Consider the following 285,344-nt stretch of genomic DNA (forward strand, 5'->3'; position numbering starts at 1 on the left):
AAACTTACAAAAGAAATAAAAACTGAAAATTAGATCATTATAAAGAGTTCAGTGCCTTTAATAGAGAAAGTGACATTGGTTTAATTGGTATACTATTAATAGTCATGTGATTTGAGCAACAACTATCTGACAGTTTATTAAATGCGACATAAAGTTTGTGGATGTAATGGGCCTTTACAGCCTCTGATAGCCTTTACAGTACTGCCACCATGTGGAGAAACGTTTAATTGCACTGACACTGCATAAATCACTGGAACGTCCAAGTTTTCTGCAGTTTGTGCCATTAAATAATTTCTAATTGATGAAAATGAAACACACAGCACCACTGTTGGTTTGAATCATCATTCTGTTCTGTATAAATCTCCTATAGGTGTTTATTTGGGCTGAAATCAGGTGATTGTGGCTGTGTTACCTCCTTTAAAATGAACATGAAACTTGCTTATTTCCATCCATGAGCACAGCCCAGGACATAGCACAAAAGTATGTTGACACCCCCGCACATACTTCTGTGTACTAGTAGTCTGACTATGCTTTTGTGTGGTTTGGGCTCTTTATTCCATCTGAGTGAAATCTTAATGCTACAGCACGCACTAATATCTTAGACAATAGTGTGCTTCCAACATTGTATCAACAGTTTGCATTTAGCCCCTTCCTGTTTCAACATGACAATACTCCTGTGAACAAAGCTGGCGCCATAAAGAAATGGTTTTCCTAGTTCGGTGTGGGAGAGCTAGACTGGCCTGCCCTGACCTAAATCCCATCCAATACCTTTAGGATGATCTGGAACGCTGGCTCCGACCCAGGCCTTATCACCCACAGCATCAGTGTTGGGACTTCACTAATGCTCCTGTGGCTGAATGGGAGTAAATCAGGTTCAGGTTCAACATCTGGTGGGCAGCCTGAAAACAGAAGAGTTTTCAGCAGATTAATGCACATGATTTTGGAATGACATTGTTCCAACAATGACAACTGATTGCAATGGCTGAGTGTTTTTGCCATGTAGTGTGTCTTGCACTTCTCCAGTATTGATGTGTTTTGGATTACACAGCATATGATTTCTGCCAATATTGGAGGCAGCAAAAAGAGGGAAACAGTCCAGTTTCAGGTTGAAAGTAAAGGAGGAGGTGAGAGTTGAGAGAAAGATGTACATCTCTGGTTTCCTCTTTCTCACTCAGGTCAGACTCAGGTAACATTGCTCCCATCTTGTTTAGATAATAACATCATGTTGGAACTGGCCGACTGAAGGTTTAGTCACAATAACAACTAAGACTGAATAAGACAGAACAAAGAACCTATAATACTCCTAAGCATGAAAGAGGTATTTCTATGCAACTATCACATCAGACGTTCAAATATTTTAGTTTCTACGGGTCAAATGATCTACTGGGCCTGTCAGTGCAATGGGTATAGTTTTACTGTATGTGTGGTAATTTGATTAAACACCATGAATCACAAAACTAAAGAAAGTGAAGCTCTATCTTCAAGACAGGGTCTCAAGATCAAACAATAAATAATATCAGTTCAGGCTGGATAAAAAACAGAATAAAACAGCTGAGACGAGCCTGGTGCTTTCATGGCAGCAGCCTGCTTTACCTGGCTGGTAGTCTAGTCATTGTCCAGTCATATCTACTGTTACACAATTTAGGGAAATCCCTTATCAAATGCTCAAGTGTTCTGATGGGTTTCTCACTTCATATAATAAGCTAACAAGTCTGCACCTATTTATTATTTTGTTAACATGTTTTTTACAATAATCTGCCAAGTCAGTGGTTGTAGATGTTAAGTAGTTATTAATAAATTAATTATCATCCAGGTCCACTTAAGCAAAGTGGACAAACAGTCTTTTTGATGAACAAAGAAGACAGAGGACGTGACAAACAGCAGAGTCTCAGTTATTTACTTAAAACTTATCAATTAGTTACAGTTTATATTTTAAGCATCCCTTAAAACAATAAGGCAATCCGAAACTCAGTGCTGAGAGCTTTCATAGAAACGCTTTAATGGGTGTCGTCAATACACTAAAAGTCGTTATTCATCAGCCTATTAAAGGACGTTAATCACAGTAATATCATTTCTATTCGTGGCTCATTTTAAAGTGACACCATGGGAGGAACAGATGATCCTGAAGTTCTTACAAATACTGAGCATAATAAACTCCTGCATTACTACTGTAGTGTTACAGTGATCTTTATGTACTAGTGAGCTCGAGGCTATTTTTAGAAAGTTACGTCACCGCACAGTGGAGGGCGCATCTCCCTCTCGGTACAGCAGAACATCATAATCACCGGTAACGGTAACGGAGAACTACTGGTCCCTCCTTCTCCCTCATGGACCGGAACCACGCAGCACCACGTGACCCGGGAGCCCTGGACTAAACGAGCATCTCACACCGCATCATGGCTGCGGAGGATGCGGCCGCGCGGTTCCGAGCCGGAGCCCTGCTCTCCAGCGGGGCTCCGCTCTCTCTGTACCGCCTGCTGCTGCTCTCCCTGTCCGCCTGCTCCCTGCTCCCCGCCCCGGCGCTCGGCTTGCTCGGCTTTCGGCCGGAGGAGACCGGGGCGGAGCTGTCCGTGGAGGACGGGGTGCTGAAAGCCACCGAGGGGACCCGCTTCATGCTGCGGGTTTACTATTCCACCTCCCCGCAGAGGCTCAACCGCACCGCGGCGACTCGCGCCAACAACGCCGCGCCCTGGATCGCCTTCATCGAGGAGCCAACTCCCGGGCGAGAGGGACAAGTTCACCCGAAGCGGAACATGTGCATGGACAAGAACGCCAGGACGTCCGACATCGAGGTTTTGGGCTCTTTCAAGTCTGCTTCGAGTCAGAACTCTGTGTTAGTGGAGCTGTTGGCCAAGGACCTGCGGAGGGGGGAGAAGATAAAATACTACTCCATGTGCGCCTTCGACGGATCCAAATGGGAACACTACCGGACGCGGGATTTCTGGGTGGCCGTGGTGGAGCGCTCGGCTGTCCCGGATCTCTGGCTGCAAGTTCTGGTGTCAGTCCTGCTGCTCGGGCTGTCAGCTTTGTTCAGCGGGCTGAACCTGAGTCTGCTGGCGCTGGACCCGGTGGAGCTGCAGGTCCTGCAGAACAGCGGCACCGACAAGGAGCAGAATTACGCGCGGAAAATCGAGTCTGTGCGTCGGCACGGTAACTACGTCCTCTGCACTTTACTCCTGGGAAACGCGATCATCAACGCCTCGCTCGCCGTGTGGATGTGTCAAATCCTGGGCATGACCTGGCTCTCCACGGTCATCTGCGCTTTCGGCATCTTCTTCATCGGGGAGATCCTTCCGCACTCGGTGGCATCGCGGCATGGCCTCGCCATCGCTTCGAAAACCATCTGGGTGACGCGGCTGCTGATGGTGCTCTCCTTCCCCATCTCCTACCCCATCAGCAAACTCCTGGACCTCATCCTCAACCAGGAGATATCCAACTTCTACACCAGAGAGAAACTCCTGGAGATGCTGCGCGTCACCGACCCGTACCACGACCTGGTGAAAGAAGAGCTCAACATCATCCAGGGAGCGCTGGAGCTGCGCACCAAAACCGTGGAGGACGTCCTGACGCCGCTGACTGACTGCTTCATGCTGGCCTCGGACGTGGTGCTGGACTTTAACACCATGTCGGAGATCATGCAGAGCGGATACACGAGGATACCGGTGTTTGAGAACGAGCGGTCCAACATCGTGGACATCCTGTTTGTCAAGGACCTGGCGTTCGTGGACCCGGATGACTGCACCCCGCTGAAGACCATCACCCAGTTCTACAAACACCCGCTGCACTGCGTCTTCAACGACACCAAACTGGACGCCATGCTGGAGGAGTTCAAGAAAGGTGAGGAGGGCGCTGGGAGGTGGTGGTGGGGGGGGTTGTTTACCCGTGTGTTTGTGGCAGGTGACATTTTTGGGGTCAGATGAAGCTTATGTAGCCTAATAAATCACATCCACCCATGGACAACATTTTGATAAATCAGAAAAAACTCGCTAAAAAAAACTCACAATTAATACACCGGTATTTGATGTGAGGCTAGTTACCGTGGCAACCTGTGAGTCTCAGGTGCCTACATGAGCAGGTGAGGGTGCGGGATACCGCATTGGCCTGTTCCTTCTGATGCACTGACAGCTTTGTATCTGTTCTGCAGTGTGTAATCTACCTGTCATCAGTGTTAGGTTTGACTTTCACCTATTCAAATGTGTAATAGTAACCAAAAGATAGTAGAAAGGTTTTTCAGATTCTTGAAAAGTTGACATATGTGGAGACGTGATTGTCTCCTGTCAGCGATTATATGTAAAACTGTGAGGCCAAGGGAACGCTAATTGGTCTGAAGGTGCTTTCCAAAAGCCCAGGTAGTCAGTCCTACTTTTTGTGGTGGTTTGCCAGTTGAACTTGAAGTTACAGGAGGAAAAACATCACAATATTTCCTCTTGCTTGGACACACTTCCAATAAGACAAGTTTGGAAGTCTGTGCATCATTTGCTGTTATGCCAGCTCTTGTTTAACCTTAAATAATTTTTTATGCAAGAGGGCTCAATTTGGGATAAACTGACATCTATTACTGGCTAGATATTATTAACCCACAAAACAAGGCATTAGATTCTGAGATTTTTGATTATAAGTTTAGGAGAGCTCTTGGAAAAAGGTCAATTAATCATCTGAGCTCCCCCTCACACCTTTTTCTGCTCCAATGAGGCTGTGTGAGGAATGTGATCTGTGTGAATTAGAGCAGGAAAATAGCTCACACAGACCGCCACAAACCCTCCCTGCATCAAACAAGTGCAAAAACCCAGGCTGCAGTGCTTCTGCAGCAGAACAGTCTTTCCTCCTGTATGCAGTCAGCAGGCATTCTTGCTTTATTGTAGAGTTTAAAATGGGTGGGGTGCTCAGCGGCCAATCACAGTCCTCGGAGCTCCTGCATGTTCAGGGACCCTGCATAGTCAGCGTTTTTTGTGTTTTTTTTCTGCTGGGTTTGTGGTGAGGACAGGAAGAGAAAGAAGTAAACAGAGAAGGACACCTTGACTAAAGCAGCCTCTGTTTACAGGACACAACCGATTGCTTATTTTGTAAGGACAGGGTGAAAAGCTGTCATCACCAAAATGTCATATTTTCAAGATAAAAAAAAAAGCTGGACGGCTATTGTTTTAATAGTGCACTGACATGGCTTCAAAAAGCTTTTAAAACTCAAGGATGGTCAGGTTTACTAAACCTGTATAATACAGAATTCCTTAAATGAAAGCAACACAACGTTATCCTCACCTTACACATTCAATAACCAGTCAACCAGTTTGATGTACTTGCTGACTGTAAAGTGGCTATTTGTATGAGTGTGTGCACTTGAAGAGTATGAAGCCCGATGCCCTCGGAGGTGATGAACACAAACATGATTCCTGTGTCACTGTGCCACAGACAGATCTGGATGATAATCTACACAGACCAGAGGATTATAAACTAGGTCTTCCCCTCACTCTCTCTCCCTGCGTTGCTCTCTTTCTGCTCCTGTGCCTCCCTGTCTCTCTGTAACAACCCTTTCAGGCACTGCAGCAGAAAAATGCAGGCTTCCTCATTCATTTCAATGAGACCCCTGCAGCAGCTGGTGCTGCCACAGAAGGCTCCAGGAAAAAAAAAAAAAGCACATTCACATATAATTTCTTTCTTCTAAGTAAAAGTCCTACACAATGGTAAAGACATGGACACACCCTGAATGAAAATGAAAGAGGTGCCAATAGGTCCACACAATAAATGGAGCCACGCTGCCAAGCCAGAGAGGTGTAGTCAACACTGCTGTACACAATATCCTTTACTCTCTGCATCAACTATCCAATGCAACTGTACATATTTACAGTCTATTTACATGTCTATTTAAACTATTTACATGTCTATTTAAACTGTCAGAAAATGGCCAACACCTCCTCTGTGCTGCCACTGCTGCTGCTGTTTTATTGCTGCACCACCAGCATCCACCTATACTAGTCTCCAGTGGGAGATATCTGCTATTAACACTCCCCAAATCTCTTCCTCTGTGCTTACAGTAAGTGTATGCCACAGGGAATAATGAGGTCAGAGTCAAAACACCAAACGGTGATTGTGCTGCTGTGCTGTAAATAAAGTTTTCTCTGCAGGCTGGCAGAATGAATGACAGAAGAGGAAACATATGAAGAGTATAAGAGCATCATTTCAGGCTGTGTGACAGGCAGGGGAGTTACCAGAGCGGACATTAAGACATCATATTTATTCCTCTGCTAAATCTGGTTTGAAATGATTTTTTTTTGCAGAATCCAATCTCAGTGAAAGAGCTTTTCAGCTGCAGTGGAAGATACAATAAAAGGGCTGCTGGACAGAAGACAATAAGTGAAAGAAAAACATATATTTTCTCGCCAAAAGTCAGCAAAACACTGATTTGCCTACGTTTAAAGACAGTGTAGAGATGTAGGAGAGAGTCTGCTGGTCTGGTGAGACTACAGAAGGATTCTTTGGCCTGAATGCTAAGCAGTACGTCTGGCACAAATGAAATCAGCCAAGTAACACCTTCCCCGCTGTGAACAACAGCAACAGTAGCGTGCTGGTAGGGGGAACCTTTTCAGTGCCAGGAGAGTCTTGTTTAGACAGATGGGAAGCTGAATGGTGAACATTACACACAAAATCCTGGACCAAAGTCTACATCCCCCCCCGCCAGAAAGCTCAAAATGCAGAGAGAGTTTGTCTTTCACAAAACAATGAGTCAAAACACACGAGAACAAGAGGTTTTAAATTAAGATAATAAACGTGTTAGTGTGACTTTAATCACACTGGAAATCAGTGGGGAGACCTAAAACTTTCTAACTTAAATAATACATATAAGACATAATCCATGGTACTTTATTTAATCTATTCCTAAATTAACAGGAATTGATTTATATGATAGAAGACTGCCCTTTTACTGCAAAATTTATATTCTCCCCCTCCAACCTCTCCTCTCTCTCTCTATCCTTGTCACTGTACAGTCTCCCAGGAGGCAGAGTATAAAATATTCAGTGTGCTGTACTTCCACTGTTTGTCTCCCTGCCATCTGCTCTCTATGTTCATGTTACTTTTTACTCATCTCAGTTGATCTACTCTTATCCTGCAAACACAAGCTGCAGAATACAGTGTCATTTACATGTAGACAAATACGCAGTAACCTAAATTATTTTCAGTGAGCGAGCAGGTCACAGTCTAAAATCCTTTTAAGAGAAGAAATAACATCTCTGCATCACATTTATGTCCAAACCTGCTTAAAACCATCCTTACAATCATTCATAACTTAACACACACACACACAGTATGACCACTGAAATCAATAAAACCAAATATAACTTTAAAAACCAATAAAATAAAACTGCTTTATTATTGCACATTCAACATAAAATTACTGCTCTATGACTATGTAATGTTCCACCACTGAAGCATTTAACTACTGCTGTTTAAAATCTTAATGGCTGACGGGACTAATGAGTCCTTATAACCACTCAGCTTCAGAGTGAAGGATGTAAGATGGATCATTTAATATTTTAGCATGTGTTTCTGAGCACAGTCCTCATATATAACCTGAATATTGTGGTGTTCTTTCCTCCCAGGGATGTTCAGGTCCTGGGCCATAATAATACTAATATTAATAATGCAAATTACCCCTGTTAATTGATTAATGTCAGGTTAGGACAAAAAGATGCACGCAACATAGGAATTTGATGAATAGCAATAATCATGCAGGACAAATTGGACCATTTCTAAATATTTGTTGTGCATGATGGGTTCATAGCTCCTGTATGTGTTGCTTGTTGAATGTCAGTTTTTCTTGACTTGACACATTACCTTAATTAAGATTTACTGATAAAACAAAAGCATCAAACTTATCACAACCTGTTGCTTTGTGGTGATGTGTTCAGTTTCGAGTTTCTTACCTATTTGAACCAGCAGTGACACTTGATAAAGATGAGCCCACTCTCCTACTGAAGTCCACACATTTACAGGTCCTGTCCTGTCTGACAGCAGTGTTTCTGAGGAACAACGGAACAACGGATGCATTACTGAGAGGAAGTACTATATAAAGTAACGTTTCTAATGAAGCTTTACTTGTAAACATTGGCAATAATATCAATGTATATGTGACCATGACTACTAATCAAAATGTCGTGCTGGATATACTTAAATCACCCTAGACCCTCTCTCCTCTCTCCTGACAACATTAGCTTAATAACCTCAAAAAGAAATGCTAAACTTTTAGCAAGATGGCGGAGCCACAGTTCAGGAATTTGCTTCATTATCGACTAACCGTTCCCAAAAGCACAATGTGCAATTTTCTTTCTCCTCAAGTTTTAAATAAACGTATATTAACGGTAGTAGCTAACAGTGGTCTCGCTATATTTTGCTAGTAGTTGTAACGTTTGAAGCTAGCTGCCATGCTAACGTCTAGCTCCACAAGTAGCTTTTAAGCTAATGGAAAGCAAACGTTTTTTTTTTTTTAAGGCAACGTTCACATTTTTGGCACTTTTATCTTACACTGCCGACACTTACTAAATTATCATTTTCTTACCATGGTTGTCTGAGTGCTGCGGTGCTGTAACTAATCCTTTTCCCACTTTTCTCAGAGAAGTTCTGTTTTAAGGCTTTTCCCCAGCAGCCATTTTGACTCGTCCTAGCAGGAACAACACAGGTGCAGCTAATTAATCATGGCTGTATTATAGCTGTGTGCGCAGGTAATTAGGCCCCTTTGTCGTGGATGCAGGATCACAGCCTGGCTGCTGGGACACTTATCAGGTCCTGGACCATAATAATACTAATATTAATAATGCAAATTACACCTCTGTTTATTGGTTATTGTCAAGTTAGGACAAAAAGGTGCACACAACACAGGGATTTGATGAATAGCAATAATTATGCAGGACAAATTGGACCATTTCTAAATATTTGTTGTGCATGATGATCTCTCCAGTTTCACAGGCACAGGCAGTGTTATTTCGGGGTTGTATATATAGCCCTTCGGAGACATATCTGATGAGCGTCACATTCCAGGATTTACAGTTTTTAAAGCTGCTCTGGGCAACAGGGGTAATCACGAAGTATAACAGTGTACCATCCATATTTAATGGGTTTCTCCCTGTGTGGAGCACAGTCACCGGTGGAAAATCTTACTGGCAAACTGAAAGCGAGGCTTTAAAACTGAAGAACATTTAGTAGTAGTAGATGATAAAAAACAAAATCTGGAGAGGCCAATATCACTTAACCTGTTGTTAAACAGTGTTGTCTGATAATATTCATCTCTCCCACTTTACAGAGATGAATAAACAAAGGTCACTTCAGCTTCTGAAAGTGCCATGACGCCTGAATGTCTCACAGTAAAAAGCCAATTTACACACAGACAACAGCAACCTATCTTTCCAGAAACGACATCCCAGTTACTTAAGGTTTTCTTGGATCAAATTTTCCCTGAGAACTATTTTCTACAAAACTGAAATGAAATAAAAATAATAGTTTCTTAGACAGTCAATAGTGTCTTAGACAGACAATCCTGGGTCCTGGCATTCCTCCGGATGCTGCTGACCTGGCCTCCAAATTACCCACATTCCAATCCGATCCAAAATCTGTGGGATGAACCAGAACCAGCCAGATCCATGGAGGGCCCATCCTGCAACCCACTGCACCCAAAGGATCTGCTGCCAATGTTCCAGTGCCAAACACCACAGGACACCCTCAGAGGTCCTGTGTCCGGGGGGAAATGCACAATGTTAGGCAGGTGGTTTTGATGTTGTGGCTGATCGGTGTACTTGTGCACAAACAGACAAACAAGATAAATGAAGACGATGTCACAGGTTTAAATATTAAATTCTATAAGATTCTTAAATGTGACCCACAGTTAAAAACAGAGGAAACTGAAGGAGGGAGAGGACGTGCAGCACGTTAGCTGTAAATGCTCTCTGCTCTCCCTCACTTGGTCTATTCTGTATGTAAGGCTGACCCACTTAGCTGAATGCATCTCTGCCAGAATCGTGTGGATTTGTGTGAGTCTGTGTGTGTGTGTGTGTGTTTGCGAGGTAGTATTTGGCAGGCAGAGAGTGTAGAAGCAGAGACAGAATCTCAGTGAGGAAGTTGACTTGGATCCAGCCTGCTGAGGACCAGCAAATGTTACAAACAATGTTTTTTGTCAGAGTGTGTATATATTTGTGCACATTTCCAGAGTGTAAAGTTACGAATTATGCAACGGCTGCTGTCTGCAGTGCAGCATCTCAGTAGCCAGTAAAACACATGTTGGTATCAGGACGAACACAAACAGATACACACAGACGACCCATCGCCTTCTGCTTCCTCCTGACACGTTTACAGATCTACCCACCTTCAGTGTTTAATCCCAGCTAAGATCATATCAGCCTGTCTTTTCTGGAAACACCAAAAACACTTACTCATCATCCTGGTGGTAAACGCAGCGGAAGAACTGCAGACTCTGGATGCATCACCTGAGTGTATTCATGTGATTGATTGTGTTTGTGCATCCAGAGGCTGCGTGTGTGTGTTTTGTATTGAATCCTCCCTGCTGTTACACCCACTCCATTCAGCTCCTGCTGTTGCTCCACTTTCTGAACATCACTGCACAGCTCCACTCCCACTCAGTGTACAGAGAGGACTCACTGTACCAATCATAAACCCACACATACAGTACACAAACACAATAGCTTTTGTTGTACTTTATGTTCCAGTCCCTGCTTGTTTTGTCTTTCATCTGGCCGCAAGATAAATGTCCCTCCAAGGATCATAAAGTAAAGTTGAAGTTGGAAACTTAGAGTTAATATAAAGTCAGCTTTGAAAGAAACTGCCTCATATGAGACGAAGTGACACAGATCTGAGTTTTCCTCTTGACATTTTGACATTTTAAATCCAGGAAAGTCGCACCTCGCCATCGTGCAGCGAGTGAACAATGAGGGTGAAGGAGATCCTTTCTACGAGGTGATGGGCATCGTCACCCTGGAGGACGTCATCGAGGAAATCATCAAGTCAGAGATCCTGGACGAGACCGACCTCTACAGTATGTATGCATGCACACATGCTCCAACACGTTTGTCAGTGTCTGGGATTGTGATTTGAACACATGCTCAGCTTGCATGTGTCTGTCCTGTCAGCTGATAATCGAACAAAGCGGCGCGTTTCTCACCACGAGCGGAAGCAGCAGGACTTCTCCATCTTCAAACTGTCAGAGAACGAGATGAAAGTGAAGATTTCTCCTCAGCTTCTCCTGGCAACACACCGCTTCCTCTCCACAGGTAACAGACGATCACCTCTCTGGGTCCTTGTTGGGATATGAGAGCGTCCTGTGTCTCCTCTCACACTCTTCTCTCCTCCCTCCATCAGAGGTGGAACCCTTCAAACCAGCTCACATCTCAGAGAAGATCTTGTTGAGGCTGATCAAACACCCCAGCGTGGTTCAGGAGCTCAAGTTTGACGAGAAGAACAAGCGAGCGCAGCAGCACTTTCTGTTCCAACGCAACAAACCAGTGGACTACTTCATCCTGGTGCTGCAGGTGTGTGCCTTTAACATTTGGCCATAATGTCAGCACAGGTGTCATCTTGTCCCAGACGGAGGCTGGTCAGCTCACGTGGTGTTTCTGTGTCCCTCTGGTCTGTTTCTTCAGGGTCGGGTTGAGGTGGAGTTCGGTAAGGAGGCGCTCAGGTTTGAGAATGGAGCGTTCTCTTACTTTGGGGTTCCTGCCATCATGCCAACAGGTACAAACACACACTTATACACCTTTATTTGCATTCCCCACCCACCTAGTTAGAGTTAGAGATAGGGGATCGGGTTAAGAAGTAAATTTTGCCTTGATTTTTAAGTTAATTCCACACTTAGATACACAATAGATGTATTGAGATCATTTAAATAGAAAAGCAAATATTCAGAAAAAAAGACTGAAAGAATGTGCAGTTTTTAAAGTGTGTGTTCAGCAGCGCTCCAGCTCCTCAGTCGTGGCATTTATATTGCTCTGAATGCATTAAAACATGCGAACACTTCCAAGTCACTTAACTGCCAGACCCCTGAATGCAGCATTCATCGAGTGAAGTGCCTCGAATGAATGAAAGCTTTCAGCTCCAACAGCTGAGCCGATCACAGAGGAAGAGGGGAGAAATGAAGCAGCATCCATCAGCTCACTCTGATTCTGCTCTGTACCTGTGACTGTGCATGTTTGAAGCGTCTGCTCCCTCTGCAGTCCACAGGTCCCCCTCTCGCAGCAGTGGTTTGGACCGCTCTGAGTCCATGCTGTACGCAGGGAGCATGGGGCAGCTGAACGGAGGGGGGAACGTCTACCTGCCAGATTACTCTGTCAGACAGCTCACACACCTTCAGATCATCAAGGTAACACCTCGGTGTCTCAGGGCCTCAGTTATCAGATGATTTAACAGTTAATAACACCCATAATGCACCTGTGTGGCAGATCACCCGGAGCCACTACCAGAACGCTGTGACAGCCACCAGGATGGACAGCTCTCCTCAGACGCCCGACGCCGACACTCGTCTGACAGAGGGAAACACCCCGACCCCGGAGCCTCCGACAGCGGAGCATGCCGCCACGCTGATGCCCCCGGGGCACACCACCGCCACCCTCATGCCTCCACCCAGGGAGTTCAACCGGCCCGGCTCGGCGAGAACCCACGGACAGCAGTCCAGCGTCCCACACAACACCTCCCTGCTGAACGAGAAGAACCGCATCGTCCGTAAGTGTCCTCGACTCCAGAGACAGATGATGGGGGTAAATCCAATAAAAGAGAGTCAAACAGGAAATGATAATCCTGGAGCGGGTCAGGCTGATGTCAGTAAGAGATGATTTGAGCCATCAGAGGCAGACAAACAAAGCTGCTCCTTCAAATGAGTTTTTTCTGAATCCATTAGGCTGCAATATTCAGGATGAATCGAGTTCAATAACCCCAGACAGCTCGAACTGCTCCGAAATGTTTTCAAAAACCTGACAGAGGATGTAGACTTAAGTTGACAAAAGATGGTTATATTTAAGGGTGGGAGACACGCCTGTTGTAAATTAAAAGGTCTCTTGTGTGTTTGTGTTTTAGGGAGTAAATCTGACGGCCAGAAGAGTCCCAGCGATTCAGTGTTTCTCAGGATGGACGAGATCCCCTACATCAGAGAGGACAGATCTGAGGCTGACGCACACACTGGTACGACGTCAGACTGCACAGAGACAACTAACCCTCTACATGTGAAGATGTCATTCCTAAATTCTGGTGTTAGCATGTTAGCATGTGCTTTCTGCCCAGATGAAGATTTGGACAGTTAGCGTCATGTGCAAACAAATCGAGCATCACCTCCGGAGTAAAGCAGTTTCATTTTTACACTGAAATCTTTCCCGGAGCAGCAAGTTCCCAAAAGTTGGCTGGCAAATCATCAGACCTAGAGTCATACAGGACTTTGATCCGTCCTCCAACAGAGACCAAAGCTGTTCATCATTGACAGGGTCATGACTAGGTCTCTCTCTCTCTCTCTCTCGCAGACATGGCCTCTGTTCCCATAGAAACGGACACGTCTCCTTTCATCAGCAGCCTGTCGCTGAGCGGCTCAGAGGACACACTGGGCAAGAAACTCCTGCTCAAACTCAGTCAGTCCCACACACACACACACACACACACACACACACAGCCCACTTATTCACTAACCGTTTCTATACACTCTCTCTCTCTCGCTCTCTCTCCCTCCTTAGCTTTAATTCACATGCAAACTCAGTCGCCTACACACTATACACACTCTCACAATCACAGCTTCCCCTCCCATTTAATCTTACATTAGTGTTTTGGACTTGCCTACTTTGTATTCTCATGTTGTTTCTTGAAGGACCATTCCAGTGGGGTTTTTTCTTACTCTATAGATTGGTACATTACTATTGAGGAATTCAATATGTCATATAACCTATAGCCTATAACTGTTATAACATGTCTCGTCTCCTCAGGCCACAAGAAGAGGAAAAAATCACGCGAAGGAGAGAAAACACCAGAGGACATTTCAGAGCAGCCGCTGGTTAAAACCTAGCAGAGAGTGAAACAGACGTGAACTCTCCATCATCTGATGGGTCTTTAAGATGTTTGTAAAGACGATGTGGTTGGAGAACTACAGCTATCAGAGTTTTATCTGAGAACACACACCCCCACTGCAGGAGATCATAAAGTGTGGACCCATCATACTGAACACATTATGGGGGGGTGCAGCTGTGGCAATACGCATTAAACTGTAGCTTCTCATCTTCACAGGTTTTTCATGCTGATGCTCGTATATAAAAGAAAAAAAAAAGAGTTTTTATACGCTACACACCCTCCTCACATGTGATCACTTCTCCAATGGAGCTAGAGGAAATGACAGTACACAGGAAACGGATGGAAGACACCAAAGATGTTGCTGTTTTGTACATACTGCTCCAAAATGCACAGGAGAAATCTCAACAACAACAGAAGTCAACTAGTTGCTTTGTGTTCAGGCTTTTAATTTTGAAAGGTCGTCTGTTTAATGCTTCTTACCTTCTAATTCTGCAGTCTAACTATAACATGTTGGTGTTTTTTACATCTTTTATTTATCTACACACAAGTGTTTTAAATCCAGATTGTGTCTGAATGTCAGTTTTTAAAGCTTCTTCACTTTCTAAAATACAGATTGACACACACTTCTCAAGCAAATATGGCCAGAAGTATAAGGACGGCCTTGTTTTGGCTGGTTAGTTCCAATGAAAGGAAATCCTTAGATGATATTTAGCATGGTATTTTAGACAAAAGTTGGCCTCAACCCCAGTCAACACCTCAAAGATGAAGCAGAACACTGAGCCAGCATCAGTGCTGGTTCTCTCCAGTGCTTGTGGGCTGTTAATTGCAGCAGGTCAATGCCCATGGTTTAGAATGATTGGTTCAAATATCACATGTGGGTGCAGTGTCAGGTGTCTACATACTTTTGGCCATGTAGTGCATCATAAAGGTCTATGATTACTGTCTTTCAAATGTGGACGCATTAAAGGAACAGCAACATGTTTAGACGAGTGCTTGTTCATGGGTTAGACAAGAAGATCAATGCCACTTCGTGTCAGTGAGCTGGAACCAAAAGGCCGTTAGCCTAGCTTAGCATAAACCAGTTTACTAGTTTGATTTAGAAGGGGATTGTTTGTCAGCGCTGCCCCCATGTGGCCACAAAATGACTGAGCAACAGGAAATTCAGGTTTTAAAACGCAGGTGCTCAACAGTAACAGAATTTTGTTGTTATATCCACACAGTTACATGTTTTTCTGTTTTCCATTTGCATTTGGAGTTCTGGACAAGAGCAGTATTGATCCTCTTATCGACCTCATGACAAAAAAAACTGTCCTTTCATGTCCTTGAGATGTGTTTCCATTGCTCTGTATCATCACAGCTGATCTGACGTAGCTGACTGATTGTCCATGTCGTTATTTATCACTGATCAGACTGGATTTGTGAGGTTGTTTTTTTTAAGTGTCTTCCCTTTATTTTTGCAGAAACCTCTCCTCGTTTGTTTTTATTCTGAGCCTTTTCTCTTTAAGATATGTAATCTGAATTGCATTTTATACCTCATAAAAATGTGATTTGTTTTGTTTTCTATTTGCGTTGGGCTCTTAGGAGAGTATCAGACTGTGGCTCAGACGTGAAAGGACACTGTCTGCATATAGATTTAGAAATCTGGGCTCAGGCTTTCATTTCAGTTCAGATTTATTCATCACACAATCTGTGATCACTGAACCTCTTAAAATAATCATCATCTGAGCTGAGCCCTTTTTTATTAGATCCATTTCAATTATATATGAATCTCATTCTTTCTGGCTTTTCTTTACTGGAGGTGAAATGAAACTGAGCTTCTGACTGCAGGGACTGTTTACCACAACACCAGATATGATCTCCTCTTCCCTTCAGCGTATAAACAATACATTATACTGGGTTTATGAAGTCAGCACCTCTCACAGTATCTGGCATTTTGCAATGGGATGTGCATACACAAAGTCAACACATCAACATGTCAGCATAAGTATGAGATAATGTGGTCAAAACTCCCCAAAGTTTGACACACACACCTCTGTCAGGAGAGATTTAAAGAAAGTGAATATGAATGTTTTCTGAGGTTAACAACACAGAGCAGAGTTTGGAGATTAGACATCGTCAGTGGGATTAATCCTGATAAACATGAAACCAATAAAGACAGGAGATAGGTAGACTCCCCTGCAGGGTGAGGTGATGACAGGGAGATGGTGGGTTGTGCAGCTGTAGGCCTGAAAGAGAGGATAACATAAACACAGGTCACTGAAGCCTGATTGGCTGCAGGAACGTGGGCAGGAAGATAAATGGCAGCGAGGGATTTGAAAGAGTGGAAAAAAAGAAAGTGTTGGACTGGATGGACATGGAAAAGCAAGAATTCCCAATAGAAGGAGAAGTGAGAAGGATAAAGATCTGCCTTACTGAACATTTGCAAAAGCTTCATTTGTTTTGGTCCAGGACTCTTCTCTTATAGACATCTCTCCTTCTCCTTACTGTTTTTTGTTTTGTTTGTTTTTAACCATCTTTAAATGTTCTGCAAAAATGTGAAGAATGTATCACTAATTCTGATCTGCGCTACATGTTTGCTGCCCCCTGGTGGTGTGGAGTTGAACGTGAATGTACGGGTGGATACATGTTGAGTTCAAACTAAGCCTTAACTGTGTTCAGAGTTTCTCCAGCAGGACAAGAGAAGATGCTGTGGTTAAAACGATGGGTGTCTTTACCAAGCTTCTGCTCCTCTGTTTCTGACTGTGACACACTTTTTGTATAAAAGCAATACTGAAAACACTTAATGCCATGTTACTGATGTGAATGACCCTGCAGACTGTGGACGAGAAACCGTGAATGAGCCTCTTTACCTGCTATGACAAGTCAAACTGTCTGCAGGATAAAAACAGATCCAGTGAGACACTGAGCTCCAGATATCCAGACTTTTAATAAAACTGAATCTAAACAGTTACGTTATTGTAATTTGTAGCATCCACCGTATTAATAAGAAGCAAGTTACACTGGATATGCATTTGTCATGAATAATGGGAGGAAACATAGCTTTGATGAGTCTTTAGAAAGTGGCTGTTGCCTTATTGGGATCCCTACTTGGAAATCAAAGTTTACCTGTTCAGATGTTGAAAGAGTTTTGTTGCTTTATAACTACTTACAGCGCTCAGTGCATGCAGATTTAAGCCTAAAAGAGCTGATGTGAGTTTAGTTTTCTGGAGGTTTTATTCCTCAGTTTATGCAGTTTTTCTTATTTCATGTTGTAAATGTTACAAAAATAGAAAAAATAGTAGAGAAATGTATTTGAAAGCCACATCTGGAAAACACTGATGTTCAGTTTAAGCTGTTACAGTCTGAGTTATAATAGTTTATCACACTGATGAAATATGATGTCCTGTCACTGTCTACGTGCTGGGTATGACTGATGAACCGTCTCTCACCTCTCATCCTGGTCTGTGCGCAGTGTTCTGACTGAGTCCCTGAACCTGCACAGCTCTAGACTCTCTGTGTTTTCTGCCTGGTGCTGAGGGGACGGTATGAACGGGCGTGGCTCTGTCTGACTGAATTTGCAGGATCAGATTTGTGCCACTGCAGCAGAGAGGAGCGGGAGGAGGAAAGAAGTGGGGGTGGGTGGGGTGGATAGAGGTCTGAAGTTTCAGGTCTGACTGATGTTGCTGCTGTTATTGGCCTTTTAATGAAAAAAAAAAAACAGTTGAAATTATTAATATAATTTAGGTTTCTGACTGAACCAGCTGGTTGCATTTTATTTTGGTGGGTCACACTGTTTAAAAAGTCTGAATAGTTGCTGTAAGTTTTCTGTCTTACAAAGAGAAAAGTTCCTTGGGAATCAGTTTCTATGTATTTAAACATGACAACATCACATTTAAAGATCCTGTTGGCATCAGCAGCCTCTCCCGGGAGTACTGGCTTCTACACACACCCGGATCGATCCATCGCAGGCTGGGGAGGATGTAACAGTGGGAGGGGGTGCTTTGTAACTGCTCATTGGCTAATGTAACAGGCGGAGAGGGGGAGAGAGGGGGAGGGGAGGCATCCCTCCTGGGTGCAATATATCAAACCTGCTGAGTCACTTTGCTGCATTGGAACAGTGGCCACAGCCAATCAGCATCTTCCTTTAAGGTCAAAACCAGACCAGAACTGATTCTGCTGCGGCACGTTGTCGACTGGACTGTGTTTTTTTTTTTTCCTGCCACAGATTCATTTCATCTTCAGATGCTGGGACATCTGAGATCAGTTTTGTATTCTCAGTATTTCTGCTGTGAGCCAGTTTAACGTCAGAGAGCAGGTGCTCAGAGGAAAACTATTGTTTTCAGCTGTTTCGTAAAGGAGATGCCTGCGTGGAGGAAACGAAAGAACAAAGCGTTTCTGGGGAGAACATGACAACCTGATGCTTGTCAAATAGAAAGCAACTATGTGATGGTATTTTGCATCAAAATTTCATATTTGTTCAGTCTCTTCCAGAGGCTGTGTGACAGGCAGATGTTGTGGAAACTGTAGGGAAGGGTTGGTTGGAAAAAAGCAGACGGGGAGCAGAGATCAGTTGGTTCCTGTGGTTTATAATTTATTTCAGTATGAACACATATCGCTGTGTGCCATTGCAAACAACACCACATAATGGGAGCGGTGGCTGAGTGGCGAACAAGTGTCAGGCTGTGAGGTCTGATGAGAGCAGCTCATTACAAACAACTGACCACTTTACAGAGGCTTTCTGAAACACAGTAAGGGCACTGCAGGGTGGAGAGAAAATAACAGAGAGGAGAGGTGACCTTTGTTCACTGATGGCACAAAGTCGCTTTGTGAAGTTCAACTAACATTATGATCTTCTACGTAGCTGCACAGTTCTGACAAGGCAAAAACTCCAACATCAGGCACATGCATTAACCTTAAACGTGACCTTTCAACTCAGTCACATGACAGAGACGATAACCGTTAAACCCGTAATGCCGCTTCTTCACACTTCAAAATAATAAATCTGCTGGGGCGAGTTGATTGTGAGGATTGGTTGTCTTCAAAAACTAAAATGAATAACCATAAAAACTATTTGTCACTTCATTTATACAGTGATACACATCACGGTACCAGTTCATTATCGTGTGTAGCTTCTGATGGCTGCAAACCTGATTTTCAGAGCTGAAGTAAAGCTGGAGTTTGGTGCTTTTACAGGAAATATTAGGACCTCTAACAGTGATTACATCTATTTACATGAACTTACCTGTACTGCCATTTGTTCGATACTACAGATACATCACATCTTAACTCTTGAAGTGCTATACATTAGTGAGGAAGCGCAATAATTTCATTAAAAATCTTACTGGCTGACGTTCTGACGTCCAGTGTGTAACAGCACAAAGGCAGGCGACCTAAAAACGATGGGACCTGGATGAAAGACATTTACAATGTTTTATCTTCTACACATTTGGGTACACAGAGCTCTGCTGATACCTGACTGTTCAAGTGTTTCCCTAAAGTCATTGCACCTCCCAAAGATTTATACTTTTGTGTGAGAGCAGAAACATATCCGTCCTCCCATTGGTTCAAACTGCAAAAATCCTGCTGCAGTTTATCCAATCGGAGGAGAGAATAAGCAGGGGGCGGGGCAGAGGAGGAGGGGAGCACAGACATGGTGATACTTCCTGTGGCGTACAGGAGGCAGGAAGTGGGCGGACAGGGAAGCGGCCTTTACTGGACCTTGGTGACGGCCTCGTGGATGGACTGAGCGACATAGTCGATGTTCTTGGTGGTCAGACCGCACATGTTGATGCGGCCGCTGGCCATCAGGTACACGTGCTTCTCTTTGATCATGTATTCCACCTGTTTGGCTGCAAGACACACAGAGCTTTATTGTGAGCAGTGAGCTTTATTCTTCTTTGTCCACTCACTAGCTTCTTCTAGAGCGCTCAACCACTATTTTCAACTGAGCGAGCGAAAACAGCGTTCACCCTTGACAACAACATTTCCAAGGTCAAGGGTGAACTGTCATGCTCAGCTACTTTTGTAGTTTTGGGCATCATTTCTAGCTCCACTAATACCTTTGTTACACACTGAGATCTTAAAGCTGGGGGCTACAAACACAAGTAGTCACACGGTCATACGTTTTTTTAAACAAACCCGGGTCTTGCTTTCAAAAAGAGAGAGTTTGTCTTGTTTCATACACCTTTGAATTACTCCTCAGTGTTTTTGAGGTCAGTGTTTTTGAGGTCAGTGTGTACAGCTGACTGCCTTAACAACAGAAATGTTAATACTTTACCAACCTGTCTGTTAACATTCTACATCGACACGCTCCATCAATATTTATAGCAGCGTCTGTGTGGTTAATAGCTCTTCACCTTGGTGACACTGTCTGATATATCCAGCTGGATTTGACTGAACGTGTGTGTGTGTGCAGCACTCACGGTTCAGGCCGGTGAAGCTGAACATGCCAATCTGCTGCGTGATGTGGTCCCAGGTCCCCGGGGTGCCCAGAGCCTGCAGCTTTGACTTCAGCTGATCCCTCATCAACAGAACACGGTCTGCCATGGTCTTCACATTACCCTTCCTACAGAGGGGGGGGGAGAGTGAGATAAAGCTGAGATAAATACGACAGCATGAGCAATACTTCTCCCCAAATACACTGTTCTGCACATTCATGTGAAAATGGAAATAATCAGTTAAACATTCAGCGATGATATCTGCTGACGTCAGAGGCATGTGACCGTTGGGAACGTACCATTCAGCGAACAGCTCGGGGCAGTTGAGGGTCTTGCTGACGATGCGTGCTCCCTGAGACGGTGGGTTGGACCAGGTCGTCCTGACAATCTTCTCCATCTGAGACAGGATGCGGGTCAGATTCTCGTTGTCCTGGGCAACCACTGTGAGGTTCCCCACTCTCTCATCTGATAACAACAGCAGAAAAAAGATCAATTACATGTCTGACGCATGTTTGTATAGAGGTGTGTGTCCAACATACACCTGTCATTGTGTGTACTCACTGTACAAGCCAAAGTTTTTGGAGAAAGACTGAGCTACAAAGAGTTCAAAGCCCTCAGAGACGAAGAAGCGAATGGCCCAGGCGTCTTTTTCCAGACTGCCGGAGGCGAAGCCCTGGTAGGCGGAGTCAAAGAACACAAACAACTTCCTCCTCTAGAGAGGGAAAGACAGAGAAATAAAAAACACTAGGAGAAAACTCAACACCTGTACAGGAAATATACACATTTATTCACGATGCTTTAACCAGTGGAAGAGGCCTGGAAAGAGTGAAAGCCTGTGACAGCAGAGGAACTACAGTAACAACTGTTTTACCTTCATGATCTCTGCGATCTTCTTCCACTCCTCCTGGGTGGGGTCAGTGCCGGTGGGGTTGTGTGCGCAGGCGTGGAGGACGAAGATGGAGTGCTCTGGAGCTTTCTGTTGGGAGATGAAGAGTGCTGTTGCTGCAAATGCTTTTTTTTCTTTGCCTGTTTTATATCTCTTCTCTTTTCTATTTTTCCCCTCAGCACTGCGATGATACGGTTTGCCAAAGATGTTTAAAATTGTTCATCAGTAATTTGTGACAGACATCATTCATGTGTGCATAAGTGTGATGTGAGAGGCAAACAAGATTAGAAACACAAGTCACAGGACCAAGAGAGACCAGGAAGAGAGTTTCAGTCACACATCACTGTCGAGTCACACTGTCCATTCCCCTGAGAGTCTGTTACATCAACTTTTCTGCCTTAGATGAAGCCCAGATACATTGAGAGTTAAGAGTTTTTTCCCTTTTCCAACCTTCGAAGCTGCAGATTCAAAAGAGAAAGTCTGTGATTTTTATTGATAACTTATTAAATTTGAGCCTTAAATTCAACATATCCACAGAAATTAACTGTGATGTGTATTATATGATGTCCACCACAAACACACGTTACATCTTTTCCATTCTTGTCTTAGAAGAAGTCACCAAGTCATCAGGTGACTTATTACCACACTAGAAAATGCTGAGCAGTCTCCTCACCTCCAGGTCATCCAGGAGCCCGGCGAGGTCCAGGCCCCTCTTAGCAGCATCCCAGTAGTGGTAGGGCCGGATGTCTTTGAAGCCAGCATCAGCAAACACAGCATTGTGGTTCTCTGGGGAGGAAGAGGAAAACAAAGCAGATGTTTACAACCTTGAATCTACAATGAAACTGACCGTGACCCTCATTAGAGCCACCTGTGAAAACAAACAGCAGTCGGCAGCAGAAGTTCTAAGAAACTTAAGGACTAAGGTGTCATCGTTACACCTGCTTTCCAGCTCGCTGCTTACCCCAGGTGGGTGCTGAGACGTAGACGGGCGTAGCTGTGTTGTTGGTGCCGTTGTACCAGCGCCGCAGGAACTCTGCCCCGATCCTCAACGCACCAGTTCCACCCAGAGCCTGGACTCCTCCAACCTGGGAGAGACAACAGGATGGATGAAAGAGAGAGAGAACAAGAATCTGGTCAGCAGCATGTAAGATGAAACCACAGTCCAAACACAGCCTCGTGCCAACACCTTAACCTCAGAAAATGTCAGGTCAACATTCAGCTAACCCTGTTTGACGTGTGTGTCTCACCCTGTTCTCCTTGATGGCGGGACTGTCATCTCCCAGAGCGACCTTGGACGAGGCGGAGCGGAACTCGGGCAGGCCGAGGATGGGCAGGTACTCGTGGTTCAGGCTGTCGTCCTCCACGATCAGCCTCTCCACCTTCTTCACCACCGGCAGCACCCAGGGCTGGCTGTCATCAGTACGGTAAGCTGGAGGGACACAAAGCAACGTCAGACCTCATAAAGGAGAAGCTACAGACGTTTCTGGTCAGATGAATGTCACTCTCATCTAGATTTGAACCAATAACAGCTTTTATGTAAAATATCGACATTTATAAACGTATGTTTTACTATTTTTTACTGTTATCTGAGAAAGTAAATAAAAAACCCTAAATATCTAATCCATGCTTCTGTTTTTGTACTTCCTTTTGCTACTTGTTTCTTTGTGTACTGTCACAGTGCCTGACGCTACAGCACCGTTTCTCAAGGCCAAAGTATTTTTAGTTTTATTCCTAAGAATGTACAAACAATAACAATATAACCTTGCAGTCTGAAACAATAACACTACAAACAGAGGGAAATGAGACTGAGAGAAAAACAGTACTGTCACAATCTCTGAAGGTCACCCTCAATAACCAGACTAAAAGAAGTGTGTGTGTGTGTGTGTGTGTGTGGGGCACATATTTGACTCCCTAAGAACTCGTGCTCCCTCACACTGTACTGACGCTGTATCAAATATCAGGCCTGCACCACAGCTGTAGACTGTAACTACGGATCACAGGGCAGGCACATTAGTAAATTCAAAACAAGCAGAGATGTTGGTTTTGGGTGAGTGGATCACCTGGAAGAAGATTTGACTCTTGTCAAAATAATTTCGAAGCCCAACAAACTCACACTGATGTAATGGGCCACGTGCACTGTGAGGACCATCAAACAGAATCCTCAGCCTGACAACAACACATCACATGGGTGAAGCTCTCTCTCTCTCTTTTCCCCACTGCTGATTATTTCCAGACCAAACACTCAGATGTGTTTTGGTAACAAGCTGCGCAAGTGCAGCTGAGGTTTGAGTCCATGTTGTGTCATTACACGAAGGTTCTCTTCATGTAAATGACCCTGTAGGTGATAATTTGGTCACTAATGCAGTTAAGAGAACGATGCCAAAAACAAAACAAAACTGAGGATAGCAGTGGATATAAAGCATTTTTGCCCTGCTAGCTTAATGCTCCTTCTGCCTGAAAGTATTAGCAGACTATTTACAGATTTACAGAATGTCTGCAGGGCTTTAAATGTTTATTCACAATATTGGAGCCATTGTGTGTCTTCTCGTGGGATTTTGGTTACTGTATATGTCAAATGTTTCTAGCTGTACTTAAAAGTTTTAATTTCTAGGACTCACAGTTTTCTGATGTTTTAAATCTGTTATAGACTAATGAAATTAACAACAAATGACTGCCCGTTTGGTTTCAACTACACCATGATTTGACTGTCTATTGTTGTGGCATCTGCCAATTCCTGGCTCCCCCCAGTACCTGAGGGAACGAGTATTAATGTTAGTACCAAACCATAACAACCAGCTCTACCCTGGCAGGCACAAGTTAGTCCAACCCTACAAAAACAGTCTTTGAGAATACACAGTACTGCACTGAGTTGTAGCTGTGCAGACCTAGCCTTCAAAGGTAACCAAGCAAGTTCTTATCCCATGTTGACTATATTAATTATGTTCTCTGAAGCATCCTGTAAAGGCGTCAATTATAGGTGAACAATGATCCTGAACCAGCAGGACCGGTGAGATTAGATCCGTACCAAACTAGAAAGTCTGAGGCCTAATGCTCCTGTGAGAGCTTAAAAATTAAAAGGTGCTATGTCACCATTTAGACTGGTTTAGTGGGAGGTGGTGCGTTCAAGGACACAGGTGAGACAGTGGAACAAGTCTGAAACACCTCCTGCATGTGCTAGCTACATCATGGCAAACAGGCTCTCTTTTAACTGGGTTGTGAATGAGGTATAGAGCAGTCACAAGACGAGGCTCCGCTTCCTTTAAGCGTCACTTCAACCAGTGTAAGAGATGCGGCTGTAACATTCACGAGGAGGAAGGGAAGCTAATTTGTGCTCCGGCTCGTTAGCGTCTCAGCTAGCTTGTAGCGAAGGTCATACCAAAGAGCAGCTAATGTTTGATAGCATGGCAACATCAGTACTGCCCCTAAGGGAACACACAAAGCTAGGAAGCTAAACGAGGCTAGCAAGCCAGCACAGCCGGTGGTGGCAGCGTTTGGTGGGCTGACTCACTACCAGAGCGCGCCAACTTAGCTTTAGCATTAGCATTAGCATTAGCCGACAGCTAGCATCGCTTACCTCCAACTCCCAGATTCACCTTCTGCGGGTGGCTGTCCTCTCTGAAGTCGGCGGTTAGCTTGAAGACCGCTACGGGAGGGGCCTGCGGGACATCGCTGAATATGGACATGGCTCGGGGCTAAGCAGATGATCCCGGTGCAGGTGGAGGAGACGGGAGAGGGTGCTCGCAGCGACAGGCAGTGAGAGAGACAGACAGGCCGGCTTCACCTTCACCCCTCCGGTTGAAGGTGGACAATCAGAAATAGGCGTCAATCCGACAGCCAATGGGAAGGCACGTAGAGCTGACGTAGTTCTGAGCGAGCCAATGACAGCACGTATTGTTAGAATTATTTTGTTTCATGCAAATCCGGATTTAATCGTTTTGTATTTTTGCGTTTTTGTCATTATCCTTATATTTTTTATTTTTAATCAAATTGATATTAATTTTTATATTTATTGTAGATAGTATAATCATCAGCAAAACATACTTAAAGTACTACAAATGCTCAGTATGCAGAACGGCCTCTTTCATATGTCCCATATTATTAATTTCAGCACAAACCAGACACAGCAAAACATCCACAAAACACAGATGTTCCTCAAAGATGTAAATGAGCCTGAACACACAATGAGAATTATTATCATATCATAATAATCCAGTACGTCCTTTTATCTCTTAAGCACGAATTCTGTGCTGCTGTACATAAACACTGGGTGATAAGCAGTAAGTGGCTCAGATAAGTTGAGTGTATTATCAAAACCATCAGAGTGATGAGTATCTGAGTGTGCAACGTGCCAAAGCAGGACCTGTGTTCTGCCACCAGAGGTCAGTGTGACCATGCAGAGGACTGTGCAGAGTCAGAGTGAGTAGACTCTGCTCCTCTCACTGTACATCAATCATATAGTGCTGTGATATAGCCGGCATTGAAGTTATCAAGTTTACTTTGTGGACATATCAAAAACCACTGGTTGCAAACGCTGCATAAACATAGTTAAATATGAGCAAATACAAATATGTGAAAGACAAATTCAATTTGTATTTAAACTCTCTCAAACTAAAAGTAAAAGTTGAAATAGTAGTTTGGACTGATCATATTGTTCTTGTTAATATTACTGTACACACACAGGCAGGACTCAGTTGGTGGTTTATGCGTCTCTTCCATCAAGCTACTGTTAGAAAACTTTGTACAAACATCCAGGTGTGTTTTTCCTCTTCCCCCACTCTCTCTCTGTGTTTGATCTGAAGTGTTTGATGAATAGCTCCAGCTTCACTTCTGTATGGCCTCCACTTCCAGCCCTCCTGTAGCTGGAGGAGCATGTTTTTGTGACAGTGGCGTGTGATTCTCTGACACATTGACACACACTTTTGGGGACATTACATAGACCTGCATTCATTTTCTGGAGACCTACCCTAACTCTAACCCTCATCCTGACCTTAACCACTGATCCAAAATTCCCTGTTTGGAGAAGCACCCTAATCTCCCAAACCGTACCCCAACCCTCGCCTAATTCTAACCTGAACCCTAAAACCAAGTCTTAACTCTCAAACAGCCCTTTGAGGATTTGAGGACTGGACAAAATGTCCTCCCTCTGTAAGGTCTACAACTCAAACTGGTCCTCACAAAGATAGAAGCACAAGCACCCACACCTAGTACTTCACACATCACATGGATCTCCCGCTGCTCCCCTCTCACTCTGTCACTGCCAGAGATGATGAGGCCTCCTTCTCTCCTCCACTTTTTCCCTTTTTTCCTTTCCCTCTCCAGAAACACTCTGGTGAACCGTCAACAGTGTTGAATTTCAAAGGGGCGAGGGGCTAATGCTCCTGGATGAAGCTGATTGAGTCAATTTGTCGACATGATGGACGTTTTGTGGCCTCGGCTCCTGCTCTCCTGCTGACTGCAGGCTATGGGGCTGACAGATGCTTTTCAGACATTTTTTCAGGAGGGTAAAAAGAGAGAAGAGATGTTTACCGGCTGTACTTTACAGGCATCAAGAGCCATTTCAAACACGAGAACAAACATGTAGCATGTAGCAGCAATATAATATGATGCACAATTTGTATGAGTACAGCTGAGACTGATGGGAATATCATTAGTTTCACACATTTTATAATAATCTATTGAATAGTTGCTGACACGTTTCACTCAAAACCACAAAGGTCAACCTCACAGTGGCGCTAGAGTTTAAATCAGAGGTGAGGTGGACAGGCTTCAACCCCTGAGGATCATGAATATCTTCACAAACTTTCCAGGAAATTCACTTGATACGTGTTGAGATTTTTCAGTACCTGATGCCGTGCTGCTAGCATGGCTAAAACGCAACAAAGGGTGAAAGTCGGAAAGAAGAATTAGACCTTTACTGCTACATTGCCTGAGGAAGCTGCTGAGTAGTGAGTCCTATCAGCTAAACTCTGTCTACACCAACTTTAAACTCCACTGTACCAGTTTGGATGTAATGGCAGAAATCACATTTGTCATTCAAGCAGTCTTCCCATCTTTAACTGTATGTGGATAGAGCAAGTTAAAACAGGCAGAGCCAAACATTTGTAAATGAAGACTGATGTGCTGTTTAAAGCTGTACTGTATTTCCCACTGTGCGTGAATTCTCCACTGGGAGGACGATCATAAAGTCACAGGAATGATAATAATAATTAGTGAAAGGCGTCCAGTCAGATAATCTGATTTCCTCCAGCTGGAAAAACAGAAGCTACTGGGACTGCATGTTCTCAGTCAACACCCGTTATCCTGCACCAAGGCCCTCTGAACAGCAGCGGCTGTGTGTGTGTGTGTGTGTGTTTAACAAGGGCATGTAGGGGGCAAAGCACCTGCATGGTGACTTTCATACTGCTCCACACACCACCTCCCTCCAAAACTTTCTTTCAAGCTTCAGATGTTTTCATTCCGCTCCATGTTTCACACATGAGACATGGGAAGGAATGGGGAGACAACTGTGTGTGTGTGTGTGTGTGTGTATTCATCTCATGTATGGAAAAGTAAAGGAGGGATCTAATGTGACCTTTCATGTGTGTCAGCCGCTGTACGTCTGCATTAAGCTGTAAGCCTGTTCTCTATGGAGGCTGCTCAGCACCTATAGGGGAGGTCTGGGCGCAGGGGTTTCGGTGGGTGTTTGGGGGTGTCGGGGGGTTTCATTGTCAGGTCAGTAATTATCAGATTTGCCAGGGCCCCAGCAGGAGCAGGACATGCACACACATACACATCTCAACCGCCCCCCCGGGCCAAGCGAGGCGAGGCTAAAAGGAGAGGAGAGCCGTCAGCGGGACGAGCTGACAGGCCGACCCCCCGGGGAAGACGATAGCCAGTGCTGCTCTGACAGCTGCTTAGTGGGAGATTCTGCCTGCTCATGCTCAGTAACACACATACAAACACACACTCCAACAAGCTCCGACACACACATGAAGATACACACAGGAATGCATTTGCACATCTAGATATACACATCAACATATGTCCCTCACATAAGCGAATGCACACTGACGTACCCGTAAAAAACACATGGATACACTCAGCAGATGTGGAACACAAGCAAGCAAATGTCAAAGACAGATGCAGAAACACATTTTATATTCATCCCTGGTTAACTTATTTCTTCATAGTCTGCAGGAGGGGAGGAGGAGTGGCTGAGCTCCCCAACTTCAGCCTGAGTTAAGGTAAGTTAAGTTAACATACCACTGATTTTTTGGCCATTTGGAGGCAGTCAAAACAAGTTGTGAACATTTTAACATTCAGTATCACCCCTGTATAAGTTGATATAAGTTTGTGTATATGATATGTTGCTTCTAAACACCAGCTCTAACTTTTCCTGTCTGCTGAGTATAAACCAAGCTTTAGTGCTCTGTTCAGTTTCTAGAGCTAATAAGAGCAGTGAGAGTGAACCAGAACAGTCAAGCTGTGGGGCAGACAGATGAACAATGAGCTGAAACTCACCAAAGGCGAGGGGAGCTGGAGATTCAGCTTTCACATTGTCACGGTGAACAGGATCCTACCTGGGGACATGAATGGCACAGAAAGCATCACAAGATCACAAGGGCTGCACCAGTTTTCACCACAGCTGGTATTTAATGCCATCAAAGATGAAATAATCACACACAAATTCTGTGCATGGTGATTGTTTGTCAGGTGTAATTTGTGGTGCTGAATATGGATAAAAGCTGGGGTACACTGATGGCTTGAAGGGCACTGGCCATGTGGTCTCATCAGTCCTGGTTCAGGTCCATCTGAGTCTTCATTTCTCACCTCTCTCTCCTCATCTCTACCCTTCAATAAAGGCGTAAAATGTTCCTCGAAATACTTTTAAAAACGAAATAACAGCTCCTGCTGAGGGTGAAACACTAACAACACTAATTGACACATCAGTAGCAAACAGAGAGCTGCTGCTGACATGTTTTTGAAGGGAACCTCTCAGCCTCCTGGGGGCCTCTGAGTGTCCCTGGAAGCCTCTTTGGTCATCACCTCCTGGTCTCTGTGTCTCTGTGGAGGTGGTTTGCCATTGACAGTTAATGGGGTGTGGTTTGTCAGCGAGCTATAGGTCCCATTTCCTGCTCTGTCAAACGTGTGCGCACAACAACTTGTCAACACGCTAATTTACGCTGCTAAGCCAGGATCAAGACCTTACGGAAAGTGTAGGTTTGTATGTGTGTGTGTGTGTGTACTGTACGTCTCAGTGCATGCACACACAGCACTCCCTCACTGCCTTCTTCAACCGTGCTGAGTCTGACAAGAAGTGATCCATGTTACTGCATACACATCAACAAACAGGACCTGGGTCTGTGAGGAGGAGGTGGGTGGAGGTGGCTGGCTGGGTCAGAGGTCACAGTGGGAGGGGACTGTTGACTGACAGCCTTTAGCAGCAGCGTGTCTGCTGTTTGTTTGACCAGAGGCCTGTCCTGTCATCAGGCCTCCGCTCCAAAGTGGAGAGGGGACGAGGAGCGCTTAAGGTCAAAAAAAGTGGTTTTACTAACAGAAGTTTGCTCCTAAATTTCCCTCAAGAAATGAATTAGGTTCAAGGTTTGCTTAGGGAGGCGTCCTTTTCACTTTACCTGTTGCTCCTTCATTTGTCTGAGCTGCATCGATCCACCAGCTTTCTGCAAAGATCCACGACAGATGGGTAAATTAGAAATCCCAGGAGCTTTCTGGCTTTTCTGCAGCGAGCAGCATCAACATGAGATCCACAACAATCCTGGGACTGCAGCACAAAAGTTTGATGCCACGCTTCAGGTTTTTTTGCCGCCTCCTCTTCTCTCCTTTCCTCTCACTGCAAAGCAATAAATTCAACCAGCACATTCATTGTCTGCCTTGAAAAAAGAATAAATCAAAAACAGTTGAAAAGAGACATCAGAGACAAAACATTAAGAGTATAATGTGCCGTTAGATAATACATGAAAGGTGTATTTTATCTGTTCAGTGCGACATTACCACTTTTTCACTGACTGTACAGTCATGTTGTGCAGATACAAGCTAGTATCCCTGAACTGTGTGCTGGGAGGTGTCCACTCTTGCGTGACTGATAGCTTCATTGTTGCCATGCCAGCCGCCAGCTGTCAAGGCTACTGGGCTGCAAGATGGCCCAACTCTGAGAACAGTCAACTCCTATTTTTGGGTCTCCAGGGCCACTTTCTTAGGGGAACTGACATGGCCTTGCCAGCGACTGATGGGAACTGGATTGAGTGTGTGTGGTCAAGTGCATGTGCGTGTGTTTGTCCTTAACTTTGCATGCAATGCTGAGCAACAGCAAGAGCACCAAACATCTCCATCTCTCAGTGTCAGGAGGATGCTACAGAGTCTCTCCACCAGGGGGCGACTGTCTTCACAGTGCACATCAGCAGGACAGCAGGTTTTTAAAAGCAGAGTATGAAGACAGAAATGATTGAAAATGATCATTCTGACACTCAGAGAAGTTTAAAAGGAGGTTCAACAATGCAATTTGCCACGTTATTTCAGAATAAACTGTACATTAAAAGATTGGAAAGACATTTTCTGCCACAAAAGGATACAGGTTGCAGCTTAGGGACAGATCATATCAGAGGAGAAGCAACACAGTCATCTAAGGAATGAAATCAGGAAACATACGATAAACAAGCAATGAAAGAAAATAAAAACGAGGAGAAATTAACAAGAAATAACACAAGGAAATGAAAAAAATGGAAACTTCATGAAACAACTGTAACTAAAAATGGAATACAAACTTAAAAAAGAGAGAGAGATGACAGAAATATTTACTTTGAATTGTAGTGGAGATCCAGGAGTTTCCAAAGATATGTCCGGCTGAATTTGGAGGGAATGTTAAAAAATAAAATGACTCACAAGAAATCTGGATAATCTCCATTTGACAGAACGGTGCAGAGATAAGAAAACGAGGAGTGTTGGAGTTGAATATTTCACTGTGAACATCATTTAGCTTCAACAAAGAGCTGATACACAACATGTGACAGTGTGGAATTAGATAATCTTTCAACACTTTCAGCTACTTTGGAGGGAAAAAAGGGAAATCTGTATCTGTCTGTGTGGTTTTTCTGGGTAGACAACACATGTGAATGGGAACCACAAACTGGGACCAGTACCAGGGTCTGGAGAGTGACAGTGTCCTGCTGGTGTCAGTTTTTACCAGAGGAGTCGGGGGTGAACATCATGTTCTGCCTCAGAGACCTTGAGGCCTGCTGTCCTGCATCCGCTGACCATCTGACAGGGCTGCAGCTGCAAGTGTGTGTATGTGCATGTGTGTGTGCGCTATCATATGTATGTGTGTGTGTGTGTGTGTGTGTTTATGTGAGCCCCAAAATTCCCCATTTATTTTTATGTGTAGTTTACTGTCCCCAAACATTTTGGGGAAAAAGCATTTCTTCTCCAAAAACCGCAGCATCCAGCTCCAGAACTCGACTCTGGGAGGTTTTTATTTACAGCGTTGGCGTGTGATAGAGGAGCCACACGGGCTCTACCAATAACAGATTGTCATTTTGACGGCGACGCCACAGGGGGAGAGAGCAACAGCCTGAGTCCATCCCACTGAAACAATGTTTACTGCCTGTAAGGTCACAAGGCTGCATCACAGCGCAGGGACACACACTTCTATCCACGCATGTAAACACACACTGACATGAAAACTTGAGAATTTCACCACGCAGATTCACTTCCATGTTTGTGATGAATTCTTATTTTTCTCATTGAAGGACAAATATGTAAAACTTCTGCTGTTGTTAATTAATCACATAAACTAGCATTAAAAAGGAAATATAAGTGATTAATCATCATTTCTGGTCCCAGCTCATTATTCTGTGTATTTCAGCCTGAAGCAGTGAGGATACATGGGAGTTTTAAAAGTGCCACTGTGACACAATAAATCATGAGCAACATGTAGTCTATAGATAGATTTGTGTAAACCTACAGTCATTAGAACATGCACACACATATACACAACAAGACAACTTCCTTTCACATGAGTTATTGCCACTCCACAATAGCTCCAATAATAGTTTCCCATCTCTGTGCTGGTGACAGTGGTGACCCCTCCCTGACCTTTCACTTCTGGTCGTGGGGGCGCTCAACATCCCCTCTGGTTTCATTCATACCAACAAGGCAGCAAACAGACTTTAAGGAGGGTTAAAACAGGACTGGAAGGTATTTGTCCACACAGTGCCATCGCCCAGAAGGGTAAAGGTTTCGTAGCTAAATATTTGATCATCGTGTTGAATAAAGGACCATAATTATTAAATTATACACACAAGTGTCCGCCCATGTCGTCCCTGGGTAGAGCATCAAATGAAATGGTTTCAGGCCACCACATGGAGCCACGGATCACTGCTATTAATTCTCTCGTGTCCCAAAACAATCGTCAGAAGGGCTCCGATTCTGTAGCAACTTCTCTGCTTATCACACAACAATAAGTGAGTGAGTAAAGTTTGGAGCTCAGTTTGTTTCTGTGGGGATTTTCCATTAAGATCTCCACTGACAGAGACGTTGAATCTGGGATTAGAGATTAAAGTATCCCAGGTTTCATTCTGTGTGGAACAATTGGTAAGCGAGAGCTCAGCTCCACTTGAGGAGGGAGGGAAGATTCACCACAAACACTAAATACCTTCTTTTCCTTCAAAAGCCTGATCTAAAACCACAATCACCCAGTCTGAGCTTCATGCTTATTCTGCTGTGAACCTGCAGCGCAGCACAGAATCTCTTCATCCAGGTTCTCTCTTTCTTCATCCTTTACTTCAGTTTGTCTGTTTGGCTCTAAACAGGTTTTAAATGTTTTGATCTCGTTCCAAGTTATCTTGAGTTTTGGATAAACAAGGGCGTATTTGATGGCTTGAAATGAATCGTGTGCACAAAATACACCCTGAAGTACCAAAGAGAATCAAACCAGTTAGGCATGATTGTAATGAAATGAATCCTCCATTAGATATTAATTTGTAGCAGCTGAAACAGATTTGTTTGGCACAGATGTAACAGCTGCACAGCATAAAATACATTCTGCTTCAAATGCTTTTTCATGACACTTTTATGAAATGCCCCATATGAAATGTTTATTATTATTATATTATATTATATTATATTATATTATATTATATTATATTATATTATATTATATTATATTATATCATTTTTTACAGCACTCTTCTTAGATTAAAAAAAATACAGCCAAATAAACATATTAATCAAACATGTGACTAAGTAACCTGCAGAGCACAGAGTTATCTCCAGAGTATAAAAAACTCAGGCCCAACAGAAAATTAATTGCCAATTATTTTGATAATTAATAAACCATTTGCTGGCTCCGGTTTCTCAGTGTGACTCTGCTGCTTTTTTCTTATCATTGTTAATCATATTTCTTTGCATTAATGAATTTACTGATGAATTATAAAAATAACAGATGATGATAATAATTGTGTGTATTGCACAGAATGCAGCATGAGACTCTCAGCACCTCGTATGGAGGACATTAAGTTTCTTGCTGGATCAAAGGCAGCAGCCCAAACAGCCTGACTGCTATCAACACTTCAGCCCTCCTGACACTACATCACACACACACTCCCACACACACCTGCTGGCTGTGGGTCTGGTTGGTCCTGAGGGAGAGCTTGTGGGGGCTTCTTTTCCCCCCAACATCCTGCGACAGCTGAGCTCCCAGGTGCCCCAGCTCGGCCCAGGAGAGCAGCAAAGTGTCGTGACTTTTTTTTTTCTCCTGCAGCAGAAAGTCGACAGAGAAATGAAGCATTAAACAGAAGAAAGAGCAGAGAGAGTGATTTCATTTCATTGCTGTGGGATTTACCGAATGGAGTGACGTGTTAGGATTTAGTGTAGTCTGATATCTAATTCAGTTTTTCTCCCTGTGGAGGTCAAAGGTCAAGGTCAGGTGCAGAGCAGCAGTGCAGGAGGACGGATGCTTGTTGTTGGTGGACATAGGAAAGCTGCTATTTGAAGTCTGCAGCAGCCCCGCTGATTCTCAACGTCCCGATCCATCATCTCACAGCCTGTGGAGAAAAAGAAACATCAGCTTTTTATATACCTGGCTGCTTTCACCCTGCAGATGGATGACTGGCAGACGATCACAGAGGCGCACCACGTCGCTGCAGTTTTGCACGGTGGAGCGGCGGAACGCAACGTGACTCCAGGCGCCGCATACCGTCACATCAACATGGCCGACTCTTCCTGACATTCCTGTCGCTGCTCAGATGCAGCGAGAGAGAACGTCGTCGTGTTTACAGCTCTGTGATCTGTTGGCCAACAGGCGCACACACACACACACACACACGCACACACACCTATACACAGAGCAGCAAGGACAGGCCTGTACATGACGTGAGCACTGCTGAATTGCTGAGGTGTGTGTGTGTCATTCTTTCTCTGTTAGGCCAAGGACTATTTCAGGGTGCAGGCAAAGTAGAGTGTGTGTGTGTGTGTGTGTGTGTGTGTGTGTGTGTGTGGACATCAAGCCTCTACACACTGGCAAACAACATGTCAATCAAACCATCAGCATTGCAAGACTACTGGCTCCTGTCAAGGCTTCAAACTACAGAGCTCCTCTAAGTGTGTGTGTGTGTGTGTGTGTGTGTGTGTGTGTGTGTGTGTGTGTGTGTAGTCACCTTACCTCTGCTATGATTAGACCTGCAGAATCATTCCACAGATATATTAGCTGCTTAATCCACTGCAGGTCAACAAGGTCACACACAACCTGCTGCCTGGCAACACACACACACACACACACACACACGATACACACAACATACACACAATATATATGGGTCTTATAGTGTTATAGTGATGAGACCTGTAGAATCTCATGATATAATTTTCAGATATTACATATGTTGCTATGAAAAACAGAATTACACATCTAAAACTTATTAGTGAATTAATTTGGTTTCACGTGTGACACATTCACACAGAGGAAATGTGGTGTTAGGGGATCTCACAGGTAAAATGGAACATTAATTAAGACTTGTTGGATTCATTTTACATGAGCAGAATTAGTGTGAACTAATATTTTTAGCAGTGATTCTTCAGCGAGCTGTGACAGATGCACAGAGGAAAGATATTTTTACACGTGAGTAAACTTTGCTATTAGAGACGACACTACCTGAGGAACCTGAGCAGACTTCAGTTCAAATATCTAATGAATCTAATCTAATGAGTTTAGATATTGAAATAAATATGGAGACCTGTGATTGTTTATCACCAATCAACACTGTGTTTCAGACTCTTTTACTGGCTGAAATATACATTTTTATTCTTGCAAGCAAAGTGCCTCAGGTATTCTTCATCTTGACTCTAAAGGACCCTGCCTTCCTGTATCCCATTAGGAATATTTGTTAAAGAAACAAAGCTCAGGATGGATGCAGAGCTGTGAAAAGGATCTTTCTGAAGTGGCCTTACAGTGTTAAACACTCACAATGGAGCTAACACACATTAATGAAGTGTCAGATGGAGGACTGCCAGCATCATTACACGTCCCTAAAGCTAATTACATGTCCAACAGGCTCATTAGCTGATTCACTGGACTGAGTTACAGCATCAAGTTCAGTTCAGAGGAAACTCGATCCCACACACACACACACATACAGGTACTGACACACAGGCAGGTTCAAATGGACTCTACACATACATTACACACCCTTCACGCACAGCCTAAGGTACTGAGGTGTATACACATTAGAGTAAACACACACGTGTCAACAGCACAGACGATTTCAAGCGAGCTGAAACAATTTCTTTCTGTGTTAGTGATTTAAAATGAGCAGATTTTAAACAGTTACTCACTGCACTGATTCCACCCTCTGCTCACTGCCTGTCTGTTTAACTGATTTTAAAGGCTCAGTTCACCCAAATCACAATTAAGTTTTAGTTTTATTCGCCAAGGTTTTTGGGAAACAACAGCCCTGATACAACGGAGGTGGACGACATTTTGTTTGTGGAGCTCGTTTAGAAAATTCAGCAGCAGGCTACAGTAAACAACACTGAGTAAAGTAATGTAAATATGTTTAACAGTAGCATGGCTCTGCTGCAGGAAAATAAAACCGGTATCACAGGTTCACTTAGTTTTCTACAACAAAGTAGCTTTAATACAACTTTCATTCCCTCTTTTATAACTTCATTTTAATTTCATTTTAATTTCATTTAGTTTCATATTTTAATCACTTTTCTATTAACCTTTTTGGAGGAGTGCAAGTAAAACAATAAATGAATAATGAGGCTATATATTTTCGTCCAGCCTGATCTTAAATATACATGTAATGCTTTCATATGAAATTATAAATAACTGTGAAAACTGCAGGGCCGTTTTCAGATAGAGGTCTTTGTTGGAGTCATTGGAGAAAAAGATTTAAGAGAAAGAAGTGCAGGAGAAACTTTGCTGTCTCACTGTGAGTGTTAGTAGTCTTTAAAATGTTAACAGTCTTTAAAGGTTACTCTCTCCCATCACCACAAACTTTCTTTAAAAAAAAACTGATTACAGATTTTTTAAAACCTATTTTATGAAAAAAAATCTGGCGTACATCCTATTAACAGCTCCTTTAATATTACTAAATCATACTGATACAAAATCCCTGTTAATATCTGTGGAGAAGTTGCTGATGCAGGGACTTGAGCTCAGGTTTAACAGGGACTCTGACCTTGTAAATGTCTTCGCTCTGGAAGTGAAAGTGAAAGTTAATGGCAGGAAGCTTCCCTGAGAAGCAGCAATAAACATCCTCCACCCCTCCGCCCTGCTGTCAACCCGGGGGCGTAAGGATGACAAACTCCCGAGCAGCGGCGGTGCAGGGGGCCCTTGACCCCCTCCTCTGGTCCGGAGCCTTCCCAGCTGTGGGCCTCTGCCCGCTCGGCCCCCCGGGGGCCCGGTGGTCGGAGTGATCTATTGCCCGTGTCCATCCGGCCAGAAGCGGGCCGGTCCCGTCTGAGCGCGGCGCTCAGGAGGCCCGTGTTTAGCCTGATCCAGGAAACAGGCCCTTCCTCCGCCTAAACACTGAGAGCCGCTCGGGGAACCAGCTACGGCACGCCGCGGGCAGCGAGGCTCTCCGTCCTCCAGCAGAGGTGGAGTAACTGGCAGGTCAACGAGGCATGGCACGACATGACACGTACGCGCGCCAGTAGACACTTGGCCTCCCGTGCGTAAAAATCACCAAAACGCGCGCACCGAGTTTAAACTGACCAGGAAAGACACTAAAGCTCTTTGTATGTTAATTATTTGCAACTAATAATTATATTTAATGACGTGAAAAACACAACGAGGAAATTTGGGAGCTGTGTCTGATATTTATGTTTAATAATAAGACACATTTAGCTGCACATGACTTCTCGTGTCACGGGAATAAAAGACAACAGTAACCTGCTGCACAGCTTCTGCTTGAGGAGCTGCAGGGAAACTTTCTGCCCTCATTCAGAGTTAATTCATCAGATCTGACAGAGGGCGTGTGAGTGGGAACTTTCTCTGCATCTTCTGAACAAGTGAGTTCCTGCAGGACAGCAGAGCAGTTTTTTTGGGGGGGTGGTCCTGGAGCCCCCACAGGCCTGCTGTAGGGCCTGGACCAAAAAAAACAAAAAAACAAAAACTGCATCCAGAGTTTTTGTCTAACGGTTCCTCAAACGATGGAAAAGATGGACTGGGAGACAAAACATAAACAGTAAAAAAAATACAAAATACAAACGTTTTAAAAGCCCGTGCAGGGAGGGGGAATCCAGCAAGTCTAAATGTACTAAAGTTAGTCTTTGAAGGTTGGATATAACAGACCAGAGAAGAGAAAGGCGAGCAGCTGACGCCACTTTGATGGGTTTAAAAGCATCTGTTCTAATGGACAACGCATCAAAGATTCAAAAAGCTCGTGTTTAACTTTTAATAACAGACACAGAGAAGGTGCCTTTTAATGCTCGTTTTTATCCCTTTTTTGGTTTTGAAAATTCATCCTCTGCTCTTCAGATGAGCTCATATTTCATAAAACACTTTTGGATAATATAATGTTGGATAGAAATTTATCTCATAACCACTGTGTCTCTGCAGCCAAAGCACGTGAAGCCCTGACAGATACCGGCATGCAATTCATTTGAAGAGTTTCAGTCAAAATAGGAAACATTTTCCTGGATAACAAAAGTTCCCTAAATTAAACCGTTTGGTGAATCGTTTGCACAGCAGCTCTGTTTCCGGACAGGAGACTTTTTCATGCTATTTTCCTTATTTGTCTTTTATAAAAATGAGTGAAATCTTTTATCAGAAGCCTTCTCTTTCTTTGTTGCGTGTAGGAAATGTTAGAGTTTATGCGCTGCGTGTGTTACTTCCGTTTTAAATCGCAAAGACTTTCTGTGTCCAGAAAGATACAAGTCTGTCGGGTCTTGGTCTCCGGGCTGAGACGCTCCAGAGAAGCGTCCTGATACCGCGGACAGAGACAGAGCCTGGGACTCGGTCCGGGCCCTGGCAGAGCTCAGGCTGCAGTGATTGATGGTTAAACCCTCGGCAGGTTGTAAAGCAGCCAGGCTGGATGCTGTTTAGGAGATAGAGAGCTGATAAAGGAGACGCTCGGTGAGAGGGAAAAAAAGAGGGCGAAGAGGGGGCTCTAATGGTGCAGGGGGGGAATCCGGACTGTCTGTGCCGTGATGGAGTGGTCTGCCTCCCCCCTGGAGGCACTAATGCCCCCAGTTTATACACAGACAGACAGACTTCTTCTCGGAGTAGACGGGAGGAATCATCACATGGCCTGAGTTTATCTTGGGAAATTATTCTTCATAAAAACGCTTCACTCCTCGAAAGCTCTGAGAAAATTAATCCCTGCGCTGTGATAAGACTAAAGAGCCTTAAAAGCTCATTTGCTCTTTTATTTCTGGAGATGCGCCTCTGCCTCTGCGTGCCTTCCTCATCAAATTAGACCAACAAGCCTCTGGAAATTTCTACTTCAGTTGAGAAACAACACGGTCATAAATCAGAGCGCCGTGGCTGTAACGACTTGTTTCCTCTGCAGTAATAACAATGGAAGTGGAGGCTTTAGGAGTCGATATACTGGGCGGCGGGTCTCCCTCCCTGCATCCAGCTCAAGTTTATTCCTCCTTCATCGCGCCACAATATGAGAAACAAAATAACAAAACACACATCTATCACTCTGGAAGACATTGCCTCCTCTCCTCTGGCGCGTTTATATACAAATCTGCCGGTCTTAATGGCTGCGGGGTGGAGATCATTTACTTTATTTGCATGGTTAAGAAGAAGAAGAAGAAGAAAAAAAAAGGTTTCGCTCTCGTTTCATTTCCCACATAAATCAGGAATTCCTCTGCCGGTAAAAGTCGGTCGTTTGTCAGCGGAGTCTGGCGTGCCGGGTGACAGAAAACGAGAAACAGAAGTCCCATTAGGTAAACCATTCAACGCCACAATTTATACAGCAGGCCGGGCGGGTTCATAAACAGAGCCGGTTGCGTCATGTGGTGTATTTGGGGTTGTGTGTGAGAGATATAGAGGCCTGTCCCGCACTTTTAACGACTCAGGGCTCTGAATGAGGGCCAAAAACACCAGCAGAGAGGAGGCCTGATGTGCAAACTCACAATATTATTTCCTAATTGGTTTTTGGCGGAAAAATGCGCTTTTTCTTTTCTTTTCTTTTCTTTTTTTAACCTATAAATGTTGGACAATATGGTGAAAGAAATGTCAGGTGTTGCTTTAATTGTCTAATTATTCTGTGACCGTATTTCCAGGATAAATCGAGGCCTTATTTTGGAAAAGAAGCGGTGTTTTTTGGAGAGGTGTGTGGCCGCTGCTCGTGTCCTGCCGGGCGGACATAGACGTTACGGATCACCGAGATAGTGTCTTCCCACTCCGCTTAATGGAGCTATTACTGGCTGCAGGCCTCTGCTATCTAAACACACACGCACGCGCGAGCACGCGCGCGCACGAGGAGCCTTTAAGCCGCAGGGAGCCAGACGCGCGAACTTTTACGCATGCACGACCGCGGGACAGGAGGAAGGCAGCGGAGAGTCAAATCCACTCTGTCAAAGATTTACACATTTTCCTTTTTTAAAAAATTATTATGTGTTTACACATGTTACTTATTTTACTACAAATAATTACAATAATACATGTTTATTACTGTTCTTTCTCTAAATATTGGTCCTTAGAAAAACATCCTGTTTGATTTTATTTAATGTTGTGTGTGTTTCAGTCAGAGCTCACCTCTACTAATAAAACATGTTCATGTCATAATAACATCAATGTTTATCATTAATATTATTAACAAATGCTGTGGAGTTTTCTACAATTTCACAAGTATCAGATGATAATATGAAGGAAATACGTGATCTAGGAAAAGTAAATGAAAGTGGTTCATGTGTGATTATTGTGGTGTAAATTAACCAGACGACTGGAATCGTGACAAACTAAAAAGTTGTTGTTGTTGGGGATTCACCTCGTCATAAATTAGAAATTAAAAACGCAGATATAATAATTTAATAAATGTGTTTCTAACATGGAGCACAAATAAACCAACCTGCTTTATTTTATTCCACAATCTGACCAAAACAATCTGCAAAGTAACGCGCTAAAACTTTTTAAATTCAAAGTTCGTTTTTTTTTTTTTTCTTATCACGGAAAAAGTTTACGTGGAATAAAAAGAACAAACAGAATATTCGCTTTAAATGATCGTATTTTTATCGGATATTTCATTTATAGGAAATATATTCTTTGTCTATTTTTACACTCTGGAATTTTCTGTCTCTATTTTTGAATTTTACTTTCACACGCTGATCTGTTGATGTTGTTGCCGATGTCAAATTCTAAATTACACAGAGTTTATGAAGCCACAGTGTTTTCTTTATAACAGGCCGAAGCGTTTGTGTGTTCACATATCATCTGCGGTCTGACTCTATAGAACCGAGGCCATGTCATTTGTACGTGCTCTCCATAGTATATAGTATAAACAGCTGTAAGTGGTGTGTGTTTTGTTGCTCTTTTAACAACCTAATAAAGTTTCTGCTGCTCGTTAACACTCACTTCAGACACCACGTCTTCTGAAAACCATCAGAACTGTCCGGTTGCCCCCAAACACAAACACACTAAACCACACACAAACACACACACACACACACTCACGCGCGGTGTATTGAGGCGGGTCGCTGAGATTATCTCTCTCTCCATCCAACCATCCAGAGCCGCCTGGCGCCTCCGCTGGGCCGCAAATGACAGCAGACAAGAGGTGTAGCATTTCCTATTGTTACCCCCTTCATCCATAACACACACACACACACACACACACACGCAGAGAGAAAGAGAGGGAGAAAAATACAATCAGTACATCGATAACAACTTGTGACATTTTCTCTAAAATCTTGATGACTAACAGGAAAGTTAAAGGGTAATACACACATTCTTACTGGTGGTAAAGAAGAGTATCTAAGTATCTAAATTCAAAAATAGACTAAAAAGTCTAAATCCTTTATCATAAATTTAAGTTTTGTCTTTTAAGAAAACTTGGTTTTCATTGTTGAAAATGTTCAGAATACTTTATTAAGGTATTTTAACCCTTCAAATGTCTGCAAGGACTTTTTTTTTTAACAGGCTTATCTGTGTTTGTGTGAAAGATAAAGGCCCCAACAGAAGCTCCAGAAAGGTCAGAGTTTCCCTTCCAGCTCTGTCAGCACCAGTCAGGTTGTACAAGCTGAACAACCTCCTTCCTCCTGACGGACATTTATCTGATTCACACTCTGACGTTTGGTGGAAAGACCTCACTGTCTGTTTTCCAAAACCCTCAGAGGTCCCAGTCAGGATCCCTGAGGTCCACCAACACACAAACAATGAAAAACAGCATCAAACTCCTGAGAAAAAGACCTGTCTCTTTCTACACCAGCTAGTTTCTAACTTTGTCTGTGTGCTGTTTGGTGCAGGTCAGGTAGTTTAATCAGCTGCTGCTGGAGAGTGCTGAGACTGAACCGTATGCAAACATGGTGGCTTGTTGGAAACAGATATTCATCAGTGCAGCCAATAAATGATCAGCAGAAACTGGAATCAGGTGACAGAGATCTGGGTAGTGTGAAAGTCAAAATGAATGGTGCACCCAGAAATTCCTTTACAGGAGCTGCATTTGTTGTGAGATGGTGAAGTGTGGTTTTCCAGGGTGAAAATATTTGTAACATTACACATTGATGTTTTTTTATCAGGTTAGGATGAATATGTTTGGGTTGGGTTAGTCAGGTTTTTTGTTTGTTACAAATCATCTCAGTTGAGATCAGGCTAAATATGATCCAGAGAATTCCTCCCCTCCTGGAAACCCTTCAAGGACCCCTGGAGCTCCCTGAACCCCAGTTTGGAAATCTCTCTCTTGGAATAACCGTCCGGCCAAAACCAAACGCCCTGTCACTTAACTTGAACTAAAACAGTTTTATTTTCTTTCCAATAGCTGCTGTCGAGTGTTGGCTCATCTGACACACAGAAAACACAGCGCTCAGCCTGGCGTCATTGGATTTAATGCTTATTTAAAGTAAATGGAGGCGGCCGTGTGCCAGTCTAAACACTATCCTGCCTTGTTTGGCACTTTTTTATGAGGACGCGCTGATGATGATATAGCGTGAATTGGAGAGAGTCGCCAGGAAGTCTACAGGGACAACCACACATATATCTGTCTGTTTCCAGCTTCCATAGATAGAGCTGCACAGCAGGATATTTACTACCTGTCGGGATGCACACAGACAACAGTGGAGGGAGACCCAGCCCAGGTCTGTGAGGGGCCCCATTGGGTTTCTGTTTTCTTTTTTAGTTTAGAGATACAGTGAAGTTTGCAGTATGAAAATGTGCACAGCAGCAGCTATCTCACGGTTAATGACATTTACGATAATGATTACTGTGAGTAGCGCCTGCTCTGCAGAGGTGTGGTTTTGTGCATCCAAAGATGTGCAAGTTGTTATCATCCTTACACCACCTGCATCTCACAATCAGATTTTCAATCAATCTCAAAACTCTGATGGTAGAATTTCAACAGTGTCCAAACCTGGGGACACTACGACATGATTCTTTCTCCTAGATCACAAAATTTGGGATGGGATTTGGCACCATGACAATATCAACGAGGCAATCATTAAATTCATTAGTACATATTATGATGAAGAAACAGGATCTAAAATAGAGCTCATATTTAGTGCGTCTGAGTGATGTTATTCAGCTTTGTCACAGAGTTAAAGGGAGACAGAAAGTTCATTTCATTTTCTAATACCCCTCCTTGGATAGAAATGAAGTAAACACTTTTATTTTTCACTGGAAACACTGTCAGAGGCAGGAGTCACAAATTTCAGAATATAGTTTTGGTCTCTGCAGTCTCCTACACTTTCATTTACATTCTTATCCATTACTCATACATATGTCTGTCTAAACGTGTTGGTAATATTTCCAGCTCTCTCCATAGAGCTGTAAACTGTTTAGAAAGTGACTTGATTAAAATCATATGACAACAGACTTGTCAGAGTATCTTCATCTTCCTTTGAAACACTTCCTGTTCATTGACAGGAGTCTGAGAGTGTCTTCTATGATAAAGCTGTGCAGCTGCAGTGAGCCACCTCATGTTGGAACAGTTTGGCACACATCACTGTCTTTAGATTAAGACTTAAATAAAACATTATACCACAGTTACAGTTATAAACTACAGAGTGTGGCTTTGTGGCCATGGCTATATCACTGAGAACACCAAGGTCATGTCCTCAGTTATAACACTGGGAATATTGGGAGTTTAATGGCATAAAGAGAAATTTATATTCTATAATTACGCACACAAACGTATACAATTTAAGGTTGGCTTTTTGCCCCAAAAAAAGCTATAGATTTGAAATAGAAAGATTTTAGTAGTCTCCAGCAGAATTACATACCTGCAATAACAGATGGATTTGAATCATTTTAAGATAATGTAAAGATGATGAAAAATAGTTTTGTTTTTTTTTTTAAACTAAGTTTGGTTGGAGGCATGTTTAAAATGTCTCAGGTGGGTTCTGATGGGAACCTCAGGATTTCAAGCTACAGCTTTGTGAGGCATCAAAATGCATGTAACATATCAGTTGCAGGCTGTTTGTTTTTAGCTCTGTCCTCTGCCTGGGAGCTCAGCAGCAAGGCACCCTCCACCTGCACAGTGTCCAAGTAGGAAAAACCTGCAGGAGGAGTGGAGGGAGCGGGTGACAGAGGCGAGGGGTCCCGCTGCAAAACGGAAAGGGGAGCTGATAGGAGCAGATTAGGTCGGGCTAAAAACGTCAGTCAGTTTTCCTGGAGGAATTTTAATTGCCCCGGGGGGCCCTGCTTATCTGCCCAGGGCGGTTATTAATACAACACCCCCGATAAAGAGGACGGAGAGACACTGAGACACAGCCGGCTGCTGCTGGGCGGCCTGGCTGCAGGGAAACTACTGGAGGAGGGAAATCAAATACAGACTGAGTTCATTCAGTTTATATAGTGCTTGGTATTCTGTAGTAAAAAGCAGAGAATGGGAACAGCGTCATTTAACCTCTTGATCCCTTAAATTTAAAAGTTAAAATGTTCAGCTGTATCTGTTTTTATTGACTGGAGCTTTATCATTTACTGAATGAGTGACATGAAATGGGAAAGTCTGATTGTTTTAAGTATTTTATCAGTATTTCCCTGTTGTACAGTGATGACAGATTTTCTGTCTCTGGAAGCTGAAGCATCTCCTTAAAAATTTAGAGGAGACAGGACCGTGTTTAAAGTTTGAGGGTTTGAGCAAATCTCGGCTTTGTAACATGTCCTTGTAAGCCACGGATGGGAGCGGCCTTCAGTGGAGTTAACTCAGCACACTGATGTCTCTCTGGAAATGTAAATGGATCTTTTAGATCAGGAGTTTGGTTATTATGAGGACTCGAAGAAACAGAGCCTTAATTCTAACTCTTAAAGACAAAAATGTCACTTAATCTTCTCTGTTAAAAGCCAGTGTAGGTTCAGGAAAATCCAAATTAAATTAGCCACTATTTGTTTTCAATACTTAAACCAATTTTATATACCATTAATGCACTGGGTGAACTTAACAAGGTAAAGAGCCACGCTTCGATTGTTTTATCCCATGACCTGACCGTTGACCTTGACGCGCCACCGAACGCGCAGGGGCTGAACCAAACACTGCGCCTCTCCAAGGAGCGCACAGATTTACGCACGAACCTACATCAACAGCTCGGGGTACTGGCCCAGTATGGAACGAAAATAACGCTTTTAAAACGCAATGTAAAGGTGTAGGTAACATATCTGCAGTAACAGAGCCGAGCTGTTAATGCCGTTCCTGGAAGAAAATGCGCGCGTAAAAAAGGCTGCTGGAGCGAATTCAGCGAGAACAGAGGGATAAACACGGTGGAAAACAGGGTGTCGGTACAATTCTCTGTCCACCATATTCACACTAGTCCGAATCAAAACCAGAATGTGAACATACGTCACGTACGCCCCACCTACACTGTCTCTGGTTCTCTCTCTCTCCCAAATGCTTCCTTTCCAGCCCACACGTACTTTCCATTTCACTCATACCCCTCCCCCTGACATCAGAGGAGGCAGAGGCGCTCCTTCGCCCCGGTCCAAACTCTACTTACAAAGCCCGACATTATATCTGTCAGAGAGGAGACCTGCATGGACTAACCCGGGACTATTACCCATGTTTTCGTGCGATTTACGGCAATGAGGGATACCAGAGGTTTAACGCACCTCCAATTACCAAAGAAGGGGCTATTAAGGTCAATTATTTGTTAAGAAAAGAGTGGAAAAGGAGAAGGGGAGTGCATGTTACTCGGCGGGCTTCATTTCCTCGATGCTGCAGAGCAGGAGCTGGATGACATGATGCTGCAGAGCCCTCTCACCTCCACGCCGTTTTCTGTCAAGGATATCCTCAAGCTGGAGCAGCAGCAGCAGCAGCAGCAGCAGTCCGGGTCCCTGGAGCTCCAGCACCGGGCCCACACCCAGCAGCACTTGGCCGGGTCTCCTCCCCAGCAGCAGCAGCATTTCCAAACCCCGCCGTCCTGCATGCTCGCAGGGGCCCGGGACAGCCCTTCCTTCTCGGACGGAGAGGACAATCTGGCCTACCTCAGCACGCTGGCAGTGCGGGAGGAGGACCGCGGGGAAACCAGTCTGTCCCCGGACATGTACGTCCACCCCGGCCTGCAGGGAGCCAAGCTGGAGGCCGCCGACCTGGAGGAGCAGGAGAACAGTGAGTTGAAACACAAGCTGCTACTGTAAAGGCTAGACAAAAGGCAACAAAGGACACGTGTAACAATAATTACACACAGCATTTTACTGAGACAATGACTGAAGTGTAGATTCAGGAGAAAATACAAATATAAGCAGCTGTTTTGAATATCGAGCCTCTCATTTTCAGTGGCTACAAAATGATTTGCATGCTTAGCCACAAAAACAACTTACCCTGTGACCTTAACCGTGTTGCAGGAATGTTGCCTCTGTTGAGCACAGCGCCATTTAGTTTGTAAATTATATAAAAAATATAATTATTTCTAATATCTTAACAGCCATTTAATGGATAGTTTAAAATCAGGTAAACACAGTGTGAACAAACTCAAAAAAATGTTATGTCATTTTCTAAATAATCCTACAGCTCTTTGTATTCCAGTATTTTAATTGTTATTTGATTATTTGAGCTCCTGCCTATCCTTAAAAATAAACTCCAATATAGCCCAACATTGAACTTCATAAAATTCTGCTGTAATAAAGTGAAAATAGATCAGGTTTGCACGGATATTTTCTAATCTGCAGAGCAGTATCAGTGCGCGGAGCCCTGCTCTCGGCTCCTCCAGACACCAGACATTATCCCAATAAAGAGCTATCAAATGGTGGAAGTCAGTATCAGAGGCCCGAGACGAATCCAGTAAAGTCTGGAAATGTCAAACACTTTCTAGTGGTTCAGCTGCGCGGACGTTACACGGAGTCTGTTATGATCTGTGGACCATAAACCGACAATTAGTTTAAAGAGGCTTGTAAAAGAAGTGACACCACGAAGTAGCGCTAATAAACAGAGTCACAGTCAGACACAGCGGCCGAGCAGAGACACATCTTCTCTACAGAGCACACAATTATTCATCAGATATAAACAGCGATGGATAAGGTTTTAGACCGTCACTAAAAATTAAACAATTTGCCCAAAACTATTATTGGCCAAGTCAAAAGACGTTTTTTTTGTGTGTTTGTTTTGCACCGTTGATCCCTCATGTCTCAGCCTCTCCTGCTGTTTTCTATTTTATTGTCTCGTTTTTAAAATAATTTCTGATCTTTTTTTGTTGGGAACTCTGGTTAAAACTTTTGTAAATTTACATGAAATTACAAGGGAAATGCCTGGTGTTTGCCTGTCTCTGCAGTGACAGTTTTATTATTATTATTATTATTATTTAGAGTTGACAGGTACTGATTGAAGTTTAAGAGTCATGGCTTCTGTTCAAACCTTGTCTTAACTGTGGACTGAGAGAAGTGGCATAATATTTTTGTACGCACAGACAACATTTCATGATTGAGTCCAGAGATTTTCACAGTTCTAATGTGACTTTTCCAACCTGCCCAGAGAGCTGCGGGCTAGTGTCCCGGGAGGAGGCAGCAGAGGGCGGGCAGGGCGACTCGGAGAGGCCGGTGCAGAAGCAGAGGAGCCGGCGGAGACCCAGGGTGCTCTTCTCCCAGGCGCAGGTCTTCGAGCTGGAGCGGCGCTTCAAGCAGCAGCGCTATCTGTCTGCCCCGGAGCGGGAGCACCTGGCGACCACCCTCAAGCTCACCTCGAACCAAGTGAAGATCTGGTTCCAGAACCGCCGCTACAAGTGCAAACGGCAGCGGCAGGACAAGTCTCTGGAAGCGGCGGGGCAGCACCACCCTCCTCCGCCCCGGCGTGTCGCCGTACCGGTGCTGGTCCGAGATGGGAAGCCCTGTCTGGGCGGCGCGCAGAGCTACGCCGCCACTGCTCCGTACGGATCCAACCCGTACAGTTATAACGGATACCCGGCATACACATACAACAGCCCCGGTTATAACACCAACTACAGCTGCACGTACACTAGCATCCCCGCCCTCCCTCCGTCCAGCACCCCCAACGCCTTCATGAACATGAACTTGGGAAACGTGAGCGGCCTCGGCGGCTCCCCACAGGCCCAAACACATCAAGGGACCGCTGTCACATCCTGCCAGGGCTCCCTGCAGGGGATCCGGGCCTGGTAACCTCACCGCAACAGACCTAGTGTCCTTTTTTATGGAGCTCTTTGAATTTTTGGTTAACCTGCAACCTTGTAGAAGTGTTAAGTCGGTCAAAACGCCTCAGAAAACAGTGTTGCTTATGTAATGGATGTGAGTTTGGATTCACCTGTCGGCTGAGATGAAGTTTCTCTCACATTTCCGGCTACTTCAAGTGCATTAGAGCCGAAATGATTGTGCGTAAAGGCCGGACGTCTCACAGCTGCATCTGAACAGTCTCAGCTCGAGTGAAATTTCATGTAGTGGTCCAAGTATTGTTCGCTCTAATTCGGCACTGACACTAACTGAGCTGAAGCACAGAGGAGGGGGTTTGCGCACAAGCTCGCGCATTTCTCTCTTATTTGGAACTCCAAAAGACGATTCGTTTTTTTAAATGTTTGTTTTTAACACGGTATATTTTTAGGCTATGGAGAGATTGAATTGCTTTTAACTGTTTTTTTTTTTGGGTTCAACAGAGAAATGTTTTAGTCTATTTCACATCTATTCAAATAAATTCAAGAAATGAGAGAAGGTGCGTTTTGATTCTGTATTCGGGCAAAAAAATATTTTTTGAATATTTGCAAAGAAAGGTTGAAATATTATCTGAATGGCGAAATACATCACTGTCCTAGAACTGAAGCTATCTGTCCCTAAATAATGAAAAGTAATAATAATACTAACATATTATTGCTTCCATGCGGGGTCACTGAGCCCATGAGTGAATCAGATGCACGGTGGCAAATTTTGCTCATAAACATATTAAGGAGAGAGCTGCTGGAGGAGGCCAGGCCACAGGAACTCTTTGTCCCGGTGCCAGGCGACGTGAAAGGAGGAAGTTATTCTCCATTTGAGGTCCTTTAAAGGACGCGATTAAGCACCTAAAATACCCCCGAAGAGCGAGCTGCAGCCGGGCTAGGGAGCGGGAATAATGGCTCTTATTGGATTGTCGGACAAAAGGTGTGTGGTAGGCAGAGCCGGGCACTCAGCAAAGACAAAGGCGCACAGGGGCCGTGAGATTGACGTCCTAATATTCCCATTTGAGGGACAGGCAGCGGGTTACTCTGCGCAGAGGAGGGGACACGGAGGAAAAATGTGGTCACTTTTGTTCCCCTTCAGGAGGTTTTTTTTGTTCGCGGAGAAAGGCTCTCCGAGATCCCCAGCCGCGAGGCTTCAGGGGCAGCCGGGCTGGAGGTGATGGCAGCGGGGAGGCGTTTGTGTGAAAGAAGGGGGTATTATTGCTACAAGTTTCACCATTTATCCCGATGAGGAAAATGGACGGGAGAATTTTAAGGGCGAGGAGGAGGGAGCGAGCTTCGCGTCCTGTAGCCTATTATTTCAGTGTGAGGGTGTTATTTCAGCCGCAGACCGATGCTATTCTCACAGGTAACAGTCTAATCCTGGACGGGAAAACGACTGCAATGATCCCATAATAATTCTTTAGAAGGAAATCACAGAAATATATTACGGTGATTTCACGGGTTCTGAGAGTCAGGAGCTTTCTGTTAGGTACTACTGAGAAAGGTAAAATGATAATATTGCTCGGGTTAAGGATTCATTGTGTCTTGGTTAGAAAGGATTTAACTGAAGCTAAATGATGCCAAACCAAATGAAATTTCGTTTTTAATTTGGTTAACCTACTCCATTTATTGACAAGTCGTTCAGAAAATTAATGGGCAACAATTTTAAGTCAATGACCATTTACAAAAATACAAAATGTTAACTGGTTCCAGTAATGATTTCACATCATTATCAACTGAATAACTTAAAGGCGCCACTCTGGGCCCTCGCTGTTTGATAGGCTTCATCATTAATCAATTAATCGAAAAAATACTGACAGAGCTGAAGACCTATAGTTTGGTTAAAGGGTAGCTGCGGGAGATGCTTAGAGGAGAACAATTCCTCTTTATCTAAGGTCGTGCAGCCTAATTGGCGCTGTTAATGAGCTATTACGCGCAAAATGAGGGCTCAGAAAATACACGCAGGGCACAATCTCAGACCAAACTCGCCTTACACACGTTCTGTATTTTTCATAGTGGAGATACCTGGAACTTATTTGCCGGAACAATTCCCAAGAACATAAATTATCTCGGACGTTGTGTGAAAATTCGGAGGGGAAAGCATCAATTGCTGTTTTTCTCTGCGCCTTAATTGTTCCTCCAGCCTGAGAACAGTTGTTTCCCAAACCCATTCTTGTATAATTACACCCACACACTCAAGTCCTAATGTGAGACAGCAGCTAAGACTGAGAACAAACAGCAGGAGCCACATTTACCAGAACGTCTCCCACTGAAACGGCCAGGCCTCGGGTTTCTGGGGAAAAGCGGAGCCGGTGATGAATGACAGGAGTTTAGTTGTTCGTCAATATGATAAATGCTTATTTTTGGGAGGAACATTGTCTCATAAATGCTCCTCTGTTGCAATATCTTACAATAGGACCTCAAGATTAAATATTATTTCCTGATCCTAAACTTTATAAATAATTCACCAGCCACTTTACGCACATTTTGTTTCTCTAAACTGAATAAAAATCTGCTCAGCCGATCTACAGGAAAAGCTGGTTCATTAAGATCAGATCAGAACAAATCTCCATGAATAAAAACGGTTGTTATCGGCAGTGATCGCCGATCACTCTGCGTCTCTGCGGCTCCTCTCTGTGCCAGACAGTCGGTCTCAGATTGAGATCTGTCAGTCTGAGCTGTTAACCAGCTGATCTCCTGTTTGGGACAAAACAAAGTTAAAGTCCACCGGGACGGTCTAATGCCTGCTCCCTACTAATGGGGATTAATTGAGAGGTAAACACAGAAAGCTGATAAGTTCCGCGCCCCGAGGTGCTGCCCGGCCGCAGGACAGAGACTGATGGATGCAAATAAAGACGAGACAGAGAGGCGTCGGGCAGGTAAACACCACGATACCTGCAGAGTGCCAATAATAAAATAATAATAATAATAATAATAATCATCTTGTTGGCTCAGTAATAATCTGTGAGAGGAGAGAAAGACTGCTATTTTCATCTTTAAGATTTTACATTCAAGTTAAAAACGAATATATTCTTCAATAAAATTTAAAAAGTGTCCTGCAATATGAAGAACATGACATAAACAAACCTATATTTCATACTACAACTTAAAACATGAACTCAAAAAGTTCAGATTTTCTGCGCTTGCACTAGATAAAGCTAAAGTTTTAAAGGGCATTCTTGTTATTTTGTCCACCCCCTGAAAATCGACACATCACAAACCCTTGATTTTAAGTTCCTGTTATTCTGTTAAATATTTACCTGATTGTTACTACTACAGTTTTAAATTTATAGCACTTGTATTTTTATTTATTTATTTATTTTACTAATTATCAGTGGTAGAATAATTATTCAGACTCTTTACTTCTGTAAAAATATGTCCTGCATTCACAAAGTATTACCAGCAAAATAAGAAGTGCTCATGCTGGCAGAGTAGTAATTATTATTATGAATTATACTACTGGGTTATTACTCATGTATGTGAGTATTTTATGTCGTAACCACTGCAGCTAATTTTAACTTCTTTATCACTGCAAGACAGTTTAATTTATAACACTGCATCATATTTAATAAACTCATCATGAGCTTTGAATGTAAAATCTTAATCTGTAAAGTAACTATAGTTTTCAATAAAAGAAGTAGAATAAAGAGTGCAGTATAGCCCTCTGAAATGAAGAGGATTATAAATATAAAGTATCTGAAAATGGAGATACCAGAGTAAAATATACTCCATCAGCTTCAAAAGTACTTGAGTAAGTAAGAAGTTACATTCCACTGCTGCTAATCAACAACAGGACTGCTGCTATTTTCTACCTGAGAAGTTGTGGTTTTACGATTATCAAGAGCTGCAGTGATAACACTAATCACACCTTAATGAATGGTGGTAACAGACAGTAGCCTAAAGGCCACTTGTCCTCTCTCACTCACGTACACACTCTTACTCACACACACAAAACTTGCATCACTGTTTTTATTATTTGCTTCATCTGTTAGCGTGCTGATCGGTTTACTCGACATCTGCCAGCTAACCACAGCTGCTCTCTGATTCCTCCCGATCAAACACACACCAGTCATCACCCTGTGTACAGCAGCAATAATGAAATAATGTTTGATTCTCTAACTCTGATTTGTTTTCTCGTAGACTCTATTATTTTTAGGAAGACGTTTCTACAAGTTCACTATATAGATGCATTTCATCATGACATCTAGGATCAAACTTTAAAACACAAATCACACTGATACAGTACATGTACATGGTTTGATTTAGATGAGCACAGGTTCTTGTGAGTAACACAATCTAAACTGTCAGAGGAAATCTGTTTTACATTCCTACTCTGACGACATTTCAAAAATACTAAATATTTTTTTCGTTTCAAAACATATAAAATGTCTGTGTGCATAAACTACTCACCTTGAATCTTCACTGATTAACAAACCAGTCATAGCTGGAATTTTCATAACCTTTATAGAATATGTAGTTAAGAACCGGCACTTCTTGGCTGCAGGTTGCTCACACCACACACCCTGAAGGTAGATCCAGACATGTTGGTACTCTGTGGGAATAGATATATACACACCTGAGAGTCAGTGAAGTGAATCATGAAATGTTATGTTACTATTACTACTCTGACTCCCGAAACAAACAAATACATTACACCATGATTTATTACGTCCTCCTCATATATTCTCATCTCCTGTTTTGCTTAAAATGACTGTTTATATATTTAGTGTCAAATTAATGGGGCTTTGCACTAAAAACAAAGTATCACAGCTTCCGCTAAATTAGCTGAAAGTGAAAGAATTGACAGAGTGCAATTATTTTTAAAATAAAGCAGTGTGAAAATAAATGGAAATTTAAAAAGCCACAAAAAAATAAGATGTGAGGTGTTCATGAATAAATTCTGTCAGTTCATTATGCAAACTTTTGGATTTAAATAAAAATGGTTTCTACTTGACCTGTCAATAATTTTAAAGTACAGATTATGTTAATGTCATGCACGTTTAAGTTTGAAATGTCAAAAATCATCTTGCACTACTAAGTTTAATATTTTGGGGAGCAAAAACAGTCGCACAGAACAAAACATTACAACCAAACACCAGGTATGAATCTGTTAAACAGCAAAAAATCCTGCTTGCCTGGGTCTCTTTTCATATCTAACACATACAGTAGAAGCTCTTTGGAGTCTTAAAAACAGAGTATGTCTGAAACCTCTAAATGCATTTTCTGAGTTCATGGCTAAAATGCTAAGTTTTACTCCAGCTTTCCCTAACTGCCACATAGCTGCAATGTTTGATAATTCCATCAAAATGTCAGGGTATAGGTAGAAAAACTACTTTCCTCTATGACTGCTAACGCCTAACACAGAAAACATTCAAGTGCTGTATTGAGTCTAATAATAATAAAAAAAACACTAATGTCTTAATGTTTCTGGTCTCTGTATCATTATCAGTTTGGAGAGTGTTTCTTGGCTCGCTCTCTGCTTCTGTCATAACACCCACATGTTGTTGCAGAAGGTGCTGTATGTGCTGCTGCCTCCACTCAAATGGCTCTTATGATTGGTCATTGGAAAGCAACACTCCGCCCATCAGCGGGCATTCAATAAGCCATTCAGGCTGCAGTGCTGAGTACTGACAGGCCCAGACAGGCTGCATTCATACACAGAGACACTTCAACTTATAGCCAAGTGATCTGAACTTGCAGCAGAGCCCTCAACACATGTATGTAACAGTTTTATTACTGCTACTACAACGGCTGTCACAGCTACTACTACTAATGCAACATCTAACAGTACCCCTATTTTACCCCTTATAATAATCCTATATAATGATTCCTACTGCCGCTAATGAGCCTACAACAGCTGCTGCAGCTGTAACTAGTGCTATCACTTCTACTAGTCATGGCCAGATAAACCTGCCCTGGGCCAAAAATGAGCTGCTGGTACCCCATTAACACCCCCACTTTTTAAAGCTAGAATACTGTCTGCAGTACTCTGCATCACCACAGAAATGATTCAAAGTCCTTCCTCAAGATAAGCTAAGACAGGAAGACCCACTTTAAGGCCCCATAACATCAGCATTTAAAACTGGTATACAACTATGAGCTGCTAGCAATACTGCTGACAACAACAATATTAAGGACGTTGTCATAGTTTATTAGCTGTGTTGCACCATCCACTTTTATTTTACATCCCTTCGTTGAACTGTGAACTGCTTCACAAAAGAGGAATTGAGTAATTGCAGACAGCTGTAACACAGGAGTTGATGGTTCAAACACAGTCTCTGAACTTATTGCCCTGCTAGCAATATCAGTTTGTGAGCTAGTTAGCTTTTAATCTTTCTCAACCCTCTAATAACACTTGATTGAATTAAATGATGCACAATCCTAAGAAAAAAAAAGTGCCAGGGGAAAATAAGTGGCCCAGTGAAAACAGAAAGAAGCTCAGGGAGGTACTGTTCCCTGCATGTATGCTAGCTAGCCAACACGTTAGCTGTTAGCTCGCCAGCTGCAGTAGCTTACTAACTAGCACTGCTAAGCTAGGTCACAAAGCTTCTACAACATATACTTGGTGAAGCATTTGGCTTCACCAGTTTCTGGTGTAACTGGGCCTTAAGGACTCTGCTCATTTCCAAGCAAATTTACTGGTAAATTATCAGCTGAGACACATTAAGCCCAGAAGCTTCAGGGCCACAGCAGTTTGCCCTGCTAACATTAGCATGCTATCATGCTAGGTGTTACATTTTCAGTTTTAAAATGCTAGAACAGTCAGTATGATAGCTAAAATGCTAAAAAATAAATAAATAAATACATAATTACTAGGTCCACAACAGCATTTTAATAAAATAAAATCCCATTGTTTTAATGTGCATGTTAACATACTGGAGGCATTCATCCTAAAATCACACTTGTACGCCTAATGCTAGCAACTGACCGCTAAGTCCCACCCATTAGCTGTTAGCCGTTTCTAGTCCGTCAAACTGTTGGAGCTAGCAGGGCACCTATACTGTCACTAACTGCACTCCATGAAGAAATATGTTCCTTTTTTTTTTTTTTTTAGAAAACGGCGAACCATTTCAGAGAGAAGCAGACAGAAGGGTCTACAGTGTGTGTTTGAGGGATATTTACAGGATGTTAAGATGACTCAACAGCAAAAACACGTTAGAAAGCTAAAGACAGAAGCTAAAGCTAAACATCACAACGTAAAACTGAATCACCACATCACCTGGCAACTGAGACAGAGGATGAAATTAAGGAGGGAAACTGTTCCAGTAAAGCAGAGTGGGTCTTAATTCACTGTTTAAATGACGAAAATTCAAAATAAGGGGCACAGGCACATAGTCACTGCACCTTAGTCAGAGCTGGCCAATGCTATGCTGTGATTGGCCAGCCGATGGTAGAGGGGAGGGACTTAGCGAGGGGTTGGACGAATGAGCATTAAGCTGTGTCCTAAAATGACCACATACAGGGAATTAAGTGTTTTGCTCTGGCTCAAGCTTTTTAATAAGATTAATTATAGATTTAATGAGTAATTTATCATAAGCCTCAAACAATATTTTTTTGCCCAATTTTTCATCTATCCAAGTATTAATGGATTATAGATTGATAAATGAAGGTTTGCTGTCTTCACTCAACTTTGCACATAAACTCTGGACCAACTTATAAAGGTCAATTTAAATATATTGCCTCAAAATATCAACTATCAGTTGTAAGTGTAAAAGTTTAAAACCCCTTCTTAGTCAAAACTCTGCTAAATATCACTGTAAACTCCTTGATGCTGACGCCTGTGGATCGCAACCTGTGGGAGTTTGGCTCTTAAATGAGATATCTACCAATTGAGAATTTGACACCTATGAGCTTTAGTGTAAAGTGCTCTTTGGAGACTGCACAGTGTCTCCTCAGTCAGGTCACATATAATGCTTACTGACGTCAGTGTAATAGATTTTGCAATGGACATGGATGTTTGGAAATGTCTTTTTAACTGGTTTCCCGTGTCCTGGGGTGGGAGACGGGGAGGAAGACCAGCCAAGAGAACGACTCAGGCTCGTCCATCAGCTGCAGATATCTAAATATTTATTCTGTGATCCACATTTATCCATTCACTGGTGCAGCTTTCTGGGTCAAAAACATTATGTTTCTGGGAAGATACACGAGTATACAGTGTTTATCCAATGCTACCCACAGAGATTTATCCTAAACTGTCAGGGTTTACAATAACACACATAAATTGTGGTGTGTGTGTCTCACTAAAAATCATTAGACTCATTAATTTGAGCCCTGCACCAGCTGGGAAAATCTGGGCAGGAGAAATGAATGAGCAACGCTTTTGCTTCCATCAGCAGCTGATATCCAGGTACTCTTGAGCAAGGCACTTAAATCAAAGCTGATAAAGCTGATTAACCAACAGCACAAGATCGTGGTTCTCCCAGGAGACCTAAAGGTACAGTATGAAAAACATGTAGTCAGCTGCTAAATTTAAACCAAGGAAAGTGTCAGAGGAGAAAAAAATGAACGGGCAAACCTCTGGGTGTCTCCTGCACCCAAAAGTGCTCCTACAGGGGGAGAATAGTCAGTATTACATAAAGGAATTAGACCTTCATCCATGGGCAGGGTGTGGCACAAAAATTCAACTCAAGGCTCTCAAGAGGCCGATTAGGAATTAAAAGGTTTTCGGAAATAAAGGCTAATACATACTGTACACGAAGACTCTCTAAGGAATGCATGCTAATGCACACCCTATACATTTATCATCTCTATATACCTGTGAATACATGCTTCATTTCCTCATGTGTTGTCAAAATGCAAAGATACTTTTAGAAGACACAAAACAAGGACAAAATGTTACCTGTGCATCTGTCAGTGATGTGCTATCAGTGCAGAGCTGCACTGTCACAGAAGAGGGTATGATTTACTTCTTTCCAAAGCAAAGTGGTTTATGATTGATCAATTAAGCATATTCTAGCCTACAGTAGGTGATGCACATAAGAGACAATTCTAGAGTATGAAAAAATTGGTGAGTGCTATAATTTCTGCTAAATCACTCACACATGCCACTCATTATCAAATCTTTGCTCAAAATTTTGCTCTGGACAAACCAACAAATGAAAACAGTTCCCAAAGTTTGTGGCATTCTCTTATTTTGTTTTAGTTAATATGAAGGATTCAAACCTCACCTAACACATATATATATGTTCAGTTATGTAATGAACAATGCAAAAAAATGTGGAAATTGTAAACTTCTTTTTTATTATTTGAAGTGGACCTCGTCTGCAGAGTGTAATATATCCCCACACATAAACATACATTTATCATCCTCGGTGGGTTTCAGGGTGTGTTCCTCTGGAGTAGTCCAACTGTAAAACATGGCATTTCATAAAGCAGATGGCACGTGGGGGCACTAATGCTGCGGCATGCCACGTTGCCAAAGTGAATTATGATTAATGCTGTTTATACTCATCTTTACAGTTATATTTGTGTGGCCTGCAGGCAGAGCGTCACCGATGGAGAGATTAGAAACTCATCTCACATTTAAACACCTACGACAAACCATTTATCAAACCGAGAGGAAGGCAGGGGAGCGTGTTGGTCCAAATCTCTTCCTCTTCTCTCTTTTCTCTAGTTAAATATAAACACATATTCTCTGGGTGATCATTTGAAGGATTAGGAGAGTGTGGGTTGGGTGTCTGTCACCTCATTTATCTTCGTATTTCATCCACACACACACGCCTGATGTTGACCGTGGCTCTGACCAGACCTGTTGCCATGCGCCCTCCAGACGAGGGCCTGACCTCCTTCCTGTCCGACTAAATGGATCACCTTACGTTTCAGAGCACCGACGCTGAAAAAAGAACAACAGAGGGAGGAAAGGGTGGCAGGAGGGGGTAAAGTGAGACAGGAGACATGAAAGACAACATTTTAGCTTGTAGGCCGCGGGGAATGACAACAAACATGGGGCCTCGAGTGAAACAGGATCTGCTGCAGAGGGAAGGTGGAGATGGTTCTTTCTGTCAGTCCTGCCTGTCAGCTTTCAACCAGACAGCATGGAGGTTAGTTTGTCGTATTGAAGGCCTGAAATAGCTTTTATTATTCAATAAATATCCTGTAACCATAACACAACATCATAGTTTTGAATAGTTTCAGTTAAAAAAAAAACAACTAGACAATCTTTCTGTGATAACAGAGAACATAAACTTTCTTACGGAGTTTGATTTAACTTTCGTTGCCCATCACAAGGCACACACAGATATTTAATTTACAAAAGTAAATAATGATAATGTGCAATAATAACATAAACAATAATTAACAATTAAAAAAGAGAAAAATTGAAGAAGCTGGAACCAGTGAATTTGTCTTGCTTGATCAATTACTTAAATGATTACTTGATTATCAAAATGATTCAGTTTACTGGCAAACAACAAAATGATGACTCAACCAATTGTTCCAGCTCTACAGCATTAAAAATAAGACTTACCCCGTCATCTCCTTCCAGAACAGCTGTATTTCCTGCTCAGAGCAAAACATGTGGTAACTTATTGTCACGGACATTATCTACTGCGTTTTAATTTTGTTCTGCTCCGTCCTGTGTCTTATTTGTGTGTTGTTGTACGTGTTTTAGTTTTAGCTGTGATTTCTACTGCTTATGATGACATTGCTTAGATCTGTGAATAATAATAACCACTGGCAGTGTGTGTGTGTGTGTGTGTGGCCATTGTCGCTGCATTAGTGACTCCTGCTGGTTGGTTGTGACACTTGCATGACAAGTAAGTACATGAATGTACATTCAGCTACAACAGTGAAATCAGTGCTGACCAACCAAGTGCTGAAAATCTGGACAGATCAGTAATGTTGTATAATTTTTCTTTGATCAGAAAATGTCTTATTTTAAGTACATTTGAGATTTTCTATACACCAAGTTGTTGTATAGCTGCACATTTGAGAAGGTGAAACCAGAGAAGTTTTAGCCTTTTTGTGTGAAAGCGACTGATGATGAACTGCTTAGGAAAATAGTTTCCATTTAAATTTCTGTCAACTGATCGATTGAATAAAGAATGAAGTTTGTGTCCTGCTGTCTGATTAGACATAAGTAACTGCTAACTAATGAGTTACCTCTGTAATAAAGTCAGTTATGAATTTAGAGTCCTAAGAAAAAAATCTGCCACCACTGACCAACACTGCAAAAACGCAGCCACAGATACCTCCTCAGTTCTTCCAAACTTTGAGATGAACCCACCCTGATGCTTTGCACTGGAGACTGTTCCAGCAAGAATCATCTAAATGTGGAAATCCTTGGGATAAAGTTCAATCCAATAAGCATCTCGTGGGTTTTTTAGGTGCATCTTGCTGAAAGAAATGAGGATGATGAAAAGTAAGACAAGCAGACAGATTATAAATTCTCTCAGCGCTTGGAGAGCCAGCACCAAGAGAAGACCCTGCTTCTGCGAGGAGCTGCCTTAGCGAGTTTATTTACAATTCACAAAATACAGGCGTCGCTTTCAAACAGTGTTCAAGCATTTCACATTAGTGTTGTCATCTGACAAACCACCAGTTCCTCTCCTGCCTTTCTCTGTTGCTCTCAGTCTTTGGTTTCCCAATGTTTAAACTTGGCTTAACATGAGGAACACTCCTACAGTCATAATTAAATACTCTTTATCCACTTTGTCTCCCCCCCCCCCCCCACCACACACACACATATGATCTGTCTGAATTTTAGAGTCATCCAGGTTTTCCTTTTTGCCTCCTTCCAGGTGAGGATTTTGTGCACTTTCTACAAAAACCTGCATTTATTTTTTTACAGAGCAGTCTTGATAAAACTTGTATGGTTTCTTATTCGTATATTCCAACATACAAGTTAGCTCCAAAACTTAGCTGGTTAGAGATTTTGGGTTTATCTATATTTGCCCATATTTATATATGTATATATATTAGGTACAATTTATGGCTTCAAAACACAATATTACTTCTATATCTGAGGATTTCTTTGTAGTAGTTGTGCGTTGGATGTATGGCGGCTAACTGAAGGCATGTGTAGAAGTAGATTTTTATCCTCCATACTCGTACGTGTCAAAGTTACTTTTTATCCTAACAATGATAAAGAAGTAGCTATTAAGTGCTAGGATGCTGTGCGATTTACAATGAAAACTAAGTAAAACTGATCAAAAGTGTTTGTCTAAGGTGAATGCTCTTGCCTTTTTTGTTGTCTGCAATAAAAAGATTCTTGTTCCAAAACCCTACATATGAACTATGAGGAGAAAATAAAAGCTCCTTAGTTTATGAACAATTTTTTGTCTGAAAATGAACATTTTCAGTTTGTTGAAATGTTATAATTGTGTTAACCAAGGACTTCTTTAAAAGATATTGCATCATTTTTGCTGCACTGAATGTTTCACACGCGCACGCACGCACGCACGCACGCACGCACGCACGCACGCACGCACGCACGCACGCACGCACGCACGCACGCACGCACGCACGCACACACACACACACACACACACACACACACACACACACACACACACACACACCCCTTCTCCACTCAAGTGTTGAATACTTGAGTTATTGTCAAACCAAAACTTACAGGCTATGTGTCGCCCGTATGAGAGAGATGGAATTGCGTAATTTGAATGTAATTACTTGTTTCACAACAGTTTTTATGTTTCTCGCTCTGGGTGAAGTGTTACTGTACACCAGCACAAGTATTCAGACTAATCCAATATTGCTGATTCTGTAACATCCCTTTGTTTTTTCTGTTTTTTTTTTTTGTCCTTTTCTTTTCTGTTATTGTAAGCCCACCCCTGTGGTCAGAGTGTAATATGGTTTTAATACTTCAGAAGTGCAACATGTGCAGTTAAGAGGTGGGTGTTCACCCAGTTCTACAGTATTTGGATAGGGACACATTTTTGTTTAGACTCGGGACTCAAACCCAGAGGATTGTAACTATGATGTTAAAGTGCTGACTTTCTGCTTTAAGGGTATCTGAGAGTTTTCCCATCAGTGTAGGACTTTTTGTCCTGTTGGGTGGTGTGTATAAAAATGCTACAATTTCTACCAAGTTCATTGGAAGTGAATATAAACACCGTAAAATTAAAGCTTAGTCAGCACTTTGACTTCAGAGTCTTTGTGTGCTGGAGTCCAGGATCAAAACAAAAATGTCTAAATGCTAACAAACTGCAGTGTAAGAGGTCACGAGGAAGTAACCTTTGATCAAGGGGACAAATCCAACTTTACCGTTACTAAATGACTCCATAAATTAGTTGCTTTTTGAAAGCAAATGCAGGAAGTAGCATCATCACTTCCTGTCAGCCATGGATGGCTATAATGGAAATTTTTTCAACCCCACATCTAACGAAAGACTAGATCAGACTGAGCTTAATTGATCTCAGTAAACAAGATAATTGTTGACTTTTTGCTCAAAGAACCTAAAATTCTGGGTTTTTTCAAACCTTCAGATGTTACAAATCAATACCGATACCAGTGATCGGTATGGTGCAATAAACCTTTGTGTTTCTGATACCCAATCCTACTGCCAGGTGTTTATTTGTCTCCGTCACGGTCTCCACGCAGCCGTCTCTCATGCTGCCGCTTGGTGATGATGTATTTGAAGAACTCGTAGACTGACCAGCTGATGGCTGTGGAGGGCATCTGGTAGATGACTCGGGCTTGGACGCCCTTGAAGAAAGCTGGCATGCCTCCCATTCTGTATACCGTCCGAAAGGCCTCGCCCAGACCAGAGATGTGGCGGCTGGTGGCGGCTGCTCCGACCGCTCCGGCTGCTGCCTCGGCCTGGATCACATGAATAGCCTGAGCCTCCTGTGTGTTGAGGAGGGTTTTACAGACGTCGAGGGGAGTGGTGGCAGCGGCGGCCAGGGCTCCGGCCAGCGCACCGGACACAACGTGAGAGGAAGGGTTGTACTGTCTGTGAGGGTTGAGGAGCTCCTGGAGGTACTCGTAGGTCATGAAGTGGAGCGCCTGGAAGGGCACGTTCATGGTCAGCTGGGTGGTGTAGCTGCGGTAGAAGGCGGCAGGTCCCTCGCGCCTCAGCAACGAGCCCATGCAGTCCACCACGCTGCGGTAAGGTGAGTTGAACATCTGCATTCGCTGTTTCACAACTGAAAGGAAAGAAAGGAAAGGAATGGGGAGGGCAGGGGGGAGGAAAGAAGGAAGGAAGAAACACCAAGAATATATTTTATATGATTCCACAATCAGATGACGAAGTGAGAAGAAGAAGTGGGAGAAGAGCAGTGACACTAGAAAGGAAGTAGGTTAGTCATTTGTGAATACACAAGTTTCTTAATACATAGGTGACAATGGGTGGAATATGTGGGAGAAAAGTTGTATAAATGGATGAAAAATAAATGCAAACAAATCGGCAGAATTAATTAAAAGCCTTACACTGTAATGCTGAGGAATAACAGCACATCACAGCCATTAGTCACATTCAATAAAACCCGATCACTCTCAAGTTAATCATAATATAAAACTATTGTCTTCCAATTTTTTTATACCAAACCATCCTGTGCAGTTGTCTGGGCTGGTTTTATTCAATCATAGAAATCTTCGCAAAAATGTATGTGTACGATGAAGAATTATGTTCAATCTTAATCATAACAATGCAAGAGAGTGTGTACACAGTGGTGAACTGCGATCGTTTTAGACTCATTTGTTTGTTGTAGCGACATTTGGTTTTTGGGTTCACAGCTTTCAAAGTACCATAGCTGAGTGTGTGGCTCCACCAAGCGTCCTAATGGCAGACATGCACCATCTGATGGATTTTCTAGAAAGGTTTATGGAGGAGGTTGAGGGCTTCTATAAATAGACCTAGAGTAAATCTTCACCATGCTATAGTTATGTGTGTGAGAGTCAGGTGAGCTGACATATGCAAGGAAGAGGAGGTTTTACCTTCAGCTGGGTTCATGATGGCGTCGTGCAGCAATGTGGCCATGCAGCCCGCCACTCCTACAGAGGACAGAAAAGAGGAAGTGAAAGCCTCAACCACAAGGAGCTTGAGTTTCCTCCATTATCATCAAACTAGCATTTATGTGTTAAGCATGCAAGTTGTTAAAACATCTTCCCTCCGCTGCAATAATCTGCTCCCTCCAATCAATCGGGTGGTGTCTTACCATTAGCAAAGTGGCTGTTAGTGCCGGGGTGAATTGCGTCACCGAGTGAAAACTTGATCTTCTCGTAGCAGGCAAAGTAGAGAGCGTGGGCGGGGCCCGCGCCCACCGCCAGCACATTCACACCTCTGATTGGCCGCCACACGCCCTCAGTCCGCACAATCTGCCGCAGGGCGTCCATAACGTTCCTGTAGCGTGCTCCTGGTTCAGGATGTAGGCTCTGCATTCGAGTCTGGTGAGAGAGGAACAAATATAGACACGTAAATAAATTAGATACTTATCCAATAATCTGGTGTTTTTATAAAAGAATACCTTACAATGAGAGCAGAATAATTTGCATTTACCACACTGTCAAAAAAATGCAAGAAAAATATGATATCTTTAAAATGAATCTGACAGGTGTTCTATTACAGTACAATCATGACAAAAGGATGCTGCAAAAGTTAATCTGAAAATGTTCCAGCTGCTAGCGCTGACAGTCTGGGGATCTTGTTCTTGTTCCTACTGCACTGAAATATTGAGGCAAATGTTGAGCCTGCATGACCAAAACAGGAAGAATTTTCACCATTCTGCGTACGCATTTCAAGCCGTGAGTGTGTGTTTGTGTCCTTGCAGACAGTGTCTCCAACTGTGACAGCACATCGACTAGAAATCACACCAACCTCAGACTGTGCTCATTTAAAGTGTTTTTAATTTCTGTGCCTCAACTTCACACTCTGACACAAACAACTGCATTCAAGTTACCAACCACAAACCACAAATACGCCTATCAAAACACTCAGCCTGCCTCTTGCATTGGCCATAAATAAACAGTACTGCTTCCTAATGTAGACAAAGCATCAGTTTATCTATGTAAATGAACCGAAAGAATACTAGAGCAATGAACATAATACAAAAGCTCCAAGATTGTGTAATCCTGAAACTTTTCCTAATACGCAAGAAGTGAACTGCCCCTGCCCTTAGCCTCCCCACAGGGGTAAATATTTGGAGCAGAGGAGGGAACTCGGCTGCCTCCTGGAGGCTTACGTGGATATTCCCATTTCCCTGCTTCTGGGAAATGGTAACTTACATGGAATGTGCTCAGTCATCCACAATATGAGCAGTGTATTCAGGTCTGGTGGGGATTTTTTTGTTTTGTTTTTAGAGCGCAGATTAGATGAGACCGCTCAACCCAAGACTGGGACAAAGCCAAACACTTTTACCGAAAAACTGAATCAGGTGTCAGTGAATTACAAAACAACACAGAGGGTTATACAACCTCCATTATCTCAACTGAATGACTGCTCTGAATGGAGATAAAGTAAAACTAATTAAGCAAAAACCATCTAAATCTAAAACGGTCCATAACTGTATGAGTGGACCAGAGAGTCACCGGTCTGGTGATGGTTTTTTATTTTTTATATGTACCTTATTTGGACTCTGGGGAAGTCCAGTAATTGAAGCAAGATGCCTGGTGCTATTTTAAAGTCACATTTGACAGGGAAATAAAAATCATGAGGGGCCTCAGGATTAGTCATACAAACAGCAGCTACAAGGCAGGAACTCATGTGATATATGGCTTTACGTTGCGTTTGTACTAATGTTTCACAAATGCTGTCAGTGTCGCTTACTGGATTTGCCTATAGGACAACAGACACTAACTTCTGCAACTAAAAACAATGATCCTCAACCTGGCAGTTACAGTTGGCTTGGACCTAGCTCAGTAACAAATGGTCCTCGATTTGCTTAGACGAGAAAGCAATAGTATGCACTATCCACAGTTGGAGTATCATGTCTCTGCAGTCACATTTGTATAGTGACATAAAAGATTTAATTCCCATAATCAATGCCAAAAGTTTTTAAGACATTTAAATAATGGATGGACAGTATTCACGATTCACAGGCCTTTAATTGACCTAACTACTAACTGGCTGATCAAAAAACAGTACAGATTAATCAGTAACGCAAACAGCTGTTAGCTGCAGCCATTTGGGAACTTAAAACCAGTTTTGGCAGTGGTTGAAGTTCTCACCTTGTGGCAGTGATGACCTTTTAACAATAAGGAAACAGAGACTGAAAGTGGTAGAAAGAATGACCTGAAGCATCCCACCCACTAATAGATAAAGATGTTGACCAACCTGCTGTGACAGCAACCAGAAACTAAGATTGTGAAAACAGAGAATCCTCAGGAAGGAGGAAGTTGTCTGCAAACATTACTGTAAGGGAAAACCAAAGTGACTTCCTTGAGCTAAAAGATTTTCACCCACAAAAATCTGCAATGCATTTCTTCCTCCTTCTTCTTCTTGACTTACAGGCTGACACAGTGAGTCAGTCTGGACTGGAGGGGGAAACAAAAGCCTATCTCCAGTTTATTTCTATGAACTCTTAATCTCTTTGTTTGGGATGGGCAGCTTCATGGTTCCCAATTACAAGGGCATCACGGTCTGTGAACAAAACTCAACTACGTAGGTTTTTGCTGAACAGATATTTCAAAAACTGACATCCTGTTATAACATTTATCTAGAATTTAGAATGAGGAACTACTGTCAACATTTGCGTTTTGCAATCTTAATGTATTTTTACTATCTATGATAACATTTCACATCTTTAGTGATCCATTTTAACAAGTGATTATCACAGTGTGATATAATTCAGTAAGTGTCTTTTACTCACACTGCAGCTGGTGATTCAGACATCGGAGATTTAAACTTTGCAATAAAAACTGCTCCTGTAAACATGGGAGTGACCAGGTCCAAGGCTGTTTTGCCAACAAATGCTATGAACCAGAAGAGCCAATCATTAAGGAATTTGTAGTGAATAAGAGCTTTGTTTGATTGACTACTGCTCAGGGAAACCACTGAGAACTATGTGTACTTTATCTTATGATACAACACGAGAAAATAATAACCACAGGCTGGATTAAGTCCTAACATAAAGAGCGTCCAACATCAAATTCATGGGTCTCTGGTGAAAAAAGGAGTTGCACTATCAGTCCAATAGCTTCTATAAATACACTGTGGTGCTGAGGTATGGTTTGGGGTTAACTTGCTGAATCAATGCAAAAGAGAAGAGTTAATTCTACAACTCAGAAATAAGCGGCTAGTTTGTTCAACTCATGTTCAAGCCCAGTAAATGATTCTCTTTGGCACAGTGAAGCCGTGTTGCAGTTAGAAACTAAGAACCAATACTGCACACTGTGTACTATCACACACTATCACACATCTGCAAAGACAAATGTTTTGACACATAGCGTACAGGAAATTAATGTACTATTCTGTCTTGTACAACAGGAAATAATAAACATAAACCAACAGAAGCAAAACTTCTTCCCAGAGATGATATTGTTTTCTAAAGGATGTTCCTGATCTCAGCAATGTCCATTATTTGTTTTTAATTTCTTCCATTTAAATGTAGCCGATTGATTTCTGTTGTGCATTGCACCGTGGGGTTAAGGCTAAAAGATGAATTCAGTATTGTTGACCTTGGAATTATAGTTCCCATTTCCTAGTGCAGTATTGAGCAAGAGCAGAATATCCTGCCACCGCAAACAGCTGCTGCAATGTATGTAGTACATAGACAATTGTCCATGACAAAGTATGTCTACTAAAGTACTTGCTTTGCCACCAACAGGCTCAGATTGTTATTAAAAATGTCTGAAAAAGACCTTTTTATTAAAGAGTAAGATCCTTTTTGTTAACCAGAAATGTCACTATGTATCACTACCAGACGCCATTGACAAAAACAGGAATTTTACCTCACAGAACATGGAAGTTGCTGAAATATCACTGCCTCGGTTGGTGAGTTTATTTGCATGATTGTGTGACTTTCAGTGGTGGAAGAAGTATTCAAATCCTTTACAGAAGTAAAAGTACCAAAAGTTGCCCATTGGATTACACTGCAGCAGCTGTTCACAGAGCTGGAGTATACCAATGTTGCTCAATATTGCATCAAAGTTTTTTGTCCTTGTCAATCATTTACACTAAAAAAATAAAGGGGATTTTAAAGCCCTGGTTCAAAAACACCACAGTTATGCTTTAAGGTCAAATTTCAGAGACCCGTTTGAGAGGATCCCCACAGACACAGCTGCCAAATTACAGAACAATTCTCCTCCTCAAAACTGTCGTTATGTAGTAAAACAACTAAATTTACTACTCTTGATGTAGGGACATTAAACTGACCAAAGTGAATAATGGTTAGACGGTTAGTTTATACCTTGACATTGACTGATATGATTGGGTAATAAAGAAACTATGCAGTTATGTCATCTATATTGGTGTACAGTAAATTCATACACGCGAGGATGGCTGATTGGCAGGACAACTGTGCACACTACCACACCTCCTTCTGCCAAGTCTAGGAGTGTTTCACTTCCAAGAATTCATTTATCTGTCGACTGTTGATTTAGTGACTGGTGGCCCCATATGAGTTAATCATCCACCCTTTACTGAACTTTCCACACAATCTCATCAGTCTAAATCCTCAGTGATGTTTCTACAACCAAACAGACCTCCGACTAACAATTCAAATAAGCTTCAAACCGAGTATATATCTGTGGTTACATAGTCTATATAGTGCTGATTTGTCTGGTGAATTACTGCTTCTTTTAACTTCTGACACTTAGCTAATGTTAAATCCTTGTTATTTAAGCCTTTGCCCTGCCTTGTTTTACAAGTAATCCTCAAATTTCTTTATAAAACTACAATGATTAAGCGTTGTGATCCAAAATAACACGACAATAACAACATCCCCATTAAACTTAAGTGATAATTTGCTATATCTACCTGAACTATAACTATGCTAAAGTCGTGCAGAGTTACAACACAAGGCATATGTCTTTCCCCAGTCTATTTAAAGACGGTGTCATGGCGTGGCGTTGGATTCATCATTCCACTTCAGGGCGATAAGGTGAGAAATGTCAGTTAAGGACGTGGATAATGGATGCATGTTAGCTAGAGAGGGCAAGTGCTGCATTAGCTAGTTATGCTAATGTGTGCAACGTGCTAGCTCAGTGAGAGGAGACGCAACTGTCAAAGCCATTAGTTTGTTACAACACAAATATCTACCAACATGAATGCTTAACTGTGATAAGGAGATGCACCCTTGTTTATATTTTCACTTCACAGTTTTTTTGCTGCGTTGTTTCCTGTTTAGGTGACAACAGTTAGTTAACTGACCTCTGTTAGCAAGGTTACCACTGTTAGCTTGTAGCCTAATCGAGCGCAGGCTTGTATTTAGGCCTACGTTTACTCCTGGTTTATGCAACCCGTCGCTGCGTTCCTTGTGACATAAGCTAGGCCTGAACACCGTTTCAAAACAAGCAGTGTTTGGTTATTTCTTTGCGATGATACCTTGACACAGTCGATGGGATACATAAGGCAATGCTCCATGATTCCAGCCACGGATCCTGCCAGCATGTGTGTGCTGGTGGCTACTCCCTGAGGCAATCCTTCATAGTCTACTTCTGGCTCGACAAAGGTCGAGGTCTCCGGAGTTGCTCGATGCAACACCGGGGCAAAGTCCTGTTCCCCTGCCATTCTTGATGAAAGAGACCCGACAATTCCTCCAGTGGTGTCCAGGAGCCTGCCGCCCAGCCATCGAAACTCTGCCTCGGCTGCGGCGCCTGCGACCCGGCTATCGACGCCCGGCGTTTCCACGGACGTTCGCCGGCACACGAAACCGTCCGCTTCCATTCAAGTGAGAGTTTAGTCCGTCAAGTGTTTGATTCGAGGACTTTAGCGACCCGCCTGTCGGTGTTGTGTTCCCAGCAGTTCAGTTAATATCCCAGCCAGACAGAGAAGGTCTTGGCGGGTCGCTGTTACTGCGCGGCAGCCAGGCTGCTGTAGTCCCGGGAACCGGGAGCTCAAGCGGGTGGGTTTGTCAGTGAGTCACGCTAGAAGCTGATGCTGATTGGATGAGCTGATTGTCAATCACTGTTGATTGGCCGATGCGATGTTAAAATAAGGCGGGTAAATAAAGTGGGCGGGGATTCTGCGTCAGTGGGTGTTGACGATTTTGTAACAGTAGGAGGTCACATGTTTTTGTACGGGAAGTTTTTAACAGGACGTCCTATCTTGGAATTACAGTAATACTGCCTCATAAAACACTTAGAAAATAAATAAGTTGGGACCTAAAACATTTTATTTAAAAAGAGAAAACACAACGACAAAAAGTGTTAAAAATAAAAAATGTAAGTCAACTTTTTCACTTCGTTACTTGAGCTTTTTTTTTTTTAACTGTTCATACTTAAGTCTTAGTGCAAGGTAAAATTTGCACAAGATATAAGCTACTTCCTTGTATACACCCTTAGCATTGACAAATAAAACTTATCCTTGGGCATGGACAAGTAACCAGGAACCCACTCCTCCCACATCATACCACTCAGTTAAAAGACACAAATGACCACAAAGAATGGCAAGTCTTTGTGGTCATAGAAAACTGTTTTCTGATACGGTTCAAGGTTTCACTTGATGGATTTGTGTGATGGAACTCCAACACAAGTTTGACAGTAATTGAAAGTACATAGACATACTGATACTGCTACATTAGTTTCAGTCCTTTTATTCGTACAAAATAGTAATGTTTTGTCTTTGTATTGTGGTGGGACTGAATGAAATTACGATAGTAAACTCCTTACGTTTACAGATCATCAACAGCATGTTTTTATGTGTCCACAAGATGGCACATGCTGCCTTCAGGTGTCTCTCAAGCTCACTTTACATGTTGCCCATCACTCTTTTAACTCTTGACTTTTGGGAAATTCTTGCAAACTAATAAAAATCAGAAACTGAAATTAGACTTGTATTCAGACTTGCAGCAGCCTCTTTAGCAGCAATTGCAGCCTCAAGTCCTCTGGTTTAAGTCGCGGTTTATCCCATGCTTCCTGGTAGACTCGCTGAAGCTCCCTCAGATTGGATGTGATGCGTGACTGCTCAACGGTGCTACGCCACCTTTATTAAACTTTATTAAAAAATCCACTCATCAGCACTTTCAGATTAATTTCATGTACTCAGGTGCGATAACAGCTATGTAATAACGGCGGCTATAAGAATGTAGTACAAAGGTTTCATTTTTCCTACAGCTCATGAACGCCTCCAGACAAATTACGTATTTGATGACGTGGTAAACGGGCCAACCGGAAAGTGGTCGGATTTTTCGGTCATTTCCTCTCGTTCGGTTCGTCGTCGTGTTTTAAATTGATTTCCGTGGTCCGGGGAGACAAGGAAACATTTTACTACCTCTTATGTCGAAATAATAACCGATTTTACTGACGGAGTTTCCTGTCGCAGCGGAGGAGAGACTTGTTTAGGTGAGTTTATAACAGCGAGTGATAGCTTGTGGATAACTGTAACACACTGTTCTTAAACGTACCGTTAGCCGGTAACGGCTGCTATATTACCAGGTAAATTAGAAGTCAGTGTTGTAGCTAACCGTGATAATATAAGGATAATACTTAAAATGCACTATTTGTGCGGTGTTTGCTCCGTCCAAGAGTCCGGTTATTCTGTTTTAATGGAACAGCTTTAGCTTATATAACTGGGAGATAAGCCAGTTACCCTCTTTATAGTGGCCTATATTGGAGGTAATGCTAAATATACAGCATTTCAGTGGGGAATTACACAAGTATCACAATATGATTTGCAAATACTGTGAAGGTAGATCGTAAGGAGATAGGGGAATGCTAGCTACTGTTACAATAAGGTAAGTTAATCGGTCTATTTATTGATGCCACTTGGGAATTGCAACAGCAGAGTTACATAAATCAAAAAACAAAGTAGGTGATTTAAAAAATAGAAGAGCTGAAACAATTGGTTAATTAATCAATTAGGAGATCGACAGACAATGGATCTCTTAACTCTTGAAATAATCACCAGTTTCAGCCCAAAAAATTAAATATACATATAAACCATATATAAAAATAGTGAACAGAAACAACTAACAACTAGTTAAGGCAGCAACCACAGAGGCTGCAATTAGTGACTAAAATATTATACTGTGCTGTAATTAAGATGATATAACACTTAAGCTGTATTGAGGCTTTTCTCCTTCTTCACAGCCCGGGACAGGATCCTAATCAGACTGCAGAAGCCATGAGGTGACAACTGTGACATCTTGTATTTTTGCTGACGTGGACTTATGGCAAGGTAATTAACTGATAACAGCTTCTATCTGGAAACACTTTGCAAGTGTTTGACACTTATAATGTGCGCTGCAGCTTTTTATTAGCCAGTCACACTCATTGGCTTTTTGTTGTGTTCTCTTCCTCTACAGGATCACTTTTTCCTGCCTGCCGGCCTCTTGGTACTGCAGCGTGTCCCTGCTGTCTCTGGGCTGTGCTCCCAGACAGAGGCTGCTGCTGCTGCTGCTGCTCTTCATCACCTCCGTTCTCTTCTTCCTTGGGACCTACCAGAGGCAGCTGTGGGGCCCCCAGCGACAGCCAGGGGCCCATGTCAACAAGTGAGTGGACATGCATGGTGATTGCTGGAGATGAGAAATGAAAGAAACAACTGGAAAATGCAGTGATAAAATCCTTATTTTATAACCAGCATAAATTCAAGTTAGTAACAACAGCTCTTAAACAGTTAAACAGGGCCACTGTCTTTTGATATTTATCTTGGTATCCAACTTGAACTTGTAAAATTATTTGTACAAACAAAACCTAAGAAAATATTGCTCTATAGAATTGGTAAGGAAGCAGCACTGAAAAGCAATGAGTCACCTAACAGGATGGTGAGGTGACATGCTCTAACACGCTGATTTTCTGGAATTACACATCAATCAAAATATTACTCCAACTGTAACATTATTAATAAAAACATCACATAGTTGAGACATGTTGACTGTGTGCTGTTTCAGCCTGTGTATATAAGTCAGAATTTCCTCTGTGCGTATGATTGGCTGTTTATTACAAGACTCTTTTAATTTCTGGACTGGAATATCTCAGAGCCAGGTGACGACCATGTTTGTGAGATCAGTTCTCAGAGTTGTTTTTGAAACTACACAGCTCAGAGTGAGTTGAACTCAGTTTGTGAGACTGACTGCAGGTGCTCTCTTCAGCAACCAAGGACAGATATGAATACAAAGATAACTTACATGTGTGAAAGGCACTCTGTACCTGACAACAGGTTCTGTCTGTGTTTGATTGTGTCTTTGTTTGCATTTTAATACACTTGCTTAAAGAAGAGATTAACTTAAAGGAGGAGAGTGCTGCGTATGTTTCTCACCATTTTATGTGAAGACTCAAATGTCTGCAGTCACTCCCAGAGCCTCTGGCATCTTAAATGTTTTCCACCTGCTGTTTGCTCAAGGATTTTATCCAAAGCATCTACATAATGCTGAATATTTTGTGTGGGTTTGACCAGTGTGAACTAAACCTGTACTGGTGACTGTTCTGCAGCTGCACATGATCACACTTGTTCCTCGAGAATAGTGTTGATGGGCCAGAGAGTATGGTATGAAAATGTACTGTCTATGAAAAACAAAGATAAAAAAATAAAAATGCCTGATGCAGTGATCATTTTTAGTAAGTCTAGGTCACTTATTTAGGTCTCTCTCTCTCTCTTTTAGCACATTTCTCAGGCCTGATAATTCAGTTTTGCAGTTTATCCAAGTTCAGTATATAAACATTAATAGGCTGGTGAGAATATATTCTTCATCTTCTAAATGTTTGTTCTCCTCTCCAGGTACCTCTCCATCGCAGAGTCCATGGAGGCCACTGATGTCCTCAACCCTGCACTGAATTATGGCATCGTGGTGGACTGTGGCAGCAGCGGCTCTCGGGTCTTTGTGTACTACTGGCCCCCCCACAACGGGAACCCCCACACCCTGCTGGACATCCGACAGATGAAGGACCACGACCACAAACCTGTCGTCAAGAAGATCAAACCTGGTTAGGAACATCTTTATGTAAATTGCTGTCGTGTAAAAAGTCACACACACACAAACAAACCAAAAGGCAGACAAAGGGCTAAAATCTTTATATTCATGCATGAATGTTTCTGCTGTCGACCGTGGACAACTGCGGTTTCTTTGTGCATTACTGACTCATTCTTTCCAGTGCATTCTGGGAAAAAAAATGGAAATGACAGAGCTTTGGTCAAATTTTGAGTCCGAAACTATTGCTGTTGTCTTATTGTGTGACTTAACAATGGGGCCATTGAGAAACAGAGAGTTATTCATAATTCACTCAGTGTTGTTGAAGATTTTTGTGCCAACACAAGATTCATTACTTATCACTGTCTGTCCTCTTGGTTCACAGCCTGAAAGACAGAGTGTGTGAAAGAGATAGCAGAGAACACTCATGGAAAAAGAGAAAGTTTTGTTTTCCAGATTCGTCTGTGACTTTTTCCTTTTATGGTAAACTTACTTGTTTCATTTTGAGTCGAGATATTTCTCAGGAGTAGTATATCTGATGACATTAGTTTAGATAATTAGTCATATATCTGTGTTGAGTACCATTCAGCCCCTGTGACTTGTGTTTTATCTCAGTCACAGCAGACAGTGTAGATATGCTGTGTTTGTTCCAGGAGCAGCAGTTAAAGGCTACGTGGCACTTTGAACCCTGGGACTGTTACAGCCTTCATGGAAGAACTTGTTTGTGTTTTCACGAAAGACCGATATTTCATATATGTCTATGTCAGCATGGATGTTATATGATAAAGAAAGATACTTCATGTTTGAGAGCAGTATTCTTTTCAATTCTTTAAGAGCCTTATACCTTATTATCTTCCTTTTTTTTACTTATAGACCTGAAAAATCCAGTACTAGTCAGGTTGTAATTTAGCTCAACACAATGAATTCTGTTCAAGCCACATTTTCAGAGCTGCTGTCCTTGGAAACATAACTAGAAACATAAATACATGAACAGATACTCAGGATGAGATCAAGACTGATACATAATGCATGAATTGTCCAGTTGGCTTCTTTTATGATATTGGCAGCATTAAAGAGATTCTTCATCTCTGTGTGGGCGTTACAATCAGCCTTCTGTATGCGTCTAGCTGTATCTAAAACAAATATGAAATGTTGTTGTCTTTAGATTGTGCTAAAATGGGGATGTATCGATGGTTCTCACAGGTATCTCCACTCTGGCGAAGACGCCAACAAAGGCCAGCGACTACCTCCACCCTCTGCTCAGCTTCGCCGCCGCTCACGTCCCAAAGAATAAACACAAGGAGACGCCGCTCTACATCCTCTGTACTGCTGGCATGAGGCTGCTGCCAGAGAGGTAGATAAATAAAAGAAAGTCAAGTCATGTTTTAATGGAATTTTACATTGTAACATTTTATGAGCTTTTAATCATTTTCAGTTTTCAGTCTGTGGGTAGATTTGGAGTTCAAATATTTGTATCTCCAAATTTTATGCTGTATGTGTATATGTTATGAATATGCTGTACTTCTGTATACGTAGCCAGCAGGCGGCTATCTTGGAAGACCTGGTGACTGATGTTCCCCTGGAGTTTGATTTCCTGTTTTCCAGTTCACATGCTGAGGTCATCTCTGGGAAACAGGAGGGTGAGAGGACATTCTTTATTTTTTCAGTGTGGTGTTGTTACTACTTGCTGACACTGGTTTTAGTTGATAACTAATTGTTGCCTGCCTGTGTTTTTCTGTGTGTTTCCATCATGGCTGTAATGACTTGCTCCTGCTGCTGCTCAACCCTGAAGGCGTGTATGCATGGATTGGCATTAACTTTGTTCTGGGTCGCTTTGATCACGCTGATGAGGGTGAGTGTGAAGGTCGTATCTCAAACTGATATTAATGTTTATAGCCTCTTTCTACAGGTGTGAAGTACTCTTTTTAAACAAGTGCTTAATAAAAAATAATATCTCTCATCTATGTATTAAGTGTTATTATTCCCCGACATTTGACCAACGATCCAATAACTTTTCAAAACTAAATCTTTATGCCTCTCAGAGGACGCCACAGTCGAAGTGACAACTGGGTCTCAGAACCAACGGCCAATCAGCAGGCGGCGCACAGTGGGCATCATGGATATGGGTGGTGCTTCACTGCAGATTGCCTACGAGGTGCCCAGTGCCATCACCTTCAACTCACCACAAGAGGTAAGGAGGTGCAGCGAGACATCTGATACTGCATGAGTCCCTGTGGAAACTCCTTGATCATTTAGTCTTGATTTACATTACCCCAGAGCCAAAACAAATGTCGTCAGATGTCTCATTTTGTGTGAAAAACACAGCAGGACCCACAAAATTTCAGTTCAAATCAAAATCAAAAATCACTGCTCAAGTTGAGCCCTCGTGTTCATCTAGACAGCAGGTCTCGTCTGGAACGGTGTAATGCTTCAGTGTGTGTGTTTTCTAGGAGGAGGCCGGGAAGAGTGTTCTCGCAGAGTTTAACCTGGGCTGTGATGTTGAGCACACGCAGCACGTGTACAGAGTCTACGTCACCACGTTCCTCGGCTTCGGAGGAAACATGGCCAGGCAGCGCTACGAGGATCAGCTGGTCAACAAGACACTCAGCAAGAACAGGTTCAGACACACACTGTGACACACACACCGAGCTGTTATATCTCTCACCTAGATAACTTACTGAGACTGGTCTAGATGATTGGTAGTCTCTCTTATCTTGTCTCATACCAGCAGTATTATTAGTGTTCAGGACTACATTTCCCACAACCTCCAGTCAGTATTTTTTTCCGTGAAATCCAGCCAGGTGGTACATGATGTAAAACATAGTTTACAGGCTGGTCAGTCCTGGCAATCTGTTGTTTATGTCAATTATACTAATATCTTCACATGAATATGGTAATTAAATCCTGTTAAGATGCTACATCTGATGAAGTCTGCAGTATTTAATTCTAGCTCAGTGATTATCTTTAATAATCTACAATCAAGCTACAGATTCACTGTAATTTCTGAACGTCCTCCTCAAGTTTAGCTATTTTGGTTTTGTATATTTTAGTGAGTAGAGAACACTACCTCACATTCAAATAATGTTTTTCACGTTCCTGTTTGTCCAGGTTTCTTACGACACAGACAGGCCTGAGTGAGGACAAACCATACTTGGACCCGTGTCTGCCGCTCGGCCTGTCAGACACAGTCGTCAGGGACAACCGCACCTTGTATCTGAGGGGTCAGGGGGACTGGGCTCGATGTCAGGAGGCTGTACAACCCTTCCTCGGCCTCCACAACGGCACCATGTCCCCAGGGGGAGTTTATCAGGTACAGCTCATTTCAAGTGCTTGCTTTATGTCACCGCTAAGCTAGTTAGCATTGCTTTTATAAAAGTTCAAATTCGGGGGCAAATATTGTTGTAACTCCAATAAACATCAATAAATAATCACAAATTTTACCTTTAAATAAGTGGGTAATTAATATTAGTAACATTAAAATTAGCTTTAGGCTAAACATGGCGTATTCATGGCAATGTTTATTAATGTTAAATGTCCCTAAGAAATTAAAGCCACAAATGAACTTTTCTTGCCATTTTTTTTCCAGGCTCCCATCAACTTCAGCAACAGCGAGTTCTATGGCTTTTCAGAGTTTTATTACTGTATGGAGGATGTGTTGAGGATAGGAGGACAGTACAACAGCGAGAAATATTCCCGAGCTGCTACGGTAACCACAAACACACCACTGTCATGTAGTAAAGAGACTTTTCATGAGTAAATGGGCAGAGAAATATAACTTTACAAATTTTTGTCTGTTGATAGAAAGTTCACAGGTGTTTGTTTTGCTTTGTTTACCAGGACTACTGCTCCACCAAGTGGTCAACCCTGAAACAGCGTCTGGACAACCAGCTTTTCGCTCAGCAGGCCGACATTAGCAGACTCAAGTAGGTTCAGCAGAGTCCAGCTTTGCTTGCTCACATTGAAATGTTTCCATCTGCGCGTGTAAAGTGCTGCTTCTTGCCTGTAGGTGGTGCAGGTTGAACTAGAACTGCAGCTGTGAAACTGCTGGAGGTGCAGCTGTGCAGCACACTGTCCTTTCGTTTGCAGGCTTACAGAGTAAATACCTACTCATTTATCTCTCTTTGACCCATAATGCCGCTCTCGCCAACCCAGGTATCAGTGCTTCAAATCAGCCTGGATGTACGAGGTGTTGCACTCTGGTTTCCGTTTCCCCACTGACTACCCGAGTCTGAGAACAGCCCAGCTGGTTTATGACAAGGAGGTCCAGTGGACTCTGGGAGCCATCCTTTTCAAAACCCGCTTCCTGCCTCTCAGGTAACGCCATCACTACAACGCAAACACACAGACCAGGACAGTATCTACACTAAATCTTACAGTCACACATCCATAACTTCCTAGCAAAATAAAAACAACAGTGAGTTTTTATTTGAAGCAGTGGATCCTGCACCGAGTCACCGTTTCACATCGAGGTTCAGGAAGCAAATCTCAATGTGCAAATTAGCTGAGAGAAACATGCAAAGTGTGACGTAAACATCTGAAGCAAAAGAAAAGTGACCAGTTGATATTTAGCAGAGTGTGTGAATACAGGGCTGTCCAAAAGCTTACAACCATAACAATCTTTTTATAAATAAATGGTCAGCTTGTTGACTTTAGGAAATGCTCGTCACTTTGGGGTAGGTTAAATAATTAATTAGTGTGCAGGTTTTCCATCACAGAATAGGGAAAAATGTTTGAGACAAATGGATGCTTTTGTTTTTATATTAAAGGACACACACAGAAAGCTGTTGCAGTTGATCAGTAAGAGGATTAGAGGTTTGTTTTTACTTGTATGAACGTACCAGCGTGTCTCTTCATGTCTTCCTGTGCCCCTTGTGTTTCTCCAGGGACCTGCAGCAGGAAACGTTGCGGCAGAGCCACTCCAGCTGGCTGCGCCCCTCCTTCGTCTACAACCACCACCTGTTCTCGCTCTGCATCCTGGTGGTGGTGCTGGCCATCCTGCTCTACATCCTGCGCCTACGGAGGATCCACCAGCGGGAGCTGCGGCAGGCCGAGGCCTTGGACCTCCTGTGGGTGGAGGAGGGAGAGGCCCTCCTCCCCTGAGGAATACGTCTTGTGACGGGAGGATCCAGCCCTGCAGGATCTTTTTACTCCATGACATGTGTGACTTGCTGTAACCACAAATCTAAAACTTAGAATGTGAGTATGGAGGATGGTTAATAAGGATCCTGAGAATTACTCACCAGCCAAGGGCATATTCGAAGAGGCAAGATTTTATTGCAGGGAAAAACATCACAGCACAGAGACTGTTTAATGAGCCTGGAAATCAAACTCGTCTGTATATACTTTGATCGTGCAGCTTTAAACACAGAGCCCATCTCAGATTGGAAAGATGTTCTCTGGGTTTCACTTTCTTCTTTCAAGACAATTTTGGATGAAAGAATCACCTCTGCATTACAGGATCAAGTGCTACCCATTTCTTCTTAGATCTAGTTTCTAGTTTCATGGCAGTGAATCTGGATTCTGTGTCTTGATAAACATCTTTACTGTATAATAATCCCGGGCAGAGGATTCAGGATAGGAATATGGGTTTGTTGAGGACTTTGAAGGTCATTCAGCATCCATTCTGTACGAGTTATCTGAAGGCATATAGGACAGAAAAAGCTAATTATCCACATGTGACCCGGTCAGGATTCAGATTTTTGCAGTGGTCTGAAACAAACCCAGTCAGCCTCAGCTGTGCTATGAGATTGAGGCTACCATAGCTTGTTTCCATGCTGTGTTCATGTCAGATTGGATCTTCAGGTAACTTCATTTCAGTCAGCACACTCACACTTTAACTCCTTATTGCAACTATATGCATTTTAGTTTAACAGTGTGGCTCTGGAGCAAATCTGAGTGAGTTCATAAAACCTAAACATGACAGAGCCTGAGACACACAACGTTTTTCTTTCTTTTTTTTCTTTTTTTTAAAACATGAATACACATTAAAAATATTCAGAATTCACATGCAACTAAATGCTAATGCAAGAGGAGGCTGGGGAGATGAAGGGAGTTAATATTCAGAGAAAAGCAGCGCGGATGCAGGGCGTCGTGTGCAGACTGACTGAGTTTATATAGATCAGATGTTGTGAGACATATGTAACAGTTGTTAGCTCCAGTATCACATGAACACAGCAGCACATAGCCTGCAAAATATTAGCATGCTCGTTTTAGCATGTTAGCTTGGTGGTGTGACTGAAACAGCAGTGTAACAGGACTGTTTGCATGTTACCGTGCTCATGCTAATGTTATCATTCACATCAAACAGCTGAGTTGAAAAAGCTGAGCCAACCCTGACAGCCTCCTTGATTTCTACAACAAACCTTTTTCCTCTGGCACCATGCTGAAGCTAAACTTGACAGTTTTGCCCCTCAAGTGCTGAGAATCTTAAAATAGTCTGTTATTGTGGCTGTGAGAGTAGGGAAACATCTGCAGACAAAGAAAGCAAAGATGAAGAAGCTGTCGCCGATTTTTGTTTCACCCAAAAACCTTTGTGCAACAGCATCAACAAAAAACCTGCTCTTACCATCATCTCACAGCCGAAACATTCACACCCCCACAACTGATTTAGCATTGCTCCTCAGTGAGGTGATACCACAGCGGGCGATCGTTGTGAGTGCAGCAGCACTCTTCTACCATCAGGGATAGTGTTTCATCTGCACCTCTGTCCGTCCCGATGGGATGATTTCCTCGAAAGCAATCCTGCAGACCAATGATGTCAGCTGCACAGCTCTGGCCTCAGATTGTGCTTTGATACTTGAATGCCACTGTTGTCCTGCCAAGACCCCCATCCAGCCCAGATTTTTATCAGAGCAAAGACAGAGCCAAGAGGCATTTTAGCTGTAATATGCTGAGAGATCTGCTCAGCGTCTGGATGAAGGCGCTGAAAACAGACGACGACCCTGGAGGCCTGATTTAAGCAAATGCCGCCTGATTTCTAAATGCAGTGACTCCACAAAAGGGAAGAATCTGGTCTTATCCCTGGGGCCAGGATGGATGCTGGGGCACAGCAGAAAAAATCTCAATATGTGCTGAACATTTAAAAATAAACTACTTTAAAGCCATTTTCAAGGAAAAAAGCCTTATTCTGAGAGAAAAGGGTTTATTTTATTGTTTTTACTGTAGCTGTAAATGAAGCCACTGTTGTGCTCGTTTAGTTTTTTTCAGTGAGTCTTGGCATCATGTTGTGTGCTGATGGACTGATACAGCTGTGTAACAACCATGACGATGCAAATATGTGTCTGAGTAGCACCTGCTGAAACTTCCTGAGAAGTGAAATAATGTGTCGATCCCACAGTGGGAGATTTGTTTTATGTCCAAAGTGATGATTTGTAATTAATTTTATGGATTTTTTAAATCAGAGGGACGGGACATGATTCATCAAATTAAAAGATGATGACTCTATTGTTTGAAAAGAAGCTGTTTTCTAACCTGTACTGTGCGAATGTTTGCTTGTTCAAAGTGGAGCTGTTCGAGAGCTTAACTGTGATTCCGCTTGTGCTAAATATGTTCTCTACACACTCGCTCTCCTTTCTCTTCTGTTCGTCCTGACACAGATGAGTTCTGATGCGACCTTGTCAAACTGTCAGTGTGAGTTTCTAACCTTCGTCTTCATCTGTACTTCAATAGCACTTCTCCACTCTCAGTTCCTGAACCAGTAATCCTCTGACACAGCAGCCAAAAGTCTGAAATCTGAGCTCTGACAGAGTCATTTCTTTTTTTTTTTTATTTCTGACGTCCTCGTTTACCTCGCGATTGTCAAAATGAATCAAAAACCTAAGACCTCTTCCTTCATCGTGATGTGGATCGTAGGATTTCTGCTGCTCTGATGTTTTGACTCCTGATCAGTCGTTGAGTGTCTTTCCAGAGCTGGGCATTGTGCAATGTTAAACAGTAAATCACTGAGGGGAACACTTGACTTTGATGTTTGTGATTAAGGTACCTTTAACATCAATGTGAATAGAAACAGTTCCAATCCAATAAAGGATCATTTTGTAATGAATGTTGGCTTTTGTTGGTTGTGTGTGTTTGTGTACTCACTGCAGACAGGAAAGGGTGTGTCAGATGGCTGGTCTTGGTGAATTTAATCTCCCAGTACTGCCTTACAGACAAACTGGTTCCACCAATCAGATAAGAAACTTGTGCCGAGTTTGTTTTCTCATCTGATATTTCCAAGATGACGAGTGACACAATACAGTGATTTAAGGATTATCAGGGACGTGAACTCAGGAAAGACGGTTGAGTTGATACTTTAAAATGAGTTTTATCAAGGTTTTGATTGTTGAGTTTTTTGCCAACAGTAAGAGTAGGAGGAAGTCTTAAAGTTGCTGACCTGTTAGACAACACTGAGGGCTAAAATGGCTCCTGAGAGAAGGAGGGGAATGATCAGGCTTTTGGCACTTGTCAACACTAAACTGGTGAGTTGGATCCTGTGGGTGACAATCATCGCCGGCCTGTAAAACAATCACTGCCAGTACAAGCCAAAAACTTCCAAAGGGCAGTCATCACCTTCATTCCTTTAGGATGAAGTTATGTAAAAGCTATTTTCATAACTGAGGCTGTAACGCCGTGTGTGGCCTGCTGGTGGAGCTGCTGAGCCCACAGAGGAAATGCAAATCCTGACTGCTGTTGTCTCCAGGTGCTGACAAGACAAAACACCTTTAATTGATCGCACCATCACCTCACTGCTTCATAGATAACACCTGAAAAATAGCACAAAACAATTAGACAAAGGAGAAACAGAGGCTGCTTCTTATTACATCTAATAATCAGTTTTACCTTCATTACAGGAATAAATGAACTCCTAAATCTAACGGACATTAAAGAAACACTGCCCCGTTTTTATTTTAAAAATATACTTTAATACAACAGCTGCATATAAATATTAAAATATACATTATACAGGTGTACAGTACACTCACACAAAACCAAAACAAAAAATATTAGGCTTCTATTTGTACGGCACTTCTTGTATTTTTTTGTTTCGTTTTTTTGAACTATTTTCTTAAAGGTTACTTACTGACGAAGGAGTTGTACATAAAGATGTGTTAATGTGTTAACAGGTCCAAAGTATTACTGTAGTACTGTGATTACTGGGTTACTGAAAGACAGAAGGAGGGGGAAGGAGGGAGGGGAGGAAAACAGAAGAAGAGAAGTTAAGGGGTTGCTGTACAGTATATGACATGGCATTGTGGAATGTTTCTTGTCTCTTGGTTTTCCTTTCCTCCCATCATTCAGCATGTTTTCAGACAGATTTAAGAACCGGCAGGGATGTGATTAATCAGTCCCACATCATTTCATTTATAACCAGACGTCACATCCACAGCACCGGCCCTCCATCTGGACTCATCGCAGATCTGGACAGAAACGACTGACTTGGTTTTGGTTAAAGCCACGAGGTGCGTTTCAGCTGCCTCTCGTACATCATCATTACATTTACAACAGAGAGCTGAGCATCTGTGTTTTCAATCTCTGCTGAGATTTCAAAAACTTTTACCACCCACTGTTCACCCACCGGATGTTAGCACCATGTACAACTTTCACACACTGCTATGAAAAGTTACATGAATATGAACATGTGTTAGTGGATCAGACATGTGTTCAGTTGTTGTTGTCTAAAACAAAACTAACACCTCGTTGTGAAAGGAAGTCTGTGCACTCAGCCAAGAAACAGTCCCACATGTAACTTCCCATTAAAACACCACTTTAAATTTTCACACTTTGTTTTTTCAATTAGCAAGATATAATGTGTTAATTAGTGAGTTGTAGAAGTGCTGAGTGGAGGAATTTGGTTTGTTACCTTTGGAGAAAACCAGGTTAGCAGTCTCCCTGTTCTTAATGTTGAGCTAAGCTAACGGGCTCTGCTAACTCTCAGTAAGAAAGATAATAATAGTATTTCCCAAAATGTTGAGTGATTTCTTTAAACCTTTAACGGATAGTGCCTCACTGCCTCAGTCCAGTAATTTCCAGGCATGGAAATTATCAAGGAATTATCAATTAGAGTTTAACACTGTTAACCTGCCGTGTCAGGACTGTGCAGATTTGATTGACAGGGGCCAAACACACCAAAAACACTGTCATCACACTTTGATTTAAATGCTGCTAATCCTGATTGGTGCACAGAAATTCACCTTCTTTTCCACCTGAGTCCTGCCCACTTTAAACTAGTGAGAAAAGCACAGAGAAAAAGGCTAAACAGAGAAATCTCTGGCAGTAAACTGCGTGCACATGTAAGATCTCATCACTCACAGTAAGAAGCTGATTAAGGAAACAGGTTTCAGGGTCTTTAAACAGCCGTCTGGGATCCTGAAAGATCGCCAGAGATTTATGTTTCAGAAAAACAGATGCTCAGCTCTGAGACTTGAACGTAATGATTAGACATCAGAGGCACAAACTGCAGCTAGCCTCAGCCAGCTTCCTCCACCTCACTTTCACTCATAAGAAAACTCCATGTGGGCCTGCAGGTCTAAACTAACACCTTCCCCCATCTGGCTCCTGCCCAGATGGAGGTTTCCAGGCCAGTGACAGAGGAGACGGGGGCATCAAGATGCAGGCCGTCGCAGTGGGCGGCAGCGATTCGACTGAAGTCGTCCTCTGCAGCTGTCAGAGTGTGTGACAGGGGGGCGGAGGTGGAGGTGGTGGTGAAGGGGATTAAAAGGTTTCGGATAAACTTCTCCGAGGCCCCGGCTAAGTGCCGTTTCCCCCGGCCTCCTCTGCCCGGAGGCCCGTCGCCTTTGAAATCGGAGAAGCCTGAGTGTCTCCGACAATGTGAGCGCTGGAGCAGAGTGGGGACGGGCACCCGGAGGTCAGCAGCGTCCCACCAGTGTAGGCTTACTGATGGGTCTATTCAGCCCGCCGCTCCACAACGCCTCAACGCCTGGTCCAAAAAAACCCACTGCAGTCACATGAGGGACAACAGCTTCTGCCTGTCCTCTGAAGTCTGACACTACTTTTACATTTGTCTACCCAGACTTGCATTAGTGTTTTTCTAGCAGAGCCGATGTTAGAATCTGGATATCTTAATCAAAGCACGGGCACAAATGGAGAGAAATACCTCTGGGCAAGGCAGCTGATGAACCTTTCAGGCCATCAGGGGCTCCAAATAATATCTTCCATCACTGAATCATTCAGTCTATAAAATGCCCATCACAAGTTCCCAGAGCCAAAGATAAGGGTTTCAAAATGCTTGGTTTTTTCCTGACAATCAGTCAAAAACCCAAAGATATTCCAATCACAATGATAGAGACGGGCAGTAAATCCTGACTTAACAGACGCTGGAAGCAGTAGATGTTATTATTACTGAGAGTTTAGCTTGTTAAATGACTTATTTGCTCATCAGAACTGTCGATTGATTCATTTTCTGTCTTTGTTGCAGCTCAAACATCCACTGGAGGCTTTTTGAAGCAGATCGTCTGTAAGCTCTGCGTCCTTCAGCAGCCATGTTGCCAACATACGTTACAGCTGTCTCACTAATATAACTGAATACAAGTTTGTTTGTTTGTCATCACTAAATTGTGTACACCAGCAGAGCGAAAACCTGCCATTCTTCTAAAGTTTAGTAACAAATGCATCAGTAAATATTAACTTAATGTCAATACATATAAATAAAGTTAAGTGAAAGGCAAAAAAATAACATTAATGGATAAAATAGCTGTGAGTGAGATGCTTTGCTCATGCGTCCAGTGGATATTGGCAACAGTGACAGCAGATAGTTATCAGCAGCTGCAACAGAGCCGCACCCAGGTGACATGGAATGTAACTTCAGCCAATTACAACAGAAAGAGTCTCCCTCAGATACAGGGAAGCAGCAGAACAGAGAGTCTTCACCCTACAGTCCTATTTAACCTCTAGACATCTAAAGGAACCTGGGGAGCTAAACCTGTTCTGCACTCTTCAGGGTTTCAAACTATCACTGCCTCCCCCCCGACAGCTGATGTGGATCTTTCACACTGGGGACTGAAAAACTTTCTCCTTCTCAAAACTTTCTCTTTCTCAAAAAAAAAAAAAAAAAAAAAAAAGGTCAGTGAGCACATCAGTGAGTTTCAGGACTGTTTACTTCTCCCTGTCTTCGTCTGGCAGATGGTGACACCCAATGAGGAAGTAACTGAGATACACATCGTCCAGTTTTTGCAAAGTCATTGTCCATATTAGGTCAGAGTTGGCTAAATCTGTAAGCGGAGAGCATCAGTTCTGTATTCTTTAAATCCCAGCTGTTCTGCAGGTGACCCGGGTTAAGCTCACCCTGTCGTGAGCGTCACGAAAACAGCTACAGAAACTGTGACCAAACAGCAGACATCTTTGGCTCATTCCAGTTTCCCCCTCAGATATCTGCCTCCTGCTTCCAGGTATACATAAACACAGGCTTTCTGGGAAACTCAATCGAGCATCTGAGCAGAGACTAGCGGCCTTGCCAAGACTGGCTCCTCCCCATTAAAGCTTCACAGTTAAAGGGATATACCATGATACAAAAATGTCAATGTTTGTTTAAAGAGGAAACATGCTGCAGTATCAATTGAAACCCTGATATGAGCTCACTAGTTGTGTAAAACCCAGCATCATGTCTTGTTTGTTGTTTGGATCTGTGGCTGGAATTCACTGTGTTACAACAGTTTTCTCTTCAGTTCAGTTTTTGGCATATAGATGAATGTACACAGCAGATGGTGTTGAGTGTTACGTAACACCACTTTGGAGGAAGGAAAACATCAGGACACACTTATGCATTCAAAGTGGAATCTCTGTTGAACCCAAAGACCTCTACCTCCTCCGACGTGACAGATGGGTCGTACGACGTTTTAAACTTCAGCGATGTGCGCAGTTGTTTTCTGCGGTTTCCTCCTTTTTAGTTTGTTGCTGCATGAGGGCATGTGAAGGAAGCTGCTGCCAGCATGAGATCCTGTGACTCCGCTGGCAGCGACGCCAACTTCCCAAGCCTTGAAAGAAAGTGGGAGGTGGAGGAATGCACTTCTCAGCAGCAGAAAGCACGCAGAGAGCACCTTTAACCAAACAGGCTGAGAGTTTTCCTCTACTGGCCTCTGTGTTGGACTTGTCCTGGATCATCTGTCTTTTCTTTTTTATTACCGTAAAATAATCACACCAAACCCCGACCAGGTTTCTGTGGTGATGTTTAAGAAGCCTCAGTGATATCAGAGCCTCCTGCTGCTGCGTCTTTTCTTGCGAAGCCACAGACTATCAGTCTTTGGCATCAGAGCTTGAGCGCTCTGTTCACCAGCAGCAGAACCTTTCCAGCTCAACAACAGGAATCCTCTGTTTACAGTACAGCTCTATATTCATACGACCGTGAGTAACATTTCCCAGAATTAAAAGGATACCGAGAGTAAAACAGGAGCAGCACTGAAACCGCCCTGAACTCTTGAATCCGCAGCTTTCAAACTGACCATGAGCAAAACCTCCACGCAGAGAGGAGTTCAGGGTAAACTGCCCCTCTCCTGATTGAGACAGGAAATGGAATTTCCATAGGAGGGGGAACAGTGTTATAGAGCAGCAGCTTTGGAACGCAGCCCAGATGGGAGCTTGTCAAGGTTGAAAAACAAAGGGGACTGCTTAGCGAACAGCCACTCCTCCACTTATATTTCCCAGAGATGATGTTCACAGAAACCGGTGCCAGCTACTGTTTCCATGTATAGGTTTTAATCTGTACGGAAAATATTTTGGTTGACTGTTTTTTGGCTGAGTACGTGAGAGGATCCTACACAAGCCTGCAGCTTTTTTTTCTTTTCTAAGTAAAGTCAAGTGAGGCCGAGCTCGGAGCAGTAGTCATGGGTTACGTTTTACCTTGTAATAGGGTTTAAGATCAGGCATAATAACACAGGTCCCTGTGGCTTTAAGCTCCAGGCACTTCAGAAAGGCGTCATTATGCAAACAAACTGCCTATTACAACAATATGTGCTCTCAGGCCAAAACCCAGTCAGCAGTTACTGCCTGATGCCTCCGCTCAGGTTTCCATTGCTTTTTATTTTTTCGTCATACAGTAGCACCATACGGAAACAAACCGAGACCACCAGACGGTCACAAAGCGCTGGGCGCCCACAAGTTTCTCAATCAATATCTGTCTTTAGAAAAAGGTGCCAAGAGTCTTTTTTTCTCTTTTGGAGGATCTGAAGCCCTCTTCAAAAGGTGCTTAGTTGCTCTTACCACAGTGCAATTCAAAGGGTCCTTGACATTTTATGTCCAACAACATTTAGAGACCTTGGACAGGTTGGTCTACAGCTTCAGCAAAGACCACAGAAGAAAGGCAGATTTCAAAACTCTCAAGACTGACGCCCACTCTGTGGGCTGTGGCGTTGCCAAATAACAACAAAATTATAACAAAAAACAAAACAAAACAAATTAAACTTATTTGCTTTCTAGCTCTACAAGTGTTTTTCTCTATTTGTCATTGCAATTCAGGAAGGTGCGCTACATAATCAGGTCAGGGGTTGAGGAGAGGGCTTGGGGAAGGCATTGAGGACACTTCCCTTTTGTGGGTAAAAATAAAGCCACTGCAGATAAGCTAAAGGAGCACCAGGCTGCAGAGCTAAAAGGCTGAACAAACTGTGACCGGTCAGTCATTTCCTGTCTGTCACACCACAGTCTCTCAGACCCATGATGGTAGTGCATTTAGGTGAAGGGGATTAAAGTCTGTTCAGTAACGTCATCCTTTAAGGACGCATGCAGGTAAACATGACAACAATCAAAATATTTCAGTTAGTGTATCGGTCACTTTTTAAAATATAATGATGTGGTAATGGTTGGCAGCATCTCGAGTGGTTCAGCAGTTTCAGTTATCTTTGGTCAGTTTGAATTAAGGTGCAGTTTTCTCTTTCGTTTTGAACTTTGCTTACATTTTGATGGAGTGAAGGGGAGTTTAAGAGGGGGGGGTGGTATTAAAGCTCCAAGGACTTTTCCACAACAAACACGCTGTTGTTTCCATTAACAGCTGATCTGGCATCAGGACTCCATCACTTGTTGTGTATCACAACACTAACTGACATTTTAGATGCCGATGCAATCCGAATGGTATGCAGTGTTTCTATAGGAGCCCAGTCAAATACGAAAAAAAAACACACACACACTCACACTCACACACACACACACGCTTCTTTGTTTTCCAGGCCTGGGCTCCTCCCACTTCCTTATTTTAGCACTTCCTCTATCCTCAAATGCCCCCTCGCCCTCGGCTCACTACCGGTCCCCTGCTGACAACTACAACCATCTACAAAACAGTGCAATGTCTATTCATAGGCACAATGGGATACAAATACAGCACACAGAGGGAGAGAGGAACACTATACACGCTCATACAGTATGTTACATATCCAACACACACGCACGCGCGCGCACACACACACGCTCACAGAGAACACAGAATACAGAGACGTCAGCAGCGGCAGCAGCAGCTCTGATCTGGTGGTGGTTGTGGTGCAGCCTGCAGAGACAGAGCGGTGAAGACGGCTGCTGTTTGGAGGGCCAACAGGAGAGGACTGGGAGCAGGGTGGCAATTTACTCCCATTTTGTTTAGGCTACTCCTTCCTCCTCCTCCTCCTCCTCCTCTATTTTCCCAGCCTCGCCACCTCTGCTTCACCTCTTTGCTCTTACTTTTACACTGTGAGAGTGGAGGTGGTGGAGAGAAGCTTGGTCAGGTCAGGTTGGTTGGTGGTGCTGGGTGAGGGAGGGCGTGGGCGACGGAGGGAGGAGGAGGAGGAGGTGGAGGTGGGTGGGGGGGTTGCTGGGTGAGTTTACCCCGCTGTCTCGTCTCCTTCCTGCGGGGGCTCTTTGCGCTGGTTCTGACTGGCCGCCAAAATCCTCTGCACAAAGTCTTTGGTCCGCCCGGCAACTAAAGGACCTGCAGTTGTCATGGAGATAAATTAGTTAGTGTGACGGGAAGGAACAAAACAGAATTAGCTCCATACACGAAAAACAAAACAAAACGTGAGGGTGCATGTGGCAATACTGTATACAGACAGAAATACCAAACATAAACACTGTAATGTTGCTTTTTTGTGTTGTGAGCTGTGTGTTGTGTTGAGTCCTCATGTTGGATCTTTTAAAGACAAACCTGTGAAATAAAATGAACAAATTAAGAAAACATCATCACAAATCTGTTTATGAGCAAACACAGGATAAAGAACATGACTTATTTTAACTAGAATTACTGCCTCTGCTAATCAATCCAGTTGTAGTTAATTAGCTTGTTTTATGGTCAAAAACATGTTTTGTGAGGTCACACTGACATTTGACCTTTGACCAGAAAATTCTAATCAGTTCATCCTTGAGTCCAAATGAATGTTTGCACTGAAAAAAAACAAATAGCACATGCTAACTTCTCAGCATGGAGCTCCACCGTCGCTGCGATACACGAGTGATTTGGGGGTCAGGACATAATGTACGGATTTTTGAGAACTGAGTGTGCGGGTGTGTGTTTCTCACCACTGGACTCTCGGAGGATGTCTTCCAGGCGCTGGGTCATCCCCCGTTCATCTGTGTCCTCTTCCTCGCTGCTCTCCACTCGTCGTCTGATCACCTCCTTGATCCGCAGTAAAGCTCCCAGCAGGTTCTCTGTGCAACATCAAAAAAAAAAAACAAGCCAAATTAAAAACAATGATTCTTGTCTCAAATCACTAAATGAGCACGACAGGGGAGAAAAGTGAAGCAGGAGTTCTTCATCAGAGTTGATGGAGAACACCTGCACTGACTGACAGTTTTCACCTGTGGAGAGCAGCGCTGCACAAGTTACATGCAGGGCTCATTATTTGTTGCCATCAGAGCCAAAACAAAACTCATTTCAGTTCCTCACTTAGAAGAATATCTACACTTTTTTCTTGCAAATCCTTTTTTCATTAATAAACATCAACATTAATCAACAACATCTGTATTTTTGCCAAAATAAAATCTGCTAAAATGATCATTTAAACCAGGCTGCGTTAACAAGACTATAATGCGTCTACACACACAAAGTGTTTTTCAGTCGTCCGTCTTGAGTGTTTGATGGAACAGATAAGCTTCTATTTTAATCGATCCAGCTGTATACACAGGCTGCCTCACAGCTCACATGTTGGATGGCATTTTTTTTACACTTCAAGTCTATTTTCTTCTTGTTGGTCTCCGAACGCTGCCAAAAAAACGTGTGCCCTAAACTCAACACTGTGCCTGAACACATCCTGTGTCGACACAGATGGAGCACTAAAGCTGCTGCTGCTGCTAATGTGCTGCTCACACTGCACCTTCTGTGTAGACACGGTGTAAGAATCTGACAAAGCATTCAGCGCCAACTTTCAGGGTCTGACGATTGTCAATACTTTGATCTAGGGACACATTTTGGTAGAGGCTTAAAAATACTGGGGTTCCAGGCTGAGCTGCACTCAACAAGAGCAAAGAGAAAGTTGTTGAAATGGAAACTAAACTTAAGTCACTAAGAGTAATGAAAGTAAAATAAGACCTAAAGGTTAGAGAAGGAGGCTTGTGACCAGACGGTGGGATGGGCTGATGAGAAAAGAGAAAGCAGAACTTGTTCCGTCTTCGTTACTTCTTGAACAAGACCATTAACTCCCAGCTGCTGCAGTGCAGGTTCAGTGGCCCACACCTCAGACTGGAGCTGTGCCGGGCAGCTTTCAGGTGTAAGATATAAGTAAAAGATTTTGTATTGTGAAAAACTAAAACTAACTAAAATGATCACATTGCAGTCGTATGCCTCCACCAACCGGTCCAGCTGCAGTTAATCAGCATGTTGTGTAAAAAACTGATCAGAAATCAGACTTCTGATAATTAATTAATCATTTCAGTCTTCCAGCTCCTCCAATGTGAGGATTCACCACCTGCCGGCACCATGCTCCCCTCCTGTCAGCAGACATTATTCTCTCCTCTCAGTGGGGAGTGTGTGGGTGGGCAAAGGTTCAGCTCTATTTTCTGACCCCTCCTCCCCCACGTTTCTATAACACACACACACACACACGCACACACACACACACACGCACTGCTGCCAAGCATATGAAGCGTGATTTATATGGATGCAAATGACAGTGATGGAGAGAGAAAGAGGACACAGAGAGAGCAAGTGAATGGAGGAGAATTTTAAAAGAAGAAGAAGAAGAAAGAGTCAAAGGAGGGAGAGGAGGGGAAAAAGGAAGCGGACGGATGTGTGAGGTTAAGCTGTGTGTGTTTTGGCTTCCCGCCAGGACGACAAAAATTCACGCGAGCCACAAGTAAAGCAATGAAATGCTGGGATCAGGAATGACTGGAATGTTAGGAAAAAAAACAGGACAAAGGAAGCTGGATGCTGGTGAGGTTTGAATTCAAAGAGGCTGAACCGAACCAGACGAGGAGGCGGAGGCAGGCACGCAGGACCGGGGCTGACAGATTTGGCAGAGTCGAGGTGTTGATTATCAGAAACAAGGTGAAGTCACGCTTCTCAGGTTCTTCCTCAATCAGTGTGTTTACTATCAGCTCTCTGCAGTAACCTGATTTCTTAAACAGGGCATCTTCAAAGTGGCCCTGAAAAGCCGATTTCTCAGTCATTTGTAGCTGGATTCGTAGTGTATTTTTAATCATAAAGAGAAGCTGGAACTTGTCAGCTTTACCACCACGCAGCTGTGAGATGTCTTATTTGTTGTATTCTGGAGGACCACAGCGGGAATGAGCCATTAGGATTTGTCGTGGCTTTATCCTCAGTGATTGTAGCTGCTGCTGCGCATGAAATTAATTTAATCAATCAATTAAATATCATGCAAACTTGGGTTTCCTTCACTGGAAGTGTCATTAACACAGCAACATTTCTGCAGAAGAAGTCTAAATGAGTCCATTCCACAGCTGAGGAGGAGGCTAGTTCCAAAATAATCTGGGTGCTCACTCACTCAGGAGCCTATTCTTTCTCTGTCAGTGTAAGCAGAGGTATATTAAATTGGAAATAAAGAGCGTCTCTGCCAACGTCAGAAGAAATTATAATGCTTTTATCAAATATAACAACAACCTTGAGGGAATGAGAGCATAAGTGCCACATCACACAGCAGAGGACACACATTTAATAAGTGAGGCTTCGGTTTACAGTCATCTAATAACACAATCAATAACAGAGACAGCACTGAGAGGACGGGAAGCAGCTCGTCTCAGGATTGGAAAAAAAAGAGAGAAAAATCTTCTGAGTTGGAAAAACAAGTTTGCAAAAGTAGAAGAAAAAGGTTCAATAACATAATCAGTTTGGGATGTGAGAGGGAAAAAAATCACCACCCAGGCAGAGAAGCAGGCAAGCAGCAACACCAGGCTCAAGTTAGTTTGACAATCACTTGTGGACACACGCTTTACTCAGTGAAGTGGTTTGAAAAAAAAAAAAAAAAACGATTTCCAATTTCCCTGAGGAAACTGAGGGAAGAGCTCAGCAAAGAAAAAAAGGATGATTTCACACTGTGAACTTCAAGTCTGTTCTAAACTACAGTGACTGTGTGTTGGGTTTTGAGCGCTGATAAAACACAGGTGACCTACACTCAACACAGTCCCTGAACACATCCTGGTTAGACGTAGAACTGATGCTACAGCTGCTGCTCTGCTAACGCGCTGCTTTCACTACACACACTGTGTACACATGGTGCCACAGTATCATTATTCAGTAATCAGGGTTTCCCACCAGTTTGGTTAGCACAAGTGGCACGCTCTCAAGGTTTCTGTTTGGCCGACCAAGATGGTTGCATAAGACACTGCTCCTGAAATATTACATTATATAATTCCCTCCTGAGTTATGTCGCCTTAGTAAACAACGCCGGCGTCTTTAGCTCCAAAAACTGGTTGTTTTCAGACAAAGCTACAGCAAGTTTAAAAAGCAGGGTGTCAACTATCCTTGCATGGCAAACAGGACAACGCTGCAGGAGTGGATGACCTGAACTGGGTGTTCCACTTATAAAACACATCGTCATGTCTCATCTGCATTTAATGCAACATTCACGTCATGTTTCATAACAGTGCAATAATATCTCCTTTATTTCAGGTTCTGCATGAAAGCCTGTTGATAAGAAAACACGCAGCATTTAATAAATTCAGAGTTACAAACTAAATGAAAACATGCTCTGTCAAGGCCAACCTTATTTTCATATTTCATGAATTCCTGCTGTCGGGATAAAACCTAACACTCTCCAGCTTGTGAGCAAAAAAACTCTATTCAAAATGAATTTAAATGAAGTTTAGAGAAGACAATCCTTCCACAATAAGAGCTAAGTATGTGTGTGACTGAGATACTGACCATACTCCTGGTTGAGCCCCCACAGCTTGATCTTGTTGGCTTCATGCTGAGCCTTCTTCTTCAGTCGGCAGGCCCTGGAAACGGAGGAAAACAGAGCACCGTCATTCTCTGGAACAGGAAACTCTGTGCTAGTATTCCCGTTCTCCACATGATCCCGTTACTGAGCCGGCTGGCTCGCACTGCGAGCAGCTGGAGAGCAATGAGAAGAGGATGTATTTCCAAACTGTGAGGGAGATTGACTGAAAACCTCCCTCACCTCCTCCCCCACTCCTCCAAGTGCCATTTAACACCACAAGTCCGAGGGGATATGGCCGGTTTGGTTTCAGAGTATGTGGAGTTGAAAAACGGCAGCAGAGAATGAATCAATCAATGCATGTTAAATATTAATGCATCTCATGGGGACTATTCCCTGCAGCGTGCAGAGAATTCCACTCTTCCTGCAGCTGTGACTCAGCTGAATGAATGGCCAGTAATGTTGGACAGAGGACTCCTTCTGGGTTTCTCTGCTTGTTGAAATGTTAGATTATGCCTCAGCCAGGTTTTTCTTTTTCCACCACAGTCCCTGCCGGTCCAGGGAGGATGTAGACGATCATACAACAATTAAGCTGCTCCTAATCATCATGGGGACGGGACTCACAGAAGAACAGAGGACGTATCAAAGCTTTTTAAGTTGGTAAAAGTGTTTCCCTATATACCCAAAGCCCCCTGAATGCAACACTGATGTAGAATTTTCAAACAGACATGCTGTTCACTGTGATGGATTGCCTACAGCTGCAAATTGATTTAATTGGTGTGCTGAATGAGAAGAAATCAGTGGGCTGCCTGAAGGTAGGAAAAACACATTTGCCAAACTGAAAGCCTCTGGTACTTGGGTGGGTTTGGAAAACGGCCACAGTGGGTTCTCTTCAGGATGCCTCGAGATGAATCCAAACCTGAGGCTTTACCTGTTTTTGAGATCAAACCTAGCAACAGTAGATTGAGTAGGTGCAGCAGTGCCGCTGTGTTGTGGACAATGTTGCAGGGGTAAATGAGAAAACAGACTATTTGACAATTTAGTTGAGGGATCTCTGGCAGATGGTTTAATTCATTAACCTTTAATGAATAATCAGACATTTTGGGAAACATGCTCACTTGCTGTCTTCACAGGAATCAACACCAACAAGTGGCACGGTGAAATGTATTTGTGCATCTACTGTATGAGAAAGGTGGTGTTGAAAGGTTGGTGACACATTCACACACTCAGCCCACAGCAGGACAATGAGATAATGACAGTTAATTCAAGCATGTTTCTACCACCACCTGCAAACCATGTTACACCTCGTTTTAGATAAAACTATACTCCAGAGCAGACGTTTCAGTCCATCACATCACGACTGTAAGCAGCTGGTCAACAGTGCAAACTCACATCTATCATGTCATCAGAGTTCACCAGCAACGTTCACCAGCACCTCCAAGAGCAAATCCACAGATGGCAGCAACTCAAATTAGTTTATGAATGGATGCCAGAAATGTCGCTGTTGTGAACACTTGTGTAACCACGACTCTTAGATGAAAAGAAATAAATGAATTACAATTTAATTTCTGTGTTATTCAGTAAAGAGACTGGTTCTGAATGCGTTAGCTTAGCTTAGCACCAAGATTGGAGGCAAGGGGAAAACTGCTAGCCTCCGGTAAAAAGCTCCAAAACTATCTTATTTCCATACTGTTTGTAGCCCACAAGCTAGCCACGTGCAAATCTGACAACTTCACTACAACACAGGACTATTTATTTATTGTGAGCGAGCCCTGGGGCTAGCTGTTCTGTAAATAGCTCCAGTGCACATGCTAACTGGTCATTTGACTACAATATATTGTTCTGTATTTATTTGCATGTTAAATAAACAAGATAAAGCGTGTGATATTTAACAGTGACAGCTGTTTGAGCCACCTTTGATGGAACAAGGCTGACAGTTTCCATTTGCTCCAAACCTTTTAGCAAAACTAAACAGGCTGAAAAAATGTGAGAATCCACTGGAAGCCAGAAAAAAAGCTAAAAACTGGACCTTGAGTTAAATTTTTTTTTCTCTAGAATGAGCTCTCACGCTCTGCTGGGATAACCACCCTTTGTACTGAACACACAGAGATGAAACTGATATCCATCTCCTCATGTAACTCCCAATAAGAAAGTTAACAATCATATTTTCCAAAATAATGGAGTGTTCCTGTAAGACTAATCACCAGGTCAGTGACCAGGACGTGATCCTTCCACCACAGAATGAGTTTTTTGGAGCGTCAAGCCAAGCTGGAGGCAGCATGTGAGGAACTGGGTGAGTGTTTTTCCCCTACGCCGCCTGAACGCCCCGGGCAGGTTGTTGTTTTGACACGATTAGGAAATGAACGAGAGCGCAGGGTACGCAGGCGGTCAGGACGATCCCACTGCTAACTCTGACCTGGTCTCAGGCAGCCACAAGTATGACAGTGTAAAGAGAAGTGGATCTTCACAGAGGAAATTCCTGCATATCAAATGAAAACATGAACTCGGTAAACAGCACTGAACGTCCTCCTCTCCCTTCACCACTTCTGTCTTTTTCTTTCAGTTTCTATCCTGTCTTTTATCTCCGCACTAACTTTCCATGATGGAGTGTTTGTGTCGTGTTTAACATATGTTTGGAATAATAAGATATTCCCCGAGTTCCCCTCCTATTTAAACTGCCTGTAATAACGCCCCCCCCCCTCCCTCCACAGATGAACTTTACATGAACCTTCTCTCCCTCCTCATCTAACTCCTCGCCTGCCTCCTCAGTCCTGCCCTGATTTCCTCCTATACAGCCTTTCATCCTGCTTTCCTCCATCTCATCTCCCCGGTTTCCTTCCTTCATTTATTCCATCACGATGATGTACAAGGTAAACCTGTAACAAAGAGCCGGCCAGCTGAAAAACACACTCATGACCTACACTTTGTGTTGCCAACAGTAAAAAAATCCTCATCTTTTCAGTGTTTGTGAATGTAAATCTGCGATGTGTAAAAGCTTTTTATGGCAGTCTGGTTTGTAAAGGTCGTCTTCAGAACAGTACGCTGTGTTCCTCCGGGAGAGAGTTGAAATGAAATGCTTCCTGACACGTCAAAACAAAAACGCAAAAGACGCTGCAAATACGACGCTTAGATTTAAGATTAGATATTTTTCTTAATGTATTCTTCTCTCTCTGTGTCCAGAAATACCATTAGAAGGTCAACCATTTAAATGCACCACATATTTGAAAACCAATCTTGACAAGGCTACAGACTGCAGATACCAAACCACAAAGCCCTGCAGAATTCTCTTCCATTTTTTCTCTCTGCAAATGATTTAGAAAACACTGAAAACCTCTCAAGATGCCCACTCACGCCTGATAAAATCGATACAGAAAGTCTCCTGGGCTCTGACTCGGTGCAGAAGATGTAGGAGGGCAGTAAGTGGAGTCTGATACCTGGAGGCTAGCTTGTTCTTCTCCTTACGAGACCGGGCTCGGGCCACGGCAGGTAGGTCGTTGACAGGACCCATGCCGTCGATGGCAGCGTTGAGCTTCTGCAGCTGCTCCCCGATGTTGTGGAGCTTCTGTGGGTTTGGTGTCAGGTCGCTGGCGTCCGTCTTGCGGGCTTTGCGGCGCCCTTTTTTGCCTGGAAAAAGGACAAAAGGATGAAGTGTGTGAAGTGTTTCAATCAATTTTTAACACCTGTAAACCCACCAGTGTGTCTCTAGATCCAAATGCTCTGCAGTCAAACGTTGTTCAGATCTGCCATATAAAGTTAGCAGATTCAGTGGACAAAAACACTCATTTCACCAAGAAGTTACTCAGTTAGTTTGTGTTATTGTGACTTTCAGTCAAGTATTCAGATCCTTAACATAAAGACAGAAATAAACTAACAGGTGGAGGCAGCAGAATTCCAGCAGCTCCCCTGTTCTGCTCGGTAAAATGAGTGTGGCAGTGACATACAGCGATGTTAAGGTCCAGGTTCCTTTAATGGACTGTGCTGCAGAGCACTGGTGCTGCCACACTGCTGCACAGCCACAGTTATGCCTGACTTAAGATTTACTTATCAGGGAAGAGCTGAAAATTTCCCATTTTGACACAAAAGTTGTATGTAGGGCACACGCCTGAGGGTCCCGCTCCGATTGGTGTCACATGAGAGAAAAGAAATGGGGACACTTTAAGCTGCAGTGTGAGTGTCGTTTTAATGACTTCTGCTGTGACAGGGCTCTCAGTCAGTGGATCTGCACACTTTCAGCTCTCTGTGATTTGGGCTGCAATTACCAATCAATCTATTAATTATCTCCCTGATTAATCAGGTAATCAGAGGGGTGAATAACCCATTTTGTCTGACTAGCAGCCACATGATAAAATCCAAAAGCAGTTTTGCCATTTTTGACATTTAAATTGTACATTTTTGTGACTTGTCTAATGTTTTTTTAATATAATATTTAAAATTTCCATTGGGAAATAGTTCACTGATTGATGGATCAGTGTTGTCATGGTTTCAGCGACGTGTGTGCCACAGTGCTGCAGTGTTCTCACCCTCTCTGCGGTACAGTGTGCTGGGCAGAGTGCTGGAGCTCCAGGACAGAGACCAGTGGACGTCTCCGCCCAGCTTCTTCTTTGTGGCTGACTCCCGGGCGCGTCTGTACTCCCAGAAGCATCGGCGCTTTGATGGACGTTCACCTGGCTGCCTCGCTGGCTCTGCCTCCACCTCTGGAGGTACAAACACACACACACACACACACAGAATTTTGAATTTGTGCACGGATGCAAATGCTTTGCAATTGTGGTTCAAATCTCCTGGGGATCTGTTCCATAATTTCAGAGTAGCTGGCTGAATTTTTAGAGGGAAAATAACTAAAGCATTTCAGGCAACAAACAAACAAAGTGGGGAACATCTGCCCTTAAATGACACTATTCCAAACATGACTTTGTAGGCAATTTATTGAACAAGAACTCCAGTCTGTGGCTTAAATTGCCCAAGACAAACCAGAAAACCAAACCCTTGAAATAACAAAAAAAGAGTTGGTTAAGTTTTTTGCTCTTTAGCACTAGTGAGGCAAAAAAAGTTTGACTTGAGAGAGAAAATCATCAGGATTCATTCTCTGGGAATTCTAATTAAACAGAGCAATATCTTGTGAACAGCCAAAGTATCCTGCACATTTTGTGGAGGCGTCTTAAACATGGTTAAAAATCATCCTGTGGAGTCCATGAATGTCTGCACTAAAGTTAACGACCATCCATCCAATATTAAACTATTAATATTTTACACTGAGCCAAAGGCAGACCAGAAGCTCCTCGAGCTATGATGCTAAAAAAAAACAAAAAAAAAAAAACCACATCGCCCCACGTCTGCAGCTCAACCCTTTCCTGTCCTCAGAAGGCTTTACCATTTACAAACGATATTTTCTCTTTTGCTCTGTCTTTCTAAACTCGTCTTATCTTGTTTGTATTTCCCTGTGAGGCATTGAATTACATGTAACTTCGTATGTAAGTGACAGAACCGCTGAACTGTCGGAAAGTTTGTTTAAACTCTGATTTGCCCTGCGATAACACATTTCATAACATTTCGCGGAGTTAAATGCATTGTGGGCGCAGCGGCCTTTTACCTCCCTCAGATTAATCACAGCAGAGATTTGGATTTAGTTTCATCTGCTGTGTTCGTTTTGATTTCACAGCGTTAATAACCAGATGTTTGGCCTGTATCTGCCAAAATTCAAATCAATCTCCATTCTTATGGTCAGAGACAGGGCTGGGCGATACGGACGAAAATGTTTGCAGAATAAAATGTTTCATATAAGTCAATATCGATAATCACAACAAATCAAATCAGGTTAATCGTTATTGTTTTATCGCCCAGCTCTAAAGTCCTGAATGTAACCTGGTCCAGATGTTGCATCAGAATCACTTGAGGTTTGGGAGCTACCGCAGACCACCAGTGATGCAATGATGCAAATACAGAATCAATACTCGAGGCCATTTTATCATTGTATTGTAAAGAAAACTGAGTCTCATCCATTATTATGGAGGAGGACAACACTGACAGCTGTGTATAAGACAGTTAATAGAAGGGAAATATCCTGCATCATAATGTGACAGCTGAGCTCTAATCATAACTGACAGGTATTAATGTTTACGTTTGCCTGGTATGAAATCATGCTGCGAGTCCTAATCCATGAACACATACTGTATGTCCTAATGACAAAGCCACCACTGGCTGTAACTGTATGTACGTATGCTGTTTCAGAGGCAGACACCTACACTGCCGCACAGACGTCACAGAAGATTAGCCTCAGGCGCGCAGAGCCGTGAATAATGGCATCATAAATAATACAACGCGCAAAGCTCAACCAGCAGGAGGAGAGAAGAGACGCCTCTTCAAACCCACCAGAGCTGCGCTCCAAAAATTCATCGTATCTATTTAAAAAACACACACAGAGAAAAACAACAACTAGCAGGATTAAAGCAGACTGAAAGTTAATAACCATGAAGTCCTATCCTAGCCATTAGCCAGGGCTGTCCAGTCCACACACACACACACACACACACACACACACACACACACACACACACACACACACACACACACACACACACACACACAGATGGCTTATGTAACACCATGTCGTCTGGTCCAGTCTGCAGATAGCGCCATTGTCTGCACTCTCCCCTCAACTCAATCTTTTGCTCCATGGCTCACTGTTTTATATACACACACACACACACACACACACACACACACACACACACACACACACACACACACACACAATATATGCTCCTCAATCATCTGTGAAATCTCCTCAACTCACTCAACCTCCATCTTTCTCTACAAACACACACACTCTTACATCCATCACACAGCCCTTTGCGATCACCATGGGCTACTGGTAAGAATAGCTCGACTGGACACACACACACACACACACTACCACAACAATGGAGGGACGACAATGGTGTCTCGCGACTGTCGAAATCCGACCCAGACGGGTCTGTGAGAGAGAGCCGGGGACCTCTCCATCGCCGTGCAACACGACGCCTGAGATTTTGTTTATCTAACGCGGGGACGATCAGACACAGAACGAGCCTGGGAAAAGATGGTAATCTGAGGTGCATGTGTGTGTGTGTGTGTGTGTGTTATCTAATATACATGTTTATAGTTCATGTTCTGTAGTCTGGACATGAAGTCACCTCTGACATTTAAGGGGTTTATCTGTTGATCTAAGCTCGTCATTACTTGAGTTCATTAATGTGGAGTTACACAGCTTAATGTGCTAATGGTTGTATTAGAGAAATACTTTGGCCAAGAAAGCAACAATTCAGGGTTTGTTCTTGATATCAATGAGCAGAATATCTAAAACAATAAATAAATGTGGACCCTGGTGATTTATAATTGTGCTTCCATACACTTACAAGACAAAACAGTCAAAGTCAAAGCAGCTGAGGCTGAGATAATCTGATTTAACGTCTCTCGTGCTGGTCAAGCTCCACAAACACTACACTTCCCACAATGCAACTGGATAGTGTCCACTCCATTTCCATTAGAGCCTCCATCCCATGCCTGGTAAAAGCACACATCTTTCAAGCTTAATGTCCCAGTTTGTGAAGCAGCCTTTCTGTTAAAATACTGTTTATTTTACAGGCTGTGGATCGAGCGATAAGAGCCTGGTTTTTGATGCAGATCCAGGAATTTCCTTGATGATTCTTAACATCGGGGTGATTGAGACGTACAATTACTGGAACTGAGAAAATAAATCATTAAAGAAAAACAAAAAATAAATCAATAATCTATCTATTTTTAACATTTCCTGTGAGTAAAGTAATAGATTTAGAGGACTGTGCAGCCTTGAGGGAGATATTCATTCCCTGGGTTGTAGCCAAGGTTTTATAAATATTTAGGTCGTGATTTTGCCAATTCCTTGTCCACCCCAGCAAGAGTAAGTTTCTGCTGAAGAAACACTGAATTCTTTGGTTATTTTTGTTCACCAAATAGTAGTCACATTTAGACATATCGGTTCTAAAAAAAAATGTAGGAACATAATCATAGAAAGGCAAATACCACCACGCAGAATAATCCCCGACAAACCAGGTTTCAAACCCAGAACGTTGTTGCTGTAAGGAGACAGTGCTATCCACTGCATGCTCTGGTATATGTCTGTGTATACTGTGTGTACTGCATGTATCTATGTGTTTTTCATGTGAGACATGTACATGTGCAGGCTGTGGAAACTAATGAATGAATGGATAAAGTCACTCCGTCACTTTGTTTGTTTAGCTTATCAAAGAATATCATAAAAACAATTCCATGTAGATTGTGAATGCAAAATAAGTAGGGAGGTCAAAGGTCAAAGGTCAAAGCTTCAGCACCAGGACAATAACTCGAATACTGCGCACCAGAGTGGAAACTCACTCCTGTTTTCTGCCAATTATTTACCCAGTTCACTGATTAATCATTTGTCCACAAAATGTGGGAAAACACTGAAAATGCCTGTTTGCTCAGAGCCCAGGGCACCAGCTTCACATGTCATAACCACAACAGTAATCAGATTACTGTCATATAAATCAGGAGGAAGCAGCAAATCCTTACACCTAAGAAGCTGGAATGAGCCAATGTTTCACTAGAAAAATAACTAATCAGTTTGAATCGATTGAACTGATCGAGTAATTGTTTCAGTGCCCTCCGTACTTGTGAGAGCAAAATAAGTGAGGGGTAAAGAAATAATGAGGTGAGGAAAAGATGTTTTTGATCATGAGCCACCAGCTGATCGTGGTAGTCTGTAGCTGGCATGTTTGTGTTGCTTTTGAAGCTGCATGAAAAAGCCAGTTCTACTGTAACAGTTGTTTAACAATCTGTACCAACCTTCACACTCTATTTAACATGTTCAACTACTTGTCTCCCACCCCTCACCCCCACCCTCACCCCCAACCCACCTCAAACATAGACAAGAAGCAGTGTTGCCATTACAGATGGTATTTGAATACATGAAGAGACTCCAACCCTCAAAGCCGTTTCATAACAGTTAAACTGTAGCCACTGAAGCGGTATGTTGTCCGGGAATTACACCCGCAACTTTGGTATTTAATGTGCCTCTGCTCAGCCAGCCAAGACGGACAAGGCGGTCTGAGGTCTCGTCTGGACCTGAGACAGATTAAAATGGTTTCCGTGTGGGCAGACGGGCTGCTGGCAGGGCTGCGATGAGCTGAGATGTCCCCGACACACAGATAGAGACAAACTGAAAGCAGAACTCACCACATTCAGTTTCTGAGGAGCTGGAGAGTTCGGCCTCCACCGCCGTCTCCTCCGTTCCCTCCTCTCCTTCTTCCTCCTCCTCCTCCTCTTCGTCTTCCTCCTCCTCCTCCTCTTCCTCCTGCTCTTCGTCCTCGTCCTCCAGATCTAGCTCAGTCTTGGCCTGGCTCTCCTCCCTGGCCCGCACCTCCTGCTGCGTCTCCCCAACTCGCACCTCCTCTGTCTGAGGACCAGGACCTGTTCCCAGCTCCCCTCCCTGGCTCAGGGAGTAGTTGTGCTCCTCGCTGCAGTGCTCCAGAGCCAAACCTGCCGCCGCCGCCGCTGCCGCAACCACTTCCTCTTCCTCCTGTGCCACCTGATACACCTCCACCGTACGCTCCCTCAGCATCCCCCCATCCTGTCCTCCTCCCGCCGCTCTTCCTGCAACACACAACTCCCTCTCTGTTGTCGTGGCAACAGATATACGCCCCTCCTCCCTCCCTGCAGCGGTGGCCTGGACTTCCTGGGTGACGGGAGGCCCTGCCGTGTGTCTGTTCCTCCTCCTCCTCTCCTCCTCCTCTTCCTCCTCCTGCTCCTCCCGGCTCCTCCCCCAGCGGCCCATCAGGACGGCCTCCTCGGAGCAGGCCAGCAGCTCCCCTCCCACCCCGAGGCCCAGCTTGGTGTAGCGAGCCATCTCGTCCAGCGCGGACACGTCCCAGCGCTCCGGGTGGAGGTCCTCGCCGAAGCCACCGTCATCCACCAGGTCGCTTAGCAACTCAAAGGGCCGTTTCCTTGGCGATGCCGGGGAGCCCAGCATGAGGAGCACGCTCTAAAGGGGACAGAAATATAAAATGTATTGTAACTGTGATATCGCTCCCGAAATATATGACATGTCAGCATGTACCCTTCATATAACACAGGGAGGTCAGGCATAAAATATTAACCCTGCTGCTTTGTAAATAAACTCATCGTCCCAGGCACCTATTAATCTTTAATTTAATTATCTACACAGACAGCTGCAAACTCAGCCAGCTCTATCTGAACGCTTCTGTTCTGTAACAATAAAACAGTCAGTTATGCTATGTAGCTAGACTGGCCAAGACAGATTCACCTGTGATGGGGTGGTTTTAATAAACATGTAGGTTCTTGTGAGCTGGCACCCATCGAGTTAGCATCACCCGTAAAACCGTAAAACTCAGACAAAGCTGATGGAAGGCAAACACTCAGAGATGCACTCTTACACTGCAAAGTGTCTCTCCAGGCACCAGTTAATTACAGGAGGTCAAGCAGGCGCCCCGAAATACAGCAGGCAAATGGGGCTGTAATTGTCACCGGGGGCAAAAAATCACTGGCACGTGCACTCTGGAAGGGATTCAAATCACTGACAGGCATGTATACTGTAATTTTAAACTCACCAGACCTGCCCCAGAGGAATAACTCCTGCCAGACACCAGGTGAATGTAATTAGCTTCACTCAGGCAGCTCGTTAGCTGCTTCACTAACGGGCTCCACGTTTCAGAATAACCAGCCCAGAGAGTGCGGGGCAAGTAGCTACAGCCCACGTCTAAACTTTCAATGACTTTCAAGGTCTGGTTTGTTTTAAAGTAGGGAAGAATCTAAAGTAGAACTCACAAGACCTTCACAAGTTATTGTGAAGTCATGATGAAAACTCAAACATTAGGATGCATGCATTAGGCATTAGGTGTGTCTTGTCTCACCTGGTCGTACTCGGTCCTGCCCCCTTGTGGCGACATGGCCAGAGGGTAGGGGCTCAGCAGACCCCTGTGTCCCCCGTAGGCCTCGCCAAACGCAGGCTCCATCCCATTCATACCCGGCTGAGAGAGAGGAAACACACACAGACATAAAGCAAGGTACAAATCCAACAGGAGACCACGAGGCGTATCGTTCGGAGGTGATGGGAGAGAACGGCTGCAGTTTCAGCGGTGTTCCTACTTTACCTGAGGCATGCCCGAGGCAGGAGGGTGTCAGGTCGCGGTCACAACGTCAGTTCAAGAGAGTTCTGCTGCAGAAACACATTCAAGTTCAGATCTGAGCATCGCGAGGAAACAAGGAGGAGACAGGAGAGAAGAAGAAGACTTCATTTATTACAAAGACGGCAGAAAAAGAAGATGACAGGAGGGGAGGATGGGGAGGAAGAGGAGGCGCTTACTTACCTAAGGTCGAGAGTTGTGAGGGTCAAGGGGTCGAGCTCTTTTCACATGTCGCAGCCCTGCAGCTCTCAGCCTCCCAGCCTGGAGGAAAAAACACAGCGGAGGAGGGACAGGGAAGGGGGAGGTCAAACATGGGTTCAACAGAGGCCACAGTGTAAATTATACAGCAATAAAGCAGTGAAAGTAAACACATTGTTAAAGTGTAAAGATGTGTTTGCTTGGTCGGCACCATGAGAGGAGATGATGGCAGTAAAGATGAAGATGATAAAAATACAAAATATGTCGGTTTAATAACAAACCTGTGCACCTTTCTTAGAATAATGCCTTTCAACAGGAAACATTTCATTTTAATTAGTGAGATTCTGTTTTGTTTGTTTACTGTGATGTGTCTTTTTCTTGTATGCTGTGTTTGTGAAGTGAAACCTTAATAAGGTTGGAGCTCTTTTCTGTTTGTTCATCCACCGCGGCTATTGTTGATTACATTAGCTGGCCAGTATTTCTATTAATACATCCATTTATTCTACATGAAACAACATACTGCGGCTGCTGCTGCCAGAAATGTAGGACACATCGCTTCCTGAGAAAGACCTGCCAACAATGATTTTACTGTGTGGAGCAGTATTCATGTGGCATTTGTAAATTCAAATGTGGTTAATTACCAACTAGCATTTATCATTTCAGTACTGTGTGTTGTTGCTATCACGAGCTTCATCAAAAGATAACTTTGATGTTAATTTGTTATAAATTACACAACCGGTACAGGAGGGAATGAAGACTCAGCGATCGAGCAGTGAAGGAGAAGAGTTAGAAAGAAAAGCGAGAATATGATGAAAACAGACCAGAGCTAAAGTTAAACATTTCTCACAGACAAAAACACACACTGGGAGGAGTAAAAAACATTTTGATGCTGATTCAAAGAGTCCAGTGAAAAGGGTGGCAGGTGAGGAGAGGAGGAAGTTTATATTCTGGAGGCTAAACATTAGCACTCTTCCTGCTAACTGATAATTGTGCTAAGCTAGCTAAGTTAGCTGAGCCACACCGGTTTAAAGGAGAAAACAAGTGTAATTTTATTTATTCATCATTGTCAACAAAGACCAAAATCAGGAGTGTGTTAGTCCATCTCTTCATACCTCTGCCTTTTTTGACTTTCCTGCCTCTTGGTTCTTACTGAAGATGTTCCTCTTTGAAAACCAGGGAAACAAGTACAAGCTCAGTAATATTCTTACAGCTATTCATTGTAGCGTTTAGCAAATGTGACCCAAACAAGAGTAAATCATGCATTTGGACTGTTTTCAGTATATGCTCTAGTGAGTGGGGCTGACCCGAATGTGTCAAAGCTCATGAAATAAGAAATAATCCAACATAATTCACCATGCATTAATTATCATTACTTCTTCCAGACAAAGATATTTAATCTTGGTAATGGTAAGAATGTCTGGAATAAATTCCAAATGTGAGAAGATGATCCCCAAAGAGTCGAGTGCTGGATATGCCAACACAAACTGGCAACTCACAAATCCACAAGGAGTTTGGCAAACACCTGAAAACTGTGAGTAACACCTGAGCTGTCTTGCATCTGCTAAAATTTTGATGTTAGTGCGATCTGCATGCTAACGAAGTCTAACAACGGAGCTTCAAAAATTCGCAGGTAATTCTCACTGAAGCTTTGAAGCGCCAAAATGTTTTTCAGGACAGCCCTACTACTGAGTATTTCCAGCAGCAGAATGGTGTATATGAGCCAGAGTCAAAATAAACTAGAGTGTGTGTGTTCATGGTAATGAAGGAGCATATCATCCAGTGCAACAGTGTGAGTCACTGATGTGTTTTTGATTGTTTTTGAGCAACAATGGAGCTGTATGGCACAGAGGAATGAGCTGTATCAGGCTGTGGATGCACAGACAATACTTGTTAGTCGCATCGATTCTTTCTGGTTTTGGTGTTTTCGAAGGATTTGCTGACAATAAGATAATTATAGAATGTACCCAGCCTTATTCCTTTAACCTGGTTAACTTGTTCTCTAAAGAACTGCTCCTTCGGCTCCGCCCAATACGGTTAAACTCGACCAATGACATAACTTTCTGCCCGCGGAGAGGCTCTGCATCAGTTAATGTTTGTGAAACCAAAAAAATCTAATTCTGCCTTCGAGAAGAAGAAGAGGGGAGGCCACCGCTCTGCGAACTGCTGATCAGACCGAGCTGCTTTCAGACGGGGACATGATGAAACACCGAGCAACACTAACACACACACACACACACACACACACACACACACACACTGCGGGAACAATGCAGATCTACTGTTTCGGTACCTGTGGAAAACCAGGAGAAACCAGCTCGCACTGACCCTGGTTCAGCGATTCAAGAACAATGTCATAATACATTTTCTGTGGATTGACCTCAGGAACACAAGAATGAGGAAATGAGGATTTGCTGAGCGGTTATGACACTGCCTTGGCACACCACATGGAAAACTGGTATTTGGCACACGGGGCACGCCAGCTACCAACGTACTGTGTATACAAACATTTATCAGACACATACTGTGTTTTCAAGTAGATAACAAACAAAGTGGAACGAATGTAATAACCAAAGCAAAGCTGCGAACATACAAAGGATTCACGTCTTTATCGTGAAGTTACAGCAGTAGTACTGTGAGTTTACACAGGGGTTAAGCCTCTGTACACTTTGTCAGTAGTTTGCTTGTACTGACTTGCTCAGCTGCCAGTTAGGATGTTTCTGCTCTTATTCAAATTTTTTAAAAACACATATAATCCTTGAAATTGCACGTAGCATAAATCAGATTGGCTTTTAGCACCACATCAGCTATGGCTCTGCCTGAAAACTACTCTGAGTTTCATACTGCAAACAAGAATGAAACAGGGAAACTCATTCATCTCAGTGACGCACTCTTCACCATTTCCTTTAATCTGCTTTATCTGACTGCAGTGCTCTTCTAGGCATTTGCTGTCTTTACAAGATAAATTTACACAGTGAAAAAAAAAACAATGCACCAAACAGATTCCTGTTTATATTTGTTCACACTCCGGCTGATATAGGAGCCAGGCGTGCCTTTGTGAAATAACAACCTTGCAATGTGTGTTGGTTCAACATAAGGCTCGGTCCAAAGGTCTCCTTGCTCATAAACGCACGCTGACAGGCAGAGTTCACGGCAAGGCAACGGGGAAACAAAAGGAAATTGCTTCACCTCAAACCTCTGCGGGTCAATAGCCACCAGTAACCATCAGCTTCACCTTCGGCCAATGATTCATTTGGCCCTTTGTAAACAAGACTCCGCAAGCAAAGCAAATGCCAACACAACTGATGCTTATATAACAACTACATACTGACAAAGCAAACATGTATGCTAATGTTGACAGTGCTGTAAGATTATGGTTTGTGTAGAGCAGTTTGTACATGACAGAAGTCGCTTTTCCTTCTTACAAACATCCCTCCACAGAGGACGATTACATCTCTTCTCACCCTTACATCAGTCAGTGATTTCCAACCACATCTATACTTACAACTAACGCTTGTGTTAGTGTGTAAATAGTGGAGCAATTACCTGAAGACTGTGTGGGCACAGAAAATACAAAATAAAAATTACCCCTTATCCTCATATCAAACATATCCCAAAATAGTTTTTTAAAAAAAAGAAAAAAAAAGTGTTGTTTTGTCAAACCAACAGTCTAACATCCAAGTATATTCAATTTACTATCACATGAGACAAAGAAATGGAGCAAATCCTCACATCTGAGAAGCTGGAATGAGGAAATGTTACACATTTTTGCTTAAAAAATGGTTGAAATAACTCATTGTTTGTCACAATAGCTGCAGATTATTTTTCTGTCCAGCAAGAAACGAGTTAATCATATATTTGGTTCATCTTGATCATGCTCAAAGAGGATATTTTAATGTTTCTGGAGTAGAAATATGACTCTACAAGGGTATGATTGTCATATAATATCAGTAGAAGGGCTGCAATGTATATTAAAAGTGAGTTATTACAGTTTATCATTAGTTCTTTGATGTGTTTATAGTGTTTAAGAGCAACATCGGTGTTTGTATCCCATATGGCTTCACTACTCTCCCACTGAAAAGCAGTTTTTATATGGTAACCTTCAAAATAAAAGTGTTACAGGATTAATATATCTGACACAACGCACAATTCCTCTCATCCAAACATGTGCCAAACATATCTGAGAGTGGAAGCAAGTCATTCTGACCGTGGACCATGAGGCAAATTTAGAGCATGAGCAGTCTGACCAGACAATGAACCTTTAGCAGCTGGAGGCCTCTTTAGAAAAAAAAAAACCCTCCCAGTATGAGAGAGGACAGCTCGGTAACGGATGGATGGAGGTTACGCACGGAGAGACGAGAACGGGGATGAGGGGAAAAAAGTAAATTAGGCAGGAGTCCATAAAAAGGCTGTGATGGCAGAGAGCGTGGCCGAAAACAGCGAGGAGGAGACGGGAGAGCATGGGAGGAGAGACGGTCTGGCTGTCGGTCTGTCTGGGAAGCCAATTTGCCAAATTAAAGCTCCAAAAATCTGGGCGGCGGACAAAGCTCCGTCTCGCCTGGGAAATCTGCCTTTCTCCTCTAATTACATAAAAGAACTTGAATCTCAGCAAAGAAAAAAAAAACGAACAAACACCCTAAACGACCTGGATGCGCCCCCTGTCTCTCCTCTCCGTGTCCTTGGAGCTCCGTTTCCCGTAACGATGGAGAGCCAAAGTGGCCCCGTCCGCCGCCTCTCGCCTCGTCTCGCTCCCTGTCAAACCGGTGCGCGTCCACAACTCTCCCCGAGAAAAAAAACTGTCAATCTGCCGATGAACCGATCAGTGCAACACATCTAATGGGGCATGACGGCGTTGTGTGTCCGCACAGCTGGATACAACAACAGCAGCACACACAGAGCCAGGGCAGGGAAGAGAAGGTGCCATGGTGGCAGCCAGCAGTGTGTCCCGCATGGCACGGCGAGCCGAGGAGCCGCACTTCCACATCCAGACCCTCTCTTCTCCTTCCACTCTGCACATTCACATTTCATGCATTTTTATCTCTTCATTTTTTAAAAACAATTAAGCAGAATTTCCTACCAGAAGCAGCCACCACGCGTCGCGGAGTATCCAGCCGAGACAACAGGGATCCTTTCAGCGCACAGACAACAATAAAAATGGGGCGCAGCTGGCAGTGCCACCGGATGTCCAATATTAATTGTTAATACGGCCGATTTCTGAGCATGTGGATCGGCTTCAGCGTTTAACGGCTCCAGCTACGTGCAGGCAGAAAGTCTGCTTTCTGCCTTCGCACCCTCGGACTTTTTTTTTTTTTTTTTTTTTTTGGTTAAATATTAAAGTTGAGGAGGAAGAATAAATCACAGAACAAGTTTGGCTGCTGTTTGTCCACCTGCAGGTGCTGCTGCCGATTGGTGGTGGTAATGTTACAGGCCCAGGCAAGTTATAGTCCTCTCAGTGTAAAAGGCAGGTTTACTAACATTAAACTGTGAAGTTTGGACGAGTCAAGAAATAAAAAAAACACACTTGGAGCGATTTTATCTGCCTACATAAGCGTAAGAATGTATGCAAAATGTAACACAAGTATAAATGTATCGTTTAAAGGGCTGCAGAAATATAACCAGGCACTGTTTCTAAAATATAAAACATGTTAAAGATACTGGGGAATAATGTTCCCCGCTCACAAAGCTCCGATTTCCTATAAATCACCGAATATGATGCATTTAAATATTCCAAGTCAAGTGTAGTTCTGTGCCATGTATGCTACTGTATGTAAATCCATGTGAAAGTAGCCATTTTTATCATAGAAGACCGTTAAAGCCCACATGAATCTGTCTGTTGGTGCTTATTTCTATTTATCAGTAACTTCTCAGTCGTCAAACTTAACGTAAAGGCGCGTTTATGTTGCCCGCAGACAGAGCAGTGAGATGGGCTTTACCTTATCGCGTGTCCTCGGATGTCCCCTCGGAGTTAAGGCTCCTCCGGACCGGGGTAAAATGTCGGCCTCGGCCTCTCCAGATGATATTATCACGCACCATCCACAGAGAGGAGAAGAGGAGCCCGCATGGACAAGTAGCAGCGGCCGCTCAGCCCCAGAAATCCCGTTTAACCTACGGCCACATGCAGGAAGTTAGTTACAGTAGTACCGAGCTGGCCTGTATGGCGGACAAACGGGACAGAAAAGATGGTTGTAGGACTGTTAAACACCCCCCTCTCCTCCTCCTCCCCCTCCTCCTCCTCCTCCTCATGTCTCTCCCTCCCCTCCATTGGTGCAGAAGCCTACCGTTTTGGAGATGAGAGGGTGGGAGAATAAAAGCAGCCATCTCTCCCCTGAAGCTAATTCCTTTTATTAATAAAGTTTAAGCGGCTCGTACGGCGGACCCCCTCTGCGTTAGACATGGTGCCGTCCGCCGGGCTTTCAAAACAGGACCGGAGGACACTTTCTCCGCCGGCTCCGCGGCTTAAAACCACTTTTTAATGGACAGAGAAGGAGACCTGAACATACACAGAGACATGGAGGGTGTGGATCCACGCGGCTGGATGTGTTGTCCAGGCTCTCTGTCCTCTTTGTTGTTGTTGTTGTTGTGGTGTACCAGTGTTGTTGTTGTTGTTTACGCAGTGGTTATAGCGACATATTTCAGGGCTCCGCGGAGCGTAAAGACGGAGAAAGCAGTTGTGAGTGACTGACCTGATCGAAATGGGAAGTGTGTCAGCTGTAAAAACAGTTGCAGCTCTCAGTTGCAGGTTGGGGGGCAGTTGAGTTCACGAATAATCCGGTCGACCGAGCGTCAACGTCCAGAAGATCAGCGCGACACGCTTCTGGCCCGGGAGTTTCAAAATAAAAGCCGCGTTGAGGATCAACATATTCACACATATTCAACTCAACATTTGACTTGACAATATCATTTTTATTCTAATCATATTCTTAAATGATAGCTGAAATTATAGTATTTTATATAAATTATAGTTTGAAATTACTTTTTTCTGGAATTCGTTTTGTGTGCAGAGTAAATGTAGCTGTAAGTGGTTTGTTCTGTCCAGTCTGATGGTAATCTATGTTTTCACTTCTCATTAAGTTTCTTTCATTTTATTCTTTTGCTTTACAGGCTCATACATGCCAGCTGTCATCACACACCTTCAAACAATATAGTGATAAAATAAATTAAAGGTACTTTGACACATAACATTTAACTGGGAAAACTGTCTACTACAGAACTTGCACCAATACTGCAAGAACATCTAAACAAAATCATTATAGACACAATATTTTCTCATCAATATAGAAACTGATTTGTCTCATACTGGTATAGGCTACAACAACTAAGCAGAATTTGAACATGGAAATATTGATTACTCTTTAAAAACCTATCCTGATATCATTAGGTGTTGTATTAGCTTTATTTTATAGAAACTGACTTGAACAAATCTTTGTCCCACATTAACATACATGACTAAAAAGCTTCTATTATCTATAAAACAGAAATCACTTACCTTAATTTCATTATCCTTCACATTTAAACCTGACTTTATCAAACAGAAATGTGTAGATTATTAAAACATATTTTTAAATTAGAGAATAATTAAATTTGTTTATCACAGTAGAAAGTCATCTCCCCCAAGAGACTGGTCAGATTTTATTCTGAAAACCATATCACCCTACTTCCGGCTCTGCGATAGCTCACAGTAGATAAATTGACTTGTATTGAAGTCAGTGAAAACGGATATGGTTTGTATCTACGACACGGCGTCGTCAGAGGGGCGGGGTCACACGACCCGTCTTTAAGGACACCGGGAGGACTGAGGCTGCGAACCCACTGACCCCAGCAGGGCCCCCGGGCTGCTTCAGAGCAGAGTCCCGCTGGAACCGCTTCACCTCCATACCGACATGTTAAACAGAGTAACAGACCCCGGCAGAAGGCCTCCACAGCGGGTTTACTACAACTTAACAGCCTCTCTAAACTCACTGTAGATCCTGGTGCTTAGTGATTTACTTTATGAGGAGTGAAAGTGATGAGTGTGTGATGAGTGTGTGCCCTCATTGATAGAAACGGGGTGGACAAAGTATCACAGTACTAGACAGTACTAGACTTTAGAAGTTCAGTGACTAACTCCACTAATCAAGGTTGTTTTTATTAGTATTATTAGGTTGTATTAGGTGTACCTAATAAACTGGCAGCTGAGTGTATGGGAATGGCAAATGCTGAATCTAAATATATTTATCATGATAATATATCTAATTATATCATGTATCTTTTTTGTCCTATGAAAATGAACAATGGGTGCAAAGAATTTTGCACTTTCCCCCCAAATCTAAGGCCTTATTTAATCCTGATATCCATACAGTACAAACTTTAAATGTTTCAGTCACACTGAGAATATGTTTGTTTTCCATCCTCCAAAGTTTGGTGTGGTTAGGAATAATACTTTTCAAGATAATAATGCCCAAACATTCCTAGATATGGTGTTAAAAACATTTGAATTGAACAGAAGTCAGCTTTACTGACTGTTATATGTTGTTATATCGCTGTCACTGTTGTGTTTTTTAAAGTTTATTTTCATTACCAAATGTAAGGGATGGTTGTCAAAAATGTTTATTTAAAAACTATAAATATTGACCAGTGTATTATTGTTACTGGGATATTTTTTATCCATGAATATAAATATCCATATCATGAGGTCTGTCAGCCTCTGTACAGTATACACGGAATAAATTATTTTTGGCAGTATGAAGAGAGATTAAAATGCTTCTATAGGGCAGCCAGAGTTATTTAGGCCAGTTCATATGGCTGTTTGCATAAAGGTTGTTAAATCTTAATGTACTCTCAGAGGAAAGTAGGTTGTCGTGGGGCATGAGCACATTAAGCCACATTTTATGAATATTACAGAGGATAAGCCGCGGGGTGTTTGTGTTTATCTGTGTCTGTCAGTTAGAGCCCATATGTGTAGGCCTGTAGGCTGTGTGTGTGTGTGTGTGTGTCCTTAAATAATGTGTATTAATTTGGCATTCATCTGTTCAAACAGAAATGTAGGCCAGAGCTTGGGCGTATTGAACTTAAAGCACAATACCTTCATTTTGGGGTTGTGGGCTCTGTGCAGTTCTGTAGGAGAAGATGAATGAATATAATTGTTTTAATGTGACCAGGGGATGATATAAATCATTGTTGGTCCATCAGTCACAAGAACACTGCAGCTTTTTCAAAATGTCACACAGACTTAATGGGCTGTTTACTCATTAATCTGCATCCATGGTGAGACTGCAGTGCTGCGCCGCCACTCATTTATTTGCAGCTGTGAATTATAGATGAATGTTTGTCCTCTTGGATTACCATCTAAAAGGACAGTGGAGCAGACAAATAACAGTAATTTTATATAACATAATCATAATGCAGCAAATATTTGTGCTGAGCATACCCGTACATTTGCTACTATATTTTTTTCCACAACAATACATAATCACTCATCATGCTGATTCATTATTTTCTTCCTGAACTTTATTCAGGGATTGCTGCCTGTGCTCGAACATTCATCTTATTTCTCTCTCTCTCTGATAAAAGTAACATTTGATAGAAACAGCTACGGTTCAGACCTCATTGTGGATTCAAAATACATTGATGCAGGTCACCGACTGCTGCCAAAAAAGTGATTTTTCTCTGTCGAAATCATCTATGAACCTGTAAACAATTCTGTTATTAGTTCTCTGTATGCACCCTGCAGGTTTCAAGTGTGAAAGATGCAGCTATCAAACAGTTTGACGTAGCTGTCCCAAACGGCTACACTCTACTATGGAGATAACAGTGCACGTTTTCAGACAGACAGTTTCTCCTGGAGGACACGCAGTTGTTCAAACGAAACGACAGAAATTGTTGTGTAGCAAATGAAAAGCTCACAAGCATGTCTGAAAAAGCAAACTGGCCGCTTAACATTCATTGTCTGCAGGTGGCACAAATGTCAGAACAGCAGCAGCTATTACCGTCTTCGCCTGTAGGTGGTGCACTTTCGCTTCTCTATCTGAATTCCTGATGACCTGCTGCTGAGTTACTTTTCTTGCCTGTAGGTGGCGCAGTTTGGGCTGGAAATGGTCCAAAACTGCTGCTTTGCAATTGGACCAAACTGTCTGGGCCTTGTTATATATAACATAGAAGTAGGTCAGTGCAGTTCATGTGTACGATTGTATATAAACCCTGCAATGGAATTCTATTTTCAAACAGATTCACTTAATTCTTCAATTGTGTGCTAATCAGTTCCTTTTTAAAATCCTGTAACAGGTGTCAGAACTTGAGTTCCTTTGTGGTGTACATTATGTTTGAGGCTTATCTGCTTTTCCACCTTGATGAGATTCTGGGTGAAACGTATCCATTTTTATCTGCTGTATTGGCTGCTTCACAAGTATTACTTTCAGCCTTTGAGAGCAAATCAGCTTATTTATAAGCAGGTAAATGTACCTTACCTTTTAGTCTTTTACTTTCCAGCTTCTTCAGCTTTTTCAACCAGCAAGAGTCATTTTATCAAGCGAATCCAGGCTTGTGTTTTCAGGTCTTTGCTGCAAACAGTTTAACGTACTCCCTGCAAAAATGCCTGCACCCTGATGGACGAGGCGACTTAAATGAGTGTGTATGAATCATGCATGCGTGCCTCCCTGTGCCATTGTGAGAATCTTGCATGAGGGAGTCAACCTTGTCCTTGACTGCCAAGGTAACTTGATCTAACTGCCACAGTCCTTTGCCAGGGCCCCGCCCTTTCACAGGCAGTGCAACAACATCAGCAGACACACAAAACAAGTGGTGACACTTGTTTACATACATCATTTTTCATTTTCTCTTTTGTTGCACAAACTCACACAGGACTGCAAGTGTTATAATTCATCTCCAATAAACTGGAGATGAATGGCTCGGATATTTACAAGAGAGAAAAATATGTTTTTGATTTGAGGTGATGTGTGTTTTTGTGTGTATGAGTGCACTTGTTATTGTATCCTTGTGAGATAAGATTAAATTTGTATAAAGGTAAAGAGCTGAGGTATTTATGTACTGCTGAGTAATGCAGAGAATCCAGATCCTCAAGTGAAATGGCTTTGCATAGTGTTTAGATTCAAACAGGAGTTTGTACAGTATAGGTGTGCATATGTGTCTCAATTACAACTCAAACACACATTCCAGTCCGCTCCGCAGTAATGTTAATAATGTCAACAGAGCAGCACGACTGTGTGAGACATAGAGTTTCTTTTATTGGGAGCTTCACATACAATGCCACTCACACAGAAGCATTTACTTCACACTAATACTAGGTCACATATAGGAGCTCATCTCCACCAACAACAAGATCCGTGATTGAGTAGATCTCTGTTACCATGGTGACTCTTAACACACTAAAAAAATCTCAATCTCCATCTACGTTGCCAGGAATATTTAACAGATAAACAGCAGCCAGTTATCAATTTGTCAGAAAAGGAATAAAAAAACAAGAATCTGACGTCTTCGTGGTGAGTTCACACGCAGCGTGTTTTTACGGGTTTGTTTGGTCAAGCGAGAACAAAGCCATTTGCTGTCCAGTGATTCACTGACACTGAACATGTGACTCTGTCCTTTTTGGAAGCTTAATTGTAGCACATTACATTATGAGTGGGATTGGGAGTGTAATTCAAACCAACTACAGGAAACAAACCCAAAACACAAGGGTTTGTGGGTATGTCCGATAGCCAGCAGTTAATGGCTGGAAAGCCTGACGGGAGAAAATGAAGTGAGAGCAAACCACAGTCTGGACTGATGCTCATCTCCAGCTTTTTCCTCTGTGCTCTCAGCTGGAATGAGACCTAAACACCACACTGAGCTAAAGCTACAGGACCTGGTATCAGATTTGTTTTGATTCTCCACCAACACCAACATTTCTAACCGAGCATGCTGACATGTTACCAAAACTCTGTCCAATAAACGAGCTACTTGTGAGTCCACGTGACTCTTCTTTTTTTAACAAGCTCTAGTTGGAAGTGAACAGAGTGAAACTAAATGCCAGCATGCAACAAAGTCAGCTTTCCTGGCAAGGGAAGTCTACCTTTGTTGGTACGATCACACCCTATTTGAAGTTGGTTCCCCCTTATGTAATGATCTGTACAGTACAGTGTTGTATACACTCCTGTGTATCCACTTTTAGATGCATGCCACCACCACAACTACTGAAGAGGGCTGCAGGAAAAGATATAACACAATTTGGTCTTTCTAAAAAGTAGCTGTATATTGATTTAGATTTTTTTTTTTTTTTTGGCTGAAGCAAAGTGGTTTTAGAGAGGAAGAAGGGGAGGGACAGTGTTGAGGAAGGAGGGAGGGAGGGAGGGAGGAGGTTCTCAGGGTTGGACGTGGGGAGTGGAAGGAGGGAAATGTAGTTGTGGTAATGGCGGGCAGCTGAGCAGGCAGGTGTATCACACCTGCATCTTATTCAAGGCAAATGTTTTAAAAAAAAAGCTTAAAATGATAAAATAGGCTACTGAGCTGCACCTGACCAGTGGAGGAGGGGGAAGAACATAATCTACACGCTGTTACATGGAGAATGTACATTTGTACCCAGGACAAATAAAAAATAAAAAATAAATAATAATAAATACAAATAAAATGTAAAACCTTGAAAACACTGGTCAACAGAGAGAAAACCCTGAGCCCTGGACCTCTGGCAACTGACTGCTCCAGCTGGTGGCAGTGTGAACGCACAGGACCTTCCTCCATACTCAAATACATGTGAACAGATTTAGATATGCACTCTATTCCATACAGGGCAGTGCAGTTGGTACAGTATTTGCACGTATTATTCATGTGCCATTAATATATACAATATGTACTGTTAATTAGACTGATTAGTCATGTTTTAATGAACATTAATTTACTGCATTTTGAATTTTTTTTGAACCATCACTTTGACTTTTTTCTGCAACTTTTCTACAGTAAATTAGACGAAAATGTTTTTAAAAACCCAGTGCATTTCATTATGCACCTTTACAAACAACAAACTGCAAATGAGGGTTTAACTGCATCGTGACCTGATAAACTGGGGAACCTTTGATTAAATTTCCATCATCAGCCAGTCGGAGGCATCCACCACTGATATAATAGGGGCTTCTGACAGATTAAATCCAGTGAAAACGTCTTTAACGTGCAACAAAACAACACTTTTTTCTGTTAAATCTATTTTTCTTTTCATTGCTTTGTCTCCTGGTGAATGAATGCATTTTAAAGCAGCTATTTTCTCTGCCTCTCTGCTGCTGAAAAGATGTGCCCCGAAGAGCTGCAAACCCAAAAAGAATTCATTAGGCGAAATTTAAATGAGGAATCTGGTGTAACTGCTGTTTGAAAGAAGGGGGGGGGGGGGGGCCTGACGTGGGGTATGAAAATTATTTTAAATTGTGGACGACAACAGCGAATCTATCAGCAGCTACCGGCAGCCGCGCTCCAAAAACGTGTCCCTACAGTACAACCTACGGTACATCTGTACACACACGAGAACGGGCAGGATTTTATCAAAAGGGGTCGAGTGGAGCAGGACTGAATTGGGCGATGAGATCACCATGGCAACGAGGACCTCCACGGTGTCGAGCATGAGGGGAATGTGGGAGGGAGTTTCATGCTGAAGTGGCCTAAAGTGGAGGGAATCGCTCTTCACTTTTACAGTTTTGGGAGATTCTCATGGCCGCGGTCCAAGCACTCACAGTAATGAACTCTTCACACACACACACACACACACACACACACACTCTCACTCACACTCCACACACACACCAACACCATTACATCACAGATAGGCTAACAACAGTTATATAACAAGGCCACGCGGACACTGAGGTAATTACAATGAGCTTACATCAGTGTCCACAGGCCAAAATAAATACAAACACTCAGAAATTCATGTTCCCTGATGGCAGCGACACAAAAACCAAAATATGTAAACAAACTAAAGTATTTAAGGATTGCACATTTCAGAGATGGATTATTGATATATCTACTCCTAACAGACGATGTCATGGTTTCACTGGTGACCATTCTCACTGACAGAAAAAAACTGTCTCTGAACTTCTGTAATTCACAACTTGTTTTAAAACACACAACATGTGTCCTAATAAACTCTGAAATCTTAAATTCCACATACTGTACATTATTCTGAAGATTCCTCAAGGTTGCAAAGAAAACTGACGCTGACTTTTGATTTACAAAATGCTGCAACGTGAGAAATGTTCCATCAATTCTGCAGATTGGATGTGTGTGTGTGTGTTGGGTTGTTTTAAATGGTTATGGAGTTACATTGAAATTAAATCCAGCAAACCAGAGGGAGAGGAGGGAGGCATCACATCGCACAGTCCTGGAGAGAAAAAAAACAAACAAACAGAAAGACTGTGAATTCTGTATCATGCTAAAATCATCACTATTGACTGTGAGGGTCAAAGCGAGATGTGGAACAGTGGGTTCATGGAAGCAATCAGAGTTCAGCATGCACCAAAGCATCAGTGGCCTGCAGCAAACGTGCCTTTGAAAACCCATAAAAGTGCCCTTTTTCCGCATTTCACCGAGCTCATTTTTGTTGCGGAGTTGATAAATATTCACGCCTGAATGCCGCTTCTGTCACCGTAGGCAGCTCAGTGGCAGGGATTTTTTTTCCCACTGCATTCTGAGAGAGAAAAATGAAGCGGTTTTTGATTTGCAAACCGGAAAATACTGAAGAAGCAGAAAACTGTTGGCACTGAGCAGCCAGCAGAAAAGGAAACATACAAAAGCATAATGATTCTCCTTTCCCCTTCAAATCTCTGGGAGTTCTTCTCACTGTTTAGTCTCTGTCTGGTAATTCTTGCTTTGTGAATTTCAGTTTAAACTGTATTAACACAAATTAGCAGTGAGCATTAACTTGGCCATTAATGAAGAACCAATCTTTTTTTTTTCAGGTTATCACATGCATTGATCCATACACATGGTGCCTCTACAGGTACATAACTGAGCATAATGGTTATTTCTCACTTCATTAAAATTTAATTGTTTTGATTAAATAGATTTACTCAACTTATTTTAATTCAAATTTTCACAGTAAAATGATTGAAACTGAGTCAGTTTTCTGGAGATTCACTGAGAGTTAAATGTAGAATATGCAGGATTTGTTGGTTGTGAGGGAGGGAGTGACGTTAGCGAGAACGAAGCAGTGAATCAGAAGAATAAAACATTACTTTCTGATTGTTTCACAGTGGTTGTGTTCACATTAACACACTCACACTGCTGGACAGCCCAGACTCATCCCCTCATGTCCTGCTGTTAATGTATCTTATGGACGTGATGCTACTTAGGCAACATGACTACAACATTAATCTGTACATGTTTGTAAATGTGTGGTGCTTCATGGTGGATCTAGACAAGCAGTGATAATGGCTGAACATGTGAGAGAGTCATGGCATTCAGGTGAAATCTTCTTCTGACAAACTGACCTTGTTTACTCCCAGAAGTAGCGCAGATACCATATAGTTTCATTCTTCAGCTGAGGGCCAAACAGAGGGTTGGCCTGGGCCAGAATGGCTATCAACCAACTGAGTGAAGGGAGACAGGAGAGAAAACAGTTATCAGCAAGGTGACAGCAAATCCAAAAAGGACACAACATTTTAAACACATCCAGCGTTATCCAGCTCTCAGAGCTGTTATTAGGACGTCTAAATGAAATGAGTGAATGCATCACCCTTTTAATCAACTTGATTGTCGATTGCCTTGAAAAGCTAATGAGCTCAACTCGGAGGCCGACCTGGAAGCAGCTGTGTTTTCTTAATGACCTGGCTAGCGATGATATGAATTCACACACAGTGCGGTTTAAATGAAGCAGTATTGCAGCTTTAAGAATCAGTGTAAAAGCCTGTAGTTCTCTGGCCCCAGTGGACTCCACAGTCTCTGCTATGATGAACTACGTGTGTCTTAATTAAAAAATTACATCAGAGAGAGGAGTGTAAGCTTCTTTTCCATTTAGAGGATTTTAAGTCAGGCAGATTGTTGGGCACCTACAGGGCCCAGCTTGGGTGAATCTACAAAGGACCCATGGGTCACCTGCACCATGTTCCCCCCCAGGTAAAGCTGGATCTTCAGTAACACTGCCCAGGAGAAGCAGTTTGTTCAGCAAACTGTAAGTTACTTCATCTGTTTATTCTGATTCAAGCCAGTAGCTGCTAGCAAAGAACATGCTAACATGCTGTGGTTAAGTCAATAATAACTGGTGTCATTTGAAGTGCTGTGCTGATTTATGGTTTGTTTTGTGGAAACTAACAGGATGATAACTTTACAGACTGTGGGTTTGACCGAACCAATTTAATCACTGGTGTTTTTTTTTTTTAACTCTTGTTTTATTAGATTTCACCTCCATGTCTTTGTGCCTTTTTCTTTTTGTAGAATCACAATCTCTAATAGTGATAGCAGCAGTAGCATTATTGCAATAATGACTCCTTGTTGACTCCTATTTGAATTTATTTTCTTATTTAAAGTAGTTTTAACATTTAAAACAAATGAAGCAAGAATAAAAGGACATTTAAATTACATATTTATTCAGTGCCCTTCTCTTCCATTCAAACTCCTCCAGTTTCTTATACAACTAAAGATAAAACAATGCAAAACTAGTTTTTATTATACTGACTTTTAAAGTTTGGGAATCTGCTGTGGTTTGTGTTTTTGTTTGGGGGATGTTCAGCCCCTGAAGGAGCTGGGGCTCCCTCTGGTGGTGGATAAATGATCCTGCGTGCACATCCTACGCTGTAATTGTGTCCATGCTCTATGGGTGCCATGGATTTAGAGATTAGCCTCTTCAAGTTTCTCACACCACAGTCATTAAAATGGCCTCTCTATCCTCATGTGCACCACTGTTATTTCTCTTGCTGTCCAGATCTGTCTCGTTCTCCTGCAGCTGTTGGTTTTTGTTTGGCTTTGCTGGTAGCCTGGCCTTGAGCTTGTAAGTCTCTGTAAGACTATCAATAATATCTAGTTCCAGTGCATTTAGATCCTGTTTCATGTCCCTGTTTCAGAGCCCTCTGCATGTCCCGTTTGAATTATTACAGATGCTTGACGATGGATGTTAATTATTGAAGTAACTCGCCTGTCTCGTCCTCCTCTCTGAACAGCCAGAAACCCATTAGAATCATTTTTCATTCATCTCATGTTGCTCGGTTGTTAAATGTTAATTTCCCTGATTATCTTTAAAGCCTTGTGACTTGTTATTGATCTTCCCTTCTCTTAAGGCATAACATTGTTCACATACTATAGTGACAAAAGTTTCTTTATGCAGGTGTAATCAGAGCAGCAGGTCAAAATGGCGGCAGCCTCACACTAAAGAGCAGGAGAAGGGTTTGTACTTACAACAGGTAGCAGCAGACCGCTGTGAGGATGAGACTGGTGACAATCACACTGTCAAAGAGAACAGAGGAGACAGTCACACACCTCATAACATCATTGTCATACAGCTTATTCTAAGCTAGTTATTCATTATAATCAAATGGTTAATAACAAACATTGTCGTATGACACATTTGTGGACAATGGTGCAGATAAGTGAGCAGGAAATGTTGCATTAATGTGATGAAGTACTATGATTTTCAGACACTAACTGATAATCTTGATACCTGTACATGCAAAGGTCATTTTATTAGGTACACTTGTATAATCTAATGTTATCCATAAAATCTACTACTATCATGTTTAGTTATTTTACACTGTCATAGAGGTGTTAACTCAACTGCAAATAAGATTAAGTGTAATGTAAATGAAGTCAAGTATCTCCAGTAAATTCACTGTTATTTTCCCAGCTATACTACATATTAGCACGTGAACCACTGTAACAGCCTCAGCATCTTCAGTCAGGACATTATCCAACATTAAAACCCAACATCAACAAATCCATCCTCACACTAAGGCACAAATCATCTGTTTTGACCCCTAACCTTACTGATACAATGTGAAGGAGTGGATGGATGAGCGGGTGGATGGGAGGATGGATGGGTGGGATGCTGGGGATGGAGGCTCGATGACGCGCAGGGCCTCCATCACATGAGCAGGAGCACGCTCGTGTATTTATAACGACTCCACTCAGCTGAGTGTGAAGCAAACACTGACTTTAAATAATGAAAATATGAACTACTACGTGGACATGAGTGATAGGGTGTAGAAATGTAAGAAAACACCAAATAAAATCGACGTTAATTGCAGCCAATTAACAGCAGCGAGACCACCTACCCCCGGTTCGGTCCTTTGGGCACTAAAAACGGGGCCACGACCCCCACCAGCCCCCATAGCGTGGTGAAGCAGATCATCGGCAGGGCGAGAGAGTGAGACACCATGGCTTCAGTCCACAGAAAACCGCAGCTATGGATGAATTAATCTCGGTTTGTCCTCTCAGAGGTAAAGCGCATCAATGGCCGCTGAGCCAGCCCGTCGGTTCCACCACGTCCCCGCCCAATTAAGCCGACGCGGCATGTGATTGGTCCAGGCTCCTGAGATTGCGGCGTCTGATTGGTGCAGCCAGTTGCCTTTCAGTATTACAGAGGGAGGGATTGGACGGATGTTTGTGCCAGCAGACTGCAGGCAAGTGCATTGTTTTTTCATCTTCATCCCAAATCCATTGATCCGTCATTTTCTGATCATCTGTGATTTCATTTCCTGAAAGAGAATAAAACAGAACAGAAGTCAGACATTTTTCATTACTGCAAAATGATTATTTTAAACCAGGCTTATGTCTAGAAACAACAATAAAAAAAAAAAAGTATGGAATGTAAATTCTTCTTTTAAAAAAAGCTTTAATTTTACTGTTAAACATATATAAATCTGATCTTCATGAGATCTTAATGTCTCCTCTTTATCGATCAATCAAACAGTAAAAAAGTAAAACATGTTGAATTAACCTGAGTTGGTGTTACAGGAAATTAGAAGAGTGGGTTGTGAGAGTGGTGCCACATGCACACAGCACACACAGTGCCACAACAACAACTGCAAAACCCTGGACCGTCACTGTAGCTAAGTCATCAGAAATATGATCAGTGCTCTTATACTCCCATTTAAATCTTACCTTATCCTGTTTTTAATTAGTGTTAACTATGCAGACTGACAAAGTTGTCGACTCTGCTAGTTTGGTGGCATTCACATAGAGAGCTTTGTGAATTTAGACTTTGTGGGACCTCTCATTGTTTAACTGATGGTTTAATATGGTCCTAAACAAGGTATGATGAAGACACTGCAATATTACCACACACTGGACAAAGGTGTCAGTCTACAGTCCTCGTGCAGATTCCTGCAATTCACAATGGTTTAATCTATACCCATATTCATCCCACCCAGACCAGAGACCACTGCTTTCCAGTTTTAAGTGGGTCAACTTGCCAGGAAATACCAGATGGCTTACAGTCTGTTGTTCTCAGGATATTTCTCATTTCTTGGCAAGGCTGGTCCATGTGTCCCTTATGGGAAAATAGAGACAAACTGCTGTGCTGAGTTTATAAGCTTTTTGGATCTCCGAAAGAATTTCCTCTAAAGAAAATATTGGAAAGTTTATATTTCGTTCTTTTGTATCGTACGCTTCCTACTAGACATGCTTAAGAGTTTTTGCACTTAGCTTACCTGCCTCTGCATTAATTTATTCCAGTTCATTTGACTGTACTGTAACATCTTAACATTTAATTTATACCACATTACATAGTTTTATCCAGAATATTTTCAGTTACATATCAGCCTCTTTTTAGGAATTTGGAAACTCCTGTAAGCGTCCATAAAGGTATTACAAAAAATAAAAAATAAAATAAAAATAAATAAATAAAAACAGTGAAAGAAAGGCATGGGAGACCAATTTCTAATTTAGAAGACAGATTTAATTGAGAATCATGTTTTGAACTACATTTACTCTCTGAATACAAAAAATAAAATTAATCAAAATGGATTTAAATAAAATAAAACAAAATAAAATACAGAAAAACAAAGACTAAAATATAGTTTAAGGGCAGTAACAGTGCAGTAATAAGTTTAAATTTAATAAAGAAAACGCGTTAGAAATGAATCAATTAGAGGCACAATAGAAAATGATCGTTTTTAATTTGGAAAACATTGATTTGATAGAGAACTGTGTGTTTAACTGCATTTAATTTGTATATCCTAAACCGTATGATATTAAAATATACTTAGAGTTATGACTAGACAAACTTTTTGTGTTTTTATTTTGATAGTTGCAGCCGGAAGTTTTCAAATTCTGCCTGTCATTGTTTTATTGTGGAAAGCGAGTATCGGAAGTTCAGTTCGTCGTGAGAAAGGTTAACTCGACAGTGGTGACTGGACAGGCGGAGGAGGAGGAGGAGAATCACCGGGTGATATTTCACATGAACCGGGAGCTTCACCGGCGAGGTGTCGGCGCTAAATGAAAGCGGAAAACGTGTCCTCTTCACTGTTAATTTTTATTTTTTTACCGAGAGTGTTTGTAGGTAATGCCGGGCGGTAAAACCTGATGAAGTTCACCAGAGATATCTGCCGGCTGCTGGGCTTAGGAGGCGGTGAGTGAAGCCGCCGGTCTGCCCTTAACAACTTTTGGTTTTTCAGTCAAATAAGTTGGTGACACAAGTTGTGAAGCGGGAGTTTTTATGATTTTATCTCATAGCCACAGCTTTCCAGCTTGAGTTAGCAAAGATAACCAACGCTGACACATTACATTTAATGTGATAGTCTTTAAATAATGTTTGAAATGGCTAAAGTATTTTTAAAAATGGCCAACGCAGGCTAACACCAGCTAAATGCAGCAAATAGCTAACTTATCTGCTCATAAGAATGAATGTTTAGTTTTCAAATCTATCTTGGCAAAAATTAGCTCCATTTTTATTTTTGCGTTTATTGTTTGTTGGTTTTTGTTTTTCTGAATTACTTGTATTTCATTTAAAGGATAGAGAAGTTTTCTCTGAATGGCAAAAACCTGTATTTTTGTTTCAGCAAGTGGCTGTATGCTTTCACAGTTTTAACTGTGACATAGTGTATTTCACAATTGGCTTCGAACACAGTAAAGCTGTTATTTGGTGAGAATATAATGCAAAGACCAAGGAAGCACGGTGAAACACGTGAAGTTAATTTTCCAGACAGTGAATTTATTTCTCCTCAAATTCACCTTAACCTGAACCCAGCTTCATGTTGCAGTCATAGGGATTCAGCAGACCAATATAGCACTTAATAAGATCTTATTAAGAGTATTAGCTCTAACAGATTCATTTTAAATACAGCTCCTTTGTCAATATCATTATCAATATCATAAGTTATTCAAACTTGTTAAATGCAGCATGTTATACAGATTTTATCGCCAGTATGTGAGTGTCTGCATGGAGGATAACTGAGGCTTAAGTTACAATTATAACTGGGAGATTCAGATTTTTCTAAAACATACGATGTAGATGTATCTGATACAAAAGTGCTAGTAAAGCAGGAGCGTGTTCGTGTATTGATTGACGTCGGTCCTTCTCTGATTGGTGGTTAACTTATGGTGGAAGAAGTTTCAGGAGACCCAGATGAAGTTATCACTGTGTGTGGTGTATTTAAATCCATATTTACTACATGTTCAAATAAATAGCAAGGTACTTTTTAAGGAAGCTTAAGTTCCTGTCAACTTTTACAGAGGAGCAATATAAAGCATCCCAACTGGACTGATGATTCTGTTGGGTAACAAATCCTAAACAATGAATTACACTCACTTAAGTCATGTTGTATTTGTGATACTATCCCAAGGGAAGACAGTCTGTCCCGGAGCTGAACGGCCCCTGTGTTATCACTGTTCACTCCCTCGACCGGAGGCTCGGTCCATCATATCTTCATGACCTTGGTCGCTGTGGTAACTGGCCAGCTGTATCCTATTAGTGTCTTCACAGCTATTCTAGAGCCTGTCTTTTAGTAAGTGACCTGTAGAAAGCTCAGGAAAAAGGCAGTAAGAAGACCTTGAGTCAATCAAGAAAAACAAGCCGATTGATATAAATATGAAGATGAAGATGTGCAACATGAAGATGTGTTTTCAACCTGAAAATATTAGAAAAGAATAATATATAATATAATATATATATATGTATAGATATACTGCTATATTGTTATAGTATTTTTACCCTGCAAACAAACAAACAACCCTCTTTGAGTCGGCTAGTGACATGAGCACTAGGAACAAGAGAATCCTGACCATCTCCACCATTCGCCCCATCTGATTTGAATGTGAGTGGCATTAGCCTCACACTCACTTTTGCCATGTTTACCTTCAACCCAGGTTTAACCAGACCCCAACCAGCCATCTCCAATAATAATCCAATCTTAACCTAAATGACCCCAAATATGGATGGCAGTACTGCAGAAAGCACTGTAAGTTTATCCTTCCAGTATCTCAAGGCAGGTAGAAAATTAGCCTTTCTTACAACACAGTTGAACTTGATCTCTAATTTTGGATGCTATACCATTCATATTTTAGCCCTTTATTTTGTGTTTTGATTTTTACAGCAAGTTAATTTGAACAGAGGTCGTTTTGTGTTGTTTTTTAATATGTGTAGGCTCAGCCCGCAGCAGGTCCTAAACCCAACCAAAAAATATTTGACTGGCAAATGAGTGGAGCAGTAACCCTACAAGAATGTACAGAAACTGGTTTGACCACAATTGCAGCTTTAACTCTCATCATTGGCCGATCCTGATTAAAAATAACTCTGGCATTCATGTAACAATGGTTGAATTAAAGCTTAAAGATCGTTATCTCAGTCAAACCAAAAAGTTAATGTTCCATAAACCTGATCTGATTCTCGAATTACAGCTAGCAGTGCTGCAGAAACACTATGAGGCTGAATATTACAGTGAGTATTAGGAGAAGATGTTTCAAAGAGAAGCAGTCCTGGACTGAAACCAGTGAAAGAATACTCCAAATGATAACTAGTGAGGAATAATATTCTTTCTAAATGGCTTTAGGAATTCCCCAGATGTTTTACTCCACCTTTCTTAAAAAAAAAAAAAAAGACCACCTCCACCAAAATCATAAAAAATGTAATATGCTTGAAATGCAACATTAATTATTAGGGGGAAAGAGCAGAGTTGCTATCTCACACAGCAAAGACTAACATTTTCCTGAGGGGATCACCACACTTGTAAAAGTTACATCACTCAGCCTCGTCCCATGAAGCTAGAATAAAAAATATCAGCCTTTGAATGTGGAAACTAATGATACAGTGCAGACTGCAGAGAAAGAAAGTTACATGAACATAACCATTCCCACATGAGGAACACATAAAAGCAGAGTGTCCAGTTTTTGGTATGTTAATCAGAATCCTTCTGTGGTGAAGAGGCATAATCTTAACATAAGTCATGTCCACAGTAATGCTTGTTTTAGACTTTGTGCTCATTTAGACATTGTGAGAGCCTGACTTCATCCAGCTCAGCTGATGAGTTCTGGCCAAACACAGAGCCTAAAATACTTTTGAAAATTGAAATAAAACTTCTCTGGACACTGCACACAATGCCACTGGACTTATTTGTCGACAGAGACTTGTAAACCACGCAAAAACAAATATCTTTGTTGAGTAGTTGTGTAATAAGCAAAAATGATTCTTCATGGACAAGAGAAAAAGATTTTTTTAGTCAGCAGAAATCAGCAGCAGTATTAGACTCATCTGAAGTGACTAATTAATGACATTTAATTAATTAAAAGCACATTTTGAGCTCTGCTGCCTGCAGCATGACCTTAGCAGATGGAGACGTTTAAGTTTCTGGTTGAACAAATGTGTGCGTCCTGAACACAATCCTTTCTTCCTGTCATTTATTTCTTTTATTTCTTCCAGACACTAATTAGGTTTATTTCAAATCAGTGTGAGTTTTCCAGCTGTGTTCATCATAACTCTTTGACTGAATAGTCTTGACTCATGGCTTACTCACTTGGTTTTCACAGTGCTTCATCATTTCTTCACACACAAGCTGACATGACAAAAACAATCATGACTTAAGGTTTACTTGGTAGCTCTCTGGAGAGTTGATGAAGACTGTGAGATATGGTTGAAAGCTCTGGAAAAAGCTAGCAAGAAGACCTTCCACCGCGGAACACTTTAGTTGTTTGTCTTGTTTCAGCAGAGAACAAATATCTGCTGATGAGTCAGAGGGAGAGTATTTCAGTTTGGACCTATTACTTTTATGTGTGTTTTATGTCCATTTGTTTCTGTGTCTTGGGTGTGTCCGTGTGTGTGTGTGTGTGTGTGTGACTTGTTCAGTGCACAGGCCAAAGGAGGGGCAGATGACACTGCTTCTCCACAGACACTTATTAGCCTTCAGCTTCCTTTTCCTTGAAATGATTAAGCTAATGAGAGCTAGAGAGGGAGGGAGAGAGAGGGAGAGCTTTTTGAATGTTAATGCTGTAGTTTTACCTTTTGGTTTATCAGAGCTGTGTGCATATGCATGTCGGGCAAAGCAGAAATCATTCCTGATTTGTATTGTTTTTATATATTTCTCATTCTTTTTCAGTTTTACTGTAGCTAGAAGGAGAAGTAGATGAGTTAAACCGCTCTCGTTACACGCGTGTGCAGTTTAACTTTGAGTGATGATGCAGAAAGTTTGTAGTTAATAACTTTTGTGGTGTTTCTGTTTCGAGGAATTGTAAATCAGCATTGTCTGAGAAAATTACTGTAATATTATTCTCTGGAAAATCAGTTGAGAAATTGTTAGTAAATGAAATAACCAGACCATAATGCAGTCAGCACTGTCCATGTCGTATAGTATATTTTGTTTCCCATCCCCAGTTTTTGTTTTTATTTAGTTTCAGAGTGGAAGCTAGTTTTCCTGATCTGTTAACACACATTACTTAACACACCATGAATTCTTGATCAATGGCCAGAGCCTTTATTTACCATCATGATGAGAGAACTGAGCCTGAATTTGACAAAGGATGGGATTTCCTGCAGTGTTTTTATAGTGGGTGTGGGCAATGCTGCCTGAAACAAAGACTTCCTCCATTAGCATGATGGAACATTCACAAAATATCATATTATCTTACAAAGGAAATTGCTGTTTTACACGGTAAAAACTATTTTACTGGATCTAGTTCAGCTTATCATCTCAGCTAAATAGCTTCCAGGTGGAAACCTTGCAGGATATTACTGTAAACAAACATTCTTGAAAATAATTTCCCTTCATTTTATAAATATTTTTGATCTGATTTTAGTAAGAAGCCTCCTTGTGCACTGAAATACTCTCATTTACTGTTTAAAACCCTTCCAGCAAAATTCCTTTGCTTTCCTGGAGGACTTGTATTAAGAAACAACTACAGGAAGTGCTGAATTTCAATGACAGGAGCAAACAGTAAACAGTGAGTGAGAACCATGCTTTTGTTAGAGAGATAGATTCAGAAGTGTCGAGTGTTGTGTGACTATATGTTCTTGTGTGTGGCCTCACTGGGGCCAGCCTTTATTTATTTATACTGACTGCCACCACTTTAATAACAGCGTTTATTTGAGAACATAATTATCCTTGAAACACTGTGTATTTTACAATCAACATAGTGTTAGAGTTGTAGGTTTGTCATTAGATATGAACATAATACAGTGGCAAGAAAGACTGTGTACCCTTTGGAATGATGCGCTTGTCTCCATTAAATGGTCTTAAAATGTGATCTGATCTTTACTTACATCATAAATAAAGACAAACACAATGTGCTTAAACTAGTAAACACAGAAACCGTTATGTCTTCATTGAACACACCCATTAAACATCCGCAGTGCAGGTGGAAAAGAAATAAATGAACCCTTGGATTTAATAACTGGTCAAACCTGCTTTGGCTGCAACAAAATCAAACGAGAGCTTCCAGTAGGTGCTGATCAGACCTGTACAATGTTCGATTCTGGACCTGCATCTCTATTGGAAATAAAGAATCAGCAGATTCTTCTTATGAATGGCAAACTCAGAATGTCAAAGTAACTCTAACCCACACCTCTAATCTGGTTTCATTTCATCAGGGTTTGTTAGTTATTGCAACTTAGATGAAGATCTGATCATAGTTTCTGATAAATTTATACAGAAATGGAGATAATTCCAAAGGATTCACTTACTTTATCTTGCCACTCTACATTAATGATTTGAATTTTATTCCTGAACATTCAACACTGGAATCTGTATTTTCCTCAAACTTATTCTCATCTTTTGTTCTAGATGTGGTGTAAACTAAAAGACAAAAAGTGGAAACACTGATTTTGAGAGAGAGAGGTGTGTTTGTTAACATAGGTGTGTGTTTGAATGAGGGGAGGAAACTGGAGGAGGAAACATCACAGGTGGTTTTCATATTGAACAGTGACACATGGTTTGATACACTCAGCTCATTCTTGACTGTTTCCCCCCCTCAACATTTTTGTAGTTGAAATAAAACAGCAGACAAGCTCTTTAATGTCAGATACGATCCATTACCCGTATTAAATCCTGCAGTAATGTGGTACTTAATAAAACTACAAGCCTGTATGGACATTTTGCCCATGATGCATGAGCTCACATAAAAATAATGTTCTTCTGCATGTGGAAACCTGGCAAATATTTTTTTGTTGTCTTTCATAGTTGATGTGAAAGTTTCCATGGTGTTTAATCTGCTTAGTAAATATTATGAACCAGGGCTGAATGAAAACCAGTAAGTCCTCACTGAATCATGTCATAATGTGTATTCATCAGAGAGGTACCTTTCATTAGTTTAAAGAAAAGTCACCATGTGACTGCAGTGACATAAGCATTTCATCAAAATCTGGCAACAGATTAAAACCAAAAAGTTTCTGATTTATTTATTTCTTTCCCCTGGTGAATTCTGTTGACGACCGCTGAGGGGCGGTCTGTATTAAAATCAAAACAATATGTGATGGTAATTGTGATCAGAAATACTTGTGGCATGTTTTTTAGGCTGCGGTACACACATTGTTTTGAAGTGCTCCGTGTATAAATGTGTGACTGCTGGAAAGCAACATAAGTTAGACTTTTTAAACATTTATTCCTCCAGGAAATAAACATGACTGAATGCAAAGTGAGTCGTTCACGTGGCATCAGTGTGTACAGATTTGGAATTTGTATCGGTGGTGCAAACTGAGGCAAAGACTCAAAATGTTTTAACTTTAGCAGATAATTAGCAGTGATCCTAAAGCTGTACGACGAGCCTTCATGAGGGTACAGAGAGTTAAACTAAAAGACACAGAAACAGAAACAACTTGTGGAAACAAAATTAACAATCCACTCAACTGAAATTGTGCATTGAGTGCAGCGGATCATTCTGTCTCAGTGCTGTGCTATGTGAATCACTGTTTCCCATACTATTAGCTTGAGGTGGCAGCCCGCTCCCCGAGCAGAACCCACACCCTCCTAAAGAAAAAATAATAATTTAAATCTAAAAAACTAAATACTTTACTGATGTTATTTACCGAATTTGTGCGTATGATTGAGATTAATGAGGCACACACTTTTCCATACAGTTGGTCTATATTCTTTGCCACATAGAGCTAATACCTGCTGTGCTGTTTTTATTTTTTCATCTTATATGTCTGTACAAACCTGTAACTCGGCACTGGCTAAATGTGGTTATTCAAAATATACATTCTTCCCTCTCTGTTTCTTCCTGCCTTGGGTCTTGCTGGTGGTCAGGTGGTGTTGTGGCTCTTAATGCCAAACAGATTCAGTGTGTGCTCATTCCAAACATTTCTGAACGGTTGGTCTATTCCAGGACAGAGTTTTCTCCCCTCGTCTTTCATCTGTCAACATCTTGTGTTTGAGGGTGAAAGAATGTTGGTCTGAGACCGTACAGTAAACTCGCAGCTACTTTTTTATCTTATTCAGAACATCCAGAACACGCAGCCTGTTTCTCTGGATCAGCAGATTTGTTTCATAAAAGAAATGCTGATGCTTGTTGATATCACCTTTTTTTTTTAGTGTCAGGAAACAAAGATAATTTACTATGATTTAGCAGCGTGTGTGTATTCTGTTTTTTCTGTTACTGTAATATTTGTATTGTGCTTTTACTTGCAAAATGTATATAACAGCCTAAATCATCTGGTAGTGATATATAGTGATGTTTCTGGTTAAACAAAAAGGATCTGACTCTTTAATCCATCTCTGTATGATGTTGTCAGACACTGATAATAACATGGATGCTACTGCTTCATTAGACTACAATGTCAGCACTGCTCTTTTTGCACAATGTTGTTGAAACTGCATGAAACAGATGCAGAGAACAGACACACACATTGATCACACTTCCAGCCTGGTTCTTGTGTATTGTCATTTTCTGGTTAATGACAAGTGGGTGGAGAACAGGGAGGAGAAGAATGGTGAAATTATCTTCACATATTTTGACCGTTCGGGGATTTTTGTGGTTGATAACTGACTGTTTTAAAATCTGATGATGATACTGTAATATTTATCTTTTACATAAGCACAGAAACATTTTGATGAGATGGTTGCTAAAGCCGTCTGACGTCTGAAAGAAGTTATGTCTTATGAGTGGGGCATTTTACAGTAGAGAAATAGACAAACTATATGATAGTGATGTTTTCTCTTAATTTGCTAAAATGCATTTTTGAGGATTATTGACTGATACATCAGCCCAGCCAGTGTGGAATTTTTGAGCCTGTCTGGTCAGTTGTAGAAGCATTATATCGTTAATGGATATGTGGATGAATTTATTTAGATTGTACAGTCTAATGTGCCATGCTCTTAGCTAATACTGTACACTCTTAATTGAGTGCTTTTGCTTTTTAAATAAGGCTTGTCACTGTCTTCTGTAACCTCTGACATCCTCCCATATGCTTTACTTATGTTTACTGATGGACTTAACACATCATTAACAACAGGCTGACTGGAGTTTTACAGATGGAAGAACATAGGTAAAAACATTTGCAAGTCAATTAGCTGTCACAACACTCTGAACTCTGCTGAATTTTCTCTGCTTGCAGAGAACCTCTCACCATCTGCTGCTCTGCTCTCTAGCTGTCACTTAGAAGTACCGGCTGTTTTAGCTCTTGTTGCTCCTGGTGTGAGTGCACAGTAACTGATCTGCTTCTGCAACCAAGTGATGATAACTTAGCTGGGGTTTTTACCAAAGGCTGGTTGGTAAATGTGTGTCAACTTGCATGTTGAAAATCAGTGGGATAACATAGGTATCTGAGAACTATTTCTGTCCAGAGGCCCCTGGATATTTCTGGCATGGCAGCCTGTTAGTGTGGCATGAAGGGAGGATGGATTCCCATTTTGCACTCCAACACTTGCACTGAGCCACTTTAACATGCACAAAAAGCTCTAATACATCCTGTCTGATCAGATTGCTTGGCTGAAACTGCTTTGATATTTGTTCACTCTTTGAAGTTGCATTTATAGCTTGCAGCTTAAATATTTTTGCGGCATTTAATCAGTGATGATGCAGTGAAAAGGGCTCAGGTTTTGGATTAAAATCCTTCAATGTATTCATTTATTGATTATTTTCAAAGTTTGGTGAAACATAAGAAAAAATGTAAGGCGTGCAAGATGCAGCATTTTCTAATTGTAGCTATAATTCTATTCTTATTTAACAGAAAAGGATAAAATGTGCTCAAAGGCAGTTATTGCTGCCAAAAAACGACAGCATCAATTAGGTGAAAAAACAGTTTCCTTACCAACCAAATTCACTGTGTTTGCGTCCACTGTGTTGCTTGGGCTACCCACCCACAATTAGGAAGGATTGGACTTAAAGCCATAAATATAAAATACAATGATATGTCAACTCAGTCTGCATCTTGCTGCCAAGTGATGGTGGGCAAGCTGCTAAACATAGTTGGGATAAAATTGGCTTTGTCATAAGTTTTAATCCACGTACCATCTATTGTCCCAGACTGAGGGAGAAACAAAGGCCTTTTTTTTAATCATTTATATGATTTTCTTTTTAAACAAATAAAGATGCTTTATAGTGCTTTAAATTTTATCGAGCAGCGTTGACGTAAACTCACTTGTTAATGATGCTTTTTCATCGCTCTTTAAGAAACACCATCAGCTGTTCATGCTGCTGAGATACAACATTAAACATCACTTGCACATTTCAGTCTCTTTGCTTTTGTCAAGTGCAGATTATTCTGAATTTACTATTGCACTGCATTATAGTCATTTTACTGCCATTATTATGGACCCTTTTTCTGAAAAGACCACATACCCTGGGTATTATTATTTGTCTAATGCCCATTATTTGACTAAGTGGGCTTTTATTTAAATACTTGTGGTGACTAATCTCTGGTTGAATGCTTTGCTCTTTTCTCTCTTAGCTAAATTGCTGCCCATAAAATGTAATGATTTCATCCTTTAGAAACAGAAGCAGAAACTTCAAACCGAATAAAGCGTCACACACTCACATTCTTTCTCTCTTTGCACCATCCGCTCACAAGGTGCCACAAGATCACCTGTCTAGTTTTGCAAGGAAAATGTGAAAGTGTAAGTCAGGCATCACAAGACAACACAAATGCTTACACTTACACACACTCACGCTCTCTCTCGTTCTCTCTGTCTCACACACACACACACACACACACACACACACACTCTAGAGAAAGAAACAGAGTGAAATGCCTGTTTTTTTTTGTTTTTTTTTTTGTTTTTTTAAGAAAATGCATTTAACCCCACTGAGGATCTCTCCATGTCGTAACATATGTCTTATCCCTTACAGCAGAACTCAAATTCAATAAATATGTATTTGTGTGTGTGTGTGTTTGTCTAGATGGTCCAGGTGAGGAGGAGATGGAGATTCAGGATTGTGCTCCTGACTCAGCGGACAAAAGAAAAGGCCAAGGTTCACCACAGGTAGACTGAAAGATTACTGTTTAAACTGGATCAGTGTGTACTGCACTGTGTGTGTGTAAAAGTAAATAAATGAACGGATTATTAGAAAAACACATACACGAAGAGGTAGCTGATGTCTGGTAAAGCTGAGGACAGGCACCTTGAGATGCAGTATCACTACAGGCCACTAGATGCTGACTCAAAATCTCTGGTTTCGTCATGATCTGACGTACAGTCAGGAATAAACTCCAGCAGTAACACTGAAGTTAAATCATGCGGGTCGGGTTAAGGAGAGATTGAATATTTTGTGTATGTATGTTACTTTGTCCTGAGCAGACCATGTTGAACAACGAGGAGTGTCTGGATGATGAGGAGCGAGCGAGGAGGAGAGCCGAGAGGAGGAGAGCTAAAAGGAAAGTGAGTAGAAAGAATCTGACATGACATCGAGGCTCATAACCTGCAAACATAATCAAATATTTCACACGTACAGCACCAGAATAATGAAAATAAAATCTTTATGAAAGGACAGCAGATAAATTAACAATTAAATTAAAATAAATGTAAATATAAGTATACAGCGTTGTCTAAGGACAGGGACATCTAACGCATTAATGCCATAAATACTATTGTATTCACTGGATAGTTGCATTCATTTCTGGGTTTGTAGGAGCCAAATCAAAGACACAAAATGACAGGAAATCTAATACTGAATCACACTATGTTTATTCTTTGAATAACAGAGAGTGCAGAGTGCAAATCTGACGTAGGAAATGGTCTGAAGAACAAAATATCTCTGTTTGGTCACAGAATATTGTCAGATTTGATTCTAAAATGCTGAAATATAAGCGTGCGTTAATGCTGTCCGTGTTGCAGCTCATGTCTTTTGTTGTTCATGGTTCATCTGCTGTTCAAATGTTGCCTCACCTGTCGTCACAGCCTTTTCACAGCTGCTGTTTGTATTTACCTCCTCGCCCTGGTCTCCATACATTTTACCACGCCCTCTTCATAATTGTTCCTACATCCATCTCCTCACTTTTTATGACACACCTGACTGCACATCTGCCCCTACACCTGTGTCCATACATGTGTCTGTACCATCCCACAGCCACCATTTCCATGCTCTCCTTTCAGAGGCAGAAAGAACGGAAGAAACTGGAGAGAGAGGAGAGGATGGAGGATGCTTCAGAGCAGGTGAGAACACAAGGCTCTAAATAACATCTGTCTTAACTGTTATTTCTTTCACATATGAAGCCCTGCAGACTTTATTTGTTGCCACATGTCCATACTTTAGGAGAACCCCAGTAAGAAAATATCAATATTTTAATTTGTAACAGGAAGAAGAAGCAGCTGTTGTGTTGTCAGAGAGTGACAGTGCAGAGGAGTTTAAACAGGAGGAGCAATGGACTGCGGTTCCTTCCAGAAACAAATGCAACCTTGAATCAGTCCCTGCCCTCGTGACTACAGAGAACAAGAGCAACTGGCAGTTGCAGTACAGGACCTCAGAGGAGGTGGGTGGAAGCCAGGCCGGCATACTAATTATTTAAAATGAATAATAAAACAGAGAACCTGGTCTCAAAGCTGATGTCTGTGTCTGTGTAAGTTGAAATTTATGGATTTGAAATATCAGTGGACTAACTGTGCTGCGTATTGATAACTCTATGGCGCTGACCGTGGTGCTGAAGTAGCAGATGGATTCGTAAAATAAAAATTAAACTGGATGTTTAACTGGTCAACTCATACTTCAAACCTCCTCAGAGTTTTGGACACAACTGATACAAACCCTGCAAACAACCCATACTGATTTACTACACATTAAATCATTTACAAACTTCTCATATTTTGAGTCTGTTGTATTGAGTGTCTTGTGTTGGTGTTTCAGGAGCCAGAGTGGGATGTCAGCAGTGCGTTTGTGGCCAACGCTGCCAGCCACATCAAACTCAAAGGCCTGAAGAACAGAGCAATACAGATCTCCAGAGAGAACAAGGAGAATGAGGCCAGGAGCAGCCAGGTACAAACACACAGCACGACAAGTATAAAGCTGCTCTGTTCATTTGTCTAGTTTGTAGTCACTGATCCAACTCTCTTATTGGAGATAACAAAGCACTGAGAGAGTGAAATAAGCTTTACACTGGAACTCGCTGTGATTGCAGGGGGAGAGCAGAGAAGAAATGAAGAGGAGGGGGGAGGCTCTGACAGGTGGATCTATAATTTTACAACACCAGTGCACACATTATATTGTTACATGCTTGTTTTATCATATAATTCTAAGCAGTAAAATTTGCTCAGCTTTTAATGTTAGGTTAAACTTTAGATGAAGTTTAAACTTGTGTGTGTACAATATCCAGAGCAGGGAATTCAGATGTTCGGGCAAGGCCAGTACAGCCAGGCCGTGTGCATGTTTACAGAGGCCATCTACTGTGACCCCAAGGACCACAGGTGAGGTGAAATGTAAACTCATTTTCCTCTGTCTCCTTCATGTTCACTTTGGTGTAAATAAACATATCTCCATCTGTCTCAACTTGATTTTCTCTCTCAGGTTCTATGGAAATCGGTCTTTCTGTTATTTGTGTCTGGAGCAGTACTCCTCTGCATTAACAGATGCTCAGAGGTCCATTGAGTTGGCTCCCGATTGGCCGAAGGGTTATTTCCGTAAAGGGTGTGCTCTGATGGGGTTAAAGGTCAGCACCTGCTGTAAAACACACTCATACATGTTGACAAAAAAGTGTGATTTAATAATTGGACATCGTGTACAGCGTAACCTCCCCCTGAGCTTTATCAAGTAGTGTAACATCATGTCTTTTGATGTGTGTGTGCAACATTACAGCGCTACAGTGAAGCAGAAAAGGCCATGGAGCAGGTGTTGAAGCTGGATCAGCACATTAAGGAAGCATCCAGTAAACTTCTTACCTGCCGGATCCTGCAGCTCATGGTGAGGAGCTTCACAAGAGACTAGTTGACTTTTTGAAAAAAGACAGACTGAGTGAGAATGAGTTGACTTCTCGCCTTCTTCTAACCTTTTTTCTCTTACTGTAGGAGATGGGTTTTGAGGAAGAGCAGAGTAAAATGCTGCTGGAGAAGTTCCACACTGTCCAGGCCGCCCTTACCTCCTCTGAGGCCAAAGGTAAGAGGGGATGCAGTACCACATCTGTCCACACTGAGGCAGCACTGCTCTTTTACAGTGAAAGAGACGCAGCACTGACAATGCACACAGCAAGACAACGTAAATACAAAGATTTCCCTAAAGCTTCAGACAGTACCCTGATGTTAGATAAGATATGTCATTTACAGCAGACCACACTGATGAATTAAATTTAAATCTCATCTCACTCATGTCTGTGTTTATTGTTATTTACTTTCTGTCTCCTCTTATTTCCAGCACTGAAACACACATCTCTGCAGGACCAGAGTGGGTAGGTTGTATGGCCAAGAACAGTACACATTATGAAACCAATGTCTTCAAATATTTTAGGAATACAGAATATGTTTTAGGGCATGAATGTGAATTATGAAACAAACCCATTTTCTATTTTTATAAGATTGTCTTACAGTGTAAAATATGGAGTGTAGTAATGATAATGTAAAAATAGCTTTTGATTTATTTCATCAGTCCGCACATTTTCCACTCCTTACTTTGTTTTTCCTGTTCACCTCCTTCCCTTGTTTCCCTCTCTCTCCTTTCTCACTCATTGTTTTCCCTCCACTTTTCCTTATGTACCTCTTTCTTTCCTCCTCCTCCCCCTCTGTCTTCCAGGAGCTGTCGCTCTCTGTGGGTTGGGAACATTACACTGGAAGTTACAGAGAGAGACATCTTGGATCTCTTCAAAATGTAAAAGCATTGTGTACGCGTATGTTTGAGGTCTGGAGGTGTAAAGAGCATTTTGTAACAGGGTTTATGAATTCAGTTTTCCGGTGTAGTGGATAAATAACGAAGGCAGTCATCTGAAACTGCAAAGACGTTTCAAGATGTCAAGCTGTGTCATATACTCGTGTGCTTAAGTAATAGCAATAAATCAGAGCAGCTACTAACAAAGCAACATTTGAAGACATCTGCATCTTTACAAAGCATCACAGGTAGGTAAACCTCACTGATTAAATCTAGAAATAAGCTGGTTTTCTAGTGTAAAAAGAAATGGTGGTAGTAATCAGTACTGCCATGACTGCCACATTGTTAAATTAAGTGTAAAAATGTATAAAATAAAGTGTTAGTAGAAGCAGTAGTCGGTTTTGTCAGGTAAGAGGTGATAGTAGCTTTGGTTTTATAGTTAAGGTAGTGCTTGTAGTCATAGTAGTATCATGCAGGGGAACTCTAGTGCGACTAGTTATAGTTATATCACTACTAGCAGTAATAGAGGGGTGGGTGTACTGCTGTATTTAAAATAATGACAATGATGTTTTCCGCACGGCTTTGCTGAAGGTTAGAGGCTCTGTGTTTCCATGGTTACAGGTTTGGTGAGATAGAGAGCATCAGAGTTCTTCATGAGCGCTTCTGTGCCTTCGTCAACTTTAAGAGTGCCAGTATGGCTGCCAGAGCCCTGGAGAAGCTGCAGGTGAGTGACAGAACTCGACTACGTTCAGCATCATCTTGAATGTGCTGTGAAGTTTATCAGCTGTACTGTGTCCTCTTGCCCAGGGGGTGGAGCTGGGGAGCAGCAAGCTGGTGATGAGGTACCCAGACCGTTGGATCCAGCGGACCCTGCCCTCCGTACAAAGGACCGACACCGGCCTCAGCTTCAGCGCTGCAGGAACACAGCAGAGCTCAGCTTCCACAGGGTACTGAGTAACTCACTCGCAATATGAGTGTGTGTGAGGTGTTGTATTTCTTTCTTTGAAAGACAATGTCTCCACTCTGCAGGTGTGAACTCAGATTTCTCCCTTACAAAGTGACCTAGTGTATCTTTGAGTTCTTTGAAGGTTCTGGGATTTGTATTACGTTCTGGTTAAAGTCCGGGTAAGGATTAATGTTAGCTGAGGTGATTTTGGTTTTGGGACTGCATTATAATCCCTGAAGATCACCACAACTTCCATCTACACTAATCGCCAAATCTTGCAAGTAAGGTGCACAACTCCACGAGTGTCTAAGTATGGTGCATAATCTTCTCTGGTTTTGACCATGCAGGTCCAGGCGGAGGGTACCCACAACTGGAGATGAGTGTTTCTACTGGCGGACCACAGGCTGTATCTATGGCGACAAGTGCCGCTTCAGACACATACCAGACCAGCAAGGTCGAAACAGGAAACCATGGCAGTCCTAACTATGTCCCCTACCTTTCCAGACTCTGCACCAGGACACGTTAAAGAAGGATTTACAAAGAAAAAGGAGAAGGAAAATGATAAAAGATGAGAGGATGATCTGTGTGTGTCTGGCTGAAGTCCAGAACCCAGCCTTGGAAAAACGCTATAAATCCATGTGAAACTTCCAATGTGAGGAGATCTTCAGAATCACCGAGGAGGCTCTTAGCTCCTTTGGATCCTAGAAAAACCCTGAAGATCTCCTGGTTCCTGCTCTGTGGGAAGTTACCTGCCATCAAAAGGATTTACAGGGACGAATACATTTGTTTGAACCATACTGGAACCACTACCCAGGACCAGCTCTGTTACACACTCAGTACTTTAAAATGAAGTTATTTTCATTTATTTTTTAAACATTTGCACAAAATAATAAATCAGTAAACACTGTTCTATGCCACGAGTCATTTTCATTCTCTGACCACTATCATCTATTGCACATGAGCTGTCCAGTTTGAGCCTGATGCCATGATGCTTTCATATAAGTTGTACCACACTAAACTGAATCTAAACATGCCACAAAATCATTCTCAAGTTTTGCTTTCTTGTAATGTGAAGAGGAAGGAAGTCATACCAGGTCTGAGCAAACTGTTGTATAGAGCTCTGCCAACCACAACCAACACAGACCACATCCTTTTCATCTTGAAGTTGAGCTGTTTATCGTTGCTAACTGAACATATCTTTCCTCCTGTGCAGATCTACCTGCTGATGTGTTCTAACAAAGAGGGAGCTGAGAGGAGCAGCTATGGGTTTAACAGCAGCAGTGTGTGGATTTGTCATCCTCTTCCTCTCTGTGTCAGGTACCGTGCATCTACATTTGCATTTTAGGTTAGTTAGCACACTTGCAGACCTTGACTTGATGACTGTAGGTTTTGCAGGCTGCAGTACTGTAGATTTGAGGACCATTTCACTTGACAAAGAATATGCTGAGAGGTGTTTCTATTATTCTGTCCACCCCATTTATATCAATGAGGGTAGGCTAAATAATAGGAACATCTGTTGAATCAACACCTCTCAAAACAGTTTAAATAGAAACCGAACATTATAACCTTCATGAAGAACTGTTGCATTAGACATTAAATTTAATTAAAGTTGGCAAGATTATTGTAATACAGTGGTAACTGGGTGTGTATTAGTGGTGACAATTTGCCAGTCTGCTTTCACCTGACAACAGACAGGAAATAAACCAAGCAAAGCAGACTTTATAATGTACCACACCCCTCTGAGAATTACTTCGTTCACCCTGTCCAATAAAACGTAACTTAAGTTTCACTGTCGTCCTGACGGTTGACTGCACCTACAACATCCTGCTTTACTGCACTTCCTCCTCCTCCTCCATCCGTCTTCTTTTTACGAGATTTGTTGTAAGATGCTTAGAACAGTTGCTTCAACACGACACAACCCTCTCCTGCTCCCACCTCCAGCCTATTCAGGAATTGTCCCAAAAACCTTTAAACAAATGTATCATCAAAATATCAAATATTCCTGTGTGTGATTAATGAACTTGATAAAATGATATATTCTACTTGAATGTTTCAGTGATTGTAGTTTATCAGCACTTGTCACTGGAGTTTTGGAGTTTGTTGTGTGGTGTTTTTATAAATCTAATTGTAATTTCTTTTGTGTTACAGCGGAACAAAACAAGACTGGTACAGAGCTGACTTACATTTCTGCTCAGATCTGTGCTGTGAGAGGATCAACACGTATAGACAGCCATCCGCAGCGAAAAAACAGTCTATCAAAGTTGAAAAAATATTATGGTTTACTGAAATGCAGGATGAAGAACCTGTGGATCTGAGAACAGACTCAGAGTACACAGGTCGTGTGAAGTATTATTGCGACAAGATGACCTGCACTTTGAGAATCGCAGACCTGAGAGAGAGCGACTCAGTTCAAGTTCAGGTTCAAATTCAAAACCAAACGCAACAGGATATTCTCCAATTTACCTGGAGTCACCTTATCTGTCATAAGTAATATTTTTGCTATTTCCAAATGTTCACCATCTAGAAAATGATATGAGTTTGTGTGTTTGCTTGTGTGTGTTGTCAGTTTAACCTTTTATTTAACACTGATGTTCCCTCTTCCACAGATCCAGCTCTCCAGATGCAGGTGAGGGGGGGAAAAGGGGGAAAAAACTTCTTCTTATGCAGACTACTTTTATCCTGAAGACAGTGTTTCCTGTGCTGTAATAGGACGTGAGGATTTCCCTTCTCCTTCAGTGTGTGAGTTTACTCCACAGTCTTCTGTTAACATAACATCTTAAGCTGTATTGTACTTATACTGTGTGTATGTTTACATTTTACAAAGTAAAGCCCATGCTGCCATCTGTATGAACACACTACAAACTACACATCCATAACACGGTAAGCAGAGTGAGTTGTGTAGATAACCACTGCGTTATCTATTCACACTTATCCAAAATAACAGTCTGCTGTGAAAGCATTCTCACATCTCCTTTTTGAAACGCATCTATCAGTGCACGCTCTGAATACAGCCTCAACACAAGTTGGCAAGGGGAGAGAAATTAGACACTGTGCTAACATTACTGTCCACTTGATTTGAGCCTTGCATCCGTCATTGACAGACAGTTATTGACCTTGTTGTTGGTCTAAATGACCTAAATCTCATATGATCCTCCTCCTCTGTCCCTTACTCTTCTGACTCCACTTCTCTCGACAAAGTTTGAATCAGTTGTCCTCTGAAACAGCAGAGTTAACCTCTGGACCCTTCGCTGTGCTGCTGACTGAAGGTTGCTGCAAAATGTGGGATTTAGAACTGAAAATGGGTAAAAAGAAGAAGAAGAGTTTTTTTAATTTCTGCAGAATTGGCACAGACTAAAGCAAACGGCTGCAAACTACACATCCGTAACAGTAAACTTCACACTCTCCCACCAAAAGTACTAGTATCATTACAGTAAACATTTCTTCGGAAAACTTTAGATGCCCAAAATACACTGCTGTGTTATCTATTCACACTTATCCAAAATAACATTTTGCAGTGAAAGCATTCTCACATCTGCTTTTTGAAATCTAATAGCTCATGCTCTAAACACAACACTGACTACAGCCTCAACACAAAGGGAGAAGAATTGAATTGGTCACTATCCCACGATTACCGTCCACTTAATAAACTAAGACCTGCCTTATCAACCACAGGATAAAAGACAAGACGATGTAAGACAAGCTATATTCAGCTGATACTAACCCAAAACAATAGAACCTGCCCTACTGAGGTATATTGTAAGATGTAGTTGTAACAGTTGATTAAAAAGTTGTCTTATATTTCAGGTGTTCATGGTCAACCCTGCAACACAGTGACGTACACTAACAGAAGCATCTGTGCCTTCAAAGGCTCATCAGTGGACATTTCTTGTACTTATAACAGTCATAAGGACAAAGTTGAAGCAAAATTCTGGTTCAGACCTCAACATGGTCATCAGTGGCAGAATCCCTCAGAGCCAGGGGACCTGGGTCAGGACTCTCAGTACTCCAGTCGTGTTCAGGTCCTTGAAACAGAAACAAGATTCTCCACTCTGAGAATCACCAACCTGAGAGAGAGTGATTCATCTGAGAATCGCTTCAAGTTCAAAACACCAAGCTTTGAATGGGGAAGTAGTTTATCTGGTACAACTCTGACTGTCACAGGTACTTATCAACACAAAGTGACTTATATACACCAACTATTATTAAACACCCAATAAATATTGTTTCTTTTTCTCATACCCAGCTTTGCAGATAGTAGTGACCAGAATAGTAACAGTCCATGAGTCTTATACTGAGGCAGAGCTGAACTGTCACAGCAGCTGCAGTCCCACTGGTCACTTTTCCTACGTCTGGTTCAAGAATGGGCAGAAACTTCTGGAAGAAACTTCTACTTACACACATGACTTTTATCCTGGAGACAGCATCACCTGTGCATTCAAAGGTTATGAGGGTCACCGCTCTCCTTCAGTGTGTGAGTTTACACCACCATGTCATTAATACAGTATGAACTTATGTTAAGTTTATCAGAACATTATATTTTCCCATAAAGAAGAAAGTAGGTGTCAAAAATAATCAATTATCAATCACCAGTTTAGTCCCCCACCAACATGAGTCTCAACACATTGGTCTGTAGTATTAGAATATGCTATTTGCTATGATATAGTAATCTTAAGTTAATTCATGTTCATATCTTCCTCCCCAGATGCTCTGGAAGTTCCCTCTGTGTCAGTGAGTCCCTCTGGTCAGATAGTGGAGGGCAGCTCAGTGACTCTGACCTGTAGCAGTGATGCTAACCCAGCAGCTAACTACACCTGGTACAAGGAGAACCCAACACTACATGAAGGACCAGAGGGAAATTATCATTTCACCTCCGTCAGCTCAGAGGACAGAGGGATATATCACTGCAAGACTGAAAATCAGTTTGGACAGATCAACTCTTCAACTATATCCCTATACATCCAGTGTAAGTACAAAAAAATGAACAGATCAATAAGTACATTCCTGTTATCTCGAGTCGGGCAGGCTTAGGCCACTGGAGCAGGAAGGACCTTTCAACCTACTTTTAAATGGATCAGATTTGTTATATGACCTGACTTTTAAACTTGGTTTAGTCTTAGTTCTTGTCAACCTACAGTAAATCAGCCCTGCTGACTTTTTATGGCGTGTTCACATTTAAAGAAGTGACAAGTGAAAGTCTTATTTTCCCTGTATCATCACTTTTGTTTGATAGAGCATAAGAACAGAGTGGCAGACAGGAAATGTGTGGAGAGAGTCTCTGGTAGGACTGAAGTAGGGTTAGACCACAACGCCACCAGAACGCCACTGGTTGACTTTTTATTGTGTCATAAATAATGCCTACAGTCAGTCTTTTTCCTGTGTGACTGAATATTTGAACCTTTATCTCTAACATCAGAGACTTAATAATGCCAAAATCAGCAGCTGGCTGACCTAGCTTAGCTCAGACATAAAGTTCAACATAAAGCTCAGAAATTAATTAGTTGGGGGCATTTTCCCAGAAACTAGCAGCACATGGGGCAACACAGGGGTATCAGGATTTTCAACTTTATGATTCAGCTTCTGTCCAGATTTAACAGATAATACATATCCTGTATTATATACTTATTTTGAGTGAAATCAAACCCTTATGGCAAACAATTATGAAGTAAATCTCTTTTCACATTGTCCTCCAGATCCTCCAAAGCTTCCCTCTGTGTCAGTGAGTCCCTCTGGTCAGATAGTGGAGGGCAGCTCAGTGACTCTGACCTGTAGCAGTGATGCTAACCCAGCAGCTAACTACACCTGGTACAAGGAGAATGAAGACTCACCAAAAGCTTCAGGACAGATCTTCACCATCACTGACTTCAGAGCTGAACACAGTGGGAATTATTACTGTGAAGCCCAGAATGAAAGAGGACGTTATAAGTCCACCTTGTATCTGACTGTTGTAGCAGGTAAGTTATGCATCCTGACCTTTACACACACACACACACACCTGTATCTGATGGGTCCCTCATGTCACCTCACACCTATTTACAGCTGAATTTCCCCTCCACACTTAGAGGTCCCTCTTATATCATTGATATGATCTTAAAGAATAACTGAGGTCTTCTTTTAGTAGTTTTGGCCATTGGTATTATTTGGTATACTAACCAAAGTAATTGTGAATGATTTGCTATTTTCTATTTGTGTAAGTCAAGTGTCTTCACATGCTAATGAGGCAAACATGCTACGATCTGAAACAAGATAAATCGTGTGGAAAAAACATGATTAACAAATAACCTCCCAGAACAGATTTAATCAAACAGTTCTGATGAAGTCCTTGCACATCTTAAAGTGAGAGACTGATTTGAGAGTATGATCATATATCAGTTATTTATGTTTCCTTTTGATCTCTGCTTGTCAGGCACATCAGTACCGTGTTTTGTGGTATTAGTCATCCTCCTCTGTATCTTCCTATGGAGAAGGTGAGCAGTTCTGTTTCATTGTGATTATATTCACTACATACATTCATATTTTTCCATGTCTGACTTAAAACACTGACGATACAACAGATACGTTTTGTAGTTTGTTATAATTGTTCCTCTTTTAGGGTTGGAGCTAGATCGAACTTCACCAATTGCAAAACCTTCCCCTGACTATTATTATAAATAACACCAACTGAAAGATTCAGTTTAGATCTGTGACAAATCGTAATTTGGCGAGAGGCCTTAAATATTATAGTTTTTAGTCATAGCTACTAAATTAATGATTTATCATTAGTCTGATGAATTCACAGCTGCTAATGTTACCTGCATGTTTTCAACACTGGTCAATGCAAATGAAAAATAACAAAGAGAAGATAAAAGGTTCGATAAGAGAACCTTCAGTTACAGTTGCAGTGTTTCAGTATAAAAGCTTCTGTTTTTGTTTTTGTTTTGTTTTCCTCCACCACAGCCCTGCAAGCTTGCATTTCCACTCAGGTTTTTAATGCACAAATTGGAAAAGGGCAGAAAAACAAGCTGAAAATTTGTAAAAAAAAAAAAACAAAAAAAAAAAACTTTGCAAATAACTTAAGGTGGAAGTGAAGAAATCATGACATACTACATGAAGTGTGCAGCTTAAATGTTACTCTAACCTCCACTCAAGCGAAGAGGCAAACTTGCAGCCGGTGAATAATCTGATCTGTGCAGAACCTTCCTCAAATTAATATGTGAAACAATCAGAAATGCCATATTTCCATCATGTTGTTTTTCACAGTTTGCTGGGCCTTCTTCCTCTGTAGTGGTTTGATGGCACCTGACTCCTAATATTTGCATAACAGTAATGGTTGAAAATATATATTCATTTGCATTTTCATTTAAAGATTTGTTTTAGATTTGTGCTAAATGGAGATGGAAACTTGGCTAATGTCTGGAGAAACACAAAGAAAGAATTTAATTTAGAGGAGAATCACTTGAAGTCTAATTTTAGCTTTACCTACTGTTTTTGCAGCAGAGGCTGTGCACTTTGTTCTCCATCTGTTGCAGTGTAATCACTTTAAGAAGAGATGTCCTCATGGCCAGTATGGACAGGAGAACTGATTACAGTGACCAAGTCGTCTTCCACTGTGCATATTGCTTTTTTAAAGTCCAGTCATTGCGGTAATTTGATTCACCCATTCTCCCAACCAAAATATACAGACAGGAACTACTCAACATATCACAGGTGAGACACAGGTGTTGTTGTTTGTTTTGTTTTTTTCACAGAGTAAAAACAAAAATTAGAAAAGTAGGCAGTGTGTGCCACCAATCAGCAGCAGTCAAGACAATAACATTTGTCCTCTCCTTTAATGATTAATGAAGAATAAAGATTCTTACTGAATTTTTCCCTTTTCTCCCAGCCATCCAGCCTACGAGCTCCACCCTCACACACACACGCAGGGAAATACAGGATTACTTACGTTGTTGTCCGAAACAGTGACTCAGAAACAAGTATTTGAGAAGATTCGTGTAAAAATCTGGATTAGTCCTCAGTTCTTCTACAGCAGAGGTGGAAGAGAACAAATACACATTTATGGGAAATGTACCAGGTTGAAATGAACTGGAATTATCCTTTAACATCTGCACGCATTTTCATTTGAAATTACAGCTGCACATTTATCACTTTGGCCTCCTGAATAATAGTTTTATATTGCTGGATTGATCTCTTACTGTTTTGCGTAACAATGATTTGTCAACACTAGATAATGTGTTTCTGTCTTTATTTCATTGTTGATTCTACTAACTGATACACTGATACAACATGTCTGTCTTGTTTCTTCTGAATAAGTACACAAACTAATGGTGGAAGCAGGTTCGTAGCTGATATTATAAAGTGTGTATTGCTTACCTCACATGTTCTTTTGAATTAGAGCCACATTTCCTGTAGAGGCTCAGTGAGGAAACTATGACGTGCTAGAACTTCACATCTGCTCTTAATACTGATCAAAACTTTTCTTCTGCATGTAGCTTACTGTACACTCATTTTAAACTACTGAGAGCCTCCAGATAATCTACACACATTACTCAGCTGTCAGGCAACAGTAACTGCGAACAATATACAGCTTGGCTCTGGTGGTTAAACAAATGGAAGCAAATCTTATACATCAGACGTTGGCTTTCACTTTTAGTTTGAATTATGTACATTATATGTCATCTCTGTTTAGGACTAGTTATCATATGGACTTTGGCTGCAAATCAACTGGACCTGACTCCTAATACAAGGTAAAAATAAATAAATAAATTGATTCTGCATATTGTGTTTTTTTCCCACTAACATTGTCCAATCGTCTCAAGAAAGAAAGTGTTCTTTCTCTCAGGCAGCAAAATTAATCTCTCACTGTTATTTCCACAAACTGTATTTTAAAAAGTTCATGCATCAGTTGCGAAACAACAATAAGAATCATTTCTTCATTTCTAACTTGGGGATTTACAGTTATTTGTTCATGCATATTGATAATGGTAAGGGGAAGGAAGCCCATAGGCCACACCTTGGTCTCTGTTTAATCCTACTAATACTAATAAGCCAACCACTTCTTCTTTTCTGTTGATGAAGAAATCCTTATTGTGTCTGACTAGCATCCAGTGTCTCATTATGTGATCTTCCCACTGCTGTGATTTCACAGAGACGTGAGGCGCAGCTATGAGTTTGACAGACGCAGCGAGTGGATTTGTCCTCTTCCTTCTCTTTGTGTCAGGTACTGTACATCTACATTTATAATTACAAGGAGGGCATTTATTTTTTCAGTGTAATGCAAACCCTCGACATTCACTTCTGTTTTTTTAAATTCATGTTTGAGGAAGGTCAGCAGAAAGCTGTTCTGTTATACACTTTATAAACTGAAGTATTGTGCATTATTAATGACAGTAAAGTTATGTGTCAAGTATTGCACTAAAATATACATTTTGGTACTTTCTTTTCACACTACTTTATACTTCTACCCCCTTGCATTTCAGAGAGAAATATTACTCCACTCCATGGTACTTTTTGGAATCTGGGTAATTGTGATGGACATTTTTCAGTTGATTAATGAAGAGAATAATCAATAAAAATTAAAACTAGCTCCACATCAACCAACTACGTCAGTGAAATGCTGCTAAAACATAAATACATCAGTAATAATAACTCGTGAACATCATATATGAATGCATAATCTTCATAGGGGCCATTTTACATTCATTATTGATCACTTTTACTATACATACTTACGTACGTACCCGAGTCCCCCTCATGTCTACAGAGCATTTTAGCATCTTTCAGCTGCTTTGGATTTTTGGCTTGCAGCTTCACTGTCACTGCCCTCATATGGCTGTTTTCAGTTGCAGCAGGAAGCTTGTTTTCAAGGGAAAAGCTCTCACTGTACTCTACCTGCTCAGCACCAAGCAGTTAGCCTCTAATATTTCAGGTGCTTCCCCAGGAGTTAAGACTTTGGGTGAATGTGTAAATAGGCAGCTGGAGGTAAAATGAAGTTGATTTTAGCAGGTCTGTGTTTTATTATCTAGATATCACAGTGGCTGCCCACACCTCAGTTTTCTGCATTTGTCTCTGTAGTTTCCATTCACGCTCTGCAGCAGCGTGGCCACAGACAGGAAAGCAACCAACCAAAGCAGACAGTTTTTTCCATGTACCATAAACCTCTGATGTTTAGACTGCAACTTTAAAAAAAATCTAAATCATGTAAACTAAACAGTTTGTAGATTTCTCCATACTTTGTTTACTACATTAAAACTTTTCTTTTGCAGTATATACCCCTTTTTTAAACAGATAACAGAAAGTCTCTGACAAAGGTTTAAGAATTTAAGAGAAAAACACAGAAGAAATCTTAAGCTCAGCTCTATTTAAGATAAGTTCTAGTTTTCCTCCAGTAAAACAGTCTGAGGCTTTTTTCTTTTTAATTAGCCCACATGAAAATCTGTCATCTCATCATTCATCATTATGAATCTAATTGTTTTTTAATGTGCTCTGTGTTACAGTGGTACAGGGTCGGAATGATTGGAGTGTGAGGTACACCCCTACTACGATCTGTGCTTTAAAAGGATCAACTGTGGAAATAGAGTGCACCTACACAAGTGGAAACCATTATATTGCAGTTGAGGAAACATTTTGGTATAGGTCCACGAAACTTAAGGGTCATGGACATGTGGATCTGACAACAGACTCAGACTATACAGGTCGTGTGAAGTACAGTTGTTCTATGAAGACTTGCACTCTGACAATCATGAACCTGAAGGCGAGTGACGCAGCTGTGTACTATTTTGGTGTAATAAGAAACCTAAACACTAGAAGTTATTCTAGCAAAGCTGGAGTCACTCTGTCTGTCACAGGTAAAATTTTAATTTCTATGTTAATTTTTTCCAAATGTTCAACATCCACAACGAAATGATATAAATATGTCAAAGTGTGTGTATTTTCATGTGTGCATATTGACAGTTTTGTCTCAAATAGTATTTCTATTCCTTCTTCACATATCCAGATCTACAGGTGCAGGTGCAGGTCAGTCATTATTATTCCAGTTATTCCACAGTCAAGTGTCATAGCAGCTGTCTACCTACTCGTTCTTCCTACATCTGGTACAGACATGGACAGAAGCTTTCAGAAACAGGATTATATTATTCACCTTCCTACCTTTCTACTACTGACAGCTATTCCTGTGCTGTAAGCGGATACGAGGCTTTCCCCTCTCCTTCAGTGTGTGAGTTTAATTCATGGTCTTTCACTAACATAGCCCTATAATTAGATATATTTTAACCTCGCTACCAGCATGGCTCTGGGAATGGCAGATGAATTGCTATGAGATTTTGTACAGAAGTTCACAGTGCCCAAAGGATGAATCATACTTAATTTGGTCACGTCTGACATTTTCTTTAGACCAAGCATGAGGCTGAGAATTTGTCTTTTGAATGAAACTCAACAGCTATTGGATAGATTTCCATGAAATTTGGCAAAGCTATGCAAAGAATTTGTATGATTCCAGTAATCCTCGTATTTACTTTTTCTTCCTCATGACGTTAACTTTTGTGGTTTTAAGTGTAATTTCTCAGAAAGCCATGAAAAAAGGTACACACATTCATGTTTCCCATCCAGGATAAATTAAAAATTAAAAAGTCTGATCTTCTGACTTTTCATCAAGCATCATAATTAGATCAAAATTTCAACTTGTCCAATGCTTTGATTTCTGACTACCAGCATTATTTAAGACGTTCCCTCAGCCTCAGATGGACTTTGTGTTTAGAGTGAATTAGCAAATTGTAACTCACTAATATACCAATCTAGGATGGTGAACATGATAACTGTGTACAGAGGTGGCTTCTCAAGGAAACTTACCAGAATAAATAACAGTAAAAACAAATAAAAAAAAAAAAAACTAATAAAAAAATCATTATATGAATACCTACTTAATATCATCATGTTGGCATTGTCATTCTGAGTAACATTAGCATTTAGCTCAGAGCACCTCTGTGTTTAAGTACAGACTTATAGAGCCACGTTTTGATGCCTCACCTACTCTGGTTTAAAAATGGTCTGAACATTGTTTTATCTTGCAGGTGTCAAAGGTCGGTCCTGCAACAGAGTGACTTACACTGACAGACACATCTGTGCTCTCAAAGGCTCATCAGTGGACATTTCTAGTTCTTACAACAGTTATACAAATAATGTTGAATCAAAATTCTGGTTCAGATTTGAACGTAGTCCTCATTGGCAGAATCCCTCATGGCCTGAGGATCTTACTAAAGATCCCCAGTACTCAGGTCGTGTTCAGGTTCTTGAAGCATCAACAGAACGTTCCACTCTGAGAATCACTGACCTGAGAAAGAATGATTCAGCCCAGTATCGCTTCAAATTCAAATCAGGACGGTTTGAATTTGGGAATGATTTACCTGGTACAACTCTGACTGTCACAGGTACTGATCAACACACACTGCACAGTGAATTCATGTAAATATGGATGAGGTTTAATGTAGAAGAGTTTATTGTAAATTAGAAAGAGAGTTCTCTCACTGAGCATTTTATTAGATTCTCAAAACCATGGCATTGATTCCACAAGAAACATTCCTCTGAGATTCTGGTGTGCAGGTGTTCCTAGTAAAGTCTGCAGTCAGCGTATATTCAACATGTATTTGTTTGCTTCCACATTTACATGTATACTTTGATTTGATCATTTCTCATTTTGTTACTAATACAGTGTGTAACTTCCTCATTCACCGATCCAGATATTCAGGTGGTGATGTTTGGATCCTCTTTTAATACAAAGCTCAAGTGTGACACAACTTGTCATCTACTTGATGGTTCTTCCTATATCTGGTTTGAAAATGGACGGAAAATGGACGAAGAAAATTCTTATTTGTATTCAGTCTCAGATAAATACAGAAACAGCTACTCATGTGCTATTAAAGGACTTGAGAATTTCCCCTCTTCTCCACTGTGTAAGTTTACATTGGAGCATTGCCTTAATCCAACTGTGTATATATTTGATATAGTTGATTATTAATGTCATCACCATCTTGTTAAGCTATTCAGCAGAACTGTTTTTTTTTTTTATCTTTCAGGTATCAGTGATTCTAGCTGCAACAAAGTGACTTACACTCACAGAAGTATTTGTGCCCTTGAAGGCTCATCAGTGGAATTTTCTTGTACTTACCAAACCCCTCAATATTCCATTGAGTCAAAATTCTGGTTCATTGCTGAACATCAGTGGCTGTATCCCTCAGAGCCAAAGGACCTTCGTCAAGATGCCCAGTTCTTAGGTCGTGCTGAAGTCTCTGAAGTGTGGCCAAGTCACTCCACTTTGAGAATCAGTCGCCTTAGAAAGAATGATTCAGCCCAGTATCACTTTAAATTCAAAACACAAAGCTTTGAATGGGGGAACGATTTACCTGGTACAACTCTGACTGTCACAGGTACTGATCAACACACACTGATGAATATTTGATTTAGCGTTTTAATGGTGATGTTGATGTTATATGGTATGTATAAGTAATTTATTAAAGCCTGCCAGTCTTCAGATGGGATGTTTGCAGGACTTCACTTATACAAATTGTACCTTCACTTTTGAATATCAGTGAATTTGTGTTTATTTAGAGACCAGTGATGTTGCTGTTTTGTTCTTATGTTCAGCTCTGCAGGTGCAGGTGACCAGAACAATAACAAGCCACCCGTCTCATACTCGGGCAGAACTCAAGTGTCACAGCAGCTGCAGTCCCACTGGTCTTTTTTCCTACGTCTGGTTTGAGAATGGGCGGAAACTTCTGGAAGAAACAGCTTCTTATACGCATGACTTTTATTCTGGGGACAGCATCACCTGTGCTCTCAGAGGTCATGAGGATTACCCCTCTCCTTCAGTGTGTGAGTTTACACAGTTTAGTCACAGAGGACTTTGTTACACACAAGTTAATCTTTTCTTTTTTCCTCCTGTTCAAAATTCAGTGTCAGTTATTCAGCATATTTTACTTTTTTAAAAACCTTTTGGGCACTGCCACTACACAGCTAAGTATGACTGCTACAGTCACACAGAAAGAAATGGAAAAACCTGACATTTAATAGATGTAATGGTGAGTATAACTGGAACAAATTTCAGAAAACAGTCAGCAGAGGCATTTGTGTAAAGTAATTCACGATAGTGCATTTAAACTTAATAGAAACTAGAGATACATGTCGTCAGTAATTAGACGTGAACTCACAAACAAATAAGCGTGTTCAGAGAGCTGTGGTACAACTGCTTAGCTGTTGGTCATAAATAAGATGAATTATAAATTCTCAGAGAGACCCAGGCCTTTATTTGGCTCATATCAGACACAAGCCATTATTTCTTATTATTAGACTTTTGAGGTCTGGATGGAGTTATGTTCTGTTCACTTTTATTATTATAACAAACTGTTTCATGACAACATATCCTCTCCTGAAGATGCTCCAAGGGCTGCCTTGGCTGTGGTGACTCCATCTGGTCAGATAGTGGAGGACAGTTCAGTGACTCTGACCTGTAGCAGTGATGCTAACCCAGCAGCTGAATTCACCTGGTACAATAACAGAGAAACATTTATCAGTAGAGGACCAGAGTTTGTCTTCAACACCATCCACTCCTCTGACTCTGGAGAGTATTCTTGCACAGCTGACAACGGGCTGGGAAAATCAACTGGAAACATCGTCATCAATGTGAAATGTGAGTGAAATAGAGATTTTTTTCTGTCAAGTTCTTTGCATTTTGTTGGCTTTCCTGACCATAAATTGTTCTGGCCTTACTCAGAGCATAAATAGTATCAACAGAAACTTACCTAGTAAATACAAGACAGTCAAAGTAATGGGCTAATTCAACGCAGGTGTGCAGCAGACCACACCAAATAGTGTGTAAACCCAAGTACCCACAAGGGCAAAAATAAAGAGACAGAAAAGAGAGATCCAGGCCTAAGGTACAGTCTGGTAAAGACAGGAACAGAGTTGTATTTTGGAAAATTGAAATGCAGTAATCTATACTCCTACGTTTCCTCCAGATCCTCCAAAGACCTCTTCTGTCTCAATGAGTCCCTCTGGTCAGATAGTGGAGGGCAGCTCAGTGACTCTGACCTGTAGCAGTGATGCTAACCCAGCAGCTGAATACACCTGGTACAAGGAAAATCAAACTCTGCCTGGAAAACAAGAACGCATTCATTTCAATCCCATCAGCTCTGAGGACAAAGGAATCTATCACTGCAGGTCTGAGAATCAATACGGACAATTAAACTCTTCATCTGTATTCATAGATGTCCAGTGTAAGTATCTGGCAGACAGTGTTTAAATATATTATGATACATGTGCTGTCTTATCAGGTAGAAACCATCTGTTAAGAAGAAATATTAAGAGTTCTACAGACGTTGGGGATCCTCTGACTTTTCCTCTAAAGCCTCCATTTGTTCACTGTTCTGTTTTTGAGTGAAATATCTTCAGTGAATTGTAAAATCTGTCACAAACATTCCTGTTGTCACAAACAATACATTAATATTGTACACATGACTGACTAGTAAATGTTTGTCAGGCAAATACTGAAGACTTGTCTCTGTTGTCCTTCAGATCCTCCAAAGCTTCCCTCTGTGTCAGTGAGTCCCTCTGGTCAGATAGTGGAGGGCAGCTCAGTGACTCTGACCTGTAGCAGTGATGCTAACCCAGCAGCTAAATACACCTGGTACAAGGAGAATGAAGACTCACCAAAAGCTTCAGGACAGATCTTCACCATCACTGACTTCAGAGCTGAACACAGTGGGAATTATTACTGTGAAGCCCAGAATGAAAGAGGACGTTATAAGTCCACCTTACGTTCGACTGTTCTGGCAAGTAAGTTATGCTCCAGGACACTGTTTATTTTGGCAGTATTTAGAAGAAATAGATGAGATAAAAATTGACATTGACTCTGTGTTGCTCCTGAGCCAGACTAAAAAATGATCAAACTTCTTCAACTGGGGTAGGAACAGCAAATTCCTCCTGACCCAAAGGAAGCCATCCACTGTTTTGGGACAGATTATGTGGCTTTAAACTTGGAAATACTGACATTCAACCCAAACAACCCAAACATCCTTTGCTATCTCAGAGCAAATTATGCCCATAGGTTACCCTCAAGACACAGTTAGTTTCACAAGGTCTGCTCAGCAGCCTCTGCCCCTGATCAGCTTCCCCACCAGGTTGTGATCAGGTGACTGGTCTCCTCAGGTGTCAAAGACATGGCCAAAGAAGAAAGTCATCTGGGGCACAGTCAGACACAGTCAGACACAAATCAGCTGCTGTCTGAGCATTAGAGACCACAAATAAAGTGTAAAGTGGCACAGGGGTGTTAGTTTTGTGCTGTTGCTAAGACACTTTTCACATTTGGGGATGTTTGGCTAAAACCACGTGAAACCACTGTTAATGACTTCCAATTACCGGTCGCTAAAAGAAATTTCACGATTTTTTTTTCCATTTGCTCACTGTTTTCCAGGTTCGGCAAAATCAGCAGCTGCTGCATCAGTCACTGTTATTCTAATTCTGGCTGTCATACCCCTCGCTGCCTTCCTGTGGATTAGGTAAGCAGTTCCAGTTTTACTGTGGTTATATTCAGTAATATGTCTTTAATTCAGGCAGTTTCATTTGATGATTCATTTGTTCATTGTCCTGTCCAGAAGAAAGAGATTCTTGAAGCCACCATCTGAGCGTGGAGAGGGACCGGGCAGCAAAACAGAGGTAAGGAGGAGTTCAGGTAGTACTCAGAGTCCACTCTCACCTCAAGTTCCTCATGCACTCACAGAGTACCCATGCTGTACTCTGTAGGAGCTAAAAAAAAATCCACAACTACGATAAAGTTCCTTCAGTCTGAAAATGCCTGAGGAGAGGAACTGAACCACAAATTTTCTCTCAATGTTCAGACCAGGACGTAGCATGGTCCAAGTGCTTTGGATTTAGTAAAGTGGTATCTGAAGTTAATTTACCTCTCAGCAGTTCTTGAATGTTACTGACATTTACCGTGGAACAGGAGGGATTGCAATGACAGAAACAAAAGTCACTTCAAGCCTCTGGATCACTTTTTTAGTTTTGGTTCCAAAACAAAAAAGACGTGGAGTAAATGTTGAGCTCAAATACTGGTTGAGTCAAAGGAATTGTAGATCCCCCTCACCTTTAATCCTTCAGGTGTTTTAACATTATGGTCATTTTATGCTACAGGGCGATAAACTCTATCAATGACTTACCTTAGCACCTAAGTCTATGCACTATTTACGCTTTAGCGAACTGTAGGTTCAGGAAATGAGCCGGATGAACTTTTCTACGCCAGCGTGAGCTTCACTAAAAACCAGGAAGATCCACTCTACTCCAACATCACAGCAGCTCAGCCCAACAGACACAAGACAGAAGAAGAGGAGGATGATGAGGAGGATGTAGAGTACACTGCTGTCAATATTCCCACTGCCACTCCAAAGTGAGTCCTCAAGAATTTTCTTTGTTATGACAAAAGTCTGAAACTATCAGTGTTTTTACTGCCACAGTTGTATTGCTGTTGCAAAATATTTTAACATTTTATCTTAATAATTTGCTAAATGAATGTTTTCATTCACAGATTGACACGTCAGCAGCCTGTGGAGGATGCATGCGCACTGTACAGCACAGTCAGCAAAAAACGCAAAGTATGAGCACAGCATGAATCTGCAGTTTATTACACAGACATTCAACTTGATCTTACTTTTTGTAGGAGGAGAGTTTTATTATCAAGTTATAATGATATGAGTTGATGTTAGATTTAGGTATTTACATTGTTATGACATATTTGAACATGGCTCTCAAGTTTGAAGTGAATAAACCAATATAGCTCTGCTCTTCTTTCAGTTTAATTATCTGTGGATTTTTTTTAACTGCATATGTGTGTTTTTTATTGTAACAGACATGTTCACCCTCTGGTTATTTGTTAAACTAACTTGATTGCACTGACTTGTGTTGTTTAAATAACCTGATTGTTTATTGAATAAAGATATTCACTGATCATTTTTTTCCTCTAGCTATTCCAGCGGTCAGCATGCCAAGCAGGGTGTAGTGCCTCCTAAATTAATTATCAGCCATCAGTGAAAACAAAGTTACACCAGACAAGAGCAGACACCTTGTGACTGATTTGACTGTTTCCTAGACGCTACTCCATTTAGCTCTAACCTCAGCTAAGAAAGTGAAGAAAAATGGTTTCCTCTTTCAATTTTCCCTCATCCTCACAAGTTGAATCAACACCTTTCTGAACATTATGAGATTCGTAAAGAACAAACATCACATAGTAGTAGGTAGCAGTTATACAAATATTATCAAGAATCAGCCAAGTGTTGTTTTGAACTAGAGCTGCAGTGCCTGGTGTTCAAAACTAGACGAGAATCAGTTGTTTAAACCTATAGAGAGCAATGTATCACTGTCCTGTAACAACCACGTGTCTCCAAAACATCAACTATTCATGAGCTTATAAAACAACTACTGGCCAATAGTTAGCTGAAACTGAATTTTTTTTCTGAGCGCTTTAAAACAACATCAAAATCTTATGAAGACAAAGATAAATGTCCACATTTTCCTGCTCAGAAACTGAACTGTGACCGTGAGTATGTGAAAGCATCTGGTCGTGGGTGGGGTGCTGTCATGTGGGTGGTTTGGGTACAAAACCAATTTCTCGTGTCCACAGGCTACGGTATGTTGGGAGGTTCAGGCATAGTTTGAAAAACTACAGAAAGAATCATACCTTCATTTCATCTAGGGGCTGTACAGACATTCAGCTGTCAGTGCATGATAATGATGCAAAGAGGAAGGAAGCCAGGACAGAGCTTAACAGATGTCTTTAAATGCTACAAGTTCTCTTTCAAGATCATATCTGTCTGTACTGTTAGCGGAACTGTTTAATGACCCAGATAACTGATATGTTGTGCAATATTTCTTATGCACATCAGGTTGCACGGAGCAGCTATGAGCTTAACAGCAATGGCGAGTGGATTTGTTGTCCTTGTTCTCTCTGTGTCAGGTACTGTACATTTACATTTACATCTCAGGGTATTTAAGCACACTTATTTTAGCGGAGGTACTTTGAGGGGCGGGAGGTTGAAGTGACAATTTATTGAGTAATCACTGCTAATCACAGGATCACCAGCAGATTTGATGTTTTGATGTAAACCCATTTATAGCAGCTAGTATTGAACTGGAGATGTAAAATAGATGATATATTAGTTAAAAATGCAATTTTTCAAACACTTTTGTCTGTATCTTAAGACACAAACTTTAAATTAGCCTGGAAGAGTTTGCTGGACTGAATAAACTGTACATCTCCATCAGCAGAGAAAAATGAGATGTACATAACCAGAAATAATAAAGCAGTTAGATTATCAGTGATACCACATCAAATGCTAAACAAAAACAAACCAGTGCCAATGAAAGGGGGAATCTGTGTAGACTGTATCTGTATTAAACTACTGCTCTGAACTGGCTGCCATAAAATACTGAAAGAATAAGGCTTAACAAAAGTGGAGAGAAAATATCCTAAGCACCCTAAGAAACCAAAAATCCAGTGAACCATTGCAGCCACTTCTCATTTTTAAGTCTTCTGATACTGAAACTTCATGATCATTATACATGTGTACTAAACCTGACTTCATATTTGCCAGCCATCACAGACTGTACATGTAGTTTCACATCAGTCTTTCTGCATTTGTCTTTGGTTTCACACTCCTGACTTGACCACAGACAGGAAGGACAAGTAACAGGTTATTTTTAATTTATATTCTGCTTCTTATTCTCCTCAGAATATGTGCAGAGAAGGTGATGATTCTCCAGCTGTGAGAAATATGTCAGTCAGATATTTACACATATGTTTTATACATATTGAGTCAACTACCACATGAACATCATGTGTTAAAGAGTGCCTGTCAAGTTCATGCCAACAGAGAAGTTGAAACTACTGAATGTAATGCATGCTAGTTTTAAACTGATACATAAGGTATAAATGGTTGACATACAGTAGACTACTGGGCAAACGCTTTAGAACACAGGAATAAGACGATGGGTCAGGTCGCCAAAAACTGAAAAATAAATTCCTTAGAAAACAGGTTTTTTCAGAGATTAAAAAACAGCTTGAAATGACTGTGTGGTTTCTGCTGTGCTCTGTGTTACAGTGGTACAGGGTCAGGATGGCTGGGGAGTGACTTACACTTCTGCCCAGATCTGTGCCTTTAAAGGATCAACAGTGGACATACACTGCACCTACACATACCCACCCAGGATAAATGGCCTTGATACTACTATTGAGAGAACATTCTGGTTCACTAAAGGGAGTAATAAAGAACCTGTGGATCTGAGAACAGACTCAGACTACACAGGTCGTGTGCAGTATCACTGTGCTGAGAACAGCTGCACTCTGACAATCACAGACCTGAGAGAGAGCGACTCAGCTGTGTACAAGTTCAGGTTCATCGCAAACCAAGATGGTGGACGTTTTACTGGTTCACCTGGAGTCACTGTGTCTGTCACAGGTAACTTTTCTCTTGGAAACTACCATGAATCAGTATCTATTATTGTCTGTGTTATCAGTTCTGTCTACAGTGACGTCTCTGTTTCTTTACAAATCCAGGTTTCCAGGTGCAGATGAGCAAACTGTGCAAACTTAAAACCTTAACATGTTCATGTCTGAAGTGTTGTAGCAATTTACCCTGAGATCATGTTTCCTTTCCTTCTTCACAAAACCAGGTCTACAGGTGATCGCCTCAAAAATCTCCAAGTATTCTTTCTGGGCAGATCTGAAGTGTCACAGCAGCTGTCATCCACCCAATTTCCCTTCCTACATCTGGTACAGGAATGGACAAAATACTGGGAGAACAGGTTCTTATTCAGACCACATTAAAAATGAAGACAGTATTTCCTGTGCTTTTAAAGGACATGAGGATTTTCCTTCTCCCTCAGTGTGTGAGTTCACTTCAGTCTTCCACTAACTTGATGCTCTTCTGAACATTTTGGCTAATATACTGTCAATGACTTAATGTATTAGCATGTAGTAACTACAGTTTTTATAGTGTTGATCAAAAATATTTCATTTTGCAGGTGTTCGTGGTCAATCCTGCAACAGAGTGACGTACACTGACAGAAACATCTGTGCCTTCAAAGGCTCATCAGTGGACATTTCTTGTACTTACAATGGCTATTATCATGTCGAATCAAAAGTTTGGTTCAGTCCTGGACGTAGTTTGTCTTGGAGGAATCCCAAAGAGCCAGAGGACCTCAGGGAAGACTCCGAGTACTCAGGTCGTGTTGAAGTCCTTCAAACAGTGAGAGGACGGTCCACTCTGAGAATCACTGACCTGAGAGAGAGTGATTCAGCTGAGTATCGCTTCAAATTCAAAACACAATGGTTTGAATGGAGAAGCAGTTTACCTGGTACAACTCTGACTGTCAGAGGTACTGTCAAACTGAAATTCAATATGTAGATAATGAAGCACGTAGCACGTGCAGCTTTATGTGGCTTTGGTTCAGTGTACTAGGTTGCACTTATGTTCTCTGGCCAGTAGGTGGAGACATTGTACACGCTCTGTGGATTATTGACAGTTCATTTTATATGACATCTGTTTTTGTTTCACAGATCCAGATGTACAGGTGCAGGTGATCTGGACTTCTTCTGGTGTGAAACTGATTTGTCACAGCAGCTGTCTTCTTCCTGGTCGCTCTGCCTTTGACTGGTTCAGGAATGAAATAAAAATCCAGGGAGAAACATCTCCAACTTTTAGAGGAAATGTTGATCCTGCAGACAGTTATTCCTGTGCTTATGAGGGTCACCGAGCTTTCCCAGTGTGTGAGTTTACTCCGAACTAAATATCATCTTTAAGGATTGTATGAATCCTACTGACAAGTATTGTCTTTGTATGTGATTTAGCTTATTTGTCTGTGCTGTACAGCTCTACTATTAAAATACATCAGTGAGCCACAGTGTTATACTTAGAGATAATTGTTTTTATAATAATTGCAAAGAATATGGGCACAGTATTTTATCTATAGATTAATAACAGTGATCATTTCCAGAGTATGTGGAGAGTAGTTACTGTAAGGCAGAGGCCACTGCTAATGGCAGGAGCATTGTTCATATTTTCATATTGCTCATAAAATGGCAGCAGAGAAGACTTCTAAATAACCTCTTTCTTAGCTAAATGGAGAGTAATTATTAGACTTAGATTTATCACTGTAGACACTGTGTAGTTGAGGATATAATGATGTAAGGTTGGCAGGTATTGTACTAAAGAATTATATTAAAAGTAATTCTTTTGGAATAGTAATAACATTAAACAGGGCCTTGATATTTCCAGATAAATGATAAGGTTCACTCCACCCTCAGTGATTTTCTTACACACTGGTGTGAAAGATAGCGAGTCCCTGGGACAGCTCCAGGATCAGCAAAATGTCTTATCCCATACTAACACATTCATGTATGTTTATATCCTGCAGATGCTCCAAAGGCTGTCTCAGTGTTGAAGAGTGACCATGAAGACATTATGAAGGACAGTGCAGTTTCTCTGACCTGCAGCAGTGACGCTAACCCACCGGCTACGTACACCTGGTATGAAAAGAACCAAGTACTGCTCAGTGAAGCAGCACAGCTCGTCTTCAACTCAATCCAGCCCTCTGACTCTGGAGAATATCACTGTACAGCTGAGAGTGAGCTGGGGAGGGCAACATCCACATCTGTCTTCATTAATGTGAACTGTGAGTAAAAACATCTGGTTTTTCACATTCACAGTCAGCTGCTGTAATTCACTGAGCAGCTCCAGCTGTGCGCTGTCATGTTCATCACAACCTCCTCAAAAACTGCACCTCAGTTCCTAAAAATCTATGTTGATACATCTCCTCCAGATCCTCCAAAGCTTCCCTCAGTGTCAGTGAGTCCCTCTGGTCAGATAGTGGAGGGCAGCTCAGTGACTCTGACCTGTAGCAGTGATGCTAACCCAGCAGCTAAATACACCTGGTACAAGGAGAATCAAACTCTGCTTCAAGGACCTGAAGGCATTTATCATTTCACCTCCATCAGCTCTGAGGACAGAGGGATCTACTACTGCAAGTCTGAGAATCAACATGGACAGATCAACTCTACATTTCTGTCCTTAGATGTCCAGTGTAAGTAGGAAATATCACAAACCACTCAGGCACTCTGTGCTTAAAAGTACAGCCAGTGGATGTTAATACATATTTTTCTCCAGATCCTCCAAAGCTTCCCTCAGTGTCAGTGAGTCCCTCTGGTCAGATAGTGGAGGGCAGCTCAGTGACTCTGACCTGTAGCAGTGATGCTAACCCAGCAGCTAACTACACCTGGTACAAGGAGAATGAAGACTCACCAAAAGCTTCAGGACAGATCTTCACCATCACTGACTTCAGAGCTGAACACAGTGGGAATTATTACTGTGAAGCCCAGAATGAAAGAGGACGTCAGAACTCCACCTTACATCTGAGTGTTGTTGCAGGTGAGTTAGTCCACACACACCTGTTTACGACAGCTTTTATTTTTCATTCCCACCAGGAAGTTCAATTCTGCCGATGTAATGGGGAAAAATAATGAGTATTGTTGAAATAACGACTCTGTATCTCAGAATAAAGCTGAGACATTTGCTGTGAATCAAATCAGATACTCTACACTTACATGCTGTTCACTATGCACACAGCATACTCACTAGCAGAGTGCATGAACTTCAGCAGGGTAGTGTTGTCTCACATCAAACACAGTCATTGTGCAGTAACTGGAAACCACTGGATGCACCTATGCACTCAAAATAGCAAGTCTGAGTATGACGATGCACAAATTTAGACACAGGTGAGGTCATTACTTTCAGAGGGTTTCTCGTTATAGTGACTTAAGATCTTTATCTTTATCACACTGGTGGAAATGGGCTTCCAACCCACCACTATTACAGGAAGTGGTGGAAGATGACGACTATAAAAAATGATCTGTACTCTAATCTAACCAGCTCAGTTGACTCTGATTATCCAGGTGCAGAGAAATCAGCAGCTGGTGCAACAATCACTGTTTTTCTCCTGGCTATCATACTCCTCACTGTCTTCCTGTGGATTCGGTAAACAATTCTGTGTCACAATGATTACATTCACTAGTGCATCTGTTCCCTGACTGTATTAGCTGATGCATTCAAGTTTCTTATCCTCCTATCTAGAAGGAAAATGCCCCTCACACAACAGTGTAGGCAGGGAGAGAGACCTGACAGCACAGCACAGGTGAGAGAGGAAGACTATCAGTATTCTGGTGTTAAAGGAAGTAAGCATTTGAGACTATATTTGTCCTGCTGTCTACTTCCTTCTGGATTGTTCCCAGAGACTCTCAGAACCTGGTGAAGTAAGTATTTAACTGTGCAATGATTGTGTGCAATAAAAATCTGGCTCTGTCCCATCAGCTGAACGTGGGTCCAAGGTTTGACACCCCGTCAGCTGCAGCACAGAAACAGCCAGCAGAACAGCAGGATGACCTTCACTACGCCAGCATCAGCTTCTCACGGAACCAGACAGACGCCGTTTACTCCAACATCCAACAAGTTCATCTCCAGAGAGAAGCAAAGGAAGACGAGGAGGAGGACGACGAGGTTGAATACACTGTGGTCAGATATGACAGTGGCAGCAGTGCAGCAGGGTGAGCAGCTCCTCCACATGAACATTTTCATCACTACACTTCTAAAAAATAAATAAGTAAACACATTAGATTAAAAACTATCAGTGTGAATGGTTTATTCTTCCCTTCACAGAACGAGACATCAAGAAGATTGGAAGAATGAATTTGAATTGTACAGCACAGTCAACAAAAACTATGAGAACACAACATGAACACGTGGTTTGTTATTCCTACATGGATTTACAGCATCAAGATAATCAGAAAAAAGAAAACCCTAAAAACAGACAGCCGTATATGTAGGTCACGTATGTAAAGACTTGTTTGTTTGCTCATTGTTTCTTAAAGCATGTGTTGACCCAAAATACACTTTAAAAAACCTAAAAATGACAGTCTTGTGGTTGTGGACCTCTGTAAACCAGTTCCTTTGCAGTCAACGTGTGAATTCTTCAGCTTTGGACAGAAGTGTGTTTTGTGCAGTCACATTGATCTTGACCTTTGACCTTTCACTACCAAAATCTAATCCGTTCATCCATGGCTGTTTGAGCCAGGTGTAGTGATATGTGCTCTGGGTGTTTCTGATATACTGTGTTCACAAGAACTTGAGCACCAGTCTTGCTTAAGACGAGTGCACTACACTGTGGTTCACCATCATGAACAGAGGGTGACACACACAGGAGAGAACAGTGAGTCAGCTGCAGTCACCACTGGTGAAATGTGTTAAAGAGAGTGTCTGTGTGTGAGAGCGTCTAGATCAACACATCAGAAACTAGAATGATGGCCTCGGCCACATCGCAGTTTACAACCATGTCTGTTCACACTCACATTATATACAGACTTTGAAGGAATTAATTGGAGGTATTAAGAGTATTTTTGGTGAAAATACAACAATGACAAATGTGTCGGTTTGAGATGAGCAAAGACACCTGCAGCACACTTGGTGCCGCGATGCGCTGGCTGTTACATAGGTCCCACTTAGAGACTATTTTTACAGACGAGGTTTTACAGAGGACTGATAGAGAACTCGGTGCAACAACAATAACCTTTAGGATATAAAATATCATCTTGTTTTGTGAGGTTACAGTAACTTTGACCTTTGACCTTTGACCACCAAATTCTAATCAGTTCATCTTTGAATATTTGTGCCAAATCTGAGGAAATTCCTTCAAGGTGTCACCTTCCTGAATAAGAGACAGAGGGACAGATGGACAACCTAACAAACATGATGCCACCAGGCCTCAGCTGTCGCCGGTTCAGAGACATGAAGAGACAGAAGAAGTGTCTCAACAAGCAAAAGAACAAGCTCTGTTCAGCTGTGAGCCTCATAAGTGTAAATGTAAGTTCTTAAGTGTCCCCAGGAGGAACCCTTTCAGAATACCACCCAGAGACTCCAAGAGGGGTCGCTGCTCTGAGCTGCTGTTTGGTGCATAAGCACACACAACAACCGCAGTCCTCCCCTAAAGGAAGAAGGAAGGAAGTCCGAACTTCAGTCCTCTGCCCGCTGAGCTACTCACAGAGCTACATTACCTTTCTCTTTTGTAAGTAGAGTTGTTTTTTGATATTTCTTGAAAACATTATTTAGCTGCTGATGTGTTTTATTGTCTCTGAAGTCACAGAGAGATGAGAGGAGCAGCTATGAGTTTAACAGCAGCATCAGGTGGATTTGTCGTCCTCCTCCTCACTGTGTCAGGTACTGTATATCTACATTTACTTTGTGGGGCATTTACACTTAGAGTTACCTTTCTCTATTATTACTAACACTCTGTTTCTGTGTTGTGCTGTTAAACCAAAGTCCTTAGATCTCTTAAATGTTTTCACACATGCAACATCTCCCAGTATCTCTTTACCTCAACATTTAACTGTGTGTGTGTGTGTGTGTGTGTGTGTGTGTTATTGCACAGTAAGGCAGTTTTAATTGACTCTATAGTTCATCCAAAGGATTCAGTAACTTTAGTATTTATCTATAAATGTCTTTGTATTCTTCTTTTAGAGAGCAAGATAACATCCACTCAAAAACAGGAACCAAAACTTGACAATTAATTTAGTTACTTGTTGACTTTGGTGTGATGTTTCAATTCTTTTTATCACTTAGCAAAAACTGTTTACAGAAATAACATCAAGAACTCATGAACGTCCTTAATAACATGAGTTCAAAGTGCATAAAAAAGAAAGAGACCACAGGAAGAAAAGTTACTTTGCCCCAGTATAACAATATATAACAGATGTAGTCATCTTATACACTTACAGTGAGAAGTGTTGGACTAAAATAGATTTCCTAAGTAGTTTTAAGAAATGAATTTTAGTCTTCAGTTTCACTGTGTTGTTGTGACTCTGTGGTTTCTGCTGTGCTCTGTGTTACAGTGGTACAGGGTCAGGATGGCTGGGGAGTGACTTACACTTCTACTAAGATCTGTGCCTTTAAAGGATCAACAGTGGACATACACTGCACCTACACATACCCACCCAGGATAAATGATCAGATCACTGCAGTTAAAGAAACATACTGGTTTACCAAAAAGAGAAATAAAGAACCTGTGGATCTGAGAACAGACTCAGACTACACAGGTCGTGTGCAGTATCACTGTGCTGAGAACAGCTGCACTCTGACAATCACAGACCTGAGAGAGAGCGACTCAGCTGAGTACAAGTTCAGGTTCATAACAAACCAAGATGGTGGATGTTTTACTGGTTCACCTGGAGTCACTGTGTCTGTCTCAGGTAACATTTTCACTGGAATACTGAATAATTAGTTGTTTGTTGTTCAGTGTCACAGAAACTCTACTGTGAATCTTTATTGTTGCTTTGATTGTTCTTTGCTAGTTTAGTTACTTCCTGTTGTTTCATCACATTTTCAGACCTCCAGGTGAGAAGAAGATCATCAGAGCAGGTGGAGCTGAGGTGTCACAGCAGCTGTAATGTAGCTGATCATCCTTCATATGTCTGGTACCTGAATGGACAGAAAATGGAGGAAGAAAGATTTTCTCTCAGAGTCTCTGTTAATGATCACAACAGATATTCCTGTGCTGTTAAAGGACATGAGGATCACTGCTCCCCTCCAGTGTGTGAGTTTACTCCAGTGTCACTAATACAATGTCAAACAGACAGTAAACTTTAATATGAAAACTCAGGAGTGAATCACCTCCCACTACAAACTTTTGTATAAACTCTGGACTTCTTGATATTCACTGACATCTTTGCTTTAAAGTTTAAATGAGAACAATGACACATTTTAATAAGTTGATTTATCCTCACTTTCTCTCCTCCAGATCCTCCAGTTCTTCCCTCAGTGTCAGTGAGTCCCTCTGGTCAGATAGTGGAGGGCAGCTCAGTGACTCTGACCTGTAGCAGTGATGCTAACCCAGCAGCTAAATACACCTGGTACAAGAGGGTCAGCAATCAACAACTTCGACTTCTCATTAGAAAGTCAAAGCATATCTTCAGATCCATCCAGTCCTCTGATTCTGGACAGTATTACTGTGCAGCTGAGAACAACCTGGGGATGAGGACATCTCAATACATCTTTATTGGTGTGAAATGTGAGTGCAGCTCATTTAAAAAGTAACATTCAGTTGCTGACTTACAGCATTTCTAGACCTGTTTTCCTGATTATATTATTATAGTTACTGGCTCTGTTGTCACATACATTTACCTGCTGCTCTAGCCTAGACTGTAAAATAAGAGTTAACATTTCACAGCAGCTGTAGTCAGGTAGAAACTGCAGTCTGGAGTCATGTAAGGAAGAGAAGAGAGTGAGGTTATATATGAATGAAACCACTCACAGAGGCTGAGGTTAAAGCCTCTCAGGTGTTGACCATTTCCTGATGATCTTCTCTGCTCTGCCTGTGAATGAACATATTCCTCTGTCTTCTCTTCTAGATCCTCCAAAGCTTCCCTCAGTGTCAGTGAGTCCCTCTGGTCAGATAGTGGAGGGCAGCTCAGTGACTCTGACCTGTAGCAGTGATGCTAACCCAGCAGCTAAATACACCTGGTACAAAGACAACCAAACACTACATGAAGGACCAGAGGGAAATTATCATTTCACCTCCATCAGCTCTGAGGACAGAGGGATCTACTACTGCAAGACTGAGAATCAATATGGACAGATCAAATCTACATCTCTTTTTGTAGATGTCCAGTGTAAGTTTCATGACTATGTTCTATTTTTATGATGCAAAATTACATAAAAATCATACATGCCAATATTAATGGCATGTATATGTATATATATGTATTGTCCTCCAGATCCTCCAAAGCTTCCCTCTGTGTCAGTGAGTCCCTCTGGTCAGATAGTGGAGGGCAGCTCAGTGAATCTGACCTGTAGCAGTGATGCTAACCCAGCAGCTAACTACACCTGGTACAAGGAGAATGAAGACTCACCAAAAGCTTCAGGACAGATCTTCACCATCACTGACTTCAGAGCTGAACACAGTGGGAATTATTACTGTGAAGCCCAGAATGAAAGAGGACGTTATAAGTCCACCTTGTATCTGACTGTTGTAGCAGGTAAGTTACACACACACTGCCTCAGAAGTCATAACACACAGTGTGGGAGGATTTCCTAACCATACACCTTATGAAACTCCTTTACTTTTACTTTGCTACTTCAGCACCACTGACAGCACCATGGGTTTATGAATACACAGAACAGTCAGTCTACTGATACTTACCTGCTCAGTAACTGTGAACGTCCTTAAAGGTGGGAGCTCAGCTTTCTTTCCATGGCCTCTTGCCCTCGGTCCTTCATCATGAGTGGCTGCAAGAATTTGGAAGCCAGTGTTTGTAAATCCATGTTATTACTATATCTGCTAACTTCCTGTCTCACCCTAATGAACTGAATGTGTTTTCATTTGATCTCTGTTTTCTAGGAACATGGAAGTTAAAAGCTGTTGCAGTCCCTGCTGCTGTTCTGGCTCTCATACTCATTCCTGTCTTCATCTGGATCATGTGAGCAGCTCTGTTTCACCAGATGAGTCATTTAAAATGTTAACAGGGACTTTAGCACTTTAGTTTAACCTTTTGAATTAATTGTCTTGACCAGAAGAAAGAAGGTCTCCATGCAGGAGTCTGAGCCTGGAGAGAGACCAGACGACAGGGAACAGGTGAGAAAAGAGATGTGAAGTCCTCCATTAATCATGTTTATCTTTATTTACTCCTTCTTTAGGGAACTTCCTCATTTATATCTTTTGTCTGTGCGTTTAATGCCTTCATGTAGCATGTAGTTAAAACAACACCATGTAACATTTACCGAGCAACAGCGACCTCTGCAGTCACAACTGGTGCATTACATTCTGCACAGCTGAGACTTGCTTAGCCCTGTTACAAGACCAACTCCCCCAACTTAAAAATAATTCCACCTTAAGATTCTGATTTCTGCTATGGTCAGAAACAAGTCAAGATTCTGCCAATGTTCAACACTGCTTCAAGGGGAAATTACATATTACTGTCTATATAATTGACAGAAGCCATATGTTCTGTCTGTCACAGGGCCGTTGACACATGTACAATAAACAATTAATCTTATTTGTTCATTATAACCAGATAGAACCAGCAGAGCAGCAGGAGCAGCTTCTCTACGCCAGCGTCCAGTTTTCCAAAAGCCAACCTGTTTCCTCTAAGACAAAGAAATACCAAGAAACGGTCGAGTACGCTGCTGTCACTTTTAAGAGTGCCAGGACAGAACCGAGGTGAGCAGCTCCTCACACAGCAACAAGAATAATGTATATTAGGCTAGCTATTTTATCTATTTCATGGACACTGTTTAAGTCTTTTGCATTAACACCATATCTTCAGAAACTCCTTTCATTTATTTCCCTTTCAGATCCAGACGTCAGGAACCTCCCGAGGATCCAGCTGCAGTGTACAGCTTGGTCAACAAACGCAGCTGAAAACAGTGGCTCTCTGGTCTACTTTCCATCCATGGTATTCATTTATTTTTAACTTCACTGATATTATGAAAGAAAAAAAAAATTCTCTTTGCATTTTCAATTTTAATTTTAATGAAATGAGTCACCTTTAAAGCATATTGACAGAGCTCATGCATGTTTTTCAGGCCTTTTAGCTCTGGTTTGATCTCTTTCCTCCTGCCTCCATGCAACACACCTATAGGAGCTGGATGTACCACCACCACAAACTGAGACAGGGCCTCTGTAGTGGGTGGGAATTTTCCACCAAGTTACACCACCTGCTCATCCATAGCTTGCTTAACATTAACATTTATTCTGCATTTGAGTTCCGCAACAAGCAAATATATGTGTATTATGAGTGTATTTTCCTCTGTGAATGAAAATTCAGTAGAAAGTTGTTGAGGATTTTAATAGTGTATTATGTCAGAACCTTGTTTTACAGCGCGATAGATCTGCCAGCAAGCAGCCAGTGTGTTTAGTAGTATTTTATATTCATTTATTTTATCAACAAGACAGAAATAAAAGCCAGCCTCTCTCTTACTGGAGCATGGTACCAGTCAGCTAACAGGTAATAAGCTTATAACATGTAAGTGAAACAGCATAAATACAACAATCAATGGGGTAGTGGTTGTAGTTTCCGCCTTCTACCACTAGATGGTGATAAAGAGACACATTGCACTGATCAAATCTCTTTTTCTGCTCCTCTTTTTCCCCACCAGTTTGATTTATTTTTATTTTCACTTCAATATCTATTGTCACTGTACAGCTACTTTATTCTTTTTCTTAATTCTTACAACAGATGTAACTCTCTCTCATTTGGTTATCTAAGAGATGAAGATATTTTAGTTATAAATAGAGTGTGAATAGTTTAATAAGCTGCCAGAATGAAAAAGTAACTCAGTTATCAGAGGTACTGGTGGGGTTTTGTTAAAGTAAACACAGGTCATGTGCCTTTATCTTCTGTTCTTTTGTCTGATTGGTCAGTGAAGGTCCAATTATGATAATCGGCCACAGGTGAGAAGAGGGACACGCTGACACTAACGCACGTTTCTTAAGTTAATTTCAGGTGTTTAAGTGTGAGCTCGTGCGTGTGTGTGTGTGTGAGAGAGAGAGCTGAAGTCAGGTGAGAGAGGAGGTCGGAGGACTGCGGACTGAGGAGGACTTCACCCTCACAGTCGTACAGGTCTGTGCGTGTACACCTGAGTGTGAGCGTATCTGCCTCAGCTATAAGGGAGTTAACTGTTTATTGTGCCAGATAAATTTTAGTTAAGTTGTGTATATTCTGCGTTATTCGCTGTATTTTGTGGTTTAGTATTATTCACATTAAATCGTGTGTTGTCTGATGTACTCACTGTTTTTTTCTTTTACTTTTCATGCCTTTTGATATAAGTAATATTAAAGTAAGTATATAAAAAAATGAAATGATAACATGGTGTTTTGGCATTTGAGTTTTGACTGACACCTGCTTGTTGTTGGTATAAAGAGGAAGGACAGTGGGCAGACTGTTAACACCCTGATCTGTTTCCTGACCCTCAGAGGAAAATTGTGTGACAGTTGTTTTTTTTTATGTTCACAATATTGAGGAGCAGCTATGGTTTCAACAGCAGCAGCCGGTGGATTTGTCCTGGTCCTTCTCTCTGTATCAGGTACTGGACTTTTTTGTATTGTCACATGTTTAGTACACAGTGGTTTTATTGTAGCAAGAGCTTCAGGTTTTATTAACTAACTATGATGCAGTCCTTAATTTGTGATAATATTTTTGTTGATTAATTGTCAGACCAATATCCAGGAAGACTAGCCGTCATATTTCAAACGGCTCACTCTAATCACACTGAACCTGGAATAAATCTTTACTTCACCATGATAATCCACTTAGTCTCAACTCTGCCTTTCAACCAGTCCTGAGCACAAACAATAACAACAATGAAACATAACAAACTGTCTGTTGATCCAGTGAAAGGCTTGCCAGTTGGTTTGTTCCTGTTTTTACATATTTGGATGATTCCAGACAGCAGCACCAAAAAACCTGTTATCACCAAATGGTGTATGATTAACAACAATTTCCTGACGTCATTTGGAGTGTGATCAACACATTTTTTGCTTTTTTTTTCGTCATTTCTCCACCTACTAACCCCTAATCCTAATCCTAACCATAACAGTGTGAAATAACATGCAAAATGTTCAAACTGCATATACACAACACACAGCATGCTATGTATTCACAATGAGATCATGTCACACTATGTTACTGCACAAACTGCCTGACAATAACTGCTTTTTTTTTAACTCAGATTTTATTATCATGCATCTGTACCAAAGTAATTGAATCTGTCTCTCACCCTGATGTTTCCAGGCAAGACAACATTAATTTGCCTTTTTATTATCTGTGTATCAACCTCCCTGGTTTGCATTTCTCTGCGGTTTCCTCCCACGCTCAGTAATAGTCTGACTGCAAAGAGGAAACACAGAGACACAGAGAAACAAGCCAAACAAGCACAAACTCTGAATATTACCTGTGTCTTTATGTATTCAGTGAAATTGAAATAATGTTCAAAGGTCCAACACTGGCCCTTCACTGCATCTTCATACTATTCCATGTCCTGCCTCAGTGCAAAGAGAGATTACCTATGTGTGTACATTTTCCACTGCACCTTTATATCATAAAATTCAAAGTATTACTAAGCAAACTTTTTTTTGCCTGTGGACTCCAATGGGCCTTGGTTAAATGTGGCTCTATGCAAAATAATGTTCTGAAAGTCATAAAATTTTATTTTCATTCTACTATTTGTTCGATAAAGGAAGTAAACATGCAACACTGAAAAAACATGCAGCAAAGGTTTTGCAACGTTACCATACCTTAAGAGGAACTGCAGTGATTTAACATATGAAAGCCTGTTTACAGGTTTTGATCATCAGATATGGGCAGAAATATTTGTCCAAGAAGCTGAAATTCAACTCTGTACTTCCACCCTCTGTTTTTGTGATTAAAATTCAGTTCTTGCAATTCATTTCAGTTTAGTCTGAATCAGGTGATTTAATGACTTGTCCTCTGTTATCTGTCCTCCATTCTAAAAGCAGCCTAAAAATATTATATATAATTAACTTTAAAAATGTGCACCCATTGCTGAGCTTCAAGTAAGACGATAATTCAAACAAGAACTGTGAGTGCAGAATGGAAAACAGCTTCATTCAGGAGGCAGAACCAAACTGAGCTCTGTGGAAGTAAGTTACTGTTACTGTTTTGAAACCCTGTGACAGAACCACAAAATAAAGATAATATATTCTAGGTAAACAGAGAACATAGAAACAATTCAAACAAAGACAGCATTTATAGGTATTAAGCTACAAGTTTGCATTTCCTGCACCTTGAACTCATTCTGGGAAATGATGTTGTGTTCTCTTGCAGGTCTAAAATATTAAATTCTGTCCTCTATTGTTAGGAATGATTGTGGTTTCTGCTGTGCTCTGTGTTACAGTGGTACAGGGTCAGAATGGCTGGGGAGTGACTTACACTTCTACTGAGATCTGTGCTTTAAAAGGATCAACAGTGGACATACACTGCACCTACAGCCATCCAAGCCCTTCTGCTACAGCTGAAAAAAGATTCTGGTTCACGAAAAATCAGTATGGGAAATTTGTGGATCTGAAAACAGACACAAACTATTTAGATCGTGTATATTATGACTGTAAAAACAAAAACTGCACTCTGACAATCACAGACCTGAGAGAGAGCGACTCAGCTGAGTACAAGTTCAGGTTCATATTAAACAGCATAGGTTATACTGGTTCACCTGGAGTCATTTTGCATGTCACAGGTAATTTAAAGGTTTGTTTATTTTGTCTCATATGATACTGCATGATGCCAATTTTATTTTAAAATGATGTTTCTGTTTTTTCTTTATAGATCTCCAGGTGCAGGTGACTAGATCAGACCCACACACTGCTCAGGCAGAGCTGAAGTGTCTCAGCAGTTGTCCAGATGGTACTGCCTCTTATATCTGGTACAAGAATGGACAGAAAATGGAGGAGGACACTTCTCCTGTCTATGCAGGAAACATTTCCCATACTGCAGATAGTTATTACTGTGCTGTAAAAGGATATGAGACCTTCCACTCTCCTCTAGTGTGTGAGTTTACTTCACAGTTTTCCACTGACATAAACATTCCTGTAAATTAGTGCTAGGAGTTGATTAAAAAATGCAGAAATGTTATCAAACTGCAAAATCATCACAGGAGCTTTTAGACATGTTATTGAGTGTGTTCCTGGATCACTGAAAAACTGATGTCTGGTCAGATGTTTGTCTATTTTAAAGAATCTCACATGTCAAAAAAAACAAAACAAAAAATTGCCTAAATTAATAGGACACCGTGTATTTTTCACATGGTTAAGCAAGACAGAGGCTACTTCCTTTACCCACTTTATATACATTTTTTCTCTCCATTTTGTCAATCATTCAGCCCCTGTACTGAACATCCAGTTCCAGTGTGAAATCTTCCTATCATTTGTTAAACTGTTATCTCCATCAGATCCTCCAGGTCTTCCCTCAGTGTCAGTGAGTCCCTCTGGTCAGATAGTGGAGGGCAGCTCAGTGACTCTGACCTGTAGCAGTGATGCTAACCCAGCAGCTAACTACACCTGGTACAAGGAGAATGGCAGTCAACAACTTCAACTTCTTAGTGAAAAGACACAGCTTGTCTTCAGCTCCATCCAGTCCTCTGACTCCGGAGAGTATCAGTGTGCAGCTGAGAATGAGCTGGGGAGGAATATATCTCAGTACATCTTGATTAATGTGAAATGTGAGTGAAACTTACTTTAAATGAAACAAAACTTGATTTAAGTCAATTTTTCAGTCTGTTGCTGAACTTTGCAGATGGTTTGAGCTGCAGTTTTAGTCCCTGTTGGCATCCAGATTTGCTCTGCTGAGCACTGCTGTTTCTACATCTCCTCCAGATCCTCCAAAGCTTCCCTCAGTGTCAGTGAGTCCCTCTGGTCAGATAGTGGAGGGCAGCTCAGTGACTCTGACCTGTAGCAGTGATGCTAACCCAGCAGCTAAATACACCTGGTACAAGGAGAATCAAACAGTGCATCATGGAATGGACAGCATATATAGTTTCACCTCCATCAGCTCTGAGGACAGAGGGATCTACTACTGCATATCTAAGAATCAATATGGACAGATCAACTCTACATCTCTATTTATAGACGTCCAGTGTGAGTAGAAAACATTGGTAAATCTATTTAATCACTGATCAGTGAAGCAAAATCCTTTTCAGTCAAATTTTACAAAAATATCTCACTTGCTAATCAGTCTTTACAAAACCATGCAACAACTGAACATACAACATACAGTACATCATCATATTTCTCCTCTATTCTTCATGCTGATTAAATGTGTTCAAATGTTACCCCCCCAGATCCTCCAAAGCTTCCCTCTGTATCAGTGAGTCCCTCTGGTCAGATAGTGGAGGGCAGCTCAGTGACTCTGACCTGTAGCAGTGATGCTAACCCAGCAGCTAAATACACCTGGTACAAGGAGAATGAAGACTCACCAAAAGCTTCAGGACAGATCTTCACCATCACTGACTTCAGAGCTGAACACAGTGGGAATTATTACTGTGAAGCCCAGAATGAAAGAGGACGTTATAAGTCCACCTTGTATCTGACTGTTGTGCCATTCTATCTGAGTGTGTTTGGTAAGCTCTCTTCTTTCTAACTCCACAGCCCCAGATTTCTTTACAAATTTGTAGTCATTAGCCCTGCCTGACCCTGACTGATCACTTTAGCATTTTTGTGATTTCTCCCACTCAAAGCAATAAGCCCTGAAATCACTGTAAACCACAGCTTCAATGGGCTTATTCCTTTAATAAAATGCTGATAGATGATGATAGAATAAACATACAGCAACAAAAAAGCAATCAGTTCTTCAGTGACATTTAGCAGAATGAATGAGTTTTTGCTTATGATTAACTGTCATTGTTTTTATTTGACTCCCATTTCCCAGGAGCAGGGATATTAACAGCTGTCGGACTAATCGTGGCTATTTTCCTTGTTGCTATACTTACGTGTGTCTTGCTGTGGATTAGGTGAGCAGATAATCATTATTTATTGAAACACTGAAACACGACATGTCAAGTAATCAGTTTAAGAATTAATCTATTTGTCATTTTGTTTTTTTTTATTCTCCCAACCAGGAGAAAGAGAGCCTCTAATCAATCGTCTAAACCTGTTGAGAGACCAGACACAAGTGCACAGGTGAGGAGCATCAGTTCAAGTACAAAAGATGGTTCCACATTTCACACAGCACTGGAAATGTGAATGTGAAAATGAAAGGATAGATGCTGCATTCATAAGTAAAATATTGTTTTTCAGATTCAGATTTATTCCTCTTCTTTTGTGGTACTGAAGCTTCTTTTCTTCCTGCTGGTGCCTCTTCTGTTTGTCAGAGGGTCAGCTGTACAAATATATAAGTAATCATATTTGTCTAATGTCTGTAGAAACAACCAGTAGAGCAGAAGAATAGCCTTCACTATGCCAGCATCCACTTCTCCATGAAGCAGGCCGATCCTCTCTATTTCAACATCAAACCAGCCCAGCCTCTGAGACACCAGAGGGAAGGAGAAGCAGCGGGTGTAGAATACGCTACTGTCATATTTAACAGAGACACTGCTGACCCAAGGTGAGTAGGAACATCATCCTCATTATAAGACCAAACTGAATTTTGATCAGGGTGTCTGACGATCAAGAGAAGACCAAAGAGATGTAATTGGTTGCATATACAGCTCCTAACTTCTCTGTGTATTGAGCTTTGAAACACTGCCACAAGTGACACAAGATTATATACATATCAAAAATGAACAGTGAAATTCATACAGTTTCTTTATACGCAGATGATGTGTTTGTGTATCTGTGTAACTGTCCTTAGTCACTGCTTGTCATCATATTTGGTGAACTGTTTTGATTTAAAGTCAGTATTACTATAAGCACAGCACTGGCCTTCAACTAACATACACTGACAGATGGACCTTGCTTTGGACCATTGCCTTGGCTGGTTTTTCAAATTTCCCACCAAAAACACCCTGTCACACATTTTTTTGCTTATTTGATAAACAGTTTGAGTTGAGTTTTATAGTCACTGTTGGGTTACTTGAATCGTGTAATGTCCATTTTTTTGTCTGTGTAAATGACAGTAAAGGATTCTGTTTCTTCTTCTTCTTCTCTTATTTCTTTTCCTACCTCTTAGTAACAGAAATCAGGAAGGGTCAGAGGCAACCCAGAGTCTCTAGTCTAACATTCAGACATGGTAATTCATTTTATCTTTATTTAGTATACAAACTTTTTCATGATTTGGTGTGACTGTGATTTTTGTATCATGTTTTTGTGGCCACCTGACAAATATTGGTCTAATCTTCACAGGCCAAACTCTCATTTACCCTCCATCCACTCCTCCTCCTCGGCCTCTTGCTCGTTTGCCAGCAACAACTGTGTTTGCTGGGGCGCACCAACAAGCCAATGGTACCACTATTTGGAACTGAAGCCTAGTGCATGTGTGAAACTTTTTTTAGTAACACTCTTTTATTAGGGCCATGAGAGGAAACAAGACAATTTTTGCACACTAGTTGTTGGGCACAGTGACGTTATTAACGTTAAGAATGACAAAAATCGAAGATGGTGAGTTGGGAAAGTTCTAAAATCTTCTAAATTCTGTTTATTTGACATTAGTGAGTTAAGAGGTGGTGGTTAACATGTCATCTATTATTTTACTGATAGAAAATATTGTGATTCACCATGTGTTTTGTATTTGTCCTCTTAACATAATGTCCTTACCTTTTATCTTTGTTCTGTTCTGCATCAGTTTGCCCTGTTTTTATTTGTTATTATATTGTTTTTTTTATTATTTTTTATTTAAGTCTTATCATAATCGTGGTTTAATGAACAGCACATTTGCTTGAAATTCAAATGGATATTTTTAAATTATTATTATAATTATTAGTAGTAGTATTAGTATTTTTATTATTACTTTGTGTACATTGTTTGAATGTGTATCATTTAGCCTGTTACATCCTGTTAATAGTTTCCATTCTCTCTCAATGTTTGATCATTAATAAATAAATAATGACCATAATCTTCCATATGTATATTTGGTTAACTGAGACATACAGGAAGATCCTGCTGTCAGGTCATTTTTGCTAAGTGCATGATGCTGAGGCTGACTACAGACTGAACCTTACCTACAGGTAAATGTTTTTTTTTGTTTTTTGCATCTGACATCTGCCTGTACTAATGTAGTTCATTTTCTTTAACTCATTGTGATGCAAAAGTAGTTTATTTAAGCAGTTAAAGTGCCAGAAGTTCATATGTAGTTTGCAGGACAACAAAATAATTACTTCTTTAACTTGGTTTTAGCAGCTCTGAACAGCAGGCAAAGTTAGCAACAAGCTGGTCAATGTAGTGGAGCTGTTAGCTGCTTAAAAGCTGGATATGTTCACCTTTATGGCCAGAAGATGACACTCACAGAGCTCAGAGGAGGACAGTGTTATATAGTCAGTAGTAATGACAGAGTGTGGTCACACTCATTGACCACACTATATGAGTGTGAACAGGAAGTAAGACCACCATGTTTTAACAGCTTGACTTCAGTCCTGTTCACTGTGCCACTCACAGAGGAACATCACTTTTCTCTGTTGGAAGAAGAATTGTTCTCTGATGTGACTGATATTTCTTGAAAACATTATTTAGCTGCTGATGTGTTTTATTGTCTCTGAAGTCACAGAGAGATGAGAGGAGCAGCTATGAGTTTAACAGCAGCATCAGGTGGATTTGTCGTCCTCCTCCTCACTGTGTCAGGTACTGTATATCTACATTTACTTTGTGGGGCATTTTGAAAACGTATTCAAAGCTGAAACAGTTTTGAATCCTCAGTCTTCAGTTTTCTAGATTTAATGTGTGATCTGATCCCAAATGATGCAAATCATTAAAACACATTTTTCTCCATCATCACCTGTTTAACACACGAAACCAAAGTCTTAGATCTGTTAAATGTTTTCACATGTGCAACATCTCTGTGTCTCTTCACCTCAACATTGAAGGGGTGTATGTCAAAGTAACTGTGTGAATGAAGCTTTAAGTGGGTCATCTAGGATTCAGTAATTTAAGTGTTAATTTGCAAATGTTTTTGTCTGTTTTATAGAGAATAATAACCACTTCACTGTGTTACCTTCTGATGTCAAAGTATGTTTCCATCCTCTTAACAAAGTGTTAACCACACAGAACAGCAACAAAGTTTGAAGATATACTCACGCCTGTTCTGAGGTTTTCTTTCAAACTCAACTCCACCCTGACCAGAGAGAGTAAACACAGAGGAAACAAAAGAAAGTTTCAGACACAAATGATAGTAATAATAATTACTTGTCCCTCTCGTGCTGTTCAGTAAACCTGCATTAACATTCACAGGTCAAATGCATTTCTGATCAGTTGTCTTTGGACTTCTCCATGTTTTTTTTCATCTGTGGCAATAATATCAAAGTCAGAATTGTCATTAATATCATGAGTTTAAAAGTGCATTAAAAGGAAGAGACCAAAGGAGAACATTATTACTTTTCCACAGTATAACAATATATATCAATATAAGACATGTTTGTCTTACAAACTTGCAAGTGTTGGAGCCTCCAAGTAGTTTTGGGAAATGTATTTTAGTCTTGTAGCAGGTTTCAGCCTCCATAAAGTTTCACTGTGTTGTTGTGACTCTGTGGTTTCTGCTGTGCTCTGTGTTACAGTGGTACAGGGTCAGGATGGCTGGGGAGTGACTTACACTTCTACTAAGATCTGTGCCTTTAAAGGATCAACAGTGGACATACACTGCACCTACACATACCCACCCAGGATAAATGATCAGATCACTGCAGTTAAAGAAACATACTGGTTTACCAAAAAGAGAAATAAAGAACCTGTGGATCTGAGAACAGACTCAGACTACACAGGTCGTGTGCAGTATCACTGTGCTGAGAACAGCTGCACTCTGACAATCACAGACCTGAGAGAGAGCGACTCAGCTGAGTACAAGTTCAGGTTCATAACAAACCAAGATGGTGGATGTTTTACTGGTTCACCTGGAGTCACTGTGTCTGTCTCAGGTAACATTTTCACTGGAATACTGAATAATTAGTTGTTTGTTGTTCAGTGTCACAGGAACTCTACTGTGAATCTTTATTGTTGCTTTGATTGTTCTTTGCTAGTTTAGTTACTTCCTGTTGTTTCATCACATTTTCAGACCTCCAGGTGAGAAGAAGATCATCAGAGCAGGTGGAGCTGAGGTGTCACAGCAGCTGTAATGTAGCTGATCATCCTTCATATGTCTGGTACCTGAATGGACAGAAAATGGAGGAAGAAAGATTTTCTCTCAGAGTCTCTGTTAATGATCACAACAGATATTCCTGTGCTGTTAAAGGACATGAGGATCACTGCTCCCCTCCAGTGTGTGAGTTTACTCCACAGTGTCACTAATGAAACTTTATGTTTTAATCGTTCAACAACTTTTGTGTTGAAACAACTGTTAACTTTTTAATAATCACTTCCACCTTGAAAAGTCATCCTTGACGCATTTTAATAAAGTTACTTTATCCTCACTTTCTCTCCTCCAGATCCTCCAAAGCTTCCCTCTGTGTCAGTGAGTCCCTCTGGTCAGATAGTGGAGGGCAGCTCAGTGAATCTGACCTGTAGCAGTGATGCTAACCCAGCAGCTAACTACACCTGGTACAAGGAGAATGAAGACTCACCAAAAGCTTCAGGACAGATCTTCACCATCACTGACGTCAGAGCTGAACACAGTGGGAATTATTACTGTGAAGCCCAGAATGAAAGATGACATCAGAACTCCACCTTGTATCTGACTGTTTGGACAAGTAAATTATACATCCTGACCTTAACACACACACACAAAGTTTTCTTATAGTTGTGCACCAATAGCTCCATCACATTGCACATGGATGACTCTGACTGACTGACTGACCTGGGAACCTGATCCATCAGTCTAATCTCACTGCTAATATTTCCTGTGTGCTGGTCTTAATTTCCAGGGGAATCAGTAATGATGATGAACATCATCAGGTTGACTCTGGTGGTCCTGATGCTGATTCCACTGCTTGTCGTGAGTCTGTGGACGAGGTAAGAAAAACCCCTCAGTTCAGTCACTGCTCTTTTATTCTCTTCTTCAAACTTGCTGTAGTTTTAGTTTTTTGAATTTCATCATGTTAAAGTTTGTATTTGTTGTTTGATTCAATCCAGGAAGAAGAAACATCTGAGCTTAAAGACTGAACCCAAAGAAGCTGGAGAGATGATAGAGGTGAGAGACAGAGAGGTCCTCCAGAACCTAAAAACCTCACATCACAGTTAGAACTTGGTTTATACTGTGGAAACTGAAGAAGCTGAGGAGTTCATTTCTATTTAATAAACAACTTGCTGGTTAGATTCTTATATATTATATGCAGGTTTGATGACTGAGGTCCGGTGAGGCTCATTGTCTCATCTCTCCACAGCAGTTAGACTCCTGTCCTGAGTATGAGGACATCACTGCAGCACAGACAGAAGACACAGAGGAGCAGGAAGACCTGGTGTGAAGAACAGTCAGGTTAGAGCCTCTCCCATGTTAGAGCAACATCATGTAATCATTTTACTTTCAAACAACAGCTTCAAAATCATTGTGATGGTACACTGATCTGTAACAGAGAGAATGGGCCTCTGTCATTCCCACTCAGTCACCCGTCCTAGAATTGTATTTACCAGCTTTGAAGACGAATCATATTTAAATCTGTTGTTTATTTCTCAGTTGTCATTATAAACTATATACTGTGTTTACTGAAGGAGATTTAACTTACATTTGAGCTGTAAATCTCATCACAGCAGAGTGGACTGTAGTTCACTTTAAGTGAAACCTTTTCAGAATAAAAGCCCATGGTAAAATGTTATAGTCCTGATCCAGTATCTTTGATGTCTCACTGCCCTCTAGTGGTGAAGTGCAGTGTTGCAGATTCAGGCTTCATAATTGTTTCCTATTGTTTCCTGTTTTTGTTTTTTTGTCCAATATAAGATGACTAATTTCCTGTCTTTTAGGTCATCTCTGGACACAGCTTATTGAAACCAAGCAGCTAAACGAGCCACAGTCACTCTTCACTGTTCTGCATTTGTCTGCAGCAGCAGAGAGACAAACCAAGAGAAAGGTTTCTTTTCTTTACATCCTCGTTTCAGTAAAACTGTGACATGGTTCACATTCTACATTCAGTCCTGTTCCTTCAGCTGCACACTCAATCATATCCTTTATATTTATTCTGAATTACTTAAATTGTAGCTCATTGTTTTGCTGCTTTACTATTGAAGGAAGATGTGTTTTCTGATCAAGTTGTAGTTTCCAGTTGCTGCCACTAGATGTCAGTAAAGCTTAGTTTACTGCCACATCCCATTCTCACTGCCTGTATATACATTTTATACTAATATTCATCATCAGAGCTGGTTTATTATTTATCAACTGTCCATATTCGTTATTATTTCTGTCTTAATTTAACTTCACTCACTCTATTATTTGCTTCTTATTTCATTTTCATTTAATTTATTTTTTAAATCTTTCTTTGACGTGTCTTTTTTTAATAATAATTTTTCTTGCCCCTGTCTTTACATGTATTTTTGACGCACACTGTTCTGCATCTTTTTGACACACTGAACTGTTCTTACACAGATGATGAGATTAAACATATCTTTAGTCTTCTTTAAATGGTCTCTCTTGTGTCTCTGGGTGTGGTGTGTAACGATTTTCTCACGCTCTCTTAAATAACTTACATTAATAAGTGCAAACTTTGCACAAACCACAAGTTACTTCTTCGTTTTTGGGTCTAATCTTCTGGCATCCAGCTCATCACGCATGTAAATTAGGCAAAGAGGAAGGAAGCTCGGGTGTATTTTTAACAGCTTGTCCTCTGTCTTTTGCTGACAGATTTGCTGTATTGTAGGTAAAGTATCTGTGATGTGACTGATGTCCACTGTGTGTACATTATTTATCTGAAGACTTGTTTTACTGTGTTTGAAGTCACACACAGAGACGACAGGAGCAGATATGAGTTTAACCGCAGCAGCGAGTGGATTTGTTGTCCTCCTCCTCCTCACTGTGCCAGGTACTGTACATGTCTACACTGATCTCTACAAGGTGATAAAAGCAACTAAAGTGAGGTTAGGAAAAAAAAAGAACTCAATCATTCTCCGATCACCAGTATTTTAGGTTTCAGCCATGAAAGTGAAAGTAGCTCTTGTTGCCTGAGAGCAGGGTTGATCCTCATCACTTGTTTCTCTCCGTTTACTCCGTGTTTAATGCTGTCTGTCACCGGTCGTTACATGTTCACGGCGTTTTTTTTTTTAAAGAAATAGTCTCATAGGAAATAACAAAACAAATATGACAAATGAATTACAAATGCAAACGTATCAGAATGTGGAGCACATCATGTTATACGATGTGAAAACTGTCTTTGATACGCTGCGATTTTTTTCTAGAGTTATTGGTTCTCATTAAAAATAAAGAAAACCCCCGTCTTGGTTTAGCGGAAGCACGCTGTCTGCAGACACAGTTACCGCAGTTAAGTAACATCTGGGGTGAAGGGTCTGATGACACTGCCAGCGCGAGCCGCTGCGCTTCGTTTGGTTTGTCTGCACCCGGGAGCTGCGCGCGGCGCCCTGCTCAGAACACAGGACCTCCCCATCTCTCCGCTGATCTCATGTCAGCTCCGTTCAGCACTGTGGAGGAGGTTCATGGATACAGCTGAGGTGGGAGGTTTCTGCAGGAAATAACGCTCACATGTTACGTTTGTTTGTCATTTAATAGACGAAGCCGCAGGTTTTCATTGCTCTAACTCATCTCAGCAGGTGGTTTCACTGAGTTCTTCTCTGTGTGAATGTTCCTCATCCGTTTGTAGAGTCGTTAGCTGAACTGAAAATGCAGACTGGTGCTTCTCTGTAACAGATGGTTTGACATCCCTGGAGGTAGTTTTGGAAATGTAGTTCATGTCTCCAAAGATGAATAAGGAAAAATCCGTCTGTTCTCTGCTGGTGTTTGGAATCTGACTGTGGTTTCTGCTGTGCTCTGTGTTACAGTGGTACAGGGTCAGGATGGCTGGGGAGTGACTTACACTTCTACTCAGATCTGTGCCTTTAAAGGATCAACAGTGAACATACACTGCACCTACAGATACCCACCCAGAAGATACCTTGTGGTTCAGGAAAGATTCTGGTTTATAAAACAGAGTAATGGGGTTTATGTGGATCTGACAACAGACCCAGAGTATTCACGTCGTGTGAAGTATAACTGTGAAAACAACAGGTGCACTCTGACAATCACAAACCTGAGAGAGAGCGACTCAGCTGTGTACAAGTTCAGGTTCACAACAAACCAACATGATGGGAAATTTACTGGTGAACCTGGAGTCACTGTGTCTGTCTCAGGTAAAAATGTTGTGCTGGAAGTCTGTTTCAAATATTAGTGTGTCTTTGTTAGTGTGTATGTTGACATGTTTGTTGTTCACAGACCCTCAGCTCCAGGTTCATGTGAGGAGATCAACAGTCAGTCAGTATCCTACCCTGGCAGAGCTGACATGTCACAGCAGTTGTCAGGTTCCAGATCAGACCTCCTACGTTTGGTACAAGAATGGACAAGAAGTTAAAGGAGAAAAAAATAAATATTTTTACACATATAGTCCTGAAGACAACTATCGCTGTTCTGTGATAATGTGTGAGTTTACACCTCTTTTTTCACTCAGTAATGTAATCTAGTTCAGACCAAGTCAAGTTCAGTATTATATCTGACACACTGACCAAAATGTGATTCAACTACGCAGTTTAATTCATGTATGGAATGAATAATTTAATCATTAAAATCTAATGAAAACTAAATTAATTCTATTACAGTCACTCTGGAAATATTCTCTCTTTAGTTTAAATTGAACTATTAACAAATAATGAAGGCTATAGTGTATCTGTGTCTATGTATCATGTCTGTTGATGTCTCCTCCAGATCCTCCAAAGCTTCCCTCAGTGTCAGTGAGTCCCTCTGGTCAGATAGTGGAGGGCAGCTCAGTGAATCTGACCTGTAGCAGTGATGCTAACCCAGCAGCTAAATACACCTGGTACAAGACAAATGGAAATCTAGAACTTCAACCTCTCAGTAAAGAATCACTGACCTTCAGCTCCATCCAGTCCTCAGACTCTGGAGACTATCACTGTACAGCTGAGAATGAGCTGGGGAATAATACATCTAAATCCATCTCTATTGATGTGACATGTGAGTGAAATACAGCTTCTACATTATGGAGAGATTCAATCTGTCAGGGGTTTTTTCAGCTTGAGCTTTAGATTTACACATTTTACAGCTTATGTTACAAACTGAGCTGTGTGGCTTGAAACAAATGAGTATTTTGAAGACAGATGTCAAAATAAAATGCTGCCGTATTAAAGGAAATGTAGGATCAGTGTTTTTGGAGTTTGACTTTAGGGAGCAAAGGTCAGGATATCTGTGCTGCTTCAACTCCCATCATTCTTCAAATCTGTTTTTGTGAAGGACAAAGGTGCAACATAAAATGACTGGAGTTTCTTTTCACTTAACAAGAAGAACATAGAAGAACGTACCTGTCTGTGTCAGTTTCAGTCTGCTGCTGTAGTTCAGGGAGCAGGTGCAGTAGAGTTTTACACTTCTATTCAGTCACTGATTTTCTTAAACAAAGCATCTTTATTCCAAAATGTGACTCAGTTACAGTTTAATTCACATATCTGTAAGGAGAGGCAACAAAATGAAAATCTAATTTTACAAATCAAATTAATTCAGTTACTGTCTTTCTGAATATACTTTCTCTTAAGAAGTTAAACTATTAACAGATAATACAGGCTGTAGTATAACAGCATTCTCATCTGTGTATGTCTGTTGATGTCTCCTCCAGATCCTCCAAAGCTTCCCTCAGTGTCAGTGAGTCCCTCTGGTCAGATAGTGGAGGGCAGCTCAGTGACTCTGACCTGTAGCAGTGAAGCTAACCCAGCAGCCACTTGTACCTGGTACAAGGAGAACCAGCAGCTGCCTCATGAACAAAACGGCATTTATCATTTCACCTCCATCAGCTCTGAGGACATTGGGTATTACCACTGCAAATGTGGGAATAACGTTGGACAGATCAACTCTTCTTTATTTATAGATGTCCAATGTAAGTCACACTTTATTTTTCATGAGAGATTAGGACATCAGAACACAGGTGATTAGTAACCAGGAAATCTATTTTTTAACCATAACATTTCATGTGCTGCCCTACACATATTATTCAGTAATGCAATTTGCAGTTAAGTATGTTGTTTGTGTACGTTGTTCCAGATCCTCCAAAGCTTCCCTCTGTGTCAGTGAGTCCCTCTGGTCAGATAGTGGAGGGCAGCTCAGTGACTCTGACCTGTAGCAGTGATGCTAACCCAGCAGCTAAATACACCTGGTACAAGACAAATGGAAATCTAGAACTTCAACCTCTCAGTAAAGAATCACTGACCTTCAGCTCCATCCAGTCCTCAGACTCTGGAGACTATCACTGTACAGCTGAGAATGAGCTGGGGAATAATACATCTAAATCCATCTCTATTGATGTGACATGTGAGTGAAATACAGCTTCTACATTATGGAGAGATTCAATCTGTCAGGGGTTTTTTCAGCTTGAGCTTTAGATTTACACATTTTACAGCTTATGTTACAAACTGAGCTGTGTGGCTTGAAACAAATGAGTATTTTGAAGACAGATGTCAAAATAAAATGCTGCCGTATTAAAGGAAATGTAGGATCAGTGTTTTTGGAGTTTGACTTTAGGGAGCAAAGGTCAGGATATCTGTGCTGCTTCAACTCCCATCATTCTTCAAATCTGTTTTTGTGAGGGACAAAGGTGCAACATGAAATGACTGGAGTTTCTTTTCACTTAACAAGAAGAACATAGAAGAACGTACCTGTCTGTGTCAGTTTCAGTCTGCTGCTGTAGTCCAGGGAGCAGGTGCAGTAGAGTTTTACACTTCTATTCAGTCACTGATTTTCTTAAACAAAGCATCTTTATTCCAAAATGTGACTCAGTTACAGTTTAATTCACATATCTGTAAGGAGAGGCAACAAAATGAAAATCTAATTTTACAAATCAAATTAATTCAGTTACTGTCTTTCTGAATATACTTTCTCTTAAGAAGTTAAACTATTAACAAATAATGAAGGCTATAGTGTATCTGTGTCTATGTATCATGTCTGTTGATGTCTCTTCCAGATCCTCCAGTTCTTCCCTCTGTGTCAGTGAGTCCCTCTGGTCAGATAGTGGAGGGCAGCTCAGTGACTCTGACCTGTAGCAGTGAAGCTAACCCAGCAGCTAAATACACCTGGTACAAGACAAATAGAAATCTAGAACTTCAACCTCTCAGTAAAGAATCACTGACCTTCAGCTCCATCCAGTCCTCAGACTCTGGAGACTATCACTGTACAGCTGAGAATGAGCTGGGGAATAATACATCTAAATCCATCTCTATTGATGTGACATGTGAGTGAAATACAGCTTCTACATTATGGAGAGATTCAATCTGTCATATTCTTTAACATTTAACACAAGGGTCACTTCACTGATTGAACACATGAAGTGTAGTTAACTCATCATGAGGAGCTCTGCTCAGTCTGAAAACCTCTGCATGTTGTCATCTGTGGCCTGAAAAAAGAACCTTAATGACGTTGTTAGAGTTATTTTCACTCTGGGTTTAATCAACAAGTTTTTTCAGGCTTCGTGGTAATTACACTGAACTGTGCGGCTTGAATGGGTAAACTGGGTATTTTGAAGAAAAGGAAGTCTAAATAAAATACTACTGAATTATAGGAAATGTAGGATCAGTGTTTTTGGAGTTTGACCCGTATGGAGTGGAGGTCAGGACATCTTCAGTCATTGTTTACATCTGTTTTTTGTGAAGGACAACATGAAATCACTGGAGTTTCTTTTCACTTAACAAGAAGAACGTACCTGTCTGTGTCAGTTTCAGTCTGCTGCTGTAGTTCAGGGAGCAGGTGCAGTAGAGTTTTTAATATTCACCTTTGGCACCAAGTTCAACTGACGTCCATTCACCAGACCACCTACTTTCCACATTCTACCATGTCTGTAACAAAGTATTAAAAATAACATGAGTCAACTTATAATGATCAATATTCATACATACAGATCCTCCAAAGCTTCCCTCTGCGTTGGACAGATCAACTCTTCTTTATTTATAGATGTCCAGTGTTAGTCACATTTTATTTTTCATGAGAGATTAGGACATCAGAACACAGGTGATTAGTAACCAGGAAATATATTTTTCAGCCATAACATTTCATGTGCATATTATTCAGTAATGCAATTTGCAGTTAAGAATGTTGTTTGTGTACGTTGTTCCAGATCCTCCAAGGCTTCTCTCTGCATCAGTGAGTCCCTCTGGTCAGATAGTGGAGGGCAGCTCAGTGAATCTGACCTGTAGCAGTGATGCTAACCCAGCAGCTAAATACACCTGGTACAAGGAGAATGAAGACTCACCAAAAGCTTCAGGACAGATCTTCACCATCACTGACGTCAGAGCTGAACACAGTGGGAATTATTACTGTGAAGCCCAGAATGAAAGAGGACGTCAGAACTCCACCTTGTATCTGACTGTTAAAGGTAAACTTTTTAATTCATTTACACCTTTTCACATTAAACAAATGTCATAATCCACTATATGATAGAATGTAGAAGTCAGACGGTTCGAGAACCAAGAGCAGCCAAACCATCCAGTAAAACCATGGTCAGAGCTGTAAAAAGACCCAAGTTGTTTTAAACTGGGTAATTCCTTTAGAAGGACATGGTCACTGGATTAGAAGCACTGACAGCAGAAATGCATGTCATTTAACACGAACACAATGACTAGCACAAAGCTGTTGGTTTTGAGCACACAGACATCTGAATTACATTGCATTACACAGACTGATGTTTCTGTGATCTTGTTCACCCCATTCATACCAGTGATAGTTTGCAAAGCCACAGAAACTTCTTCATGAAGGTACATAAGTAGGATTTACTGCAGGACTGTTGAATAAGACATTCATTTGGGCTATGTGTACCTAATAAATTGACAACTGAGTTTACACGAACAAAGAAAATATTTATGTTATATCCTTCTAAGGGGTCTTTGGGTTAAAACATCTTAACAAACCTGAATTATTTTTTTTATTTCATCACAGTTTTCCCAAGAGCGCAGAAATCAGCAGTCATTGGAATAACTGCTGCTCTTTTCCTTGCTATCATACTCCTCTCTGTCTTCCTACTGATAAGGTGAGCAGATCTGTTTTACTGAAGCATTGTTCAGTAAATACCTGGAAATCACTCACGTTAGCAGTCTGTTTGGCAACTAAACTATCATTACCACCAGAAAAAAGAGGACCTCCAAGCAGTCATCTGAGCCTGGAGAGAGACGTGACGACGGTGAGCAGGTGAGGTGTGAGTTGTACAGTTCAGTAGAGCTTCCAGTGAAATATCATGTTGGTTCTTCAGTTCAGTTCACTTTGAATACTAATCTGACTGAGAAGCGCTTCATGCTGGTCCTCTGACATCCATCTTCACAGATTAATTCTGTTCGGACTTCTGTTAACTCTGCCTGATCCGTCTCTTCTACATCCAGAGTCTGGTGTTTCAACAAGATGTTTATTTATTTCTGTCATAGGTGCAGATTGATCAATGCTCGAGTGGATGTTGCTTTGGCCTTTTCTGTTGTGGTTACATATAATATTAGTGTTAAGCAATTGAAGGCCACCTTGCTTTACTTGGTGTCACCACGACTGGGACAAGAACCAAAGTTCAGCACCACTACACATAAGATTTAAAGTGAATTTGTCTTTGCAGTGTCTACCTGATCAGCCAGGGGAGCCAGAGGAACAGGACCTTTACTATGCCAGTGTCCGCTTTGTGAAGAACGATACAGATCCTGTCTACTCCAACATCACAGGACCCCGCAGACACAAAGAGGAGGAGGAAGAGGAGGAGGAGGGTGTGGAGTACAGTGTTGTCAAATTTAACAGTCATCCCCCAAGGTGAGCAGGAACATTATCCTTCATTTAAATCTCAAAACATCAATTCATAGACCTGATGATGTTCTAACACTTTCATTATGATTTCTTTCACTTGTTTTGTTTACAGTTAAATCACTACATCTCCATGATCTCCTGATTCTTTCTTTCTTTCTTTATTTTATCTCCTCTCATAACCAGAGCCCAGGAGACTGTAGAGGATCCGACAGCATTGTACAGCACAGTTAACAAACCCTGATCTTAGAGCAGTGTCTGTCAGTCAGTCAGTCACTTCTTCCATCACTTTGGTCCAGATTTCACAACAGCTGCTGGATGGATTTCCAAAAAACTTTGTACAGCCATTTGTACTCTGCACGGGATAAATCCTACTGACTCTGGTGATGCCCTGTCTAGTGTCATTTTACAGATTGACAATTTTGGTTCTTAGTGACATATATTGAAAACTATTGGAGAAATTGTTATGTAAATTGTGGTGCAAATATGCATTGAAATCCTCATGACTTTAGGGATTCCCTGACATTCACTTTTCATCTAAAATATGACAACACAATATAGCAACATGTGGAAACATTGCTCTATATTGCAACTCGTGGTCAAAGTGGTCACATTCAGTCTTAATTAATCATAAACAATGTAGACATATTAAACATTTTATTGCTGTGGTGTCAAACATGCTGTGTCCCTAAGATGGCTAAAGGCTTGTGATTGACGTTCTTTTCAATCAATTCAGATATAAAACTTCATGTTAAGAACAATAATTATGTGACATAGTTGTAGTGTCATCCTGCTGCCACTAGATAGTAAAGATGTTAGTAAAGAGTCACGTCAACTACTTCCAAGATCCTGTTAAGTAGCCTACACTGCTTGTCAGCAGTTTCACCATCACAGCAGGTTTTATTTCCATCTATCTTTCCATCACAACTCATTACAATTGTCTATCTTGCTGTTGTCTTTATTCCTTTTATTATGGCTCACCTCTTGTTCTGTGTATGTCTTACATTTTTCACACCATTTATTAACATTTCTCCTTTTTCTTTATAGTTTTGTTTTCATGAAATTTATTTAAAAAATTCATAAGAGCCAAGAGCAAATAAATATTTTCTACTTTTTCCTCTGACTCTTGTTGTTAGACCTGATGAGTTAAAAAAAAAAAAGAAGAAGAGATTTGAGAGAAGAGATAGAGAAAAATAATCTCTTTAAATAGTGTCTAAATAGTGTTTAAGAAGGTCTCTTACCATCTTTCATATATATTACATCATGAAGTGCATGTTAACTGACGAAAACAACAAGAAGTTTCTGGTTCACACTGCATGTTAATAACGCACAGTGACAGGAAGTCTGGGAGGAAGGATGTCTTTTTATTGTCCTGACCACAGACAGTTGCACCAGTGCAACACAGTTCCCTTTTACACTGTAAATGGGAGAGTTTAACGTGACTAATGCACCGTATAACTTACGTCTGATGTGTTTTATGGTCACCGAAGTCACAGAGCGGTGAAAGGAGCAGCTTTGAGTTCAACAGCAGCAAGTTTCCCTAAATCTATTCAGAGCTAAGAGCAGTAATTGAACATGTACAATTTAATGGAGGGCAGGCTCAAGTCAATCAATAGACTCTCCACCCTTCATTTTGAGTCAACCACTTCCGCTAATTCGACCAATCAGAAACAAAATAGGCGAGAATCAGACGACCAATCAGCGTTTTGCGTGCCGACGTAGGCTGGCGTGCGTCGTCATTGGGTATGAGCGAGTAGAGCAACAGAAACAAAGGCAGACAAAAAACAGTGAAAATATGGAGTAAAACCATAATTTGAGTCGTAGCTTCGTCGTTTTGGTTTTTTTAGGACTGCGAGAAGCTTATTTACCGAAGAAGCCTCGATGCTAAGGCTAGCTTTATAGCTGTTTTTCCTCGGACACGAGTGAGGCTGGACGCTGAGCACACCTGCGATGCTAAGGTAAGGCTAATGAGCTAATTAGTCAGCGGCGAGCGTTAGCATTAGCAGTAGCGGCTAGAAAGTATAACGAATGAGCTAACTTGCGGCTAGCGTTAGCAGTAACAGTAGCCTTGTCTTTAAATCACATCTGTTGGGCCTGATTCCATTTTCACTCGATTTTTATTTTGTGGTTAATGTGTTTGTGTTACTGTGTCATGAGTTGTGGGCCCACCAATGATAACACTGACTCTTTGCAGTCAGTTTGCGTGTCTTTGCGGTCACTTTGCAGACATGCCGCTCTGTGTTTTTGTGTACAATCCTGGTGATTTCAGTCCGTTTGTGGCGGGTTAGCATCTCCTTGTGATCATTTAGCATCTCTTTATGGTGAGCCCTTTGTCTCTATGTGGTTGTTTTGCAGTTTTAAGGTGCTACCGGGCTATCTTACATTTATGTATACCTGCTTTTTGACTCATTGTGTTTGATTTCCACCATATTGCGCCTCTTTGTGTCTTTAGTGTGTCTCTGTAGAATTGGGCCATTTTTGTGTTGGACCATTTTAGAGTCTTAGTGGCTATTTTGCGTCTCTGCTTGTTGTCTGTGTTTTGTGTGTTTCTGGTCATCCGCGGTCGTTTTCCTGTTTAATTCTGGGTTATATTAACGCTAAGACCCTGTGGTGGTGATCTGTTCATGGTCAATTGTCTGTGATGACTCGAACACAGTTTTGTGATAAATACAGGCCTGAAAACAAGATTTACTTCTGTATGGGGTGAGATTACCGATAATAAACAATAAATAATTACATTAATACAAACGCTTAAACAAAAGTTGAATTTAAAATTTGAAAGTATAAATTGCTTTGCTGTCTTAGGTCAACAAAATAATTTCAGTGCATTTATTCACCTAGTCAAACACTTGTCAAAGTGTTTAGTTTTCCGTTGTGTGTTCTCCTGCTCTGTTACGGAGGTAAAAAGTTTGAAATACTATATTTTATTAGTTAGGTGATTTTTCAAGTGCTGCGCTTGTATTTTTTAGGTCTACATGTTCAGTTGCTGTAGTCTGGATGGAGTGACCAGCTCTGACCGTACAGCCCTAACAGGTACGTGTCCTCAACATTTACCCAGTCTGAGGTAAATGTGTCAGTGAACTGAAGCGTTAATGTCAGTAACCACTCTGTCTCTTGATTCAGTGTTAGTTTAAATCCCAGGTTCAACTTCGGTATTTAATAATTATGTATTTAATATAACAACAACTAATCATATCTACAGAATGTCAGAGAACAGCACCAGTTATAGTTTCCCCGAGTTCAGGGTGATGTCTTCAGATGTCCTGTTTTGTCCAATCAACAGAATTAATTTACTATCATATGACAAAGACACAAACAATTCAATTCTCACATTTTAAAAGTCCTCCAAGTCAAGATAAGATAAGATGGACTTTATTTATCCCACTTGTGGGAAATTCACGTTACAGCAGCAAGAAACAGGGGTGACCAAAATAGAAAAATAAAAATAAAAGATATAATATAAGAAAAGCACAGAAGTAACAAAGTTAAAGTGCAGCAATCAGCATTAGAAAAAAAGTCTGTAATAAATAGAAAAATGTGCAGTTTGAGAAATGGTGATAATCATTGAAGTAGTCAAAGCAACTATTTGAAATTTTGGGTAAAAAAGTATATACATACACATGCGTATATATCAAAATAGCCATCAGTTTTGTCTGTGGACTAATGGGTTGTGGGTCTCAGTTCTGTATGTTTTCAGCTCAGTAGGTAACACTGTGGTGGTAATTTTCCTGTGTATTTCTCATTAATTTCCAGCAGGTGTCACCACTTCATCCATGTTTGCCGAGTCCTTGTACAGCAGAGATCTTTGAGACGAGAGGATCCTCGACAGAGGTAATTCAGAAACAGCACTTAAAATAAATTGTTCATGTTCAGTAAAAATAAGGTTGAGTAATCTGTTATATACAGTGTCACCCATAAAGTTGAAATAATTTTTTCAGGCACATTCTTCTTTTTATTCCTGTTTATAGTAATCAGTAATCACCTCTGACCATGTGCAATGATTACATACTGAGTCCCAGCCACCAGTGTTGTTTTGAGAAGATATATACTTAATCTATCAAGAATATCACATTGTCATATTGATTTCATGATACGCAATCCACAATAATAGATGTATTTTTTTAATGATAGAAGTACTGAAAGTAATATGTCCAGTCATATGTGAATGAGCATACAGCATTCTGAACAAACGCAATGTTTGCAAGTTTATGAAATTGTTAATGCGTCGTAGAGTTGTCAGTCAGGAAACAAATTCTAAAACAGGTTCTTAAAGGTTTTTATTCATCAAAGTAAACAAAGACTGTTGTGTTACTAAGAAGAGGACACCTTATTGAAACTGTTCTGACCGTCTGTTCTCTCTGATCTCCTCCAGGGGTCACCACTTCATCCATGATTGAAGAGTCCTGGTACAATGAGACGTTCTTCTCTTCATGTCAGAGAGGTAAGTGTCCAACAGAGAGCACTGCCATTAAATTGTACATGTTCAATTACTGATATTAGGTCTGAGTCGATTATGAATTATTAAAAGAAATCTTACTCAGTCATAAAGTTAATTTTCATATGGTGCATTTGTTAAGTATTCAGAGCCCTCCCTTTCCCCATTTTGTTCATTCATTGTTCATTAGAACATTACATTAGAAATTTTTCAACTCAGGTGCCTCCAGTTTCTCTGGATAGTCTCTGAAATGTTTGTGTGAACTAAATTTACCACAGGTGGACTCCAGTCAAGGTGTAGAAATATGATCATTTAAAGTGCCATGTTAAAAAGTCTGAATACTTCTGATAGTGTGACATTTCAGGTCTTTTATTAAAGCTTGCAAAAAATGTCTAAAATTCTGTTAGTCATGATTTGTAATAAATTTCATGTATTTGGAAAAAGCCTGGTTTTAAATAAATGTTCTGTGTTTTTCAGGTGAATTCACAGAAACCACTGGATCCACTGAAGGATGAAGGTAGGAAAATGTTTGAATTTCTTTAAGATCAGGGAACAAAATAGTCCTCAGACTTAATGTAAACAATTTATTGAAATATAAAGACAATGTATCTCCAAAATACAGAGTTAAACATACATCATGAGTAATAGGTAACTCCAAATAGCAATAGTAATCTGTAACAATAGAGGTAATAGAAATATTTAAGTAATTTAAATGTATGAAGAGTAATATAAATTACTTAATCCACAATAATTAAAGTAGTCTAATAATAGAAGTAATGTAGAGGTAATATTTAAGTAATCTGTAATATAATCATAGTCAATGGTAGAAATCATAGAAATAAATCAGACTATTCTGTAATAACTGAAAAATAGTATAGATGTAATAATAAAGTAATCTAGAGGTAATCCCTAACTAAAATAATAATGTACAATAGTAGGGGTTTATATTAATCTGTAATACTAGATGTAACATAATCGTAGTCCATAATAGTAATCCAATAGTAGAAGTAATGTAAATGTAGTCCACAATAATAGTGATATAAAAGTAATCTGTAACAGTTGAAATTTAATAGTAATGCAAAATAATACAAGTAATCCACAATAGTAAAAATAATAGTAAGTGAAATATTAATCTATAATACTAGAAGTAACATAATCATAGTGTATTGTAGTCCACAATAACAGTAATATCTAAGTAGTCTGTAACAATTGAAATATAAAAGTAATGCAAAATAGAAGTAATATTAATTTGTAACATTTAAAGTAATCTGTAATACTAGATGTAACATAATCGTAGTCCATAATAGTAATCCCAAATAGATCTCCAATAGTAGAAGTAATGTAAATGTAGTCCACAATAATAGTAATATAAAAGTAATCTGTAACCGTTGAAATTTAATAGTAAAAGTAATCCACAATAGTGAAAATAATATAGAGGTAATATATTAATCTATAATACTAGAAGTAACATAATCATAGTGTATTGTAGTCCACAATAACAGTAATATCTAAGTAGTCTGTAACAATTGAAATATAAAAGTAATGCAAAATAAATAATCCATAATAATAGAAGTAATATGGATGTAACCCCTGACCTAAGTAATAGTAGAGGTAATATTATTTTGTAACATTTAAAGTAATCTGTAATAGAGAGGTAATATAATCATAGGCCATAATAGTGATCCATATTAGCAGGAATAATGCACAATGAGTAATTAGTATAAGTAATCGTTAAAAACAATAGAGTGAGGTTTAGAAGAGGAAATGAGATTATTAATGAATTCCTGTGATTAACACGTGTTCTGTCTCTGCAGGAGGAGGAGGAGACGACGACGGACGACTGAAGACCTGGACCAGGACCTGAAGTGGACTAAAGAAGACAACAGAAGATGTCAAGAGGAGAGAGACCAGATCCACCTCAGAAATATGACAGAGTGAAGACCTCCACCATCTCGCTGCTCAGCCACTTCCTGTGAACACATGAACACAGTTGGTTTCCTGTTGCTCAGGTAGAAACACTTTGTTTTAGCTCCCACCTGCTTAATAACAACACTACAGTGTAGCTGTGAGCACATTGTCCACTGACTAACATGTCTCTATAAGAACAGTTAATTGTTCAGTTCTTAATAGAGACATGTTAGTCAGTGGACAGTGTGCTCATAGCTACACTGTAGTGTTTGGTGGGAGGCTAAAACAAAGCGCCTCCTAGTGGTCAAACGTCTGTCGTTATCTCTGCTGTGGTTTATTACATGTCTGGAACTAAATCTTTTTTCTTTTTCTAAATAAGGAAAATACCAAACATTCTCTACTAACAGCAGCTAAGTTAAATAAAAATTACATCTAATATTTGTGAATTTCCTGTGCAGATTAATATATCATATAGCATAGTATCTATGTAATCTAATGTTTTAATTCTCTTGTATTTAAATTACTTCTATTATTATGGTTTAATTCTATTCTATAAATACATTACTTTTAATATTACAGACTACTTCTGGTAATATGCACTAATTCTATTATTGTATAAAACAGATTACTTTTAATGTTAAACTACTTTTAGTATCATGGATTATTTCTGTTATTATGATATTAAAGATTAATGTTACAGACTGCTTCTATTATTACGGTTTGATTCATTATTACAAATTACTCCTAATGTTACAGTCTAGGTTTTACTGTATGAATACAGATTTTTTTTCTATTATCACATAATATTACAGACTACTATTATAATTATTTCTAACATTACAAACTAGTATTATTGGTTTCATTCTATGAAGACAGATTACTGATAATATTACAGACTACTTTTATTATTATGGATTATTTCTATTATTACAGATTACTTCTAATATTGCATATTAATTATATTATTACTCATTATTTCTGTTTTAAGGATTACTTGTATTACAGCAGCTTTGACCTAGTGATGTTTGTTCCAGACAACATGTTTTAAAAAGAGTCAAACTGCAGCTGAGATAACGACAGAGTCAGACTGAAGAGAAGAAACCAACACTGACCTTCTGTAACTCTTCACCTCTGTCTCTTCTCTCTGGGATTTGATGGTTGAACTTTGAGTCCTGTGGAGAAAAATCACAAACATCATTAATATGAAGCTGCAACTGTTTAAATAAAAACAGCACAAAGCTCTGCTGCAAAAATCCACTGTTACCTCTGTTTCATCTTCTCAATAAACATCTGATACATTCATGTTAGTCGTGTTTTTCATTTGTTAACTGTGACTGAATCTGGAGCCTGAGCTGACAGGATCTAGTCTCCTGTCATCACATTACATGTAAACATTTTACTTTGTAACTTGCTGTCTCAACACTTCTGGGAGTTACTGTTCCTGAGGAAAATTCTTTCACCAAAAGTTTCACACCACAACGTGTCAACACAGCATCCAGAGTGAAGCTGTACCTGGACTTGGAGGAGGTAGAGACGGCTCCTGTCTGATGTAGGATCATCTCCATCAGTGATGAGGAGGAATCCATCAGCTCCAGCAGACAGACGCAGATCAACCTCCTCTTCCTTTGTAGTGTGGGAACTAAAATTCACAGTGAAAACAACATGTGAACAACAGACAGAAGACAAATCATTTTATCTGACTTTATATTCAGCTCCCTCTTATTTAAAGACAGGTGTTTTTACCTGACAGGTTTGGACTGCCAGGCCTGCAGTCTTCATCAGAGGTGTTACTGAAGCTTCCTGTCAGCTGCTTTATGTGGACATGGTCGTCCTACCTGTTTCCACAGGTATCAGCTGACAGGAAGCTTCAGCAACATTTCTGATGAAGACTGCAGACCTCACAGTCAGAACCTCAGTTTAAAAACCAACTATTATCTTCATATAAGACAGAACTAAGAACTACCCATGTGAATAAGTCTGCATTCCAATATCTGCACAGTTTAAATGGTGTCTGTATTTACATGAACATGAAATTAGGGCTGCACTGTTATGACCAAAATAATAATCACAATTATTTTTCATGATTATTCATTGAATCTTCATTGTACTTTCATATTAAATAAACAGAGCACTGCTTCACTCTTATGCTGCTGATTTAAGACTGGATCTTATTCTCAGTTCATCTCCTAGAAGTAAAATCTTATTAAAATTGGACCAAATCCTGAATTAAAACAAGACCGCTGCTCTCACTCAGACCAAATGACATGTGAGTGCACTGATTATTTCATTCTGTCTTTGGGAGCTGGATGGATACAGTGATGTGCTTCAGGGAGGTAACATTAGAGATGTTATTCTTCATGCATTCATCCTACTACAGGTTGTGGTGTGTTTTTCAGGTGGTTGAACAGGTTGTGTTGCTTTGCAGCACAGACGCAACTTTCATATACTCTTTACATACGACTTGTTCTTACTTGTCATCACTCATCCTCAATCTGAGATAACCTCTAAATAACAGGTGATGTGTTTGGAGGGACGAGTTTTACTCAGCAGACGTTTCTATGACCTGAGCATTTTTAACATCACCATCATTTAATTGTGGGAAGCTAAAATCATGACTGTGATTCATATTTGATTAACTGTGCAGCCCTGAGTGAAATTAGGAATTTATATTGAACATCTTTTTTAGTGTGTTTATAATGAAGTGTCACATACCTTTAATCCCTGTTCCATGGCAGTCCCAGGTGACAGGCCCATCAGGTGACAGGCCCATCAGGTGACAGGCCCATCAGGTGACAGGCCCATCAGGTGAGGCCACTTGGATTCCATCAGCTTCTTGTTCTCTGTCCATAACTGTAAACAGTGCACAGAAACAACAGGCGGAAAATGAAACAGTCATTTCATTCTGTTGTAGGAAACATTGTTACAGTTGAGTGGTTTAAATACTGACCCCTGTCCTGACCCTGACCCTGACCTTATAGACCTGAACCTGATGTTGAACCAAGCTCTCAGCTCAGTCTCCTAATTCAAAGCCTAAACACACTGTCACACTGAGGTGACCTGAGCCTCTGGGGAGCATAGGTCTTAATCAGGCTCTTGGATTCATTGCACAGAGTTAGTCTTAAGAATGTGTTTAAGCTTAAAGACAATTATGTGTTCCCTTTGTCAAAAACCAAATCCTGGTTACACTCCGGCTTTCAGTGGCCCTCTTACAGCCCGGACCTGAAAATCCTGGCCTAGGGCTCCAGGACCTTTGGTTGGCAGCTGCAGCTACAGTTTTCTCACTGGATAATAAAACAAGCTTTTAAAATACAACACATTTAAAGATTAAACCAGTGGCGTCCAACCTTTTTACATAAAGATCAGTGTGTAGTCAGGGTCACGTTTCAGATGCTGAGGTGTTAAAACGTCTCAGTTTCCTTTCAGTCAGTGTGAAAATGATCCAATATCTCAGCAAAAACCAGACTGAGGAGAAAGTCCAGAAACTGAAAACATCGTTATCTGAATCCCCCAAAAATGAAATAACTCCGTTTAAAATCATTAAATTACCAGAATTCAAATTAACTTCAAATCAGCCGATATCATCAACCACCACCATCAACACAAACATCCAGGAGCGCGTGAAAAAAGGCGCAAAACCCCCGCAGGTAATGTTTTCTATTTCAGTTCATCTTGTGTTAAACATGAAGATATTGATGGTTTCACGTCTTGTCAGTGACTCCAAAGCCAACACTGGGTCAGACTGAGTAAGAAGCCGCTGCTGGATCCAGAGTGAGAGTCTGAGCCTAAAGCTAACTCCACCGCTGCTCAGCCAAACGCTGCCGTTAGCCTGCGTTAGCTCTTGATGCTAAACATACCGTTCAGTTACAGGGCCACAGACTCCAACACAGCAAAGAGGAAATAACGCTAACGTTACACAGTATCCTAAAGAAACAGTTAGCGACAAACAAAGCAACATAAGTTACCTTACCTTTGAGTCTTCACTGCACACGAACATTATCCGACGGCTCCATCCGCAGGTGAAGGCCACGAGTCTTTCCGACGACGTTTTTTGGTTAATTTCTTGCATTTTCCTCTAATAAACAGCAACTTTTAGAAGGACTCGATTAAAGCTTCTCGTGTGTCTCGGTTTGATTAAACTGAACGATGCTAAACGACGCAAACCACAGACATTTCCCGCGTCAGGCGTCCAGGGACGCGTGGTGGGAAAAGACTTCCTGTACCTGAGCTACGTTTCGCTGACGTCAGACGCAAACAAACTTCTGTCCAATCACAAACAAGAAGTGCCCCACCCTTTCCGTAACCTGAAAGGTTTAGTGAAATGGAGCGTCTGCTGGAGTCCAGATTATATCCAGGCCCTGTAGTAGACCCAACATGGAGACTCTGTGGTGCCTAAAAACACTGACTCAGTTTCATTCCCAATGTAAAGTGAACTAAATGCTGCATTTTGAACATTTTCTGTTGTTTTTCTACATTACATCATGTTATAATATATATAATATATAAAATATAATCAACATAATATTAAAAATAACATTTATGTTGGAAGAACAGGGCTAATCTGTGATTGGGTAAAAGGATTTCATGTTCCATGTTGTTGAGGAAATCATTATTGTATTTATATAGTGTAATGTGTAATTTCCAGGTGACAGAACGATCATCATCTACAGCTAAGGAAGTAAAGGGCAGCGCTGTTGATACAAGAAAATATGTGCAAAGTTAAAGATTTACAACATTAATATCTCAATAAGTTAACTTTGACTTCTGCACCAACTCTGAGCACACTCTTGTTTTTCAGGGGGTTCATCAGGATAAATCCTGAGACAGGGTCCAAGACTGGACGAGACTAAGTCACCCAGATGACATCAGTCAATCATCACGTCAGTTTACTAAAGAAATGAATGAACTTTAAGTGGGAGTTTATATAAGTCATTAGCACACATACATTCCCTCACACACACTGTCACACAGTCTCTTAGCCACACTCAAAGTCAAAAGCAATTCACTTTTTTCACTTATCACTTTTTCCATCTCTTTATTTGATCGAAACGTTCCTTAGGTTGGTTGCTTTGTTTCTCACAGGCTTAATAAAGATAGACATGGTTTGAAAAGACACTGTGAAGTGTACTGTACCATGGTTTTACAGGGGAATGGTGTCGAGTTCTTGCTCAGACACCTGTACAGCCGCTGAGAGACAGGTGAGATGCAGCTTCATCAAGGCTCCTGCATTTAGCTTGCAGGCTTGGATTGCTGGAGCACTCTGCAGATGAAGGCCAGCGCTCCACCCAGGTGTCCTTTCCTAACATGTAGACAAATCTGACACAGACAGAAAACACTGCTGAAACACCTCTGAGCATAATGCAGTTCAGTCAACAGCACAGCAAACTACATCCTCAATGATGTATATAGTTGAATTAATACCTCTCAGACAGTATCAATCAAAAGTGAACATTATTATCTTCATAAGGGTCAAATTTATGGCTGAGCTTTCACTGGCGTACCTAATAAAGTGACCACTGTTCTTGTTTTCCTTGCTCTTGTTACCTGTTTGTCTCACTGTCGATGTTCCACTGATCCTCTTTGGGGCCGATGATCAGGTACTGGGAGCCCTGCTCCAGGTTGAGCCTCTCTCTACATCCTCCATGAGACATGAAAAACCTCTTCTGGCCAACTTCAACTCCAGCCTCCTCACCTGGATGGTGGAAAAAAGGAGATATGAAATCATTTATAGTGGACTTATTTTGCATAAATACAAAATAAACCTTACGAACCGTCTCCCATGATTGTCTTAATGTTGTTTGAAGACTTTCTCTTCATGAAAAGAAGAAAATAGAATTAGATATCATATTATTAGGTTCATACAAAATTACTCACCCAGCTTGATAACTTGTGTGATCTCCATCTCATATTTGTCGTAGTAACTCTGGCTGACACTCAGCACCTTCACCTTGAAAACTGAAGCACAGGAACAAAAAGGAGTCATTTTGCTCCTGATGAGGTCTGTGACGATGATGCTGTGAAACTTACTGATGTTCATGATTTAGAGATGAATACTGATATGTTTTTGTAGGTGGAGTTTTAGCCACTCTTTCGAAAATATCTGTCTGGCAGTTTTCCTTTGAAGACTTGAGACTCTGACCATCTTTTAACTTAAAAACTGTTCTGCTGTGTGTGAGTGTGAGTGTGTGTCAGTGTATTGTACCATGGTGTAAGCTCTTGCAGGCAAACTTCTCTCTCTCTTTGTTGGGGAAATCTTCACTGTCAGTTTTGGACACGCAGCAGTCACCTGGAGTTTGTGAGCAAATAAACAGTAAACAAACTGAAAACAACACACACACACACACACACACACACACACACACACACACACACACACACACACACACACACATCCACTACTGTGCTGCTGCAGACACATGCACACCCTCACCCTGTGTGCAGCGGCAGACGTTGTCTCTGCAGATCCGAGAGAGCTCCTCTTTGTCCTGGCTGGGAGTGTAAGTACGACTGCAGCGGTGATCTGACAGAACGAGATGAAGCAGTGATATACACCACAAGACTCCACAGTATTTAAAGCTGCAATATGCTGAGTTTAATGATTACTAATTACTAATGTGAGCTGTGATGGTCAGCGTCTGTTGTCCTACCTGGGTTGTAATACTCATAGACAGTAACTGAGGATGGCTGGAGGAGGCCGACTTTAAAGCTCTGCTTAAGCCTGAAGATCAGGATCACTGGCTGTGTGTGAGACACCTGAGGAGATGAGAAGACAGGAACATCAGAGAAGATGAGCAGAGACATTACAGCCAATGAGAGCTGATTTAATGAGCTATCAGTGTCACAGTGTTTTGTAAGACCTTGACCTGCTCAGTTTTTCACGGAAGAACAAGTTGAAATTTGTGCAAATCGAGGACACGAGACAACATGTGGCTGTGAACAAATAAATTCAGCTGTGGTCTAAAGTGCAGTTACCTTGAACAGGTGGATGATCAGAGAGCCTCTGTCACTCAGGTTATCAACGATCTGGTAGTTATCGATGTAACGGTCCACCGAGTTCAACAACTGGACACACACATGTAGAAAATTAGTCAGTGACCCTGGCTGAAACATGACTCATCTCATCCATCATCATCATCATGTAGCTGCCCTCCTTTAAACCTCTCTGCTGTGAAAATGGGAAATTATTCTTTGTGTTCGTTACATCAGTTCAGGTGTTTTTCAAAAACAAAACCAACATCTCTTTAAGTTTATCTCTTTAAGTTTCTAGATTTTTTAGCAGAGGTTGAGGCTAATTACCATCTCCAGGTCTGAGGTGTCTGGGGTGAAGCCAGTGGGTAGACTGATATCCAGGACCACCATCCTGACATCTCGGGATCCTAAAGCTCTGTGGAGGAGAAAGAGAACAGCAGTGACGTCAACAAGCAACAGGTTTGCTGTTCAACACTGATTAAACTTTATTATGAGGCAGCATGTGTAATCCAACATGAACAGTGGAGGCACTGGTTGAACATAGATGTAGGAGAATAATAACAACTCACTTCACTTGGATGTTGATCTGGTAGGACTTTCCTTCATCTGCTGGAGGCTGTTCTGTTATGGGACAGAAACAAAGGTGTTTAATGTGCAGAGGTTGGGTTTCTTATCTTGTGGACTTGAATTGTATAATAGTATATTTTATTCACTTATGTTACTGTATTTTATCTTATCTTATTTTATTTTATCAAACATTGACAACAACAATAATAATAATAATTTAAAGTCTGTGTAATGTCTAACTGATGTGTGAATACAGCAGATTACTGTCTGGAGAATTCACAGTGAGCCTGTTGATGGTGTTTCTATCCTCACTCCTGCTGGTCTACTGCACGTTCTACCTGCAGCTACCGCCCCTCACCTAAACCAAACCGAGTATTTCCTCACACTGATGTTCTCTGACTGTGCTGCATGTGTGAAAGGTCAACTCCAGAGAATGTCCAGATCCCATTCTCCAGACATTGTCCAACAGAATTGTCATGTTTTATGATGCTGACTTCAATAAAATGTTCCTCTTTGACATTGTTGTCTACTATGTTATGTTTATGTTGTTTATTTTCCAATACATCAATGAAATGGAACAATCCAGGAATTCTTCATCTTTGTTAGAATGAATTTGATCCACTTGTGGAACTTTATGTGATTTCAGCTAAAAGAATGGAAACAACACAGAAGAGCAAGACATCATGCAGATATGAAACCATGTGAGAACTTGAGTTACCGCTGGATTCTTCAATAGTGACGTTGAGCTTGAAGTGCTCACAGGGCTTTTTCTCATCCACCTCATGCACTTGGTTGTAATAGGTCACAACCTTGGGTCAAAGTTAAAGTAAAAAGAGATGATAAATACAAACATTCTTTAAAAATGCATTTATAACCCTGTGGGGTCCACCATCAATCACTGACTAAATTCATCATTAGTCAATTTACATCAAAATCTGATCTGACTTCATGATATCAGACATGCACTCATACCTCCACTATTCCCTGTCCATTCCCTCGAGCCTCCACCTCCACATCAGGATTCGCAGACAACTACACAACAAAAGAAACTGTGAGTGACATCCCTCTGAACTTCTCAATACACTCACACTGTCTGAGACTTCTGCCTGATTTTACAGCTTTGCCACAGGTTTCTTCTCTCTGTCTCACCCTGGAGGAGCGAGCAGCATACGCAGTACTGGGGGTGAAGTGGTAGCTGATTTCCTTGCGCCCTGCCAGGCTGATGTCCACATCCAGACTGAAGTCATCAGGAAGGGGTTTGTTGATCAAGTACCCTGACAGTGCCTGGAGCACCACCATGGTGGACTAGGAGAGGACAGAGGAGAAAAACCAAGACTGTACTACATTTCATTCAATACATAAAAAATAAAAGGGTTCACCTTAAGTGAGAGATCTACTGATCTACTTCTACTGATTAATGGCATTAAAACGTGTGAATGCAAAACTTTATCTACTTTAGATGCAGCTGTAAGCTCATGCCCTTCACTCCCTCATCAACAGAACTGTTGTCCATAAGAAGAAGGTGTGTTAAGGCTTCATCCGAACTGTCTGAATTAACCTCCTTACTGTGCAGTCAACATTAGGCATTAGCAACTTATCAGATATGAAGCAGGTGAATAAACTAGAAAACACAGCTCAGCTGTGCAGAGAGCTCTGTGCTGGTACCTGAGTGGAGCCGTAGCCGCCACCTTGTCTCCGCTGGCTGTTGAGCCATTTGAAGGGTGCTTCAGCTTCCTCCATGCGACCCATCGTCACTAGAGCCAGCAGGGCGTAGCCGGTCGCCTCCAAGGTGAATAATGTGTTATGACTGTCAGGCCAGTGGCTTCCATCTGGAGGAAAGAGAAAGAAACAGAAAGAACTCCTCTGTAAGTAACTGAGAGGAACCTTTGCAGGTGAGCTACATATGAAACAGGGAGTACACGATACCTTGAGCTGCCACTCCAAGTAATGACTGTGTCACCTCATTAGGCTGAGCCTTCCCTAACAGAGCCAGTGCATAGGAGGTGATGGCCACAGTGTACGGTCTCCTCCCTGATGTCGCCAGCGCGCTCTTCAGGTAGTTAGCTGTCTTATCAATGACTAACTATAAGGACAGACAATGTCAAAGGTAGTTTTAACACAACTACTAATTTTAATACCAGTCATAATAGCAATAGGTAAAATTCCACAGTGATACAAAGTAAAAATTTAATGTGACAATCCACTCTGCATCAATTGTGTTTTTGTTGCTCTTTGTATTAATTACCTCCATATTCACATCTGGATGAGTGCAGTGGATCCCTGCATGTTTAGCCTCACCGAGCGCTATGAGAACAAAAGCCGTCAGGGTTATTTCAGGGTCGTCACCTCTGAGACCGCCCTGGAGACACACGCAGGAAAAAAAAAGGTTTTATTAAATCTTGGGAGGAAAAAATCCACCTTTGGATAAAGAGCACTATGTCCACATTATTCCAGTTCCAATTATTTCCAATTTCTGCATATCAGTTGACTTTTTCCTCCCAAAACTGAGTCAAACATGGGCTCTGTGACTGCACTACACACTGATCTACTGAGGCAGAATGACGACTATGTTTCTGTTTCTTCTTCCTTCCTATATGATGTACTGTTGATACAAAATGGTAGTCACAGTATAGAAAGACAGTTTGAGTGCTTATTTAAGACAGGAGGATGTTTATATAATTGTGATATTCACTAATTTAAGTGAAGTGAAAAGGGAACAAGAGCATAGAGCCAAGAGGTTTCAAGGGTGACAAGTGTGTGTGAGTGTGTGTGTCTCACAGTTAAGGTAGTGTCGTAAACCAGGGTATCCTCTATGAACTTTCCCGGAGGAAACTGGTGTGTGTTTTTCACCAGGTAGCGCAGAGGGTCACACACTTGCTGCTCATCAATGCTGATGATGGAGTAAGCCATGGAGAACACCTTCACTGTGTAAGCTGTGATCCTGATTAAGAAAAACATGGACATCTTTGCATTCTGGCAACAGATATTGTCTTTTGAATTTCTTTTGAAAATGTTGCAGTGACAATGTTAACCACTGCACGGCCATGAAGCCAACAAATTTGTCTGTAGTGATAATTTTTCACAGTACCATGTACTTGAACCTTGGTTCCTGTAGGGGGGGTAAGAGCCATCACTTTTTCTGTATGCCAGCTGGTTCTCATAACCTGAACAGACAAACCACCACAGAAGAGTTTAAAGATGGGATGTGAAGGTATGAGACATTTTAACTTACTGATACTGAAACACAGCTAACATCATCTATCTGTTCACCAAGGCTGCAGCTCATCCACCTGTGTGTCCATCCATCAATCTATAACTCTATCCAAGTATCCATTTGTTCATGCAACCACCCAACTAGCCATCCATCCATGTATCCTGTTATCCATTAATCATCCATCTATCAATCCATCATCCATACTATACATACAGCAGTCCATCTGATTGATCTTTGAGTAGTTCATTCAGTTAATCCACTTTCTTCTCTTATTTTGTTGTAGATCTCAGGTTTTATTCTTATGCTGTGTCCTTCTCTCTCACCTCTCCTGATGTATTGTATAGCCTCAACCTTGCGCTGCACCCCCACTTTCTCCCAGCTGTTGGTTCGGTCCAGGTAGAGAGTGGCGATGAGTGGCAGAGTGATTCTGGCCAAGTTCTGCTCCACACAGCCACCGGGCATCTGGATAAGAGACGCCAGAGAGTCGTCACTGATGGAGTTATCAATGCTGTCTGCCAACACGTTGCCTGCAGAGGAAAGGTGGAATCAAGATTCAGTGTTTATCTTTAATCCTAAACACTGTTCTGCTAGTGACTGACCTCTGATGTTGATGAATGTCTCTGGCACTGAGTTAGGCACCACTGACTCCAGTGGGCATGGGGCAAGATGAATTGTCTGTGTTCCTGTAGAATGAAAACAGAGCCATATATTAAAACTTTGATACCTAACCTAAACCTAAAGAGGATCCATTCCTGACAACAACAAACCAAACCAAACCAATCCGGAACAAACCAAATAACACAGAAACTAAACCTGAGCTTTGAGAAATCGGAGTTCAGGAACGTTGTAGTTCAGGCCAGAGTGAGTGCTTCAGTTTTTTAAGGTTTGAATAAAAACTTTTGACTCATCAGCCAACTGAATAAATAATGTTGATCTTAAGTATTTGTTTGATGTTTGATTTATCGCTTGCTTTATCTACAGCCACAGACAGACCACAGAATCACTTTGTTGGAAACATGCTGAATCTTCTCACACTGAGTAGAGAGGATGGAAAATAAAACCCAAAGAAGGTGACACACTAACATGCAACTGACAAGATAATAGGAAATCATGCATCACTGCATCTTCTTACCTCCTGCAGCCGATGGATTCAACACCACACTCCGAACTTCTTTCTTCTGCACCCCATCCATCTGTTTGGGTGAAGAACAGAGTAATTATCAAAGCAGATCTTTATTCAAATATGTCTGTTATATTTTAATACATGCAATACATGAATTTTCAATGAGGATTAAATACAGTTTCAGAGCAAATGTTTCATTAATATTACATTCAGTTTGTACTGGAATTCAGTTCCAAACTAAAAGTTTTGATTTAAAATCATAGTATTTGTATTGACTTTTTCAATGCAATTATTTGAGTTAAACAACACAGATTATGTTCTTTAAAATCTGTTTTTAATGTAATTATTCAAGTCCAACAGTTAAAATTCCCAAACTATAGCAGTATCATAGCAGTAATGAGATTATTGTTATGCTGAAGGAAGGAAATGCACTTTTTTAGATTGGAGAATAAAAACTTTTTAACAGCCAACTCTGTGTTTAAAGGAACAAAGAAAACTCAATAAATAAATAAAAGGGAGAAACTTTACTGTCTCCTGTTAACATCATACCCTGTTTATACTGCAATGACATTTTCATCATCAAGTGCGACTCACCACCACCCATAGAGATTTCTGGATGCGGTCTCGTCCCATCATGTCTCTGGCGATTACCATCACCTCCAGAGGAAGTTTCCCCACCACCAGTGGTACGATGGTGTAGGGCACCGCTACAGAAGATCCAACTGCCAGCGTCACTTCCTGCATGTGTCTGCTCTTAAAGGCGATGCTGCACATACCTTCTGTCTTCATCAGTATCACCCTCACCTGAGGAGAAACCAGTCACAACACAATCAACGATGTTCAAGATCTTTATCATTCTGCATTTTATTTAAGGACACATCCTAATGACTTTACTGAACCCCTGACTTTTCCTCTAGGCACCAAGGTTGACGTTTGTTGTTCTGTCTGAAATGTGTATCAACAACTATTAGAGACCCTGAGAATCTGGTACTCACATTCAGGGTCCCCTGAGGATGGACTGTAATAACTTTGGTGATCCCTTGACATTTCAACTAGCACCATTTGGTTAAAAGTTCAACTTTCCAGTACTTCATTGGCCTCAGCTGCACTAACCCTAACCCTAACCCTAACCCTGTGTTTAGTGCTAATTAACAAATGTTAATGCAGACAGGCTAAACTAAGATGGTGACTATTGTAGACAGTTTTGAGGTGATTCTCTTACATGCAGGTCTTCGTAGTCGTAGTTATGGATCACAGCTTTAATCTCGACCTGTTCGTTCCTCGCTACTGAATATGGCAACTTCAGGTCCACAAAGAAACGCTTCCATGCTCTGAACTTGTAAGGTTCAGCCACACAGAAACCTACAGATATTGAAAAAAGTAAATAAGCAAAGGGGAGGAGGGATTATTTGTATGTATGCAAATGTGCACGAGTATTATCTATCTAAATGGAGGAATCTCTGTCTGTCTGTCCTTCGTCTTTCTGGACAAACTGCTCTGATCCACTTCAAACTTTGCATGTGCATGTAAAGTTCACTGTGCCAGTCAAAGCATGGATTCCCCAGAAAACAAGCAGCTAGAAACTTTGCACAGGATCATCTTAAGTGTGGGGACATTTTAGACTGATTTCAAAGCTCACCACTGATTAAATCAATCTACATTTACAACAGCCAACAACAGCTCTGCACTCCTCCCTTCATGAGGATCATAATGCTCAGTTTTTATTGAATCTGTTTGAGAGGATGTTGATTTATTTTGATGGTTCTTTTTGAGGCTATGGGGTCTATTATCATAATTAATATCATAACATGGCAGCGACATGGAAATTGGACGATTGAATAAAATACTGAATTATTGATAATAAGCTTTTTAGAAGGGGGGCGGCACTAGTCCTTTGAATTTAGAGCTTTATACCTTCAGACCTTAAAACTGATGCAATTATTAAGCCATTGAAAGCTTATTAATTTCCTAGAGAGTTGAGCATGTGGCCAATGCAAAGTTAACATGTTTGTTGAACAACAAATTTAAGAAGATCATTCCATCAATTCTAAATTTACGACTACACTACAGTAACAGCTTTTATGTTGAGTTAAGATATCGTAGTTTTTAAAATAATTCTTGACAATAGCTTGAGCCATTTCAAGTCTTTTTTGGGTCTGACTACGGCAAGCTCCAAACACTTGAGAGCCACAGTGTGATTTGGCACCTTGATACTCAACTCACCCTTTTCCTCCTCCTCCTACCTGTATGGGGCGATGAGCTAATGGCCAGAACTCCCCACTCTGTGATGCTGTCAGGTAAAGTGTCGTCCACGTTCTTAGACGCCAACCTGATGATGAAATTCATGTGTCTGTTATCATCAGCAAAGGGATCAAAAGAGGGCAAAACCACAGCCCCTGAAACTACAGTTTGATTTCCTAATGTTTCTGCTAACAACTTGTAAAACATTGACTTGTTAATAAGCAGTGGCTCTGGCATCTGCATTAGTACAGAACATGAGCATACGTGCACACAAGCAGGGATGTACAGAACAGAGTAACACAAATCAGAGGTGTGTTTGCACAGTACAGGTAAACAGACTCAGTATTATTGATACTGAGCAGTTTATTCAGCTGTTATCACTGACCAAACAGAACATGACGTTACCCAGGGAATTCACAGTGCTTGTATTGTCTCACATGATGGAATAATCCTGTCCTTTAATCTGTCTGGAGTCGTACACCAACTATCACAGTCTGAGTTTTCAAATGTATATTGAGAGACCAGGACGCTAGCAAATATTTTGGGGATGGTGCACCTCATGTTACCTTCAAATAGAACTTGTGAGGCCATATTTTTGACATGGGACCTGGGACATGGAGACCATGATATGCATGCATGGATAAAGTCATGACACTGCTGTTTGTTGACTGACTCAGACTGAAATCTCATGTCTCCTTTTTCAAAAATAGTGAATGACTGTGACTGTTTTTTGACATTTTGTAAAAGTGACCTGCATGGGCTGGGCTGTTTCTAAAATCAGTCCCTGAGCCCAGCTGCACAGCACGGCAATTTAGTGTTGTACCTCATTCCTCTCCTTCAAGAAATAGAAAACTGTCAATTCACTCGGTGCAACACATTAAGTATGGGACATGTTTCCACGTCCTGCACAACAGCTACAGAACTGGGGACAAGCCTCCAACACAAAGGCCAACATGACACACTGAAGGGACTGTTACATTCAAATGGTTAAACAGGGTCATGGGGCCTACGTGACAGTTGGGGGATGTGGCCAGATAAGCCAATGGTTTCATAGGCAGTTAATTGACCAAACCAGTGAACTCAGCTACATTCAAATCCAAATATTGACCATAGCTGGGCACTGTGATATAGGTGGACAGTGATCTGCTCCCTGTGGACTGTCAACTCCACAGCAAAGTCTGAGGATAAGGGAAGCTGTTTTTTTAACTGTTTTTGGTTCAGGGGGAAGGAAAAATCCTTTAATAACTTGTGAGGAGAAGGCCACTCCTCCTCCAGCAAGAAGAGGGATGTGTCTTCTCACTGTCAGGCTCAGATGAAGCCAGGTCCCACAGTGAGGTGAAGAGGGGGTCATGTTGAGCAGCGACTTTCCCAGCACTTTAATCACAAAGGTTAAATCTGCTTTCCAGTGTTGCATGCTGTAGCTGGTGATACATGACTCAGGCAAGACTTACCTCTGAGGACAGGACTTTGTTAGTCTGCATGGTGCACTTTCCGAAATACAAAATTAGTGCTCAGATGGCAGCTACACTCACTAATTAAGGCAGTGATGGCTAATGTTAACAGGGAGTTATGCTAACTTATAGCTGGCAGTAGCCTGAAGAAATGGAGCTAACTAGCAGCAGCTAGCCAGCACAACTTGGTGGAGGTGAGTTTAGTGAGGTGAAGAGCGTAACAGCTGAAGGATGACTGTTTTGATGGATGCATATACATGCAGGCAGGACCTCAAAGGCGTGACTAGAGTTGCCTTCAGTCAGGCCATGCAAGGGCATGATAATTCATACTTGTTTACCAACTTGTAACTTGTTTACCATCTACTTGTTCCTGTGCAGATGAATCATGGACTCTAAAAAAGCCAAGTCACATACTTTCACAAACTAACACTAACACTACAGTCAAATTAAAATGCTGGACTGCGATTCAGGTTTTCATACTGACAATCATATGATTTACACATCCATTTTTGTAACTGTTGTTTTATCACTAAGAAATCTGGAAACTACACTGCAAAAAAGGCAATTTAACAAAGTCATAATGTCCCATTTTGGGATAATGCCCTCTTACTTATCCTGATCCAAAATAAATAATAATTCTGAGAAGCTGCATTTGTGTTTTTCTTAAATCTATCTGTTTATTTGCTCCCTCTGTTGCCCTATTTTCATGCTGATTCCTGCCACATTTGCTCTTTCAACATTGTAATTACATTACAAGAATTGATAAAAGATACTGTCAAATCTTGACAGTGATGATTTTGAGGTTTTAATAAACCAAAGAGACTTTTGTAACCTCTCTCCTCTAATCTTTCACTCACCCGTCTCTGTCTGCCTTGCTGGGCAGGTTAACATCCATCCACAGCCATGACTCATAGAACTTGGAACGCAGATACTCAGTGTCATCCGGGTATGCCCACTCTTCCTCCAACTTATTTTCATCTTTTGGGGTGATTTGCAGGCAAAAAACAAAACTTTCATAAGAATGAAATAATGCAAACTCCAGGCATGATTATTGGCAACTTTTTCATGAATTAAATTAGTTCCTAAAACAAAGTAAAAACAGATGCACAGACTCACCTGTGCCTAATTTTCAGTGTTCACATGACCTGAATTAACCAGTGATTGATGGGTTTACTGTGTAAAAATGCTGAATGTTTCCAGTTTCTCTCTCACAGTAGCAAAGACAAGAGAGCTGTCTGAGAGCATCACAAATGCTATTATGGTAAAGCCCCATTTCAGTGGTTTGAAATGCTATCAATGATTTTCACAGTCATAAAACTATTAAGACGCTTCCAGATGGTGGCACAAAAAAGAAACTCAGTGAGAGAAGTCTGCGAAGATTGGTATGGGTAGTGGAAAAACCCCAGGCTGACCTGGAGCAATGTAGAGTGGTGGTTTCAGCCTGTATCATATACTACACGCTAAACCAAGAAGGGCTCCATGGGCTAAGACCAAGGAGGACACTGAGCATAAAAGAAAGGTACTTTCATTGATGAGCCACAGTCTTTCTGGGATAATGAACATATGAAACCAAAGTAGCGTAGATGCAGCGCATCAGTTTGTTTATCGGCGACAAAATGATGCCCATAAGAAAACAAACCCTACCCTATCTACAGAAAAGCATGGTGGAGGTTCAGTCACACTATGGGACCACTTTCCTCCTGCTGGAGGCATTGAATGTATCAAACAATTGACAAAATTATCATGGCAAGACAATGTCTCAAAGCACACATCCAGTAGCACAAAAGAATGGTTAGAAAGGAAAAGGTGGACTGTTACAAACTGGGCAGCGATGGGTCCTGACCTAAATCCCATTGGAAAAAGGATTCCTGCAAACTTAAGAGTCTGAATGAATAATAGCGGAAACAGTGAAGGGAGCCAACATTTGGTACATTTTGTGTTTGTATTATTTCACTGTTATTCTTTCTTTTGTTCAGTAACCTTCGACATTTGATTAAAACATTCTGGTTATAGAAAATGTGTTAATTTTCATTTATTTCTGAAGCTACTTTGAATTATGTACTTGAAATTAAGGGGCCAATGGTTAATCATTTTGACCAGGACTGTAGGTTGTCAACAATCTGTGTGAAGACATTCATATTATTACCTGGTCTGCATTACGGAGCTCTCCAGTTCTCACCCTCTGGAAAACTTCCACCATTATACTGGTATCCAGAAAACCCCACCCCTCTGAACCCAACCACTACTGACCAGTCACACTCACCCCAACAACAAAGAAATGCCTGTAAAGGATATGCACATCACCACCAATACCAGAGCCCCTCAGGGCTGTGTCCTCAGTCTCACTCACACAAATTTTGGCATGTTAACACGGTAAATCTTAATGAATGGAAAAGATGAGGTTGAAGTATAGTACTTACCAACTCCTGCATACCCAGCTTCACCTCTTGGTTTGTGAGGCATAAGTGCCTCTACAATGAATGTACCATGTACGGTTTTTATGGTTGGGGGTGGTGGGGTGGTGGTTGGGGGAGTCGTGGTTGTGGGTGGTGGGGTGGTGGGAATTTCAGTGTTGAACACTGGGCCCCTGTAAGTGGCACAGCAGTGGAGGAAAGCCCGGATGCACTCCCAGCCCTCAGTGATGTAGAGGGAGCGCTGTGTACAGGAGTACGGCATAGGGATATTCCTCAGTCCGTCCTTACAGCAGCGACGCTGCAGACTCTCCTTGTAGTGACTCTCTGGAGAAAATAATCAATATTAGTAATGAAGTAAACAATTGTTTCATCTCAACAATCAATGACATTACTGTGAAATGTAAGATGAGTTTCATTTACAGCATGCTGGACTCTACCTGCCAAGAACCAAAGAGTTGACAGACACAGTTAATACTTGGTGAAGAAAATGGAAAAGCTAGTAGCTAAAGAGACAGATTATTTCCTCAGAGTTGGTGGAGAACAAACTAATGCTAAAAAGAGAGAACTCACATTCATCAGGTGGCCTGACACGACTTCAACTGAATGCTACTGTTGCTGTCTGTCTGCCAGATGTATAAACAGGCAACTGTTTGATAAGATGTTAACACCAACAACTTTAGAATTTCATAATGTTAGAGTTGTGTGACTGACTTCTTCTTTCACTTAGTAATGAGGGGCCATAAGACACCAAGTGGCTGCATTGGTGTTGAATCAGCAGAAACAGGATACAACACTACATCCACAGCTCCAAGATACCTAAGAGACCACCAGTCTTTACATCACAGGCAGCTGCTATCCACTAACTAAACAGAGTGGATTATAGCTTAAAACAGATGGAAATTGTTAATGAAATCACACAATTAACACGGCAGGTTATACTAACATGTATCATAAATGTAGTCTACTGTCCCAGACTGAATTATCAGACTGAGAAGTCCGCTCCACCTGTTGTCAGAGACCAGAACCTCTGTGACCAGGACACTCACCCAGCTGGGCTTTACGCCGCAATAGCTCAGCAGAGCGCCTCCTTCTGGCACCGCCTGGACACTCCAAGGCTGTGAAGAGGAGAAGAGAGGGGAGGAGAGGAGAGGAGAGGAGAGGAGAGGAGAGGAGAGGAGAGGAGAGAGGAGAGGAGAGGGGAGAGGAGAGGAGAGGAGAGGAGAGGAGAGAGGAGAGGAGAGGGGAGAGGAGAGGAGAGGAGAGGGGGGAGGAGAGAATAAAATTCAGGCATTAACTGTAAAAAAAAAAGTGTTTTCATATAGTCAAGATAATGAATACAGGCACAGGATAATTACAATCAGCAGCAAGCTAAATGCACAACACTGTAATACACAGTATCAGACATGGACCAACATATATAGATTATATGTGTCTATATGAGAGGAGAGAATAGAATTTCCCAGTATTGCTTCACCTTCAGCAATCACACAGTACAAACATGGCCTTCACTGCTCAAAGAGCAAACACTGCAGCTTTTTTACAGAAACCACCTTTTTGAATTTTTCTATTAACAATATTATTTTGTATTATTTTCAAAGAATGTTCTACATCTCTTCTATTCAACCGTCAGAACTCTTTTAGCGGCAAAAGGGGGACCAACAGAATATTAGGCAGGTCCCACAGATGCTGGATCTGATTAGGATCTGAGGGGGTTTGGAGGCCATATATAGGATAGGTACTTTGTCTGGTCGGAGTTTGAAAGTTAGCACTCGAGGTGAAGAGCAGTCCTGCATCTGTGAACACCTTCCTGGCGTCTCTGCCTCCGCCATGAGTGCAGCCAATGTCACCATGTTCCACCACGTCCCAAATCTGAGCAAAAGAGACAAAGAAGCATTTTTATAGTTAGTTATAGTTTTGTGTTAGCACTTTATAAAAACTGGTTGTTATTGATACATAACAAAAAACAACCTGTTGACTTAGAAACAGAAACAAAGAACTTTAAACAGTGTACTCTATTATGTCACTTACATAATAAATCATGATTATTGTATATATTTGTAACCTCTGGGAAAACTTTGAAAGCAAACTGAAAAACTAAGATGATCATTTCACATCTGTTCTTAAACGTGTCATAATATTCATAATATTAAATTAATACTATTAAATGTATTTCACTGTGTCACTACAAATATGCTGAATTGATAGATAATAAACTCTGTGATGAAGTCTTACTGCAATGGGTATTCTAACATACGCCCATCCTCAAACACAAATACACAAGGAAGAAAAAGCAAGCTTTTAAGCAGGGTGATAGCAGGCAGTTTGGAAACTTGCAAAAAACAAATCAGGCATCTTAAAAGGAAGTTTTGCCACAGTCGCCTAGTGCTTGCTCATGGTGGGATCTGTTGGGTCTCTCTTTGTAAATTTTATAAAGACCTAGACCTGCTCCATGAGTACAGTGCCTCGAGATAACTTCTTTTGTTAATTGACGTTATATAAATAAAATTGACTTGACTTGACTTGACTCGACATATATATTATCACCTAATTGTCATCAAGTGTATATAGAGGATAGAGGGGAAGATGAGAGAGAACACTCTAAGGCAAGCATGACAAAGAGTGTATACACTGACAGGAAAGGAAAAGAAGGAAACGCTCATAGGTAATCATGAGATGATTTGAATATGATTAGGAATATGATGAGGCAACAACTTGGTCCAGGCAAGTAATGATACCATCAGGACACAGGTATAGGGTCCCACCTCTATGGACTTCCTGTGCCCAGAGATATTTTGTAGCTTTGAGTAAAGCGCTGTTAAACAAATCTTTCATTGTCTGTAATTACTGAGAGAAAACTCAGTAAGATTGTTAATATGTCTAGCAAGATCGCAGGTCAACAACAACACATCCTGATGCTGCTTTGTGAGTCTTGAGCAGCAGGAAAAGCACAGGCAATCCCTACTGATGTATCACATCCTCTTTATGGTGAATACCAGGTGTTATTATCAGGATGCAGGTAGAGGGTACTACCTCTATGGACTTTAATGCCAAGAGATCTTTTGTACCTTTGAGCATAACATTGTTAAACAAATCTTGAAGACATAAGCCCACACTGTACTGAATTCCTGATTGCGGGTGATGTTGTTGTGGAACACTTTGTTGGGGGTCTGTTGATGTAATGTTATTGTTGTGGTGGCACTTTCTGTTTCTGTCTGACAAGTTGCCACAGAAAAAAATTAGGATAAGGATAATACACTAAACCAATTAACACACCTTCTTCTGTGTCAGTCTGTCCTTGTTGAGCAGATAGACAGCACTGTCCACACCCACCAGGCTGACCTTTGCCCCCAGGTCGCCTCTGACCTGAAAGCGAAAGCTCCTTCCAGGTGTGTAGTCTCGGTGTATGCCATCCACTGGTCCAACTTTCAGCTGTAAGACAGAGTGAATAAAAATTAAAATCACAACAAAGACAGAACAGAATGAATATTAATTCCATGACTGGTCCACAAGGATTCATCATCATGTTGTTTCAGGTCAGTATTGGCCACATTAAAAAAAACTATGCAAACAGTCGAACAAAACATAAAAATGAGAATGATGTTTCACTGATGTGTTTTAATAGTTTCTGGACAGCAAGAGAAGAGTAAGATATATCAGGTGTCAGATACACAGATGACACTTGTTAGAAGGATTAATTCATTGTTGGTTTTCATGAGATCTGTCAACACTGAGCTGAGTGCTCACCCCTCCAACACAGGAATCTGCCACATCCACCCAGATGGAGTCTGACACCACCTCTTCAGGACTGCTCCCGGGAATGCTGTAGTAAGCCACAAAACGGAACGATGGCATCATGTCTGGGGTGACTGTCAGTGGAATGCCGGTGAGCAACTGACCGGTCACATCCAGGCGCTCAGCACTTATGATTTTGCCCTTGTTGATCACCTGAGAGAGTCCAAGAGTTTTGTGATTAATACCTCCTTTTTTTCCTAACTCACACTTTCTTACTTTCTACATTTTTATTTCCATTTGTATTGGAAATGTACTGTACTGGAAATATTATGTGGTGTTTGTGTCTCACCAGGTAGGTGATGTGTTTGATTAAGTCTCTCTGTGTCTGGTCTGCAGTTTTGATGGTCAGTTTCACAGACAGTCCGTCTCCTACAGATACAGCGTTAGTCCCCGCAGAGATGTGCAGATAGTTTCTACGGTCCTGGTTAAAGGTCTCATATGGCTCAACAAAGGTATGTGTTTTGACCTGCTGCTCTGGCCTCAGGCCATCTTGCATGATCTCAGCCTGGGAAACAGAGTAAACCCAAAGATAGATGTCCTGCTGTTCAACAGTCACATGGATAAACAACATAAGGACATATGACGAAAGATGGTTTCAGTGCCCTTGATTATGAAACAGCCATCATATATCTGAGGGGTGATATCCAAATACCAGTGTGAATACTAGTAATACTAACAATAATGGTTTGTGGGCGTTGATCATTGGGCATGTTGACGGTGGCTCTGGCAGTGCCGGAGTTGACGACCAGTGGTGTCTCCAACAAATTCAGCTTGACCAGAACATTGTTGGCCGGGGAACCATCATGGTGACTCACCTGGACCTGGATAGGTTGGGGGAGAATTCCTCTCTGTGACTTTATACACCACAGTTTTTCACTCAGTGATGAAGGTGAAGAGAACAAAAACACAGTCCAACTGAACACAGATGACTTGTTCTTACTGTGAATTCAAAGGGCAGGCCTGGCTTGAAGTACTTTGGTATGTCTTTGAAGGATACGACATATGGAGATTTCACAACTTTAATCCCGGTCAAAATGGCTTCAACTAGGTCACCACCTGTACAGTAAAAATTAAGATTTTAATGCAGTGCATCACTGTTGTACCAGTGATTAAATATGGAGAGTTTCATGTTCATCCAACTTTTAGAATTCCTTGAGCTGTCAGTTATCTAAGGTAGAAAACAAACAGGACTTTTGATTTTAAGCATCTAAAACAACTCCTCTCAGTTTCAAACTCAGAGCAGTTTTGTGATTTTTTTCCCCTAACAGCAGCAACATGTCCCACATGCCCAGTTGTGACACACGGGAGAGTCAAAGCTTTTAATGACCTCAGTTTATCCAGGAGGTTAAAGAGCATGTTGAGACACATCTGACCGATTACAACATTCTGGAGAGTTTGGCTGAGAAAAATTGGATGAGAACACACAATTTGTCCCCATTTTCACCAGCATTGCCATCTGGGGGTTAAGGTAGGTCAAGTGAGTGTTTGTTGTTTGATTTGTTGATCTGTTTACATATGGCTGCAGATGTATACTATATGCTAAACTGAACCATTCCAACCAGTTTTTGTTTCTCCAGTCTGCCTCCCGCAACCTCTCAAGCCACTCTAGTCATGCTTCCCACGTTAAGTCTTATGAGGCTGAGGTACGAGGGACAAAGCAAACTCATCAAACTGTGCAGCAGCACAACACTACACAGTCTATGAAACAGTTGAAACTGAAATTCTGAGATAGTTTCCAGTATGCTCTGTGAACATAAGAATGATAATCGAACTTGTAATTATACTTGTAAAGCACCATGTTGCCAATGTCTCACCTTTTTTGAGCTACATTTGTACCACTTCTTGAAAACAAACTATTTATTTTTGTGATTAATTTAACTGATGGATCAATTGGTTGAGCCTCTGATAAAACTAGAATTATCACCTTGCGATTGTTTCAGTTCACATCCATGTCTGTCCAGACTCATATAGGTGAAGAAGACTTTGAAGGAATTTAATAAAAAAGTGCTTGCAAGTTATAGCCAAAAGTGTGTTTTGTAAGGTTCAGGTGACCTTGAGCACCAAAGTCCTAATCATTTCACCCTTGAGTCCAAGTAGACTTCTGTGTAAAACTTGAAGAAACTTCCTGAAGGCATTCCTGTGACATTGTGTTCAGGAAAATGTGTTACATGAACAACCTGAAAATAAAATGCCTCTGGCTACAGCTGTCACAGGCATAAAAATATTCACTTCAGTCTCTGTGTGCTCTCACTTTAACTGTGCTTATCTGTATTGTTTTTCTTGGGTGCTTACCTGATTTGGTGAGCACAGAGGCCTTGACATACACAGAGTCACCCCAGAAATCTCTAATGTTGGGATAAACTCTCTTGATCTCCTCCATGCTCAGCCTGACGACAGCAACTCCATCAACCAGCTACAGGAAAACAACAACACGGAGAGTCATTTTACAAAACCTTTGACTGAAATAAAGGCTTGGTTGAATATTTTGCCACTGCTGCAACTGATTAAAAGAACAATTAAACAATACTGACAAAACAACCCAAACAAATACTAACACACTTCTCCTGAGTAAACTTCATCCATGGAGGAAGACTGTGAGATGTGGTTGACAGAGAGAAAGCTACTAAGTGGACACTGAGGTAGAATTTTTCTTGTCAAATCACTCCCAAGTTCAAGAATTAGCTTTGAGCACCAACTTTTTTTATGTCAAGGAAACAAATTTCACAGTACCTCCCACATGATTTTACCTGGAGCAGAACACCACAGTAGTGTTCACTTAACACTGCATGGAAAGAAGCTTACAACCAAAGAGAATGCTAAAGAGAACTAAAAAATACAACACTGCTTACAAATCTGGCAGCAAGAATCAGTGAGAACAGCTGGTGAAATTTGGGATGCAGTACTGACTTACATTTGACACATGCACTACGGGCAACCTTCTCATCATTTTGTTGATATTCACTCCAAACACCACATAGGCTGTGCCCTGGACCGGCTCCCTATACAGGTACCTGGAACATAATTACAATGACAAACCATCAGTGGTTTTCATATAAACAAGGTTTAAGCTTAGGATCCATAGGACCTCTATACCTCTTTGGGTATAGCATTAATTGTCATCAGGAATAACAGTTGAAGTTTTATCAGTAGCAGCGTGGATTAAGAGGGTTAGTGAATGAATGTAGCCAAGAGATGTGTAACAGATTGCAGAGTATATGAATGTGTGAGACCGACCTGGCTGAGATCTCTACAACCAGTTCACGGTCTTCCACATCGAGGTAGGACTTCCTGAGAGTCAAGGTAACATTGAAGGCAGGAAGCACTGAAACACAACACATCATGAAAATAAAGCATAACTGTATTACACAGTTAGGGAGCCATTCTAAAATGTGACACTTAGAGTTGAGAAAATGTGAGCAAACAGAGTTTAATGTAACCTACCGTACTTCTTCACCTCAAACTGGGAGGTGAACGTGTTCTGCTTCCAATGGTCAAACTTTGCTGTCATCATCCATGTTCCTTCACTGTCAGACAGTCCGTCATGTTAGAGAGAGCGCACACAACAAAGTCTTTTAGTCAAAATGAATACCACATTTCCCATAAATCCTGGTGCATACCACTGAAATATTTTCACGCTTTTTGCACACGGAGAAAAGTACTATTACTCCTCCTATTTTGGATGGAAATGTTGACTGAATATGCAGCTTCCTCTACATATCATGGTGATATTCTAAACAAAAGGACTGTGGTTGTACTGGATGTATAATAATCAAGGTAGTGATGGAAAAGAGGGTGTGAGTAGCTGCCCTGACTAAATACTTCTTGGCACTGGAGGATGAACTCAAATAGGATGATCTTACTTGACCATTTCAGAGAGAGGAAACGTGTCTGTAACGACACCATCAGCAGCTCTTCTCCTGGATATCTGTTTGACCACCACACCATCTGGATTCTGAAACACACACACACAAATAGGTCATTTGAGCTGAAACCCACAAATCATCTACTCATCATCCTACTACATCTAATGACCTATTGTGTCTACAAAGTCATTGTACTGTGCCTCCAGGAAATAAAAAAAATCTAAGGACAATCTTTTAGACTATCTGTAATAATAATAAATAAAAAGTGAAAAATTATCCTCAAAATTTTTTAAACTCCAAGATTATGTCTTCATATTTTGTCTGACCAACAGTGTAAAACCCTAATACCACTGACTAATCAATTATTTGTTTACCTGGATATCTATTGTGACAGAGCTGTCCAGGGCTTTAAAGGAAGGAGAGGACATAAAGGCTCTGAACCGAACTGAAGGAGGAGAGAGAGAGAGAGTGAGAGGGAAATGAGAAATCAGTCAAACATTGTTCAGGCTTCTATCCATAAGTTCCATCATCACGCTTAATAAAACCATTTATATTAGTACTGTTTCTGTAACCACTACACTAGAAAGGCCAAAGATTCATACCTTTTCACATTAAAATACTACTAAATACTAATACTACTACTAAAATACTACCTGTGGCCGCTCATTATCATACGGCTACTGTGATTGTTGAGTTTTCAGCAGCATCTTCAGTTCTCACCAGTATCTCCAGGCTTATAGATGGGTTTGTCTGTCTGGATGAAGATGTGTCCAGAATGAAAGGACACCATCAGTACCCTCTCCTCAGAGTGGAGGCCTCCAAAGTCCACCTTCAGAAACACAAACTTGTTCCTTGTCTCCTCACGGTTCAAACGATCTGAGGGAAGCTGGGATAAAGTGACAGTGACAGAGATACAGGGTGATGTATTAACAGTTAGTAGTGACATTTTTAAACTATATTTTAACCAAAATATCACATATTTTCTAATCACAATGAATAACAAAAAGCTGAATGAGACTGCATTTTTTCATTTCTTAGTTCTGGTCTAGTCTGGATCAGGCAGATACATGGAACAAAATTTGGATCTTAGTTTGATCCTGTTGCTGAAATTGCATTTTAATGCTAAACTCTCAAAGAATTAGAAGAATTAAAAGCGGTAAATCAAGAAGAATGGGACAAGATTACCCCTCAACAGTGTGAGTGGCTCATGGGGAACATGGCAGCCAGGATTAGAGCTCTACTGTGTGCTAATGGCAGGACTACTACATATTAATTTGATGATGTGATGGTTTATTTATTTTGTTGTTCCGTTTTGAACACATTCTCTGTTATTTGTTGACTTTGATACTGACAGTGTGGACATATTGAAACTGTAAAGAATTTAGTTTTGTTAGTTTTTCTTGTAAACAATATACCAAAAAATCTCATTCGTATTTGTTTGTGTCTGTCTAATGCAGCCACACCTTTTGAAACACAAAAAAGATTTTTCCCCAAATATTTCATGATAATATTTGAGATTGTGTAAAATTTTAAGTGTGTCCGAAAACATTTTTCCACCACTGTGTATATATGAACTCAAGACAAATCATTTTTGCCAAAACACACTTGTATCTCTTTGAACTAGACCATGACACGTTAAAGTGGATTGAGTGGGTGAGTCACCTGTATCGCCTTGAGAGCATGGAAACCATTTTCTGGATTGAGTATGACAGAGTCTTGAAGCAGCGTGGTGGTCTTACGGTAGTCCCTGATGGAGATGGAGACAGTAATGGGACTGGATAGACCATCAGCCTGCAGGTAGATGTTCTCCTGGTTTTCTGTCCTCAGCAGGTCTGGAGCCAGCAGGGTGAACCTGCAGGACAACACAACATGAGGCAGGGGAGGGAAACATTACCTGCAAACATCTCTGTAGTTACTCTGAATTCAACACTGACCATCACATCTACATTTAGTAGCACTACAGCGCATATGTTGCTACTGCTGCAACAATTTCCACCCACAGTTGCTGCTACAAGTTATATTGGCACCACTAATACTAATACTGCTGCTTCTGTTACAAAGTCTGGACTATGGTCTAATTATATCCTAATAATTCTTAAAAAGGATCTGATATGCAACTGAAATTTCTCATCAAGTTTAAAGAAAAGTTGTAATAGGACACAAATTATTATAAGAAATGTTTTAGCAAATATGGAGACAGTGCTCCAACCAATTAATTACGTAATTCATACTAATTGATAACGTAGCCTGGAGAGTCAACTGACCATGCAGATATCAGTTTGATTTGACTGTTGTATTCATAATTGTCAGAAGAGGCATTTGATTGGCAACTGTACCTTGGTGAAGAGCTAATTCTGCTACTACTACTACTTAAGCATTTTATGCTGCAAACACAGTACATATTTAAGTCATGACACAGTTCTGCAAACTAAAGCAGAGATAACGTAAACAACATGGAATTATAAGTCATGGCATTTAGCTTTAGAATGGCAACATATAGAGGATATAACAAGGACAGAAAAAGGTAGTGACAGTGAAAAGTGTACATTTTATATGATGGCACAAAAAGCAGCTACCACTAAACTCAGTCTAAAATTTGAAGAATCATCTGTCAAAATATCGTCAGTCAAACCCTAGTTTAATGTTTTTCATATGTGTTCTACTTTTCTTTAAATATAAATGCAAAAGTCTATAAGCAATATTGCATTGACATAGAGGTGAATTTAAATTCAGTTTCAAACTGTGTTTATACACTATTTATCTGTCAGTTACTGCAAATCTGGGGAACAGATTCAGAAATTATAATCTAAGTTTACATTTATGAAATCTCTGCACACACACAAACACACACACCTGTCAAGCTTTTGGGTTTTGTAAAGAGCGTCATTAGCAAAAAAGACTTAAAAGATAGTTACTGTCCTGATGGTCAGCAGAAACTGGAGAAGTAGAAAAAGACAGATTACCTTCTTAAACTGTCAGACTCTCCAATGTAGTTGCAGAGAAGCAGGAGAAATAAAATGTTGTGCAGCGTCCACTGACCCATGTTGACGGACTGGGAGACTCAGTGGACTGTGGCCTCCAGAGAGACAGTCAACTACTATAGCAGACCCCAAACCCCTCCTCCCTCCACTGGCAGGAGGGCAGGAGGCATTATGCAGGCGGGATACTGCATTACTGACCATTTCAAACATTGCATAAAATCCTGTGCGATCAAACCTTCAATGGATATTTGTGTTTAAAAGATATGGTTTGGGATTTCAGCGAGTCAGTCCAAAATGGTAGCCTTGTTCTTCAGTTCTGGGTCTGAATGCAAACCTGCCATTCACTGCTGGATGGACTGAAAAATTCCTGCAGACAGACTCCATTCGTGCATCCATTTTCTTCTGCTTATCTGGGAACAGGTCATGGTGGAAGACGGAGCAGCTCAGCTCTGTCCAGCACAATGTCTGCATTACTCTTGATGCCGCATCAATCTGCGACCGTCAATCTCCCGCTTCGTCCTACCCTCGCTTGTGAACAGGATACTTAAACTCCCCCACTTGGGGCAGCAACTCTCCCCCTACCCAGAGAGATCCACTGGCCTCTCATTCCGCCTGCAAGTTGCTGAGGGGAGGGCTTTGGCTGTTGTGTGTACTTATACACCAAACAGCAGCTCAGAGTACCCAGCCTTCTTGGTTCCACCTGGAGACTCTATAGCTCTGCTGGGAGACTTCAGCGCTCTCGTGACGAATGGTGGAGAAACCTGGAGCCTGAGCGGTGCTTTGTTATTGGACTTCTGTCATGGACTGGCCATAAAGTTTACCTGGCACCACAACACCTTAGGCCAAAGATCGAGGATCATCTTTGTGGTCCTATCATCAGATCTGTGGCTGTATATCCTGGACACTCGATATACTCGGCGAAGAGAGGGGCAGAGCTGTAGACTGATCGCCACCTGGTGGCGAGCTGGATTTTAAAAAGTTACACACTTTTTTAAAGGGTATACCTAAGAGTTAAACTCAATGTAAGAATTCAGTTTATTATCTTTAATCAACAAAGGTTAGCTCTAAACAATCTGTACATTATTTACTACTGCATTCTTTCAGTTGTTTACAAAATGTATTACGTTTTACGTCAGAGGCCTATTTCATTTAGTAGTACAGACTCAAGGAAGAAAAAATGTTTGATGTATGACTTGTATTGTTTTAACACCCAACAGACAGAAAACCCTCAACAACTGAATGGTTTGTAGGTGAAATTAGAGTCTCTCCGGGTCTCTCCATCTTTAGTATGTTGTAACATTTCAAGCTAACAAGAAAGTAAATGTATGAATAGCTGTTACTGCATGCAGGACATGCTGTAAAACTGAACTGTAAATTCACTGACCTGTAAACTTTAAAAACATCTGTCAAAATGTACATTTGTAAAAATGAGTAGTAGTACAGTATACTGTATTTATCACAACCTTCTCTCAACACATTTCATTTTAGCACATTAGACTGTATTTTATGACTGTGTGGTGTTTAGCTCTACCCCATTCTTATATATCACTACAGTGGAGAAGAACCTTGTGGGTAGGTTGTTGCTCAGACACCTGTACAGCCGCTGAGAGACAGGTGAGATGCAGCTTCATCAAGGCTCCTGCATTTAGCTTGCAGGCTTGGATTGCTGGAGCACTCTGCAGATGAAGGCCAGCGCTCCACCCAGGTGTCCTTTCCTAACATGTAGACGAATCTGACACAGACAGAAAACACTGCTGAAACACCTCTGAGCATAATGCAGTTCAGTCAACAGCACAGCAAACTACATCCTCAATGATGTATATAGTTGAATTAATACCTCTCAGACAGTATCAATCAAAAGTGAACATTATTATCTTCATAAGGGTCAAATTTATGGCTGAGCTTTCACTGGCGTACCTAATAAAGTGACCACTGTTCTTGTTTTCCTTGCTCTTGTTACCTGTTTGTCTCACTGTCGATGTTCCACTGATCCTCTTTGGGGCCGATGATCAGGTACTGGGAGCCCTGCTCCAGGTTGAGCCTCTCTCTACATCCTCCATGAGACATGAAAAACCTCTTCTGGCCAACTTCAACTCCAGCCTCCTCACCTGGATGGTGGAAAAGACATTTGAAATCATTGTGAATTATGTTGCATAAACACCTTATGAGCAGCAAGTGTGAACTGGGGTCAATCTAAGTAATTGTAAAAGCAAAAATAGAATTATATACTGTATCTGAATAAATATCAGCCAACTTTGGGTTCAAACTAAATTACTGGGATCATTTCAGTCCAACAATATCTAGAAATCATGGTTGGAATGTATATGTTGTGGTTTGATATGAACATGCAAGCTACTGGTGAAATAATGTAGTGGTAAGAGTGATTTGGTTTAAAGAACGATGGAAGTGAAAGCAGCTACTAAAAAAAGGGGTTTGAAAATATTAACAATTCAGTGTGTGTGTGTGTTTCTGTGTGTATCCAAGAGAGACATCTACAGCACTGACTCACCCAGCTTGATAACTCGTGTGATCTCCATCTCATATTTGTCGTAGTAACTCTGGCTGACACTCAGCACCTTCACCTTGAAAACTGAAGCACAGGAACAAAAAGAAGTACAAACAGGGTTTTAACCACTCTAGCATTTGACCTACAGTTATCCAATAAAGAGAACTGGAGACTTTGACCTTTTAACTTAAAAACTGTTCTGCTGTGTGTGAGTGTGAGTGTGTGTCAGTGTATTGTACCATGGTGTAAGCTCTTGCAGGCAAACTTCTCTCTCTCTTTGTTGGGGAAATTTTCACTGTCAGTTTTGGACACGCAGCAGTCACCTGGAGTTTGTGAGCAAATAAACAGTAAACAAACTGAAAACAACACACACACACACACACACACACACACACACACACACATCCACTACTGTGCTGCTGCAGACACATGCACACCCTCACCCTGTGTGCAGCGGCAGACGTTGTGTCTGCAGATCCGAGAGAGCTCCTCTTTGTCCTGGCTGGGAGTGTAAGTACGACTGCAGCGGTGATCTGACAGAACGAGATGAAGCAGTGATATACACCACAAGACTCCACAGTATTTAAAGTTGCAATATGCTGAGTTTAATGATTACTAATTACTAATGTGAGCTGTGATGGTCAGCGTCTGTTGTCCTACCTGGGTTGTAATACTCATAGACAGTAACTGAGGATGGCTGGAGGAGGCCGACTTTAAAGCTCTGCTTAAGCCTGAAGATCAGGATCACTGGCTGTGTGTGTGACACCTGAGGAGATGAGAAGACAGGAACATCAGAGAAGATGAGCAGAGACATTACAGCCAATGAGAGCTGATTTAATGAGCTATCAGTGTCACAGTGTTTTGTAAGACCTTGACCTGCTCAGTTTTTCACGGAAGAACAAGTTGAAATTTGTGCAAATCGAGGACACGAGACAACATGTGGCTGTGAACAAATAAATTCAGCTGTGGTCTAAAGTGCAGTTACCTTGAACAGGTGGATGATCAGAGAGCCTCTGTCACTCAGGTTATCAACGATCTGGTAGTTATCAATGTAACGGTCCACCGAGTTCAACAACTGGACACACACATGTAGAAAATTAGTCAGTGACCCTGGCTGAAACATGACTCATCTCATCCATCATCATCATCATGTAGCTGCCCTCCTTTAAACCTCTCTGCTGTGAAAATGGGAAATTATTCTTTGTGTTCGTTACATCAGTTCAGGTGTTTTTCAAAAACAAAACCAACATCTCTTTAAGTTTATCTCTTTAAGTTTCTAGATTTTTTAGCAGAGGTTGAGGCTAATTACCATCTCCAGGTCTGAGGTGTCTGGGGTGAAGCCAGTGGGTAGACTGATATCCAGGACCACCATCCTGACATCTCGGGATCCTAAAGCTCTGTGGAGGAGAAAGAGAACAGCAGTGACGTCAACAAGCAACAGGTTTGCTGTTCAACACTGATTAAACTTTATTATGAGGCAGCATGTGTAATCCAACATGAACAGTGGAGGCACTGGTTGAACATAGATGTAGGAGAATAATAACAACTCACTTCACTTGGATGTTGATCTGGTAGGACTTTCCTTCATCTGCTGGAGGCTGTTCTGTTATGGGACAGAAACAAAGGTGTTTAATGTGCAGAGGTTGGGTTTCTTATCTTGTGGACTTGAATTGTATAATAGTATATTTTATTCACTTATGTTACTGTATTTTATCTTATCTTATTTTATTTTATCAAACATTGACAACAACAATAATAATAATAATTTAAAGTCTGTGTAATGTCTAACTGATGTGTGAATACAGCAGATTACTGTCTGGAGAATTCACAGTGAGCCTGTTGATGGTGTTTCTATCCTCACTCCTGCTGGTCTACTGCACGTTCTACCTGCAGCTACCGCCCCTCACCTAAACCAAACCGAGTATTTCCTCACACTGATGTTCTCTGACTGTGCTGCATGTGTGAAAGGTCAACTCCAGAGAATGTCCAGATCCCATTCTCCAGACATTGTCCAACAGAATTGTCATGTTTTATGATGCTGACTTCAATAAAATGTTCCTCTTTGACATTGTTGTCTACTATGTTATGTTTATGTTGTTTATTTTCCAATACATCAATGAAATGGAACAATCCAGGAATTCTTCATCTTTGTTAGAATGAATTTGATCCACTTGTGGAACTTTATGTGATTTCAGCTAAAAGAATGGAAACAACACAGAAGAGCAAGACATCATGCAGATATGAAACCATGTGAGAACTTGAGTTACCGCTGGATTCTTCAATAGTGACGTTGAGCTTGAAGTGCTCACAGGGCTTTTTCTCATCCACCTCATGCACTTGGTTGTAATAGGTCACAACCTTGGGTCAAAGTTAAAGTAAAAAGAGATGATAAATACAAACATTCTTTAAAAATGCATTTATAACCCTGTGGGGTCCACCATCAATCACTGACTAAATTCATCATTAGTCAATTTACATCAAAATCTGATCTGACTTCATGATATCAGACATGCACTCATACCTCCACTATTCCCTGTCCATTCCCTCGAGCCTCCACCTCCACATCAGGATTCGCAGGCAACTACACAACAAAAGAAACTGTGAGTGACATCCCTCTGAACTTCTCAATACACTCACACTGTCTGAGACTTCTGCCTGATTTTACAGCTTTGCCACAGGTTTCTTCTCTCTGTCTCACCCTGGAGGAGCGAGCAGCATACGCAGTACTGGGGGTGAAGTGGTAGCTGATTTCCTTGCGCCCTGCCAGGCTGATGTCCACATCCAGACTGAAGTCATCAGGAAGGGGTTTGTTGATCAAGTACCCTGACAGTGCCTGGAGCACCACCATGGTGGACTAGGAGAGGGCAGAGGAGAAAAACCAAGACTGTACTACATTTCATTCAATACATAAAAAATAAAAGGGTTCACCTTAAGTGAGAGATCTACTGATCTACTTCTACTGATTAATGGCATTAAAACGTGTGAATGCAAAACTTTATCTACTTTAGATGCAGCTGTAAGCTCATGCCCTTCACTCCCTCATCAACAGAACTGTTGTCCATAAGAAGAAGGTGTGTTAAGGCTTCATCCGAACTGTCTGAATTACCTCCTTACTGTGCAGTCAACATTAGGCATTAGCAACTTATCAGATATGAAGCAGGTGAATAAACTAGAAAACACAGCTCAGCTGTGCAGAGAGCTCTGTGCTGGTACCTGAGTGGAGCCGTAGCCGCCACCTTGTCTCCGCTGGCTGTTGAGCCATTTGAAGGGTGCTTCAGCTTCCTCCATGCGACCCATCGTCACTAGAGCCAGCAGGGCGTAGCCGGTCGCCTCCAAGGTGAATAATGTGTTATGACTGTCAGGCCAGTGGCTTCCATCTGGAGGAAAGAGAAAGAAACAGAAAGAACTCCTCTGTAAGTAACTGAGAGGAACCTTTGCAGGTGAGCTACATATGAAACAGGGAGTACACGATACCTTGAGCTGCCACTCCAAGTAATGACTGTGTCACCTCATTAGGCTGAGCCTTCCCTAACAGAGCCAGTGCATAGGAGGTGATGGCCACAGTGTACGGTCTCCTCCCTGATGTCGCCAGCGCGCTCTTCAGGTAGTTAGCTGTCTTATCAATGACTAACTATAAGGACAGACAATGTCAAAGGTAGTTTTAACACAACTACTAATTTTAATACCAGTCATAATAGCAATAGGTAAAATTCCACAGTGATACAAAGTAAAAATTTAATGTGACAATCCACTCTGCATCAATTGTGTTTTTGTTGCTCTTTGTATTAATTACCTCCATATTCACATCTGGATGAGTGCAGTGGATCCCTGCATGTTTAGCCTCACCGAGCGCTATGAGAACAAAAGCCGTCAGGGTTATTTCAGGGTCGTCACCTCTGAGACCGCCCTGGAGACACACGCAGGAAAAAAAAAGGTTTTATTAAATCTTGGGAGGAAAAAATCCACCTTTGGATAAAGAGCACTATGTCCACATTATTCCAGTTCCAATTATTTCCAATTTCTGCATATCAGTTGACTTTTTCCTCCCAAAACTGAGTCAAACATGGGCTCTGTGACTGCACTACACACTGATCTACTGAGGCAGAATGACGACTATGTTTCTGTTTCTTCTTCCTTCCTATATGATGTACTGTTGATACAAAATGGTAGTCACAGTATAGAAAGACAGTTTGAGTGCTTATTTAAGACAGGAGGATGTTTATATAATTGTGATATTCACTAATTTAAGTGAAGTGAAAAGGGAACAAGAGCATAGAGCCAAGAGGTTTCAAGGGTGACAAGTGTGTGTGAGTGTGTGTGTCTCACAGTTAAGGTAGTGTCGTAAACCGGGGTATCCTCTATGAACTTTCCCGGAGGAAACTGGTGTGTGTTTTTCACCAGGTAGCGCAGAGGGTCACACACTTGCTGCTCATCAATGCTGATGATGGAGTAAACCATGGAGAACACCTTCACTGTGTAAGCTGTGATCCTGATTAAGAAAAACATGGACATCTTTGCATTCTGGCAACAGATATTGCCTTTTGAATTTCTTTTGAAAATGTGGCACAATAAAAATGTTTGAGCTTTTTATGAGCTTTTGTCAGTTTCATCAGGTATCAACAGGTTACAACCTCTACTCTTATAGGTTTTCTTCAGTGAAAACCCACCAAACAAATTTCAGATTTGGGAACAATTTTATGCTTTAGAGATTTCTTGCTGGTAGACATAAAAACGGACAGGTGAAAGTTTTCTTAGTGTTGGAAAAAGTAAGAAGGATTCTAAAAACAGATCTTTAAAAAAGTTTTTAGCCACTTAAATTGGTAATTTTGGGCAAAGCTGCACATCAAGCTGTCTGTAGTGATAATTTTTCACAGTACCATGTACTTGAACCTTGGTTCCTGTAGGGGGGGTAAGAGCCATCACTTTTTCTGAATGTCAGCTGGTTCTCATAGCCTGAAAACATAAACCACCACAGAAGAGTTTAAAGATGGGATGTGAAGGTATGAGACATTTTAACTTACTGATATTGAAACACAGCTAACATCATCTATCTGTTCACCAAGGCTGCAATTCATCCACTTATTCATCCATCCATGTATCCAGCGAGGCATTTACCTACCAATCCATCCATGAATCTAAATAGTCATATAGCCACTTGTGCATCCATTCATTATCAATCTATTCATCCATACTATACATACAGCAGTCCATCTGATTGATCTTTGAGTAGTTCATTCAGTTAATCCACTTTCTTCTCTTATTTTGTTGTAGATCTCAGGTTTTATTCTTATGCTGTGTCCTTCTCTCTCACCTCTCCTGATGTATTGTATAGCCTCAACCTTGTGCTGCACCCCCACTTTCTCCCAGCTGTTGGTTCGGTCCAGGTAGTGGGTGGCGATGAGTGGCAGAGTGATTCTGGCCAAGTTCTGCTCCACACAACCACCGGGCATCTGGATAAGAGACGCCAGAGAGTCCACATTGATGCAGTTGTCAATGCTGTCTGCCAACACGCTACCTGCAGAGGAAAGGTGGAATCAGTAATCAGTATATTTTCTAAGGTTAATTCGTTCATTCAATCTAATCACTGTGACTGACCTCTAACATTGATGACTGTCTCTGGCACAGAGTTAGGCACAATTGACTCCAGGTTGGCTGCACCAATACGAAATGTCTGCATTCCTGTAGAATGAAAACAGAGCCATATGATAAAACTTACATAAAACTGTCTAACACAAACCTAAGAGGATCCATTCTTGAAAAATGTATGCAGACCCAACTGCAACTAAACCTGATCCTTAAGAGATTTGAGTTCAGGAAAAATGGTTATCACCTCAGTGAATAGCAATGTGTTGTCTCCAATATGTTTAAAGCCTACTATGTCTGTGTTGAGTTGTAAATCAGTTTGGAAAACCTTTCAATTCAAACAGAATAGTGTCAGAACTGGGACATTCAAAAATATGCATTACCTTTGTTTTAGCATTATCACTGCACTATCATTATCACTGCATCTTCTTACCTCCTGCAGCCGATGGATTCAACACCACACTCCGAACTTCTTTCTTCTGCACCCCATCCATCTGTTTGGGTGAAGAACAGAGTAATTATCAAAGCAGATCTTTATTCAAATATGTCTGTTATATTTTAGTTACTTTCTTAATACATTAACATTAACTTTTACATAACCTTCAGTTCTGAATACTGTCTACAAGAAGACAGACTATAGTATGGACAGAAATAGGTATATTCAGATTCCTTTTTCAATGCAATTATATTTTTAGCAATTCAAATTCAAATATAAATGATTTAAATCCAGTTTCTAGTGTCATATACTTCTACCCATGCTATGGAGATATTGCATAAATAAAGGACATTCAATTAAGAAAATTCACTTTTTTAGATTGCAATTTTAAATTTAGTAGCCAACTCTTTTTTTAGAGGAAGAAAAATTCCTAAGTTTGATGGAGAGAAACTTTACTGGCTTCCCTTAACATCCTACCCTGCAATGACATTTTCATCATCAAGTGCGACTCACCACCACCCATAGAGATTTCTGGATGCGGTCTCGTCCCATCATGTCTCTGGCGATTACCATCACCTCCAGAGGAAGTTTCCCCACCACCAGTGGTACAATGGTGTAGGGCACCACTATAGAGGACCCAACTGCCAGCGTCACCTCCTGTGTGTGTCTGTCCTTAAATGCGATGCTGCACATGCCTTCTGTCTTCATCAGCGTCACCCTTAGCTGAGCAGAAACCAGTCACAACACAATCAACAATGTTCAAGATTTCTTTTATTCTTTTCCTTTTATTGCATTAACTTTGAGTGGAAGAGCTTAGAGGTGGACTTTTTTTTTTTTTTGCCCTGCTAGAAACGGAAGCTGAAATATGTCAACAACTCTTACATGGATTGCTATGAAATTTTGTTTGGACATTTGTGAACTGTGACCTTGGTGATTCCCTGACCTTTCCATCAACAGACAGATTTTTTGCTTATGGTAAAATGTCTGAACAATTACTAGATAGACTGCCATGTCATTTAGCACAGATATCCACAGTTTTCAAAGGACAAAACCTGGTGACTTTATTGATTCCCTGACCTTTCCTAGAAGACAAGTCTCTCAACAACTATTAGAGGGCCATAAAATTTGGTACATTCATGTTTCCCTGAGAATGACTTGCAATAACTTTGGTGATCCCTTGACATTTCAACTAACACCATCATTTGGCCAAAATTTGGTGTATGACTAAATACCTGCACTCTGTGTTTAGTGCTAATTAGCAAATGTCAATGCAGACAGGCTAACCTAAGATGGTGACCACTGTAAACAGTTGTAAGGTGATTCTCTTACATATAGGTCATCGTAGCCGTAGTTATAGATCACTGCTTTAATCTCGACCTCTTCGTTCCTCGCCACTGAATACGGCATCTTAAGGTCCACAAAGAAATTCCTCCATGCTCTGAAGTTAAAAGGCTCAGCCACACAGAAACCTATAGACATTGAGAAAGCAAATCAGCAGTGGGGGTGGGAGGCGGGAGGGGTTATTTGTACATGTGAGTACGTATGAGTGTTAGTACATCTATTATCTGACTATAAATGGAGGCATCGCTGTCTGTCCTTCGATTTTCTCAACAACTACACATCCGATTGACTGTAAACTTTGCATTGTGAAAGTGCAGTGAATTGTTCATTACTGTAAGATTTATTTAGTTTAAGATTTCAGAAAAGTGGGCACACTCCATCATAATAATGGTGATAAAGTGATAACACTTTTATGACTACTCTCATTGTTTGTGTAAACAGGTTTGCCTGTTTTGTTGTTTGCTAAAAGCAAGAAGTCAGACTGTGGTAAGTCCAAAAACTTGGGAACTACGGTGTGATTAGAGTTCCAACCACACCTTCCTCCTCCTCCTCCTACCTGTATTAGGTGATGCACTAATGGCCAGAACTCCCCACTCTGTGATGCTGTCAGGTAAGGGGTTTTCCACGTTCTTAGACGCCAACCTGATGATCAGATTAGTATCTGTGTTATTACCAGCAAGGAGACTGAAGGGAAAAACCAACGCTCCTTTTTAATAAAGGCCACATAATTCTACATGGTCTAGCTGTAAGAGAACAGTCAGTATCCTTTTTTTATTCATTAAACTATAGTTTGATTTCCTAATTGTTCAGCAATCAACATGTAAAACCTAAACATTTTGATAAACAGTGACAGTGACTGTGGTGTTTAGGTAGACTGATAAATTTCACAATGTAAATAAGGGCATGACGCATTAGTACAGATAATTAGTGTATCTGCACACAGGCAAAAACATCTGGGGGATTTAAAGAACAGAGTAACAAAAATGGTGTGTGTAGTGCAGTGGTATAACAACAGGTTGACTGTGTTGATGGATGTATACAGTAAGTGCAGGCAGCCATATTAGCTCATACAACATTCTACCTGCTATACATTGACTAATAAACCATACTAATATAAATCAAGCCTTAAGCTGTTGAGGCTGTATTAAACCAAAGAGCCTTTTCTGCCTCTGATGTAACCTCTCTCCTCTAATCTTTCACTCACCCGTCTCTGTCTGCCTTGCTGGGCAGGTTAACATCCATCCACAGCCATGACTCATAGAACTTGGAACGCAGATGCACTTCATCATCCCAGTACTCCCAGTCTTCTTCCCCAGAGCCTCCAGCTAATTAAATAATAAAAACAACATGTACTCTGGGCACAATTACTGGCAGCCTTTTCATGAATTTAAATTAGTTTCTAAAACAAAGTAAGAAAAAAAAAACAGAAGCACAGACTCATCTGTGCTTAATTTTCAGTGTTCACATGACTTGAATTAAGCAATGAATTATGGTTCTACTGCATACAGAAAAGAAATTGTTTTCAAGCCCTTGTTTCAACAGTTTGTCATGTTATCAAGTGCTTCCACAGTCATAAAACAGTGGTGGTCTCAGCCTGTACCATATACCACACACTAAACCAAGAAGGGTTTCATGGGCTAAAGCCAAGTAAGACTAATGAAAGAAAGGCACAAAAAGGCAACACTAATGTTGGCAAAAACTTTCATAAATAGGCCTGTCTTTCTGGGATAATGGACATATGAAACCAAAACAGAGTAGATTAAATGAAGACCATAAGGAGAAGAATACCCTAGTTACCCTACAGCAAGACAATGACCTAAAGCACACATCTAGTAGCAAAAAAGAATGTGCTACTAGAATGTGAAAAGGAAAAGGTGGACTGTTATAAACCGAGCAGCGATGGGTCCTGACCTAAATCCTATTGAAAACCTTTGGAGGAAAAAAGGATTCTGACATCCATAAAAGATCACAGCAAAAACTCCACATCATCCACAAACGTAGAGCACTTTCTGTTGCCCCGTACGCTTTGTCCCTTCTACCATAGATTACTTCATAAACTGCCTTGATGACTTTGGATAGTGTCGGTTTTGTTTATGAGTGTGATGTATGTTTATAAAGGATATGTTCTATGTGTTTATGTGCATGAATGTAATATGTACGTTGTGGTGTAGTTATCTGTATGTTCCTGTTGCACCTGTATGGGCTGCGAAAACAAACTGGGACTGATTTTAAAACAATCTAAAAGAAACATTGCAAGTTTAGAATTGACAATTGAACTTCATTCCTTTACTCGCTAAGAGCAACACCAATGTTAACTTGTTTTGCTTCCAGTTCTGTCACTTTTTTTCTTCTCCTTTTCGATACTGACTCACTATAGCGTCCTGACTGCCCTGAAGAAGTAGTGCTGCTCAAAGGGTATATTCTATTCTCCTGTATTGTAAATAAAACAATGGCTGAAGCTCCTCATGCTAACATTGGCTATGTAACAATAGCAAAACTTACAAATACCTCCTTATATCCTCCTCCTAATATTTTACATTCATGTCAACTAGCAACCACTTTTCCTTTCAACTGAAAATCTAACTGGATGGAATAGACATGGTTGAGGTACAGTACTTACGATGAACAGGACGTCCAATGCTTGGCCCTTCACGGTCAAGTGTGTTATTGGTGGTTTTGGGGGGGGCTGCGGTGGTGGGAAAATCATCGTCAAACACCTGGCCCCTGTAAGTGGCACAGCAGTAGCGGAAAGCCCGAACACACTCCCAGCCCTCGGTGACATAGAGGGAGCGCTGTGTACAGGAGTACGGCATAGGGATATTCCTCAGTCCGTCCTTACAGCAGCGACGCTGCAGACTCTCCTTGTAGTGACTCTCTGGAGACAAAAGAAAATAATCAGTATTAGTAATGAAGTAATCAAGAGTTTGTTCGCAACAATTCATTAAATTCATGGATAATGTAAAATGGGTTTCTGGTTTTATGCTTTTTTTCAGTTATTTTTCAGTCCCAATTCATATTCACTGCAGTCTCATCACTCTCATTGACCGTGTTTCCATCACCAGCAAGCAGCTGTTCAGCATGCTGTACACTACCAGCCAAGCACCAAAGAGTTGACAGACAACTACCTGGTGAGGCAAGAGAAAAGACTAGAAGGTAAAGACAGGTTTTTTTTATCAGACGTTGGTGGAGACCCAACTAATGCTAAAAAGAGAGAACTCACATTCATCAGGTGGCCTGACACATGACTCTGACTGAATACTACTGTTATCGGCTGTCTGTTGAGTGGGTAAAAAGCTTGATAACATGTTAACCTTTTAATTTATCAGTTTACAATAGAATGGGTGGTGTAGCTTGTTGTGGAGTTCTTTTTTCCTTTAGTAACCAATTAAGTGACTGCAGCAGTGTTGAATCAGGGGAAACAGGGCAGATCCTGCTGGCACAGGCTTCTGCTATCCACTATCAACCTATTATAACGTCATTACACAGCCAAACAGAGTAGATTATAGCTTAAAAGAGAGGGAAATATTTGGCAAAATCACAATTAACATGGCAGGTTATACTGACAAGTGTCACAAATGTTGTTTCCTGTTCCAGACTGAATTATCAAACTGAGAAGTCCGCTCCACCTGTTGTCAGAGACCAGAACCTCTGTGACCAGGACACTCACCCAGCTGGACTTTACGCTGCAACAGTTCAGCAGAGCGCCTCCTTCTGGCACCGCCTGGACACTCCAAGGCTGTGAAGAGGAGAAGAGAGGAGAGGAGAGGAGACAATAAAATTCATACATTAATATAATTAATTTTCACATGCAAGTCAAGATATTGAATACAGACACATAATTAATTGATAATTACAATCAGCAGCAAACTACCAATCCAAAAATATTGTCAATAGAGCTGTTGTCAGTCTTATTGTAAGTTGCTTTGGAAAAAAGTTTCAGCTTGGTCCAAGAACTGACAGTGTATACCATTTATGACAACTTATGATTCAGTACAACATTGTAATATACAGTATTAGACATGGACAAACATATTTATATGTATCTATAGTAGCTCCAGTATTGTGTCACTTCAGCAAACACACACACACACACACACACACACACATATAATTGAAATTCTCCAAACACAAGGGGATAGGTACTTTGTCTGGTCTGAGTTTTGAACCCAGCACTTGAGGCGAAGAGCAGTCCTGCATCTGTGAACACCCCCCCGACGTCTCTTCCACCCCCATGGGTGCAGCCAATGTCTCCATGTTCCACCACTTCCCAAATCTATGCAAAGGGGACAAGAAGACATGAGGCCGTGATGATTACTGTACATTTTTACAACCTCTGAGAAACCTTTGAAAGAAAACTGAAACACACTGATCATTTCACATCTGTTCTATCTATACAAAACGTGTCATAATATTAACATTATACTGTTGACTGACTGTATAAAAGCATAAAACAGAGAGCAGATTCTACATTTTCTCAGTCTTAATGCAATGGGTATTCTAACATACACCCATCTTCAAACACAAACACACAAACAGACACCTTCTTCTGTGTCAGCCTGTCCTTGTTGAGCAGATAGACAGCGTTGTCCACAGCCACGAAGTTGACCTTTGCCCCCGGGTCACCTCTGACCTCAAAACTAAAGCTCCTTCCAGGTGTGTAGTCTCGGTGTATGCCACCCACTGGTCCAACTTTCAGCTGTAAGACAGAGTGAATAAAAATTAAAATCACAACAAAGACAGAACAGGGTGAATACTAATTTGACGATTAGCCACATTGAAAAGAAATAAAAAAATTGTAGAAGTAAGAAGTAAATCATAATTTAAGAACAAGGCTGATATTATGCTGTAGTTTTCTCTTTGTCAACTCTCTTTTGCCTGCAAAAACACCAAGACCAACAACATGGTAGTCTTTCTAGAAATACTTAATGACTTCCATACTCTGTTTGTGGCACTCAGCTTCAAACCCACTGGTTCCTACCCCAGACTTATATTTTTAATCTTACTACCTCTAAAAAGAGCTCCATGAATTTCTAAAAGAGCTGAATGCTGCAGCTTTTGGCAAATGTTACTCACAAAGGCCTAAATAGTGCATATATTTGGGACTATATTTGATGTGGATTAATCCACATTTGTTTCTCTGAGTATTTGGGGCAGTAGGAGGGCGTATGTGGGAACAACAGGAATAAGATATATCAGATATTAGATACAGTGATGAAATTTAGCAAGATTAATTAATTGTTGGTTTTGGCCTTTTCATGAGATTTGTTGTAAGGAAAGAATAGAATATTAAGCCTTGCGGTGTGAACAGATGAATACACTGTGCATTGTTGTGATCAAACCTGGTCTTTTTCACCTATGGAACAAGCTTTGTAAACTCTGCCAGTGACCTCTGACACTGAGCTGAGTGCTCACCCCTCCAACACAGGAATCTGCCACATCCACCCAGATGGAGTCTGACACCACCTCTTCAGGACTGCTCCCGGGAATGCTGTAGTAAGCCACAAAACGGAACGATGGCATCATGTCTGGGGTGACTGTCAGCCCAACACCGGTGACCAACTGACCGGTCACATCCAGGCGCTTAGCACTTATGATTTTGCCCTTGTTGATCACCTGAGATAATTTTGGGGAGAAAGTCATGATTAATATCTCTCTGTTTTTTTACTTACTACTTCACTAACTTCTGCTTTTTCTCTGATCTTGTGTTGTTTGATGCTCAACTCTTACTTTCTACATTTTTATTTCCATTTGTATTGGAAATGTACTGTACTGGAAATATTATGTGGTGTTTGTGTCTCACCAGGTAGGTGATGTGTTTGATTAAGTCTCTCTGTGTCTGGTCTGCAGTGATGGTCAGTTTCAGGGACAGTCCGTCTCCCACAGACACTGTGTTGGTCCCCGCAGAGATGTACAGATAGTTTTGTCGTTGCTGGTTAAAGGTCATGTATGGATGAACAATGACCTGTTCTTTGCCTTGTTGATCTGGTCTCAGGCCAGCCTGTGTGGTCTCAGCCTGGGAAACAGACACAGTAAAATATAAATATTGAATCATGGCATATGAAAATAATCAACAATAAGTGTCATAAGGTATAAATGTATTGGTAGAAAAAGCATTTATGACATTATCTTACAAGGTGTGAAAATGTTGACAAATTATATTTCAGGGAGAGTTCAAGGAGAAACAGTGAAAGGATGAAAAAGCTGCTGGTAGAAGATGGTAGAAGCTCTGTGAGTAAAAGCAGCATGCAGTAATACTAACAATAATGGTTTGTGGGCGTTGATCATTGGGCATGTTGACGGTGGCTCTAACAGTGCCGGAGTTGACGACCAGTGCTGTCTCCAAGAAATTCAGCTTGACCAGAACATTGTTGGCCGGGGAACCATCATGGTGACTCACCTGGACCTGGATAGGTTGGGGGAGAATTCCTCTCTGTGACTTTATACACCACAGTTTTTCACTCAGTGATGAAGGTGAAGAGAACAAAAACACAGTCCAACTGAACACAGATGACTTGTTCTTACTGTGAATTCAAAGGGCAGGCCTGGCTTGAAGTACTTTGGTATGTCTTTGAAGGATACGACATATGGAGACTCCACGATTTTAATCCCGGTCGAAATGGCTTCAACTAGGTCACCACCTGTACAGTAAAAATTAAGATTTTAATGCAGTGCATCACTGTTGTACCAGTGATTAAATATGGAGAGTTTCATGTTCATCCAACTTTTAGAATTCCTTGAGCTGTCAGTTATCTAAGGTAGAAAACAAACAGGACTTTTGATTTTAAGCATCTAAAACAACTCCTCTCAGTTTCAAACTCAGAGCAGTTTTGTGATTTTTTTCCCCTAACAGCAGCAACATGTCCCACATGCCCAGTTGTGACACACGGGAGAGTCAAAGCTTTTAATGACCTCAGTTTATCCAGGAGGTTAAAGAGCATGTTGAGACACATCTGACCGATTACAACATTCTGGAGAGTTTGGCTGAGAAAAATTGGATGAGAACACACAATTTGTCCCCATTTTCACCAGCATTGCCATCTGGGGGTTAAGGTAGGTCAAGTGAGTGTTTGTTGTTTGATTTGTTGATCTGTTTACATATGGCTGCAGATGTATACTATATGCTAAACTGAACCATTCCAACCAGTTTTTGTTTCTCCAGTCTGCCTCCCGCAACCTCTCAAGCCACTCTAGTCATGCTTCCCACGTTAAGTCTTATGAGGCTGAGGTACGAGGGACAAAGCAAACTCATCAAACTGTGCAGCAGCACAACACTACACAGTCTATGAAACAGTTGAAACTGAAATTCTGAGATAGTTTCCAGTATGCTCTGTGAACATAAGAATGATAATCGAACTTGTAATTATACTTGTAAAGCACCATGTTGCCAATGTCTCACCTTTTTTGAGCTACATTTGTACCACTTCTTGAAAACAAACTATTTATTTTTGTGATTAATTTAACTGATGGATCAATTGGTTGAGCCTCTGATAAAACTAGAATTATCACCTTGCTATTGTTTCAGTTCACATCCATGTCTGTCCAGACTCATATAGGTGAAGAAGACTTTGAAGGAATTTAATAAAAAAGTGCTTGCAAGTTATAGCCAAAAGTGTGTTTTGTAAGGTTCAGGTGACCTTGAGCACCAAAGTCCTAATCATTTCACCCTTGAGTCCAAGTAGACATCTGTGTAAAACTTGAAGAAATTCCCTCAAGTGAATCCCTGTGATATCACATTAAGGAAAAGGGAACAAACGGACAACTGAAAATAAAATGCCTCCAGCCACAGTATGTAAATGGTGCTGAGGCATTAAAATATTCAGTACAGTTTCACTTTAACTGTGCTTAGCTGTGCTATTTTCTTGGGTGCTTACCTGATCTGGTGAGCACGGAGGCCTTGACATACACAAAGTCACCCACCAAATATCTAATGTTGGGATAAACTCTCTTGATCTCCTCCATGCTAAGCCTAACGACAGCAACTCCATTAGTCACCTACAGAAAAACAACAACACAGAATAATATTACAAAACATTTGACTGAAATAAATGCAATTGTACCACTGCTGTAACTGATTTAACAAACAATTAACCAATACTTATACTCCTTGATCCTTAAAAAAAAAACTCTGATATTAAATGGTGCTTAACTCCATAACACATAACAGCTTTTAGCATCTTTTATCTCATTGTTTTGGTTCTTCAGCTGCACATGCTTGGTTTAGTCTCCCATCAGCTCCCCATGTAAAACTACAGGACCCTGTTATGATCCTCCCCCTTTGTGACTCTGGTTCTTGGTTTTTAAATTGGAAGTGATTTTGGAAATTATGACTTTTTGTTATTTCTAGTGCTCTGGTTATATTTTAGTATTCTTGTTCTTTGTGTTGTACTTCCTGTTTTATTTTGAAGTCTCTTGTCCTGTCTTGTCTTTGGTGTTTTTGCTTCCTGTCTTTGTCCCGTTTCCCTCCTTTTGTGTCTCATTAGCAATTATCCCGTGTGTGTATATATAATCCTGTCTCTCCCTTGTTCTTTGTCCAGTGTCTGCTTACCCCTTCCCATGTGGATTTTGGATTTGGTGTTCTGGATCAAGGACTTTCGTGTTGTATGGACTTTTGCCAGGCTTAACAGCCTTAACTTAACTGTTTTGTTGTATTTTTGGTTTATTTTTTGGTAAATAAACCCCCCAACTGATCATTCTCTGAGTGTCTGCATGTCGTGAGTGTCCTAGCCCCCAAAATGTGACAGGAACCAAGCTCAAAGCCAAGTTTAGGGAAATGTGTCAAACACAGCAGTAATGTTCACTTAACACCAAACATGGAAAGAAACTTCAAGCAGCATTTTAGTGCTGCAAAAAATTAAGGCACAGCTCACAAATGTGGCAGCTAGAGTCCGTGAAACAGCTAGTGAAATCTGGGATGAAGCAGTGACTTACAGCTGTCACACGCACGAAGGGGAACCTTTTCATCTTTTTGTTGATATTCACTCCAAACACCACATAGGCTGTGCCCTGGACTGGCTCCCTATACAGGTACCTGGAACATAATTACAACGATTAATCAGCAGTCAGTGGTTTTCATTCTTTTCTGATGTATCTAAAGCTTCTAGGTCTAATGTCCTTGCAAGAACATTTTGCAACTCCTCACTTTTACAGGGGCTAGTTTAGGGTAAATACATGGTTTTAGAGTTAAGACTTGAATACGGATTAGATCTAACTAAGCATAGGGTTTATAGGGCTTAGGGTATAGGAATAAGTTTAATCAGAGGCGGTGTGGATTGAGAGAGTTTGATGTATGATAAGTCACACTAACATAACAAGTAAGTGGTTTTTTGTGTGTATGAATGTGTGAGACCGACCTGGCTGAGATCTCTACAACCAGTTCACTGTCATCCAGGTTGAGGAAGGGCTTCGTGGGAGTCAAGGTAACATTGAAGGCAGGAAGCACTGAAACACAACACATCATGAAAATAAAGCATAACTGTATTACACAGTTAGGGAGCCATTCTAAAATGTGACACTTAGAGTTGAGAAAATGTGAGCAAACAGAGTTTAATGTAACCTACCGTACTTCTTCACCTCAAACTGGGAGGTGAACGTGTTCTGCTTCCAATGGTCAAACTTTGCTGTCATCATCCATGTTCCTTCACTGTCAGACAGTCAGTCATGTTAGAGAGAGCGCACACAACAAAGTTAAGTTAAGTAAGTTAAACTTAAGTTCTCTGTGTGTGATTTAAAAACATGAATACATCACTGGTAAATCAACTATGATCCTTTGGTAAATGACCATAAAAAGTGAAATCCTTGTCACAATAGGTGGTAGCCTTCATCTCACATTAATGATATTACATTTGTTGAAATGAATACCACATTTACCAGCTCATACCACACAGACAAGTTCTCACAACAGTACACCCTGTCTGTCTTGCTGACAGCTACATAACATCATCCACAGAATGAGTTTTGAAGTGTGTAACCATCTTAGTTTGCATTTACAGCATATTACATAACAGGTGGAGGCCTAAAATAAACATGTCTGTGACCAGTGATTTTAGGTCACAGACATGTGACAGACACAAACTCAGGTTTCAGTTTCTAGGTCATTTCTGGATCATTTTGGATGGAAATGTTGACTGAATATGCAGCTTCCTCTACATATCATGGTGATATTCTAAACAAAAGGACTGTGGTTGTACTGGATGTATAATAATCAAGGTAGTGATGGAAAAGAGGGTGTGAGTAGCTGCCCTGACTAAATACTTCTTGGCACTGGAGGATGAACTCAAATAGGATGATCTTACTTGACCATTTCAGAGAGAGGAAACGTGTCTGTAACGACACCATCAGCAGCTCTAGTCCTAGGTAGCTGTTTGACCACCACACCATTTGGATTCTGAAACACACACACAAATAGGTCATTTGAGCTGATAAAACCCATAAATCAACAGAATATTACACCAATCATTTGATGAAAATAGTCGCTGATTAATTTTATCTTGATTGACTAATCAATTATTTGTTTACCTGGATATCTATTGTGACAGAGCTGTCCAGGGCTTTAAAGGAAGGAGAGGACATAAAGGCTCTGAACCGAACTGAAGGAGGAGAGAGAGAGAGAGAGTGAGAGGGAAATGAGAAATCAGTCAAACATTGTTCAGGTTTCTATCCACAAGTTCCATCATCAGTCATTTCTTTTCACATTTTAAAACTGTGTTTTAAATAAAACCAATGGTAAATCCTATACAGGACTTATCAAGTTAAGCCACTTCAGCAGTTTCAACTAAAATACTACCTGTGGCCGCTCATTATCATACGGTTACTGTGATTGTTGAGTTTTCAGCAGCATCTTCAGTTCTCACCAGTATCTCCAGGCTTATAGATGGGTTTGTCTGTCTGGATGAAGATGTGTCCAGAATGAAAGGACACCATCAGTACCCTCTCCTCAGAGTGGAGGCCTCCAAAGTCCACCTTCAGAAACACAAACTTGTTCTTTTTCTCCTCACGATTCAAACGATCTGAGGGAAGCTGGGATAAAGTGACAGTGACAGAGATACAGGGTGATGTATTAACAGTTAGTAGTGACATTTTTAAACTATATTTTAACCAAAATATCACATATTTTCTAATCACAATGAATAACAAGAAGCTGAATGAGACTGCATTTTTTCATTTCTTAGTTCTGGTCTAGTCTGGATCAGGCAGATTGTAATTTTGATCCTATGATTGAATTTGCAACACATAAGAAAATACAAACACATAAGAAAGTACTTAAATTAAGTCTAAAATCAGAGATATAAACACTAAGCTATGACCCTGGTGGATCACCTGTATCGCCTTGAGAGCATGGAAACCATTTTCTGGATTGAGTATGACAGTGTCTTGGAGCAGCGTGGTGGTCTTAGTGAAGTCCCTGATGGAGATGGAGACAGTGATGGGACTGGATAGACCATCAGCCTGCAGGTAGATGTTCTCCTGGTTTTCTGTCCTCAGCAGGTCTGGAGCCAGCAGGGTGAACCTGCAGGACAACACAACATGAGGCAGGGCCCAAGAACCCAACTTCATTAATACAACCAAACTAACTTCAAAGATATGAATCCTGATCCTGACCGAGACTGGAGAAGTAAAATGCTTTACCTTCTTGAACTGGCAGAAAGGCCACTGAACCTGCAGAGAAGCAAGAGAAACAAAATGTTGTGAGGCGTCCGCTGACCCATGTTGACTGACTCGCAGACTCAGTGGGACTGTGGCCACAAGAGAGACGGTCACCTAATATAGCAGGGCCCAAAACCTCCTCCTTCTTCACCGGACCCAGTATAGTCAACAGAAAGAGGAGGGGTGACATTTTTCATCAGTAACAATGAACAAACTGCAGGCTTGTTGGCAACAATCCTGCATCAGCTCTCAAACTGCGAGAGTTACTCAATAGGGTCCAAAGGGTCAGCATTAAAAAGTTTCATTGCACAGACAACTCATTGCATCTTTCATTATTTGCAAGTCAATAAATCTGCACCTGTCATTCCAAGGATGTTTTTTGTGCTGCTTTTCTGGTTATTATTTTGTCCTCTTTTGTTTGGGCATGCTTTGGGCATCAGTTTGCAGTCTGTCAGGAATGACAGAAATAGAAAATCAATTTCTCCATACTGCAAATGTGTAAGACTGTCAGAAATACAAAAATAAAGATTATATATGAAAAAAAAAAACACTCTAGAAAATCATTGCGTTGCTGGAGGTTTACACAAATTTTAGATATCGTTTTAAATTTTGTCAATGCAAATTGGAATTTGGGGGTGATTCCTCACACATCTAATGGCAATTTACCTGTAACTCATGCAGAGAGACAGAGGAGAGAGTTGACAGAGAAGAAGCAAGCAAAAGAAAAATGAGGTGGCAAAAAAATAGCCAGATGTGAAAATATATCTACCCTTAAAAGAAAAATTAATACATTTTTCTTTTAAGGGTGGATATTATTTTAAATAAATAAATCTGCAACCTCAGGACAGTGAGTTCATAAAGACATCTTCACAGTTTGAGATGGGCTGTGCACTGACATTGCATGATCAAAAGTATTGTGTCATTGTACTCATTTTCAGCCTTGCATCAAGAAAGTACACTGAGTCATTTGTTTTTCCCATGTGCCGCACTCACTATCACATAATCAAAGGTCGCTGGATCTGTCTGCACATCAGTGTTGTTGACACACAGCTGGCACTTCATCCTGAACCTCGTTGTGGAGACAAAGAAATAAAATATCTTAAATCTTTAATTTTAATTTCAGTTTCAGGTCAGTTTGTCAGAGTTTCATCATGATTTTCTGTTGTTTCAGGAGGTACTGTAAACTGCACCATGCAGCTTTGAACTCATCATCGTGTCATCATGTCAGCAGTAAACTATCTGTGTTTACCTGTTGACTGGCGTGGTGTAGTAGTTCCCCACTTTTTTCTTCTCAGCATTGTAACAGACTCCTGTACAAGCACAATATCAAGGCTATAGGAATGAAGACACTGACTGAGACTCATCCATCCCACCAGATGTTGTAGGGCAAACCTGAAAGAACATAAACAGTTAAAACATACACAGGTTGGGTGCCTGTCTTTATCTATTAAGATCTAGCATTAAACAGGATTCCAACTCTTTTCATTTTCCAGGATTTTTCCAGGGTATTTTTGGTGTTGATCTAGGTGGTGTGACAGGGAGGGATTGCACCATACACCAATGTGTTCCTCTGGAAGTCTGATTTAAAAGATGTATAGTCTATGGCTAAACTTATCAATGAAATAATCTCTTAGATACTCTCACTGCCTTGCTGACAATCTGTCACTCACTCCTAGAGGACAAGTATTACAGAATTTTTTTTAAACAATATTCTATTAATGTATCTTATTTTGTTTCCTTTAGAAAGTCATTTATGCTCCATGCTTAGTAAGTAAATAAGTAGTTAATAAAATGTATCATTATCATGATTCATTTTGAACCTGGACCTCCCTTTTTTCTTATTACATTAACCCTTGCTGTCAGAACATCAATAAGTCTTAAGACCTATAACAGCAGCCTACAATTCGCATACTGACTAATCTAGACAGAGCCTTACATACCTAAATGTACGATTCAACGTTAGTCGAGTTTGCTAGATTTATTACCTGCCACTGACTGTTATCAGTTCACCACACTATACTCTTGCCCCTTTGCTAATAATGCTGACTCATTAACGAGGCTAATCATACCCGCTACAAAAGTTAAACATTTCTTATCGTGCTATGGTCCGTAACAATGCGTTTGAAGAGGCAATGCCATTCACTGTTTTTACCTTCCCATTTATTATTATCGGACTCTTCAGCAAACATTTGAAACCATTGCAAACTAAATGAGCTAGCAAGCGAGCAACGTCAACTTTAGCAACTGAGCCAAACATGCTAACCAACTGAACATGATTCAAACATTTAAAACACCGTCAGCAGACTCATTTTTAAATTTGAAGGATATCATATTTTACATTTTTCGGAGTTTAGGTCACTTAGACGACCAGTGTGTAGGACTTAATGACACCTAACAGTGAAAATGCGGATGTCAACCAGCTGCCGTTCCCTCATTCCTCCTTTGATGTCGGAGAATCCCTGGTGACCGTTAGGAAACAAAATGGCCTCAATTACTCAGCAATTACTATTAGGATACAATTACGATACTACCGCATCGACTAGACTGTCAAGTGAAAAGGTTCGTTCATATAGCTATTTCTATATTGTATTTCATTAAAACTACACGTAATAGCTGACATTTCTTTTCTTCTTTATTCCTCTTCGTCTCTTCCGTCAACCGTTGGGCCGTTAACTTAAAAACGCTTACGTTTGGTTTGTCCGTCGTAGGATACTGTAGAAACACGGCGGCGCAACGTAAGTAAATATGTAAATAAAGAAAACAAGTGATTATACACCGATAAAATACACGTGTCTGTCAATAGATCCCCGTAAATATTAGCGCGGGCCCTTTGGGTTGTTTTAATGCGCTTTTCATAACTGCAAAGTTACTCAACTGTTTCACATGTTTATGTTTTATGTTTAGGTTTTGTAATGCTTAATTACAAGTATGAAATGTAATTTTATACTAGATATCTACAACATTCTACTCCTGACTTTTCCCTCCATGAACCAGATTGGGGAGGCTGCAGCTGCTTTGTATGGCACAATCAACAGTCTAGTATGAGTTCAATTTATTATCTTTAATCAACACAGGTTAGCTTTAAACTGCAGATTATTTATTACAAATACCTTTGACTGTAAACAGAATTTGACATGTTTTCCAGAGGCCTATTTAATTTAGTAGCACACACAGAAAAACCTCAACAATGGAATATTTTGGAGGGAAATTCAAGTCCCTCAAGGTCATTTGGTATAAAACTTCAAATTAACAACAAAGTAAATTTATGAATAGCTATTAGTACTTTAGCTATTGGTACATGCTGTAAATCAGAACGGTAAATTCACTGACCTTTAAACTTCAAATACATTTGTCAAGCTGTACATTTGTAAAAAGTGGGTGGTTCCTGTCTACAGTATACTGTATTTTATCTCAACAACATTTTTCATTGTTCTTCATTCTTATTATGTCACCACCATAGAGAAGAACCTTACTGGTACATTGTTATAACTAGCTACACTTTCACTTTCACTTTTTTCCACAGTGAAGACACAAAAAATGTTCTTATCACAGAGACTAGGTTAACAAGACCATTAAATCTTTGGGTACACAGTTAGTTGCCATATTTGCAATAAAATGGCACTCTATGACACCTCTACAGCCTGCAGACATTGACGGACAATTCATATGCAGCATCATTAAGGCTCTTGCATTTAGCTTGCAGGCTTGGATTGCTGGAGCACTCAGCAGATGAAGGCCAGCGCTCCACCCAGGTGTCCTTTCCTAACATGTAGATGAATCTGACACAGACAGAAAAAAGAAAGGGGTTTAGTTATGTTAAAGCTGTAGATTTTAAGAGATTTTAATCCGAGTCCAATTTTGCACAAACGCTCATTTGGACTTAACTGCTGGTTGGCAGAGACATACAACTGCAAGGCAGTAATTCTACACTCAGCTTTAGATTAGCACAGTTGTCACATCACATCAGTGAGACTACTGGAAATCAGCATCCATGAAAACAGCCACCTGCACACTGCCTCCAAACCATTCACTGTATTCCCTGTTCACTTTACAGTACAACAGCCCTTCCACATTTCCTTCATGATGGCTTCTAAATGGCCAGTTTGTGCTAAAGCAAGAGGTATTAACCCAACTATGATTATTACTGAGGTTGTAGTTAATGAGAGTGTTGTACTGGACTTTGTGTTTCTAATGTTCTTCTCTCATGTTTGTAAATGGTTTGGGCAAAACATTAGAAACACCTCTCAGCATAATACAGTTCAGTCAGCACCACAGCAATCTACAACTTCAATAATATTTTAACACCTCTCTGACACTGGCAATCAAAACTGAACATTATAAATGTATGGCTGAGCCATTGTACTGGATTACAGTAGATCTGGTCTGTTCTTGTTTTCCTTGCTCTTGTTACCTGTTTGTCTCACTGTCGATGTTCCACTGATCCTCTTTGGGGCCGATGATCAGGTACTGGGAGCCCTGCTCCAGGTTGAGCCTCTCTCTACATCCTCCATGAGACATTAAAAACCTCTTCTGGCCAACTTCAACTCCAGCCTCCTCACCTGGATGGTGGAAAAAAGGAGATATGAAATCATTTATAGTGGAGTTATTTTGCATAAATACAAAATAAACCTTACGAACCGTCTCCCATGATTGTCTTAATGTTGTTTGAAGACTTTCTCTTCATGAAAAGAAGAAAATAGAATTAGATATCATATTATTAGGTTCATACAAAATTACTCACCCAGCTTGATAACTTGTGTGATCTCCATCTCATATTTGTCGTAGTAACTCTGGCTGACACTCAGCACCTTCACCTTGAAAACTGAAGCACAGGAACAAAAAGGAGTCATTTTGCTCCTGATGAGGTCTGTGACGATGATGCTGTGAAACTTACTGATGTTCATGATTTAGAGATGAATACTGATATGTTTTTGTAGGTGGAGTTTTAGCCACTCTTTCGAAAATATCTGACTGGCAGTTTTCCTTTGAAGACTTGAGACTCTGACCATCTTTTAACTTAAAAACTGTTCTGCTGTGTGTGAGTGTGAGTGTGTGTCAGTGTATTGTACCATGGTGTAAGCTCTTGCAGGCAAATGTCTCTCTCTCTTTGTTGGGGAAATCTTCACTGTCAGTTTTGGACACGCAGCAGTCACCTGGAGTTTGTGAGCAAATAAACAGTAAACAAACTGAAAACAACACACACACACACACACACACACACACACACACACACACACATCCACTACTGTGCTGCTGCAGACACATGCACACCCTCACCCTGTGTGCAGCGGCAGATGTTGTCTCTGCAGATCCGAGAGAGCTCCTCTTTGTTCTCGCGGGGAGTGTAGGTACGACTGCAGCGGTGATCTGACAGAACGAGATGAAGCAGTGATATACACCACAAGACTCCACAGTATTTAAAGCTGCAATATGCTGAGTTTAATGATTACTAATTACTAATGTGAGCTGTGATGGTCAGCGTCTGTTGTCCTACCTGGGTTGTAATACTCATAGACAGTAACTGAGGATGGCTGGAGGAGGCCGACTTTAAAGCTCTGCTGAAGCCTGAAGATCAGAATCTCTGGCTCTTTGTGTGACACCTGAGGAGATGAGAAGAGATGTTACAGCCAGTGAGAGCAGTAATTTATCAAACTGAAGGACACGAAGCAAAAAGTTATATTCCTTAATGTTTGTGAGCAAGTAAATTCAGCTGTGGTCTAAAGTGCAGTTACCTTGAACAGGTGGATGATCAGAGAGCCTCTGTCACTCAGGTTATCAACGATCTGGAAGTTATTGATGTAACGGTCCACTGAGTTGGACAACTGGACACACACATGTAGAAAATTAGTCAGTGACCCTGGCTGAAAAGTTTTATCCGAGGGAGACTGTTGTTAAAATACCGATCACTAAACAATTTGCATTAACAGTGAAAGGTTACCATCTGTCCTGCGTTTTTAATCCTAAACGAAAGACCAAACTCCCTGCTACATTTTGGACCATTTGTAAGGATTTCACTGTGTGTGAGGGGAGACCCACCATAGGGGCATTGCAGTAGTTAAGGCAAGATCTGTGCCAAGACTGTGGGGTCATCTGGCAGGAAAGTATGTGTTGTCTGCATAGTGATGATATGAGAAGCCATGCGAGCGAGCATTGAACCAAGGATGTGGTGCATTTTACAAAGAGAAGGGGCCCCAGTACTGATCTTTGGGGCATCCCTGTGGGGAAGGGATGGGATAAGAATGTTTGTCCTTGCCGTAATACTAGATAGGAATTGATAGGATTCGAACCAAGAGATGCCTACAACTAGGAGTACAGATAACAGGATGCAGTGGTTCATCATGTCTAATGCTGTGGATAGGTCCAGCAAGACAGTACAAGTTAAAGTTAAAAATGAATTATCTTTATATTTGTAAGCTTTCAGATGATGGTTGAGGCTAATTACCATCTCCAGATCTGAGTTTTCTGGGGTGAAGCCAGTGGGTAGACTGATATCCAGGACCACCATCCTGACATCTCGGGATCCTAAAGCTCTGTCAGTGAGAAAGAGAAAAGCAGTAACAAAAGATACTACACCTTAGTGGATGTCAACGGACAACCAGTCTCCTATGCATGACTGATAGATCAGAGTCAGAGGGGAGCACTGATAAAACCTCTTGGGCATAATGCAGCAATATTTCAACTTGAGTCTTAGTGTGTTCAGACACATAGATCTCTATCAAATGTGTAATCCAACATGAACAGTGGAGGCACTGGTTGAACATAGATGTAGGAGAATAATAACAACTCACTTCACTTGGATGTTGATCTGGTAGGACTTTTCTACATCTGCTGGAGGCTTTTCTGTTATGGGACAGAAACAAATATTTAATGTGCAGAGGTTGGGTTTCTTGTCCAGTGCACTTGAATGTGTATAATAGTATATCTTATTCGGTTATGTTACTGTATTTTGTCATTATTTTAGGTCATTAATGATAATGTAATAATTTACAGAAATTCATCGGAGATGTTGGGTGTACATTGTAATGTTACAAAATGCATCTTAAACTACGTGTGTATTAAAACAACACTAAGGAGCAAGACATCATGCAGATATGAAACCATGTGAGAACTTGAGTTACCGCTGGATTCTTCAATAGTGACGTTGAGCTCGAAGTGCCTGCAGGGCGTTTTCTCATCCACCTCATGCACTTGGTTGTAATAGGTCACAACCTTGGGTCAAAGTTTAAGTAAAAAATAAATAAATACAAACATTCTGTCAGCCGTGCATTTATAATCCTGTGGGGTCCACCATGATAGTGTTGAGCCAACCATGGACAAAATTCCATCACATTTTTCAATTTACATCAAAATCTGATCTGACTTCATGATATCAGACATGCACTCATACCTCCAGTATTCCCTGTCCATTCCCTCGAGCCTCCACCTCCAAATCAAGATTCGCAGGCAACTACACAACAAAAGAAACTGTGAGTGACATCCCTCTGAACTTCTCAATACACTCACACTGTCTGAGACTTCTGCCTGATTTTACTCTCTGTCTCACCCTGGAGGAGCGAGCAGCATACGCAGTACTGGGGTTAAAGTGGTAGCGGATTTCCTTGCGTCCTGTCAGCCTGACGTCCACATCCAGACTGAGGTCATCGGGAGGGGGTTTGTTGATCAGGTACTCTGACAGTGCCTGGAGAACCACCATGGTGGACTAGGAGAGGGCAGAGGAGAAAAACCAAGACTTTCCAAGATTTCATTTGAGAGATATTTTTGGACACAATCCGACAAAACTGTCCATCAAATAAGCGAGTGTAGAGAGTTAAGTTTTTCTATATTATATATATTGTATACAATATATAGTGTAATATCTAGTTGTATTTGGTCATTTTGGGCAACAATCTAGAGAATTAAGTACTTTGATTTTTCAGATATAAAATTCAGCACATTAGCCAAAATATTAAACATTCTGAAAAGGTTCATCTTGAGCATCTATTTGATCTGCAGATTATAGATCAGCTACGAGACGTGCTCTGATAGCAGAGCCCCCTGCACTGGTACCTGAGTGGAGCCAAAGCCGCCACCTCTTCTTCGCTGGCTGTTCAGCCATTTAAAGGGTAGTGCAGCCTGCTCCATGTGACCCAACTTCACCAGAGCCAGCAGGGCGTAGCCCGTCGCCTCCAAGGTGAACAGTGTGTTATGACGGTCGGGCCAGTGGCTGCGTCCTGGAGGAAAGAGAGAGAGACAGAGGGAGCTCCTGAACAAAAGTGAAATTACACATTAACAGACTAAAGTAGCTTGATGTCTTTGCATTTAAGGTACATATCAAACAGGGTGTACAGGATACCTGGACCTGCTGCTTTGAGTAATGGCAGTGTTGGGTTATAACGGTGAGGATTCCCCAGAAGAGCCAATGCATAGGAGGCAATGGCCACTGTGTATGGTCTCCGACTCGGCTTCTTCAGCGCTGTCTTCAGGTAGTCGGCTGTTTTATTAATGACTAACTACAAAGACAGATATTGTAAAAGGTATTTTTGATACAGCTACTGATTATAATACCAATTATAATAATACTAAAGATAAAAAAGTGATTTTACAGTGATAAAAAAGAAAGATTAAATGTGACCGTTTGACACAATCCACTCTGCATCAATTGTGTTTTTGTTGCTCTTTGTATTAATTACCTCCATATTCACATCTGGATGAGTGCAGTGGATCCCTGCATGTTTAGCCTCACCGAGCGCTATGAGAACAAAAGCCGTCAGGGTTATTTCAGGGTCGTCACCTCTGAGACCGCCCTGGAGACACACACAGGAAATGACCTTTAGATACACAGCACTATGTCCACCTTTTTCCAATTCCAATTATATTCCAAAACTGAATGAGTTTTAATTTTATCACTGGGTGTTTGAGTGGTTATTGAAGACAAGAGAATATTATTCAGATACTCAATCATTTTAGTAAGGCTTAAGTTGTGTTATTAGAACGGTGACATGCTATGTTTATAAGTGTGTGTGTCTCACAGTCATGGTAGTGCTGTAAACCGGGTTGTCCTCGACAAACTTTCCTGGGAAAAAACGGTGTTTGTTCTTCACCAGGTAGAGCAGAGGTTCACACACTTGCTGTTCATCGATACCGATGATGGAGTAAGCCATGGAGAACACCTTCACCACGTATGCTGTGATCCTGATTGAGAAAAACATGGACATCTATATGCATTCTAACCTAACACATTTCACAAAGCAGAATCTTTGATGACCATTATTATCTTTTAAATGTGTAATTTTGTCTGTAGTGATAATTTTTCACAGTACCATGTACTTGCACCTTCGCGCCTATATGGGGGGTAAGAGCCATCACTTTTTCTGTATGCCAGCTGGTTCTCATAACCTGAACAGACAAAACACCACAGAAGAGTTTAAAGATGGGATGTGAAGGTATGAGACATTTTAACTTACTGATATTGAAACACAGCTAACATCATCTATCTGTTCACCAAGGCTGCAGCTCATCCGTCTTCCATCCATATATTACCATCCAGGCATTTACCTGCCTGTCTATCAATCCATCCATCCATTTATACATGTATCTATCCATTACTCCAAACAGCCACTTAATTATATGTCCATCCATCCACATACTGTACAACAGTCCATCCAACTGATCTTTGATTAGTTCATTCAGTTAATCCACTTTCTTCTCTTATTTTGTTGTAGATCTCAGGTTTTATTCTTATGCTGTGTCCTTCTCTCTCACCTCTCCTGATGTATCGTATAGCCTCAGCCTTGCGCTGCACCCCCACACTCTCCCAGTTGTTGGTTCGGTCCAGGTAGAGAGTGGCGATGAGTGGCAGAGTGATTCTGGCCAAGTTCTGCTCCACACAGCCGCCGGGCATCTGGATAAGAGACGCCAGAGAGTCGTCACTGATGGAGTTATCAATGCTGTCTGCCAACACGTTGCCTGCAGAGGAAAGGTGGAATCAAGATTCAGTGTGTTCTCTGAGGTTTATCTTTAATCCTAAACACTGTTCTGCTAGTGACTGACCTCTGACATTGATGAATGTCTCTGGCACTGAGTTAGGCACCACTGACTCCAGTTCGATCTTGCCAACTCGAACCGTCTGCGTTCCTGTAGTGAATGCGAACAGAGCCATATATTAAAATTTTATCACTACCTAACCTAAACCTCAAGAGGATCCATCCAAGCTAGCAACTAAATTTGAGCCTTAAGAGACCTGAGTTCAGGATGAATGGTTATCACCTCAGTGACTGGGGATATGCTGTCTCCAATATGTTCAAAGCCTACTGTGTCTGAGTAGAGAGGATGGAACTTGGGCATAAAATCCAAAGAAGGTGGCACACTAACATGCAGTTGACAGAAGATAATAGGAAATCATGCATCACTGCATCTTTTTACCTCCTTCAGCCGATGGATTCAACACCACACTCCAAACTTCAGTCTTCTGCACCCCATCCATCTGTTTGGGTGAAGAAATGAGTCATCATAAAAGCAGATCGTTATTCAAATATGTTTGTTATATTTTAGTTACTTTATTATTACATTCTGTTTAACTGTTTTAACTGCACTTAAATGTTTTAGGTTCATAGAAGTACCGTGGAAATAAAATGACTTTTCAACTCTGTTTTTAGAGGAACAAAGCAAAATTCAAAAGTTTGATGAAGGAGAGAAACTTTACTGTCTCCTGTTAACATCATACCCTGTTTATACTGCAATGACATTTTCATCATCAAGTGCGACTCACCACCACCCGTAGAGATTTCTGGATGCGGTCTCCTCCCATCATGTCTCTGGCGACTACCATCACCTCCAGAGGAAGTTTCCCCACCACCAGTGGTACAATGGTGTAGGGCACCGCTACAGAAGATCCAACTGCCAGCGTCACCTCCTGTGTGTGTCTGTCCTTAAATGCGATGCTGCACATGCCTTCTGTCTTCATCAGCGTCACCCTTAGCTGAGCAGAAACCAGTCACAACACAATCAACAATGTTCAAGATTTCTTTTATTCTTCTCCTTTGCTTGCATTACCTTCACATGACTTTGCATGACTAAATACCTATGTCAGTGTTAAACCAAGATGATGATCATGGTAAACACAGTATTTCTCTGACTGAAGTGGCTGTGCTGTGTGGTTTTGAGGTGATTCTCTTACATGCAGGTCTTCGTAGCCGTAGTTATGGATCACAGCTTTAATCTCGACCTGTTCGTTCCTCGCCACCGAATATGGCAACTTCAGGTCCACAAAGAAACGCTTCCATGCTCTGAAGTTGTAAGGTTCAGCCACACAGAAACCTACAGACATTGAGAAAGTAAATCAGCAAAGGGCTAATTTATATGTGAATGTTATTGAGTTATTATAGTACTTCTATTGTCCTTTGAATTTAAAGATTTTATCCTTCAGGTTTTGTTTTTTTTTTTTTGCAAAGACAGAGCAATTTAGTAAACCTTTGTTTTTTCAGTAAACTGTGGCACTAATTTTTAGGTTTGCTCTGCTTTTACACTTAAACAAATACAATTATTAATTGACTGTACAATGGAAAATCGACATCTTGTTGGATTTAAGGAGATGATTCAATCAGTTCTAAATTCACTACTTCATTATCAGCGGTTATTTTAAGTGCAACAGAAATAACAGTTTTTAAAATAATGCTTGACAATAGTTTGAGCAATTTCAAGTCTCTTTTGTTTTGAATCAAGTGTTTTTGCTGCCAGTACTGACTAAAGCTAACCCTACCCCCAACCCCAACTCATCAAAATGATGAAACGTTTTCAGACAAAAGAAAAATCAGCCACAACAAAGAGGAAAAAAAATAATTTGAGGATCTCACATTGAAAAAATTAGCTCAGAATATAGAACACTGCAAATCATGTTGAGCCGCAGTGTGATTAAGCACCTTGATTCTTACCTTACCCTCCTCCTCCTCCTCCTCCTCCTCCTACCTGTATTAGGTGATGCACTAATGGCCAGAACTCCCCACTCTGTGATGCTGTCAGGTAAGGGGTTTTCCACGTTCTTAGACGCCAACCTGATGATCAGATTAGTATCTGTGTTATTACCAGCAAGGAGACTGAAGGGAAAAACCAAAGCTTTTTAATAAAGAATAATTCTATGTAGCCTAGCTGAAAAAAAAAAACAACTAAACTCTTAATTCTTTTTTTGTTCCTCAAACTAATAGTTTGATTTTCTGGTGTTTCAGCAAACAACTTGTAAAACATTAACTTGGAGATAAACAGTGTCTGTGGTGTTTAGGTAGACTGATAAATTCCACAATGTAAATAAGGGCATGACACATTAGTACATAACATGGGTGTTCTGCATACAAATACACGTGGTTAAACATGTCTGTTTAATAAAAGTAAACAAAGTCAGTTTGCTGTCACTAATCGCTATCACTAATTAAACACAACATGATGTAACCCAAGGAATTCACAGAGCTTGTTTTGTCTCACACTATGAAATGGTCCAGTCCTTTAATCTGTCAGCCACAGTAAACCAAATATCAGTGTCTGGATTTTCACATTTATAGCAGGCATGAGTGCTACTGCACAGGAAAGTTACTGGACGGGGGCTGATGTGCCTCGTCTTACCATCAAATAGAACTTGAAAGGGCATGTTTTTGCCATTGGATTTCACAATACACATGCTGTTCATGTAGATTAAGTCATGAGGCCTGGCTCCCTTTTCAAAAACAGTGAATGACTGTTTTTACACACAGTTTTGTTTATCAGTACTGAGAGATGTGGAAACTACACTGCAACAAAGTCATAACATTTTATCTTAGGATAATTTATTCTCACTTTTTCTAACAGAAAAACAATAATTCTGTCAAGCTGCATTTGGATTCTTTTGGAATTCTATTTGATTGCTTGCACCCTGTGTTGCATTATAGTCATGTTAATTCCCACCACATTTGGTCTTGCAACATCCTAATGGATGCACAAGGATCTAAAGAGTTCCATCAGATGAGGTTTTATTAATCCAGTGAGACTTTCCTGCCTCTGATGTAAACTCTCCTGGGAGTTGAACTGGGGACATGCATATAATCATTCGGCCATAACCTCGCCTCTAATCTTTCACTCACCCGTCTCTGTCTGTCTGGGTGGGCAGGTTAACATCCATCCACAGCCACGACTCGTAGAATTTGGAACGCAGATACACATCAGTCTGATCCAGGTACTCCCACTCTTCCTCTTCCTCCTCGCCTTCATCCACTTCCCCCCTTGCCACTGCCAACACTGGTTCTTTTTCTTCCATTTTCTTTGCATTGGATAACGTCCTCCGTTCAAGTAGAGGTGGTCCAGACATTCCAGGCAATCCAGGTGGTCCAGGCCGTCCAGGTGGTCCAGGTGGTCCAGGTAGTCCAGGTAGTCCAGGTAAAGGTCTATAAGCCCAGTCTTTGTAAAAACATTCATATATGATTAGCAGGTCTTTAATGCATATCTCTAATATATCTATCTAGAGGCTGTGATTATGGACACACCCGCACAAATTCCTGCACAATAAATAAACAGTGGAGTTATCTTGTAAACAAAATGTATGCTTACATTTGCTTTCTCATCAAAGCATATTGAGTGTATTCTTGAGATCTAACAATTCCTGCATTTTCTTCCTCATGTAGCATTTGTAAAGATTTTCACTGATTTTTTTCAGTTTTTCACATCCATGTTTACTAACCAACACTTTGGTTTATTTTTAAAAACCTGTAGAATGATATTCCCATCATCCTGAGCTGAGAATGTGCAAACTAATTTACACTAAACTAATATGGTGAACATGGTAAATATTACACCACTAAATTTCAAAGCAAGTTTTAAGATATCCCTTCACCTGAAAATCTCACAGGATGGAAAAGGTAAGGTCGAGGTACAGTACTTACCAAACTGCCTGGAGTAGGGTGTCATCCTTAGTGGAAGGTCGAATGTTGAAGAGAAGTGAAAAGTGGGCCTGGGTGGTGGGGTGGTGGTGGGGGGAGTCGTGGTCGTGGGTGGTGGGGTGGTGGGGATTTCAGTGTCAAACACCTGGCCCCTGTAAGTGGCGCAGCAGTAGCGGAAAGCCCGGATGCACTCCCAGCCCTCAGTGATGTAGAAAGAGCGTCGCGTACAGGAGTACGGCATAGGGATATCCCTCAGTCCGTCCTTACAGCAGCGACGCTGCAGACTCTCCTTGTAGTGACTCTCTGGAGACAAAAGAAAATAATCAGTATTTCTTCAATCATTTAGACCCAACTAATGCTAAAAAGAGAGAACTCACATTCATCAGGTGGCCTGACACGACTTCAACTGAATGCTACTGTTGCTGTCTGTCTGCCAGATGTATAAACAGGCAACTGTTTGATAAGATGTTAACCATGACAAATTTCTAATGTCATAATGTTAGAGTTGTGTGACTTGTTGTGGAGTTCCTCTTTCCCTTTGTAATCAATTAAGGTGCTCTAAGACAGCAAGTGGTCACCTCCGCAGTTCCCAGCTACTTATTGTCCCAGACTGAATTATCAGACTGAGAAGTCCGCTCCACCTGTTGTCAGAGACCAGAACCTCTGTGACCAGGACACTCACCCAGCTGGGCTTTACGCTGCAACAGTTCAGCAGAGCGCCTCCTTCTGGCACCGCCTGGACACTCCAAGGCTGTGAAGAGGAGAAGAGAGGAGAGGGGAGGAGAGAGGAGAGGAGAGGAGAGTAGAGTAGAGGAGAGGGGAGGAGAGGAGAGGAGAGGAGAGGAGAGGAGAGGAGAGGAGAGGGGAGAGGGGAGGAGAGGAGAGTAGAGTAGAGGAGAGGGGAGGAGAGGAGAGGAGAGGAGAGGAGAGGAGAGGAGAGGAGAGGAGAGGAGAGGAGAGGGGAGGAGAGGAGAGGAGAGGAGAGGAGAGGAGAGGAGAGGAGAGGAGAGGAGAGGAGAGGAGAGGGGAGAGGGGAGGAGAGGAGACAATTCAGGCATTAACTATAAAAAACATGTGTTTTCATATAGTCAAAATAATGAATACAGGCACAGGATAATTACAATCAACAGCAAGCTACCAATCCAAAAATATTGGCATCATATCAGCCTTTAATATGAGTCACTGTTGAGTATGAGTTACTGTTCACCACAGTAGCTTTGGGTCTTGCACTTTTCATTATTAGTTGTTTGTGGTGTGAAGCTGTTGTCTTTCTTATTTTTAGTTGTTTTGAATAAATTTGTCAGCTCAATGCCAGAAATGACTCCCAGCAATGTACATCACTTACGACAACTTATGATTCAGCATCAGCTAAATACACAACACTGTAATACACAGTATGACATGGGCCAACATATATGTATGTGTGTGTGTGTGTGTCTATACTAGAGGAGAGAATAAAACTTTCCAGTATTGCTTCACCTTCAGCAATCACACAGTACAAACATGGCCTTCACTGCTCAAAGAGCAAACACTGCAGCTTTTTTACAGAAACTACTTTTCTGAATTTTACTTTTCATATTTGTTTTATATTATTTTCTTTACTGGAATAACTAGGTATATACCAACTTGGTCTTAAGGCCTGTCACTTAAGTTTTAAAAACATGTTGCTTTTTAAAAAAATACATAATATCACAGTGGCTGAAATTCTCTTAACACAAGGGGATAGGTACTTTGTCTGGTCTGAGTTTTGAACCCGGCACTAGAGGCGAAGAGCAGTCCTGCATCTGTGAACACTCCCATAGCATTGCCTCCTCCCCCGTGAGTGCAGCCAATGTCTCCATGTTCCACCACTTCCCAAATCTGAGAAAAGGACATAAAGAAGCATTTTTATAGTTTTGTGTATGTCCATTATGTCACTTATATAATAAATTATTGTACATATTTGCACTGAAAACAAAGGTGATCATTTCACATCTGCTCTACACTTGCAAAATGTGTCATAATGTACAAAACAGAGAATTTACCTTTATGTTCTCATGGTAAATTTGACTAGCTTGTTCTATTACTCTTTATCACTGTGTCACTATCAAATATGCATAATTAACACATAAGAAAAGTTGTAATGAAAGCATACTAAACACTGCAGATGGGTATTCTAACATACATCCATCCTCAAACACAAACACACCTTCTTCTGTGTCAGTCTGTCCTTGTTGAGCAGATAGACAGCGTTGTCCACAGCCACCAGGCTGACCTTTGCCCCCGGGTCACCTCTGACCTGAAAACTAAAGCTCTTCCCAGGTGCATAGTCTCGGCGTATGCCATCCACTGGTCCAACTTTCAGCTGTAAGACAGAGTGAATAAAAATTAAAATCACAACAAAGACAGAACAGAACAAAAACTAATTTGACAACTGACATCCATAACGGTTCATAATGTTCCAGGTGAGTGTTGATCACGTTCAAAAAATGATGCAAAAAGTAAAACAAAAAAGATCTGTGAAGTAAATCTGAATTTAAGCACAAGGCTGATATTATTCTGTAGCTTTCTTTTTGTCAACAAATCCTAGAAAAAAATCTGAACCAACAATGTGGTAGTCTTTCTGTAAATACTTTTCAACTTCCCTACTCTGTCCGCGGCACTCAGCCTCCAACCCTCTGGTTCCTACCAGACCAGACTTTTCTGTTTTTAATCTTATGAGGTGTGATTGATAAATTCATGGCCTAAGTTAGCAGGAGCTAAGTTAAACAGCTCTCGTTACATGCACATGCAACTCAACTCTTCGAGTGACTATGCAGAAAGTTTGAGGTTAATAACTTCTGTGGTATTTCTGTTTCTTTTAATTGCAAGTGTTTTACTCATCTCCTTCTACATCGGGCCATGAATTTATCAATCATCCCTTGCATTAACTTTAAAACTAAAGCTAAATAGTGCATATATTTGGGATTATTTTTTAGATGCGGACTAATACACATGTGAGTATTTGGAGCCCTGTGTGTGTTCATGGTGATGAAGGACTCACTGATGTGTTTTAATAGCTTCTGGACAACAATAGAGCTCTTTTCATCTATGGAGCTGAGTGCTCACCCCTCCAACACAGGAATCTGCCACATCCACCCAGATGGAGTCTGACACCACCTCTTCACGCCCCACCCAGGGAATGCTGTAGTACGCCACAAAACGGAACGATGGCATCATGTCTGGGGTGACTGTCAGCCCAACGCTGGTGACCAACTGACCGGTCACATCCAGGCGAACAGCACTTATGATTTTGCCCTTGTTGAGCACCTGAGAGAGTCCAAAGAGTTTTGGGGAAAAAGCCATGATTTAATACATCTTTATTTTTCCTTACTGCTTTAACTGCTGATATTGTATTGTTGTTGTTTTACTTTCTACATTTTTTTATTTCCATGTGTGTAGCTGTACTAGAAATATGATGTGGTGTTTGTGTCTCACCAGGTACGTGATGTGTTTGATTAAGTCTTTGTGGGTTTGGTCTGCAACTGTGATGGTCAGCATCAGGGACAGTCTGTCTCCCACAGACACTGTGTTGGTCCCTGTAGAGATGTACAGATAGTTCCGCTGGCGCTGGTTAAAGGTCATGTATGGATGAACAGTGATCTGTTGCTTGGCTTGTTGATCTGGTCTCAGGCCAGCCTGTGTGGTCTCAGCCTGGGAAACAGACACAATAAAAAACTAATCAGAGTTTGTCAAGCATCTGGAATAACCAATGATTCTGAAACCAAGTCCAAAACCATGACATAAATGTCCAAAATCTTGTATTGCAATATCCCCATGAGAAGCTCTGTGAGTAAAAGCAGCATGCAGTAATACTAACAATAATGGTTTGTGGGCGTTGATCATTGGGCATGTTGACGGTGGCTTGGGCAGTGCCGGAGTTGACGACCAGTGCTGTCTCCAAGAAATTCAGCTTGACCAGAACATTGTTGGCCGGGGAACCATCATGGTGACTCACCTGGACCTGGATAGGTTGGGGGAGAATTCCTCTCTGTGACTTTATACACCACAGTTTTTCACTCAGTGATGAAGGTGAAGAGAACAAAAACACAGTCCAACTGAACACAGATGACTTGTTCTTACTGTGAAGTCAAAGGGCAGGCCTGGCTTGAAGTACTTTGGTATGTCTTTGAAGGATACGACATATGGAGACTCCACGATTTTAATCCCGGACTTTTCGGCTTCAACTAGGTCACTGCCTGGACAGAGGAAAAACCAGGATCAAAAAAAGAGTGAATTACCAAAAACTGTAAACCTAAATAATTTCATGAACCTACATTCAAATGTTCCCTCTGACATTTCTATTTTTTTAACCACATCATATTTCCAAGCATCTAAATGAACTCCTCTCAGTTTCAAACCCAGACCAGTTTTTCCTCCAACATCTGCAACATGTCTCACATTTCCCTTGTGACACAGGGAAGAGTCAAACCTTTAAATGACAGGTTATCCAGAGGGCTAAAGAGCATGTTGAGACACATCTGACCGCAGGGTTCATTTCAAAGAATTGAGCTGCACAGGCAATACCATCGATCTGTGCACTGGCCTGATTACGACATTTTGTAGTCTGGTATTACTAGGCTGTGGTATGAGGACCAATGAAAACTGACCAAACTGCACAGCAATGCAATCCTGAAATTCTGACCTAGTTTCCTATGTCCTGTGAATGTAAGAAAGATAACCTTACTCTTGTAAAGCACAGTGTAATTCATATCTCACCATTTTTGTGCTACATTTCCCAGAAAACATACCGTTCATTTTTGCGATTGATTTTATTGAGGGAAAAAGTTTAAGTTTTAAGATAAAATAATGCTTACTACAGTCTCTGTTTTACTTGGGTGCTTACCTGTCTTGGTGAGCACAGAGGCCTTGACATACACAGAGTTTCCCACCAAAGATCTAGTGTTCGGGTACGCTCTCTTGATCTCCTCCATGCTCAGTCTGATGACTCCTCCATCCAGCTACAGGAAAACAACAACACAGAGTCATTTTACAAAACAAGAACAATTAAAGTCTAAGTACAAGCTCTTTCCAGAGCTTTCAACATCACTCAGTGGTCTTCATAGGCAGAGTTTGCTTGGTGAGCAAACTGATGAAGGATTTTTCTTAACTTTCAGCAACAACACCCCTAGTGCTGAACTGACAGCATCTCAGTGCTGTGTTTCTGTGAGTTTCTTGTGGAGCTTTTCTGCCCCCTGCTGGTCAAAATTAATTAATGCAGCTTTCAACATTATGCTGGGATCATGATCAGCATGTCAGAATGGACAATCATCGTGTCATAACTGCATCTTGGTGTCAAGAGTATGCTAAACCAAAAGACAGCGATAAAACCCTACTGCCATGTTGATGCCAGAGAGTGCTCTGTCATCCTGTTGGTGAATGTGAAGGAACACGTTGGAGGAGCTGTACCGAGGCACGAAAACACAAAAAACATGCTAGACCTTTTGTTAAGGTGTGGAGTGTCCCAGATCACACATTCCTGTTCTTCAGTTATGTCACACCACAAAGCCCATTTCACATGTTCATATGTGTTCAAATCAAGACTTACAAATGTGCCAGAATTAAAGGGATCAGCTGGTGAAAGTTTGAGATGGAGCAGCGACTTACATCTGACACCTGCTTCACAGAGGGCAGCCTTATCATCTCTTTGTTGATCTTGACTCCAAACACCACATAGGCTGTGCCCTGGACTGGCTCCCCATACAGGTACCTGGAACATAATTACAACAATTAATCAGTCAGTGGTTTTCATTCTTTTCTGATGTATCTAAAGCTTCTAGAGAAGAGATGTTTTTGTGGTTTCAGTATAGGGGTCAAATGCCTTTGCAAGAACATTTTACAACTCCTGACTTCAGTGGCAGTGTGGATTAAGAGGGTTAGATGTATGATAAATCACACACATAACAAGTGTTTTCATGTGTGTATGAATGTGTGACCGACCTGGCCGAGATCTCTACAACCAGTTCACTGTCATCCAGGTCGAGGTAGGACTTCCTGGGAGTCAAGGTAACATTGAAGGCAGGAAGCACTGAAACACAACACATCATGAAAATAAAGCATAACTGTATTACACAGTTAGGGAGCCATTCTAAAATGTGACACTTAGAGTTGAGAAAATGTGAGCAAACAGAGTTTAATGTAACCTACCGTACTTCTTCACCTCAAACTGGGAGGTGAACGTGTTCTGCTTCCAATGGTCAAACTTTGCTGTCATCATCCATGTTCCTTCACTGTCAGACAGTCAGTCATGTTAGAGAGAGCGCACACAACAAAGAAAACAGAAACTTTTTTTCTCACATCAGTGATATTATATTTCTTGGAATACTATATTTCCCATAAATCCTGTGAATCCCATGAAAGTCTTTCATTCCATTCTCATTTTTCCAAAACTGTTAAAATCTTAAAAGTTCTTAAATACTTCATGTAAGCAGGTTCACCATTGTTTAGGGTTAAAACATGAGTTAAGGCAGAGATAAGGTCTAGATTAAACTAAGTGCAGCCATCCTAGTGTGTATTTACCAGCATATTACACAACTTAAACTGGGGCAGGTGGGAGCCTAAAATAAACATGTTTGTGACCAGTGAGTTACTGATTTCTGACTTCTAGGTCGTTTCTGGATCATTTTGGATGGAAATGCTGACTGAATATACAGCTTCCTGCACATATTACAGTGAAATGCTCAACGGCCAAAAGGATTTTTGGTTGTACTGGATGTATAATGAGTGAAGTAGTTGTGGAAAAGAGGGTGTATGCACAGCCAGCTAGTATCTTGCCACTGGAAAGTGTTCTCTTACTTGACCATTTCAGAGAGAGGAAACGTGTCTGCAAAGACACCATCAGCAGCTTTTGTCCTGAGTAGCTGTTTGACCACCACACCATCTGGATTCTGAAACACACACACAAATAGGTCATTTGAGCTGAAACCCACAAATCATCATATCACAGGATAATACTACCACAACTCACTGTGTTTACAAAGTCATTGCATTGTGCCTTCAGGAAATACCTAATACCAAATTATATTAATTTGACAATGATATAAAACAGAGAAAAACAGAAAAAAATAAGTTGCTGATTATTTTTCTGTTGATTGACTAATCAATTACTTGTCTAATCAATTATTTGTTTACCTGGATATCTATTGTGACAGAGCTCTCAAAGGCCTTAAAGGAAGGAGAGGACACAAAGGCTCTGAACCGAACTGAAGGAGGAGAGAGAGAGAGAGAGTGAGGGAAATTGACAAATGACAGAAGAAGTTTTCACTCCAAGTTAAGCCACTTCAGCAGTTTCAACTAAAATACTACCTGTGGCCGCTCATTATCATACGGTTACTGTGATTGTTGAGTTTTCAGCAGCATCTTCAGTTCTCACCAGTATCTCCAGGCTTATAGATGGGTTTGTCTGTCTGGATGAAGATGTGTCCAGAATGAAAGGACACCATCAGTACCCTCTCCTCAGAGTGGAGGCCTCCAAAGTCCACCTTCAGAAACACAAACTTGTTCCTTGTCTCCTCACGATTCAAACGATCTGAGGGAAGCTGGGATAAAGTGACAGAGATACAGGGTGATGTTTAGCTGGATCATGACAGCTTCATAATTAGGATCAGTTCTAATGAAGATATGCTTTTTTCATGTCAGTTTTTTTTACAGGGGGTGATTGATAATTCATGGCCTAAGACCAAAAGAGTTTCTTTGAATTACTCCTATGACCCTGGTGGATCACCTGTATCGCCTTGAGAGCATGAAAACCATTTTCTGGATTGAGTATGACAGAGTCCTGGAGCAGCGTGGTGGTCTTAGTGAAGTCCCTGATGGAGATGGAGACAGTGATGGGACTGGATAGACCATCAGCCTGCAGGTAGATGTTCTCCTGGTTTTCTGTCCTCAGCAGGTCTGGAGCCAGCAGGGTGAACCTGCAGGACAACACAACATGAGGCAGGGGAGGGAAACATCTCTGTAGTTACTCTGAATTCAACACTGACCATTAGTACTACTGTATTATAACTTCTACATTTATAGCACTACAGCACCATATGTTACTACTGCTACTACAACAAGCTACTACTACTGCTGCTTCTGTTACAATACTGTCCTGTCTCATTGCATCCCAATCATTTCCTACTATGGATGATATGCAACTTTAATTTCTCATTAACAGGAAAGCTGTAATAGGGCAGTAAACAAGAAACTGTGCCCCAGTTAATTAACTACTTAATCAGTTCATATTAATTCATAACTTAGCCTGAAGAGTCACAGACCAGGTGAACATGCAAAAATCAGAGCATTGATCATTCAGGAGAGACAGTAGTAAAATGTGTTCAGTTGTGTTTTGAAAGATAACTGGAGCTGCTGGTGAGAGGCAAGTAAAGCAAGAGAATTTCTGGGTAACAAGATGTCATGAGAAAACAGGAGAAGTCTGCTAATCGTACAATAGAGGTTAGACAGCGTAACCTGTTTTCCATTGGTACTACAATTTGACTATTAAATTAATAGCTGTAAGAAGAAACATCTGATTGGCAACTGTACCTTGGCGTAGAAATAACGTTGTTTGTGTTTGGTAGGCTGCAAACAAACAGTACATATTTCAGTCATGACACAGCACTGCAAACTAAAGACAAAGTAAACAGCATGACATTAGAAGTCACATGGTATTTAGCTTTAGCATGGCAGCATATGAAAATTTAAACGAGAGGGAAACAGGTAGCCACAGTCCTGTGGGGTTATAGGACAGTAACGTTACAGTTAATCTGTATTAATATTCGCTTCTCTGTTAAGACAAGTCCAGCTTTGGTGACTTACTTATGGAGATCCACATATCTGCCAAACGGCATTAATCTGGGGGACAGATTCAGAAATAATAACTTTAACTGTCAGACTTAATGTTGTAACTGTGTATATGATCTCTCTGCACACACACACACACACATACCTGTCACGCCAGTGGGTTCTGTAAAGAACAGAGTTTCATTAGTAAAAAAAAAACTTCAAAGATATTACCTGTCCCGACAGAAGCAGAAGTAAAACAGGTTACCTTCTTAAACTGTCAATCTGTCCATCAGATTTGCAGAGAAGCAGGAGAAACAAAATGTTGTGCAGCGTCCACTGACCCATGTTGACGGACTGGGAGGCTCAGTGGACTGTGGCCTCCAGAGAGACAGTCAACTAATATAGCAGATAACAAATCCTCCTCCTTCCTGACCAGACACTGTACAGTCAACAGAAAGAGGAGGGATGACGTTTCTCATCAATAACAATGAACAAACTGCAGGCTTGTTGGCCAACAGGTATGCATCAGCTCCCACATTGTCAGGGTTACTCAATGGGGGACAAAGGGTCAGCTTTAAACAGTTTAATTTGACAGATTGTAGAGACTGGAACACTGAATGTTGAGTGATGGAGCTCTTTTGTTGTTTTACCCATATCAACCACCAGTCCTCTGCTCCTCTTCCACAGGGAAAATACTAACAACTAACTGTTGTTATCCTTGTTTAACCTACTGTAATCAATTCTGCTGTTATTTCAAAAGTGAAGTGTTCTGTACAAATAATAAATAAATCTGACAAAGTAAACATTATTACCACATATTGTTGGAAATGGGAGTACACAGCATTTTACCAAAAAAGCAGCGTTACATTCACCACCACTGGGTTTGCACTCAGTGCAATATGGTATCAGTGCATTACATTTATTTCATGCTTGAATGAAACTATACTCACTAAAAGAGAGAACCACTGCCGCCTGTCATCATTACCAAAAACAAAACAAAACAACAGTAAAACAGTACATTACCGGTCATTTCAAAAGTTACATAAAATGCTGTGCAGTCAAATTTTCAATAAAGATTTGTGCTGCGGTCTCTGAAAATCCATTTCAAGTCCAATATTCAGGCTGAAATCTTTCAAGATTTAAAAGATATGTATTGTGACCAAACATCCTGAGGTCTCAGTGGTGACAGCACACAATAAAGCTTTATAGCCGTTAGCAAAGAAAAGCACAGACCAGCACTTAGATGCATTCCAAGAGTTACTGTGTGGTGATTGCAAGAATGAACTAACACTTTCTTTTAGTGTGCAAAGTTACTTGACTACTTAACAAAATGCAGAAAAACTAATAAAATGATAATGAGAAATTGTTTCAAAGATGATTTTGTTTAAGAAAGGATACTGTACCTGTGATTACTGAAGTCATGACTCAAAACGACTGCTGATACTCTCACTTTCATACTATATGTTGTAGATAGTTGGAACAATTTCTGCTGAGGCTCCATTAAAGCTCAAGTCGGCCACAGACCCAAAAATACAAGGTACATAAAAAAACCCACACAATTTAACAGTATTTTTACATTTAATTGTATAAGTTTTCTCAGTGTCGCCAGACGAACAGAAAAAAGCTGCGTCTGCAGTGTTTGCACAGGGGTCGGATACAACACAACAACATTCTGAAGTCGCCCTGTCGTCACATGACATATTCTGATGCAGCATTTTGTCACTATGCTTAAAATGAAAATCTGTTTACAGACAGTTTGTGAGGAATATGTCCATGTTACTACACAGACAAGTTAACCACCACTGTTGTGTCAACAAGTGAAAAGTAACATGTAGCAGATGAACGTCTCCTGTTTGTGTTTCATTCTCACAAAATGACACTTGACTTCATGACCTCTGTTGACTGAAAACAGAAACTGTCCCATTTTATTCTTCTGTAAAGAGCAGCCTCACTGTCCAGGGTCTGAATCTGAGTCACTGTAGTCTGCCACCAGGGATGTGACTGCTTCTCTACTCCTGTCCTTCTCCTTCTCTTTTCCAGAGTCCTCCATTATCAGCCCTTTATCCACTTCCTCTTTGAATTTAACACTGTTGTTTGTCTCTGTTGCTTCCTGACCCACTTGTAATGGTCCAACATCTGTATTTGAGCCTTCCTTTGTCTGACTGACATTTGAAGACCCTCCATCACATGGGCTGACCTCAGGGTCTGACTGCCTGCGGGTAATGGTGGCACAAGGTTCAGTTTTGTTTCCAAGTCCTCCTGAGCGCCTGCGGATCAGTGGGCTGTGTGAGGAGCCAAGAGCTTTGGCCACTGCTGCTTCTTTCCCCTGCAGGCCCAGCTTATGGAGCAGACTGCCTGCAGCACCTCCTGGTGTGGCTACAGAGGAGTTGAACCACGAACGAGAGGAGATCTCTTTCCGCTTGCTGTACTGTTTGTCCTCATAGGCTGATTAAGGAGGGGAGGTGGGGGAATAATGGAATAATAAGGAAGAAAACCCTGTTATGAGAACTCAGACACATGCAGACTGAAGGTGGTTAAATGTTGAAGGCTTGTGTGAATTTTTGTATAAACCTAGGCCATGGGACAGGGAGAGAGAGTTTTTTTTGCAAATATAAAGGATTTAAAATAAAAAAAATCTTGTAAGAAAATTGTAGTTTAACAGGACATTTTTCATAGTTAGAATTTCTATCAGTTATAATAGAACTGTGCACAAATAGTCAATCAGATAGGATGTAAAATTACTTCAACCTTTCAAGCTGATATTTGATTTTATATCGAATAATCCTTACAGTCAGAAGAGCTTGTAACCTGAGATACTCAGTTGAGAAAACAGATAGCAAATCTTGTTTCACCAATATGTGTGTGTGTGTGTGTGTGTGTGTGTGTGTGAGAAAAAAAAGCCTCCATCTGTTGCTTACAGTCAGGTGCCTGGTAAGTGAGTAGAGCTGCCAGTTTCTTGTCCTCGTCCTTCTCTGGAAGCAGTGGGATGGACAGGTTAGTCCTCATCCTCACTGCATTGTCCTTCTCCTCCTGCTCAGCCAGAACTTTCTTCTCCGTCTGCAGCACCAATCAAAGCAGAGCCTCAGTTTACTGACACAGCAAACATTACATTTAAAAAAACAAACAAAAAAAAAACAAAAAAAAAAAAACAAAACAAAAAACCACAAATTACACTATACATCGTTTCAAATTCTGTCATTGCAATTTGGAAGATTCTACATATAATTTGTGGCAATGTACCCATAACTGATGATGGGTATGTATTCAGTCACAGTAATACAGCCATTAACAGTACAGATAAATGAGATAAACGTCTTACCCTGAACTTCCTGCGGAGAGTGCTGTTGAGCTGGAAGTCATCCTTCCAACCAGACTGGTGGTCCTGGATCTCGGACAGAGAAGGCAGAGCCTTTCTTAGCTTCTCCTTGTCCTTTCCACCATGGTCCAGCTTGTACATGGCATCTGTCTCCAGCTTCTCCTTCTCTGTCCGCTCTGTGCAGAGAGACAGAAGACAGAGTTGATAAGGAACAGAGAAAAAGCAAATGAAAGAAAAATCAAGTGGCAAAAAAAAAAAGGGAAAAAAATCAGCAACTTAAAGAGAGAATAAAGACATCTTCACACTTTGAGATGAGCTGTGTTTTGACACTGGATGATCAAAAGGAAAAAAAAACATTTAAAAACTTCTGTGTCACTGTCATGGAACAAGTCAATCATTTTTTTAATCAACAACTAACATGAATCTTTTACCTGTGGTGAGGATCTGTTCATTTTCTGCCATGTCCCAGCGCTCCTCTTTCCTGCGAGCCCCGCTCACTATCACATAGTCACAGGTCGCTGGATCTGTCTGCATCTCAATGTAGTTGACACACAGGTGGCACTTCATCCTGAACCTGATGGTGGAGATAAAGATGCAATTCACTTTGTTGGAACCTCGAGTCAGTTTGTCAGACAGGGTCGGCCCAGGCTGTGTTTACCTGTAGATTGGCGTGGTGTAGTAGTTCCCCACTTTCTTCTTCTCAGCATTGTAGCGGACCCCTGTGCAAGCACAACATCAGGGTTATAGAAATTAAAAGACACTGACTGAGACTGACCCTGATGACATGGGCCATGTGTTTTTCTCCACACTTACCCATGCCAATGTGATTTTTGCAGCCATCACACCAGATGTTGTAGGGCATCTCAAACCTAAAAGGTCATGGACAGTTAAAACATACACTGTGATTGAGTGTCAACGAAGCACCAGCTCCAAGAAAGATGAAAAGCTGCATCACTTCCTGTCTTGATCTTTTAAGGCCTGGCATTAGATTTTATAATACTTCATCAAAAGTATGGAAATCAATTTCAATCTATTGTCAAAGATCTTTATTCATCATATGTTGTCACCACACTTATTCATGGTAATCCATCATTTCTGTATGTGTGTACACTAACCTGATAATGAGGATGCCCTGGGACAGTTTCCTGGCCCTCTCCCTGAGGGCATGAGTTTTGTGGTAGCCATTGAGTGACCCATGCTGAAGACAGAGAAAGGTGGGGACGTCAGTCACTATGTATTCACCATAGTCAAATGAAAAAGACTGACACTCACTGGATGATCTGTGCGATCATACGCACCTTGGCTGGGTCAAAATCTGGAGGATAGTATTTGTTTGTTCCTTTTCTCTCACCCTTTCAAGAAAACACAACAGAGTAGTTTGTTAGTAAAGACTATGAGATGGGTATTTACACGTACTCTCTTGTGATTATTTCTGGATCTTTACCATGGTGGCGCCTGAATGTCCACACCAGTAATGGATTCACGCTTTGGCCACTGGATAAAAAAATGTCACTGACACCATACTGTAAGAGATAGATGCATGTAAACAATTATTTATTCAGACTTGCTAACTAGCTGTATACTTTTAACTGAATATATTTACCTGCCATTAAAGTTAGCTAGTTTACAACATTATTAAGGGCAAACATTTAACTACATTTAATACAAGCCTATTTGTAAATATGGCATGAAGTATGTCTACTATAACGTTAACTGAAATCATTTCAACAACAATAACAAACTTAGTTAACAAAGTATGAATTAAAACGAGCAACTTTTAACAGTTATGAAAGCAAATATATTTGGCTTTGTAGCTAACAAACGCTAGCTTAATTTCTTTCATTTCTGATAGATGTGTGCGGTGTATGTACATTATTTGACAAGGTATATAACGACATTAAACTGATTTTAGCATAGTTTGGTGAGACGCTGTAACGTTGCATGGGAACGCATCAGAACTACAAGCAAGCTAACACTAGCATTAGCATTAGCTAGTTTGCCACGTAACGTTCATCGAAAAACGTGCGGCACATAACTTACTGACAACTGCAAATAAAACTGTTTATACTACCATTATAAAATGCGTAACTGTCATGTTTACGATTGGGTACAAATTCAAAATATATATACTCACGGACGTTGTTGCAGCTACACAAACAGTTAGCCTCCAACCAGAGGGATGATGGGTAATTAAGACGTCATTTCCCAGGTTTCGGAAGTGGCGTCACGCTGAAGAGGATTTCGGGAAGTACCGGTGTCATGAGAGAAAACGTGGTCGGCGTGGAACATGAACAACCTGTGTTAGCTGTCATCAAAGAAATGGAAATGGAAACTAAACCGGAGCCGCACAAACGTTACATCTGCTCGTTTCCCGAGTGCTCGGCGGCTTATAACAAACAGTGGAAACTGGACGCTCATCTGTGTAAACACACGGGGGTGAAGCCGCACAAATGTGAACACGATGGCTGCACTAAGTCCTTCTGCAGCCCATTTCACCTGGCAAGGCATGGGCTCAGTCACAGCGGTGTGAAGCCTTTTCAGTGCACCGTGGACGGCTGCACCGACGCTTTCACCACCAACAGTAACCGGGCCAGACACATCAGCCGCGTTCACTCGCAGGAGCAGAGGAAGTATGTTTGTAAGTTTGAGGGCTGCGGGCTCGAGTTCAGGAAAAACAAACAGCTCAAGTCGCACATGTGTGAGCAGCACACCCAGCTGCCGCCTTATCAGTGCACTTATGAAGGCTGCCAGATGCGATTCACCTTCCCCAGCAAGCTGAAGCGACATGAGAAGGTGCACAGAGGTTACCCCTGCAAGGAGGAGGGCTGCACCTTCACAGGAAAAACGTGGACTGAGCACCTCAAGCACAGGAAGGAGCAGCACAGGATCATCCTGAAGTGTGACCAGTGCAGCAAGGTGTTCAGGGACTCGTGGTTCCTGCAGAAGCATCAGGTGGTCCACTCAGAGATGCGGGTTGTCCTCAAGTGCCCCAGGGACGGCTGTGACAGGTCATTCACCACGGCCTTCAACCTGCAGAGTCACATCAGCTCCTTCCACGAGGAGCTGCGGCCCTTCACCTGCACACACGCAGGCTGCGGGAAGACCTTCGCCATGAGGCAGAGCCTCCAGCGTCACAGCGTCGTTCACGACCCAGAGAGGAGGAAGCAGAGGAAGCCCAGACCCAAAAGATCTCTTGCTTCCAGGTTAAGTGGTTACAGTGAAACAAAGAGAGTGATCTGTAAAAAGCGACAGGAGCCTGCAACGCACAGAGAGTCTGCTCAGGGTCCTGTTGAGTTGGTGTCCCTCCTGCAAGATACGTCCTTGCTGTGCAGTCCTGCTGTGGACACACATGGACTCACTAATGCCCTGACTGCACCTTTAACAGTGTAGAGTTTCATGAAGGAATTTGCAACAGTTTTGTGAGAACACAAGATACTTGATAAGAGCATTTATGATGTATTATCATTTCTAACTTGGTTGTTGGAAATCTTGGTGTTGTAAAGTCACCATCTTTCTTAAAGTGAATTCAGTATGAAGTGGTCACCTGCAGAAAGAGTGCACCTGCAGGAATGGAACCAGGTCCATGTGTTTCCTCCTTCTGGGTGGTGTTGATTGTGTTAAATTATGTTTTGGGGGCTTAATTTAACTTTCTGGAGCCATTACATTCATTATATTTGTGTCATATGTATTTAAGAGAAATATATTTTGTACACACTGTAAAGAATTAATTAATGTAAGTATTGTTTTGCCTGCATTACAAAAAATACAGAAAGATGGTATTTGTTTGAATAAAACCTGTGGATGTATTGAATTTGTTTGTGTTTTTTTAGGCATTTTAAATCAGATAGGCACTTTAGCAAAAATAAAAACAACTGAGTGATTATTTTTACCTTCAGGGCATCATACATGAAAATATTCCCAATTTAAGTTTAAATGTAGTCCCCCAGAATCTACTCCTAACATGAGGTTTCTAAACACCGGACAGGTCTGTAACAGAAGGGTAAATACAGGGTATAACCCCCATTGGAACTGGCCATACACAAAGTACAGACCTCTTTGGTTCTGTAGGAGAGACATGCATCTTTTGCTCATCTTGAGTCTTTTGGAGAAATGATGATTGTGTATTTCTAGACTGAACAGTAGAATGTGATTCATGTGCTGTTCTTGGGGCTGATGTTTTCTGCTGTGGTGGTTTGTCATTATTCTTTTTTTGTTTCTTTTGCATCAGTCAGGTGTTAAAACGTTGGAGCATGTAGTTGCAACTTCCACTCGACAGGTAACTGTTGAATTTAACAGCACAGGTTTCAACATAGCAGTGCCTCCATACACTATGACAGGTCTATAAAGAAATGGTTTTTCCAGTTTGGTGTGGAGGAACCTCAACCCCATCCAACACCTTTGGGATGAACTGGAATGGTGACTTGCAAATCCCTGCAGCCAGGTTCCAAATTCTGGAGAAAATGCGTCTCTGAAGAGTGGAGGCTGGCGTAGCCGGAGGTTAATGCCCATGGTTTTGTTATCACACACCCATGTATCACATACTGTACTGCGTTTGCATGTCCACATACTTTTGGTCATGTAGGATGTGTCTCTGAATCCAATGTCATCATGGTCCAGGTGTCAGCAGCCGATGCCACTGACTTGCACATCTTCAACCAACATGTCGTCAGTGAAATCACCGACTTCACAGATCAGCTAGAATGAAAACGTGCAGATTCCTTGGCTGTGATGACGCAGTGCACGGTGGAGTATCTCAGCTCTGACCAGCAGATTTACAGCGTAAACAGGAGCAGCTCTGCGCGAGTTTGAAATTCCGAGGCTAAATCCTCTCTGAATATTTCCAGTTACAGGAAGGCTGCTCCCTACATTCCTGCCCTGCTCGGCTCAGACGAGCCCTATATGGACTGACTGTCTGACCAGCTCACCCAGGAATGCACAGCACACCTCATCCAATCAGCATTCATACAGTTTGAATGTCCTGTAATCATTTCCTGTTTTAAAAACTTCCTACATGGCTGTTAGTGATAAAACCTTAATTTGTCAAGGGAACAAATGCTCAGGTATGTCATGATGACACTACTGGAAAGCTTATAGTAACACTTATCAAAGTACATGCTAATAATAGCATTATGCTATTGTGGCTTCAGTTGAAAAGATTTCCATTAAAAATCATCACTTTGGATTGTGATTTTCACTCAAACCAGTCACTAACATTTCTATGTTTTCTGTCATAAACTTTTTTACATACTGTGCCAACATTAACATTAACCTTTAAATCACACTGGTTTTTCCATACTTTAACCTCCATGGTTTCCTGCTCTATTTTTACCTCTCCATATGAGCTCTGGCATTAACTCAGGCTCCATTTAGCTCAGACTGAGTCTGTTTGCAAACAGAAACACAAACTTACTGTGCTGGGTTCAACAGTAGCTGCCATTAAAAACTAAATGTATACACATCATCATTCAATATTTCAACTAAAAGAAAAAAAAAATCCTTACAAGCTACATATTAAGGTTTTCTCAAATGGACGATGTGTGATTAGGAACAGCAGGGTTAAATATGAGATATATATTTGTCAGGATTAAAAAGGAGTTCTGGTGTGTAGGACTTCACCTGGATTAAAAACTCTTTGTATAAGATAAAACCTGTGAAAGATCATTATCAAGATCAGGTTAATATGTATCATGTGGATGATTTATTTTTCATTTCTCCAGTAGAAGTGGTAGACAAAGAGGAAGCAGTACATCATAAAAGAAACATATTTTTGTTGTGTATGTCTGCTTCATGAGACAATAAAATAAATGTGCTGAACGAACAGGAATGCAGAGGAGACAGAGCACTGTGAGGAGTAAAAAAAAAAATCTATCATGCCTTGAAAATGTTTTAAAAGTAGATTAGAAACCAGATGATGCTGACATTTATGAGGACAACCATCAAAAACTGCATGGTCGCCACTACAAAACCTGGAAACCTACAAAACAACAAGGAAAGTTCTTAAATAGAGCTGCAGTGGCCACACTGGGCGGCCTTCCTATATGAATATGTTGCATGTGACATCATGATGATTTCTTAACTTGTTAAGAGAAAAGTGTCAAAGAATTGTAGTGTATTTTCTTATAGTACCATATTTATCAAAGAGAAATCCTCAAATAGAGAGCACGCCATCTGTGAATATTTTTATTATTGGAGATGGAACAAGTGATCAGATCTGGAAAATGACTTCAGGAAATGTATATTACAATATACAGTGGTGGAATAAACATCTAAAGGTGCTGTACTTGAATGACAGGTGTCTCTTTTGGATCAGTATCAGGTGCTGTGTTCAGTTCTGGATCCAGGCTGACCACTGTACAAAATGTTGACAACTTTTTGTGTATTTTTTCTTCTTCTTTTACAGAAATTGATGCCACGTTCTTTCCATTCCTGTTTTCTGACAACGCTGAATTCCAGACTGATTCTGTAGGCTGTAATCCAAAGGGATTGCTCTATCTCCACTGTATTTCTCCCACCACCTCCTCTGCTTTCCCTCTATCTTCTCATCTCTCACTTGGTCTTCATCCTCCTGTCTCTAGGAGAGAGTGGAAGGAATGTGTCAGGCCCTTTGCCCTTTCATGCACTTGTTTTCCTGTGTAAATTACTGGGAAATGGAAGCTTTCCGTGAGAAGAGTCTCGATCTCCTGAGGAGAGCTGAGTATAGCGGAGCCTATCAATGTATGCAGTGGCACCTATAAGCAGCCCAGTATACAATTATAATGGTTTAAGTTGAGTGTTCTCCCCAGGACTACGCTACAGCTGCTCTGCATTTAAATAAGGACCAGCAGAGGTCCAGCAGCTGACACAGTGATCCAAGAAGCTGTGAATGATGGTGATGATTTCTCACTTTCTTTTCTATGTGGTGTTCGTTCACTTGGGTTTCCTCTCCTGCAGGTCACACTGGTGTGGCCCAGTTACTGACGTCTTCTGATGAAAGGAGGGGACGTAAAATGATATTTAGCAGATAGTCCGAAAGATATTACACAGTCAGTGTTTTGTAGGAATGAAGTAATAAGACAGTGGAATAAAACATGAATTAACACCTGTGTTTTAGCACAAATTTGAAAAGGAGAATCAGACTAATTGAGTGGACTGTGCTATTAGCTCAAAAATCCAGTCATTTTTCATTTGATTTAGTGATTTAGTGCAGTCCACCAAAACTTATCCTTGAAAGAATTATTGAAATTCCTGGCAGTAAATTTAATGGGCCAGTATTAGTTCAAGATCTAGCAATGATTCTAATTCATATCAACAGAGCTATAATACATGAGAGATGGGGCTGTTTAACAGTAATAAATAAACTTAAAATCTCATTGGACACACTCCTCTTGTCTATTTATAACTAAATGAAACCAGGAGTCAAGCAAAACCCAGTGAAAGTAATGTTCTTTGTTATGATTACTGTATTTATAGCCTATATTGTAATGTATTACATTTCTCCAGCTCTTTAATTTTTACAGTCTTGTTTACTCATGGTGATGGTCAACCTGCCTTTGCTTGTACTCATCCTAAAAATGGTTTATATTTTCATGGATAGTTCAATGTCACTTTGAGGGAAAACAGTTGAAAATTAGCTTTGCACTAACACTGACAGATTCACAGTGATCTTCATCATTGTGCATTGTTTCTGTACATATTTAAAAGTCCTCAGAAACAGAGATGATGGCACCCTGAAGGTGAAAGGGTTAAAGTGTCAAACATGAACCACCTAATCCCTGGTTTGTTGCATGTTGATTCATGTTTCTCCCTCCTTTCATTTCCTGTTGTTTGTCTATAACTGTCTAATAAGAGCGTGAAAAAGTATCAAGTATCAAGTTTGAGTGAATGAGCGAGTTAATTGTTTTACATGTTAAAGTCAAATTTCCCTTTTCTTTTGATTTGCATTTCAATCTTTTTATGCTGCTTGTCTTTCTTTTTTATGTTTTTGATGTATTATGTGAATCACTTTGAATTACAATTGTGTGTGAAATGTACACCTAAACCTAGGGTGGTCAGTGAAATTCAAAAGATTTGGCAACTTGCAAATGAATTTGCTAAATAGGTACACTGAGGTGTGACGTGTATCTGGATGGCAGAAACATGGTCCAAATATGCACTTTCTTGCAAACTCCAAATTCCACTGACTGTCTGTTAGGGCCCTATAACTGTTACATAATGCATATTCTACATATTCTACATGTCAGCCACACATTGCTGATGAAATCCCTTAATTTATGGACCAGCTCAAGACGAGTCACCCATTGTGGAATGTCTGCTGAAACGGTGTTTGACCTTTTAAAGTTTTTTTGTTGTTTTGTGTTTCCTGTATCAATCTTTAGCAGTAACATTTATAATAAGGCAGTACAACAGGGGCCTATTTTTAGACAGTCCACAGTGACTCATCCTGCCTTTTTTAAGCTTCCACTGCACCTCTCTCTTTACATTTCCTTCACTGACCATTTTTTTCCCTAATGCATTGATAAGGTTCTGTCTGTGAACGCATCTCTTGGCCGTCTGCTTGTCTGTCTTTCCACCACTGTCTGCCTAGCTGCCTATCTACTGATTCATTTATCACACATACTTCTCAGCCTCGTCAAAGTGACATCATTGTCCACTCCTTTGCAGCTTTTAAGAAACCCCAAACCTCCAGGAATCCATATTGCCAGGGGCCAACATCCTCTGGAAAAACATCTGGGAGAAACTCAACAATAAACCAGTGATTTACACCAATTAGATAATTCCAACAGGACAAATTCTGGGTCAAGCGCCCGCCTGCCCTCCTACGCTCCCTGTCAGGCTCAGGTGAGTTGGATAGTCTGTTGGCAAGTAACGGGTTAGTGTCTGTCTCCCCCTACACCTCGTCTCATCCCTTCACCCCCCCTTAATCTCAGAGGGCTATATATTGGAGGTCGTGACTCGTCTGCATCTTAAGCATCACTTGCACCCACAGACACTCGCAGACATACAGACACAGACGGGTCTGGTTCATTTTGAGCGACGGCACAGACGAAGAGCAGACTCTGGCGATGAGGTCCCTGCTGAAGCTAGTTGTGATTCTGTTTTGCGTCCCGAGGGGAGAGAGCCACTGGCTGAGATCACTGATTGGTAAGTACTGGCTGAGGGGAAGGTTGTGACCTATGACCTGTTGGCTAAAATCTCATTTTTGCTTGCTTCGACACCACTTTAATGCCTTTATTTTATGCCTCTCAGAAGTTATAAATCTTTAGTTAGAGTATAAATGAATGGTGTTTCAATGTGGACTGGAAATTAGTTATTCAAATTAGTTGTCAGCTGTATTTTTTGGACAGCAGATGTATGGATGATTCTTTCTGCTTTTTCTAGATCAGAAACAAGAAACAGCAACTCCACACACATCACTTAATGAGGACAGAAGAAGCAGATATCCAGCTGAAGAAGAAGCCTCAGGTGTCGGGTCATCATCCAATCCTGTCATCCCGATCCCAGTCCGGTCACGCCGCTCAACTCTGGACTCCCAGTGCGGCCTGCGCTCCATCCTGCTCCAGGTTCGAGACCTCGGGCTGGGTTATGACTCTGATGAGACTGTCCTCTTCAAGTACTGCAGCGGAACGTGTCCCAGGGTTCGCTCCAACCATGACCTCACCCTCACTAACCTGCTGCTCAGTGGGGTACTCCCCCTCCCAGCACCAGGAGAGCTGTGGCACAACGCACCCTGCTGCAGGCCCACCCACCATGAGGACATGGCCTTCCTCGATAACTTGCACCGCTGGCACAAGGTGGAGAAGCTGTCAGCTGCAGGCTGCAGCTGTGTCGGCTAGATGACTGAGAGTAGATGGGTGGAGGGGGGAGGTGAGAGGGTAGGGGGCTGAATGTACCCCGGTGAAGGGGGAGGTAAGAAGGTATGGATGCATGTTTGTTAGGATGCAGTGATTCTTAGCGGAAAGGTCTGCTGGCAGGTTCCCTGGTGAAGTCTGTAAATGAGGAGTTTAATTCAAAAATGACATTTCATTGAGGAAGCTGAAGCCTATTCTCATGAAGTTATTTATGTCAAAATCAGTGAGCATAAACTTAAGCTATTTTCCCTATCACCTTTAGGTGAAAACTTCATAAATTCAATTTTGTTGATTTAAATGTTTTGACTTAAACTGGTGATCTCATGGGCCTCAGTTGGATTACAATTTTATTACATTTGGCTCATGCAAGCTTTAAGAAACTATTCTGATGGCAGTCAAGCTAAAAAAAATCAGGCTGCTTTTCTTAGTTCATGAAGAGTCTGCATTTGAGAAAAGGGATTGTTCATGATACCAGCAATAAATACATATGTGGAATTACAAGCTCTTCAAATGTAAATACTTTTTTTTTTTTTTTTTTTATAAACCAAGGCATTGCTTAGGCTGATTTTGCCCTATTGTTTCACTTAATTTCAAAGTCACACAGTGTTAGAAAAAGGGAAGAACAAAGACATGATTCTACTACAAACTACTTGACTAATTTTGTAAATAAGCTGAAATGTATTTATTTTAAATCCTCAGTGCAGTTTTGGGGTTGACAATTGAAGGGATCATATGTACGAAGCTGCATAGATACACCGGTAACGCAGCTGAGTGAGTTCTTTACAATTCAGACTTATTCATCAAAGGTCCAGCCACAGTTTAAAATGTATTTATGTAAGATAAGTTATTTATTTATTTGATGTCATTATGTTTTCATGCTAATTAATTTATTTTGTAATGTGCTCATCTTTATGGTCATGCTGTGTACAGTTCCTAATAAAGATAATCTTGTACCAAAGTAATCAGTATTTGTGGAAATTTCATTGGTGTAAAAAAACAGAAATTACACAGTTTGATGTAATTTACATAAGAAAATGTTTATTCAAGTTTTTGTATAAAAATATATGAAGACCTAGATCATTTCTTTGTCTTTGTCTTTGTGTCATTTGTATTAGTTAGTATGCTCATCACTTGCTTCACAAAAACTAAACATGGGGGTTTTCATACCACCATAAGATTCATCAGGTTTTAAAGATGTTTACAGACTGTATGTTTCTGAGATAACAGAAAACATTCCTCTCAGTATGCAGGTGTCATAGGCTTTTGACTACTTTCACCGTCTCTATGTGGCCATCGTATCCTCTTCTGTCTCCTCTGGCTCTGTCCCCCACACCTGGACACGCCCCTCCATGGCAGTGAGAAGGCAGGTCTCTGTGGGATGGAAGGACAGCGACTGGACAACAGCTTTTCCCACTGGCAATTTCAAGGACAAAGACCCCTGGAAATCAGAGAGGCAGTTAAATATTAGAGTTGTGTAACAGCTTTTCATATAAAGTTCAACCTTATTTGGATTAAATTTGGTGGGCAGATGGCTTCTGCTTAAAAAAATGTTTATTTGTGTGCTGGTGAACAAGTTTGACAACCTGGACTTCCATGTGCAATATCACATTCAGCGCTTGAGGTTTGTACTGAGTGCCTTCTAGCTTCCCCCTTTTTGTCTGTGAGTTCTGTTCAACTATTAAACCTGCTATGCTAATTACACTTTGGAAACAAACTTAATGTTATGGATGCTTACCTCCACCAGGTCCCAGCAGTAGACATGTCCGT

General features: G+C 41.2%; 16 protein-coding genes and 3 long non-coding RNA genes across 39 annotated transcripts in view; 10 read left to right on the top strand and 9 right to left on the bottom strand.

Moving 5' to 3' along the window:
* The first annotated feature begins 1,961 nt into the window (after positions 1-1,961).
* Positions 1,962-16,984, top strand: LOC108880831 (metal transporter CNNM1). The gene is made up of 10 exons (XM_018672549.2): positions 1,962-3,837; positions 10,889-11,032; positions 11,127-11,267; positions 11,356-11,525; positions 11,637-11,727; positions 12,207-12,352; positions 12,432-12,711; positions 13,063-13,167; positions 13,500-13,604; positions 13,953-16,984. The coding sequence occupies exons 1-10, from the start codon at positions 2,397-2,399 to the stop codon at positions 14,030-14,032; spliced, it is 2,703 nt and encodes a 900-aa protein (XP_018528065.1). The 5' UTR covers positions 1,962-2,396; the 3' UTR covers positions 14,033-16,984.
* A 1,595-nt stretch (positions 16,985-18,579) lies between these two features.
* Positions 18,580-25,140, bottom strand: LOC108880832 (aspartate aminotransferase, cytoplasmic). The gene is made up of 9 exons (XM_018672550.2): positions 24,911-25,140; positions 22,584-22,765; positions 22,298-22,421; positions 22,010-22,122; positions 21,322-21,426; positions 21,012-21,162; positions 20,750-20,915; positions 20,436-20,578; positions 18,580-19,862 (listed from the first exon to the last, which is right to left on the bottom strand). The coding sequence occupies exons 1-9, from the start codon at positions 25,017-25,019 to the stop codon at positions 19,723-19,725; spliced, it is 1,233 nt and encodes a 410-aa protein (XP_018528066.1). The 5' UTR covers positions 25,020-25,140; the 3' UTR covers positions 18,580-19,722.
* Positions 25,141-27,990: 2,850 nt separating this feature from the next.
* On the bottom strand, positions 27,991-41,614 carry LOC127142444 (uncharacterized). 2 transcript variants are annotated; one of them, XR_007813185.1, is made up of 6 exons: positions 41,456-41,614; positions 34,169-34,370; positions 33,941-34,081; positions 31,129-31,173; positions 29,949-30,952; positions 27,991-28,895 (listed from the first exon to the last, which is right to left on the bottom strand). It is a non-coding gene; the product is annotated as an uncharacterized LOC127142444 (long non-coding RNA). The 2 variants fall into 2 exon arrangements; XR_007813184.1 differs by having other exon boundaries at positions 27,991-30,952.
* A 4,225-nt stretch (positions 41,615-45,839) lies between these two features.
* LOC108880847 (homeobox protein Nkx-2.3) lies at positions 45,840-49,067 on the top strand. Its single transcript, XM_018672570.2, has 2 exons — positions 45,840-46,535; positions 47,895-49,067. The coding sequence occupies exons 1-2, from the start codon at positions 46,112-46,114 to the stop codon at positions 48,533-48,535; spliced, it is 1,065 nt and encodes a 354-aa protein (XP_018528086.1). The 5' UTR covers positions 45,840-46,111; the 3' UTR covers positions 48,536-49,067.
* A 10,874-nt stretch (positions 49,068-59,941) lies between these two features.
* On the bottom strand, positions 59,942-69,517 carry LOC108880840 (mitoferrin-2). Its single transcript, XM_018672561.2, has 4 exons — positions 69,002-69,517; positions 63,678-63,906; positions 63,457-63,513; positions 59,942-62,666 (listed from the first exon to the last, which is right to left on the bottom strand). The coding sequence occupies exons 1-4, from the start codon at positions 69,341-69,343 to the stop codon at positions 62,092-62,094; spliced, it is 1,203 nt and encodes a 400-aa protein (XP_018528077.1). The 5' UTR covers positions 69,344-69,517; the 3' UTR covers positions 59,942-62,091.
* Positions 69,518-70,767: 1,250 nt separating this feature from the next.
* On the top strand, positions 70,768-81,564 carry LOC108880821 (ectonucleoside triphosphate diphosphohydrolase 7). Its single transcript, XM_018672533.2, has 14 exons — positions 70,768-70,959; positions 71,707-71,794; positions 71,922-72,107; positions 73,334-73,539; positions 74,727-74,877; positions 75,060-75,163; positions 75,316-75,375; positions 75,566-75,714; positions 75,974-76,140; positions 76,632-76,833; positions 77,110-77,229; positions 77,361-77,446; positions 77,676-77,837; positions 78,407-81,564. Exons 2-14 carry the CDS (start codon positions 71,787-71,789, stop codon positions 78,621-78,623), a joined length of 1,818 nt encoding a protein of 605 aa, XP_018528049.1. The 5' UTR covers positions 70,768-70,959; positions 71,707-71,786; the 3' UTR covers positions 78,624-81,564.
* On the bottom strand, positions 79,495-112,292 carry LOC108880823 (CREB3 regulatory factor). 8 transcript variants are annotated; one of them, XM_018672535.2, is made up of 11 exons: positions 111,873-112,292; positions 111,123-111,294; positions 105,178-105,255; positions 104,962-105,026; positions 104,722-104,838; positions 103,028-103,832; positions 98,317-98,490; positions 97,231-97,420; positions 93,784-93,857; positions 89,988-90,116; positions 79,495-89,403 (listed from the first exon to the last, which is right to left on the bottom strand). In XM_018672535.2, exons 4-11 carry the CDS (start codon positions 104,968-104,970, stop codon positions 89,297-89,299), a joined length of 1,605 nt encoding a protein of 534 aa, XP_018528051.1. In that variant the 5' UTR covers positions 104,971-105,026; positions 105,178-105,255; positions 111,123-111,294; positions 111,873-112,292; the 3' UTR covers positions 79,495-89,296. The 8 variants fall into 8 exon arrangements, with proteins under 8 accessions (XP_018528051.1, XP_018528053.1, XP_018528052.1 ...); XM_018672537.2 differs by lacking the exon at positions 111,873-112,292 and adding an exon at positions 111,690-111,866; XM_018672536.2 differs by lacking the exon at positions 111,873-112,292 and adding an exon at positions 111,468-111,683.
* A 4,094-nt stretch (positions 112,293-116,386) lies between these two features.
* atpv0e2 (ATPase H+ transporting V0 subunit e2) lies at positions 116,387-123,638 on the bottom strand. The gene is made up of 4 exons (XM_018672516.2): positions 123,402-123,638; positions 122,530-122,577; positions 120,630-120,728; positions 116,387-119,521 (listed from the first exon to the last, which is right to left on the bottom strand). The coding sequence occupies exons 1-3, from the start codon at positions 123,503-123,505 to the stop codon at positions 120,635-120,637; spliced, it is 246 nt and encodes an 81-aa protein (XP_018528032.1). The 5' UTR covers positions 123,506-123,638; the 3' UTR covers positions 116,387-119,521; positions 120,630-120,634.
* A 1,829-nt stretch (positions 123,639-125,467) lies between these two features.
* Positions 125,468-144,662, top strand: LOC108880797 (stress-induced-phosphoprotein 1). The gene is made up of 19 exons (XM_051070396.1): positions 125,468-125,698; positions 135,889-135,971; positions 136,287-136,367; positions 137,082-137,141; positions 137,285-137,458; positions 137,830-137,958; positions 138,101-138,146; positions 138,296-138,386; positions 138,487-138,628; positions 138,775-138,879; positions 138,984-139,071; positions 139,327-139,360; positions 139,702-139,776; positions 140,395-140,497; positions 140,581-140,720; positions 141,067-142,036; positions 142,868-143,206; positions 143,326-143,458; positions 144,524-144,662. The coding sequence occupies exons 1-16, from the start codon at positions 125,653-125,655 to the stop codon at positions 141,200-141,202; spliced, it is 1,533 nt and encodes a 510-aa protein (XP_050926353.1). The 5' UTR covers positions 125,468-125,652; the 3' UTR covers positions 141,203-142,036; positions 142,868-143,206; positions 143,326-143,458; positions 144,524-144,662.
* On the top strand, positions 143,007-148,363 carry LOC108880811 (B-cell receptor CD22). The gene is made up of 8 exons (XM_051070253.1): positions 143,007-143,047; positions 143,326-143,345; positions 144,524-144,880; positions 144,963-145,190; positions 145,422-145,682; positions 146,410-146,670; positions 147,123-147,183; positions 148,190-148,363. Exons 1-8 carry the CDS (start codon positions 143,007-143,009, stop codon positions 148,227-148,229), a joined length of 1,269 nt encoding a protein of 422 aa, XP_050926210.1. The 3' UTR covers positions 148,230-148,363.
* Positions 148,364-149,745: 1,382 nt separating this feature from the next.
* LOC108880790 (basement membrane-specific heparan sulfate proteoglycan core protein) lies at positions 149,746-192,424 on the top strand. Its single transcript, XM_051070254.1, has 30 exons — positions 149,746-149,912; positions 151,189-151,539; positions 151,689-151,907; positions 152,761-153,117; positions 153,427-153,639; positions 153,763-154,113; positions 154,331-154,558; positions 155,118-155,372; positions 155,701-155,958; positions 156,257-156,517; positions 157,155-157,239; positions 157,336-157,396; positions 157,936-158,126; positions 159,619-159,689; positions 160,834-161,190; positions 161,405-161,620; positions 161,756-162,109; positions 162,291-162,500; positions 163,148-163,405; positions 163,553-163,813; positions 175,735-176,004; positions 186,252-186,518; positions 187,171-187,428; positions 187,593-187,859; positions 188,509-188,775; positions 189,655-189,912; positions 190,473-190,563; positions 190,661-190,721; positions 191,131-191,318; positions 191,496-192,424. The coding sequence occupies exons 1-30, from the start codon at positions 149,858-149,860 to the stop codon at positions 191,551-191,553; spliced, it is 6,597 nt and encodes a 2,198-aa protein (XP_050926211.1). The 5' UTR covers positions 149,746-149,857; the 3' UTR covers positions 191,554-192,424.
* Positions 182,793-183,968, top strand: LOC127142445 (uncharacterized). Its single transcript, XR_007813186.1, has 2 exons — positions 182,793-182,831; positions 183,314-183,968. It is a non-coding gene; the product is annotated as an uncharacterized LOC127142445 (long non-coding RNA).
* Positions 192,425-192,698: 274 nt separating the features above from the next.
* On the top strand, positions 192,699-197,190 carry LOC108880808 (uncharacterized). 2 transcript variants are annotated; one of them, XR_001960533.2, is made up of 5 exons: positions 192,699-193,267; positions 194,279-194,342; positions 195,063-195,140; positions 195,682-195,750; positions 196,222-197,190. It is a non-coding gene; the product is annotated as an uncharacterized LOC108880808 (long non-coding RNA). The 2 variants fall into 2 exon arrangements; XR_001960534.2 differs by having other exon boundaries at positions 195,066-195,140.
* A 5,465-nt stretch (positions 197,191-202,655) lies between these two features.
* LOC108880792 (complement C3) lies at positions 202,656-247,909 on the bottom strand. Of its 2 annotated transcripts, none has more exons than XM_051070395.1 (41): positions 247,756-247,909; positions 224,946-225,135; positions 224,004-224,169; positions 223,658-223,728; positions 223,281-223,372; positions 222,862-222,944; positions 222,655-222,742; positions 222,332-222,431; positions 221,713-221,833; positions 220,361-220,476; positions 220,098-220,241; positions 219,710-219,925; positions 219,373-219,573; positions 218,902-219,057; positions 217,368-217,497; positions 216,675-216,743; positions 215,635-215,952; positions 214,072-214,192; positions 211,766-211,851; positions 210,745-210,884; positions 210,117-210,326; positions 209,532-209,592; positions 208,999-209,082; positions 208,723-208,926; positions 208,274-208,349; positions 207,964-208,126; positions 207,431-207,544; positions 207,112-207,268; positions 206,851-207,014; positions 206,335-206,490; positions 206,158-206,217; positions 205,904-205,994; positions 205,188-205,239; positions 204,946-205,033; positions 204,622-204,711; positions 204,297-204,402; positions 204,080-204,169; positions 203,852-203,935; positions 203,524-203,604; positions 203,194-203,341; positions 202,656-202,965 (listed from the first exon to the last, which is right to left on the bottom strand). In XM_051070395.1, exons 1-41 carry the CDS (start codon positions 247,833-247,835, stop codon positions 202,818-202,820), a joined length of 5,115 nt encoding a protein of 1,704 aa, XP_050926352.1. In that variant the 5' UTR covers positions 247,836-247,909; the 3' UTR covers positions 202,656-202,817. The 2 variants fall into 2 exon arrangements, with proteins under 2 accessions (XP_050926352.1, XP_018528014.1); XM_018672498.2 differs by lacking the exon at positions 247,756-247,909 and adding an exon at positions 226,247-226,394.
* LOC108880791 (complement C3) lies at positions 227,282-270,849 on the bottom strand. Of its 10 annotated transcripts, none has more exons than XM_051070394.1 (44): positions 270,700-270,840; positions 270,598-270,615; positions 270,468-270,503; positions 270,195-270,230; positions 269,392-269,581; positions 269,041-269,206; positions 268,800-268,870; positions 268,464-268,555; positions 267,816-267,898; positions 267,609-267,696; positions 267,276-267,378; positions 266,515-266,629; positions 265,752-265,867; positions 265,489-265,632; positions 265,107-265,322; positions 264,738-264,938; positions 263,839-263,994; positions 263,381-263,510; positions 262,333-262,401; positions 261,654-261,953; positions 260,859-261,171; positions 259,717-259,802; positions 258,929-259,068; positions 258,521-258,730; positions 258,175-258,235; positions 257,803-257,886; positions 257,515-257,718; positions 257,073-257,148; positions 256,782-256,944; positions 256,443-256,556; positions 256,106-256,262; positions 255,820-255,983; positions 255,317-255,472; positions 255,161-255,220; positions 254,892-254,982; positions 254,562-254,613; positions 254,216-254,303; positions 253,506-253,595; positions 253,268-253,373; positions 253,051-253,140; positions 252,843-252,926; positions 252,515-252,595; positions 228,225-228,372; positions 227,282-227,996 (listed from the first exon to the last, which is right to left on the bottom strand). In XM_051070394.1, the coding sequence occupies exons 1-44, from the start codon at positions 270,777-270,779 to the stop codon at positions 227,849-227,851; spliced, it is 5,376 nt and encodes a 1,791-aa protein (XP_050926351.1). In that variant the 5' UTR covers positions 270,780-270,840; the 3' UTR covers positions 227,282-227,848. The 10 variants fall into 10 exon arrangements, with proteins under 10 accessions (XP_050926351.1, XP_050926350.1, XP_050926349.1 ...); XM_051070393.1 differs by lacking the exon at positions 252,515-252,595 and adding an exon at positions 228,774-228,854 and having other exon boundaries at positions 270,700-270,839; XM_051070392.1 differs by lacking the exons at positions 252,515-252,595; positions 252,843-252,926 and adding exons at positions 228,774-228,854; positions 229,010-229,093 and having other exon boundaries at positions 270,700-270,838.
* A 483-nt stretch (positions 270,850-271,332) lies between these two features.
* On the bottom strand, positions 271,333-276,021 carry yju2b (YJU2 splicing factor homolog B). Of its 2 annotated transcripts, none has more exons than XM_018672507.2 (10): positions 275,885-276,021; positions 275,195-275,273; positions 275,049-275,102; positions 274,866-274,948; positions 274,564-274,619; positions 274,409-274,469; positions 274,182-274,324; positions 273,754-273,926; positions 273,353-273,491; positions 271,333-272,879 (listed from the first exon to the last, which is right to left on the bottom strand). In XM_018672507.2, exons 2-10 carry the CDS (start codon positions 275,195-275,197, stop codon positions 272,383-272,385), a joined length of 1,209 nt encoding a protein of 402 aa, XP_018528023.1. In that variant the 5' UTR covers positions 275,198-275,273; positions 275,885-276,021; the 3' UTR covers positions 271,333-272,382. The 2 variants fall into 2 exon arrangements, with proteins under 2 accessions (XP_018528023.1, XP_018528024.1); XM_018672508.2 differs by having other exon boundaries at positions 275,889-275,924.
* Positions 275,952-277,561, top strand: LOC108880798 (transcription factor IIIA). The gene has a single exon (XM_018672510.2). It carries the CDS (start codon positions 276,010-276,012, stop codon positions 277,138-277,140), a length of 1,131 nt encoding a protein of 376 aa, XP_018528026.1. The 5' UTR covers positions 275,952-276,009; the 3' UTR covers positions 277,141-277,561.
* Positions 277,562-282,447: 4,886 nt separating this feature from the next.
* On the top strand, positions 282,448-284,539 carry LOC108880803 (persephin). Its single transcript, XM_018672514.2, has 2 exons — positions 282,448-282,870; positions 283,108-284,539. Exons 1-2 carry the CDS (start codon positions 282,792-282,794, stop codon positions 283,560-283,562), a joined length of 534 nt encoding a protein of 177 aa, XP_018528030.1. The 5' UTR covers positions 282,448-282,791; the 3' UTR covers positions 283,563-284,539.
* Positions 284,540-284,595: 56 nt separating this feature from the next.
* The window catches only part of wdr83 (WD repeat domain containing 83), a 3,430-nt gene continuing 2,681 nt past the window's right edge, over positions 284,596-285,344 (bottom strand). Inside the window, exons 9-10 of the mRNA XM_018672511.2 lie at positions 285,313-285,344; positions 284,596-285,015 (exon numbers count right to left, since the gene is read on the bottom strand). The exon at positions 285,313-285,344 is cut by the window's right edge and continues 83 nt beyond it. Coding sequence (XP_018528027.1) covers positions 284,860-285,015; positions 285,313-285,344 — 188 coding nt within the window. The 3' untranslated portion in view covers positions 284,596-284,859. The remainder of the gene's footprint in view (positions 285,016-285,312) is intronic.

This window comes from Lates calcarifer, linkage group LG5 (genome assembly GCF_001640805.2).
Source record: "Lates calcarifer isolate ASB-BC8 linkage group LG5, TLL_Latcal_v3, whole genome shotgun sequence".
Classification (NCBI taxonomy): domain Eukaryota; kingdom Metazoa; phylum Chordata; class Actinopteri; family Centropomidae; genus Lates; species Lates calcarifer.

What these genes read in the sequence shown, in the direction of transcription:
- LOC108880797 (XM_051070396.1), top strand. Translation starts at nt 125,653, where the DNA reads ATGAAGTTCACCAGAGATATCTGCCGGCTGCTGGGCTTAGGAGGCG. An exon ending in GGAGGAGAGCTAAAAGGAAA is followed by an intron (nt 136,368 to 137,081) that starts GTGAGTAGAAAG and finishes CTCTCCTTTCAG; the next exon opens with AGGCAGAAAGAACGGAAGAA. An exon ending in GTGCTCTGATGGGGTTAAAG is followed by an intron (nt 138,629 to 138,774) that starts GTCAGCACCTGC and finishes GCAACATTACAG; the next exon opens with CGCTACAGTGAAGCAGAAAA.
- LOC108880847 (XM_018672570.2), top strand. Translation starts at nt 46,112, where the DNA reads ATGTTACTCGGCGGGCTTCATTTCCTCGATGCTGCAGAGCAGGAGCTG. An exon ending in CCTGGAGGAGCAGGAGAACA is followed by an intron (nt 46,536 to 47,894) that starts GTGAGTTGAAAC and finishes CAACCTGCCCAG; the next exon opens with AGAGCTGCGGGCTAGTGTCC.
- LOC108880831 (XM_018672549.2), top strand. Translation starts at nt 2,397, where the DNA reads ATGGCTGCGGAGGATGCGGCCGCGCGGTTCCGAGCCGGAGCCCTGCTC. An exon ending in GCTGGAGGAGTTCAAGAAAG is followed by an intron (nt 3,838 to 10,888) that starts GTGAGGAGGGCG and finishes TTTTAAATCCAG; the next exon opens with GAAAGTCGCACCTCGCCATC. An exon ending in TCCTGCCATCATGCCAACAG is followed by an intron (nt 11,728 to 12,206) that starts GTACAAACACAC and finishes CTCCCTCTGCAG; the next exon opens with TCCACAGGTCCCCCTCTCGC.
- LOC108880803 (XM_018672514.2), top strand. Translation starts at nt 282,792, where the DNA reads ATGAGGTCCCTGCTGAAGCTAGTTGTGATTCTGTTTTGCGTCCCGAGG. An exon ending in CTGGCTGAGATCACTGATTG is followed by an intron (nt 282,871 to 283,107) that starts GTAAGTACTGGC and finishes TGCTTTTTCTAG; the next exon opens with ATCAGAAACAAGAAACAGCA.
- LOC108880832 (XM_018672550.2), bottom strand. Translation starts at nt 25,019, where the DNA reads ATGTCCATATTCAGCGATGTCCCGCAGGCCCCTCCCGTAGCGGTCTTC. An exon ending in GGCTCCTGGATGACCTGGAG is followed by an intron (nt 21,427 to 22,009) that starts GTGAGGAGACTG and finishes ATCTCCCAACAG; the next exon opens with AAAGCTCCAGAGCACTCCAT. An exon ending in CCCGAGCTGTTCGCTGAATG is followed by an intron (nt 20,579 to 20,749) that starts GTACGTTCCCAA and finishes CCCCCTCTGTAG; the next exon opens with GAAGGGTAATGTGAAGACCA.
- atpv0e2 (XM_018672516.2), bottom strand. Translation starts at nt 123,505, where the DNA reads ATGGTGTCTCACTCTCTCGCCCTGCCGATGATCTGCTTCACCACGCTA. An exon ending in CCCAAAGGACCGAACCGGGG is followed by an intron (nt 122,578 to 123,401) that starts GTAGGTGGTCTC and finishes TCTCTTTGACAG; the next exon opens with TGTGATTGTCACCAGTCTCA. An exon ending in GCGGTCTGCTGCTACCTGTT is followed by an intron (nt 120,729 to 122,529) that starts GTAAGTACAAAC and finishes CCCTTCACTCAG; the next exon opens with TTGGTTGATAGCCATTCTGG.
- LOC108880840 (XM_018672561.2), bottom strand. Translation starts at nt 69,343, where the DNA reads ATGGAAGCGGACGGTTTCGTGTGCCGGCGAACGTCCGTGGAAACGCCG. An exon ending in TAACAGCCACTTTGCTAATG is followed by an intron (nt 63,514 to 63,677) that starts GTAAGACACCAC and finishes TGTCCTCTGTAG; the next exon opens with GAGTGGCGGGCTGCATGGCC. An exon ending in CATCATGAACCCAGCTGAAG is followed by an intron (nt 62,667 to 63,456) that starts GTAAAACCTCCT and finishes CTTTCCTTTCAG; the next exon opens with TTGTGAAACAGCGAATGCAG.
- LOC108880791 (XM_051070394.1), bottom strand. Translation starts at nt 270,779, where the DNA reads ATGGGTCAGTGGACGCTGCACAACATTTTGTTTCTCCTGCTTCTCTGC. An exon ending in CTATAAGCCTGGAGATACTG is followed by an intron (nt 268,871 to 269,040) that starts GTGAGAACTGAA and finishes CTCCTCCTTCAG; the next exon opens with TTCGGTTCAGAGCCTTTGTG. An exon ending in CGCGAAGGTGCAAGTACATG is followed by an intron (nt 256,945 to 257,072) that starts GTACTGTGAAAA and finishes TTTCTCAATCAG; the next exon opens with GATCACAGCATACGTGGTGA.
- yju2b (XM_018672507.2), bottom strand. An exon ending in TACACCACGCCAATCTACAG is followed by an intron (nt 274,325 to 274,408) that starts GTAAACACAGCC and finishes CTCCACCATCAG; the next exon opens with GTTCAGGATGAAGTGCCACC. An exon ending in TGAACAGATCCTCACCACAG is followed by an intron (nt 273,927 to 274,181) that starts GTAAAAGATTCA and finishes CTCTCTGCACAG; the next exon opens with AGCGGACAGAGAAGGAGAAG.
- LOC108880790 (XM_051070254.1), top strand. Translation starts at nt 149,858, where the DNA reads ATGAGTTTGACAGACGCAGCGAGTGGATTTGTCCTCTTCCTTCTCTTT. An exon ending in CATCGTCATCAATGTGAAAT is followed by an intron (nt 155,373 to 155,700) that starts GTGAGTGAAATA and finishes CGTTTCCTCCAG; the next exon opens with ATCCTCCAAAGACCTCTTCT. An exon ending in TTTTCCTTCTCCCTCAGTGT is followed by an intron (nt 161,621 to 161,755) that starts GTGAGTTCACTT and finishes TTCATTTTGCAG; the next exon opens with GTGTTCGTGGTCAATCCTGC.
- LOC108880823 (XM_018672535.2), bottom strand. An exon ending in GCAGGACCGAGTACGACCAG is followed by an intron (nt 103,833 to 104,721) that starts GTGAGACAAGAC and finishes TGTCCCCTTTAG; the next exon opens with AGCGTGCTCCTCATGCTGGG. An exon ending in AAGAACAAGCTAGCCTCCAG is followed by an intron (nt 93,858 to 97,230) that starts GTATCAGACTCC and finishes CTCCGTTTCCAG; the next exon opens with GGCCTGCCGACTGAAGAAGA.
- LOC108880821 (XM_018672533.2), top strand. An exon ending in ATGAGGCTGCTGCCAGAGAG is followed by an intron (nt 74,878 to 75,059) that starts GTAGATAAATAA and finishes CTGTATACGTAG; the next exon opens with CCAGCAGGCGGCTATCTTGG. An exon ending in AAGACACTCAGCAAGAACAG is followed by an intron (nt 76,141 to 76,631) that starts GTTCAGACACAC and finishes CTGTTTGTCCAG; the next exon opens with GTTTCTTACGACACAGACAG.
- LOC108880798 (XM_018672510.2), top strand. Translation starts at nt 276,010, where the DNA reads ATGAGAGAAAACGTGGTCGGCGTGGAACATGAACAACCTGTGTTAGCT.
- LOC108880811 (XM_051070253.1), top strand. Translation starts at nt 143,007, where the DNA reads ATGCAGGATGAAGAACCTGTGGATCTGAGAACAGACTCAGA. An exon ending in GATCTGAGAACAGACTCAGA is followed by an intron (nt 143,048 to 143,325) that starts GTACACAGGTCG and finishes CCTCTTCCACAG; the next exon opens with ATCCAGCTCTCCAGATGCAG. An exon ending in GTATCTGACTGTTGTAGCAG is followed by an intron (nt 146,671 to 147,122) that starts GTAAGTTATGCA and finishes TCTGCTTGTCAG; the next exon opens with GCACATCAGTACCGTGTTTT.
- LOC108880792 (XM_051070395.1), bottom strand. Translation starts at nt 247,835, where the DNA reads ATGGGTCAGCGGACGCCTCACAACATTTTGTTTCTCTTGCTTCTCTGC. An exon ending in CAGATTCCTGTGTTGGAGGG is followed by an intron (nt 219,058 to 219,372) that starts GTGAGCACTCAG and finishes TCTGTCTTACAG; the next exon opens with CTGAAAGTTGGACCAGTGGA. An exon ending in CACACAAGTTATCAAGCTGG is followed by an intron (nt 203,342 to 203,523) that starts GTGAGTAATTTT and finishes TCCACCATCCAG; the next exon opens with GTGAGGAGGCTGGAGTTGAA.